This window comes from Melopsittacus undulatus, chromosome 1 (assembly GCF_012275295.1).
Source record: "Melopsittacus undulatus isolate bMelUnd1 chromosome 1, bMelUnd1.mat.Z, whole genome shotgun sequence".
Classification (NCBI taxonomy): domain Eukaryota; kingdom Metazoa; phylum Chordata; class Aves; order Psittaciformes; family Psittaculidae; genus Melopsittacus; species Melopsittacus undulatus.
Window position 1 is genome coordinate 1,435,547 of NC_047527.1, and position 244,869 is coordinate 1,680,415.

Sequence of the window (244,869 nt, forward strand, 5' to 3'; positions counted from 1 at the left end):
GAGGTGTTCCAGAAACAGAGCAACAGGGAGGATGGTCTGTCTGGGAACCGCATGCACTGTTGGAGACTGCACTGATGCAGGGCTGGAGGCCCTCCAAGCATCCTGCCAAGGCATCATTTGTGGACCCAATAGCAAGGTGAAACCATGGCCTGGAGACTCTGACATGGGTGGAATGGGGAAAATGCAGCCAGATGGTGAGAGCAACAGGAACACACACTAGCGTAAGAGGATGATTGCAGAGCAGGATGGGGGAGACCTGGCCCCCCTGCATGGGATACTCATGGTCCTCGCAGCAGTCGGTGACAGGGCCATGATTTCCTATATTGTTGTCCCTGGAACCCCATCCAAATGGTCTCATGAGCCTGAGGTGTCTCTATAAGAGTTGTAACAGGGGTACAATGTCAAGTTCAGTGCTTTCTTTGTGACAGTAATGGGCTTGTGTCACTTTCTGGAAGGCTTCCATGTGTCCGTCTGCTTGTGGTGGCATGTTTCCTAAGAGAGATTTTGTGGCTCTTGTTCATTCACCCCAATGGTCTCTTGAGCCCCGGCTTTGTGCTGCTTGAAGCTGGAAGAGCCATGGTAGAAGAAAAGGAGAGGAGGCTTCAAAGGCTTGGATGCAGAAGAACTTTATTGTGACAAGACAGAGAAAATGTAAATGTATAAGGTGGTAGAGAGCTGGAGTAAGGTGGAAGTAGGATGACCATCCACTGAGGTTTTCTGTTTGCAGTAGATTCTGTCAGAGCACTGAGGTCTCCTGCCCTGAACTGGGAGGAGCCCAGTAAAGGTGCCCTGAATCTTTCTAAGCTTCTGAGATGCTGTTTGTGGCTCAGAGTACTGGACATAGCAGATGGTTGATGCAGAGAAGGTAGTGAGAGAAGGGGAGGACATCCATCAGGCATGTGTATCAGGCAGCACAGGTTGGGCCCATGCTCTGCTTCCTTTTTTGGTACCGTGAGAGGAGAACTTGTGGACAGCAGATATATGTGTCAGGAACAGTGTGGATGTGCATCCTCAGTCCTTTGTGCTGCTTCCAGGGTGTTGTTGCTGTTGTCAGGGTGCTGTCTGGGGCCCTTAGCAGATGTTGCAGCCTCTTCCACCTCCGTAGCAGCCCAGGCCTCCGAAGCCGTAGCCGAAGCCCCCAGAGGAGACGGGCACTCCCTGGGCACCCAGGACGTTGCCCACGGCAGCGGATGAGGAGGATCCAACGGCGGTGCTCTGGGGGAAGGAGCTGAGGATGGGTCCTGGCAGGGTGACCAGCACGGTGGAAGGCTGGATGACGACGCGGGAGTCCTCACACTGCCTGACACAGGGCTCGTTGCAGCTGTTGGCCAGCGGGGTGGGTCCGCAGGGGCGGCAGAGGTCGTAGCAGGCCATGTGTGTGGTGTGGAGGGGCCCTGGCACAGGAGAGGAGAGGAGAGGAGAGAGGGTTATGGGAGAGCGGAGGGCGTGGGGGTGCGAGGGGCGGTGGTGCAGGAGGGCGAGGCAGTGGGGAGGCTGTTGTGGGGCTGTGGGGCTGTGGTGCTGGGTTGGCGTGAGGGGTGCTGAGGCTGGGGCAGAGCGTGCTGGAAGAGCCGGGGCAGGGGGTGAGGAGCAGAGGGCAAGGGGCTTGAGGCTCACCTTGTTGAGCGCGCAGGAGAAGGCGTCAGCAGAGGCGAGTGAGGGACAGAGGCGCTGGGCCGGCTTTTATGCTGGTCCCCGAGGGGCGGGACAGCCTTTGAGCATGGCAGCATTTGTCAGCAAGCAGCTGGTGCGTGCCACAGCCTGGCAAGTCATGAGCAGGGCCGTGTTTTCCTTCCCACAACGCTCCCTTTGCATGTCCTCTGTTGAGGACGTGTCCATCTGGCCCTGGCAGCAGCCTTCAAGTGACAGGGTGTGTTTGGGACGGTTTGCATGGAAAGTGTCTGTCATGGCACTCTGCAGACACAGCCACAGCGTTAGAGAGGTGGGGTGGTGTGAGTGAGGTCATCCCGTGGCACTCGTGTGCTGTGGTTTGTGGGTGTCTTGTGAAGAGGTTTTCCTTGTCCTCGTAGCTGTGTCAGGGGAGGGCAGTTTGCAACAGCAGGCTGTGGTCCTGGAAACTGTGCTTGAGATCTGGTTATTCCTGTGATGTGGGGAGCACTTCCCATCGTTCGAAAAGGTTGTGTTGGCCCAGTAATAGAGCTCCCCTCTTTTATAAGTTGCATGTTTGCAGCCTGTCCTCTGGTTTGATGCAGTGCTTGATGTGGGGCACCTTGTAAGTAGACCACCTTTGTAAGGGTGTTCTACTGTGACATGAAGAGCTTTGTGGTCAAGGAGAGTGCTGTTCTGTTGTTTACCTCAGTATTCTTGCAAAGGCTTTGATGCTTTCTCCCCTTGCATGGTCAAGGGGTGTGGGGTCACCTGTGTTTGTGGGCAGCTGGCTTGAGTGCTCTCTCAGCAGGTTTAGAGATGATGCAAAATCTGGGGAGGGGCTGAGATGCTGGATGGTTGTGCCATGATGTAGAGGGAAGAGGAGGTGCTGGAGAATGGGCAGATAGGAATGTCCTGAAGTTCAACAGGAAGAAATGTCAAGTTTTCCATGTAGGGAGGAATGGTGCCTGTTGTCAGAATATACTGGAGACTGAGAGGCTGGAAAGCAGCTTTTCTGAATACAGCTTTGTGGTGCTGGTGGAGAAGAAGCTGAGGATGGTGCAGCAATGCACCCTTGCAGCAAAAGAGTCCAAGAGACCCCATGACAGCAATGGAAACAGATTTGTTAGCAGTTTTATTGGTGGTGTGTGTGTGTGTTCTTGTTCTCTTCAATGCTGGTGAGGTTTGTGTGGAGTCTTATGTCCAGTTGAGAGCTTCTCACTGGAAGAATGGCATGGATGTAATGGAGCCAGTCCAATACAGGACCACCAAAACACTGTAGGGACTGGAAGATCCTTGCTATGAAGAAAAGCTTAGAGTGGTGGGAGGGTTTATTTCAGCTAGGAGGCAAGGCTGCTCAGGGCAGATGTCAGCAATGTGCCTGTATCCTGAGTGGGAGAGAATGAAGACAAAGGAGAGAGAATGTTCTCATCAGTGCCATGTCCAGGGCAAGGCTGAATGGGGGAAGCTGTAAAGACGAGACCTTTTTTTTGGAAGAGAGGGCAACACTTCTTCAATGCGATTGTGATCAGTAGTGGCACTGGTTGTGAAGGGAGGTGTTGGGAGTCTCTATCCTTGGAGGTACTGAAAACCTGACTGGACATCGTTGACAGAGTGTTTATGCTGACCATGCTTGAGGATTCTGGTCTGAAAGAGATTTTTTTGTTAGCCATGATGCTGCTGTGGTGTGTTCCATGAGAAGGTGCCAGAAACTTTCTCCAAGTCAAATAGAGCCTATGGGAAGGATTCAGATAAGATTGTGGAGGGCTGATTCCTGTGGAAGGGGCCCCAGAATGGAGCAGGTGAAGAGTGTGAGGAGTGTGTATTGGCAGAGACAATGTGGGTTGAATTGACCACAGTTCCCCTTCTCATCCCTCTGTGCTGTTTTGGGCAAGGGAGTAAGTCATGTAGGAAGGAAGATGAACCTTGAAGAAGGGAGAGGTAGGGGGAAGGTGTTTTCAGATTTGTATCTATTTCTCCTAATTGTAATCTGACTTATGATGTTGATAAATGAATTTTCCATATTAAGTTTGGTTTGCTGCCACTGGAAACCAGTGGGTGATGTCCACGTTCTTATCTCAATTTAGGAGACTTTCATCTTATTCTTCCCTCCATATACTCATGAAGAAGAGGAGTGATAGAGCAGCTCATTGAGCACTTGGTGCCCATCCAATCTCCACTCATGGACCCCCATCTTTGCAGTAGACCTTGGTCAGAGGCTTGGTCCTGCACTTGTTCCCAGTGCCCTATGCAGTGCTGTTCTGAGCCAAGGTGAGGAGGATTGTGACCTCAGAGTGGGGGCTTTCTGTGTGACCTCCAAGCAGAAGGATGTTGAATTGGAGACAATCAAGAGGTGGTTCAGAGATTCTGCAGTAGGGAGGATGGTGGTCAGGAGACCCCTGCATGGGTCTCTGTTTGGCTTCACAGTGAAGAGGTGCTGATTGCCTGGGGAAACTCCAAGTCAACATTTGTGGACCCCCTAGGAAGGTGAGACCATGGCCTGGAAAGTCTGGTGTGTGTGGGATGCAGACCAAGCAGCCAGGTGGTGAGTGCAACACTGACCCACACCTGTTCAGAGGAGGATCTCAGAGCAGGAAGAGTGTTGTTCTGCGCACACTGCATAGGCTGCTCAAGGTCCTTGTAGGAGGGGGGCCCTGGGACACCACCCATATGGTCTCATGAGTCTGTTGTGATACCATCAGAGGCATGCTCCTGGGAGTGTTGTCATGTTCAAGATTGTCTTTGAGCCAGTGCTGGCTCAAAACTTTGTCTCATTCTGAAAGAACCCCAGGTGCCAGTCTTTTTTGGTTGTGGTGGCATATTTCCATGGAGAATCCTTGTGGACTATTTCACCAACACTGATTTCCTGTTGTGTCCTGGCTTAGTGCTGCGTGAACTTGGTACAGCGTTGGTAGAAGAAAAGGCAAGGAGTGGGAATGAAGGCAAGGGAGAGGGAATGTTCTCATCAGTGCCATGTCTAGGGCAAGGATGAATGGGGGAAGCCGTAAAGACGAGCCCTTTTCCTTGGAAGAGAGGGCAACACTTCTTCAATGCTATTGTGATCAGCAGTGGCACTGGTTTTGAAGGGAGGTGTTGGAGTCTCCATCCTTGGAGATACTGAAAACTTGACTGGACATTGTTGACAGAGTGTTTATGCTGACCATGCTTGAGGATTCTGGTCTGAAAGAGATGATCCCCAGTGGTCCCCTGTGCACTAAATGATTGTGTTTGCTATGGTTCTGTTTGTTGTGATGGCCATGTAGTTGTGCTTGAAAGAGACTTTGTGAAGTATGTGATGCCATGGAGAGCTTGTGTCCAAGATGTGCGTAGAAGTGCATGAACGTTTGCAAGGTTTTTGAGAAAGGAAGAGCTGTTGTGTTTGCTGGAAGGCCACAGGAGGGTTTTGCAGGGGATTTTGTCCATTACAGTGGTCTGGTGGACATTTTCTGCCAGCTTGATGGCCTATGGAGCTCTAGCTTCATGCTGTGTGAGGCTGGATGAGCACTGGGAGAAGTGAAGAAGAGGAGGTGTCTGAAGCTGGGATGGAGTGGGTGGTTATTGATGAAATAAATGGTGAAAGGGCAGGAGAACCAAGGGAAGCAGTGTGAGCTAAAAGTAGGGCAAGCATCAGCCAGGTCAAATGAGTGTAGCAGGTACTGCCTGAATCCTGAGGTCTTTGTGCCCCGCAGAGTGAGCAGTGCAGTAGAGATTCCCAGTGGGGTTTAGGTTGTGAGATAGTGTTTGAAGTGGACTGGATCAGAATGAGAAGTGCAGAGAAGGAAGTTGGAGAAGAAGAGGTCAATGAGCCATGTGACCAGGCAGCAGGAGGTGGGCCCATTCTCTCCTGGATTTCAGACCTGCTGAGGCGCTGGGCCGGCTTTTATGCTGGTCCCCAAGGGGCGGGACAGCCTTTGCGCATGGCAGCATTTGTCAGCAAGCAGCTGGTGCGTGCCACAGCCTGGCAAGACATGATCTGGGCCGTGTTTTCCTTCCCACAATGCTCCCTTTATATGTCCTCCTGTTGAGGACGTGTCCTTCTGGCCCTAGCGGCATATTTTCAGCATAAATAGGCCTAGGGCTTGGTATTGATGGGGCATTTCATGACACATGGCAGAAGATGTAACCAAAGCTTTGGAGAGGTGGGGTGTCAGCAGTGATGTTATCCTGTGGTACTCCTGTGTTGTTTTTTATGGCCATGTTGTGAACAGAGGGCCCCATGTCCTTGCAGCCCTGTCAGGCTGGTCTGGGCACTGGGGCTCTTCTGGCTGTTAGAGACTTCCATTTTTGTCTCTTTCTGTCTCTTCCCACTTTGTTGCCAGGTCACTAAGCCTGGCTTTGGGCCTTTCCCATTGGGTGAGCTCTATGGGAATCTTTCTGCACTTGTGCTTGTGAAGTTGTCACTGTCCATAGTGGGTTTACATGGAAATGTTTTGGTAGACATTGGGCTGCTGCTTTGTCTTCATTAAGAAGATGCCAGAAGGTTTCTCCAAATCTGATAGAGTGTGTGGGAAGGACCCAGGTAAGTTCTTGGAGTGCGGTTTCCTGTTTAAGAAGCCCCGGAATAGAGCATGGGAGGAGCGTGAGGGGTCAAAAAGAGCAGTGAAGGCATGGGGTGGACTGACCACAATTTCTTTTCTCATCCTTTCTCATCCCTCTCTGCTGTTTTGGGGAAGGGAGTAAGGAATTTAGAATGGAAGATGAACCTTGATAAAGGGAGAAGTTCGGGGAAGGTGTTTTAAGATTTGTTTCAATTTCTCCTAATTCTACTCTGATTTTTGATTTTGATAAATGAATTTCCCCATAGTAAGTCTGTTTTGCTGCTGCTGGAACCCAGTGAGTGATATCCATGTTCTTATCTCAGTTCAGGAGACTTCCGTCTCATTCTTCTGTCCCTTGTTCTCTTGAAGGTGAGGAGTGATAGAGCAGCTCAGTGAGACCTTGGTGCCCAGCCAAAGTCTACAGACCATAGACCCACATCTTTGCAGGAATGCTGTGTCACAGTTTTGTTCCTACACTTGTCCTCAGTGCCCCATGCAGGGCTGTGCTGTGCCAAGGTGAAGGAGGATTGTGACCTCAGCGTGGAACCTCCTGTATGATCTCAGAGCATAGGGGTGTTGGCTTGGGTTCCCCTGCAGAGGTGGTTCAGAGATTCTGTAGCAGAGAGGATGGTGGTCAGGAGATGCTCTGCTTGGGTCACTGTTGGTCTTCACAGTGAAGAGGTGCTGATGGCTTGGGGAAACTCCAAGTCATCATCTGTGGACCCCCTAGCAAGGTGAGACCATGGCCTGGGAACTCTGGTGTGTGTGGGATGCAGATCAAGCAGCCAAGTGGTCAGTGTAACACTGACACAGACCTGTTCAGAGGAGGATCTCAGAGCAGGAAGGGTGGTGACCTGCACACACTGCATGGGATACCCAAGGTCCTTGCAGCAAGGGGGGACTGAATCATGACTGTCTCTGTGGGTGTCCCTGGGACTCCACGTGAATGGTCTCATGAGTCTGTGGTGGCTACATCAGAGGCATGCTCATGGGAGTGTTGTCATGTTCAAGGCTGTCTTTCAGCCACCACTGGCTCAAGACTCTGTCATTTTGTGAAAGCAACCCAGGTGCCTGTCTTTGGTTGCCATAGTGACATACTTCCCAGGAGAATCCCTGTGGCCTTTTTCACCCACACCGATGGCCTATTGGGCCCTGGTTTTGTGCTGCGTGAACTTGGAATGGCTTTGGTAGAAGAAAGGACAAGGCAGTATCAGATGTTGGGATGCAGGAGAACTTTATTGAGACAAAAGCATGAAAATGTACAAGCATAAAGAGGAAGAGAGCTGAGATGCAAGTAGGGTGACCATGCACTGAGGTCTTCTGTATGCAGGAGATTTTGTCAGAGCAACCAGATCTTCCTCGCTTGAACTGGCAGGAGCCCACTGGAGGTCCCCTGATGCAGTTTATCCTGTAAGATGCTGGTGCGGCACACAGTACTGCACGAAGCAGATGAGGTGCAGCAGAGAAGGAATTTGGAGCAGAGGAAGACATCCATGTTAGATGTTACCAGGCAGCTGGTCTACCCCTTTACTGCTTGCTTAGTGCCACAAGAGAAGGAGCTGCAGAAGGTGAACTGGGGTGCGAGCATTAACATGGACATGCATCCTCAGTCCATGCCTTTGCTTCTAGAATGTACATCAGAGGTTCCATGCGTGTTGTCAAGAGCCCTTAGCAGATGTTGCAGCCTCTTCCACCTCCGTAGCAGCCCAGGCTTCCGAAGCCGTTGCCAAGGCCGTAGCCGAAGTCCCCGGAGGAGACGGGCACTCCCTGGGCACCCAGGACGTTGCCCATGGCAGCGGATGAGGAGGATCCGACGGCGGTGCTCTGGGGGAAGGAGCTGAGGATGGGTCCTGGCAGGGTGACCAGCACGGCGGGAGGCTGGATGACGACGCGGGAGTCCTCACACTGCCTGACACAGGGCTCGTTGCAGCTGTTGGCCAGCGGGGTGGGTCCGCAGGGGTGGCAGAGGTCGTAGCAGGCCATGTGTGTGGTGTGGAGGGGCCCTGGCACAGGACAGGAGAGGAGAGGAGAGAGGGTGATGGGAGAGCGGAGGGCGTGGGGGTGCGAGGGGAGGTGGTGCAGGAGGGCGAGGCAGTGGGGAGGCTGTTGTAGGGCTGTGGGTCTGTGGTGCTGGGGAGGCGTGAGGGGTGCTGAGGCTGGGGCAGAGCGTGCTGGAAGAGCCGGGGCAGGGGGTGAGGAGCAGAGGGCAAGGGGCTTGAGGCTCACCTTGTTGAGCGCGCAGGAGAAGGCGTCAGCAGAGGCGAGTGAGGGACAGAGGCACTGGGCCGGCTTTTATGCTGGTCCCCGAGGGGCGGGACAGCCTTTGCGCATGGCAGCATTTGTCAGCAAGCAGCTGGTGCGTGCCACAGCCTGGCAAGTCATGAGCTGGGCCGTGTTTTCCTTCCCACAACGCTCCCTTTGCGTGTCCTCTGTTGAGAACGTGTCCATCTGGCCCTGGCGGCAGCCTTCAAGTGACAGGGTGTGTTTGGGACGGTTTGCATGGGAAGTGTCTGCCAGGGCACTCTGCAGACACAGCCACAGCGTTATAGAGGTGGGGTGGTGTGAGTGAGGTCATCCCATGGCACTCGTGTGCTGTGGTTTGTGGGTGCCTTGTGAAGAGGTTTCCCTTGTCCTCGTAGCTGTGTCAGGGGAGGGCAGTTTACAACAGCAGGCTGTGGTCCTGGAAACTGTGCTTGAGATCTGGTTATTCCTGTGATGTGGGGAGCACTTCCCATCGTTCCAAAAGTTTGTGTTGGCCCAGTCGTAGCACTAACCTCTTTTATGAGTGACACGTTTGCAGCCTGGGCTCTGGTTTGATGCAGTGCTTGATGTGGGGCACCTTGTAAGTAGACCACCTTTGTAAGTGTGATCTACATTGAAATGAGAAGTTTTACTGACAAGGAGAGTGCTGTTCTGTTGTTTACCTCAGCATTCTTGCAAAGCCTTTGATGCTTTCTCCCCTTGCATGGTCAAGGGGTGTGGGGTCACCTGTGTTTGTGGGCAGTTGTCTTGAGTGCTCTCTCAGCAGGTTTAGAGATGATGCAAAATCTGTATAGGGGCTGAGATGCTGGATGGTTGTGCCATGATGTAGAGGGAAGAGGAGGTGCTGGAGAATGGGCAGATAGGAATGTCCTGATGTTCAACAGGAAGAAATGTCAAGTATTCTATGTAGGGAGGAATGGTGCCTGTTGTTAGAACATTCTGGAGACTGAGAAGCTGGAAAGCAGCTTTGCTGAGTACAGCTTTGTGGTGCTGGTGAAGAAGCTCAGGTTGGTACAGCAATGCACCCTTGCATCAAAAGTGTCCAAGAGTTCCACTGAGAGCAATGGGAAGATATTTGTTAGCAGTTTTGTTGGTGGTGTGTGTGTGGGTGTTCTTGCTCTCTTCAATGCTGGTGAGGCTTCGTGTGGAGGCCTATGTCCAGTTGAGAGGTTCTCACTAGAAGAATGGCATGGATGTAGTGGATCCAGTCCAATTCAGGACCACCGAGATGCTGTAGGGACTGGAAGATCCTTGCTATGAGGAGAAGCTTAGAGAGGTGTTAGTGGTAGTTTTTTTTCAGCCAGGAGACAAGGCTGCACAGGGCAGATCCCTAATCCTGACTTCAGACCTTGGTTGAGGTCTGTTCATGTCCTGGTGCCCTTTGTGACTGTAAGGTGGTCACCGGGAGAGTGCGTTTATGTGGAAAGGTTTTGGTAGCCATGGGTCTGGTGTGGTACCTTCTGTGAGAAAATGCCAGAAGCTTTCTCCGTGTCCAATAGAGCATGTGGGAAGGACCTATGTTGTGGAAGGTCCTGGAGGGTTCTTTCCCATTATAGTGACCCCAGAGTGTAGAAGTTAAGAGTGTGAAGAGGAAGGAATGGCAGACACAATGTGTGTTGCACTGATCACAACTCCCATTCCCCTACGGCCTGTGCCACTTTGGTCAAGGTTGTAAGTACTTTGGGACAGAAGTGGATCCTTGAAGAAAGGAGGTGTTGAGGAAAGTGTTTTAAGTGTTGATTATTTTCTTACTTTATTGCCCTGATTTTGTTAAAGGAATTTCCCCATGTTAAGTCTGTTTTGCTGCCGCTGAAACTGACTCTGGAGGCTTTAGTCTTATTCTTCTCCTCCACATGCAGTTGAGGAAGAGGAGTGATGCAGGAGCTCAGTGAGCACTTGGTGCCCAGCCAAGGTGAACCCACCACAGACCCTCATCTTCACAGGAGAACAGGGTGAAAGGCTTGTTCCTGCACTTCGTTCCCATTGCCTTATGCAGGGCCTCATTGCGTCACTGTGAGGATGATTGTGACCTCATACTGGAGGCTTCCAATGTGATGTCAGAGCAAGTGTTCTGGAGCAATTGTGTTTCTGAGGTTGTCCCTGGCTGTAGTTGGTTTAAGTGCAAGTGTTTTGGTAGACAGTGGGCTGCTGTTTTGTCTTCATTAAGAATACGTGAGAAGGTATTTCCAAGACTGATAGAACCTGTGGGAAAGATCCAGGTAAGTTCCTGGGAAAGAAGCCCCAGCATGGAACAGGTGAAGAGTTTGGGGGAAGCAAGAGCAGTGACAAAGTGGGGTGAACTGGTCACAATTCCCTTTCTCATATCTCTGTGCTGTTTTGGGCAAGGGGGTAAGTAATTTAGAAGGAAAGATGAACCCTGGAGAAGGGAGAGTTTGGGGGAAGATGTTTTCAGATTTGTTTTAATTTCTTCTAATTCTACTCTGACTTTTGATTTTGATAAATGAATTTTTCCCATATTAAGTCTGTTTTGCTGCTAGTGGAAACCAGTGGGTGATCTCCATGTTCTTATCTCGATTCAGGGGACACTAATCTTATTCTTCTCTCCCCTATCCTCTTGAGGAAGAGGAGTGATAGAGCAGCTCATTGAGCGCTTTGTGCCCAGCCAAGTTCCACTCATGAAGCTCCATCCTTGCAGCAGACCTGGGTCATAGGCTTGGTCCTGCACTTCTACCCAGTGCCCCATGCAGAGCTGTGCTGAGCCAAGGTGAGGAGGATTGTGACCTCACAGTGGGGGTATTCTGTGTGACCTCAGAGCAGAGGGGTGGTGTCTTGGGGTCCCCTGCAGAGGTGTTCCAGATACTCTGCAGCAGGGAGGATGGCGGTCAGGAGACACTCTGCTTGGGTCACTGTTGGTCTACACAGTGAAGAGGTGCTAATGGCTTGGGGAAACTCCAAGTCATCATTTGTGGACACCACAGCAAGGTGAGACCATGGCCTGGAAAATCTGGTGTGTGTGGAATGGGGACCTTTCATCCCAAAGGACAGTGCAACAAAGACACACTCCTGTGTCAGAGGAGGATCTCAGAGCAGGAAGGGTGGTACCTGCACACACTGCATGGGACATGGAAGATCCTTGCAGCAAGGGGGGACAGACCCATGAATCTCTCTGTGGGCGGCCCTGGGACTACACCAAAATGGTCTCATGAGTCTGTGGCCACTTCATCAGAGATGTGCTCATGGGATTGTTGTCATGTTCAAGGCTTTCTTTGAGCCAGCAATGACACAAATCTCTGTCACTTTGTGGAAGCACCTCAGGTGCCAGTCCTTGCTGGTCATAGTGAGAAACTTCTCAGGAGAATCCTTGTGGCCTTTTTAACCAACACTGATGGCCTGTTGAGTGCTGGATTTGTGCTGTGTGAACTTGGAACAGCTTTGGTAGAAGAAAAGACGAGGAAGCGTGAGAGGCTGGGATGCAGGAGAACTTTATTGAGATAATAGCATGAAAACGTACAAGCATAAGGAGGAAGAGAGCTGAGATGCCAGTAGGGTGACCATGCACTGAGGTCTTCTGTATGCAGTAGATTTTGTCAGAGCACCGAGGTCTTCCTGGCTTGACTGCGGAACAACCAACTGGACGTCCCCTGATACAGTTTATCCTGTAAGATACCGGTGTGGCACACGGTACTAGACAAAGGAGATGGGGTGGTTCAGAGAAGGAATTTGGAGAAGAGGAAGACATCTGTGGGCAATGTTACCAGGAAACCTCTGCTGGCCCCTTCCCTGCTTGCTTTGTGCCATAAGAAAAGGAGCTGCAGAAGGTGAACTGGGGTGCCAGCATTAACGCAGACATGCTTCCTCAGTCCATGTCTTTGCTTCTAGAATGTACGTGAGAGGTTTCATGCGTGTTGTCAAGAGCCCTTAGCAGATGTTGCAGCCTCTTCCACCTCCGTAGCAGCCCAGGCCTCCGAAGCCGTAGCCGAAGCCCCCAGAGGAGACGGGCACTCCCTGGGCACCCAGGACGTTGCCCACGGCAGCGGATGAGGAGGATCCGACGGCGGTGCTCTGGGGGAAGGAGCTGAGGATGGGTCCTGGCAGGGTGACCAGCACGGTGGGAGGCTGGATGACGACGCGGGAGTCCTCACACTGCCTGACACAGGGCTCGTTGCAGCTGTTGGCCAGCGGGGTGGGTCCGCAGGGGCGGCAGAGGTCGTAGCAGGCCATGTGTGTGGTGTGGAGGGGCCCTGGCACAGGACAGGAGAGGAGAGGAGAGAGGGTGTGGGGAGAGCGGAGGGCGTGGGGGTGCGAGGGGCGGTGGTGCAGGAGGGCGAGGCAGTGGGGAGGCTGTTGTGGGGCTGTGGGGCTGTGGTGCTGGGGAGGCGTGAGGGGTGCTGAGGCTGGGGCAGAGCGTGCTGGAAGAGCCGGGGCAGGGGGTGAGGAGCAGAGGGCAAGGGGCTTGAGGCTCACCTTGTTGAGCGCGCAGGAGAAGGCGTCAGCAGAGCCGAGTGAGGGACAGAGGTGCTGGGCCGGCTTTTATGCTGGTCCTGCAGTGCCCGAGGGGGCTGAGACAGTCTCTGTGCATGACAGCATGTTTGTGCAAGCAGCTGGTGCATGTCAGATCCTGGCAAGCAATTAGTTGTGGTTGTGTTTTCCTTCCAAGAATTCTGCAAGTTCATGTCCTCCTGTTGAGGACGTGTCCTTCTGGCCATGGCGGCTTTCAAGTATCAGAGACCAAAGTCTTGGGTTTGATGGTCTATGTCAGGGCATCTGGCAGACCATGCAAGAAAAGCACTGGAGAGGTGGGGGTGTCATCAGTGATGTCATCCTGTGGCACTCGTTTGCTGTGGTTTGTTGGTGCCTTATGAAGAGGTGGCCCCATATCTCCACAGCCCTCTCAGGCTGGTCTGGCCTTTGTAGTTGTAGTGTGTGAGGAGCTGCCCTTCCATTGTGTTCCATCCCTCCCTGTCTTACTGCCATGTCACTAAGCCTGGTGTTAGGCCTTTCCCATTGGGTGAGCAATGTGGGTGTCTTGGTCACCCTGTGCTTGTGAGGTTGACCCTGGCTGTAGTGGGTTTACATGGAAATGTTTTGGTAGACATAGGGCTGCTGTGGTGGTTCTTTGAGAAGATGGCAGAAGCTTTCCCCAGATCTGCTAAAGGTTCTGGGAAGGTTGCACATAAGTTTGTGGAGGGCTGTTTCCTGTGGAAGAGGCCCCGTGATGGACTAGGGTAATATTGTGAGTGGGAAGGAAGAGCAGCAAGACCGTGGGGTGAACAGAGCAGAGTTCCCATTCCTATCCCTCTGTGCTATTTTGCAGAAGGGAGTCAGAGATTTAGAAGGGAAGATGAACCTTGCAGAAGGGAGAGGTTGGGGGAAGGTATTGTAAGAGTTGTTTTCATTTCTCTTAATTTTACTCTGACTTTTGATAAATGAATTTCCCTGAGTCAAGTCTCTTTTGCTGCCACTGTTACCTGGAGAGTGATGTCCATGTCCTTATCTCTACTTGAGAGTTTCTTCCTCTACCCAATTGAGGAAGAGGAGTGATAGAGCAGCTCAGTGATCACTTGGTGCCCAGCCAAGGTCAAAGCACCTCAGAGCCCCATCTTCACAGGAGAACAAGGTTATAGACTTGTTCCTGCACCTTGTTCCCAGTGCCTCATGCAGGGTCTTGCTGAGCCAAGGTAAGGAGGATTGTGACCTCACACTGTAGGCTTAGTGTGTGACCTCAGAGCAGAGGGATGTTGGCTTGGGGTCCCCTGCAGAGGTGTTCCAGAAACAGAGCAGCAGGGATGATGGTCGGTCCAGAGACCCCCTGCACCCCCCTGTGGTGTGGTGTCTTCTGTGAGAAAATGCCAGAAGCTTCCTCCGTGTCCAATAAGGCATGTGGGAAGGAACTATGTAGGGTAAAGTCATGGTATCTCTTTCACACTATAGTGACCCCACAGTGTAGAAGTTAAGAGTGTGAAGAGGAAGGAGTGGCAGAGACAGCATCTGTTGAACTGACCACAACTCCCATTCCCCTACTGCCTGTGCCACTTCGATCAAGGTTGTAAGTACTTTGGGATAAAAGTGGATCCTTGAAGAAAGGAGGTTTTGGGGGGAAGTGTTTTAAGAGTTGATTAATTTCTTATTTTTCTACCCTGATTGTGTTAAAGGAATTTCCCTATGTTAAGTGTCTTTTGCTTCCACTGGAAATGATTGAGTGAAGGTATTCACTGGGTCAGTGCTTTCATGTGGATTTTTTTGTTAGGCATGATGCTGCTGTTGTGTGCTCCATGAGAAGGTGCCAGAAACTTTCTCCAAGTCAAAGAGAGCCTATGGGAAGGATTCACATAAGTTTGTGGAGGGCTGATTCCTGTGGAAGGAGCCCCAGAATGGAGCAGGTGAAGAGTGTGAGGAGGGTGTATTGGCAGAGACAATGTGGGGTGTGTTAATCATAATTCCTGTTCTCATCCCTCTGTGCTATTTTGGGCAAGGGAGTAAGTCATGTAGGAGGGAAGATGAACCTCGAAGAAGGGAGAGGTAGGGGGAAGGTGTTTTCAGATTTGTTTCAATTTCTCCTAATTGTACTCTGACTTTTGATGTTGATAAATGAACTTCCCATATTAAGTCTGTTTTGCTGCCACTGGAAACCAGTGGGTGATCTCCATGTTCTTATTTTGATTCAGGAGACTTTCATCTTATTCTTCTGTCCCCTATCCTCTTGAGGAATAGGAGTGATAGAGCAGCTCATTTAGCACTGGTTGCCCAGCCAATATCCACTCATGGACCCACATCTTTGCAGTAGACCTGGGTCACAGGCATAGTCCTGCACTTGTCCTCAGTGCCCCATGCAGTGCTGTGCAGAGCCCAGGTGAGGAGGATTGTGACCTCACAGTGGGGCTTTCTGTGTGACCTCAGAGCAGAGGGATGTTGGACTGTAGACCACGGCAGACGTGGTCCAGAGATTCTGCAGTAGGGAGGATGTTGGTCAGGAGACTCCCTGCATGGGTCCCTGTTGGTCTTCACAGTGAAGAGGTGCTGACTGCTTGGGGAAGATCCAAGTCAACACATATGGACCCCCTAGCAAGGTGAGACCATGGCCTGGAGACTCTGGTGTGTGTAGAATGGGTACCAAGAAGCCCGGTGGTCAATGCAACACTGACTCACCCTTTTGTCAGAGGAGGATCTCAAAGCAGGAGGAGTGGTGATCTGCACACACTGCATAGCATACCCAAGGCCCTTGCAGCAACGGCTGACCTGGGACACCAACCTTATGGTCCCATGAATCTGTTGTGACTGCATCAGAGGCATGTTCATGGGAGTGTTGTCAGGTTCAAGATTGTCTTTCAGCCAGCACTGGCTCAAGACTTTGTCACTTAGTGAAAGCAGCCCAGGAGCCACTATTTGTTGGCTGTGGTGCCATATTTCCAAGGAGAATAATTGTGGACTTTTCCACCCACACTGACAGCCTATTGAGCCCTGGCTTTGTGCTGCATAAACTTGGAACAGCTTTAGTAGAAGCTACGGTGAGGAAGCGTGAGAGGCTGCAATGCAGGAGAACTTTATTGAGACAAAAGCATGAAAATGTACAAGCATAAGGAGGAAGAGAGCTGAGATGCAGGTAGGGTAACCATGCACTTAGGTCTTCTGTATGCAGTAGATTTTGTCAGAGCACCGAGGTCTTCCAGGCTTGAATGGGCAGGAGCCCACTGGAGGTCCCCAGATGCAGTTCATCCTGTAAGATGCTGGTGCAGCACACAGTACTGCACAGAGCAGATGAGGTGCAGCAGAGAAGGAATTTGGAGAAGAGGAAGAAATCTATGTTAGATGTTCCCAGACAGCTTGTCTGGCCCCTTTCCTGCTTGCTTTGTGCCACAAGAGAAGGAGCTGCAGAAGGTGAACTTGTTTGCCAGCATTAACATAGACATGCATCCTCATTCCATGTCTTCACTTCTAGAATGTACGTGAGGGGTTTCAGATATGCTACCAATGGCCCTTAGCAGATGTTGCAGCCTCTTCCACCTCCGTAGCAGCCCAGGCCTCCAAAGCCGTTGCCAAGGCCGTAGCCGAAGCCCCCAGAGGAGACGGGCACTCCCTGGGCACCCAGGACGTTGCCCACGGCAGCGGATGAGGAGGATCCGACGGCGGTGCTCTGGGGGAAGGAGCTGAGGATGGGTCCTGGCAGGGTGACCAGCACGGTGGAAGGCTGGATGACGACGCGGGAGTCCTCACACTGCCTGACACAGGGCTCGTTGCAGCTGTTGGCCAGCGGGGTGGGTCCGCAGGGGCGGCAGAGGTCGTAGCAGGCCATGTGTGTGGTGTGGAGGGGCCCTGGCACAGGACAGGACAGGAGAGAGGGTGATGGGAGAGCGGAGGGCGTGGGGGTGCGAGGGGCGGTGGTGCAGGAGGGCGAGGCAGTGGGGAGGCTGTTGTGGGGCTGTGGGGCTGTGGTGCTGGGGAGGCGTGAGGGGTGCTGAGGCTGGGGCAGAGCGTGCTGGAAGAGCCGGGGCAGGGGGTGAGGAGCAGAGGGCAAGGGGCTTGAGGCTCACCTTGTTGAGCGCGCAGGAGAAGGCGTCAGCAGAGGCGAGTGAGGGACAGAGGTGCTGGGCTGGCTTTTATGCTGGTCCCCGAGGGGCGGGACAGCCTTTGCGCATGGCAGCATTTGTCAGCAAGCAGCTGGTGTGTGCCACAGCCTGGCAAGCAATTAGTTGTGGTTGTGTTTTCCTTCCAAGAATTCTGGATGTTCATGTGCTCCTGTTGAGGATGTTTCCTTCTGACTATGGCAGCAGCTTTCAAGTACTAGAGGCCAAAGTCTTGGAGCTGATGGTGCATGTCAGGGTATTTGGCAGACCATGCAAGAAAAACATTGGAGAGGTGGGGGTGTCATCACTGAGGTCATCCTGTGGCACTCGTGTTTTGTGGTCTGTGGCTGTGTTGGGAAGAGGTGGCCCCATGTCCTTGCAACCCTGTCTGCTGGTCTGGGCTTTGGGGCTGTGCTGGCTGTGAGGGACTGCCCCTTCCATTGCATTCGGTCCCTCTGTGCCTTGGTGCCAGCTCACTAATCTTGTCTATGGGCCTGTCCTTTCCTGTTTGGTGAGCTCTGTGGGTGTCGTGGTGGCTTTTTTTTTTGCTTGTAAGGTTGTACTGGTAATGGGTTTATTTGGGAAGGTTCTGTTAGAAGATGCAGAAGGTTACCCCATGTGTCAGAGAGCCAGTTTGAAGAACACACATTGAGTAAATTCATGGAGCGCTGTTTCCCTTGGAAGGGATTCCAGAATGGAGGAGGGAAAGTGTGTGAGGACCAAAGAGCATTAACAACAATGTGTGTTGAACTGACTACAAGCCCCATTCCTCATTCCCATTTGCGGCTTAGGGGAAGGGAATATGAGGGAAGGTGAACATAGAAGAAGGTTTGGGGAAGGTGTTTCAAGATTTGGTTTATTTCTCATAATTCTACTCTGACGTTTTTAAAAGTATTTTAGTTTTGATCAATTAATTTGTACGAGTCAAGCCTGTTTTGCTACCAGTGATGTCTTCTCTCGCCTGAGAGTGCTCTCCATGTCCTTATCTTAATTTGGGAGCCTTTTGTGATATTGCTGTCCCCCTACCCAGTTGAGGAAGAGGAGTGATAGAGCAGCTCATTGAGCACTTGGTGCCCGGCCAAAGACTATGACCACAGACCCCCATTTTTGCAGCAGAAATGGGTCACAGGCTTGGTCCAGCACTTGTCATAAGTGCCCCATGCAGGGCTCTGTTGTGCCAAGATGAGGAAGACTGTGACCTTATAGTGGGGGGTGTCTGTGTGACCTCAGAGCAGAGGGGTGGTGTCTTGGGGTCCCCTGCAGTGGTTGTCCAGAGATTCTGTAGCAGGGAGGATGGTGGTCAGGAGACCCTCTGCTTGGCTCACTATTGGCCTTCACAGTGAAGAGGTGCTGATGGCTTGGGGAAACTCCAAGTCATCATTTGTGGACCCAATAGCAAGGTGAGACCATGGCCTGGAATATCTGCTGTGTGTGGAATGGGACCTTTCATCCAGAAGGTCAGTGCAAGAAGGACACACTCCTGAGTCAGAGGAGGATGTCAGAGCAGGAAGGGTGGTGACCTGCACACACCGCATGGGATACCCAAGGTCCTTGCATCAAGGGGGGAATGCACCATGATCGTGTCTGTGCGTAACCATGGGACTCCACCCGAATGGTCTCATGAGTGTGTGGCCCCTCCATCAGAGGCATGCTCATGGGAGTGTTGTTAGGTTCAAGACTGTCTTTTAGCCAGCAATGGCTCAAGACTGTCACTTTGTGAAAGCACCCCAGGTGCAAGTCTTTGTTGGCTGTGGTGGCATATTTCCCAGGAGAATCCTTGTGGACTTTTTTACCAACACTGATTTCCTGTTGAGCCCTGGATTTGTGCTGTGTGAACTTTGAACAGCTTTGGTAGAAGAACGGGCGAGGAGGTGTCAGAGGTTGGGATGCAGGAGAAATTTATTGAGATAAAAGTATGAAAACATACAAGCATAAGGAGGAAGAGAGCTGAGATGCAAGTAGGGTGACCATGCACTGAGGTCTTCTGTATGCAGTAGATTTTGTCAGAACACTTAGGTCTTCCTTGCTTGAATGTTTAGGAGCCCACTGGAGGTCCCCTGACGCAGTTTATACAGTAAGATCCTGGTACAGCACACCGTACTGCACAGAGCAGATGAGGTGCAGCAGAGAAGGAATATGGGGAAGAGGAAGACATCCATGTTAGATGTTATCAGGCAGCTTGTCTGGCCCCTTTCCTGGTTTCTCTGTGCCACAAGAGAAGGAGCTGCAGAAGGTGAACTGGTGTGCCAGCATTAACGCAGACATGCATCCTCAGTCCATGTCTTTGCTTCTAGAATGTACGTGAGAGGTTTCACAAGTGTTGTCAAGAGCCCTTAGCAGATGTTGCAGCCCCTTCCACCGCCGTAGCAGCCCAGGCCTCCGAAGCCGTTGCCAAGGCCATAGCCGAAGCCCCCAGAGGAGACGGGCACTCCCTGGGCACCCAGGACGTTGCCCACGGCAGCGGATGAGGAGGATCCGACGGCGGTGCTCTGGGGGAAGGAGCTGAGGATGGGTCCTGGCAGGGTGACCAGCACGGTGGAAGGCTGGATGACGACGCGGGAGTCCTGGCACTGCCTGACACAGGGCTCGTTGCAGCTGTTGGCCAGCGGGGTGGGTCCGCAGGGGCGGCAGAGGTCGTAGCAGGCCATGTGTGTGGTGTGGAGGGGCCCTGGCACAGGACAGGACAGGAGAGGAGAGGAGAGAGGGTGATGGGAGAGTGGAGGGCGTGGGGGTGCGAGGGGCGGTGGTGCAGGAGGGCGAGGCAGTGGGGAGGCTGTTGTGGGGCTGTGGTGCTGGGGAGGCGTGAGGGGTGCTGAGGCTGGGGCAGAGCGTGCTGGAAGAGCCGGGGCAGGGGGTGAGGAGCAGAGGGCAAGGGGCTTGAGGCTCACCTTGTTGAGCGCGCAGGAGAAGGCGTCAGCAGAGGCGAGTGAGGGACAGAGGCACTGGGCCGGCTTTTATGCTGGTCCTGCAGTGCCCGAGGGGGCTGAGGCAGTCTCTGTGCATGACAGCATGTTTGTGCAAGCAGCTGGTGCGTGTCAGATCCTGGCAAGCAATTAGTTGTGGTTGTGTTTTCCTTCTAAGAATTCTGGAAGGTCATGTGCTCCTGTTGAGGATGTGTCCTTCTGGCCATGGTGGCAGCTTTCAGGTATTAGAGACCAAAGGCTTGGGGTTGATGGTGCATGTCTGCGCATTTGGCAGACCATGCAAGAAAAGCATTGGAGAGGTGGGGGTGTTGTCACTGAAGTCATCTTGTGGCACTCGTGGCTGTGGTTTGTGGGTTTCTTGCAGAGTTTCCCCATGTCTGAAATAGAGCTCATCCCTTTGTATCTGTAAGAAAATCAGGAGGTTGGATCTGGCACATTAGGGGTTGTTCAGACTGATCTGTGCTCACTGCTAGGCTCCATTTACATTTCTCACATTTACAGGACAATCTATTCTTTTATTTAAACTGTATGTCCTGAGCTCATAATGAAATACACTGAAGAAACATGGAATCAGGGCTCTACCCATTTTTGTGCAGTGTATGTTAAGATGTAAATTCACTTCTTCAGTATCCAAATGATAACTTAGAATATCGGAGTCTTCTCATACTGCACTTATGAGAAAAAAATATATAATTACCTGAAAACGGTAACAGTGCTTCTTCTTCCTGCTCTGTCACTGTTTGAATATTACATGTGTCACTCCTGATGAAAGCCTCAGGATTCCAGGTGCCTCTGGATCTGCTTCAAAAGCTTCTTAGGGTTAGCTGATGCTTTGTACCTTCCAGATTGCAGGTTTGGTCTGATGCCTTTCCATAATTTCATGGTTTCTGAGTGAACTGCTAGACAAAAGGTGATGTGCAGGAGACAGCAATTTCTAGGTGATAATGGCTGCATAATGCACATACAGCCCTTTCTTGCCATGTTTTATGCCTAAACGGTGCCTCATTTGGACCTCATGGCGCTGCTCCCAGGATACCTCAAGCCACACCAAATGCTGGTGCAGCCAAAATCTGAGCAAGAGTTGAGTGAACAGTGACGTGCACCCCAGGATGCTGTTTGGCCCTGTCCTTCAGCAGTTCTTTACCCAATGTGTCATGTACCTGCTCATCCTACGCTTGAATAATTTGTTCTGGACGATGTTGTGAGGGACAAGATTTCAGCCAAGGCAGATACAAGATCCTGGTTCTGGGGAGAAGTGACCCTGTGTAGGGGGAACATCTGGGGGATTAATTGTTTAGAAACCATCTTAGCAGAGAAGGACCTGGTGGTCCTAATGGAGAGCAAACGGAACATGAGATGGCAACGTTCCTGTGTAAATAAAGGGTGCACCAGTCTCCATGGCTGCATTCAGGAGTTTTGCACTGGTTAACGAGAGGGGACCATCACTTTCTTCCCATATATTATGAGGAGAATGCCATGTGGGATTCATTTCTTGGCTCCCCAGTGAGGAAGGATTTGGACATTATGGACCAAGAGCAGTACACGGTCAGCCAGAGACTGGAAAGTCTGCATCACTGTTGATAGAGAAGAGGCTGAGAAGTGAGCCACCCAAGAGAGAAGGATGTGCAGGGGGCCCATCATCAATGTGAATTAACCCCTGATGGCAGGGAGAGAAGTGGTGAGAACCCAGGTCTTGTCACTGGTGTGCACATGGAGAAGAAGAGGCCCTGGCTACAAGGGGAAGGAGATGGGATTGCATGGGCAAAGCAGGCAAGCCTTTTTCCCTGTGTGGATGGGCAAAGAGTGGAAGAGTCGGTGGAGTCTCTGTACTGGCAGCTACTGAAAACCCAACTTGCCATGGTCCCACAACATGCAGCTCTAGTTGCTCTGTTTAAGAAAAGGGATTAAAGCACCTTCTCTGGAGAGGTTCCTGCTGTTGAAAGTGATTCAGAGGAGACTCAGGCTGGGATGCTGGAGAATTTATTGAGACAAAAGAATGAAAATGGAAAAGCACCAAAAACACCAAGTGGAAGTGAGGCAGCCTGAGGTGCAAGGAGTGTGACCGTGAGCAGAAGACTTCTGCTTGCAGTACATGTTGGCAGAGCACTGAGGTCTTCCTGCCCTGCATTACAGGAAACATAGCAGATATCCCCCAATAGTCTTTTTTGCTGCCACTGGAACCTGGTGAGTGATCTCTATGTCCTTTACACTACTTGGCATCTTCACTCCCTGCCCAATTGAGGAAGAGGAGTGATAGAGCAGCTCAATGAGCACTTGGTGCCCAGCAAAGGTCAAAGCACCTCAGAGCCCCATCTTCATAGGAGAACAGGGTTACAGGCTTGTTCCTGCATCTTGTTCTCAGTGCCCCATTCAGGGCCTTGCTGATCCAAGTTATGGAGGATTGTGACTTCAGACTGTAGGATTTCTGTGACCTCAGAGCAGAGGGATGTTGGCTTGGGGTCCCCTGCAAATGTGTTCCAGAAACAGAGCAGCAGGGGGGATGGTTGGTCCGGGAAACCCTTGCATTGTTGGAGCCTGCAGTGAAGAGGGTCTGGTGGCCCTCTAAGCATCCTGCCAAGGCATCATTTGTGGACCCAATAGCAAGGTGAGACCATGGCCTGGAGACTCTGACATGGGTGGAATGGGGAAAATGCTGCCAGAAGATCAATGCAACAGGAACACACACAGGGATCAAAGGAGGATCCCAGAGCCAGGAGGGTGGATACTTGGCCCCCCTGTATGGCATGGTCTTCACAGCAGTCGGTGACAGGGCCAAGAGTTCCTATACAGTTGTCCCATGGACCCCATCCAAATGATCTCATGAGCCTGGGGTGACTCTTTAAGAGTTGTAACAGGGGAACAATGTCAAGTTCAGTGATTTCTTTGTGACAGTTATGGGCTTGTGTCACATTCTGGAGGGCTTCCATGTGTCAGTCTGCTTGTGGTGGCATGTTTCCTAAGAGAGACTTTGTGGCTCTTGTTCATTCACCCCGATGGCCTCTTGAGCCCTGGCTTTGTGCTGCTTGAAGCTGGAAGAGCCATGGTAGAAGAAAAAGAGAGGAGGCTTCAAAGGCTTGGATGCAGAAGAACTTTATTGTGACAAGACAGAGAAAATGTAAATCTATTAAGGTGGTAGAGAGTTGGTCTAAGTTGGAAGTAGGACGAACATCCACTGAGGTTTTCTGTTTGCAGGAGATTCTGTCAGATCACTGAGGTCTCCTGCCCTGAACTGGGAGGAGCCCAGTAAAGTTGCCCTGAATCTTTCTAAGCTTCTGAGATGCTGTTTGTGGCTCAGAGTACTAGACATAGCAGACAGTTGATGCAGAGAAGGTAGTGAGAGAAGGGGAGGACATCCATCAGGCATGTGTATCAGGCAGCACAGGTTGGGCCAGTGCTCTGCTTCCTTTTTTGGTCCTGTGCGAGCAGAACTTGTGGACAGCAGATATATGTGTCAGGAACAGTGTGGATGTGCATCCTCAGTCCTTTGTGCTGCTTCCAGGGTGTTCTTGCTGTTGTCATGCGTGTTGTCAAGGGCCCTTAGCAGATGTTGCAGCCTCTTCCACCACCGTAGCAGCCCAGGCCTCCGAAGCCGTTGCCAATGCCGTAGCCGAAGCCCCCAGAGGAGACGGGCACTCCCTGAGCACCCAGGACGTTGCCCACGGCAGCGGATGAGGAGGATCCGACGGCGGTGCTCTGGGGGAAGGAGCTGAGGATGGGTCCTGGCAGGGTGACCAGCACGGCGGGAGGCTGGATGACGACGCGGGAGTCCTGGCACTGCCTGACACAGGGCTCGTTGCAGCTGTTGGCCAGCGGGGTGGGTCCGCAGGGGCGGCAGAGGTCGTAGCAGGCCATGTGTGTGGTGTGGAGGGGCCCTGGCACAGGACAGGAGAGGAGAGGAGAGGAGAGGAGAGGAGAGGAGAGAGGGTGTGGGGAGAGCGGAGGGCGTGGGGGTGCGAGGGGCGGTGGTGCAGGAGGGCGAGGCAGTGGGGAGGCTGTTGTGGGGCTGTGGGGCTGTGGTGCTGGGGAGGCGTGAGGGGTGCTGAGGCTGGGGCAGAGCGTGCTGGAAGAGCCGGGGCAGGGGGTGAGGAGCAGAGGGCAAGGGGCTTGAGGCTCACCTTGTTGAGCGCGCAGGAGAAGGCGTCAGCAGAGGCGAGTGAGGGTCAGAGGCGCTGGGCCGACTTTTATGCTGGTCCTGCAGTGCCCGAGGGGGCTGAGACAGTCTCTGTGCATGACAGCATGTTTGTGCAAGCAGCTGGTGTGTGTCAGATCCTGGCAAGCAATTAGTTGTGGTTGTGTTTTCCTTCTAAGAATTCTGGAAGGTCATGTCCTCCTGTTGAGGATGTGTCGTTCTGGCCATGGCGGCAGCTTTCAAGTATTAGAGACCAAAGGCTTGGGTTTCATGGTACATGGCAGGGCATTTGGCAGACCATGCAACAAAATCATTGGAGAGGTGGGGTTGTCGTCAGCGATGTCATCCTGTGGCACTCGTTTGTTGTGGTTTGTTGGTGCATTATGAAGAGGTGGTCCCATATCTACGCAGCCCTCTTAGGTTGGTCTGGCCTTTGTAGTTGTAGTGTGTGAGGAGCTGTCCCTTCCATTGTGTTCCGTCCCTCCATGTCTTGATGCCATGTCACTAAGCCTGGCTTTACGCCTTTCCCATTGGGTGAGCTCTGTGGGTGTCTTGGTCACCTTGTGCTTGTGAGGTTGACCCTGGGTGTATATGGTTTACGTGGAAGTGTTTTGGTAGGCACAGGGCTGCTGTGGTGGTTCTGTGAGAAGATGGCAGAAACTACCCCCATGTTTGCTAAAGGTTGTGGGAAGGTTGCACACAAGTTTGTGGAGGGCTTTTTCCTGTGGAAGAGGCCCCATGATGGAGCAAGTGAAGAGTGTGAGGGGGAAGGAAGTGTGGAGACAACGTGAGGTGAACGGAGCAGAGATCCCATTCCTATCCCTCTGTGCTATTTTGAGGAAGGGAGTCAGAGATTTAGAAGGGAAGATGAACCTTGCAGAAGGGAGAGGTTGGGGGAAGGTATTGTAAGAGTTGTTTTCATTTCTCTTAATTTTACTCTGACTTTTGATAAATGAATTTCCCTGAGTCAAGTCTCTTTTGCTGCCACTGTTACCTGGAGAGTGATGTCCATGTCCTTATCTTTACTTGCGAGTTTCTTCCTCTACCCAATTGAGGAAGAGGAGTGATAGAGCAGCTCAAAGAGCACTTGGAGCCCAGCCAATGTCAAAGCATCTCAGAGCCCCATCATCACAGGAGAACAAGGTTACAGGCTTGCTCCTGCACCTTGTTCCCAGTGCCCCATGCAGGGTCTTGCTGAGCCAAGGTGTGGAGAATTATGACCTCACACTGTAGGCTTTGTGTGTGACCTCAGAGCAGAGGGATGTTGGCTTGGGGTCCCCTGCAGAGGTGTTCCAGAAACAGAGCAGCAGGGAGGATGTTCTGTCTTTAGACCCCCTGCACTGTTGGAGCCTGCAGTGAAGAGGGTCTGGTGGCCCTCTAAGCATCCCAGCAAAGCATCATTTGTTGACCCCATAGCAAGGTGAGACCATGGCCTGGAGACTCTGACATGGGTGGAATGGGGAAAATGTTGCCAGAAGATCAGTGCAACAGGAACACACACAGGGTTCAAAGGAGGATCCCAGAGCAGGAGGGTGGAGACCTGGGCACCCTGCATGGGATACCCGTGGTCCTCGTAGCAGTCGGGGGGGTCCATGGGACCCCACCTGAATGGTCTCAGGAGTCTGGAATGCCAACATCACTGTCATCCATAGGGGAGCATTGCCATGTTCTGTGCTTATTTTATCCCAGTTATGGGCCTGTGTCATATTGTGGAAGGCCTGCACGTATCAGTTTTTGTTGCTGGTTGTGGTGGCATATTTCCTAGGAGAGACTTTGTGACTGTTGTTCACACACCCTGATGGCTTTTGAGCCCTGGCGTTGTGGTGCATGAAGTTGGAAGACCTTGGTAGAATTAAGGAAGAGGAGGCATCAAAGGCTTGAATGCAGAAGAACTTTATTGAGACCAAAGTGTAAAAATGTAAAAGCATAAGGTTGTAGAGAGCTGGTCTAAGGTGTGGGTAGGATGAGAATTCACCGAGGTTTCTGTTTCAAGTACATGCTCTCAGAGCACCGAGGTCTCCCTTCCCTGAACTGAGAGGAGCCCACTAAAGGTCCCCTGAAGCTTTCTTAGCTTCTGAGATGCAGGTTGAGACAGAGAGTACTGGGCATAGCAGATGGTAGATGGAGAGAAGGAAGTGAGAGAACAAGAGGAGGAGCTCAGTGGGCCATGTTAACAGACAGCCTGGGCTGGCCCCTGCCGTGCTTGCTTTCTTGTTGCCTTGACAGGAGGAGCTGTGAATAGCAAATATATGTTTCAGAAACAGCCAGGACATGCATCCTCAATCCTTGCCAGGGCTTCCATAGCGTGTGTGGCTGGGTTCAGGCATGTTGTCAAGGGCCCTTAGCAGATGTTGCAGCCTCTTCCACGGCCATAGCAGCCCAGGCCTCCGAAGCCGTTGCCAAGGCCGTAGCCGAAGCCCCCAGAGGAGACGGGCACTCCCTGGGCACCCAGGACGTTGCCCACAGCAGCGGATGAGGAGGATCCGACGGCGGTGCTCTGGGGGAAGGAGCTGAGGATGGGTCCTGGCAGGGTGACCAGCACAGTGGGGGGCTGGATGACGACGCGGGAGTCCTGACACTGCCTGACACAGGGCTCGTTGCAGCTGTTGGCCAGCGGGGTGGGTCCGCAGGGGCGGCAGAGGTCGTAGCAGGCCATGTGTGTGGTGTGGAGGGGCCCTGGCACAGGACAGGAGAGGAGAGAGGGTGATGGGAGAGCGGAGGGCGTGGGGGTGCGAGGGGCGGTGGTGCAGGAGGGCGAGGTAGTGGGGAGGCTGTTGTGGGGCTGTGGTGCTGGGGAGGCGTGAGGGGTGCTGAGGCTGGAGCAGAGCGTGCTGGAAGAGCCAGGGCAGGGGGTGAGGAGCAGAGGGCAAGGGGCTTGAGGCTCACCTTGTTGAGCGCGCAGGAGAAGGTGTCAGCAGAGGCGAGTGAGGGACAGAGGTGCTGGGCCGGCTTTTATGCTGGTCCCCGAGGGGCGGGACAGCCTTTGCGCATGGCAGCAGTTGTCAGCAAGCAGCTGGTGCGTGCCACAGCCTGGCAAGTCATGAGCTGGGCCATGTTTTCCTTCCCACAACGCTCCCCTTGCATGTCCTCTGTTGAGGACGTGTCCTTCTGGCCCTGGCGGCAGCCTTCAAGTGACCGGGTGTGTTTGGGATGGTTTGCATGGAAAGTGTCTGTCAGGGCACTCTGCAGACACAGCCACAGCGTTAGAGAGGTGGGGTGGTGTGAGTGAGGTCATCCCATGGCACTCGTGTGCTGTGCTTTGTGGGTGCCTTGTGAAGAGGTCTCCCTTGTCCTCGTAGCTGTGTCAGGGGAGGGCAGTTTGCAACAGCAGGCTGTGGTCCTGGAAATTGTGCTTGAGATCTGGTTATTCCTGTGATGTGGGGAGCACTTCCCATCGTTCCAAAAGTTTGTGTTGGCCCAGTTGTAGCACTAACCTCTTTTATAAGTTGCATGTTTGCAGCCTGTCATCTGGTTTGATGCAGTGCTTGATGTGGGGCACCTTGTAAGTAGACCACCTTTGTAAGGTTGTTCTACTGTGACATGAAGAGCTTTGTGGTCAAGGAGAGTGCTGTTCTGTTGTTTACCTCAGTACTGTTGCAAAGGCTTTGATGCTTTCTCCCCTTGCATGGTCAAGGGGTGTGGGGTCACGGGTGTTTGTGGGCAGCTGTCTTGAGTGCTCTCTCAGCAGGTTTAGAGATGATGCAAAATCTGGAGAGGGACTGAGATGCTGGATGGTTGTGCCATGATGTAGAGGGAAGAGGAGCTGCTGGAGAGTGGGCAGATAGGAATGTCCTGAAGTTCAACAGGAAGAAATGACAAGTTTTCTATGTAGGGAGGAATGGTGCCTGTTGTTAGAACATTCTGGAGACTGAGAAGGTGGAAAGTAGCATTGCTGTGTACAGCTTTGTGGTGCTGGTGGAGAAGAAGCTCAGGTTGGTACAGCAATGCACCCTTGCAGCAAAAGTGTCCAAGAGTCACCATGAGAGCAATGGAAGGATATTTGTTAGCAGTTTTGTTGGTGGTGTGTGTGTGTGTGTTCTTGCTCTCTTCAATGCTGGTGAGGATTTGTGTGGTCTTATGTCCAGTTGAGAGGTTCTCACTAGAAGAATGGCATGGATGAAGTGGATCCAGTCCAATTCAGGACCACCGAGATGCTGTAGGGACTGGAAGATCCTTGCTATGAGGAGAAGCTTAGAGAGGTGTTAGTGGTAGGTTTTTTTTTTCAGCCAGGAGACAAGGCTGCACAGGGCAGATCCCTAATCCTGACTTCAGACCTTGGTTGAGGTCTGTGTATGTCCTGATGCCCTTTGTGGCTGTAAGGTTGTCACTGGGAGAGTGTGTTTATGTGGAAAGGTTTTGGTAGCCATGGGTCTGGTGTGGTACCTTCTGTGAGAAAATGCCAGAAGCTTTCTCCGTGTCCAATGGAGCATGTGGGAAGGACCTATGTTGTGGAAGGTCCTGGAGGGTTCTTTCCCATTATAGTGACCCCACAGTGTAGAAGTTAAGAGTGTGAAGAGTAAGGAATGGCAGAGACAATGTGTGTTGCACTGATCACAACTCCCATTCCCCTACGGCCTGTGCCACTTTGGTCAAGGTTGTAAGTACTTTGGGACAGAAGTGGATCCTTGAAGAAAGGAAACATTGAGGAAAGTGTTTTAAGAGTTGATTAATTTCTTACTTTATTGCCCTGATTTTGTTAAAGGAATTTCCCCATGTTAAGTCTGTTTTGCTGCCGCTGAAACTGACTCTGGAGGCTTTAGTCTTATTCTTCTCCTCCACAGGCAGTTGAGGAAGAGGAGTGATGCAGGAGCTCAGTGAGCACTTGGTGCCCAGCCAAGGTGAACCCACCACAGAGCCTCATCTTCACAGGAGAACAGGGTGACAGGCTTGTTCCTGCACTTCGTTCCCATTGCCTTATGCAAGGCCTCATTGCGTCACTGTGAGGATGATTGTGACCTCATACTGGAGGCTTCCTATGTGATGTCAGAGCAAGTGTTCTGGTGCAATTGTGTTTCTGAGGTTGTCCCTGGCTGTAGTTGGTTTACGTGCAAGTGTTTTGGTAGACAATGGGCTGCTGTTTTGTCTTCATTAAGAATACGTGAGAAGGTATTTCCAAGACTGATAGAACCTGTGGGAAAGATCCAGGTAAGTTCCTGGGAAAGAAGCCCCAGCATGGAACAGGTGAAGAGTTTGGGGGAAGCAAGAGCAGTGACAAAGTGGGGTGAACTGACCACAATTCCCTTTCTCAAACCTCTGTGCTGTTTTGGGCAAGGGGGTAAGTAATTTAGAAGGAAAGATGAACCCTGGAGAAGGGAGAGTTTGGGGGAAGAGGTTTTCAGATTTGTTTTAATTTCTTCTAATTCTACTCTGACTTTTGATTTTGATAAATGAATTTTCCCCATATTAAGTCTGTTTTGCTGCTAGTGGAAACCAGTGGGTGATCTCCATGTTCTTATCTCGATTCAGGGGACACTAATCTTATTCTTCTCTCCCCTATCCTCTTGAGGAAGAGGAGTGATAGAGCAGCTCATTGAGCGCTTTGTGCCCAGCCAAGTTCCACTCATGAAGCTCCATCCTTGCAGCAGACCTGGGTCATAGGCTTGGTCCTGCACTTGTCCCAGTGCCCCATGCAGTGCTGTGCTGAGCCAAGGAGAGGAGGATTGTGACCTCACAGTGGGGGCATTCTGTGTGACCTCAGAGCAGAGGGATGGTGTCTTGGGGTCCCCTGAAAAGGTGTTCCAGATACTCTGCAGCAGGGAGGATGGCGGTCAGGAGACACTCTGCTTGGGTCACTGTTGGTCTACACAGTGAAGAGGTGCTGATGGCTTGGGGAAAATCCAAGTCATCATTTGTGGACACCACAGCAAGGTGAGACCATGGCCTGGAAAATCTGGTGTGTGTGGACTGGGGACCTTTCATCCCAAAGGACAGTGCAACAAGGGCACACTCCTGGGTCAGAGGAGGATCTGAGAACAGGAAAGGTGGTGACCTGCACGCAGTGCATAGGATACGCAAGGTCCTTGCAGCAAGGCGGGACTGGATCATGAATCTCTCTGTGGGTGGCCCTGGGATTCCACTTAAATGGTTTCATGAGTCTTTGGCCACTTCATCAGAGATGTGCTCATGGGAGTATTGTCATGTTCAAGGCCTTCTTTGAGACAGCAATGGCACAAATCTCTGTCACTTTGTGGAAGCACCTCAGGTGCAAGTCCTTGCTGGTCATAGTGAGAAACTTCTCAGGAGAATCCTTGTGGCCTTTTTAACCAACACTGATGGCCTGTTGAGTCCTGGATTTGTGGTGTGTGAACTTGGAACAGCTTTGGTAGAAGAAAGGGTGACGAAGCGTGAGAGGCTGGGATGCAGGAGAACTTTATTGAGATAAAAGCATGAAAAAGTACAAGCATAAGAGGAAGAGAGCTGAGATGCAAGTAGGGTGACCATGCACTGAGGTCTCCTGTATGCAGTAGATTTTGTCAGAGCACTGAGGTCTTGCTGGCTTGAATGGGCAGGAGCCCACTGGAGGTCCTCTGATGCAGTTTATCCTGTAAGATGCTGGTGCAGCACACAGTACTGCACAGAGCAGATGAGGTGCAGCAGAGAAGAAATTTGGAGAAGAGGAAGACATCCATGTTAGATGTTAGCAGGCAGCTTGTCTGGCCCCTTTCCTGCTTGCTTTGTGCCATAAGAGAAGGAGCTGCAGAAGGTGAACTTGTTTGCCAGCATTAACACGGACATGCATCCTCAGTGCATGTCTTTGCTTCTAGAATGTACGTGAGAGGTTTCATGCGTGTTGTCAAGAGCCCTTAGCAGATGTTGCAGCCTCTTCCACGGCCATAGCAGCCCAGGCCTCCGAAGCCGTAGCCAAAGCCCCCAGAGGAGACGGGCACTCCCTGGGCACCCAGGACGTTGCCCACGGCAGCGGATGAGGAGGATCCGACGGCGGTGCTCTGGGGGAAGGAGCTGAGGATGGGTCCTGGCAGGGTGACCAGCACGGTGGAAGGCTGGATGACGACGCGGGAGTCCTCACACTGCCTGACACAGGGCTCGTTGCAGCTGTTGGCCAGCGGGGTGGGTCCGCAGGGGCGGCAGAGGTCGTAGCAGGCCATGTGTGTGGTGTGGAGGGGCCCTGGCACAGGACAGGACAGGACAGGAGAGGAGAGAGGGTGATGGGAGAGCGGAGGGCGTGGGGGTGCGAGGGGCGGTGGTGCAGGAGGGCGAGGCAGTGGGGAGGCTGTTGTGGGGCTGTGGTGCTGGGGAGGCGTGAGGGGTGCTGAGGCTGGGGCAGAGCGTGCTGGAAGAGCTGGGGCAGGGGGTGAGGAGCAGAGGGCAAGGGGCTTGAGGCTCACCTTGTTGAGGTGCAGGAGAAGGCGTCAGCAGAGGCGAGTGAGGGACAGAGGCGCTGGGCCGGCTTTTATGCTGGTCCTGCAGTGCCTGAGGGGGCTGAGGCAGTCTCTGTGCATGACAGCATGTTTGTGCACGCAGCTGGTGCGTGTCAGATCTTTGCAAGCAATTAGTTGTGGTTGTGTTTTCCTTCCAAGTATTCTGGAAGGTCATGTCCTCCTGTTGTAGGCATGTGTCCTCCTGTCCTTCTGGCCATGGTGGCAGCTTTCAAGTATTAGAGACCAAAGGCTTGATATTGATGAGGAGTGTCAGGGCATTTGGCAGACCATGCAACAAAAGCATTGGAGAGGTGGGGGTGTTGTCAGTGATGTCATCCTGTGGCACTCGTGTCTGTGGTTTGTGGGTTTCTTGCAGAGATTCCTCATGTCTGAAATTAAGCTCATCCCTTCGTATCTGTAAGAAAATCAAGAGGCTGGATCTGGTGCATTAGGGTTTGGTCAGCCTGATCTGTGCCCAGAGCTAGGCTCCATTTACTTTTCTCACATTTACAAGACAATCTATTCTCTTATGTCAACTCTATGTCCTGAGCTCATAATGAAATACTCTGAAGGAACAAGGAATCGGGGCTGTACCCATTTTTGCGCAGTGTAGGTTAAGATGTAAATTCACTTCTCCAGTATCAAAGTCAGAACTTAGAACATCTGAGTCTTCTCATACTGCACTTATGAGAAAAAATATATAATTACCTGCCAATGGTAAGACTTCTTCTTCCAGTCTGAGATGCAAGGAGCGTGACCGTGAGCAGAAGATTTCTGCTTGCAGTACATGTTGGCAGAGCACTGAGTTCTTCCTGCCCTGCAGTACAAGCAGCATAGCAGAGGTCCTCCAATAGTCTTTGACTTGTGCAAAGGGGTTTGGAGCAGAGAGTCCTGGACACAGGCAAAGAGATGCTGCGAAGAAAGAATTAGTACAACAGGAGGAGGAGCAGGGGCATCTCTTTCAGTCTCTTCTCACTTTGTTGCCAGGTCACTAAGCCTGGCTTTGGGCCTTTCCCATTGTGTGAGGTCTGTGGGTGTCCTGGTGCAATTGTGCTCGTGAGGTTGTCCCTAGCTGTAGTTGGTTTCTCTGGAGGTGTTTTGGTAGACATTGGGCTGCTGTTTTGTCTTCATTGAGTATATGTGAGAAAGTATTTCCAAGTGCGATAGAGCCTGTGGGAAGGATCCAGGTACGTTCCTGGGGAAGAATCTCGAGAACGGAACAGGTGAAGAATGTGGGGGAAGGAAGAGCAGAGACAAAGGACATGGAACTGTTAGAACAAGTCCAGAGGAGGGCCACTAGGATGATCAGGGGACTGGAGCACATCCCATATGAGTACAGGCTAAGAAAGCTGGGGCTGTTCAGCCTGGAGTAGGCTGCGTGGAGACCACATAGCAGCCTTCCAGTATCTGAATGGGGCCTACAGGGATGCTGGGGAGGGAGTCTTCATTAGGGACTGTAGTGATAGGACAAGGGGTAATGGGTTGAAACTTAAACAGCAGAGGTTTAGATTGGATATAAGGAAGAAATTCTTTACTGTTAGGTTGGTGAGGTACTGGAATGGGTTGCCCAGGGAGGTTGTGAATGCTCCATCCCTGGCAGTGTTCAAGGCCAGGTTGGATGAAGCCTTGAGTGATATGGTTTAGTGTGAGGTGTCCCTGCCCATGACAGGGGGGTTAGAACTAGATGATCTTGAGGTCTTTTTCAATCCTTGCTATTCTATGATTCTATGACAAAGTGGGGTGAACTGACACCATTTCCCCTTCTCATCCCTCTGTGCTGTTTTGGGCAAGGGAGTATGTAATTTAGAAAGGAAGATGATCCCTGAAGAGGGAGAGGTTGGGGAAGGTATTTTCTGATTTGTTTCTATTTCTCCTAATTGTACTCTGACTTTTGATGTTGATAAATGAATTTCCCCATGTTAAGTCTGTTTTGCTGCCCCTTGAAACAAGTGGGTGATCTCCATGCTCTTATCTCAATTCTGCAGACTCTCATCTTATACTTCTGTCTCCTATGCTCTTGAGGAAGAGGAGTGATAGAGAAGCTCAGTGAGCACTTGGTGCCCAGCCATGTTCCACTCAGAGACACCCATCTTTGCAGCAGAGCTGAGTCACAGTCTTGGTCCTGCACTTGTTCCCAGTGCCCCATGCAGGGCTGTGCTGAGCCAAGGTGATGAGGATTGTGACCTCAGAGTGGGGGCTTTCTGTGTTAGAGCAGAGGGGTGGTGTCTTGGGGTCCCCTGCAGAGGCTGTCTAGAGATTCTGTAGCAGGGAGGATGGTGGTCAGGAGACCCTCTGCTTGGGTCACTGTTGGGCTTCAGAGTGAAGATTTGGTGATGGCTTGGGGAAAATCCAAGTCATCATTTGTGTACCGAATAGCAAGGTGAGACCATGGCCTGGAAAATCTGGCGTGTGTGGAATGGGGACCTTTCATCCAGAAGGTCAGTGCAACAAAGACACACTCCTGGGTCAGAAAAGGATCTCAGAGCTGGAAGGGTGGTGACCTGCACACACTGCATGGGATACCCAAGGTCCTTGCAGCAAGGGGGAACTGGACCATGAATCTCTCTGTGGGTAGCCCTGGGACTCCACTTAAATGGTCTCATGATTCTACACTGACTACATCAGCGATGTGCTCATGGGAGTGTTGTCATGTTCAAGACTGTCTTTGAGCCAGCAATGGCACAAACCTCTGTCACTCTGTGGAAGCACCCCAGATGCCAGTCCTTGCTGGTCATAGTGAGAAACTTCCCAGGAGAATCCCTGTGGCCTTTTTCACCCACACTGATGGCCTGTTGAGTCCTGGATTTGTGCTGCGTGAACTTGGAACAACTTTGGTAAAAGAAAGGACAAGGAAGTATCAGATGTTGGGATGCAGGAGAACTTTATTGAGACAAAAGCATGAAAATATACAAGCGTAAAGAGGAAGAGAGCTGAGATGCAAGTAGGGTGACCATGCACTGAGGTCTTCTGTATGCAGTAGATTTTGTCAGAGCACTGTGGTCTTGCTGTCTTGAATGGGCAGGAGCCCACTGGAGGTCCCCTGATGCAGTTTATCCTGTAAGAACCTGGTACGGCACACAGTACTGCACGAAGTAGATGAGGTGCAGTAGAGAAGGAATTTGGAGAAGAGGAAGATATCCATGTTAGATGTTACCAGGCAGCTTGTCTGGCTCCTTTCCTGGTTGCTTTGTGCCACAAGAGAAGGAGCTGCAGAAGGTGAACTGTGGTGCCAGCATTAACACAGACATGCATCCTCAGTGCATGCCTTTGCTTCTAGAATGTACGTGAGAGGTTTCATGCGTGTTGTCAAGAGCCCTTAGCAGATGTTGCAGCCTCTTCCACCACCGTAGCAGCCCAGGCCTCCGAAGCCGTTGCCAAGGCCGTAGCCGAAGCCCCCAGAGGAGACGGGCACTCCCTGGGCACCCAGGACGTTGCCCACGGCAGCGGATGAGGAGGATCCGACGGCGGTGCTCTGGGGGAAGGAGCTGAGGATGGGTCCTGGCAGGGTGACCAGCACGGTGGAAGGCTGGATGACGACGCGGGAGTCCTCACACTGCCTGACACAGGGCTCGTTGCAGCTGTTGGCCAACAGGGTGGGTCCGCAGGGGCGGCAGAGGTCGTAGCAGGCCATGTGTGTGGTGTGGAGGGGCCCTGGCACAGGACAGGAGACGAGAGGAGAGAGAGTGTGGGGAGAGTGGAGGGCGTGGGGGTGCGAGGGGCGGTGGTGCAGGAGGGCGAGGCAGTGGGGAGGCTGTTGTGGGGCTGTGGGGCTGGGGAGGCGTGAGGGGTGCTGAGGCTGGGGCAGAGCGTGCTGGAAGAGCCGGGGCAGGGGGTGAGGAGCAGAGGGCAAGGGGCTTGAGGCTCACCTTGTTGAGCGCGCAGGAGAAGGCGTCAGCAGAGGCGAGTGAGGGACAGAGGCACTGGGCCGGCTTTTATGCTGGTCCTGCAGTGCCCGAGGGGGCTGAGACAGTCTCTGTGCATGACAACATGTTTGTGCCAGTAGCTGGTGCGTGTCAGATCCTTGCAAGCTGTTAGTTGTGATTGTGTTTTCCTTCCAAGAATTCTGCAAGTTCATGTCCTCCTATTGAGGACGTGTCCTTCTGGCCATGGCGGCAGCTTTCAAGCATTAGAGACCAAAGGCTTGGGTTTGATGAGGAGTGTCCGGGTATTTGGCAGACCATGCAAGAAAAGCACTGGAGAGGTGGGGTTGTCGTCAGTGATGTCATCCTGTGGCACTCGTGGCTGTGGTTTGTGGGTTTCTTGCAGAGCTTCCTCATGTCTGAAACTGAGCTCATCCTTTTGTATCTGAAAGAAAATCAACAGGGTTGATCTGGCACAGAAGGGGTTGGTCAGCCTGATCTCTGCCCAGTGCTAGGCTCCATTTACATTTCTCAGATTTACAGGTCAATCTCTTCAGTTATTTCAACTCTATGTCCTGAGCTCATAATGAAATACACTGAAGAAACAAGGAATTGGGACTGTACCCATAAAAATGGCAAAAACCCAGTGTATGTTAAGATGTAAATTCACTTCTCCAGTATCCAAATGATAACTTAGAATATCGGAGTCTTCTCATACTGCACTTATGAGAAAAAATATATAATTATCTGAAAATTGTAACAGTGCTTCTTCTTTCTGCTCTGTCACTGTTTGGATGTTACTTGTGTCACTCCTGGAAACATGAAAGCCTCAGGATTCCAGGTGCTGCTGGATCTGCTTCAAAAGCTTCTTATGCTTAGCTGATGCTTTGTACCTTCCAGGTTGGAGGTTTGGTCTGATGCCTTTCCATAATTTCATGGTTTCTGAGTGAACTGCCAGACAAAAGTTGATGTGCTGGAGACAGCAATTTCCAGGTGATAATGGCTTCATAGTGCACGTACAGCCCTTTCTTACCACGTGTTCTACCTAAACGGTGCCTCATTTGGAACTCATGGCGCTGCTCCCAGGATACCTCAAGCCCCACCAAAAGGTTGAGTAGCCAAAATCCAAGGAAGAGTTGAGTGAACAGTGACGTGCACCCCAGGATGCTGTTTGCCCACTTGTCTGCCAGGGCACACTGCTGACTCCTATTGAACCTGCTGCCAGGCAGCACCCGCAGGTGCCTTTCTGCAGGGCTGCTCTCCAGCAACTCCTCTCCCAGGCTGTGCTTGTGTGCAGCATGGCTCCATCCCAGGTGCAGAATCCAGCATTTGTGCTTCTGAAATTTCCTGCCGTTGATGGCTGCCCAATGCTCCAAGCTACCTAGATCCTTCTGCAAGACCTCTTATCCCTCAAGAGAATCAACAGCATCTCCCAGTCCCATCAGCAAACTTGTGAACAGTGCATTCAACTGCTGCCTGTAGATGTGTGAGAAAAATATTGTTCCGAAATGGCCCTAGAATGGAGCCCTGAGGAACACTGGAGGGGACCATTCACAAAGCACATCTAGCCCCATTCACTAGGACACTTTCAACTCTGTCCTTCAGCAGTTCTTTATCCAATGTGTCATGTACCTGCTCATCGTACATTTGAATAATTTGTTCTGGACGATGTTGTGAGGGAGAAGAGTTCAGGCAGTTCAGACGCAAGATCCTGTTTCTGGGGAGAAGTGACCCTGTGTAGGAGGAACATCTGGGGGATTAATTGGTTAGAAACCATCTTAGCAGAGAAGGACCTGGTGGTCCTAATGGAGAGCAAACGGAACATGAGATTGCAAAGTTCCCGTGTAAAAAAAGGGTGCACCAGTCTCCATGGCTGCATTCAGGAGTGTTGCACTGGTTAACGGGAGGGAACCATCCCTTTCTACCCAGAAATGGTGAGGACAATGCCATGTGGGATTCATTTCTTGGCTCCCCAGTGAGGAAGGACTTAGATATAATGGACCAAGAGCAGTACACGGTCACCCAGAGACTGGAAAGTCTGCATCACTGTTCATAGAGAAGAGGCTGGGAAGTGAGCCACCCAAGAGAGAAGGATGTGCAGGGGGCCCATCATCAATGTGAATTAACCCCTGATGGCAGGGAGAGAAGTGGTGGGAACCCAGGTATTGTCACTGGTGTGCACATGGAGAAGAAGAGGCCCTGGGTACAAGGGGAAGGAGATGGGATTGCATGGGCAAAGCAGGCAAGCCTTTTTCACTGTGTGGAGGGGCAAAGAGTGGAAGAGTCAGTGGAGTCTCTGTACTGGCAGCTACTGAAAACCCAACTTGCCATGGTCCCACTACATGCAGCTCTAGTTTCCCTGTTTAAGAAAAGGGATTACATCACCTTCTGTGGAGAGGTTCCTGCTGTTGAAAGTGATTGAGAGGAGACTCAGGCTGGGATGCTGGAGAATTTATTGAGACAAAAGAATGAAAATGTAAAAGCACCAAAAGCACCAAGTGGAAGTGAGACAGCCTGAGGTGCAAGGAGTGCGACCGTGAGCAGAAGACTTCTGCTTGCAGTACATGTTGGCAGAGCACTGAGTTCTTCCTGCCCTGCAGTACAAGAAGCATAGCAGAGGTCCCCCAATAGTCTTTGACTTGTGCAAAGGGGTTTGGAGCAGAGAGTCCTGGACACAGGCAAAGAGATGATGCAAAGAAAGAATTTGTACAACAGGAGGAGGTGCAGGGGCAATATTTGTGGGCATCCTGGGCAGGCCCGGTGCCCTCTTTCCTCTCTCGGTGGCTCGAGACGAGGAGCTGTGGACAGCAGTCCACGTGTCAGGCACTGCCCAGAACTGCATCTTCAGGTGTTGCCACAGCTCAAGGATGGAAGTGGTTGGTTACAGACATGCTGTCAAAGGCCCTTAGCAGATGTTGCAGCCTCGTTCCACCACCGTAGAAGGGAGAGGTTGGGGGAATGTATTTTAATATTTGTTTTTGTTTCTCCTAATACTACTGTGACTTTTACTTTTCATAAATGAATTTCCCTGAGTCTGTTTGCTGCCACTGTTACCTGGAGAGTGATGTCCATGTCCTTATCTCTACTTAGGATCTTCACCCCTACCCAATTGTGGAAGAGGAGTGATAGAGCAGCTCAGTGAGCACTTGGTGCCCAGCCAAGGTCAAAGCATCTCACAGCCCCATCTTCATAGCAGAACAGGGTTACAGGCTTGTTTCTGCACCTTGTTCCCAGTGCCCCATGCAGGGCCTTGCTGAGCCAAGTTATGGATGATTGTGACCTCACACTGTACACTTAGTGTGTGACCTCAGAGCAGAGGGATGTTGGCTTGGGGTCCCCTGCAGAGTTGTTCCAGAAACAGAGCAGCAGGGACAATGGTCCGTCCAGGAACCCCTTGCATTGTTGGAGCCTGCACTAATGCAGGGCTGGTAGCCCTCTGAACATCCTGCCAAGGCATCATTTGTGGACCCCATAGCAAGGTGAGACCATGGCCTGGAGACTCTGACATGGGTGGAACGGGGAAAATGCTGCCAGAATATCAATGCAACAGGAACACACACTGGGGTCAAAGGAGGATCCCAGAGCAGGAGGGTGGAGACCTGGCCCCACTGCATGGCATATGCATGGTCTTCACTGCAGTCGGTGACAGGGCCATGAGTTCCTCTGGGGTTGTGCCTGTGACCCCATCCAAATGGTGTCATGAGCCTGGGGTGACTCCATAAGAGTTGTAACAGGGGTACAATGTCAAGTTCAGTGCTTTCTTTGTGACAGTAATGGGCTTGTGTCACTTTCTGGAAGGCTTCCATGTGTCAGTCTGCTTGTGGCGGCATATTCCCTAAGAGTGATTTTGTGGCTCTTGTTCATTCACCCCAATGCCCTCTTGAGCCCCGGCTTTGTGCTGCTTGAAGCTGGAAGATCTATGGTAGAAGAAAAGGAGAGGAGGCTTCAAAGGCTTGGATGCAGAAGAACTTTATTGTGACAAGACAGAGAAAATGTAAATGTATAAGGTGGTAGAGAGCTGGAGTAAGGTGGAAGTAGGACAGCCATCCACTGAGGTTTTCTGTTTGCAGTAGATTCTGTCAGAGCACTGAGGTGTTCTCCCTGAACTGGGAGGAGTCCACTAAAGGTCCTCTCAACCTTGCTTAGCTTGCGAGATGCTGGTAGTGGCTCAGAGTACTGGACATAGCAGATGGTTGATGCAGAGAAGGTAGTGAGAGAAGGGGAGAACGTCCATCAGGCATGTGTATCAGGCAGCACAGGTTGTACCCATGCTCTGCTTCCTTTTTTGGTACCATGAGAGCAGAACTTGTGGACAGCAGATATATGTGTCAGGAACAGTGTGGATGTGCATCCTCAGTCCTTTCTGCTGCTTCCAGGGTGTTGTTGCTGTTGTCAGGGTGCTACCAAGGGCCCTTAGCAGATGTTGCAGCCTCTTCCACCTCCATAGCAGCCCAGGCCTCCGAAGCCGTAGCCAAGGCCGTAGCCAAAGCCCCCAGAGGAGACGGGCACTCCCTGGGCACCCAGGACGTTGCCCACGGCAGCGGATGAGGAGGATCCGACGGCGGTGCTCTGGGGGAAGGAGCTGAGGATGGGTCCTGGCAGGGTGACCAGCACGGCGGGAGGCTGGATGACGACGCGGGAGTCCTCACACTGCCTGACACAGGGCTCGTTGCAGCTGTTGGCCAGCGGGGTGGGTCCGCAGGGGCGGCAGAGGTCGTAGCAGGCCATGTGTGTGGTGTGGAGGGGCCCTGGCACAGGAGAGGAGAGGAGAGGAGAGAGGGTGATGGGAGAGCGGAGGGCGTGGGGGTGCGAGGGGCAGTGGTGCAGGAGGGCGAGGCAGTGGGGAGGCTGTTGTGGGTCTGTGGTGCTGGGGAGGCGTGAGGGGTGCTGAGGCTGGGGCAGAGCAGGCTGGAAGAGCCGGGGCAGGGGGTGAGGAGCAGAGGGCAAGGGGCTTGAGGCTCACCTTGTTGAGCGCGCAGGAGAAGGCGTCAGCAGAGGCGAGTGAGGGACAGAGGTGCTGGGCCGGCTTTTATGCTGGTCGTGCAGTGCCCGAGGGGGCTGAGACAGTCTCTGTGCATGACAGCATGTTTGTGCAAGCAGCTGGTGCGTGTCAGATCCTTGCAAGCAATTAGTTGTGTTTTCCTTCCAGGAATTCTGGAAGTTCATGTGCTCCTGTTGAGGACGTGTCCTTCTGGCCATGGCGGCAGCTTTGAAGTATTAGAGACCAAAGTCTTGGGTTTGATGGTCTATGTCAGGGCATTTGGCAGACCATGCAAGAAAAGCATTGGAGAGCTGGGGTAGTTGTCGGTGATGTCATCCTGTGGCACTCGTGTGCTGTGGTTTGTGGGTTTCTTGCAGAGCTTCCCCATATCTGAAATAGAGCTCATCCCTTTGTATCTGTAAGAAAATCAAGAGGCTGGGTCTGTCACACTGGAGGCTGTTGAGCCTGGTCTGTGACCAGTGTTAGGATGCACTTAGGTTGCTCAGATTTACAGGTCAATCTCTTCAGTTACTTCAACTCTATGTCCTGAGCTCATAATGAAGTACACTGAAGAAACAAGGAATCGGGCTGTACCCATTTTTTCGCAGTGTATTTTAAGATGTAAATTCACTTCTCCAGTATCCAAGTCAGAACTTAGAACATCTGAGTCTTCTCATACTGCACTTATGAACACAAATATATAATTAACTGCCAATGGTAAAATTGCTTCTTCTTCCTACTCTGCCATGGTTTGGATCTTACTTGTGTCACTCCTGATGAAAGCCTCAGCATTCCAGGTGCTGCCTGGATCTGCTTCAGAAGCTTCTTAGGTTTAGCTGATGCTTTGTACCTTCCAGGTTGGAGGTCTGGTCTGATGCCTTTCCATAATTTAGTGGTTTCTGAGTGAACTGCCAGACAATAGTTGATGTGCAGGAGACAGCAATTTCCAGGTGATAATGGCTGCATAGTGCTCGTACAGCCCTTTCTTGCCACGTGTTCTTCGTAAATGGTGCCTCATTTGGACCTCATGGTGCTGCTCCCAGGGATACATCAGGCTTCACCAAAAGCTGGTGTAGCCAAAATCAGAGCAAGGGTTGAGTGAACGGTTTGTGTGGAGTCTTATGTTCAGTTGAGAGCTTCTCACTGGAAGAATGGCATGGATGTAATGGATCCAGTCCAATACAGGACCACGAATACGCTGTAGGGACTGGAAGATCCTTGCTATGAGGAGAAGCTTAGAGAGGTGGGAGGGTTTATTTCAGCCAGGAGGCAAGGCTGCACAGGGCAGATGTCAGCAATGTGTCTATACCCTGAGTGGGAGAGAATGAAGACAAGAGAGAGGGTATTTTCTCATCAGTGCCATGTCCAGGGTAAGGCTGAATGGAGGAAGCTGTAAAGACGAGCCCTTTTCCTTGGAAGAGATGGCAAGACTTCTTCAATGCGATTGTGATCAGTAGTGGCACTGGTTGTGCAGGGAGGTGTTGGGAGTCTCCATCCTTGTAGGTACTGAAAACTAGACTGGACATTGTTGACAGTGTCTTTATGCTGACCATGCCTGAGGATTCTTGACTGAAAAAGATGATCCCCAGATCTCCCCTGTGCACTAAATTGTGTTTACTATGGTTCTGCTTGTTGTGATGGACAAGTAGTTGTGCTTTGCAAGAGAGTTTGTCAAGTATGTGATGCCATGGAGAGCTTGTATCCAAGATGTGGGTAGAAGTGCATGGATGTTTGCAAGGCTTTTGTCAAGGCAAGAGCTGTTGTGTGTGCTGGTAGCCCACAGGAGGGTTTTGCGGGGGTTTTTATCCATTACAGTGGTCTGGTGAACATTTTCCACCAGCTTGATTGCCTGTTGAGCTCTAGCTTTGTGCTGGTTGAGGTTGGATGAGCCCTGGGAGAAGTGAAGAAGAGGAGGTGTGTGAGGCTGGGATGAAGCGATGGTTATTGATGAAATAAATGGTGAAAGGCAGGAGAGCCAAGGGAACCAATGTGAGGTAAAAGTAGGGCAAGCATCAGCCAGGTCCCCCGTGTCTAGCAGGTGTTGCCTGAATCCTGAGGTGTTTGTGCCCTGCAGTATGAGCAGTGCACCAGAGGTTCCCAGTGGGGTTTAGGTTGTGCAATAGTGCTTGAAGTGGACTAGATCAGAATGAGAAGTTCAGAGAAGGAAGATGGAGAAGACTTGGAGGTCCGTGAACCATGTGTCCAGGCAGCAGGTGGTGGGCCCATTCTCTCCCGGATTTCAGGCGTGCTGAGGCACTGGGCTGTTGTTGTCATTTTCAAGACATTTGGTGCCTCAAACTACTGTCATATTGTGGAAGCAACCCCAGAGCCTGTCTTTGCTATGGGTGGTAGCATACTTCCCAGGAGAAGACTTATGGCATTTTTCCACTTCCATGGATGACTTTCTGATACCTGACTTAGTGCTGTGTGAAGTTGGAAGAGCCTTGGTAGAAGAAAGTGAGACCAGGCATCGCAAGCTGCGATGAAGGAAAACTTTATTGAGGCAAGAGGAATTGTGAAGAGGGGGCCCCATGTCCTCACAGCATTGTTGCAGTGGTCTGGGCTTTGGAGCTGTGCTGGCTGTGAAGGGCCTGCCCCTCCCATTGCATCTGGTACCCCTCTGCCTTACTGCCAGGTCTCTAAGCCTGTCTTTTGGCTGGTTCTTTCCCTTTGGATGTGCTCTGTGCTTGTCTTGGTGGCCTTTTGACTTGTAAGTTGTTCACTGGGTGAGTGCTTTTATGTGGAATTTTTTTGTTAGCCATGATGCTGCTGTGGTGTGCTCCACGAGAAGGTGCCAGAAACTTTCTTCAAGTCAAATAGAGCCTATGGGAAGGATTCACATAAGTTTGTGGAGGGCAGATCCCTGTGGAAGGAGCCCCAGAATGGAGCAGGTGAAGAGTGTGAGGAGAGTGGAGTGGCAGAGAGAATTTGGGGTGAAGTGACCACAATTGCCCTTCTCATCCCTCTGTGCTGTTTTGGGCAAGGGGGTAAGTAACGTAGGAGGGAAGATGAACCTCGAAGAAGGGAGAGGTAGGGGGAAGGTGTTTTCAGATTTGTTTTTATTTCTCCTAATTCTACTCTGAGTTTTGATTTTAATAAATGAATTTTCCATGTTAAGTCTGTTTTGTTGCCACAGGAAACCAGTTGGTGATATCCAGATCCTTATCACAATTCTGGGAACTCTGATCTTATTCTTCCTCCCTGTCCTCTTGAGGAAGAGGAGTGATAGGCAGCTCATTGAGCACTTGGTGTCCAGCCAGTCTCCAATCACAGACCCCATCTTTGCAGCAGAGCCAGGTCACAGACTTGGTCCTGCACTTGTCCCCAGTGCCCCATGCAGGGCTGTGCTGAGCCAAGGTGAGGAGGATTGTGACCTCACAGTGGGGGCTTTCTTTGTGACCTCAGAGCAGAGGGATGTTGAACTGGAGACCACCGGAGAGGTGATCCAGAGATTCTGCAGTAGGGAGGATGTTGGTCAGGAGACCCCCTGCGTGGGTCCCTGTTGGGCTTCACAGTGAAGAGGTGCTGACTGCTTGGGGAAACTCCAAGTCAACATGTGTGGACCCCCTAACAAGGTCTAGAAACTATGGTGTGTGTGAAATGGGTACCAGAAAGCAGGTGGTCAGTGCAACACTGACTCACACTTTTGTCAGAGGAGGATCTCAGAGCAGGAGGAGTGGTGATCTGCACACACTGCATAGCATACCCAAGGCCCTTGCAGCAAGGGCTGACCTGGGACACCACCCTTATCGTCCCAAGAATCTGTTGTGACTGCATCAGAGGCATGCTCATGGGAGTGTTGTCAGGTTCAAGACTGTCTTTCAGCCAGCACTGGCTCAAGACTTTGCCACTTTGTGAAAGCACCCCAGGTGCCACAAGTTGTTGGTTGTGGTGCCATATTTCCAAGGAGAATAATTGTGGACTTTTCCACCCACACTGATGGTCTATTGAGCCTTGGTTTTGTGCTGCATGAACTTGGAACAGCTTTAGTAGAAGATAGGGTGAGGAAGCATGAGAGGCTGCGATGCAGGAGAACTTTATTGAGACAAAAGCATGAAAATGTACAAGACTAAGGAGCTGAGATGCAAGTAGGGTGACCATGCACTGAGGTCTTCTATATGCAGCAGATTTTGTCAGAGCACCAAGGTCTTGCTGGCTTGAATGGGCAGGAGCCCACTGGAGGTCCCCGATGCTGCTTAGCCTGTAAGATGCTTGTGCGGCACACAGTACTGCATGAAGCAGATGAGGTGCAGCAGAGAAGGAATTTGGAGAAGAGGAAGACATCCATGTTAGATGTTATCAGGCAGCTTGTCTGGCCCCTTTCCTGCTTGCTTAGTGCCATAACAGAAGGAGCTGCAGAAGGTGAACTGGTGTGCCAGCATTAACGCAGACATGCATCCTCAGTCCATGTCTTTGCTTCTAGAATGTACGTGAGAGGTTCCATGCGTGTTGTCAAGAGCCCTTAGCAGATGTTGCAGCCTCTTCCACCACTGTAGCAGCCCAGGCCTCCGAAGCCGTTGCCAAGGCCGTAGCCGAAGCCCCCAGAGGAGACAGGCACTCCCTGGGCACCCAGGACGTTGCCCACGGCAGCGGATGAGGAGGATCCGACGGCGGTGCTCTGGGGGAAGGAGCTGAGGATGGGTCCTGGCAGGGTGACCAGCACGGTGGAAGGCTGGATGACGACGCGGGAGTCCTCACACTGCCTGACACAGGGCTCGTTGCAGCTGTTGGCCAGCGGGGTGGGTCCGCAGGGGCGGCAGAGGTCGTAGCAGGCCATGTGTGTGGTGTGGAGGGGCCCTGGCACAGGACAGGACAGGAGAGGAGAGGAGAGAGGGTGTGGGGAGAGTGGAGGGCGTGGGGGTGCGAGGGGCGGTGGTGCAGGAGGGCGAGGCAGTGGGGAGGCTGTTGTGGGGCTGTGGTGCTGGGGAGGCGTGAGGGGTGCTGAGGCTGGGGCAGAGCGTGCTGGAAGAGCCGGGGCAGGGGGTGAGGAGCAGAGGGCAAGGGGCTTGAGGCTCACCTTGTTGAGGTGCAGGAGAAGGCGTCAGCAGGGGCGAGTGAGGGACAGAGGCGCTGGGCCGGCTTTTATGCTGGTCCTGCAGTGCCCGAGGGGGCTGAGACAGTCTCTGTGCATGACAGCATGTTTGTGCAAGCAGCTGCTGCGTGTCAGATCCTTGCAAGCAATTAGTTGTGGTTGTGTTTTCCTTCCAGGAATTCTGGAAGGTCATGTCCTCCTGTTGAGGATGTGTCCTTCTGGCCATGGCGGCAGCTTTTAAGCAGTAGAGACCAAAGGCTTGAGTTTGATGGTCTATGTCAGGGCATTTGGCAGACCATGCAAGAAAAGCATTGGAGAGGTGGGGGTGTCTTCAGTGATGTCATCCTGTGGCACTCGTGGCTGTGGTTTGTGGGTTTCTTGCAGAGCTTCCCCATGTCTGAAATAGAGCTCATTCCTTTGTATCTGTAAGAAAATCAACAGGGTGGATCTGCCACACTAGGTGTTGGTCAGCCTGATCTGTTGCCAGTGCTAGGCTCCATTTACATTTCTCGCATTTACAGGAGAATCTATTCTTTTATTTCAACTCTATGTCCTGAGCTCATAATGAAGTACACTGAAGAAACAAGGAATCGGGGCTGTACCCATTTTTGCCCAGTGTATGTTAAGATGTAAATTCACTTCTTCAGTATCCCAGTCAGAACTTAGAACATCTGAGTCTTCTCATAATGCACTTATGAGAAAAATTATATAATTACCTGAAAATGTTAACAGTGCTTCTTCTTCCTGCTCTGTCACGGTTTGGATGTTACTTGTGTTACTCCTGGAAACCTGAAAGCCTCAGCATTCCAGGTGCTGCTGGATCTGCTTCAAAAGCTTTTTAGGGTTAGCTGATGCTTTGTACCTTCCAGATTGGAGGTCTGGTCTGATGCCTTTCCATAGTTTAGTGGTTTCTGAGTGAACTGCCAGACAAAAGGTGATGTGCAGGAGACAGCAATTTCCAGGTGAGAATGGCTGCATAGTGTCCATACAACCCTTTCTTGCCACGTGTTCTGCCTAAATGGTGCCTCATTTGGACCTCATGGTGATGCTACCAGGATATCTCATTCCCCACTGTCGTGGTTTAAACCCGAATCATACAGCTCATGCACTCACACCCCCCTTTCCCCCCCAACTATTGGAAAGTTTGGAAGGAGAATCCAAAGAATGTATCTACCACGGGTTGAGATAAGAACAGTTTAATAACTAAGGTATAACATAAATCACTACTGCTACTAGTACTACTACTAATAATAGTGATAAAGGAAATAACAAGTGAAGAGAATACAACACCTCGCCAGCAACTGACCCATAACTCATCCCACCCTGCACGACCGAGCATCGACCGATACCTCCTCCATCCCCCCAGAGCTCTAGCCCTTCCGGGTCTCTCCCGGTTACATCCTGGTGATGACGTGCTGTAGTATGGAATATCTCTTTGGCTAGCCTGTGTCAGATGTGCTATCTCTCCTTCCTCCTGGACACCTCTCCTCCCTGGCACAGCATGAGGTCCAGAAAGTCCTTGGACAAACCAAACATTTGAGTAGTAACTCAAAAAATACTTGCTATCAGCAACCGTTCCCAGCTTGAAAGTCAAAACACAGCACTGCACCAGCTGCCAAGAAGGAGAAAAATGACTGTTACTGCTGAATCCAGGACACCCACCAAAAGCTGGGATAGCCAAAATCCGAGCAAGAGTTGACTGAACAGTGACGTGCACCCCAGGATGCTGTTTGCCCTCTTATCTGCCAGGGCACACTGCTGACTCCTATTGAACCTGCTGCCAGGCAGCACCCGCAGGTGCCTTTCTGCAGGGCTGCTCTCCAGGAACTCTTCTCCCAGGCTGTGCTTATGTGCAGCATGGCTCCATCCCAGGCACAGAATCCAGCATTTGTGCTTCTGAAATTTCCTGCCGTTGATGGCTGCCCAATGCTCCAAGCTACCGAGATCCTTCTGCAAGACCTCTTATCCCTCAAGAGAATCAACAGCATCTCCCGGTCCCATCAGCAAACTTGTGAACAGTGCATTCAGCTGCTGCCTGTAGATGTGTGGGAAAAATGCTGTTCCGAAATGGCCCTGAAATGGAGCCCTGAGGACCACTGGAGGGGACCATTCACAAAGCACATCTAGCCCCATTCACTAGGACACCTTTGGCCCTGTCCTTCAGCAGTTCTTTATCCAATATGTCATGTACCTCTCATCCTACATCTGAATAATTTGTTCTGGACGATGTTGTGAGGGAGAAGAGTTCAGCCAGGGCAGATGCAAGATCCTGTTTCTGGAGAGAAGTGTCCCTGTGTAGGAGGAACATCTGGGGGATTAATTGTTTAGAAACCATCTTAGCAGAGAAGGACCTGGTGGTTGTAATGGAGAGCAAACGGAACATGAGATGGCAACGTTCCCATGTAAAAAAAGGGTGCACCAGTCTCCATGGCTGCTTTCAGGAGTGTTGCACTGGTTAACGGTAGGGGACCATCCCTTTCTACCCAGAAATAGTGAGGACAATGCCATGTGGGATTCATTTCTTGGCTCCCCAGTGAGGAAGGATTTCGATATAATGGACCAAGAGCAGTACACGGTCACCCAGAGACTGGAAAGTCTGCATCACTGTTCATAGAGAAGAGGCTGGGAAGTGAGCCACCCAAGAGAGAAGGATGTGCAGGGGGCCCATCATCAATGTGAATTAACCCCTGATGGCAGGGAGAGAAGTGGTGGGAACCCAGGTCTTGTCACTAGTGTGCACATGGAGAAGAGGCCCTGGGTACAAGGGGAAGGAGATGGGATTGCATGGGCAAAGCAGGAAAGCCTTTTTCCCTGTGTGGGTGGGCAAAGAGTGGAAGAGTCGGTGGAGTCTCTGTACTGGCAGCTGCTGAAAACCCAACTTGCCATGGTCCCACAACACACAGCTCTAGTTGCTCTGTTTAAGAAAAGAGATTAAAGCATGTTCCGTGGAGAGGTTCCTGCTGTTGAAAGTGATTGAGAGGAGACTCAGGCTGGGATGCTGGAGAATTTATTGAGACAAAAGAATGAAAATGGAAAAGCACCAAAAGCCCCAAGTGGAAGTGAGGCAGCCTGAGATGCAAGGAGTGCGACGGTGAGCAGAAGACTGCTGCTTGCAGTACATGTTGGCAGAGCACTGAGTTCTTCCTGCCCTGCAGTACAAGCAGCATAGCAGTTGTCCCCCAATAGTCTTTGACTTGTGCAAAGGGGTTTGGAGCAGAGAGTCCTGGACACAGACAGAGAGATGCTGCGAAGAAAGAATTAGTACAACAGGAGGAGGTGCAGGGGCATCTCTTTCAGTGTCTTCACACTTTGTTGCCAGGTCTGTAAACCTGGCTTTGGGCCTTTCCCAGTGGGTGAGCTCTGTGTGTGTCCTGGTGCAATTGTGCTTGTGAGGTTGCCCCTGGCTGTAGTTGGTTTATGTGGAGGTGTTTTGGTAGACATTGGCCTGCTGTTTTCTCTTCATTGAGAATATGTGAGAAAGTATTTCCAAATCCCATAGAGCCTGTGGAAAGGATCCAGGTACGTTCCTGGTGAAAAAAGCCCCAGCATGGATCAGGTGAAGAGTGTGGGGGAAGGAAGAGACAAAGTGGGGTGAACTGACCCCAGTTCCCCTTCTCATCCCTCTGTGCTGTTTTGGGCAAGGGAGAATGTAATTTAGAAAGGAAGATGAACCCTGAAGCAGGGACAGGTTGGGAAAAGGTGTTTTCAGATTTGTTTCAATATCTCCTAATTCTACTCTGACTTTTGATGTTGAGAAATGGTTTTCCCCATATTAAGTCTGTTTTGCTGCCACTGGAAATCAGTGGGTGATCTCCATGTTCTTATCTCAATTTAGGAGACTTTCATCTTATTCTTCTGTCCCCTATCCTCTTGAGGAAGAAGAGTGATAGAGCAGCTCATTGAGCACTTGGTGCCCAGCCAAGTTCCACTCACAGAACCCCCATCTTTGCAGCAGAGCTGGATCAGAGGCTTGGTCCTGCACTTGTCCCCAGTGCCCCATGCAGGACTGTGCTGAGCCAAGGTGATGAGGATTGTGACCTCAGAGTGGGGGCATTCTGTGTGACCTCAGAGCAGAGGGGTGGTGTCTTGGGGTCCCCTGCAGAGGTTGTCCAGATACTTTGCAGCAGGGAGGATGGTGGTCAGGAGACCCTCTGCTTGGGTCACTGTTGGTCTTCCCAGTGAAGAAGTGATGATGACTTGGGGAAACTCAAAGTCATCATTTGTGTACCCAGTAGCAAGGCGAGACCATGGCCTGGAAAATCTGGTGTGTGTGGACTGGGGACCTTTCATCCAAAATGTCAGTGCAACAAGGACACATTCCTGGGTGAGAGGAGGATCTCAGAGCAGGAAGGGTTGTGACCTGCACACACTGCATGGGATACCCAAGGTCCTTGCAGCAAGGGGGGACTGGACCATGAATCTGTCTGTGGATGGCCCTGGGACTCAACCTGAATGGTCTCAGGAGTCTGTCGTGAGTCCATCAGAGGCATGCTCATGGGAGTGTTGTCATGTTCAAGGCTGTCTTTGAGCCACCACTGGCTCAAGACTGTCATTTTGTAAAAGCAACACAGGTACCTGTCCTTGCTGGTCATAGTGACATCCCAGGAGAATCCCTGTGGCCTTTTTCACCCACACTGAAGGCCTATTGAGCCCTGGTTTTGTGCTGCGTGATCTTGGAAAAGCTTTGGTAGAAGAACGGATAAGGAAGTATCAGATGTTGGGATGCAAGAGAACTTTATTGAGATAAAAGCATGAAAACGTACAAGCATAACAAGGAAGAGAGCTGAGATGCAAGTAGGGTGACCATGCACTGAGGTCTTCTGTATGCAGTAGATTTTGTCAGAGCACTGAGGTCTTCCTGGCTTGACTGCAGAAGAAGCGACTGGAGGTCCCCAGATGCAGTTTATCTTGTAAGATGCTGGTATGGCACACGGTCCTGTGCAAAGCAGATGGGGTGGTGCAGAGAAGGAATTTGGAGAAGAGGAAGACATCCATGGGCAATGTTACCAGGCAGCCTGGGTAGGCCCTTTCCTGCTTGCTTTGTGCAATAAAAGAAGGAGCTGCAGAAGGTGAACTTGGCTGCCAGCATTACACCAGGCTTGCATCCTCAGTCCATGTCTTTGCTTCTAGAATGTACGTGAGTGGTTTCATGCGTGTTGTCAAGATCTCTTAGCAGATGTTGCAGCCTCTTCCTCTGCCGTAGCAGCCCAGGCCTCCGAAGCCGTAGCCAAGGCCATAGCCGAAGCCCCCAGAGGAGACGGGCACTCCCTGGGCACCCAGGACGTTGCCCACGGCAGCGGATGAGGAGGATCCGACGGCGGTGCTCTGGGGGAAGGAGCTGAGGATGGGTCCTGGCAGGGTGACCAGCACGGCGGGAGGCTGGATGACGACGCGGGAGTCCTGGCACTGCCTGACACAGGGCTCGTTGCAGCTGTTGGCCAGCGGGGTGGGTCCGCAGGGGCGGCAGAGGTCGTAGCAGGCCATGTGTGTGGTGTGGAGGGGCCCTGGCACAGGACAGGAGAGGAGAGGAGAGAGGGTGATGGGAGAGCGGAGGGCGTGGGGGTGCGAGGGGCGGTGGTGCAGGAGGGCGAGGCAGTGGGGAGGCTGTTGTGGGGCTGTGGGGCTGGGGAGGCGTGAGGGGTGCTGAGGCTGGGGCAGAGTGTGATGGAAGAGCTGGGGCAGGGGGTGAGGAGCAGAGGGCAAGGGGCTTGAGGCTCACCTTGTTGAGCACGCAGGAGAAGGCGTCAGCAGGGGCGAGTGAGGGATAGAGGTGCTGGGCCAGCTTTTATGCTGGTCCTGCAGTGCCCGAGGGGGCTGAGACAGTCTCTGTGCATGACAGCATGTTTGTGCAAGCAGCTGGTGCGTGTCAGATCCTGGCAAGCAATTAGTTGTGGTTGTGTTTTCTTCCAAGAATTCTGGAAGGTCATGTCCTCCTGTTGAGGACGTGTCCTTCTGGCCATGGCGGCAGCTTTCAAGCATTAGAGACCAAAGGCTTGGGTTTGATGGTCTATGTCAGGGCATTTGGCAGACCATGCAAGAAAAGCACTGGAGAGGTGGGGTTGTCGTCAGTGATGTAGTCGTGTGGCACTCGTTTGTTGTGGTTTGTTGGTGCCTTATGAAGAGGTGGTCCCATATCTACGCAGCCCTGTCAGGCTGCTCTGGCCTTTGTAGTTGTAGTGTGTGAGGAGCTGCCCTTTCCATTGTGTTCCATCCCTCCCTGTCTTGATGTCAGGTCACTAAGCCTGGCTTTAGGCCTTTCCCATGGGGTGAGCGCTATGGGTGACTTGGTCACCTTGTGCTTGTGAGGTTGACCCTGGGTGTTGTGGGTTGACGTGGAAATGGTTTGGTAGGCATAGGGCTGCTGTGGTGGTTCTGTGAGAAGATGTCAGAAGCTTTCCCCAGATCTGCTAAGGTTGTGGGAAGATTGCACATAAGTTTGTGGAGGGCTGTTTCCTGTGGAAGTAGCCCCGAGATGGACTAGGGTAATATTGTGAGTGGGAAGGAAGAGCAGCAAGACCATGGGGTGAACTGAGCAGAGTTCCCATTCCTATCCCTCTGTGTTATTTTGCAGAAGGGCGTCAGAGATTTAGAAGGGAAGATGAACCTTGCAGCAGGGAGAGGTTGGAGGAATGTATTGTAATAGTTGTTTTCATTTCTCTTAATTCTTCTCTGACTTTTGATAAATTAATTTCCCTGAGTCAAGTCTCTTTTGCTGCCACTGTTACCTGGAGAGTGATTTCCATGTCCTTATCTTTACTTGGGAGTTTCTTCCTCTCCCCAGTTGAGGAAGAGGAGTGATAGAGCAGCTCAGTGAGCACTTGGTGCCCAGCCAAGGTCAAAGCATCTCAGAGCACCATCTTCACAGGAGAACAAGGTTACAGGCTTGCTCCTGCACCTTGTTCCCAGTGAGCCATGCAGGGTCTTGCAGAGCCAAGGTGTGGAGGATTGTGACCTCACACTGTAGGCTTTGTGTGTGACCTCAGAGTAGAGCGATGTTGGCTTGGAGTCCCCTGCAGAGTTGTTCCAGAAACAGAGCAGCAGGGAGGATGTTCTGTCTGGAGACCCCCTGCACTGTTGGAGCCTGCAGTGAAGAGGGTCTGGTGGCCCTCTAAGCATCCCAGCAAAGCATCATATGTGAACCCCATTTCAAGGTGAGACCATGGCCTGGAGACTCTGACATGGGTGGAATGGGGAAAATGTTGCCAGAAGATCAGTGCAACAGGAACACACACTGGGGTCAAAGGAGGATCCCAGAGCAGGAGGGTGGAGACGTGGGCACCCTGCATGGGATACCCGTGGTCCTCGTAGCAGTAGGGGGGGTCCATGGGACCCCACCTGAATGGTCTCGTAGGGCTGGGATGCCATCATCACTGTCATCCATAGGGGAGCATAGGCATGTTCAGTGCTTATTTTGTGCCAGTTATGGGCTTGTGTCATATTGTGGAAGGCCTCCATGTATCAGTTTCGTTTGTTGCTGGTTGTGGTGGCATATTTCCTAGGAGAGACTTTGTGGCTGTTGTTCACACACCCTGATGGCTTTTGAGCCCTAGCGTTGTGGTGCATGAAGTTGGAAGAGCCTTGGTAGAATTAAGGAAGAGGAGGCATCAAAGGCTTGAATGCAGAAGAACTTTACTGAGAACAAAGTGTGAAATTGTAAAAGCATAAGGTTGTAGAGAGCTGGTCTAAGGTGTGGGTAGGATGACCATTCACCGAGGTTTTCTGTTTCAAGTACATGCTCACAGAGCCCCGAGGTCTGCCAGCCCTGAACGGGGAGGAGCCCACTAAAGGTCCTCTGAAGCTTTCTTAGCTTGTGAGATGCTGGTTGAGACAGAAAGTACTGGGCATAGCAGATGGTTGATGCAGAGAAGGAAGTGGGAGGAGGAGCTCATTGGGCCATGTTAACAGACACCCTAGGCTGGCCCCTGCCCTTCTTCCTTTCTTAGTGCCCTGACAGAAGGAACTGTGAATAGGAAATATACGTATCAGGAACAGCCAGGACATGCATCCTCAATCCTTGCCCGGGCTTCCATAGCGTGTGTGGCTGGTTTCAGGCATGTCGTCAAGGGCCCTTAGCAGATGTTGCAGCCTCTTCCACGGCCATAGCAGCCCAGGCCTCCGAAGCCGTAGCCGAAGCCCCCAGAGGAGACGGGCACTCCCTGGGCACCCAGGACGTTGCCCACGGCAGCGGATGAGGAGGATCCGACGGCGGTGCTCTGGGGGAAGGAGCTGAGGATGGGTCCTGGCAGGGTGACCAGCACGGTGGAAGGCTGGATGACGACGCGGGAGTCCTGGCACTGCCTGACACAGGGCTCGTTGCAGCTGTTGGCCAGCGGGGTGGGTCCGCAGGGGCGGCAGAGGTCGTAGCAGGCCATGTGTGTGGTGTGGAGGGGCCCTGGCACAGGACAGGAGAGGAGAGGAGAGGAGAGAGGGTGATGGGAGAGCGGAGGGCGTGGGGGTGCGAGGGGCGGTGGTGCAGGAGGGCGAGGCAGTGGGGAGGCTGTTGTGGGGCTGTGGGGCTGTGGTGCTGGGGAGGCGTGAGGGGTGCTGAGGCTGGGGCAGAGCGTGCTGGAAGAGGCGGGGCAGGGGGTGAGGAGCAGAGGGCAAGGGGCATGAGGCTCACCTTGTTGAGCGTGCAGGAGAAGGCGTCAGCAGAGGCGAGTGAGGGACAGAGGCGCTGGGCTGGCTTTTATGCTGGTCCTGAAGTGCCCGAGGGGGCTGAGACAGACTCTGTGCATGACAGCATGTTTGTGCAAGCAGCTGGTGCGTGTTAGATCCTAGCAAGAAATTAGTTGTGGTTGTGTTTTCTTCCCAGAATTCTGGAAGTTCATGTGCTCCTGTTGAGGACGTGTCCTTATGGCCATGGCGGCAGCTTTCAAGAAGTAGAAGCCAAAGACTTGGGGTTGATGGTGCATGGCAGGGTATTTGGCAGGCCATGCAAGAAAAGCATTGGAGAGGTGGGGTGTCATCTGTGATATCATCCTGTAGCACTCGTGTGTTGTGGTTTGTGGCTGTGTTGTGCAGAAGTCGCCCATGTCCTTGCAGCCCTGTCAGGCTTGTATGGCCTTTGGGGCTGAGCTGCCTTTGAGGGACTCTCCCTTCTTTCACATTCAGTCCCCTTGTGCCTTGCTGCCAGGTAACAAATCTTTCTGTGGGCCTGTCCTTTTCTGTTTGGTGAGCTCTGTGGGTGTCGTGGTTACTTTTTATGCTTGTAAGGTTGTACTTGTAATGGGTTTATATGGGAAGGTTCTGTTAGAAGATGCAGAAGGTTACCCCATGTGTCAGAGAGCCAGTTTGAAGAACACGCATTGAGTAAATTCATGGAGCTCTGTTTCCCTTGGAAGGGATTCCAGAATGGAGGAGGGAAAGAGTGTGAGGACCAAAGAGCATTAACAACAATGTGTGTTGAACTGACTACAAGCCCCATTCCTCATCCCCATTTGCAGGTTAGGGGAAGGAATATGAGGGAAGGTGAACATAGAAGAAGGTTTGGGGAAGGTGTTTCAAGATTTGGTTTATTTCTCATAATTCTACTCTGACGTTTTTAAAAAGTAATTTAATTTTGATCAATTAAGTTGTACGAGTCAAGCCTGTTTTGCTACCAGTGATGTGATCTCCTTCCTGTGAGTGATCTCCGTGTCCTTATTTTAATTTGGAAGCCTTTTCTGATATTGCTGTCCCCCTACCCAGTTCAGGAAGAGGAGTGATAGAGCAGCTCAATGAGCACTTGGTGCCCAGCCAAAGTCTATGAAGACAGACCCCCATCTTTGCAGCAGAAATGGGTCACAGGCTTGGTCCAGCACTTGTCATAAGTGCTCCATGCAGGGCTGTGCTGAGCCAAGGTGAGGAAGACTGTGGTCTCACAGTGGGGGCTTTCTGTGTGACCTCAGAGCAGAGGGGTGGTGTCTTGGGGTCCTCTGCAGCGGTTGTTCAGAGATTCTGTAGAAGGGAGGATGGTGGTCAGGAGACCCTCTGCTTGGCTCCCTGTTGATCTTCACAGTGAGGAGGTGCTGATTGCTTGGGGAAACTCCAAGTCATCATTTGTGGACACCACAGGAAGGTGAGACCATGGCCTGGAATATCTGGTGTGTGTGGAATGGGACCTTTCATCCAGAAGGTCAGTGCAACAAGGACACAGTCCTGGGTCAGAGGAGGATCTCAGAGCAGGAAGGGTGGTGACCTGCACACACTGCATGGGATACCCAATGTCCTTACAGCAAGGGGGGACTGGACCATGATCGTGTCTGTGGGTAACCCTGGGACTCCACCCAAATAGTCTCATGAGTCTTCGGCCACTCCATCAGAGGCATGCTCATGGGAGTGTTCTTATTTTCAAGACTGTCTTTTAGCCAGCACTGGCTCAAGCCCCTGTCACTTCGTGAAAGCACCGCAGGTGCAAATCTTCGTTGGCTGTGGTGGCATATTTCCCAGGAGAATCCTTGTGGTTTTTTACTGACACTGATTTCCTGTTGAGCCCTGGATTTGTGGTGTGTGAACTGGGAACATACTTGTAGAAGAAAGGGAGAGGAGGTGTCAGAGTTTGGGATGCAAGAGAAATTTATTGAGATAAAAGCATGAAAACATACATGCATAAGGAGGAAGAGAGCCGAGATGCACCTAGGGTGTCCATGCACTGAGGTCTTCTGTATGTAGTAGATTTTGTCAGAGCACTGAGGTCTTCCTGACCTGACTGCGGAAGAGCCAACTGGAGGTCCCCTGATGCTGCTTAGCCTGCAAGATGATGGTACGGCACACGGTACTGCACAGAGCAGATGGGATGGTATAGAAAAGGAATTTGGAGAATAGGAAGATATCCATGGGTGATGTTACCAGGCAACCTGGGCAGGCCCTTTCCTGCTTCCTTAGTGCCATAAGAGAAGGAGCTGAGGAAGGTGAATTGGTGTGCGAGCATTAACACAGACATGCTTCCTCAGTCCATGTTTTTGCTTCTAGAATGTATATGAGTGCTTTCATGCGTGTTGTCAAGAGCCCTTAGCAGGTGTTGCAGCCTCTTCCACCGCCATAGCAGCCCAGACCTCCGAAGCCGTTGCCAAGGCCGTAGCCGAAGCCCCCAGAGGAGACGGGCACTCCCTGGGCACCCAGGACGTTGCCCACGGCAGCGGATGAGGAGGATCCGACGGCGGTGCTCTGGGGGAAGGAGCTGAGGATGGGTCCTGGCAGGGTGACCAGCACGGTGGAAGGCTGGATGACGACGCGGGAGTCCTCACACTGCCTGACACAGGGCTCGTTGCAGCTGTTGGCCAGCGGGGTGGGTCCGCAGGGGCGGCAGAGGTCGTAGCAGGCCATGTGTGTGGTGTGGAGGGGCCCTGGCACAGGACAGGACAGGAGAGGAGAGGAGAGAGTGTGATGGGAGAGCGGAGGGCGTGGGGGTGCGAGGGGCGGTGGTGCAGGAGGGTGAGGCAGTGGGGAGGCTGTTGTGGGGCTGTGGGGCTGTGGTGCTGGGGAGGCGTGAGGGGTGCTGAGGCTGGGGTAGAGCATGCTGGAAGAGCCGGGGCAGGGGGTGAGGAGCAGAGGGCAAGGGGCTTGAGGCTCACCTTGTTGAGCGCGCAGGAGAAGGCGTCAGCAGAGGCGAGTGAGGGACAGAGGAGCTGGGACTGCTTTTATGCTGGTCCCCGAGGGGCGGGACAGCCTTTGTGCATGGCAGCATTTGTCAGCAAGCAGCTGGTGCGTGCCACAGCCTGGCAAGTCATGAGGTGGGCCATATTTTCCTTCCCACAACGCTTTCTTTGCATGTCCTCTGTTGAGGACGTGTCCATCAGGCCCTGGCTGCAGCCTTCAAGTGCAAATATTAAAGGGAAATGCTTGGTATTGATGGGGCATTTGATGACACTTGGCAGAAGATGTAACCAAAGCTTTGGAGAGGTGGGTTGTTGCTGGAGATGTCATCTCTTAGCACTTTTGTGGTGTGGTTTGTGGGTGCCTTGAGACTATTGGGCTCCATGTCCTTGCAACCCTGTCAGGCTTTTCTGGATTTTCTAGCTGTCCCTTCCATTGAATTCGGTCTCTCCCCTCCTTGTTGCCAGGTCACTAAGCCTGTCTTTGGGCCTTTCCCATTGTATGAGCTCTGTGGGTGTCCTTGTGTCCTTGTGCTCGTGAGTTTGTCACTGGTTGTAGTTGGTTTACGTGGAAATGTTTTGGTAGGCATAGTCCTGCTGTGTTGGTTCTATGAGAAGATGGCAGAAACTTCCCCCATATCTGATTAAGGTTGTGGGAAGGACCCAAATAAGTTCTTGGAGGGCTATTTCCTGCAGAAGCGGCCTCATGATGGAGCAGGGGAAGAGTGTGAGGGGGAAGGAAGTATGGAGGCAATGTGGTGTGAACTGAGCAGAGTTCCCATTCCTATCCCTCTGTGCTATTTTGCGCAAAGGAGTCAGAGATTTAGAGGGGTAGATGAACCTTGCAGAAGGGAGAGGTTGGGAGAAGGTATTTTAATATTTGGTTTTATTTCTCCTAATTCTACTGTGACTTTTAATTTTGATAAATGAATTTCGGTGAGTCTCTTTTGCTGCCACTGTTACCTGGTGAGTGATCTCTATGTCCTTATCTCTACTTGGGATCTTCTCCCCTATCCAATTGAGGGAGAGGAGTTATAGAGCAGCTCATTGAGCACTTGGTGCCTGTCCTGGTTTGAGCACAAGCAGTCATTTTTCTCCTTCTTTGTAGCTGGTGCAGTGCTGTGTTTTGAGTTTCGGGTTGAAAACGGTAGCTGATAGCAAGTATGTTTTGAATTACTGCTCAGGTGTTTACCTTGTTCAAGGCCTTTTCTGAGCTCATGCTCTGCCAGGGAGGAGGGGAGGCTGGGAGGAAGCAGAGACAGGACACCTGACCCAGGCTAGCCAAAGAGGTATTCCACAACATAGCATGGCATACCCAGGAGGTAACCAGGAGAAACCAGGAAGGGCTGGAGCTCTGGGGGGATGGAGGAGGTATTGGCCCATGCTCGGTCGGGCAGGGTGGGGTGAGTTATGGGTCGGTGGCTGGTGAGGTGTTGTATTCTCTTCACTTGTTATTCACTTTATCATTATTATTTGTAGTAGTAGTGGCAGTAGTGATTTGTGTTATACCTTAGCAATTAAACCGTTCTTATCTCAAACCGTGGGGGCTACATTCTTTGGATTCTTCTTCCTAACTCTCTGGAAGTTGCGGGAGCAACGGGGGGAGTGAGTGAGCGAACTGTGCGGACTAGGTTTTTAACCACGACAACACACCAGCTCTCCAAAATTTGGTTGTATCTGCTGCTAAATGTCATGAACTGCAGCATAAACACAAGGCTTTTAGCATTTAATATTTATACTTAAAAGCTGCCGCCAGGGCCAGATGGACACGTCCTAAAGAGAGGACATGCAAAGGGAGTGTTGTGGGAAGGAAAACACGGCCCAGCTCATGACTTGCCAGGCTGTGGCATGCACCAGCTGCTTGTGACAAATGCTGCCATGCGCAAAGGCTGTCCCGCCCCTCGGGGACCAGCATAAAAGCCGGCCCAGCTCCTCTGTCCCTCACTCGCCTCTGCTGACGCCTTCTCCTGCACGCTCAACAAGGTGAGCCTCAAGCCCCTTGCCCTCTGCTCCTCAAACCCTGCCCCGGCTCTTCCAGCACGCTCTACCCCAGCCTCAGCACCCCTCATGCCTCCCCAGCCCCACAGCCCCACAACAGCCTCCCCACTGCCTCGCCCTCCTGCACCACCGTGCCTCGCACCCCCACGCCCTCCGCTCTCCCCACACCCTCTCTCATCTCCTCTCCTCTCCTGTCCTGTGCCAGGGCCCCTCCACACCACACACATGGCCTGCTACGACCTCTGCCGCCCCTGCGGACCCACCCCGCTGGCCAACAGCTGCAACGAGCCCTGTGTCAGGCAGTGTGAGGACTCCCGCGTCGTCATCCAGCCTCCCACCGTGCTGGTCACCCTGCCAGGACCCATCCTCAGCTCCTTCCCCCAGAGCACCACCGTCGGATCCTCCTCATCCGCTGCCGTGGGCAACGTCCTGGGTGCCCAGGGAGTGCCCGTCTCCTCTGGGGGCTTCGGCTACGGCTTCGGAGGCCTGGGCTGCTACGGTGGTGGAAGAGGCGGCAACATCTGCTAAGGGCCCTTGACAACACAGCTGAAACCACTCACGTACATTCTAGAAGCAAAGACATGGACTGAGGATGCATGTCTGCGTTAATGCTGGCACACCAGTTCACCTTCTGCAGCTCCTTCTCTTGTGGCACAAAGCAAGCAGGAAAGGGGCCAGACAAGCTGCCTGCTAACATCTAATATGGATGTCTTCCTCTTTTCCAAATTCCTTCTCTGCTGCACCTCATCTGCTCTGTGCAGTACTGTGTGCCGCACCAGCATCTTACAGGATAAACTGCACTGAGGGACCTCCAGTGGGCTCCTGCCCATTCCAAGCAGGAAGACCTCGGTGCTCTGACAAAATCTGCTGCGTACAGAAGACCTCAGTGCATGGTCACGCTACTTGCATCTCAGCTCTCTTCCTCCTTATGCTTGTACGTTTTCATGCTTTTGTCTCAATAAATTTCTCAGCATCCCATCCTCTCACGTTTCCTCGCCCTTTCTTCTACCAAAGCTGTTCCAAGTTCATGCAGCACAATCCAGAACTCAACAGGCGATCAGTGTGGGTTGAAAAGGCCACAGGTATTCTCCTGGGAAGCTTCTCACTATGACCAGCAAGGACTGGCACCTGCGGTGCTTCCACAAAGTGACAGAGGTTTCTGCCAGCACTGGCTCAAAGACAGTCTTGAACATGACAACGCTCCCATGAGAACACCTCTGATGGAGTGGCCACAGGCTCATGAGACCATTCAGGTGGAATCTGGGGTCACCCACAGAGACACTCATGGTCCAGTTCCCCGTTGCTGCAAGGCCCTTGCGTGTCCCATGCAGTGTGTGCAGGTCACCACCCTTCCTGCTCTGACATCCTCCTCTGACCCAGGAGTGTGTCCTTCTTGCACTAACCTTTGGCATGAAAAGTCCCCAGTCCACACACCAGATTTTCCAGGCCATGCTCTCACCTTACTATTTGGTACACAAATGATGCCTTGGACGTTTCCCAACCACCTGCCCCTCTTCCCTGCAGAGTCCAAGAGTGACCCAAGCATAGGGTCTCCTGACCACCATCCTCCCTGCTACAGAATCTCTGAACAACCGCTGCAGGGGACCCCAAGACACCACCCCTCTGCTCTGAGCTAACACAGAAAGCCCCCACTGTCAGATCACAGTTTCCCTCAACTTGGCTTAGCACAGCCCTGCATGGGGCACTTATGACAAGTGCTGGACCAAGCCTGTGACCCATTTCTGCTGCAAAGATGGGGGTCTGTGGTCATAGACTTTGGCTGGGCACCAAGTGCTCATTGAGCTGCTCTATCACTCCTCTTCCTCAAATGGGTAGGGGGACAGCAATATCACAAAAGGCTCCCAGATTAAGATAAGGACATGGAGATCACTCACAGACAGGAGATCACATCACTGGTGGCAAAACAGGCTTGACTTGTACAAATTAATTGATAAAATTAAAATACTTTTTAAAAACATCAGAGTAGAATTATGAGAAATAAACCAAATCTTGAAACACCTTCCCCAAACCTTCTTCTATGTTCACCTTCCCTTATATTCCTTCCCCTAAGACACAAATGGGGATGAGGAATGTGGCTTGTAGTCAGTTCAACACATATTGTTGTTAATGCTCTTTGGTCCTCACACACTTTCCCTCCTACATTCTGGAATCCCTTCCAAGGGAAACAGCGCTCCATGTATTTACTCAATGTGTGTTCTTCAAACAGGGTCTCTGACACATGGGGTAACATTTTGCGTCTTCTAACAGAACCTTCCCAGATAAACCCATTACAAGTACAACCTTACCAGCATTAAAAGCCACAACGACACCCACAGAGCTCACCAAACAGGAAAGGACAGGCCCACAGACAGGATTAGTGAGCTGGCAGCAAGGCACAGAGGGACCGAATGCGATGGAAGGGGCAGTCCCTCAGAGCCAGCACAGCCCCAAAGCCCAGACCAGCAGACAGGATTGCAAGGACATGGGGCCACCTCTTCCCAACAGAGCCACAGACCACAAAACACGAGTGCCACAGGATGACCTCAGGGATGACACCCCCACCTCTCTAATGCTTTTCTTGCATGGTCTGCCAAATACCCTGCCATAGACCATCAACTTCAAGACTTTGGCATCTAGTACTTGAAAGCTGCCGCCATGGCCAGAAGGACACGTCCTCAACAGGAGGACATGACCTTCCAGAATTCCTGGAAGGAAAACACAACCACAACTAATTGCTTGCCAGGATCTGACACGCACCAGCTGCTTGCACAAACATGCTGTCATGCACAGAGACTGCCTCAGCCTCCTCGGGCACTGCAGGACCAGCATAAAAGCCGGCCCAGTGCCTCTGTCCCTCACTCGCCTCTGCTGACGCCTTCTCCTGCGCGCTCAACAAGGTGAGCCTCAAGCCCCTTGCCCTCTGCTCCTCACCCCCTGCCCCGGCTCTTCCAGCACGCTCTGCCCCAGCCTCAGCACCCCTCACGCCTCCCCAGCACCGCAGCCCCACAGCCCCACAACAGCCTCCCCACTGCCTCGCCCTCCTGCACCACCGCCCCTCGCACCCCCACGCCCTCCGCTCTCCCATCACCCTCTCTCCTCTCCTGTCCTGTCCTGTGCCAGGGCCCCTCCACACCACACACATGGCCTGCTACGACCTCTGCCGCCCCTGCGGACCCACCCCGCTGGCCAACAGCTGCAACGAGCCCTGTGTCAGGCAGTGCCAGGACTCCCGCGTCGTCATCCAGCCTCCCGCCGTGCTGGTCACCCTGCCAGGACCCATCCTCAGCTCCTTCCCCCAGAGCACCGCCGTCGGATCCTCCTCATCCGCTGCCGTGGGCAACGTCCTGGGTGCCCAGGGAGTGCCCGTCTCCTCTGGGGGCTTCGGCTACGGCTTCGGAGGCCTGGGCTGCTACGGCCGTGGAAGAGGCTGCAACATCTGCTAAGGGTACCTGAAAACATGCATGAAAGCATTCATATAAATTCTAGAAGCAAATACATGGACTGAGGATGCATGTCTGCGTTAATGCTGGCACCCAAGTTCACCTTCTGCAGCTCCTTCTCTTGTGGCACAAAGCAAGCAGGAAAAGAGTCAAACAAGCTGCCTGGTAACATCTAATATGGATGTCTTCCTTTTTTCCAAATTCCTTCTCTGTTACACCTCATCTGCTTAGTGCAGTACTGTGTGCTGCACCAGCATCTTACAGGATAAACTGCATTGGGAGACCTCCAGTGGGCTCCTGCCCATTCAAACCAGGAAGACCTCGGTGCTCCAAGAAAATCTACTGCATATAGAAGACCTCAGTTCATGGTCACCCTACTTGAATCTCAGTTCTCTTCCTCCTTATGCTTGTACACTTTCATGCTTTTATCTCAATAAAGTTCTCCTGCATTCCAGCCTCTGAAACCTCCTTGCAATTTCATCTACCAAAGTTCACGCAGGACAAAGCCAGGACTCAAAAGGCTGTCAGTATGGGTGAAAAAGCCACAATGATTCTTCTGGGAAATATGGCACCACAACCAACAAAGACTGACACCTGGGGTGCTTTCACAACGTGACATGGGCTTCAGCCAGTAATGGCTCAAAGACAGTCTTGAACATGACAACACTCCCATGAGCATGCCTCTGATGACGTGGCCACAGACTTATGAGACCATTCAGGTGGAGATCAAATGCCACTCACAGGGACAGCCATGATCCAGTCCCCCTTGTTGCAAGGACCTTGGGTATCCCATGCAGTGTGTGCAGGTCACCACCCTTCCTGCTCTGACATCCTCCTCTGACCCAGGAGTGTGTCCTTCTTGCACTGACCTTCTGGATGAAAGGTCCCCATTCCACACACACCAGATTTTCCAGGCCATGGTCTCAACTTGCTGATGTGACCACAAATGATGACTTGGGGTTTCCCCAAGCAGTCAGCACCTCTTCAGTGTGAAGACCAACAGTGACCCATACAGAAGGTCACCTGACCACCATCCTCCCTGCTACACAATCTCTGGACAACCTCTGCAGGGGACCCCAAGTCACCATCCCTCTGCTCTGAGGTCACACAGAAAGCCCCCACTCTGAGTTCGCAATCCCCCTCACCTTGGCTCTGCACAACCCTGCATGGGGCACTGAGGACAAGGCTGTGACCCAGTTCTCCTGCAAATATGGGGGTCTATCGTCAGTAAACTTTGTGTGGGCACCAAGTTCTCACTGAGCTGCTCTATCACTCCTCTTCCTCAAGAGAACAGGGGAAAGAAGAATGAGACGAAAGTCTCCTGAACTGAGATAAGAACATGGACATCGCTCACTGGGTTCCAGTGGCAGGAAAACAGACTTAATATGGGGAAATTCATTTATCAAAATCAAAAGTCAGAGTACAATTATGGGAAATAAAAACAAATCTTCAAACGCCTTCCTGCAATCTCTCCCTTCTGCAAGGCTCATCTTGCCTCTAAATTCCTTACTCCCTTGCCCAAAACAGCACAGAGGGGTGAGAAGGGATGAGAAAGGAAACTGTGGTCAGTCCACCCCACGTTGTCTCTTCTTTCCCCCTCACACTCTTCCCCTGCTCCATACTGGGGCTTCTTCCACAGGAAACAGCACTCCAAGAACTTATCTGTGTCCTTCCCACAAGCTCCATCAGATTTGGAGAAACCTTCTGGCATCTTCTCACAGAAGACAAAACAGCAGCCCAATGTCTACCAAAACATTTCCAGGTAGAATCCACTACAGACAGTGACAACTTCACAAGCACAAGGGCAGAAAGATTCCCACGGAGCTCACCCCACGGGAAAGGCTCAAAACCAGACTTACTGACCTGCCAACTAAGTGGGAAGAGCCTGAAGGAGACAGAAATAGAAGTCTCTAAGAGCCAGAAGAGCCCCAGTGCCCAGACCAGCCTGACAGGGCTGCAAGGACATGGGGCCCTCGCTTCACAACACAGCCACAAAAAGGAACACAGGAGTACCACAGGATAATATCACTGCTGACACCCAACCTCTCCAAAGCTTTGGTTACATCTTCTGCCAAGTGTCATGAAATGCCCCATCAATACCAAGCCCTAGGCCTTTAATATTTATACTTAAAAGCTGCCGCCATGGCCAGATGGACATGTCCTCAACAGAGGACATGCAAAGGGAGCTTTGTGGGAAGGAAAACACGGCCCAGCTCATGACTTGCCAGGCTGTGGCACGCACCAGCTGCTTGCTGACAAATGCTGCCATGTGCAAAGGCTGTCCCGCCCCTCGGGGACCAGCATAAAAGTCGACCCAGTGCCTCAGCAGGCCTGAAATTCAGGAGAGAATGGGCCCACCTCGTGGTGCCTGGTCACATGGCTCATGGACCTCTTCTTCTTCTCCAGCTTCCTTCTCTGCATTTCCCATTCTGATCCAGTCCACTTCTAACACTATCTCACAACCGAAACCCCACTGGGAATCTCTAGTGCACTGCTCACTCTGCGGGACACAAAGACCTCAGGATTCAGGCAGTACCTGCTACACTCAGGGGACCTGGCTGATGCTTGCCCTACTTTTAGTTCACTCTGCTTCCCTTGGTTCTCCTGCCTTTTCACCATTTATTTCATCAATAACCACCCACTCCGTCCCAGCTTCAGACACCTCCTCTTCTTCACTTCTCCCAGTGCTCATCCAGCCTCACACAGCACAAAGCTAGGGCTCACTAGGCCATCAAGCTGGCAGAAAATGTCCACCAGACCACTGTAATGGACAAAATCCCCTGCAAAACCCTCCTGTGGCCTTCCAGCAAACACAACAGCTCTTCCTTTCTCAAAGACCTTGCAAACGTTCATGCACTTCTACCCACATCTTGGACACAAGCTCTCCATGGCATCACATACTTCACAAAGTCTCTTTCAAGCACAACTAGATGGCCATCACAACAATCAGAACCATAGCAAACACAATCATTTAGTGCACAGGGGACCACTGGGGATCATCTCTTTCAGACCAGAATCCTCAAGCATGGTCAGCATAAACACTCTGTCAACGATGTCCAGTCAGGTTTTCAGTACCTCCAAGGATAGAGACTCCAACACCTCCCTGCACAACCAGTGCCACTGCTGATCACAATCGCATTGAAGAAGTGTTGCCCTCTCTTCCAAAAAAAAGGTCTCGTCTTTACAGCTTCCCCCAGTCAGCCTTGCCCTGGACATGGCACTGATGAGAACATTCTCTCTCCTTTGTCTTCATTCTCTCCCACTCAGGATACAGGCACATTGCTGACATCTGCCCTGAGCAGCCTTGCCTCCTAGCTGAAAAAAACCCTCCCACCACTCTAAGCTTTTCCTCATAGCAAGGATCTTCCAGTCCCTACAGCGTTTTGGTGGTCCTGTATTGGACTGGCTCATTTACATACATGCCATCTTCCAGTGAGAAGCTCTCAACTGGACATAAGACTCCACACAAACCACACCAGCATTGAAGAGAACAAGAACACCCCCACACACACCACCAACAAAACTGCTAACAAATCTGTTTCCATTGCTGTCATGGGGTCTCTTGGACTCTTTTGCTGCAAGGGTGCATTGCTGCACCATCTTCAGCTTCTTCTCCACCAGCACCACAAAACTGTATTCAGCAAAGCTGCTTTCCAGCCTCTCAGTCTCCAGTATATTCTGACAACACGCACCATTCCTCCCTACATGGAAAACTTGTCGTTTCTTCCTTTTGAACTTCAGGAGATTCCCATCTGCCCATTCTAAAGCACCTCCTCTTCCTTCTGTTGGGGGTCGAGCATGGGCGCTTGAACAGGCCTACAGCAAGCTGTGAGAAAGTGAACTTATGACCCCAGGTTAAAAGAAGAAGAAGTGTCAAGATCAGCAAAACAGGAATGCAATAACAAGATGCCAGTAATTGCAAAAGCATGATGTAACGCTAAGCTGAAGCGAAGGTTTGAAACCAATCAGGAAAGGTAAAGGGGAGCGTGTATGCCTCGTGGACAAAGCGAGGCAGCCAATTAAGTAATGCGTGATCGCGTGTAAGACAGTATATTAAGAGCAGCCTTGTAAGCAATAAACGGAGCTTTTGTGAACATACATCGTATCGGTGTTTTCTCCCCTCCACCTGACCGCGGCACCCTCTACATCATGGCACAACCATCCAGCATCTCAGCCCCTCCCCAGATTTTGCATCATCTCTAAACCTGCTGAGAGAGCACTCAAGCCAGCTGCCCACAAACACCCGTGACCCCACACCCCTTGACCATGCAAGGGCAGAAAGCATCAAAGGCTTTGCAAGAACACTGAGGTAAACAACAGAACAGCACTCTCCTTGACCAACAAAACGTGACTTTTCAAAGTAGAACACCATTACAAAGGTTGTCTACTTACAAGGTGCCCCACATCAAGCACTGCATCAAACCAGAGGACAGGCTGCAAACATGCAACTTATAAAAGAGGGGAGCTCTATGACTGGGCCAACATAAACTTTTGGAATGATGGGAAGTGCTCCCCACATCACAGGAATAATCAGATCTCAAGCACAGTTTCCAGGACCACAGCCTGCTGTTGCAAACTGCCCTACCCTGACACAGTTATGAGGACAAGGGAAACCTCTTCACAAGGCACCCACAAACCACAGCACACGAGTGCCATGGGATGACCTCACTCATACCACCCCACCTCTATAACGCTGTGGCTGTGTCTGCAGAGTGCCCTGACAGACAATTTCCATGCAAACCGTCCCAAACACACCCTGTCACTTGAAGGCTGCTGCCAGGGCCTGATAGACACGTCCTCAACAGAGGACATGCAAAGGGAGTGTTGTGGGAAGGAAAAGACGATCCAGCTCATGACTTGCCAGGCTGTGGCACGCACCAGCTGCTTGCTGACAAATGCTGCCATGGGCAAAGGCTGTCCCGCCCCTCGGGGACCAGCATAAAAGCCAGCCCAGTGCCTCTGTCCCTCTCTCGCCTCTGCTGACGCCTTCTCCTGCACCTCAACAAGGTGAGCCTCAAGCCCCTTGCCCTCTGCTCCTCACCCCCTGCCCCGGCTCTTCCAGCACGCTCTGCCCCAGCCTCAGCACCCCTCACGCCTCCCCAGCACCACAGCCCCACAGCCCCACAACAGCCTCCCCACTGCCTCGCCCTCCTGCACCACCGCCCCTCGCACCCCCACGCCCTCCGCTCTCCCATCACCCTCTCTCCTCTCCTCTCCTGTCCTGTCCTGTGCCAGGGCCCCTCCACACCACACACATGGCCTGCTACGACCTCTGCCGCCCCTGCGGACCCACCCCGCTGGCCAACAGCTGCAACGAGCCCTGTGTCAGGCAGTGCCAGGACTCCCGCGTCGTCATCCAGCCTCCCGCCGTGCTGGTCACCCTGCCAGGACCCATCCTCAGCTCCTTCCCCCAGAGCACCGCCGTCGGATCCTCCTCATCCGCTGCCGTGGGCAACGTCCTGGGTGCCCAGGGAGTGCCCGTCTCCTCTGGGGGCTTCGGCTATGGCCTTGGCTACGGCTTCGGAGGCCTGGGCTGCTACGGTGGTGGAAGAGGCTGCAACATCTGCTAAGGGCCATTGGCAACACGCATGAAACCTCTCACATACATTCTAGAAGCAAAGACATGGACTGAGGATGCATGTCTGCATTAATGCTGGCACCCCAGTTCACCTTCTGCAGCTCCATCTCTTGTGGCACAAAGCAAGCAGGAAAGGGCCTGCCCAGGTTGCCTGGTAACATCGCCCATGGATATCTTCCTATGCTCCAAATTCCTTTTCTGCACCATCACATCTGCTCTGTGCAGTACCGTGTGCTGTACCAGCATCTTGAAGGCTAAGCAGCATCAGGGGACCTCCAGTCGGTTCTTACCCAGTCAAGACAGGAAGACCTCAATGCTCTGACAAAATCTGCTGCGTACAGAAGACCTCAGTGCATGGTCACCCTACTTGCATCTCAGCTCTCTTCCTCCTTATGCTCGTACGTTTTCATGCTTTTATCTCAATAAAGTTCTCCTGCATCCCAACCTCTGACACCTCCTCTCCCGTTCTTCTACCAAAGCTGTTCCCAGTTCACACAGCACAAATCCAGAGCTCAACAGGAAATCAGTGTTGGTAGAAATGTCCACAAGGATTCTCCTGGGAAATATGCCACCACAGCCAACAAAGACTTGCACCTGGGGTGCTTTCATGTAGTGACAGGGGCTTGAGCCATTGCTGGCTAAAAGACAGTCTTGAACCTAACAACACTCCCATGAGCATGCCTCTGATGGAGTGGCCACAGACTCATGAGACCATTCGGGTGTAGTCCCAGGGTTACACACAGACACGATCATGGTCCAGCCCCCTTGATGCAAGGACCTTGAGTATCCCATGCAGTGTGTGCAGGTCACCACCCCTCCTGCTCTGAGATCCTCCTCTCACCCAGGAATGTGTCCTTGTTGCAATGACCTTCTGGATGAAAGGTCCCATTCTACACACACCAGATATTCCAGGCCATGGTCTCACCTTGCTATTGGGTCCACAAATGATGACTTGGAGTTTCCCCAAGCCATCAGCACCTCTTCACTGTGAAGATCAACACTGACCCAAGCAGAGGGTCTCCTGACCACCATCCTCCCTCCTACAGAATCTCTGGACAACCGCTGCAGGGGACGCCAAGATACCACCCCTCTGCTCTGAGGTCACACAGAAAGCCCCCACTATAAGGTCACAGTCTTCCTCACCTTGGCACAACAGAGCCCTGCATGGGGCACTTATGACAAGTGCTGGACCAAGCCTGTGACCCATTTCTGCTGCAAAGATGGAGGTCTGTGGTCATAGACTTTGGCTGGGCACCAAGTGCTCAATGAGCTGCTCTATCATTCCTCTTCCTTAGCTGGGTAGGGGGACAGCAATATCACAAAAGGCTCCCAGATTAAGATAAGGACATGGAGATCACTCTCAGGCAGGAGATAACATCACTGGTAGCAAAACAGGCTTGACTCGTACAAATTAATTGATCAAAATTAAATTACTTTTTAAAAACGTCAGATTAGAATTATGAGAAATAAACCAAATCTTGAAACACCCTTCCCAAACCTTCTTCCAAGTTCACCTTCCCTCATGAATTACACATTCCCTTCCTCAAAGCCGCAAATGGGGATGAGAAATGGTGGTTGTTGTCAGTTCAACACACATTGTTGTTAATGCTCTTTGGTCCTCACACACTTTCCCTCCTCCATTCTGGAATCCCTTCCGAGGGAAACAGCGCTCCATGAATTTACTCAATGTGTGTTCTTCAAACTGGCTCTGAAACATGGGGTAACCTTCTGCGTCTTCTAACAGAACCTTCCCAAATAAACCCATTACAAGTACAACCTTACCAGCATTAAAAGCCACAACAACACCCACAGAGCTCACCAAAGAGGAAAGGACAGGCCCACAGATAGGATTAGTGAGCTGGCAGCAAGGCACAGAGGGAGCAAATGTGGTGGAAGGGGCAGTCCCTCAGAGTCAGCACAGCCCCAAAGGCCAGACCAGCCTGACAGTGCTGCAAGGACACGGGGCTACTTCTGCACAACACAGCCACAAACCACAAAACACGAGTGCTATGGGATGACATCACTGAAGACACCTCCACCTCTCCAATGCTTCTGTTGCATGTTCTGCCAAATATCCTGACATGCACCATCAACCTCATGTCTTTGGCCTCTAGTTCTTCAAAGCTGCCGCCATGGACAGAAGGACACGTCCTCAACAGGAGGACATGAACTTGCAGAATTCTTGGAAGGAAAACACAAACACAACTAATTGCTTGCCAGGATCTGACAGGCACCAGCTGCTTGCACAAACATGCTGTCATGCACAGAGACTGTCTCAGCCCCCTTGGGCACTGCAGGACCAGCATAAAAGCCGGCCCAGCGCCTCTGTCCCTCACTCGCCTCTGCTGACGCCTTCTCCTGCACCTCAACAAGGTGAGCCTCAAGCCCCTTGCCCTCTGCTCCTCACCCCCTGCCCCGGCTCTTCCAGCACGCTCTGCCCCAGCCTCAGCACCCCTCACGCCTCCCCAGCACCACAGCCCCACAGCCCCACAACAGCCTCCCCACTGCCTCGCCCTCCTGCACCACCGCCCCTCGCACCCCCACGCCCTCTGCTCTCCCCACACCCTCTCTCCTCTCCTGTCCTGTCCTGTGCCAGGGCCCCTCCACACCACACACATGGCCTGCTACGACCTCTGCCGCCCCTGCGGACCCACCCCGCTGGCCAACAGCTGCAACGAGCCCTGTGTCAGGCAGTGTGAGGACTCCCGCGTCGTCATCCAGCCTCCCGCCGTGCTGGTCACCCTGCCAGGACCCATCCTCAGCTCCTTCCCCCAGAGCACCGCCGTCGGATCCTCCTCATCTGCTGCCGTGGGCAACGTCCTGGGTGCCCAGGGAGTGCCCGTCTCCTCTGGGGGCTTCGGCTACGGCCTTGGCTACGGCTTCGGAGGCCTGGGCTGCTACGGTGGTGGAAGAGGCTGCAACATCTGCTAAGGGCTCTTGACAACACGCATGAAAGCACTCATATACATTCTAAAAGCAAAGACATAGACTGAGGAAGCATGTCTGTGTTAATGCTTGCACCCCAGTTCACCTTCTGCAGCTCCTTCTCTTGTGGCACAAAGCAAACAGGAAAGGGGCCAGAAAAGCTGCCTGATCACATCTAACATGGATATCTTCCTCTTCTCCAAATTCCTTCTCTGAACCACCCCATATGCTTCACACAGTACCGTGTGCCACACCAGCATCTTACAGGATAAACAGTATTTGAGGACATCCAGTGATCTCCTGCCCATTCAAGCAGGAAGACCTTGGTGCTCTGACAAAATCTGCTGCGTACAGAAGACCTCAGTGCATGGTCACCCTACTTGCATCTCAGCTCTCTTCCTCCTTATGCTTGTACATTTTCATGCTTTTATCTCAATAAAGTCCTCCTGCATCCCAGCCTCGGACATCTCCTTGTTCTTTCTTCTACCAAAGTTGTTCCACGTTCACGCAGCACAAATCCAGGACTCAACAGGCCCTAAGTGTGGTGAAAAAGGCCACAAGGATTCTCCGGGCAAATATTTCAGCACAAACAACAAAGACTGACACCTGGGGTGCTTTCACAAAGTGATTGGGGCTTAAGCCAGTGCTGGCTCAAAGACACTCTTGAACATGACAACACTCCCATGAGCACACCTCTGATGGAGTCACAACAGAATCATGAGACTATTTGAGTGGAGTCCCAGGGCCACCCAAAGAGAAACTCATGGTCCAGTCCCCACTTGCTGCAAGGACCTTGCATGTCCCATGCAGTGTGTGCAGGTCACCACCCTTCCTGCACTGAGATCCTTCTCTGACCCAGGACTGTGAACTTACTGCACTGACCTTCTGGATGAAAGGTCCGCATTCCACACATGCCAGATTTTCCAGGCCATGGTCTCACCTTGCTGTGGTGTCCACAAATGATGACTTGGAGTTTCCCCAAGCAGTCAGCACCTCTTCACTGTGAAGCCCAACAGTGACCCAAGCAGAGGGTCTCCTGACCACCGTCCTCCCTGCTACAGAATCTCTGGACAACCTCTGCAGGGGACCCCAAGACACCACCCCTCTGCTCTGAGGTCACAATCCCTCTCACCATGGCTCTGCACAACCCTGCATGGGGCACTGAAGACAAGGCTGTAACCCAGTTCTCCTGCAAATATGGGGGTTTATGGTCGGTAGACTTTGTCTGGGCACCAAGGTCTCACTGAGCTACTCTATCATTCCTCTTCCTCAAGAGAACAGGGGACAGAAGAATGAGATGAAAGTCTCCTGAACTAGGATAAGAACATGGAGATCGCTCACTGGGTTCCAGTGGCAGCAAAACAGACTTAATATGGGGAAATCCATTTATCAAAATCAAAAGTCAGAGTACAATTATGGGAAATAAAAACAAATCTTCAAACGCCTTCCTGCAATCTCTCCCTTCTGCAAGGCTCATCTTGCCTCTAAATTCCTTACTCCCTTGCCCAAAACAGCACAGAGGGGTGAGAAGGGATGAGAAAGGAAACTGTGGTCAGTCCACCCCACGTTGTCTCTTCTTTCCCCCTCACACTCTTCCCTTGCTCCATTCTGGGGCTTCTTCCACAGGAAACAGCACTCCAAGAACTTATCTGTGTCCTTCCCACAAGCTCCATCAGATTTGGAGAAACCTTCTGGCATCTTCTCACAGAAGACAAAACAGCAGCCCAATGTCTACCAAAACATTTCCAGGTAAAATCCACTACAGACAGTGACAACTTCACAAGCACAAGGGCAGAAAGATTCTCACAAAGCCCAAAGCCAGGCTTACTGACCTGCCAACTAAGTGGGAAGAGACTGAAAGACACAGAAATGGAAGTCTCTAAGACCCAGAAGAGCCCCAATGCCCAGACCAGCCTGACAGGGCTGCAAGGACATGGGGCCCTCGCTTCACAACACAGCCACAAAAAGGAACACAGGAGTACCACAGGATAATATCACTGCTGACACCCAACCTCTCCAAAGCTTTGGTTACATCTTCTGCCAAGTGTCATGAACTGCTCCATCAATACCAAGCATTTACACTTTAATATTTACACTTAAAAGCTGCCGCCAGGGCCAGAAGGACACGTCCTCAACAGAGGACATGCAAAGGGAGCGTTGTGGGAAGGAAAACACGGCCCAGCTCATGACTTGCCAGGCTGTGGCACGCACCAGCTGCTTGCTGACAAATGCTGCCATGCGCAAAGGCTGTCCCGCCCCTTCGGGACCAGCATAAAAGCCAGCCCAGTGCCTCAGCAGGCCTGAAATCCAGGAGAGAATGGGCCCACCTCGTGCTGCCTGTTCACATGGCTCAGGGACCTCTTCTTCTCCAACTTCCTTCTCTGCACTTCTCATTCTGATCCAGTCCACTTCTAACACTATCTCACAACCGAAACCCCACTGGGAACCTCTAGTTCACGGCTCACTTTGGGGGCCACAAAGACCTCAGGATTCAGGCAACACCTGCTACACAAAGGGGACCTGGCTGATGCTTGCCCTATTTTTAGCTCACATCGGTTCCCTTAGTTCTCCTGCCTTTTCACCAGTTTTTCCTCAATAACCACCCACTCCATCCCAGCCTCAGACACTTCCTCTTCTTCACTTCTCCCAGTGCTCATCCAACCTCAATCAGCACAAAGCTAGGGCTCAATAGGCAATGAAGCTGGTGGCAAATGTCCACCAGACCACTGTAGTGGATAAAATACCCTGCAAAACCCTCCTGTGGGCTTCCAGCAAACACAACAGCTCTTCCTTTCTCAAAAACCTTGCAAACGTTCAGGCACTTCTACCCACATCTTGGACACAAGCTCTCCATGGCATCACATACTTGACAAAGTCTCTTTCCAAGCAGAACTACATAACCATCACAACAAGAAGAGCCATAGCAAACAGAATCAAATATTGCACAGGGGCCCTCTGGGGATCATCTTTTTCAGTCAAGAATCCTCAAACATGGTCAGCATAAAGACACTCTCAACAATGTCCAGTCAAGTTTTCAGTACCTCCAAGGATGGAGACTCCCAACAACTCCCTGTACAACCAGTGCCACTGCTGATCACAATTGCATTGAAGAAGTGTTGCCCTCTCTTCCAAGGAAAAGGTCTCGTCTTTACAGCTTCCTCCATTCAGACTTACCCTGGACATGCACTGATGAGAACATTCCCTCTCCCTTGTCTTCATTCTCTCCCACTCAGGATATACACACATTGCTGACATCTGCCCTGTGCAGCCCTGCCTCATGGCTGAAATAAACCCTCCCACCTCTCTAAGCTTCTCCTCATAGCAAGGATCTTCCAGTCCCTACAGCATCTTGGAGGTCCTGTATTGGACTGGATCCATTACATCCATGCCATTCTTCCAGTGAGAAGCTCTCAACTGAACATAAGACTCCACACAAACCTCACTCAACTCTTGCTCTGATTTTGGCTACACCAGCTTTTGGTGAAGCCTGATGTATCCCTGGGAGCAGCACCGTGAGGTCCAAATGAGGCACCATTTAGGAAGAACAAGTGGCAAGAAAGGGCTGTACAGGCACTATGCAGCCATTATAACCTGGAAATTGCTGTCTCCTGCACATCAACTTCTGTCTGGCAGTTCACTCAGAAACCTCTAAATTATGGAAAGGCATCAGACCAAACCTCCCATCTGGAAGGTACAAAGCATCAGCTAACCCTAAGAAGCTTTTGAAGCAGATCCAGGCAGCACCTGGAATCCTGAGGCTTTCATCAGGAGTGACACAAGTAACATTCAAACAGTAACAGAGCAGGAAGAAGGAGCACTGTTAGAATTGGCACAAAATTATATATCTTTGCTCATAAGTGCAGCATGAGAAGACTCGATTGTTCTAAGTTATCATTTAGAAACTAGAGAAGTGAATTTACATCTTAACATACACTGCGCAAAACTGGGTACAGCCCCAATTCATTGTTTCTTCAGTGTACTTCATTATGAGCTCAGGACATAGAGTTGACATAAGAGAATACATAGTCCTGTAAATGTGAGAAATGTAAATGCAGCCTAGCACTGAGCACAGATGAGGCTCAACAGCCACCAGTGTGCCAGATCCACCCTGTTGATTTTCTTACAGATACAAAGGGATGAGCTCTATTTTAGACATGGGGAAGCTCTGCAAGAAACCCACAAACCACAGCACACGAGTGCCACAGGATGACATCATTGATGACACCCCCACCTCTCCAATGCTTTTGTTGCATGGTCTGCCAAACGCCCTGAGATGCACCATCAACTACAAGACTTTGGCCACCAGTACTTGAAAGCTGCTGCCATGGCCAGAAGGACACGTCCTCAACAGGAGGACATAACCTTCCAGAATTCTTGGAAGGAAAACACAACCACAACTAATTGCTTGCCAGGATCTGACACGCACCAGCTACTTGCACAAACATGCTGTCATGCACAGAGACTGTCTCAGCCCCCTCGGGCACTGCAGGACCAGCATAAAAGCCAGTCCATCGCCTCTGTCCCTCACTTGCCTCTGCTGACGCCTTCTCCTGTGCGCTCAACAAGGTGAGCCTCAAGCCCCTTGCCCTCTGCTCCTCACCCCCTGCCCCGGCTCTTCCAGCACGCTCTGCCCCAGCCTCAGCACCCCTCACGCCTCCCCAGCACCACAGCCCCACAGCCCCACAACAGCCTCCCCACTGCCTCGCCCTCCTGCACCACCGCCCCTCGCACCCCCACGCCCTCCGCTCTCCCATCACCCTCTCTCCTCTCCTCTCCTCTCCTGTCCTGTGCCAGGGCCCCTCCACACCACACACATGGCCTGCTACGACCTCTGCCGCCCCTGCGGACCCACCCCGCTGGCCAACAGCTGCAACGAGCCCTGTGTCAGGCAGTGTGAGGACTCCCGCGTAGTCATCCAGCCTTCCACCGTGCTGGTCACCCTGCCAGGACCCATCCTCAGCTCCTTCCCCCAGAGCACCGCCGTCGGATCCTCCTCATCCGCTGCCGTGGGCAACGTCCTGGGTGCCCAGGGAGTGCCCGTCTCCTCTGGGGGCTTCGGCTATGGCCTTGGCAATGGCTTCGGAGGCCTGGGCTGCTACAGTGGTGGAAGAGGCTGCAACATCTGCTAAGAGCTCTTGACAATACACATGAAACCCCTCACGTACATTCTAGAAGCAAAGACTTGGACTGAGGATGCATGTCCATGTTAATGCTGGCAAACAAGTTCACCTTCTGCAGCTCCTTCTCTTATGGCACAAAGCAAGCAGGAAAGGGCCTACCCAGGCTGCCTGGTAACATATAACATGGATGTCTTCCTCTTCTCCAAATCCTTTCTCTGCACCACCCCATCTGCTTCGCACAGGACCGTGTGCCGTACCAGCATCTTACAAGATAAACTGCTTCTGGGGACCTCCAGTCGCTTCTTCCCCATTCAAGCCAGGAAGACCTCAGTGCTCTGACAAAATCTACTGCATACAGAAGACCTCAGTGCATGGTCACCCTACTTGCATCTCAGCTCTCTTCCTTGTTATGCTTGTACGTTTTCATGCTTTTATCTCAATAAAGTTCTCTTGCATCCCAACATCTGATACTTCCTTTTCCGTTCTTCTACCAAAGCTTTTCCAAGTTCACGCAGCACAAAACCAGGGCCCAATAGGCCATCGGTGTGGGTGAAAAAGGCCACATGGATTCTCCTGGGATGTCACTATGACCAGCAAGGACAGGTACCTGTGTTGCTTTTACAAAATGACAGTCTTGAGCCAGTGGTGGCTCAAAGACAACCTTGAACATGACAACACTCCCATGAGCATGCCTCTGATGGACTCACGACAGACTCCTGAGACTATTCAGGTTGAGTCCCAGGGCCATCCACAGACAGATTCATGGTCCAGTCCCCCCTTGCTGCAAGGACCTTGGGTATCCCATGCAGTGTGTGCAGGTCACCACCCTTCCTGCTCTGACATCCTCCTCTCACCCAAGACTGTGTCCTTGTTGCACTGACCTACTGGATGAAAGGTCCCCATTCCACACACACCAGATTTTCCAGACCATGGTCTCACCTTGCTGTGGTGTCCACAAATGATGACTTGGAGTTACCCCAAGCAGTCAGCACCTCTTCAGTGTGAAGACCAACAGTGACCCACACAGAACGTCTCCTGACCACCATCCTCCCTGCTACAGAATCTCTGGACAACCTCTGCAGGGGACCCCAAGACACCACCCCTCTGCTCTGAGGTCACACAGAAAGCCCCCACTCTGAGGTCACAATCCTCATCACCTTCGCTCAGCACAGCCCTGCATGGGGCACTGGGGACAAGTGCAGGACCAAGCGTCTGACCCAGCTCTGCTGCTAAGATAGGGTTCTGTGAGTGGAACTTGGCTGGGCACCAAGTGCTCATTGAGCTCTTCTGCCATGCCCCTTCCTCAATTAGATAGGAGAAAAACAAAGAATCACAGAATCATAGAATAGTTAGGGTTGGAAAGGACCTTAAGATCATCCAGTTCCAAACCCACTGCCATGGGTAGCCACACCTCACACTAAACCATATCACCCAAGGCTTCATCCAACCTGGCCTTGAACACTGACAAAGGCCTCCAGAGTTGAGATCACAACATGGAGATCACTCACAGGTTTCTACAAGAAGCAAAATAGACTTGGCTGAGGATTTAATTTATCAAAACCAAAAGTCACATAAGAATCACAAGAAATAAAACCAAATCTTGAAAAACCTTCCCCAAACCTTCTTCCACGTTCACCTTCCCGCATGAATAACATAGTCCCTTCCCCAAAGCGACACATGGGGATGAGGAATGGGGTTGTAGTCAGTTCAACACACACTGTTGCTAATTCTCTTTGTTCCTCACACTCTACACATCTTCCATCATGGTGTCCCCTCCAATACAAACAGCCCTTCACGAGTTTACCCAGTGTGGCTTCTTCAAACAGGACCCATGAGATATGGGGACAGCTTCTTGCATGTTCTAACAGAAGCCACAACAGCAGCCGCATATTCCAAACCCTTCCAAAAGAAACCCACTACAAGAAGTAGAACCTTAGAAACATAAATGGACAGCAAGACAAAAAACAGAGCTCACCATACAGGAAAGGACAGGCTTAGACAGGGTTAGCAAACTGGTAGCAAGGTGGAGAGGAAAGAATACAATGAAAGGGCAGCCCCTCATACCCAGGAGAGCTCCAACGAACAGAGAGCCTGAGGGCTGCAAGGACATGCAGAAACCTCTTCACAACGCACCTACAAACCACAGACTGCGAGTGCCATGGGATGACATCATGGACGACACCCAAATTCTTCAATGGTTTTGTTGCATGATCTGCAAAGTGTCCTGAAAGGTGCCATCAAAACCAAGCATTTACCCTTTAATATTTGCATTTAAAAGCTGCCGTAGAGCTACAAATGGGCCAACACAAACTTTTGGAATGATGGGAAGTGCTCCCCACATCACAGGAATAACCAGATCTCAAGCACAGATTCCAGGACCACAGCCTGCTGTTGTAAACTGCCCTCACCTGACACAGATACAAGGAAAAGGGAAACCTCTTCACAAGGCACCCACAAACCACAGCACACGAGTGCCATGGGATGACCTCACTCATACCACCCCACCTCTCTAACGCTGTGGCTGTGTCTGCAGAGTGCCCTGACAGACACTTTCCATGCAAACCGTCCCAAACACACCCTGTCACTTGAAGGCTGCCGCCAGGGCCAGATGGACACGTCCTCAACAGAGGACATGCAAAGGGAGCATTGTGGGAAGGAAAACACTGCCCAGCTCATGACTTGCCAGGCTGTGGCACGCACCAGCTGCTTGCTGACAAATGCTGCCATGCGCAAAGGCTGTCCCACCCCTCGGGCACTGCAGGACCAGCATAAAAGCCAGCCCAGCGCCTCTGTCCCTCACTCGCCTCTGCTGACGCCTTCTCCTGCACGCTCAACAAGGTGAGCCTCAAGCCCCTTGCCCTCTGCTCCTCACCCCCTGCCCCGGCTCTTCCAGCACGCTCTGCCCCAGCCTCAGCACCCCTCACGCCTCCCCAGCACCACAGCCCCACAACAGCCTCCCCACTGCCTCGCCCTCCTGCACCACCGCCCCTCGCACCCCCACACCCTCCACTCTCCCATCACCCTCTCTCCTCTCTCCTGTCCTGTGCCAGGGCCCCTCCACACCACACACATGGCCTGCTACGACCTCTGCCGCCCCTGCGGACCCACCCCGCTGGCCAACAGCTGCAACGAGCCCTGTGTCAGGCAGTGCCAGGACTCCCGCGTCGTCATCCAGCCTCCCGCCGTGCTGGTCACCCTGCCAGGACCCATCCTCAGCTCCTTCCCCCAGAGCACCGCCGTCGGATCCTCCTCATCCGCTGCCGTGAGCAACGTCCTGGGTGCCCAGGGAGTGCCCGTCTCCTCTGGGGGCTTTGGCTATGGCCTTGGCAACGGCTTCGGAGGCCTGGGCTGCTACGGTGGTGGAAGAGGCTGCAACATCTGCTAGGGTCCCTTGACAACACAGCTGAAACCACTCACATACATTCTAGGATCAAAAGCATGGACTGAGGATGCATGTCCGTGTTAATGCTGGCACACCAGTTCACCTTCTGCAGCTCCTTCTCTTATGGCACTAAGCAAACAGGAAGGGACCTGCCCAGTCTGCCTGGAAACACTGCCCATGGATATCTTCCTCTTCTCCAAATTCCTTCTCTGCTGCACCTCATCTGCTCTGTGCAGTACTGTGTGCCACACCAGCATCTTACAGGCTAAGCAGCATCAGGGGACCTCCAGTCAGTTCTTCCGCAGTCAGGCCAGGAAGACCTCGGTGCTCTGACAAAATCTACTGCATACAGAAGACCTCAGTGCATGGTCACCCTACTTGCATCTCAGCTCTCTTCCTCCTTATGCTTGTACATTTTCTTGCTTTTGTCTCAATAAAGTTCTCCTGCATCTCAACCTCTGACACCTCCTCACCCGTTCTTCTACAAATACGTTCCAAGTTCACATAGCAGAATCCAGGGCTCAACAGGCCATAAGTGTGGGTGAAAAAGGCCACAAGGATTCTCCTGGGAAATATGCCACCACAGCCAACTAGGACTTGCATCTGGGGGGCTTTCACGAAGTGACAGATGGTTAAGCCATTGCTGGCTCAAAGACAGTCTTGAATATGAAAACACTCCCATGAGCATGCCTCTGATGGAGAGGCCACAGACTCATGAGACCATTCAAGTGGAATCCAGGGTCACCCACAGAGACACTCATGGTCCAGTCCCCCCTTGCTGCAAGGCCCTTGCATGTCCCATGCAGTGTGTGCAGGTCACCACCCTTCCTGCTCTGAGTTCCTTCTCTGACCAAGGAGTGTGTTCTTATTGCACTGACCTTCTGGATGAAAGGTCCCAATCCACACACGCCACATTTTCCAGGGCATGGTCTCACCGTGCTTTGGGGCCCACAAATGATGCCTTGGAGGTTTCCCAACCACCAGCCCCTCTTCCCTGCAGAGTCCAACAGTGACCCAAGCAGAGGGTCTCCTGACCACCATCCTCCCTCCTACAGAATCTCTGGACAACCTCTGCAGGGGACCCCAAGACACCACCCCTCTGCTCAGAGGTCACACAGAAAGCCCCCACTGTGGTGTCACAGTCTTCCTCACCTTGGCACAGCACAGTCCTGCATGGGGCACTTATGACAAGTGCTGGACCAAGCCTGTGACACATTTCTTCTGCAAAGATGGGGGTCTGTGGTCATAGACTTTGGCTGGGCACCAAGTGCTCATTGAGCTGCTCTATCACTCCTCTTCCTCAGCTGGGTAGGGGGACAGCAATATCATAAAAGGCTCCCAGATTAAGATAAGGACATGGAGATCACTCACAGGCAGGAGATCACATCACTGGTAACAAAACAGGCTTGACTTGTACAAATTAATTGATGAAAATTAAATTAATTTTTAAAAGCATCAGAGTAGAATTATGAGAAATAAACCAAATCTTGAAACAGCTTCCCCAAACCTTCTTCTATGTTCACCTTCCCTCATATTCCCATCCCCTAAGCTGCAAATGGGGATGAGGAATGGGGCTTGTAGTCAGTTCAACACACATTGTTGTTAATGCTCTTTGGTCCTCACACACTTTCCCTCCTCCATTCTGGAATCCCTTCCAAGGGAAACAGCGCTCCATGAATTTACTCAATGTGTGTTCTTCAAACTGGCTCTCTGACACATGGGGTAACCTTCTGCACCTTCTAACAGAACCTTGCCATATAAACCCATTACAAGTACAACCTCACAAGCATAAAAAGAGACCACGACACCCACAGAGCTCACCAAACAGGAAAGGACAGGCACACAGATAGGATTAGTGAGATGGCAGCAAGGCACAGAGGGACCAAATGTGATGGAAGGGGCAGTCCCTTACAGCCAGCACAGCCCCAAAGGCCAGACCAACCTGAAAGGGCTGCAAGGACATGAGGCGACTTCTGCACAGCACAGCCACAAACCACAACACACGAGTGCTATGGGATGACATCACTGAAGACATCTCCACCTCTCCAATGCTTCTGTTGCATGGTCTGCCAAATATCCTGACATGCACCATCAACCTCAAGTCTTTGGCCTCTAGTACTTGAAAGCTGCCGCCATGGCCATAAGGACACGTCCTCAACAGGAGCACATGAACTTCCAGAATTCTTGGAAGGAAAACACAACCACAACTAATTGCTTGCAAGGATCAGACACGCTCCAGCTGCTTGTTGACAAATGCTGCCATGCGCAAAGGTTGTCCCGCACCTCGGGGACCAGCATAAAAGCCAGCCCAGCACCTCTGTCCCTCACTCGCCTCTGCTGACGCCTTCTCCTGCGCGCTCAACAAGGTGAGCCTCAAGCCCCTTGCCCTCTGCTCCTCACCCCCTGCCCCGGCTCTTCCAGCACGCTCTGCCCCAGCCTCAGCACCCCTCACGCCTCCCCAGCACCACAGCCCCACAACAGCCTCCCCACTGCCTCGCCCTCCTGCACCACCGCCCCTCGCACCCCTACGCCCTCCGCTCTCCCATCACCCTCTCTCCTGTCCTGTCCTGTGCCAGGGCCCCTCCACACCACACACATGGCCTGCTACGACCTCTGCCGCCCCTGCGGACCCACCCCGCTGGCCAACAGCTGCAACGAGCCCTGTGTCAGGCAGTGTGAGGACTCCCGCGTCGTCATCCAGCCTCCCACCGTGCTGGTCACCCTGCCAGGACCCATCCTCAGCTCCTTCCCCCAGAGCACCGCCGTCGGATCCTCCTCATCCGCTGCCGTGGGCAACGTCCTGGGTGCCCAGGGAGTGCCCGTCTCCTCTGGGGGCTTCGGCTACGGCTTCGGAGGCCTGGGCTGCTACAGCCGTGGAAGAGGCTGCAACACCTGCTAAGGGTCCTTGAAAACATGCATGAAAGCATTCATATATATTCTAGAAGCAAAGACATGGACTGAGGATGCATGTCTGCGTTAATGCTGGCAGCCAAGTTCACCTTCTGCAGCTCCTTCTCTTGTGGCACAAAGCAAGCAGGAAAGGGGCCAGACGAGCTGCCTGGTAACATTGCCCATGGATGTCATCCTCTTCTCCAAATTCCTTCTCTGCTGCAGCTCATCTGCTTCGTGCAGTACTGTGTGCTGCACCAGCATCTTACATGATAAATTGCATCTGGGGACCTCCAGTTTGTTCTTCCCCAGTCAAGACAGGAAGACCTCGGTGCTCTGACAAAATCTACTGCATACAGAAGACCTCAGTGCATGGTCACCCTACTTGCTTTTCAGCTCTCTTCCTCTTAGGCTTGTACGTTTTCATGCTTTTATCTCAATAAACTTCTCCTGCATCCCAGCCTCTGTTATCTCCTTGCTCTTTCTTCTAACAAAGCTGCTCCAAGTTCACGCAGCACAAATCCAGAACTCAACAGGCCATCAGTGTGGGTGAAAAAGGCCACAGGGATTCTCCTGGGAAGTTTCTCACTATGAGCAGCAAGGACTGGCACCTGAGGTGCTTCCACAAAGTGACAGAGGTTTCTGCCAGCACTGGCTCAAAGACAGTCTTGAACATGACAACGCTCCCATGAGAACACCTCTGATGGAGTGGCCACAGGCTCATAAGACCATTCAGGTGGAATCTGGGGTCACACACAGAGACACTCATGGTCCAGTTCCCCGTTGCTGCAAGGCCCTTGCGTGTCCCATGCAGTGTGTGCAGGTCACCACCCTTCCTGCTCTGAGATCCTCCTCTGACCCAGGAGTGTGTCCTTCTTGCACTGACCTTCTGGATGAAAGGTCCCCAGTCCACACACCAGATTTGCCAGGTCATTGTCTCATCTTACTATTTGGTATACAAATGATGCCTTGGAGGTTTCCCAACCACCTGCCCCTCTTCCCTGCAGAGTCCAACAGTGACCCAAGCATAGGGTCTCCTGACCACCATCCTCCCTGCTACAGAATCTCTGAACAACCGCTGCAGGGGACCCCAAGACACCACCCCTGTCCTCTGAGCTAACACAGAAAGTCCCCACTGTCATATCACAGTCTTCCTCACCTTGGCTCAGCACAGCCCTGCATGGGGCACTTATGACAAGTGCTGGGCCAAGCCTGTGACCCATTTCTGCTGCAAAGATGGGGGTCTGTGTTCATAGACTTTGTCTAGGCACCACGTGCTCATTGAGCTGCTCTATCACTCCTCTTCCTCAAATGGGTAGGGGGACAGCAATATCACAAAAGGCTCCCAGATTAAGATAAGGACATGGAGATCACTCACAGGCAGGAGATCACATCACTGGTAGCAAAACAGGCTTGACTTGTACAAATTAATTGATCAGAATTAAAATACTTTTTAAAAAGTCAGAGTAGAATTATGAGAAATAAACCAAATCTTGAAACACCTTCCCCAAACCTTCTTCTATGTTCACCTTCCCTCATATTCCCTTCCCCTAAGCCGCAAATGGGAATGAGGAATGGGGCTCGTAGTCAGTTCAACACACATTGTTGTTAATGCTCTTTGGTCCTCACACACTTTCCCTCCTCCATTCTGGAATCCCTTCCGAGGGAAACAGCGCTCCATGAATTTACTCAATGTGTGTTCTTCAAACTGGCTCTCTGACACATGGGGTAACCTTCTGCACCTTCTAACAGAACCTTGCCATATAAATCCATTACAAATACAACCTTACAAGCATAAAAAAACACCACGACACCCACAGAGCTCACCAAACAGGAAAGGAGAGGCCCACAGATAGGATTAGTGAGCTGGCAGCAAGGCACAGAGGGACCGAATTTGATGGAAGGGGCAGTCCCTTACAGCCAGCACAGCCCCAAAGGCCAGACCAACCTGACAGGGCTGCAAGGACATGGGGCGACTTCTGCACAGCACAGCCACAAACCACAACACATGAGTGCTATGGGATGACATCACTGAAGACACCTCCACCTCTCCAATGCTTTTGTTGCGTGGTCTGACAAATATCCTTACATGCACCATCAACCTCAAGTCTTTGGCCTCTAGTACTTGAAAGCTGCCGCCATGGCCAGAAGGACACGTCCTCAACAGGAGCACATGAACTTCCAGAATTCTTGGAAGGAAAACACAACCACAACTAATTGCTTGCCAGGATCAGACACGCACCAGCTGCTTGTTGACAAATGCTGCCATGCGCAAAGGCTGTCCCGCCCCTCGGGGACCAGCATAAAAGCCGGCCCAGCGCCTCTGTCCCTCACTCGCCTCTGCTGACGCCTTCTCCTGCGTGCTCAACAAGGTGAGCCTCCAGCCCCTTGCCCTCTGCTCCTCACCCCCTGCCCCGGCTCTTCCAGCACGCTCTGCCCCAGCCTCAGCACCCCTCATGCCTCCCCAGCACCACAGCCCCACAGCCCCACAACAGCCTCCCCACTGCCTCGCCCTCCTGCACCACCACCCCTCGCACCCCCACGCCCTCCGCTCTTCCCACACCCTCTCTCCTCTCCTGTCCTGTGCCAGGGCCCCTCCACACCACACACATGGCCTGCTACGACCTCTGCCGCCCCTGCGGACCCACCCCGCTGGCCAACAGCTGCAACGAGCCCTGTGTCAGGCAGTGTGAGGACTCCCGCGTCGTCATCCAGCCTCCCGCCGTGCTGGTCACCCTGCCAGGACCCATCCTCAGCTCCTTCCCCCAGAGCACCGCCGTCGGATCCTCCTCATCCGCTGCCGTGGGCAACGTCCTGGGTGCCCAGGGAGTGCCCGTCTCCTCTGGGGGCTTCGGCTACGGCCTTGGCAACGGCTTCGGAGGCCTGGGCTGCTATGGCAGAGGAAGAGGCTGCAACATCTGCTAAGGGTCCTTGAAAACATACATGAAAGCACTCATATATATTCTAGAAGCAAAGACATGGACTGAGGATGCATATCTGCGTTAATGCTGGCACACCAGTTCACCTTCTGCAGCTCCTTCTCTTGTGGCACAAAGCAAGCAGGAAAGCGACCAGACAAGCTGCCTGGTAACATCTAACATGGATGTCTTCCTCTTCTCCAAATTCCTTCTCTGTTACACCTCATCTGCTTCGTGGACTACGGTGTGCCGCACCAGCATCTTACAGGATAAACTGCATTGGGAGACCTCCAGTGGGCTCCTGCCCATTCAAACCAGGAAGACCTCAGTGCTCCAACAAAAACTACTGCATATAGAAGACCTCAGTTCATGGTCACCCTACTTGAATCTCAGTTCTCTTCCTCCTTATGCTTGTACACTTTCATGCTTTTATCTCAATAAAGTTCTCCTGCATCCCAGCCTCTGAAACCTCCTTGCAATTTCATCTACCAAAGTTCATGCAGCACAAAGCCAGGACTTCAGCAGGCTGTCAGTATGGGTGAAAAGGCCACAATGATTCTTCTGGGAAATATGGCACCACAACCAACAAAGACTGACACCTGGGGTGCTTTCACAACGTGACAGGGGCTTCAGCCAGTGCTGGCTCAAAGACAGTCTTGAACATGACAAGACTCCCATGAGCATGCCTCTGATGACGTGGCCACAGACTCATGAGACCATTCAGGTGGAGATCAAATGCCACCCACAGGAACAGTCATGATACAGTCCCCCCTGTTGCAAGGACCTTAGGTATCCCATGCAGTGTGTGCAGGTCACCACCCTTCCTGCTCTGACATCCTCCTCTGACCCAGGAGTGTGTCCCTGTTACACTGACTTTCTGGATGAAAGGTCCCCAGTCCACACACCAGATTTTCCAGGCCATGGTCTCAACTTGCTGCTGTGTCCTCAAATGATGACTTGGAGTTTCCCCAAGCAGTCAGCACCTCTTCACTGTGAAGACCAACAGTGACCCACACAGAAGGTCACCTGACCACCATCCTCCCTGCTACAGAATCTCTTGACCACCTCTGCAGGGGACCCCAAGACACCACCCTCTGCTCTGAGGTCACACTGAAAGCCCCCACTGTGAGGGCACAATCCCCCTCACCTTCAGTCAGCACAGCCTTGCATGGGGCACTGAGGACAATGTTGGAACAAGGCTGTGACCCAGTTCTCCTGCAAAGATGGGGGTCTATGGTCAGTAGACTTTGTCTGGGCACCAAGGTCTCACTGAGCTGCTCTATCATTCCTCTTCCTCAAGAGAACAAGGGACAGAAGAATAAGACAAATATCTCCTGAGCTGAGCTAAGAACATGGACATCGCTCACTGGGTTCCAGTGGCAGCAAAACAGACTTAATATGGGGAAATTCATTTATCAAAATCAAAAGTCAGAGTAGAATTAGGAGAAATAAAAACAAATCTTAAAACACCTTCCTCCAATCTCTCCCTTCTGCAAGGCTCATCTTCCCTTCTAAATCCCTTACTCCCTTGCCCAAAACAGCACAAAAGGGTGAGAAGGAATGAGAAAGGAAATTGTGGTCAGTCCACCCCATGCTTTCTCTGCTCTTTTTGACCCCTCACACTCTTCCCCTGCTCCATTCCGGGGCCTCTTTCACAGGAAATCGCACTCCAAGAGCTTATCTGGGTCCGTCCCACAGTCTCTATCAGATTTGGAGAAACCTTTCGGCATCTTCTCACAGAAGACAAAACAGCACCCAATGTCTACCAAAACATTTCCATGTAAAATCCACTACAGACAGTGACAACTTCACAAGCACAAGGGCAGAAAGATTCCCATGGATCTCACCCAATGGGAAAGCTCCAAAGCCAGGCTTACTGACCTGCCAACTAAGTGGGAAGAGCCTGAAGGAGACAGAAATAGAAGTCTCTAAGAGCCAGAAGAGCCCCAGTGCCCAGACCAGCCTGACAGGGCTGCAAGGACATGGACCCCCTCTTCACAACACAGCCACAAACTACAACAAACGAGTACCACAGGATAACATCACTGCTGACACCCCACCTCTCCAAAGCTTTGGTTACATCTTCTGCCAAGTGTCATGAAATGCCCCATCAATACCAAGCCCTAGGCCTTTAATATTTATACTTAAAAGCTGCCACCATGGACAGAAGGACACGTCCTCAACAGAGGATATGCAAAGGGAGCGTTGTGGGAAGGAAAACAGGTCCCAGCTCATGACTTGCCAGGCTGTGGCACGCACCAGCTGCTTGCTGACAAATGCTGCCATGCGCAAAGGCTGTCCCACCCCTCGGGGACCAGCATAAAAGCTGACCCAGTGCCTCAGCAGGTCTGAAATCCAGGAGAGAATGGGCCCACCTCATGTTGCCTGTTCACAGGGCTCATGGACCTCTTCTTCTTCTCCAGCTTCCTTCTCTACACTTCTCATTCTGATCCAGTCCACTTCTAACACTATCGTACAACCTAAACCCCACTGGGAACTTCTATGTCACAGCTCACTTTGGGGGCCATAAAGACCTCAGGATTCAGGCAACACCTGCTACACAAAGGGGACCTGGCTGGTGCTTGCCCTATTTTTACCTCACATCGGTTCCCTTGGTTCTCCTGCCTTTTCACCAGTTTTTCCTCAATAACCACCCACTCCACCCCAGCCTCAGACACTTCCTCTTCTTCATTTCTCCCAGTGCTCATCCAATCTCAATCAGCACAAAGCTAGGGCTCAATAGGCAATCAAGCTGGTGGCAAATGTCCACCAGACCACTGTAGTGGATTAAATTCCCCGCAAAACCCTCCTGTGGGCTTCCAGCACACACAACAGCTCTTCCCTTGACAAAAACCTTGGAAATGATCATGCACTTCTACCCACACACCAGACACAAACTCTCCATGGCAGCACATACTTGCCAAAGTCTCTTTCCAAGCAGAACTACATGGCCATCACAACAAGCAGAACCATAGCAAACAGAATCATTTAGTGCACAGGGGACCTCTGGGGATCAGACCAGAATCCTCAAGCATGCTCAGCATAAACACACTGTCAATGATGTCTAGTCAGGTTTCCAGTATCTCAAAGGATGGAGACTCCAACACCTCCCTGCACAACCAGTGCCACTGCTGATCACAATCACATAGAAGAAGTGTTGCCCTCTCTTTCAAGGAAAAGGGCTCATCTTTACAGCTTCCCCCATTAGGCTTTGCCCTGGATATAGCACTGATGAGAACATTCCCTCTCCCTTGTCTTCATTCCGTACCACTCAGGATATGGACATATGTCGTGTTTTAAACCCCACTATAGAGCTCATGCACTCACTCCCCCCCTTGGTCCTCCAACTCCCGGAGAGCTAGGGAGGAGAATCCAAAGAATGTAGCTCCCACGGATTGAGATAAGAACAGTTTAATAACTAAGGTATAACACAAATCACTACTGCTACCACTAACAATAATAAAAATTATACAGGAAATAACAAATGAAGAGAATGCAACACCTCACCACCCTCCGACCGGTATCTCACCCCACCCTGCTCCACCGAGCACCGACCGATACCTCCTCCAACCCCTCAGATCTCCAGCCCTTCCAGGTAACTCTCGGTTACATCCTGGGCATGACGTGCTATGATATGGAATACCTCTTTGGCTAGCCTGGGTCAGGTGTCCTGTCTATCCTTCCTCCCGGCCACCCCTCCTCCCTGGCACAGCATGAGGCTTGGACAATCCAAACATTTGAGCAGTAACTACATACTTGCTATCAGCACTGTTCCCAGCCTGGAAGTCAAAACACAGCACTGCACCAGCTACGAAGAAGGAGAAAAAATGACTGCTACTGCTGAACCCAGAACAACACACTGATGACATCTGCCCTGTGCACCCTTGCCTCCTGGGTGAAAAAGAACCCTCCCACCTCTCTAAGCTTCACCTCATAGCAAGGATCTTCCAGTCCCTACAGCATCTTGGAGGTCCTGTATTGGACTGGCTTCACTAAATCCATGCCTTTCTTCTAGTGATAAAAGACTCACCAGCATTGAGAAGAACAAGAACACACACACAAACACCACCCAAAAATTGCTAACAAATCTCCTATTGCTGTCATAGGGGACTCTTGGCCCCTTTTGCTGCATGGGTGCATTGCTGCACCATCCTGAGCTTCTTCTCCACCAGCACCACAAAGCTGTATTCAGCAAAGCTGCTTTTCAGCCCCTCAGTCTCCAGTATATTCTGACAACAGGCACCATTCCTCCCTACATAGAAAACTTGTCGTTTCTTCCCGTTGAACTTCAGGAGATTCCCATCTGTCCATTCTCCAGCACCTCGTCTTCCCTCTACATCATGGCACAAACATCAAGCATCTCAGTCCCTCTACAGATTTTGCATCATCTCTAAACCTGCTGAGGGAGCACTCAAGCCAGCTGCCCACAAACACAGGTGACCCCACACCCCTTGACCATGCAAGGGGAGAAAGCATCAAAGCCTTTGCAAGAATACTGAGGTAAGCAACAGAAAAGCATTCTCGTTGACCAACAAAATTCTCATTTCACAGGGGAACACCCTTACAAAGGTGGTCTATTTACAAGGTGCCCCACATCAAGCACTGCATCAAACCAGAGGACAGGCTGCAAACATGCAACTTATAAAAGAGGGGAGCTCTATGACTGGGCCAACACAAACTTTTGGAACGATGGGAAGTGCTCCCCACATCACAGAGAGCAACCAGATCTCAAGCACAATTTCCAGGACCACAGCCTGCTGTTGCAAACTGCCCTCCCCTGACACAGCTACGAGGACAAGGGAAACCTCTTCACAAGGCACCCACAAACCACAGCACACGAGTGCCATGGGATGACCTCACTCACACCACCCCACCTCTCTAACGCTGTGGCTGTGTCTGCAGAGTGCCATGACAGACACTTTCCATGCAAACCGTCCCAAACACACCCTATCACTTGAAGGCTGCCGCCAGGGCCAGATGGACACGTCCTCAACAGAGGACATGCAAAGGGAACGTTGTGGGAAGGGAAACAGGGCCCAGCTCATGACTTGCCAGGCTGTGGCACGCACCAGCTGCTTGCTGACAAATGCTGCCATGCGCAAAGGCTGTCCCGCCCCTCGGGGACCAGGATAAAAGCCGGGCCAGCATCTCTGTCCCTCACTCGCCTCTGCTGACGCCTTCTCCTGCGCGCTCAACAAGGTGAGCCTCAAGCCCCTTGCCCTCTGCTCCTCACCCCCTGCCCCGGCTCTTCCAGCACGCTCTGCCCCAGCCTCAGCACCCCTCACGCCTCCCCAGCACAACAGCCCCACAACAGCCTCCCCACTGCCTCGCCCTCCTGCACCACCGCCCCTCGCACCCCCACGCCCTCCGCTCTCCCCACACCCTCTCTCCTCTCCTGTCCTGTCCTGTGCCAGGGCCCCTCCACACCACACACATGGCCTGCTACGACCTCTGCCGCCCCTGCGGACCCACCCCGCTGGCCAACAGCTGCAACGAGCCCTGTGTCAGGCAGTGCCAGGACTCCCGCGTCGTCATCCAGCCTTCCACCGTGCTGGTCACCCTGCCAGGACCCATCCTCAGCTCCTTCCCCCAGAGCACCGCCGTCGGATCCTCCTCATCCGCTGCCGTGGGCAACGTCCTGGGTGCCCAGGGAGTGCCCGTCTCCTCTGGGGGCTTCGGCTACGGCCTTGGCAACGGCTTCGGAGGCCTGGGCTGCTATGGAGGTGGAAGGGGCTGCAACATCTGCTAAGCACCCTTGACAACACGCGTGACAACAGCAACAACACCCTGGAAGCAGCACAAAGGACTGAGGATGCACATCCACACTGTTCCTGACACATATATCTGCTGTCCACAAGTTCTGCTCTCACAGTACCAAAAAAGGAAGCAGAGCCCAACCTGTGCTGCCTGATACACATGCCTGATGGACGTCCTCCCCTTCTCTCACTACCTTCTCTGCATCAGTCATCTGCTATTTCCAGTACTCTCTCTCCCAGCCAGCATCTCACAAGCTAAGCAAGGTTGAGGGGACCTTTACTGGGCTCCTCCCAATTCAGGGCAGGGAGACCTCGGCGCTCTGACAACTTGTACTTTAAATAGAAAATCTCAGATTATGGTCACCATACTCGCACCATAGACCAGCTCTCTACAGCTTTATGCTTTTACATTTTCACTCTTTGGTCTCAATAAAGTTCTTCTGCATTCAAGCCTTTGAAGCCTCCTCTTCCTTAATTCTACCAAGGCTCTTCCAACTTCAAGCAGCACAAAGCCAGGGCTCAAGAGACCGTCAGGGTGAGTGAACAAGGGCCAAAATGCTTTTCCTAGGATATATACCACCACATGCAGACTGACATATGGAAGCCCTCCAGAACGTGACATAAGCCCATTACTGTCACAAAGAAAGCACTGAACTTGACATTGTTCCCCTGTTACAACCCCTATGGAGTCACCCCAGGCTCATGAGACCATTTGGATGGGGTCACAGGGACAACCCCAGAGGAACTCATGGCCCTGTCACCGACTGCTGTGAAGACCATGCATATGCCATGCAGGGGGGCCAGGTCTCCACCCTCCTGCTCTGGGATCCTCCTTTGACCCCTGTGTGTGTTCCTGTTGCATTGATATTCTGGCAGCATTTTCCCGATTCTACCTATGTCAGAGTCTCCAGGCCATGGTCTCACCTTGTTATGGGGTCCACAAATGATGCCTTGGCAGGATGTTCAGAGGGGCACCAGCCCCGCATCAGTGCAGGCTCCAACAATGCAAGGGGTTCCTGGACCGACCATTGTCCATGCTGCTCTGTTTCTGTAACAACTCTGCCGGGGACCCCAAGCCAACATCCCTCTGCTCTGAGGTCACACACTAAGCCTACAGTGTGAGGTCACAATCATCCATAACTTGGCTCAGCAAGGCCCTGCATGGGGCACTGGGAACAAGGTGCAGGAACAAGCCTGTAACCCTGTTCTGCTATGAAGATGGGGCTCTGAGGTGCTTTGACCTTGGCTGGGCACCAAGTGTTCACTGAGCTGCTCTATGACTCCTCTTCCTCAATTGGGTAGGGGGTGAAGATCCTAAGTAGAGATAAGGACATGGACATCACTCTCCAGGTTCCAGTGCCAGCAAAACGGACTCAGGGAAATTCATTTATGAAAATTAAAAGTCACAGTAGTATTAGGAGAAACAAAAACAAATATGAAAATACATTCCCCCAACCTCTCCATTCTACGGTGGTGGAAGAGGCTGCAGCATATGCTAAGGGCCTTTGACAGCTTGTCTGTAACCAACCACTTACATCCTTGAAGATGTGGCATCGTCTGAGAATGCAGTTCTAGACAGTTGCTGACACGTGGACCTGCTGTCCACAGCTCCTCGTCTCGAGCCACCAAGAGAGGAAACAAGCCACTGGGCTTGCCCAGGATATGCACAAATATTGCCCCTGCACCTCCTCCTGTTGTACTAATTCTTTCTTCACATCATTTCTTTGCCTGTGTCCAGGACTGTCTGCTCCAAACCCCTTTGCACAAGTCAAAGACTATTGGGGGACCTCTGCTATGCTGCTTGTACTGCAGGGCAGGAAGAACTCAGGGCTCTGCCAACATGTACTGCAAGCAGAAGCCTTCTGCTCATGGTCGTACTCCTTGCACCTCAGGCTGCCTCACTTCCACTTTGTGCTTTTGGTGCTTTAACAGTTTCATTCTTTTGTCTTGATAAATTCTCCAGCATCCCAGCCTGAGTCTCCTCTGAATCACATTCAACAGCAGGAACCTCTCCACAGAAGGTACTTAAATCCCTTTTCTTAAACAGAGCAACTAGAGCTGCATGCTGTGGGACCATGGCAAGTTAAGGTTTTCAGTAGCTGCCAGTACAGAGACTCCACCGACTCTTCCACTCTTTGCCCATCCACACAGGGAAAAAGGCTTGCCTGCTTTGCCCATGCCATCCCATCTCCTTCCCCTTGTACCCAGGGCCTCTTCTTCTCCATGTGCACACAAGTGACAAGACCTGGGTTTCCACCACTTCTCTCCCTGCCATCAGGGGATAATTCACATTGATGATGGGCCCCCTGCACATCCTTCTCTCTTGGGTGGCTCAGTTCTCAGCCTCTTCTCTATGAACAGTGATGCAGACTTTCCAGTCTCTGAGTGACTGTGCACTGCTCTTGGTCCATAATGTCCAAATCCTTCCTCACTGGGGAGCCAAGAAATGAATCCTACATGGCATTGTCCTCACCATTTCTGGGTAGAAATGGATGATCCGCTCCCATTAACTAGTGCAACATTCCTGAATGTAGCAATGGAGACGGGTGCACCCTTTTTTTACATGGGAACGTTGCCATCGCATGGTCTGTATGCTCTCCATTAGGATCAAGAGGTCCTTCTCTGCTAAGATGGTTTCTAACCAATTGGTCTCCCAGATGTTCCTCCTACACACGGACACTTCTCCCCAGAAACACAACTTTGCTTCTGCCCTGGCTGAACTCTTCTCCCTCACAACATCGTCTAGAACAAATTATTCAAATGTCAGATGAGAAGGTATATGATACATTGGATAAAGAACTGCTGAAGGACAGGGCCAAAGGTGTCCTAGTGAATGGGTCTAGATGTACTTTGTGAATGATCCCCTCCAGAGTTCCTCAGGCCTCAATTCTATGGCCATTTCTGAACAATATTTTTCTCACACATCTAGAGGCAGCAGTTGAATGCACTGTTCACAAGTTTGCTGATGGGACTGGGAGATGCTGTTGATTCTCTTGAGGGATAAGAGGTCTTGCAGAAGGATCTCGGTAGCTTGGAGCATTGGGCAGCCATCAATGGCATGAAATTTCAGAAGCACAAATGCTGGATTCTGCACCTGGCATGGAGCGATGCTGCACACAGGCACAGCCTGGGAGAAGAGATCCTGGAGAGCAGCCATGCAGAAAGGCACCTGCGGGTGCTGGCTGGCAGCAGGTTCAATAGGAGTCAGCAGTGTGCCCTGGCAGACAAGAGGGCAAACAGCATCCTGGGGTGCACGTCACTGTTCACTCAACTCTTGCTCGGATTTTGGCTATCCCAGCTTTTAGTGGGTGTCCTGGATTCAGCAGTAGAAGTTATTTTTCTCCTTCTTGGTAGCTGGTGCAGTGCTGTGTTTTGACTTTCAAGCTGAGAACGGTTGCTGATACCAAGTATTTTTTGAGTTACTACTCAAATGTTTGGTTTGTCCAAGGACTTTCTGAGCCTCATGCTCTGCCAGGGAGGAGAGGTGTCCAGGAGGAAGGAGAGATAGGACATCTGACACAGGCTAGCCAAAGAGATATTCCATACTACAGCACGTCATCACCAGGATGTAACCGGGAGAGACCCGGAAGGGCTGGAGCTCTGGGGGGATGGAGGAGGTATCGTTCTATGCTTGGTCGTTCAGGGTGGGGTGAGTTATGGGTCAGTTGCTGGTGAGGTGTTGTATTCTCTTCACTTGTTATTTCCTTTATCACTATTATTAGTAGTAGCACTAGTAGCAGTAGTGATTTATGTTATACCTTAGTTATTAAACTGTTCTTATCTCAACCCGTGGTAGAAACATTCTTTGGATTCTCCTTCCAAACTCTCCAATAGTTGGGGGAGCAAGGGGGCGAGTGAGTGCATGAGCTGTGTGATTTGGGTTTAAACCACGACAGTGGGGAATGAGATATCCTGGTAGCATCGTCGTGAGGTCCAAATGAGGCACCCTTTAGGCAGAACACGTGGCAAGAAAGGGCTGTATGGACACTATGCAGCCATTATCACCTGGAAATTGCTGTCTCCTGCACATCACCTTTTGTCTGGCAGTTCACTCAGAAACCACTAAACTATGGAAAAGCATCAGACCAGACCTCCAATCTGGAAGGTACAAAGCATCAGCTAACCCTAAAAAGCTTTTGAAGCAGATCCAGCAGCACCTGGAATGCTGAGGCTTTCAGGTTTCCAGGAGTAACACAAGTAACATCCAAACCGTGACAGAGCAGGAAGAAGAAGCACTGTTAACATTTTCAGGTAATTATATAATTTTTCTCATAAGTGCATTATGAGAAGACTCAGATGTTCTAAGTTATCATTTGGATACTGGAGAAGTGAATTTACATCTTAACCTACACTGGGCTTTTGCAATTTTTCTGGGTACAGCCCCGATTCCTTGTTTCTTCAGTGTACTTCATTATGAGCTCAGGACATAGAGTTGAAATAAAAGAATAAATTGTCCTGTAAATGTGAGAAATGTAAATGGAGCCAAGCACTGGCGACAGAACAGGCTGACCAAACCCTAGTGTGCCAGATCCAGCCTCTTGATTTTCTTACAGATACAAAGGAATGAGCTCTATTTCAGACATGGGGAAGCTCTGCAAGAAAACCACAAACCACAGCCACGAGTGCCACAGAATGACATCACTGAAGACACCTCCACCTCTCCAATGCTTTTCTTGCATTGTCTGCCAAATGCCCTGACATAGACCATCAAACTCAACCCTTTGGTCTCTAGTTCTTAAAAGTTGCCGCCATGGCCAGAAGGACACGTCCACAACAGGAGGACATGAACTTACAGAATTCTTGGAAGGAAAACACAACCACAACTAATTGCTTGCAAGGATCTGACACGCACCAGCTGCTTGCACAAACATGCTGTCATGCACAAGGACTGCGTCAGCCCCCTCGGGCACTTCAGGACCAGCATAAAAGCCGGCCCAGCGCCTCTGTCCCTCACTCGCCTCTGCTGACGCCTTCTCCTGCACCTCAACAAGGTGAGCCTCAAGCCCCTTGCCCTCTGCTCCTCACCCCCTGCCCCGGCTCTTCCAGCACGCTCTGCCCCAGCCTCAGCACCCCTCACGCCTCCCCAGCACCACAGCCCCACAGCCCCACAACAGCCTCCCCACTGCCTCGCCCTCCTGCACCACCGCCCCTCGCACCCCCACGCCCTCCGCTCTCCCATCACCCTCTCTCCTCTCCTCTCCTGTCCTGTGCCAGGGCCCCTCCACACCACACACATGGCCTGCTACGACCTCTGCCGCCCCTGCGGACCCACCCCGCTGGCCAACAGCTGCAACGAGCCCTGTGTCAGGCAGTGTGAGGACTCCCGCGTCGTCATCCAGCCTCCCACCGTACTGGTCACCCTGCCAGGACCCATCCTCAGCTCCTTCCCCCAGAGCACCGCCGTCGGATCCTCCTCATCCGCTGCCGTGGGCAACGTCCTGGGTGCCCAGGGAGTGCCCGTCTCCTCTGGGGGCTTCAGTTACGGCCTTGGCAACGGCTTTGGAGGCCTGGGCTGCTACGGTGGTGGAAGAGGCTGCAACATCTGCTAAGGACTGTTGGTAACATATCTGAAAACATTCACATATATTCTAGAAACAAAGTTATGCACTGAGGATGCATTTCTGGAGTAATGCTGGCACACCAGTTCACCTTCTACAGCTCCTTTTCTTATGGCACAAAGCAAGCAGGGAAGGGGCCAGCAGAGGTTTCCTGGTAACATTGCCTAGAGATCTCTTCCTCTTCTCCAAATTCCTTCTCTGAAACACCCCATCTCCTTTGTCTAGTACCGTGTGCCACACAAGCATCTTACAGGGTAAACTGCATCTGAGGACCTCCAGTTGGTTCTTCCGCAGTCAAGCCAGGAAGACCTCGGTGCTCTGACAAAATCTACTGCATACAGAAGTCCTCAATGCATGGTCACCCTACTTGCATCTCAGCTCTCTTCCTCCTTATGCTTGTACGTTTTCATGCTTTTGTCTCAATAAAGTTCTCCTGCATCCCAACATCTGATACTTCCTTGTCCTTTCTTCTACCAAAGCTGTTCCAAGCTCACGCAGCACAAAGCCAGGACTCAACAGGCCATCAGTGTGGGTGAAAAAGGCCTCAGGGATGCTTCTGCAAAGTTTCTCACTATGACCAGCAAGGACAGGTACCTGGGGTGCTTTCACAAAGTGACAGAGGTTTTTGCCATTGCTGGTTCAAAGACAGCCTTGAACATGACAACACTCCCATGAGCACATCTCTGATGAAGTGGCCACAGACTCATGAGACCATTTAAGTGGAGTCCCAGGACCACCCACAGAGAGATTCATGGTCCAGACCCCCCTTGCTGCAAGGACCTTGCATGTCCCATGCAGTGTGTGCAGGTCACCACCCTTCCTGCTCTGAGATCCTCCTCTGACCCAGGACTGTGTCCTTGTTGCACTGAACTTCGGGATGAAAGGTCCCATTCCACACACACCAGATTTTCCAGGCCATGGTCTCACTCTGCTGTGGGGTCCTCAAATGATGGCTTGGATTTTCCCCAAGCCATCAGCACCTCTTCACTGTGAAAAACAACAGGGAGCCAAGCAGAGGGTCTCCTGACCACCATCCTCTCTGCTACAGAATTCTGGACAACCTCGGCAGGTGACCCCAAGTCACCACCTCTCTGCTCTGAGGTCACAAGGAAGACCCCACTGTGAGGTCACAATTCCCCTCACCTTGGCTCAGCACAGCCCTGCATGGGGCACTGGGGACAAGTACAGAACCAAGCCTCTGACCCAGCACTGCTGCAAAGATAGGGGTCTCTGAGTGGAAGTTGTCTGGGCACCAAGCGCCCAATGAGCTGCTCTATCAATCCTCTTCCTCAAGAGGATAGGGGACACAAGAATAAGATGAAAGTCTCCTAAATTGAGATAAGAACACGGAGATCACCCACTGATTTCCAGTGGCAGCAAAACAGACTTAATATGGGGAAAATCATTTATCAACATCAAAAGTCAGAGTAGAATTAGGAGAAATTGAAACAAATCTGAAAACACCTTCTCCCAAACTGTCCCTGCTTCAGGGTTCATCTTCCTTTCTAAATTACATTCTCCCTTGCACAAAACTGCACAGAGGAATGAGAAGGGCAACTGGGGTCAGTTCACCCCACTTTGTCTCTGCTCTTCCTTCTGCCACACTCTTCACCTGTTCCGTTCAGGAGGTTCTTCCCCAGGAACGTACTTGGATCTTTCCCAGAGGCTCCATCACACTTGGAAATACTTCCTCACATATTCTCAATGAAGATAAAACAGCAGCCCAATGTCTACCAAAACACTTGCACATAAACCAACTACAGCCAGGGACAACCTCACAAGCACCATTGCACCAGGACACTCACAGAGCTCACCCACTGGGAAAGGCCCAAAGCCAGGCTTAGTGTCCTGGCAACAAAGTGAGAAGAGACTGAAAGAGATGCCCCTGCACCTCCTCCTATTGTACTAATTCTTTCTTCGCAGCATCTCTTTGCCTGTGTCCAGGACTCTCTGCTCCAAACCCCTTTGCACAAGGCAAAGACTATTGGGGGACCTCTGCTATGTTTCTTTTACTGCAGGGCAGGAAGAAGTCAGTGCTCTGCCAACATGTACTGCAAGCAGAAGTCTTCTGCTCACGGTCGCACTCCTTGCACCTCAGGCTGCCTCACTTCCACTTGGTGCTTTTGGTGCTTTTACATTTTCATTCTTTTGTCTCAATAAATTCTCCAGCATCCCAGCCTGAGTCTCCTCTCAATCACTTTCAACAGCAGGAACCTCTCCACAGAAGGTACTTTAATCCCTTTTCTTAAACAGGGCAACTAGAGCTGCGTGTTGTGGGACCATGGCAAGCTGGGTTTTCAATAGCTGCCAATACAGAGACTCCACCGACTCTTCCACTCTTTGCCCATCCATACAGGGAAAAAGGCTTGCCTGCTTTGCCCATGCAATCCCATCTCCTTCCCCTTGTAGCCAGGGCCTCTTTTTCTTCATGTGCACACCAGTGACAAGACCTGGGTTCCCACCATTTCTCTCCCTGCCATCAGGGGTTAATTCACATTGATGATGGGCCCCCTGCACATCCTTTCCTCTTGGGTGGCTCACTTCCCAGCCTCTTCTCTATGAAGAGTGATGCAGACTTTCCAGTCTCTGCGTGACCGTGTACTGCTCTTGGTCCATAATGTCCAAATCCTTCCTCACTGGGGAGCCAAGAAATGAATCCCACATGGCATTGTCCTCACCATTTCTGGGTAGAAAGGGATGGTCCCCTCTCGTTAACCAGTGCAAAACTCCTGAATGCAGCCATGGAGACTGGTGCACCTTTTTTTTACACGGGAACGTTGCCATCTCATGGTCTGTTTCCTCTCCATTAGGATCACCAGGTCTTTCTCTGCTAAGATGGTTTCAATCAATTGCTCCCCCAGATGTTCCTCCTACACAGGGTCACTTCTCCCCAGAAACAGGATCTTGCGTCTGCCTTGCCTGAACTCTTCTCCCTCACAACATCATCCAGAACAAATTATTCAGATGTAGGATGAGCAGGTACATGACACTTTGGATAAAGAACTGCTGAAGAACGGAGTTGAAAGTGTCCTAGTGAATGGGGCTAGATGTGCTTTGTGAATGGTCTCCTCCAGTGGTCCTCAGGGCTCCATTCTATGGCCATTTCGGAACAATATTTTTCTCACACATCTACAGGCAGCAGTTGAATGCACTGTTCACAAGTTTGCTGATGGGACTGGGAGATGCTGTTGATTCTCTTGAGGGATAAGAGGTCTTGCAGAAGGTTCTCGGTAGCTTGGAGCATTGGGCAGCCATCAACGGCAGGAAATTTCAGACGCACAAATGCTGGATTCTGCGCCTGGCATGGAGCCATGCTGCACACAAGCACAGCCTGGGAGAGGAGTTGCTAGAGAGAAGCCCAGCAGAAAGGCACCTGCGGGTGCTGCCTGGCAGCAGGTTCAATAGGAGTCAGCAGTGTGCCATGGCAGACAAGAGGGCAAACTGCATCCTGGGGTGCATGTGACTGTTCACTCAACTCTTGCTCTGATTTTGGCTATCCCAGCTTTTGGTGAGTGTCCTGGGTTCAGCAGTAGCAGTCATTTTTCTCCTTCTTGGCAGCTGGTGCAGTGCTGTGTTTTGACATTCAAGCTGGGAACGGTTGCTGATAGCAAGTATTTTTTCAGTTACTACTCAAATGTTTGGTTTGTCCAAGGACTTTCTGGACCTCATGCTGTGCCAGGGAAGAGAGGTGTCCAGGAGGAAGGAGAGACAGGACATCTGACACAGGCTAGCCAAAGAGATATTCCATACTACAGCACGTCATCACCAGGATGTAACCGGGAGAGACCCGGAAGGGCTGGAGCTCTGGGGGGATGGAGGAGGTATCAGTCGATGCTCGGTCGTGCAGGGTGGGGTGAGTTATGGGTCAGTTGCTGGTGAGGTGTTGTATTCTCTTCACTTGTTATTTCCTTTATCACTATTATTAGTAGTAGTACTAGTAGCAGTAGTGATTTCTGTTATACCTTAGTTATTAAACTGTTCTTATCTGAACCCGTGGTAGATACATTCTTTGGACTCTCCTTCCAAACTCTCCAATAGTTGGGGGAGCAAGGGGGCGAGTGAGTGCATGAGCTGTGTGATTTGGGTTTAAACCACAAGAGTGGGGAATGAGGTATCCTGGTAGCAGCGCCATGAGGTCCAAATGAGGCACCATTTAGGCAGAACACGTGGCAAGAAAGGGCTGTATGGACACTATGCAGCCATTATCACCTGGAAATTGCTGTCTCCTGCACATCACCTTTTATCTGGCAGTTCACTCAGAAACCACTGAACTATGGAAAGGCATCAGACCAGACCTCCAATCTGGAAGGTACAAAGCATCAGCTAAACCTAAGAAGCTTTCGAAGCAGATTCAGCAGCACTTGGTATGCTGAGTCTTTCATGTTTCCAGGAGTGAGACAAGTAACATCCAAAATGTGACAGAGCAGGAAGAAGAAGTCTTACCATTGGCAGGTAATTATATATTTTTTCTCATAAGTGCAGTATGAGAAGACTCAGATGTTCTAAGTTCTGACTTGGATACTGGAGAAGTGAATTTACATCTTAACCTACACTGCGCAAAAATGGGTACAGCCCCGATTCCTTATTCCTTCAGTGATTTCATTATGAGCTCAGGACATAGAGTTGACATAAGAGAATAGATTGTCCTGTAAAAGAGAGAAAAGTAAATGGAGCCTAGCACTGGTCACAGATCAGGCTGACCAACCCCTAATGTGCCAGATCCACCCTCTTGATTTTCTTACAGATACAAAGGGATGAGCTCTATTTCAGACATGAGAAAGCTCTGCAAGAAACCCACAAACCACAGACACGAGTGCCACAGGATGACATCGCTGACAACACCCCCACCTCTCCAATGCTTTTGTTGCATGGTCTGCCAAATGTCCAAACACTCCTCATCAGTACAAAGCCTTTGGTCTCTGATGCTTGAAAGATGCCGCCATGCCCAGACGGACAGGAGGACACATGCCCACAACAGGAGGACATGACCTTCCAGAATTCTTGGAAGGAAAACAACCACAACTAATTGCTTGCCAGGATCTGACACGCACCAGCTGCTTGCACAAACACGTTGTCATGCACAGAGACTGTCTCAGCCCACTCGGGCACTGCAGGACCAGCATAAAAGCCGGCCCAGCGCCTCTGTCCCTCACTCGCCTCTGCTGACGCCTTCTCCTGCACCTCAACAAGGTGAGCCTCAAGCCCCTTGCCCTCTGCTCCTCACCCCCTGCCCCGGCTCTTCCAGCACGCTCTGCCCCAGCCTCAGCACCCCTCACGCCTCCCCAGCACCACAGCCCCACAGCCCCACAACAGCCTCCCCACTGCCTCGCCCTCCTGCACCACCGCCCCTCGCACCCCCACGCCCTCCGCTCTCCCATCACCCTCTCTCCTCTCCTGTCCTGTCCTGTGCCAGGGCCCCTCCACACCACACACATGGCCTGCTACGACCTCTGCCGCCCCTGCGGACCCACCCCGCTGGCCAACAGCTGCAACGAGCCCTGTGTCAGGCAGTGTGAGGACTCCCGCGTCGTCATCCAGCCTCCCACCGTGCTGGTCACCCTGCCAGGACCCATCCTCAGCTCCTTCCCCCAGAGCACCGCCGTCGGATCCTCCTCATCAGCTGCCGTGGGCAACGTCTTAGGTGCCCAGGGAGTGCCCGTCTCCTCTGGGGGCTTTGGCTACGGCCTTGGCTACGGCTTCGGAGGCCTGGGCTGCTACGGCGGTGGAAGGGGCTGCAACACCTGCTAAGGGTCCTTGAAAACATGCATGAAAGCACTCATATACATTCTAGAAGCAAAAACATGGACTGAGGAAGCATGTCTATGTTAATGCTGGCACACCAGTTCACCTTTCTCAGCTCCATCTATTATGGCACTAAGCAAGCAGGAAAGGGCCTGCCCAGGTCGCCTCTTAACATCACCCATGGATATCTTCCTATTCTCCAAATTCCTTTTCTGTACCATCCCATCTGCTCTGTGCAGTACCATCTGACGCACCATCATCCTGAAGGCTAAGCAGCATCAGGGGACCTCCAGTCGGCTCTTCCGCAGTCAGGCCAGGAAGACCTCGGTGCTCTGACAAAATCTACTACATACAGAAGACCTCAGTGCATGGACACCTTAGATGCATCTCGGCTCTCTTCCTCCTTATGCTTGTATGTTTTTATGCTTTTATCTCAATAAATTTCTCTTGCATCCAAACCTCTGACGCCTCCTCTCCCTTTCTTCTACAAGTATGTTCCCAGTTCACGCAGCACAAATCCAGAGCTCAACAGGAAATCAGTGTCGATAAAAAAGTCCACAAAGATTCTCCTGGGAAATATGCCACCACAGCCAACGAAGATTTGCACCTGCGGTGCTTTCACGAAGTTACAGAGTCTTGAGCCATTGCTGGCTAAAAGACAGTCTTGAACCTAACAACACTCCCATGAGAACACCTCTGATGGAGTGGCCACAGACTCATGAGACCATTTGGGTGTAGTCCCAGGGTTACCCACAGACAATCTCATGGTCCAGTCCCCCCTTGATGCAAAGACCTTGGGTATCCCATGCAGTGTGTGCAGGTCACCACCCTTCCTGCTCTGAGATCCTCCTCTGACCCAGGAATGTGTCCTTGTTGCACTGACCTTCTGCATGAAAGGTCCCATTCCACACACACCAGATATTCCAGGCCATGGTCTCACCTTGCTGCTGCGTCCACAAATGATGACTTGGAGTTTCCCCAAGCAATCAGCATCTCCTCACTGTGAAGATCAACGGGGAGCCAAGCAGAGGGTCTCCTGACCACCATCCTCCCTGCTACAGAATCTCTGGACCACCTCTTCAGGGGACCCCAAGATATCACCCCTCTGCTCTGAGGTCACACAGAAAGCCCCCACTGTGAGACCACAGTCTTCCTCACCTTGGCTGAGCACAGCCCTGCATGGGGCACTTATGACAAGTGCTGGACCAAGCCTGTGACACATTTCTGCTGCAAAGATGGGAGTCTGTGTTCATAGACTTTTTCTGGGCACCACGTGCTCATTGAGCTGCTCTATCACTCCTCTTCCTCAACTGAGTAGGGGGACAGCAATATCACAAAAGGCTCCCAGATTAAGATAAGGACATGGAGATCACTCACAGGCAGCAGATCACATCACTGGTAGCAAAACAGGCTTGACTCGTACAAATTAATTGATCAAAATTAAATTACTTTTTAAAAATGTCAGACTAGAATTATGAGAAATAAACCAAATCTTGAAACACCTTCCCCAAACCTTCTTCCATGTTCACCTTCCCTCATATTCCCTTCCCCTAAGCCGCAAATGGAGATGAGGAATGGGGCTTGTAGTCAGTTCAACACACATTTTTGTTAATGCTCTTTGGTCCTCACTCACTTTTTCTCCTCCATTCTGGAATCCCTTCCAAGGGAAACAGCGCTCCATGAATTTACTCAATGTGTGTTCTTCAAACTGGCTCTCTGACACATGGGGTAACCTTCTGCATCTTCTAACAGAACCTTCCAGTATAAACCCATTACAAGTACAACCTTACAAGCATAAAAAGAAACCACGACACCCACAGAGGTCACCCTACTGGAAAGGACAGGCCCACAGACAGGATTAGTGAGCTGGCAGCAAGGCACAGAGGGACCGAATGCAATGGAAGGGGCAGTCCCTTACAGCCAGCACAGCCCCAAAGGCCAGACCAGCCTGACAGGGCTGCAAGGACATGGGGCGACTTCTGCACAGCACAGCCACAAACCACAACACACGAGTGCTATGGGATGACATCACTGAAGACACCTCCACCTCTCCAATGCTTTTGTTGCATGGTCTGCCAAATATCCTGACATGCACCATCAACCTCAAGTCTTTGGTCTCTAGTACTTGAAAGCTGCCGACATGGCCAGAAGGACACATCCTCAACAGGAGGACACGAACTCCCAGAATTCCTGGAAGGAAAACACAACCACAACTAATTGCTTGCCAGGATCAGACATGCTCCAGCTGCTTGCTGACAAATGCTGCCATGCGCAAAGGCTGTCCCGCCCATCAGGGACTAGCATAAAAGCCGGCCCAGTGCCTCTGTCCCTCACTCGCCTCTGCTGACGCCTTCTCCTGCGCGCTCAACAAGGTGAGCCTCAAGCCCCTTGCCCTCTGCTCCTCACCCCCTGCCCCAGCTCTTCCAGCACGCTCTGCCCCAGCCTCAGCACCCCTCACGCCTCCCCAGCACCACAGACCCACAGCCCCACAACAGCCTCCCCACTGCCTCGCCCTCCTGCGCCACCGCCCCTCGCACCCCCACGCCCTCCGCTCTCCCCACACCCTCTCTCCTCTCCTCTCCTGTCCTGTCCTGTGCCAGGGCCCCTCCACACCACACACATGGCCTGCTACGACCTCTGCCGCCCCTGCGGACCCACCCCGCTGGCCAACAGCTGCAACGAGCCCTGTGTCAGGCAGTGTGAGGACTCCCGCGTCGTCATCCAGCCTTCCACCGTGCTGGTCACCCTGCCAGGACCCATCCTCAGCTCCTTCCCCCAGAGCACCGCCGTCGGATCCTCCTCATCCGCTGCCGTGGGCAACGTCCTGGGTGCCCAGGGAGTGCCCGTCTCCTCTGGGGGCTTCGGCTACGGCTTCGGAGGCCTGGGCTGCTACGGCGGTGGAAGAGGCTGCAACATCTGCTAGGGGCCATAGGCAACACAGCTGAAACCACTCATATATATTCTAGAAGCAAAGACATGGACTGAGGACTCACGTCTGCTGGCACACCAGTTCAAATTCCAGAGCTCCTTCTCTTACGGCAAAAAGAAATCGGGGAACGGGACTGAACAGGTTGCCTGGTAACGTGGTCCTTGGACCTCCTCCTCTTCTTCAAATACCTTCTTTGCATCACCCCGTCTGTGATGTCCAGAACTGTGTGTTGAAAACTGCATCTCAATGGCTAAATAGCATCGCGGCACCTCCAGTGCACTCTGCTCCAGGCAAGTCAGGAAGCCTCTAAGCTCTGACAAAATCTGTTGCAAACAGAAGACCTCAGTGCATGGTCACTCTTCTTGCAATGCAGAGGACCTCTCCTCCACATCATGCTTATACTTTTTCACTCTTTTGCCTCAATAAAGTTCTCATGCATACAAGTCTGTGATACCTCCTCACCGTTTCTTCTAGCAAATCTGTTCCAACTTCACAAAGCACAAACCCAGGGCTCAACAGGCCATCAGTGTGGGTGAAAAAGACCACAACAATTCTTCTGGGAAATATACCACTACAGCCACCAAAAACTGGCACCTGGGGTGCTTTCACAAAGTGACAGAGGTTTGAGCCCGTGCTGGCTCAAAGACAGTCTTGAACATGACAACACTGCCTTCTCCATGCCTCTGACGGTGTCACCACAGACTCATGAGATCATTCGGGGACAGCCAACGGGCCACCCACGAAGGATCTCATGGCCTGGTCCCCACTTGCTGATGACCATGGGTAACCAACACAGTGTGCCCAGGTCACCACCCTCCTTGCTCTGAGATCCTCCTCTGACCCAGGTATGGGTAGAGGTTGCGCTGAAGACGTGGCTGCTTGATCCCCATTCCAAACATGACAGAGTTCCCAGGTCAGGGTCTCTCCTTACTATAGGATCCACAAATGAAGCTTTGGAGGTTCCCCAACCACTAGCCTCTCTTTCCTGCGGGGTCCAGCAATGACTCACAGAGAAGGACTCCTGACCACTACATTCCCTGCTTCAGAGTCTCTGGACCACCTCTACAGGGGCTCCCAAGCCACCATCACTCTGCTCTGAGGTCACACAGAAAACCCTAATATGAACTCACAATCCTCCTCACCTTGGCTCAATGAGGCTGTGCACGGGGCACTGTGGACAAGTGCTGGAACAAGGCTGTGACCCAGCTCTGCTGCAAAGATGGAGCTTTGTGGTGGGTACACTTTAGTTGGGCACCAAGTGCTCACTGAGCTGCTCTATCTCGCTCCTTCCTCAACTGGGTAGGGGGACAGCAATATGACAAAAGGCTCCTAAATTAGGATAACTACATGGAAATCACTCACAAGCACAAGATTACTGAATTGCTAGCAAAACAGACTTGACCTGTGAAAATTGCTTTATCAAAATTAAGTTAATGTTCGAAAAAGTCAGACTAGAATTATGAGAAATAAATCAAATCTTGAAACACCCTCCCCAAACCTTCTTCCATGTTCACCTTCCCTCATGAATTACACATTCCCTTCCTCAAAGCCGCAAATGGGGATGAGAAATGGTGGTTGTTGTCAGTTCAACACACATTGGTGTTAATGCTCTTTGGTCCTCACACACTTTCCCTCCTCCATACTGGAATCCCTTCCAAGGGAATAAGCGCTCCACGAATTTACTCAACGTATTCTACAAACAGGCTCTTGGACACTAGGGGGAAGCTTCTGCATCTTCTAACAGAACTTTTCCTTTATAAACCCATTACAAGCACAACCTTACAAGCATAAAAAGCCATCATGACACCCACAGAGCTCACCAAACAGGAAAGGACAGGACCACAGACAGGATTAGTGACCTGGCAACAATGCATGGAAGGACCAAATGTGATGGAAGGTGCAGTCCCTCACAGCCAGCACAGCCCCAAAGGCCAGAGCAGCCTGACAGGGCTGCAAGGACATGGGGCGACTTCCGCACAACACAGCCACAAGCCACAACCATGAGTGCCACAGGATGATGTCACTAACACTCCCACATCTCCAATGCTCTTGTTCCATGGTCTGCCAAATACCCTGACAAGCACCATCCACACAAAGGACATGGGGCTACTTCTGCACAACACAGCCACAAAACACAACACACGAGTGCTATGGGATGACATCACTGAAGACACCCCCCCCCTCCAATGCTTCTGTTGCATGGTCTGTCAAATATCCTGACATGCAACATCAACCCCAAGCCTTTGGCCTCTAGTACGAAAGCTGCCGCCATGGCCAGAAGGACACGTCCTCAACAGGAGCACATGAACTTCCAGAATTCTTGGAAGGAAAACACAACCAAAACTAATTGCTTGCCAGGATCTGACACGCACCAGCTGCTTGCACAAACATGCTGTCATGCACAGAGACTGCCTCAGCCCCCTCGGGCACTGCAGGACCAGCTTAAAAGCCGGCCCAGCGCCTCTGTCCCTCACTCGCCTCTGCTGACACCTTCTCCTGCGCGCTCAACAAGGTGAGCCTCAAGCCCCTTGCCCTCTGCTCCTCACCCCCTGCCCCAGCTCTTCCAGCACGCTCTGCCCCAGCCTCAGCACCCCTCACGCCTCCCCAGCACCACAGCCCCACAGCCCCACAACAGCCTCCCCACTGCCTCGCCCTCCTGCACCACCGCCCCTCGCACCCCCACGCCCTCCGCTCTCCCATCACCCTCTCTCCTCTCCTCTCCTGTCCTGTCCTGTGCCAGGGCCCCTCCACACCACACACATGGCCTGCTACGACCTCTGCCGCCCCTGCGGACCCACCCCGCTGGCCAACAGCTGCAACGAGCCCTGTGTCAGGCAGTGCCAGGACTCCCGCGTCGTCATCCAGCCTTCCACCGTGCTGGTCACCCTGCCAGGACCCATCCTCAGCTCCTTCCCCCAGAGCACCGCCGTCGGATCCTCCTCATCCGCTGCCGTGGGCAACGTCCTGGGTGCCCAGGGAGTGCCCGTCTCCTCTGGGGGCTTCGGCTACGGCTTCGGAGGCCTGGGCTGCTACGGTGGTGGAAGAGGCTGCAACATCTGCTAAGGGCCCTTGACAACACACATGAAACCTCTCACGTACATTCTAGAAGCAAAGACATGGACTGAGGATGCACGTCTGCGTTAATGCTGGCACACCAGTTCACCTTCTGCAGCTCCTTCTCTTGTGCCACAAAGCAACCAGGAAAGGGGCCAGACAAGCTGCCTGCTAACATCTAACATGGATGTCTTCCTCTTCCCCATATTCCTTCTCTGATGCACCTCATCTGCTCTGTGCAGTACTGTGTGCTGCACCAGCATCTTACAGGATAAACTGCATCAGGGGACCTCCAGTGGGCTCCTAAACATTCAAGCCAGGAAGACCTCGGTGCTCCAACAAAATCTACTGCATACAGAAGACCTCAGTGCATGGTCACCCTACTTGCATCTCAGTTCTCTTCCTCCTTATGCTTGTACGTTTTCATGCTTTTATCTCAATAAATTTCTCCTGCAACCCAACCTCTGACACCTTCTTGCCCTTTGTTCTACCAAATCTGTTCCCAGTTCACACAGCACAAAGCCAGGGCTCAACAGGAATTCAGTGTTGGTAAAAAAGTCCACAAGGATTTTCCTGGGAATTATGCCACCACAGCCAACAAAGACTTGCACCTGGGGTGCTTTCACAAAGTGACAGAGTCTTGAGCCATTGTTGGCTAAAAGACAGTCTTGAACCTAACAACACTCCCATGAGCATGCCTCTGATGGAGGGGCCACACACTCATGAGACCATTCGGGTGGAGTCCCATGGTTACGCACAGACACGATCATGGTCCAGTCCCCCCTTGATGCAAAGACCTTGGGTATCCCATGCAGTGTGTGCAGGTCACCACCCTTCCTGCTCTGACATCCTCCTCTGACTCAGGAGTGTGTCCTTGTTGCACTGACCTTCTGGATGAAAGGTCCCATTCCACACACACCAGATTTTCCAGGCCATGGTCTCACCTTGCTATTGGGTCCACAAATGATGACTTGGAGTTTCCCCAAGCCATCAGCACCTCTTCACTGTGAAGACCAATAGTGAGCCAAGCAGAGGGTCTCCTGACCACCATCCTCCCTGCTACAGAACCTATGGACAACCACTGCAGGGGACCCCAAGATACTACCCCTCTGCTCTGAGGTCACACAGAAACCCCCCACTATAAGGTCACAGTCTTCCTCATCTTGGCACAACAGAGCCCTGCATGGGGCACTTATGACAAGTGCTGGACCAAGCCTGTGACCCATTTCTGCTGCAAAAATGGGGGTCTGTGGTCATAGTCTTTGGCCGGGCACCAAGTGCTCAATGAGCTGCTCTATCACTCCTCTTCCTCAACTGGGTAGGGGGACAGCAATATCACAAAAGGCTCCCATATTAAGATAAGGACATGGAGAGCACTCTCAGGCGAGAGAAGACATCACTGGTAGCAAAACAGGCTTGACTCGTACAAATTAATTGATCAAAACTAAAATACTTTTAAAAACGTCAGAGTAGAATTATGAGAAATAAACCAAATCTTGAAACACCTTCCCCAATGCTTCTTCTATGTTCACCTTCCCTCATATTCCCTTCCCCTAAGCCGCAAATGGGAATGAGGAATGGGGCTCGTAGTCAGTTCAACACACATTGTTGTTAATGCTCTTTGGTCCTCACACACTTTCACTCCTCCATTCTGGAATCCCTTCCAAGGGAAACAGCGCTCCATGAATTTACTCAATGTGTGTTCTTCAAACTGGCTCTCTGACACATGGGGTAACCTTCTGCATCTTCTAACAGAACCTTCCAGTATAAACCCATTACAAGTACAACCTTACAAGCATAAAAAGAAACCACGACACCCAGAGCTCACCAAACAGGAAAGGACAGGCCCACAGACAGGATTAGTGAGCTGGCAGCAAGGCACAGAGGGACCGAATGTGATGGAAGGGGCAGTCCCTTACAGTCAGCACAGCCCCAAAGGCCAGACCAGCCTGACAGGGCTGCAAGGACATGCGGCTACTTCTGCACAACACAGCCACAAACCACAACACACGAGTGTTATGGGATGACATCACTGAAGACACCTCAACCTCTCCAATGCTTCTGTTGCATGGTCTGCCAAATATCCTGACATGCACCATCAACTCCAAGACTTTGACCTCTAGTACTTGAAAGCTGCCGCCATGGCCAGAAGGACACGTCCTCAACAGGAGCACATGAACTTGCGGAATTCTTGGAAAGAAAACACAACCACAACTAATTGCTTGCCAGGATCTGACACGCACCAGCTGCTTGCACAAACATGCTGTTATGCACAGAGACTGTCTCAGCCCCCTCGGGCACTGCAGGACCAGCATAAAAGCCGGCCCAGCGCCTCTGTCCCTCACTCGCCTCTGCTGACGCCTTCTCCTGCGCGCTCAACAAGGTGAGCCTCAAGCCCCTTGCCCTCTGCTCCTCACCCCCTGCCCCGGCTCCTCCAGCACGCTCTGCCCCAGCCTCAGCACCCCTCACACCTCCCCAGCACCACAGCCCCACAGCCCCACAACAGCCTCCCCACTGCCTCGCCCTCCTGCACCACCGCCCCTCGCACCCCCACGCCCTCCGCTCTCCCATCACCCTCTCTCCTCTCCTCTCCTGTGCCAGGGCCCCTCCACACCACACACATGGCCTGCTACGACCTCTGCCGCCCCTGCGGACCCACCCCGCTGGCCAACAGCTGCAACGAGCCCTGTGTCAGGCAGTGTGAGGACTCCCGCGTCGTCATCCAGCCTTCCACCGTGCTGGTCACCCTGCCAGGACCCATCCTCAGCTCCTTCCCCCAGAGCACCGCCGTCGGATCCTCCTCATCCGCTGCCGTGGGCAACGTCCTGGGTGCCCAGGGAGTGCCCGTCTCCTCTGGGGGCTTCGGCTACGGCCTTGGCTACGGCTTCGGAGGCCTGGGCTGCTATGGCAGGGGAAGAGGCTGCAACATCTGCTAAGGGCCATTGACAACACGCATGAAACCACTCACGTACATTCTAGAAGCAAAGGCATGGACTGAGGACTCACGTCTGCTGGCACACCAGTTCACCTTCCAGAGCTCCTTCTCTTAGGGCAAAAAGAAATCAGGGAACGGGACTGAACAGGTTGCCTGGTAACGTGGTCCTTGGACCCCCTCCTCTTCTTCAAATACCTTCTTTGCATCACCCCGTCTGCAATGTCCAGAACTGTGTGTTGAAAACTGCATCTCAATGGGTAAATAGCATCACGGCATCTCCAGTGCACTCTGCTCCAGGCAAGTCAGGAAGCCTCTAAGCTCTGACAAAATCTGTTGCAAACAGAAGACCTCAGTGCATGGTCACTTTTCTTGCAATGCAGGGGAGCTCTCTTCCACATCATGCTTATACTTTTTCACTCTTTTGCCTCAATAAAGTTCTCATGCATACAAGTCTGTGATACCTCCTCACCCTTTCTTCTACCAAATCTGTTTCAACTTCACAAAGCACAAACCCAGGGCTCAACAGGCCATCAGTGTGGGTGAAAAAGACCACAACAATTCTTCTGGGAAATATACCACTACAGCCAACAAAAACTGGCACCTGGGGTGCTTTCACAAAGTGACAGAGGTTTGAGCCCGTGCTGGCTCAAAGACAGTCTTGAACATGACAACACTGCCTTCCCCTTGCCTCTGACGGAATCACCACAGACTCATGAGATCATTCGGGGGCAGCCAACGGGCCACCCACGAAGGATCTCATGGCCTGGTCCCCACTTGCTGATGACCATGGGTAACCAACACAGTGTGCCCAGGTCACCACCCTCCTTGCTCTGAGATCCTCCTCTGACGCAGGTATGGGTAAAGGTTGCACTGAAGACATGGCTGCTTGATCCCCATTCCAAACATGCCAGAGTTCCCAGGTCATGGTCTCTCCTTGCTGTAGGGTCCACAAATGATGCTTTGGAGGTTCCCCAACCACTAGCCCCTCTTTCCTGCGGGGTCCAACAATGACTCACAGAGAAGGACTCCTGACCACTCCATTCCCTACTCCAGAGTCTCTGGACCACCTCTACAGGGGCCCCCAAGCTACCACCCCTCTGCTCTGAGGTCACACAGAAAGCCCCAATATGAGCTCACAATCCTCACCTTGGCTCAATGAGGACCTGCACGGGGCACTGTGGACAAGTGTTGGAACAAGGCTGTGACCCAGCTCTGCTGCAAAGATGGAGCTTTGTGGTGGGTACACTTTAGCTGGGCACCAAGTGCTCACTGAGCTGCTCTATCTCGCCCCTTCCTCAACTGGGTAGGGGGACAGCAATATGTCAAAAGGCTCCTAAATTAGGATAACGACATGGAAACCACTCACAAGCACAAGATTACTGAACTGCTAGCAAAACAGACTTAACCTGCGGAAATTAATTTATCAAAATTAAATTAATGTTCGAAAAAGTCAGACTAGAATTATGTGAAATAAATCAAATCTTGTAACACCCTCCCCAAACATTCTTCCATTTTCACCTTCCCTCATGAATTACACATTCCCTTTCTCAAAGCCGCAAATGGGGATGAGAAATGGTGGTTGTTGTCAGTTCAACATACATTGTTGTTAATGCTCTTTGGTCCTCACACACTTTCCCTCCTCCATTCTGGAATCCCTTCCAAGGGAATAAGCGCTCCACGAATTTACTCAACGTATTCTACAAACAGGATCTCTGACACTTGGGGGAAGCTTCTGCATCTTCTAAAAGCACTTTTATAAACCCATTACAAGTACAACCTTACAAGCATAAAAAGCCACCATGACACCCACAGAGCTCACCAAACAGGAAAGGACAGGACCACAGACTGGATTAGCGACCTGGCAACAATGCATGGAGGGACCAAATGTGATGGAAGGTGCAGTCCCTCACAGCCAGCACAGCACCAAAGGCCAGACCAGCCTGACAGGGCTGCAAGGACATGGGGCGACTTCCGCACAACACAGCCACAAGCCACAACCATGAGTGCCACAGGATGACATCACTAACACTCACACATCTCCAATGCTCTTGTTCCATGGTCTGCCAAATGCCCTGACAAGCACCATCCACACAAAGCCTTTGGCTTCTTGTACATGAAAGCTGCCGCCATGGCCAGAAGGACACGTCCTCAACAGGAGCACATGACCTTCCAGAATTCTTGGAAGGAAAACACAACCACAACTAATTGCTTGCCAGGATCTGACACGCACCAGCTGCTTGCACAAACATGCTGTTATGCACAGAGACTGTCTCAGCCCCCTCGGGCACTGCAGGACCAGCATAAAAGCCGGCCCAGCGCCTCTGTCCCTCACTCGCCTCTGCTGACGCCTTCTCCTGCGCGCTCAACAAGGTGAGCCTCAAGCCCCTTGCCCTCTGCTCCTCACCCCCTGCCCCGGCTCTTCCAGCACGCTCTGCCCCAGCCTCAGCACCCCTCACACCTCCCCAGCACCACAGCCCCACAGCCCCACAACAGCCTCCCCACTGCCTCGCCCTCCTGCACCATCGCCCCTCGCACCCCCACGCCCTCCGCTCTCCCCACAACCTCTCTCCTCTCCTCTCCTGTCCTGTCCTGTGCCAGGGCCCCTCCACACCACACACATGGCCTGCTACGACCTCTGCCGCCCCTGCGGACCCACCCCGCTGGCCAACAGCTGCAACGAGCCCTGTGTCAGGCAGTGTGAGGACTCCCGCATCGTCATCCAGCCTTCCACCGTGCTGGTCACCCTGCCAGGACCCATCCTCAGCTCCTTCCCCCAGAGCACCGCTGTCGGATCCTCCTCATCCGCTGCCGTGGGCAACGTCCTGGGTGCCCAGGGAGTGCCCGTCTCCTCTGGGGGCTTCGGCTTTGGAGGCCTGGGCTGCTACGGTGGTGGAAGGGGCTGCAACATCTGCTAAGGGCTCTTGACAACACGCATGAAACCTCTGACGTACATTCTAGAAGCAAAGACATGGACTGAGGATGCATGTCTGCGTTAATGCTGGCACCCCAGTTCACCTTCTGCAGCTCCTTCTCTTGTGGCACAAAGCAACCAGGAAAGGGGCCAGACAAGCTGCCTGCTAACATCTAGCATGGATGTCTTCCTCTTCTCCAAATTCCTTCTCTACTGCACATCATCTGCTTCGTGCAGTACTGTGTGCTGCACCAGCATCTTACAGGATAAACTACATCAGGGGACCTCCAGTGGGCTCCTGCCAGTTCAAGCGAGGAAGACCTCGTTGCTCTGACAAAATCTACTGCATATAGAAGACCTTAGTGCATGGTCACCCTACTTGAATCTCAGCTCTCTTCCTCTTTACGCTTGTACATTTTCATGCTTTTGTCTCAATAAAGTTCTCCTGCATCCCAATATCTGATACTGCCTTGTCCTTTCTTCTACCAAAGCCATTCCAAGTTCACGCAGCACAAAACCAGGGCCCAATAGGCCATCGGTGTGGGTGAAAAAGGCCACAGGGATTCTCCTGGGAACTATGTCACTATGGCAACCAAGGACAGGCACCTGGGTTCCTTTCACAAAATGACAGAGTCTTGAGCCAGTGGTGGCTAAAAGACAGTCTTGAACATGACAACACTCCCAGGAGCATGCCTCTGATGGACTCATGACAGACTCATGAGACCATTCAGGTGGAGTCCCAGGGACACCCACAGAGACAGTCATGATTCAGTCCCCCCTTGCTGCAAGGACCTTGGGTATCCCATGCAGTGTGTGCAGGTCACCACCCTTCCTGCTCTGAGATTTTCCTCTGAACAGGTCTGTGTCAGTGTTGCACTGACCACTTGGCTGCTTGATCTGCATCCCACACATTCCAGAGTTCCCAGGCCATGGTCTCACCTTGCTAGGGGGTCCACAGATGATGACTTGGAGTTTCCCCAAGCCATAAGCACCTCTTCACTGTGAAGACCAACAGTGACCCAAGCAGAGCATCTCCTGACCACCATCCTCCCTGCTACAGAATCTCTGAACCACCTCTGCAGGGGAACCCAAGCCAACACCCCTATGCTCTGAGGTCATACAGAAGGTTCCACGCTGAGGTCACAATCCTCCTTCACCTTGGCACAGCACAGCCCTGCATGGGGCACTGAGGACAAGTGTTGGAACAAAACTGTGACCCAGCATTCCTGCAAAGATGTGGGTCTATGGTCTGTAGACTTTGGCTGGGCACCAAGTGCTCAATGAGCTGCTCTATCACTCCTCACCTTCAAGAGAACAAGGGACAGAAGAATGAGCCGGAAGTCTCCTGAACTGAGATAAGAACATGGACATCACTCACTGGGTTCCAGCAGCAGCAAAACAGACTTACTATGGGGAAATTCATTTCTCAAAATCAAACTAGAATTAGGAGAAATTGAAACAAATCTTAAAACACCTTCCCCGAACCTCTCCCTTTATCAAGGTTCATCTTCCCTTCTAAATTCCTTACTCCCTTCCCCAAAACAGCACAGAGGGATGAGAAAGGATGAGAAAGGAAATTGTGGTCAGTCCACCCCATGCTTTCTCTGCTCTTTTTGACCCCTCACACTCTTCCCCTGCTCCATTCCGGGGCCTCTTTCACAGGAAATTGCACTCCAAGAACTTACCTGGGTCCTTCCCACACGCTCTATCAGATTTGGAGAAACCTTCTGGCATCTTCTTAATGAAGACAAAGCAGCAGCCCAATGTCTACCAAAACATTTCCATGTAAACCCACTACAGACAGTGACAACTTCACAAGCACAAGGGCAGAAAGATTCCCATAGAGCTCACCCAATGGGAAAGGCCAAAGCCAGGCTTAGTGACCTGCCAACTAAGTGGGAAGAGACTGAAAGAGATGGAAATGGAAGTCTCCCACAGCCAGAACAGCCTCAAGGCCCAGACCAGCCTGACAGGGCTGCAAGGACATGGACCCCCTCTTCACAACACAGCCACAAACTACAACAAACGAGTGTCACAGGATAACATCACTGCTGACACCCAAACTCTCCAAAGCTTTGGTTACATCTTCTGCCAAGTATCATGTAATGCCCCATCAATACCAAGCCCTAGGCCTTTAATATTTATACTTAAAAGCTGCCACCATGGCCAGAAGGACACGTCCTCAACAGAGGACATGCAAAGGGAGCGTTGTGGGAAGGAAAACACGGCCCAGCTCATGACTTGCCAGGCTGTGGCACGCACCAGCTGCTTGCTGACAAATGCTGCCATGCCCAAAGGCTGTCCCACCCCTCGGGGACCAGCATAAAAGCCAGCCCAGTGCCTCAGCACGCCTGAAATCCAGGAGAGAATGGGCCCACCTCATGCTGCCTGGTCACATGGCTCATGAACCTCCTCTTGTCCAGCTTCCTTCTCTGCACTTCTCTTTCTGATCCAGTCCACTTCTAACACTATCGTACAACCTAAACCCCACTGGGAACCTCTAGTTCACGGCTCACTTTGGGGGCCACAAAGACCTCAGGATTCAGGCAACACCTGCTACACAAAGGGGACCTGGCTCATGCTTGCCCTATTTTTAGCTCACATCAGTTCCCTTAGTTCTCCTGCCTTTTCACCAGTTTTTCCTCAATAACCACCCACTCCATCCCAGCCTCAGACACTTCCTCTTCTTCATTTCTCCCAGTACTCATCCAACCTCAATCAGCACAAAGCTAGGGCTCAATAGGCAATGAAACTGGTGGCAAATGTCCACCAGACCACTGTAGTGGATTAAATTCCCCGCAAAACCCTCCTGTGGGCTTCCAGCACACACAACAGCTCTTCCCTTGACAAAAACCTTGGAAATGATCATCCACTTCTACCCACACACCAGACACAAGCTCTCCATGGCAGCACATACTTGCCAAAGTCTCTTTCCAAGCAGAACTACATGGCCATCACAACAAGCAGAACCATAGCAAACAGAATCATTTAGTGCACAGGGGACCTCTGGGGATCATCTCTTTCTGACCAGAATCCTCAAGCATGCTCAGCATAAACACACTGTCAACGACATCTAGTCAGGTTTTCAGTATCTCAAAGGATGGAGACTCCAACACCTCCCTGCACAACCAGTGCCACTGCTGATCACAATCACATAGAAGAAGTGTTGCCCTCTCTTCCAAGGAAAAGGGCTTGTCTTTACAGCTTCCCCCATTAGGCTTTGCCCTGGATATAGCACTGATGAGAACATTCCCTCTCCCTTGTCTTCATTCCCTACCACTCAGTATATGGACTTATGTCATGGTTTAAACCCCACTACAGAGCTCATGCACTCACTCCCCCCCCTTGGTCTTCCAACTCCTGGAGAGCTAGGGAGGAGAATCCAAAGAATGTAGCTCCCACGGGTTGAGATAAGAACAGTTTAATAACTAAGGTATAACACAAATCACTACTGCTACCACCAACAATAATAAAAATTATACAGGAAATAACAAATAAAAAGAATGCAACACCTCACCACCCTCCGACTGGTAACTCACCCCACCATGCTCCACCGAGCACCGACCGATACCTCCTCCAACCCCTCAGATCTCCAGCCCTTCCATGTAACTCTCGGTTACATCCTGGGCATGACATGCTATGATATGGAATACCTCTTTGGCTAGCCTGGGTCAGGTGTCCTGTCTATCCTTCCTCCCGGCCACCCCTCCTCCCTGGCACAGCATGAGGCTTGGACAATCCAAACATTTGAGCAGTAACTACATACTTGCTATCAGCACTGTTCCCAGCCTGGAAGTCAAAACACAGCACGGCACCAGCTACCAAGAAGGAGAAAAAATGACTGCTACTGCTGAACCCAGGACAACACACTGATGACATCTGCCCTGTGCAGCCTTGCCTCCTGTGTGAAAAAAACCCTTCCACCTCTCTAAGCTTATCCTCATAGCAAGGATCTTCCAGTCCCTACAGCATCTTGCAGGTCCTGTATTGGAATGGCTTCACTACATCCATGCCTTTCTTCTAGTGATAAAAGACTCACCAGCATTGAAAAGAACAAGAACACACACACACACCACCCAAAAATTGCTAACAAATCTCCTATTGCTGTCACAGGGGACTCTTGGCCGCTTTTGCTGCAAGGGTGCATTGCTGCACCATCCTGAGCTTCTTCTCCACCAGCACCACAAAGCTGTATTCAGCAAAGCTGCTTTCCAGCCTCTCAGTCTCCAGTATATTCTGACAACAGGCACCATTCCTCCCTACATGGAAAACTTGTTGTTTCTTCCTGTTGAACATCAGGACATTCCTATCTGCCCATTCTCCAACACCTCGTCTTCCTTCTACATCATGACACAAACATCCAGCATCTCAGCCCCTCCCCAGATTTTGCATCATCTCTAAACCTGCTGAGAGAGCACTCAAGCCATCTGCCCACAAACACAGCTGACCCCACACCCCTTGACCATGCAAGGGCAGAAAGCACCAAAGACTTCTCAAGAATACTGAGTTAAACAACAGAACAGCACTCTCCTTGTAAGAAAAACTACTCATGTCAAAGTAGAACACCATTACAAAGGTGGTCCACTTACAAGGTGCCCCACATCAAACACTGCATCAAACCAGAGGACAGGCTGCAAACATGCAACTTATAAAAGAGGGGAGCTCTATGACTCGGCCAACACAAACTTTTGGAACGATGGGAAGTGCTCCCCACATCACAGGAATAATCAGATCTCAAGCACAATTTCCAGGACCACAGCCTGCTGTTGCAAACTGCCCTCCCCTGACACAGCTACGAGGACAAGGGAAATCTCTTCACAAGGCACCCACAAAAGACAGCACACGAGTGCCATGGGATGACCTCACTCACACCACCCCACCTCTCTAACACTGTGGCTGTGTCTGCAGAGTGCCCTGACAGACACTTTCCATGCAAACCGTCCCAAACACACCCTGTCACTTGAAGGCAGCCGCCAGGGCCAGATGGACACGTCCTCAACAGAGGACATGCAAAGGGAGCGTTGTGGGAAGGAAAACACGGCCCAGCTCATGACTTGCCAGGCTGTGGCACGCACCAGCTGCTTGCGGACAAATGCTGCCATGTGCAAAGGCTGTCCCGCCCCTCGGGGACCAGCATAAAAGCCAACCCAGCGACTCTGTCCCTCACTCGCCTCTGCTGACGCCTTCTCCTGCATGCTCAACAAGGTGAGCCTCAAGCCCCTTGCCCTCTGCTCCTCACCCCCTGCCCCGGCTCTTCCAGCACGCTCTGCCCCAGCCTCAGCACCCCTCACGCCTCCCCAGCACCACAGCCCCACAGCCCCACAACAGCCTCCCCACTGCCTCGCCCTCCTGCACCACCGCCCCTCGCACCCCCACGCCCGCCGCTCTCCCATCACCCTCTCTCCTCTCCTCTCCTGTCTTGTGCTGTGCCAGGGCCCCTCCACACCACACACATGGCCTGCTACGACCTCTGCCGCCCCTGCGGACCCACCCCACTGGCCAACAGCTGCAACGAGCCCTGTGTCAGGCAGTGTGAGGACTCCCGCATCGTCATCCAGCCTTCCACCGTGCTGGTCACCCTGCCAGGACCCATCCTCAGCTCCTTCCCCCAGAGCACCGCCGTCGGATCCTCCTCATCCGCTGCCGTGGGCAACGTCCTGGGTGCCCAGGGAGTGCCCGTCTCCTCTGGGGGCTTCGGCTACGGCCTTGGCAACGGCTTTGGAGGCCTGGGCTGCTACGGTGGTGGAAGAGGTTGCAACATCTGCTAAGGGCCCTTGACAACATGCCTGAAACCAGCCACCCACATTCTGGAAGCCCTGGCAAGGATTGAGGATGCATGTCTGGGATATTTCTGATACATAGATCTGCTGTTCACAGCTCCTCTCTAGGCACTGAGAAAGTAAGCAGGACACTAGCCAGCCCATCCTGCCTGAAAATATGGCCCTTGATTCTCCTCCTCTTCTCCCTTATTTGCATCACTCTGTCTCCTATGTCAGGTACTCTCTGTCCTAACCAGCATCTCACAAGCTAAGAAAGCTTCAGGGGACCTTTAGTGGGCTCCTCCCAGTTCAGGACTTGGAGACCTCAGTGCTCTGAGAGCATGTACTTGAATCAGAAAACCTTGGTGAATAGTCATCCTACACACACCTTAGACCAGCTCTCTACAACCTTATGCTTTTACATTTTCACACTTTGTTCTCAATAAAGTTCTTCTGCATTCAAGCCTTTGATGCTTCCTCTTCCTTAATTCTACCAAGGCTCTTTCAACTTCATGCACCACACTGCCAGGGCTCAAGAAGCCATCAGGGTGTGTGAACAACAGCCACAAAGTCTCTCCTAGGAAATATGCCACCACAACCAGCAACAAAGCAAACTGATACGTGGAGGCCTTCCACAATATGACAAGGGCCCATAACTGGCACAAAATAAGCACTGAACATGACAATGATCCACTATGCATGACAGCGATGATAGCATCCCAGCCTCCTGAGACCATTCGGTTGGTGTCCCAGGGCCAACTACACAGGAACTCAGGGTCCTGTCACCTACTGCTGTGAGGACCATGGGTATCCCATGCGGGGTGCCCAGGTCTCCCCCTTCCTGCTCTGCGATCATCCTTTTACCCTAGTGTGTGTTCCTACTGCACTGATGATCTGGCTGCATTTTCTCGATTCTACCCATGTCAGAGTCTCCAGGCCATGGTCTCACCTTGTTATGGGGTCCACAAATGATTCTTTGCTGGGATGCTTAGATGGCCACCAGACCCTCTTCACTGCAGGCTCCAACAGTGCAGGGGGTCTCCAGACAGAACATCCTCCCTGCTGCTCTGTTTCTGGAACACCTCTGCAGGGGACTCCAAGCCAACGTCCCTCTGCTCTGAGGTCACACACAAAGCCTACAGTGTGAGGTCACAATCCTCCACACCTTGGCTCAGCAAGACCCTGCATGGGGCACTGGGAACAAGGTGCAGGAGCAAGCCTGTAACCCTGTTCTCCTATGAAGATGGGGCTCTGAGGTAGTTTGACCTTGGCTGGGCACCAAGGGCTCACTAAGCTGCTCTATCACTCCTCTTCCTCAAATGGGTAGAGGAAGATACTCCCAACTAGAGATAAGGACATGGACATCACTCTCCAGGTAACAGTGGCAGCAAAAGAGACTTGACTCAGGGAAATTCATTTATCAAAAGTCAGAGTAAAATTAAGAGAAATGAAAACAACTATTACAATACCTTCCCCCAACCTCTCCCTGCTGCAAGGTTCATCTTCCCTTCTAAATCTCTGACTCCCTTCTGCAAAATAGCACAGAGGGATAGGAATGGGAACTCTGCTCAGTTCACCCCACGATCTTGCTGCTCTTCCTTCCCACTCACAATATTACCCTAGCCCATCACGGGGCCTCTTCCACAGGAAACAGCCCTCCACAAACTTGTGTGCAACCTTCCCACAACCTTTAGCAGATCTGGGGAAAGCTTCTGCCATTTTCTCACAGAACCACCACCACAGCCCTATGCCTACCCAAAGATTTCCACGTAAACCCACTACACCCATGTCAACCTCACAAGCACAAGTGACCAAGACACCCACATAGCTCACCCAATGGGAAAGGCCTAAAGCCAGGCTTAGTGACCTGGCAGCAAGAGAGGGAGGGATGGAACACAATGGAATGGGCAGCTTCTGACACACTACAACTACAAAGGCTAGACCAGCCTGAGAGGGCTGCGTAGATATGGGACCACCTCTTCATAAGGCACCAACAAACCACAACAAACGAGTGCCACAGGATGACATCGCTGACGACACCCCCACCTCTCCAGTGCTTTTCTTGCATGGTCTGCCAAATGCCCTGACATAGACCATCAACCCCAAGCCTCTGGCCTCTAGTTCTTGAAAGCTGCCGCCATGGCCAGAAGGACACGTCCTCAACATGAGGACATGACATTCCAGAATTCTTAGAAGGAAAACACAACCACAACTAAATACTTGCCAGGATCTGACAGGCACCAGCTGCTTGCACAAACATGCTATCATGCACAGAGACTGTCTCAGCCCCCTCGGGCACTGCAGGACCAGCATAAAAGCCGGCCCAGCGCCTCTGTCCCTCACTCGCCTCTGCTGACGCCCTCTCCTGCGTGCTCAACAAGGTGAGCCTCAAGCCCCTTGCCCTCTGCTCCTCACCCCCTGCCCTGGCTCTTCCAGCACGCTCTGCCCCAGCCTCAGCACCCCTCACGCCTCCCCAGCACCACAGCCCCACAACAGCCTCCCCACTGCCTCGCCCTCCTGCACCACCGCCCCTCGCACCCACACGCCCTCCGCTCTCCCATCACCCTCTCTCCTCTCCTCTCCTGTTCTGTGCCAGGGCCCCTCCACACCACACACATGGCCTGCTACGACCTCTGCCGCCCCTGCGGACCCACCCCACTGGCCAACAGCTGCAACGAGCCCTGTGTCAGGCAGTGCCAGGACTCCCGCGTCGTCATCCAGCCTTCCACCGTGCTGGTCACCCTGCCAGGACCCATCCTCAGCTCCTTCCCCCAGAGCACCGCCGTCGGATCCTCCTCATCCGCTGCCGTGGGCAACGTCCTGGGTGCCCAGGGAGTGCCCGTCTCCTCTGGGGGCTTTGGCTACGGCTTCGGAGGCCTGGGCTGCTACGGCCGTGGAAGAGGCTGCAACATCTGCTAAGGGCTCTTGACAACACGCATGAAACCTCTCACGTACATTCTAGAAGAAAGGCATGCACTGAGGATGCATGTCCGTGTTAATGCTGGCAAACTAGTTCACCTTCTGCAGCTCCTTCTCTTATGGCACAAAGCAAGCAGGAAAGGGGCCAGACAAGCTGCCTGGTAACATCTAACATGGATGTCTTCCTCTTCTCCGAATTTCTTCTCTGCTGCAGTTCATCTGCTTCGTGCAGTACTGTGTGCGGCACCAGCATCTTACAGGCTAAACTGAATCAGGGGACCTCCAGTGTGCTCCTGCCCATTCAAGCCAGCAAGACCTCCATGCTCTGACAAAATCTACTGCATACAGAAGACCTCAGTGCATGGTCACCCTACTTGCATCTCAGCTCTCTTCCTCCTTATGCTTGTATGTTTTCATGCTTTTGTCTCAATAAAGTTCTCCTGCATCACAGCCTCTCACGCTTCCTCGCCCTTTCTTCTACCAAAGCTCTTCCAAGTTCACGCAGCACAAATCCAGGACTCAACAGGCCATCAGTGTTGGTGAAAAAGGCCACAAGGTTTCTCCTGAGAAGTTTCTCACTATGACCAGCAAGGACTGGCACCTGAGGTGCTTCCACAAAGTGACAGAGATTTGTGCCATTGCTGGGTCAAAGAAGGCCTTGAACATGACAATACTCCCATGAGCACATCTCTGATGAAGTGGCCAAAGACTCATGAGACCATTTAAGTGGAATCCCAGGGCCACCCACAGAGAAATTCATGATCCAGTCCCCCCTTGCTGTAAGGACCTTGGGTATCCTATGCACTGCATGCAGGTCACCACCCTTCCTGCTCTGAGACCTTCCTCTGACCCAGGAGTGTGTCCTTGTTGCACTGACCTTCTGGATGAAAGGTCCCCATTCCACACACACCAGATTTTCCAGGCCATGGTCTCACCTTGCTGTGGTGTCCACAAATGATGACTTGGAGTTTCCCCAAGCCATCAGCACCTCTTCACTGTGTAGACCAACAGTGACCCAAGCAGAGGGTCTCCTGACCGCCATCCTCCCTGCTGCAGAGTATCTGGAACACCTCTGCAGGGGACCCCAAGACACCACCCCTCTGCTCTGAGGTCACACAGAATGCCCCCACTCTGAGGTCACAATCCTCCTCACCTTGGCTCAGCACAGCTCTGCATGGGGCACTGGGGACAAGTGCAGGACCAAGCCTATGACCCAGGTCTGCTGCAAGGATGGAGCTTCATGAGTGGAACTTGGCTGGGCACAAAGCGCTCAATGAGCTGCTCTATCACTCCTCTTCCTCAAGAGGATAGGGGAGAGAAGAATAAGATTAGCGTCCCCTGAATCGAGATAAGAACATGGAGATCATCCACTGGTTTCCACTAGCAGCAAAACAGTCTTAATATAGGGAAAATTCATTTATCAAAATCAAAAGTCAGAGTAGAATTAGAAGAAATTAAAACAAATCTGAAAACATCTTCCCCCAAACTCTCCCTTCTCCAGGGTTCATCTTTCCTTCTAAATTACTTACCCCCTTGCCCAAAACAGCACAGAGGTATGAGAAAGGGAATTGTGGCCAGTTCACCCCACTTTGTCACTGCTCTTGCTTAGCCAAACTATTCACCTGTTCCATGCTGGGGCTTCTTTCCCAGGAACTTACCTGGATCTTTCCCACAGGTTCTATCAGTCTTGGAAATACCTTCTCACGTATTCTTAATGAAGACAAAACAGCAGCCCATTGTCTACCAAAACACTTGCACATAAACCAACTACAGCCAGGGACAACCTCAGAAACACAATTGCACCAGAACACTTGCTCTGACATCACAAAGGAAGCCTCCAGTATGAGGTCAGAATCATCCTCACAGTGACGCAATGAGGCCCTGCATAAGGCAATTGGAACGAAGTGCAGGAACAAACCTGTCACACACTGTTCTCCTCTGAAGATGGGGCTCTGTGGTGGGTTCACCTTGGCTGGGCAACAAGCTCTCACTAAGCTCCTGCATCACTCCTCTTCCTCAACTGCATGTGGAGGAGAAGAATAAGACTAAAGCCTCCAGAATCAGTTTCAGCGACAGCAAAACAGACTTAACATGGGGAAATTCCTTTAACAAAATTAGGGCAATAAAGTAAGAAATTAATCAACTCTTAAAACACTTTCCTCAACACCTCCTTTCTTCAAGGATCCACTTCTGTCCCAAAGTACTTACAACCTTGACCAAAGTGGCACAGGCAGCAGGGGAATGGGAGTTGTGATCAGCGCAACACACATTGTCTCTGCCATTCCTTCCTCTTCACACTCTTAACTTCTACACTGTGGGGTCACTATAATGGGAAAGAGATACCATGACCTTACCCTACATAGGTCCTTCCCACATGCTCCATTGGACACGGAGAAAGCTTCTGGCATTTTCTCACAGAAGGTACCACACCAGACCAACGGCTACCAAAACCTTTCCAAATAAACAACACTATCCCAGTGACAACCTTACAGTCACAAAGGGCATCAGGACATGAACAGACCTCAACCAAGGTCTGAAGTCAGGATTAGGGATCTGCCCTGTGCAGCCTTGCCTCCTGGCTGAAAAAAAAACTACCACTAACACCTCTCTAAGCTTCTCCTCATAGCAAGGATCTTCCAGTCCCTACAGCATCTTGGTGGTCCTGTATTGGACTGGATCCACTACATCCATGCCATTCTTCTAGTGAGAAGCTCTCAACTGGACATAAGGCTCCACACAAAGCCTCACCAGCATTGAAGAGAGCAAGAACACTCACACACACACCACCAACAAAACTGCTAACAAATATCTTCCCATTGCTCTCAGGGGAACTCTTGGACACTTTTGCCGCATGGGTGCATTGCTGTACCATCCTCAGCTTCTTCTCCACCAGCACCACAAAGCTGTACTCAGCAATGTTGCTTTCCAGCTTCTCAGTCTCCAGAATGTTCTAACAACAGGCACCATTCCTCCCTACATAGAAAACTTGTCATTTCTTCCTGTTGAACTTCAGGACATTCCTATCTGCCCATTCTCCAGCACCTCCTCTTCCCTCTACATCATGGCACAATCATCCAGCATCTCAGTTCCTCTTCAGATTTTACATCATCTCTAAACCTGCTGAGAGAGCACTCAAGCCAGCTGCCCACAAACACAGGTGACCCCACACCCCTTGACCATGCAAGGGGAGAAAGCATCAAAGCCTTTCCAACAGTACTGAGGTAAACAACAGAACAGCACTCTCCTTGGCCACAAAGCTCCTCATGTCACAGTGGAACAAACTTACAAAGGTGGTCTACTTACAAGGTGCCCCACATCAAGCACTGCATCAAACCAGAGGACAGGCTGCAAACATGCAACTTATAAAAGAGGTTAGTGCTACAACTAGGCCAACACAAACTTTTGGAACGATGGGAAGTGCTCCCCACATCACAGGAATAACCAGATCTCAAGCACAATTTCCAGGACCACAGCCTGCTGTTGCAAACTGCCATCCCCTGACACAGATACGAGGACAAGGGAAACCTCTTAACAAGGCACCCACAAACCACAGCACAGGAGTGCCATGGGATGACCTCACTCACACCACCCCACCTCTCTAACACTGTGGCTGTGTCTGCAGAGTGCCCTGACAAACACTTTCCATGCAAACCGTCCCAAACAGAACATGTCACTTGAAGGCTGCTGCCAGGATCAGATGGACACGTCCTCAACAGAGGACATGCAAAGGGAGCGTTGTGGGAAGGAAAACACGACCCAGCTCATGACTTGCCAGGCTGTGGCACGCACCAGCTGCTTGCTGACAAATGCTGCCATGCGCAGAGGCTGTCCCGCCCCTCGGGGACCAGCATAAAAGCCGGCCCAGTGCCTCTGTCCCTCACTCGCCTCTGCTGACATCTTCTCCTGCGCGCTCAACAAGGTGAGCCTCAAGCCCCTTGCCCTCTGCTCCTCACCCCCTGCCCCGGCTCTTCCAGCACGCTCTGCCCCAGCCTCAGCACCCCTCACGCCTCCCCAGCACCACAGCCCCACAACAGCCTCCCCACTGCCTCGCCCTCCTGCACCACCTCCCCTCGCACCCCCACGCCCTCTGCTCTCCCATCACCCTCTCTCCTCTCCTCTCCTGTCCTGTCCTGTGCCAGGGCCCCTCCACACCACACACATGGCCTGCTACGACCTCTGCCGCCCCTGCGGACCCACCCCGCTGGCCAACAGCTGCAACGAGCCCTGTGTCAGGCAGTGTGAGGACTCCCGCGTCGTCATCCAGCCTCCCGCCGTGCTGGTCACCCTGCCAGGACCCATCCTCAGCTCCTTCCCCCAGAGCACCGCCGTCGGATCCTCCTCATCCGCTGCCGTGGGCAACGTCCTGGGTGCCCAGGGAGTGCCCGTCTCCTCTGGGGGCTTCGGCTACGGCCTTGGCAATGGCTTTGGAGGCCTGGGCTGCTACGGTGGTGGAAGGGGCTGCAACATCTGCTAAGGGCCCTTGACAACATGCCTGAAACCAGCCACACACACTATGGAAGCCCTGGCAAGGATTGAGGATGCAAGTCCTGGCTCTTCCTGATACATACATTTGCTATTCACAGCTCCTCCTGTCAAGGCACCAAGAAAGCAAGCCGGGCAGGGGCCAGCCCAGGCTGTCTGTTAACATAGCCCAGTGAGCTACTCCTGTTCTCTCACTTCCTTCTCTTCATCAACCATCTGCTATGCCCAGTATTTTCTGTCTCAACCAGCATCTCACAAACTAAGAAAGCTTCAGGGGACCTTTAGTGGGCTCCTCTCAGTTCAGGGCAGGGAGACCTCGGTGCTCTGAGAGCATGTACTCGAAACAGTAAACCTTGGTGAATGGTCATCCTACCCACACCTTAGACCAGCTCTCTACAGCCTTATGCTGTTACATTTTTACACTTTGTTCTCAATAAAGTTCTTCTGCATTCAAGTCTTTGATGCCTCCTCTTCCTTAATTCTACCAAGGCTCTTCCAACTTCATGCACCACAATGTCAGGGCTCAAAAGCCATCAGGGTGTGTGAACAACAGCCACAATGTCTCTCCTAGGAAATATGCCACCACAACCAGCAACAAAACAAACTGATACATGGAGGCCTTCCAGAATATGACACAGACCCATAACTGGGACAAAATAAGCACAGAACATGGCAATGCTCCCCTATGGATGACAGTGATGATGGCATCCCAGCCTCCTGAGACCATTCAGGTGGGGTCCCATGGACCCCGCCGACTGCTGCGAGGACCATGGGTATCCCATGCAGGGTGCCCAAGTCTCCACCTTCCTGCTCTGGGATCCTCCTTTGACCCCAGTGTGTGTTCCTGTTGCACTGATCTTCTGGCAGCATTTTTACCTTTCCACCCATGTCAGAGTCTCCAGGCCATGGTCTCACCTTGCTATGAGGTCCACAAATGATGCTTTGCTGGGATGCTTAGAGGGCCACCAGACACTCTTCACTGCAGGCTCCAACAATGCAAGGGGTTCCCGGACCAACCATAGTCCCAGCTGCTCTGTTTCTGGAACACCTCTGCAGAGGACCCCAAGCCAACATCACTCTGCTCTGAGGTCACACACAAAACCTACACTGTGAGGTCACAATCCTCCACACCGTGGCTTAGCAAGGCCTGCATGGGGCACTGAGAACAAGGTGCAAGAACAAGCCTGTAACCTTTTTCTCCTGTGAAGATGGGGCTCCGAGATGCTTTGACCTTGGCTGGGCAACAAGTGCTCACTGAGCTGCTCTATCACTCCTCTTCCTCAATTGGGTAGAGGAAGAAACTCCCAAGTAAAGATAAGGACATGGAGATCACTATCCAGGCAACAGTGGCAGCAAAAGAGACTTGACTCAGGGAAATTCATTTATCAAAAAACAGAGTAGAATTAAGAGAAATAAAACCAAATATTAAAATACCTTCCCCCAACCTCTCCCTTCTGCAAGGTTCATCTTCCCTTGTAAATCTCTGACTCCCTTCTGCAAAACAGCACAGAGGGATAGGAATGGGATCTCTGCACAGTTAACTTCACATTGTCTCCAAGCTTCCTTCCCCCTCACACTCTTCACTTGCTCCATCATGGGGCCTCTTCCACAGGAAACAGCCCTCCACAAACTTGTGTGCAACCTTCCCACAACCTTTAAAAGACATAGGGGAAGTTTCTGCCATCTTCTCACAGAACCACCACAGCAGCCCTATGCCTACCAAACCATTTCCACGTAAATCCACTACATCCAGGGTCAACCTCACAAGCACAAGGTGACCAAGACACCCACAGAGCTCACCCCATGGGAAAGGCCTAAAGCCAGGCTTACTGACATGGCAGAAAGAAAGGGAGGGATGGAACACAATGGAAGGAGCAGCTCCTCACACTCTACAACTACAAAGGCCAGACCAACCAGAAAGGGCTGTGGAGATATGGGGCCACCTCTTCATAAGGCACCAACAAAGCACAACAAACGAGTGCCACAGGATTACATCGCTGATGACACCCCCACCTCTCCAATGCTTTTCTTGCATGGTCTGCCAAGTGCACTGCCATGAACCATCAAACCCAAGCCTTTGGTCTCTAATGCTTGAAAGCTGCCGCCATGGCAAGGACACGTCCTCAACATGAGGACATGAACTTCCAGAATTCTTGGAAGGAAAACACAACCACAACTAATTGCTTGCAAGGATCTGACACGCACCAGCTGCTTGCACAAACATGCTGTCATGCACAGAGACTGTCTCAGCCCCCTCGGGCACTGCAGGACCAGCATAAAAGCCGGCCCAGCGCCTCTGTCCCTCACTCGCCTCTGCTGACGCCTTCTCCTGCACCTCAACAAGGTGAGCCTCCAGCCCCTTGCCCTCTGCTCCTCACCCCCTGCCCCGGCTCTTCCAGCACGCTCTGCCCCAGCCTCAGCACCCCTCACGCCTCCCCAGCACCACAGCCCCACAGACCCACAACAGCCTCCCCACTGCCTCGCCCTCCTGCACCACCGCCCCTCGCATCCCCACACCCTCTGCACTCCCCACACCCTCTCTCCTCTCCTGTCCTGTCCTGTGCCAGGGCCCCTCCACACCACACACATGGCCTGCTACGACCTCTGCCGCCCCTGCGGACCCACCCCGCTGGCCAACAGCTGCAACGAGCCCTGTGTCAGGCAGTGTGAGGACTCCCGCGTCGTCATCCAGCCTCCCACCGTGCTGGTCACCCTGCCAGGACCCATCCTCAGCTCCTTCCCCCAGAGCACCGCCGTCGGATCCTCCTCATCCGCTGCCGTGGGCAACGTCCTGGGTGCCCAGGGAGTGCCCGTCTCCTCTGGGGGCTTCGGCTACGGCCTTGGCAACGGCTTCGGAGGCCTGGGCTGCTACGGTGGTGGAAGAGGCTGCAACATCTGCTAAGGGCTCTTGACAACATGCCTGAAACCAGCCACCCACATTCTGGAAGCCCTGTCAAGGATTGAGGATGCATGTCTGGGATATTTCTGATGCATATATCTGCTGTTCACAGCTCCTCTCTAGGCACTGAGAAAGTAAGCAGGACAGTAGCCAGCCCATCCGGCCTGAAAATATGGCCCTTGATTCTCCTCCTCTTCTCCCTTATTTGCATCACTCTGTCTCCTATGTCAGGTACTCTCTGTCCTAACCAGCATCTCACAAGCTAAGAAAGCTTCAGGGGACCTTTAGTGGGCTCCTCCCAGTTCAGGACTTGGAGACCTCAGTGCTCTGAGAGCATGTTCTTGAATCAGAAAACCTCGGTGAATAGTCATCCTACCCACACCTTAGACCAGCTCTCTACAACCTTATGATGTTACATTTTCATCCTCTTTTTTCAATAAAGTTCTTCTGCATTCAAGCCTTTGATGCCTCCTCTACCTTAATTCTACCAAGGCTCTTCCAACTTCATGTAGCACAAAGCCAGATCCCAAAAGGCCATCAGGGTGTGTGAACAACAGCCACAAAGTCTCTCCTAGGAAATATGCCACCACAACCAGCAACAAAGCAAACTGATACGTGGAGGCCTTCCACAATATGACAAAGCCCCATAACTGGCACAAAATAAGCACTGAACATGACAATGATCCACTATGCATGACAGCGATGATAGCATCCCAGCCTCCTGAGACCATTCGGTTCGGGTCCCAGGGCCAACTACACAGGAACTCAGAGCCCTGTCACCTACTGCTGTGAGGACCATGGGTATCCCATGCAAGGTGCCCAGGTCTCCCCCTTCCTGCTCTGCGATCATCCTTTTACCCTAGTGTGTGTTCCTACTGCACTGACGATCTGGCTGCATTTTCTCAATTCTACCCATGTCAGAGTTTCCAGGCCATGGTCTCACCTTGCTATGGGGTCCACAAATGATTCTCTGCTGGGATGCTTAGAGGGCCACCAGACACTCTTCACTGCAGGCTCCAACAGTGCAGGGGGTCTCCAGACAGAACATCCTACCTGCGGCTCTGTTTCTAGAACACCTCTGCAGGGGACCCCAAGCCAACATCCCTCTACTCTGAGGTCACAAAGAAAGCCTACAGTGTGAGGTCACAATCCTCCACACCTTGGCTCAGCAAGGCCCTGCATGGCTCACTGGAAAGAAGGTGCAGGAGCAAGCCTGTAACCTTGTTCTCCTGTGAAGATGGGGCTCTGAGATTCTTTGATCTTGGCTGGGCACCAACTGCTCACTAAGCTGCTCTATCACTCCTCTTCCTCAATTGGGTAGAGGAAGATACTCCCAAGTAAAGATAAGGACATGGACATCACTCTCCAGGTAACAGTGGCAGCAAAAGAGACTTGACTCAGGGAAATTCATTTATCAAAATCAGAGAAGAATTAAGAGAAATGAAAACAACTCTTACAATACCTTCCCCCAACCTCTCCCTTCTGCAAGGTTCATCTTCCCTTGTAAATCTCTGACTCCCTTCTGCAAAATAGCACAGAGGGATAGGAATGGGAACTCTGCTCAGTTCACCTCACGTTGTCTCCACGCTTCCTTCCCCCTCACACTCTTCACTTGCTCCATCATGGGGCCTCTTCCACAGGAAACAGCCCCCCACAAACTTGTGTACAATCTTCCCACAACCTTTAGCACATGTGGGCAAAGCTTCTGACATTTTCTCACAGAACCACCAAAGCAGCCCTGTGCCTACCAAAACATTTCCATGTAAACACACTACATCCATTGACAACCTCAAAAGCAAAAGGACACCAAGACACTAACAGAGCTCACCCAAAGGGACAGGCCTAAAGCCTCTCTTACTGACCTGGCAGCAAGAAAGGGAGGGACAGAACACAATGGAAGAGGCAGCTCCTGACACACTAGAACTACAAAGGCCAGACCAAACTGAAAAGGCTTTACAGATATGGGGCCACATCTTCATGAGGCACCAACAAACCACAACAAATGAGTGCCACAGGATTACATAGCTGACGACACCCCCACCTCTCCAATGTTTTTCATGCATGGTCTGCCAAATGTCCTGACATAGACCATCAAACCCAAGCCTTTGGTCTCTAATACTTGAAAGCTGCCGCCATGGCCAGAAGGACACATCCTCAACAGGAGGACATGAAATTGCAGAATTCTTGGAAGGAAAACACAACCACAACTAATTGCTTGCCAGGATCTGACAGGCACCAGCTGCTTGCACAAACATGCTGTCATGCACAGAGACTGTCTCAGCCCCCTCAGGCACTGCAGGACCAGCATAAAAGCCGGCCCAGTGCCTCTGTCCCTCACTCGCCTCTGCTGACGCCTTCTCCTGCGCGCTCAACAAGGTGAGCCTCAAGCCCCTTGCCCTCTGCTCCTCACCCCCTGCCCCGGCTCTTCCAGCACGCTCTGCCCCAGCCTCAGCACCCCTCACGCCTCCCCAGCACCACAGCCCCACAGCCCCACAACAGCCTCCCCACTGCCTCGCCCTCCTGCACCACCGCCCCTCGCACCCCCACGCCCTCTGCTCTCCCATCACCCTCTCTCCTCTCCTGTCCTGTCCTGTGCCAGGGCCCCTCCACACCACACACATGGCCTGCTACGACCTCTGCCGCCCCTGCGGACCCACCCCGCTGGCCAACAGCTGCAATGAGCCCTGTGTCAGGCAGTGTGAGGACTCCCGCGTCGTCATCCAGCCTCCCGCCGTGCTGGTCACCCTGCCAGGACCCATCCTCAGCTCCTTCCCCCAGAGCACCGCCGTCGGATCCTCCTCATCCGCTGCCGTGGGCAACGTCCTGGGTGCCCAGGGAGTGCCCGTCTCCTCTGGGGGCTTCGGCTACGGCTTCGGAGGCCTGGGCTGCTACGGTGGTGGAAGGGGCTGCAACATCTGCTAAGGGCCATTGACAGCATGCCTGAAACCAGCCATCCACCCCATGAAAACAACGTCATGGATTAAGGACAAACCTTTGGGCCAATGATAGTACACGGACTCAACATCTACAACTCCTTCTCTCAACACACAGTGAAGGCAAGCACGGAAAGGACTCGGTTTGAGCTCTCTGGAACCAAGGCCTTTGAGCATCTTCCTCTTCTCCAACTTTGTTCTATGCATTGGTCTTTCTGCTATGTTCTTTCGACTCTCCTGCAAACACCTTCTCACACAACAAGCCCATGAAGTACCAACCTTGTGATATTTGCACTGTGGGGCACAAAGATATCAGGGGCCTGGCAATACCTGCTACATACAATGTCATATTGCTGCCCCACTTCACCTCTCACTGATTCCCTGCCACTTGGTGCTCCTGCCTTTTCACTGTGTTTATATTCAATAAAGTTCTCCTGCATCCCAGCCTCAGGCCCTTCCTCTTCATTTCTTCCCAAAGACTCGTCCAAACTCACCCTCACAATCATGGCTCAACAGGCCATCAGGGAGGCTAAAACAGCACGACGAGACTCTCTGTGGAACAGTAGCACCAGCAAGACCACCCACTGGCACTCACAGAGCTTCCCTGAACAAAAGCTTTGAAACACTGATGCACTTCCACCTTTGACACAAGCTCCTCATGTGTGCTGGGTTACCTCTGCCTGGATGCCTGGTGCCCATCCTTCAATTCCACCTCTCTCTGTTCCAGAAACAAGGTTGTTGTGTGGCACCGTATCTAATGCTTTGCACAAGGCAAGATAGATAATGGAAGTCACTCTTCCTATACCCACCAATGCTGTAACACCATCACAGGAAGACACAAAGCTTGTCAGGCATGATTTACCCACTATGAAGCCATGGTGTCAGTCAGTGATCACCTGCATCTTTTCCATGTTCCTTGGCATAGTTTGCAAGACAAACTGATCCATGATCTCTCCTGTCACAGAGGTGGTATGGACCAGCCTTGAATTAACCTGGGTCTTCACTTGGACAACCCGGACCTCACTTGGAGTATTGTGTACAGTTCTGGTGTCCACAGCATAAAAAGCACATGGAACTGTTGGAACAAGTCCAGAGCAGGTCCATGAGAATGACCAGGGCCTGGAGCAGCTCCCATGTGAACACAGGCTGAGAACATTGGGGCTGTTCAGCCTGGAGAAGAGAAGCTGCTTGGAGACCTCAGAGCAGCTTCCAGTGTTTGAAGGGGGCCTATAAGGATGCTGGGGAGGAACTCTTCATTAAGGACTGTAGTGATAGAATAAGGGGTAATGGTTAAAACCTAAACAGGGGAACTTTAGATTGAATATAAGGAAGAAATTCTTTACTACCAGGGTGCTCAGACACTGGAATGGGTTGCCCAGGGCAACTGTGAATGCTCCATCCCTGGCAGTGTTCAAGGCCAGGTTGGACAGAGCCTTGGGTGACACGGTCTAGTGTGAGGTGTCCTTGCCCATGGCAGGGACGTTGGAAGTGGATGATCTTGAGGTCCTTCCCAACTGCAACTATTCTATGATTCATTTCCACCTTGTTAGTAATGAAGCTATCATCTGTCAACTTGCTGGCTGAGGACTCGATCATATTGGCCACGTTCTTAATGAGGATGCTGAACACGCTGGCCCCACATCCATGTCCTATACGACTTGAGACTTGCCTCCAACCGTGCTTTGTGCCACTCGTCACAAGCCTCTGGGCTCAGCCCTTCAGCCGCTTGGCACTGCACTGGCCCCACACACAAAAGGTATTTTGGCAGCTTGTCAATGAGAATTCAAGGGGTGAAAGGGTCAAAGACTTTACAAAGACAATCGAGGTAAACACCAGCCATGGCTCTCTCCTCATCCACAATAATGGGCACTTCCACGCAAAGGAGACAGAGTGTGATCAAACATGATTTATCATTTGCAAACATATGCTCAAGACTTCACATCAACTTCTCATCATTCCTTGCATTTGCAGTCCTTTCTAGGATGATTTCCTATATCAAATTCCACAAGAACAAGAGCAGATTCAACAGCCCCTATTTGCCCAGTTCTTCCTTCCTATTTTTCTTCAAAAGAAGAGGCCATTCATCTCTTCTGGTTTTCAGGAACTACTCCGTTGTTGCACTGACCTTTGGGCTGCAAGGTCCCCATTCCACACACATCAGAGTCCACAGGCCATGGTCACAGCTTGCTATGGGGTTCTCAAATGAAACCTTGGATGATCCTGAGACCACCAGCCCTTCTTCACTGCACAGTCCAACAGGGACCCAATCAGGGGGTCTCCTGACCACCACCTTCACTGCTGGGGAGTCTCTGCATCACCTCTGCAGGAGACCCCAACTCACCACCCCTCTGCTCTGAGGTCACACAGAAAACCCCCAGTGTGAGGTCATAATGTTCCTCAGCCTGGCTCAGCAAGGCCCTGCTTGGGGCACTGGGGACAAGTGCAGGAACAAGGCTGTAACCCAGCCCTGCTGTGAAGATGGGGCTCTTTGGTGGGTGGACTTTGGCTGGGCAACAAGTGCTCATTGAGCTCTTCTGCCATGCCCCTTCCTCAATTAGATAGGAGAAAAACACAGAATCATAGAATAGTTAGGGTTGGAATGAACCTTAATATCATCTAGTCCCAAACCTCCTGCCATGGGCAGCGACACCTCACACTAAACCATATCACCCAAGGCTTCATCCAACATGGCCTTGAACACTGACAAAGACCTCCAGAGCTGAGATCACAACATGGAGATCACTCACAGGTTTCCACAGGAAGCAAAACAGACTCGGCAGAGGATTTAATTTATCAAAACCAAAAGTAACATTAGAATTACAAGAAATAAAACCAAATTTTGAAAGACCTTCCCCAAACCTTCTTCCACGTTCACCTTCCCGCATGAATTACATAGTCCCTTCCCCAAAGCGACACATGGGGATGAGGAATGGGGTTGTAGTCAGTTCAACACACACTGTTGCTAATCCTCTTTGTTCCTCACACTCTACACATCTTCCATCTTGGGGTCCCCTCCAATACAAACAGCCCTTCATGAGTTTACCCAGCATGGCTTCTTCAAACAGGACCCATGAGACATGGGGGCAGCTTCTTGCATGTTCTAACAGAAGCCACAACAGCAGCCGCATATTCCAAACCCTTCCAAAAGAAACCCACTACAACAAGTACAACCTTAGAAACATAAATGGACAGCAAGACAAAAAACAGAGCTCACCCTACAGGATAGGACAGGCTTAGACAGGGTTAGCAAACTGGTAGCAAGGTGGGGAGGAAAAGAATACAGTGAAAGGGCAGCCCCTCATAGCCAGGAGAGCTCTAACACACCGAGAGCCTGAGGGCTGCAAGGACATGAGGAAACCTCTTCACAAAGCACCCACAAACCACAGCATGCGAGTGCCATGGGATGACATCATGGACGACACCCAAATTCTTCAATGGTTTTGTTGCATGATCTGCAAAGTGTCCTGAAAGATGCCATCAAAACCAAGCATTTGGCCTTTAATACTTGCACTTAAAAGCTGCCGCCAGGGCCTGATATACACGTCCTCAACAGAGGACATGCAAAGGGAGCATTGTGGGAAGGAAAACACGGCCCAGCTCATGACTTGCCAGGCTGTGGCACGCACCAGCTGCTTGCTGACAAATGCTGCCATGCTCAAAGGCTGTCCCGCCCCTCGGGGACCAGCATAAAAGCCGGCTCAGTGCCTCTGTCCCTCACTCGCCTCTGCTGACGCCTTCTCCTGCGCGCTCAACAAGGTGAGCCTCAAGCCCCTTGCCCTCTGCTCCTCACCCCCTGCCCCAGCTCTTCCAGCACGCTCTGCCCCAGCCTCAGCACCCCTCACACCTCCCCAGCACCACAGCCCCACAGCCCCACAACAGCCTCCCCACTGCCTCGCCCTCCTGCACCACCACCCCTCGCACCCCCACGCCCTCCGCTCTCCCATCACCCTCTCTCCTCTCCTGTCCTGTGCCAGGGCCCCTCCACACCACACACATGGCCTGCTACGACCTCTGCCGCCCCTGCGGACCCACCCCGCTGGCCAACAGCTGCAACGAGCCCTGTGTCATGCAGTGTGAGGACTCCCGCGTCGTCATCCAGCCTTCCACCGTGCTGGTCACCCTGCCAGGACCCATCCTCAGCTCCTTCCCCCAGAGCACCGCCGTCGGATCCTCCTCATCCGCTGCCGTGGGCAACGTCCTGGGTGCCCAGGGAGTGCCCGTCTCCTCTGGGGGCTTTGGCTTTGGAGGCCTGGGCTGCTACGGTGGTAGAAGGGGCTGCAACATCTGCTAAGGGACCTTGATAGCATGCCTGAAACCAGCCATCCACCCATTGGAAACAACATCATGGATTAAGGACAAACCTTTGGGCCAATGCTAGTACACGGACTCAACATCTGCAACTCCTTCTCTCAACGCGCAGTGAATTCAAGCAGGGAAAGGGCCCAGTTTGACCTCTCTGGAACCAAGGCCTTTAAGCATCTTCCTCTTCTCCAACTTACTTCCCTGGATTGGTCCTTCTGCTATGTTCTTTCGACTCTCCTGCAAACACCTTCTCACACAACAAGCCCATGAAGTACCAGCCTTGTGACATTTGCACTGTGGGGCACAATGATCTCAGGGCCCTGGCAATACCTGCTACATACAATGTCTTATTGCTGCCCCACTTCACCTCTCACTGGTTCCCTGCCACTTGGTGCTCCTGCCTTTTCACTGTGTTTATATTCAATAAAGTTCTCCTGCATCCCAGCCTCAGGCCCTTCCTCTTCATTTCTTCCCAAAGACTCGTCCAAACTCACCCTCACAATCATGGCTCAACAGGCCATCAGGGTGGCTAAAACAGCACGATGAGACTCTCTGTGCAACAGTAGCACCAGCAAGACCACCCACTGGCACTCAGGGAGCTTCCAGACCATCACTCCAGCTCTTTGCTTCCCTGAACAAAAGCTTTGAAACACTGATGCACTTCCACCTTTGACACAAGCTCCTCATGTGTGCTGGGTTACCTCTGCCTGGATGCCTGGTGCCCATCCTTCAATTCCACCTCTCTCTGTTCCAGAAACAAAGTTGTTGTGTGGCACCGTATCTAATAGTTTGCAGAAGGCAAGGTAGATAATGGAAGTCACTCTTCCTATACCCACCAATGCTGTAACACCATCATAGGAAGACACAAAGCTTGCAGGCGTGATTTACCCACTATGAAGCCATGGTGTCTGTCAGTGATCACCTTCATCTTTTCCATGTTCCTTGGCATAGTTTGCAAGACAAACTGATCCATGATCTCTCCTGTCACAGAGGTGACATCGACCAGCCTTGAATTAACCTGGGTCTTCACTTGGACAACCTGGACCTCACTTGGAGTATTGTGTACAGTTCTGGTGTCCACATCATAAAAAGCACATGGAACTGTTGGAAAAAGTCCACAGCAGGTCTTCAAGGACGACAGGGCCTGGAGCAGCTCCCATGTGAACACAGGCTGAGAACATTGGGGCTGTTCAGCCTGGAGAAGAGAAGCTGCGTGGAGACCTCAGAGCAGCTTCCAGTATCTGAAGGGGGCCTATAAGGATGCTGGGGAGGGGCTCTTCATTAAGGACTGTAGTGATAGAATAAGGGGTAATGGTAAAAACCTAAACAGGTGAACTTTAAATTGAATATAAGGAAGAAATTCTTTACTACCAGGGTGCTGAGACACTGGAATGGGTTGCCCAGGGCAACTGCGAATGCTCCATCCCTGGCGGTGTTCAAGGCCAGGTTGGACAGAGCCTTGGGTGACACGGTCTAGTGTGAGGTGTCCTTGCCCATGGCAGGGACGTTGGAAGTGGACGATCTTAAGGTCCTTCCCAACTGCAACTATTCTATGATTCATTTCCACCTTGTTAGTAATGAAGCTATCATCTGCCAACTTGCTGGCTGAGGACTTGATCACGTTGGCCAGGTTCTTAATGAGGATGCGGAGCACACTGGCCCCACATCCATGTCCTACAGGACTTGAGACTTGCCTCCAACTGGACTTTGTGCCACTCGTCACAAGCCTCTGGGCTCAGCCCTTCAGCCGCTTGGCACTGCACTGGCCCCACACACAAAAGGTATTTTGGCAGCCTGTCAATGAGAATTCAAGGGGTGAAAGGGTCAAAGACTTTACAAAGACAATCGAGGTAAACACCAGCCATGGCTCTCTCCTCATCCACAATAATGGGCACTTCCACACAAGGGAGACAGAGTTTGATCAAACATGAATTATCATTTGCAAACATATACTGAGGACTTCACATCAACTTCTCATCATTGCTGGCATATGCAGTCCTTTCAGGGAAGATTTCCTACATCACCTTCCACAAGAACAAGAGCAGATTCAACAGCCCCTATTTGCCCTGTTCTTCCTTCCTATTCCTCTTCAAAAGAAGAGGCCATTCATCTCTTCTGGTTTTCAGGAACAACTTCACTTTTGCACTGACCTTTGGGCTGCAAGGTCCCCATTCCACACACATCAGAGTCCACAGACCATGGTCTCAGCTTGCTATGGGGTTCTCAAATGAAACCTGGGATGATCCTGAGACCACCAGCCCTTCTTCACTGCACAGTCCAACAGTGACCCAATCAGGGGGTCTCCTGACCACCAACTTCACTGCTGGGGAGTCTCTGCATCACCTCTGCAGGAGACCCCAACTCAACACCCCTCTGCTCTGAGGTCACACAGAAAACCCCCAGTGTGAGGTCACAATGTTCCTCAGCCTGGCTCAGCAAGGCCCTGCTTGGGGCACTGGGGACAAGTGCAGGAACAAGCCTGTAACCCACCCCTGCTGTGAAGATGGGTCTCTTTGGTGGGTGGACTTTGGCTGGGCACCAAGTGCTCATTGAGCTCTTCTGCCATGTGGCTTCTTCAAACAGGACCCATGAGATATGGGGGCAGCTTCTTGCATGTTCTAACAGAAGCCACAACAGCAGCCGCATATTCCAAAATGTTCCAAAGGAAACCCACTACAACAAGTACAACCTTAGAAACATAAATGGATAGCAAGACAAAAAACAGAGCTCACCCTACAGGAAAGGACAGGCTTAGACAGGGTTAGCAAACTGGTAGCAAGGTGGGGAGGAAAAGAATACAATGAAAGGGCAGCCCCTCATAGCCAGGAGAGCTCCAACGAACAGAGAGCGTGAGGGCTGCAAGGACATGAGGAAACCTCTTCACAATGCACCCACAAACCACAGCATGCGAGTACCATGGGATGACATCATGGATGACACATCACTTCTTCAATGGTTTTGCTGCATGATCTGCAAAGAGCCCTGAAAGATGCCATCAAAACCAAGCATTTACCCTTTAATATTTGCATTTATAAAGCTGCCGGCAGGGCCTGATAAACACTTCCTCAAGAGAGGACATGCAAAGGGAGCGTTGTGGGAAGGAAAACATGGCCCAGCTCATGACTTGCCAGGCTGTGGCATGCACCAGCTGCTTGCTGACAAATGCTGCCATGCACAAAGGCTGTCCCGCCCCTCGGGGACCAGCATAAAAGCCGGCCCAGCGCCTCTGTCCCTCACTCGCCTCTGCTGACGCCTTCTCCTGCGCGCTCAACAAGGTGAGCCTCAAGCCCCTTGCCCTCTGCTCCTCACCCCCTGCCCCGGCTCTTCCAGCACGCTCTGCCCCAGCCTCAGCACCCCTCACGCCTCCCCAGCAACACAGCCCCACAACAGCCTCCCCACTGCCTCGCCCTCCTGCACCACCGCCCCTCGCACCCCCACGCCCTCCGCTCTCCCATCACCCTCTCTCCTGTCCTGTCCTGTGCCAGGGCCCCTCCACACCACACACATGGCCTGCTACGACCTCTGCCGCCCCTGCGGACCCACCCCGCTGGCCAACAGCTGCAACGAGCCCTGTGTCAGGCAGTGTGAGGACTCCCGCGTCGTCATCCAGCCTCCCACCGTGCTGGTCACCCTGCCAGGACCCATCCTCAGCTCCTTCCCCCAGAGCACCGCCGTCGGATCCTCCTCATCCGCTGCCATGGGCAACGTCCTGGGTGCCCAGGGAGTGCCCGTCTCCTCTGGGGGCTTCGGCTACGGCCTTGGCAATGGCTTCGGAGGCCTGGGCTGCTACGGCGGTGGAAGACACTGCAACATCTGCTAAGGGCCCTTGACAACACACATGAAACCACTCACGTACATTTTAGATGCAAGGAAAGGGACTTAGGATGCAGGTCTGGGCTGGGTTTGATGTCTGGACCTGCCCACAACAGCTTCTAATCTCAAGGTACCAAGAGAGGAAGCAAGTCTGAGGTCCAGCCCAGGCTCTTTTTATCATAGCGCATGGACCCTCCTCTTTATCCACTTCTTTCTGTGCATTACTCCTTTGGCAATGTCCAGTACTTTCTGCTGTGAAAAACATCTCAAATGGCAAAAACACTGGGGGAAACTTCATGGATCTGCTCCTTCTGCAAGGCAAGAAGACCTTGATTCTCTGGCATAGTTTTTGCAAGCAGAAGCCCTTGGCAAGTGGTAACTCACATCAAACCCTCTCCCTTCCAATTGGTGCTTTTATCTTTTCACTTCTTTACCTCAATAAAGTTCTCCTGCATCCCAGCCTGAGAAGCCTCCTCTTCCTTTCTTTTACCAAGGCTCTTCCAACTTTACCCATCGTAAGTCAGGTCTCTACAGGCCATTAGGATTGGTGGAAATGGGCCAATAGTCATCCCCTAGGATAAATGCCAGAACACCCAACAACAGCAGGCAGCAGCAGGCATTCCAGAACATGACACATTCCCATCACTAGCTCAAACAAGTGATTTCATTTGATGTGATAACGCTCCCCTCTGCATACCTTGACTGCCAGCACACACTTGACTAACTCAGGTTAGAGTTAGTAGCTAGAGGGTCCAACTACGGCAGCTTGTCTTGGACATGGACACTTGGGTTTTCAGTAGCTTCCACCTTGGAGACTTCACAACCTCTTTCACTCATTGACCATCCTTACACTAAAAAGGGATTTCGTTCTTTGTCCATGGAATTTCACCTTTTTTCCCTTGTGCCCAGAACCTCTTGTCCTGCCACTGACCACAAGCCTCTGGGCCCAGCCCTTCAGCCACTTTGCAGTCTTCCTCACTGGGCCCTTTCACAACCCGGACTTTCTCCACTTCTCTATTAACATATAATGGGAGACACTCACAAAGGCTTCCTTAAGGACAGCTCAACAATAGACACTGCTCTAACCTCAGCCAACACCCAGTGGCTTCAATGGGGAAGACACAGAGGTTAGTCAAGGACAATTTCCATTCCCCACATCCACACCTAAACCACAGCCCATCACCCTGACCTTGCTGGGCACAGCACTGCTCTCCAGGAAGGTTTCTTCTGTCACCTTCTGTGGGAATGAGGTCAGGCTCAACAGCCTCTGCTTTCTGACAATGCACCTCCTGATCTTCTTCACAATATGAGGGCCATGAGCTCTCTCCCAGCCTGCTGGAACTGCTCCCAGGCACAATGACTTGCTCCAGGAGCTCCGTGTCTCTCTTCTATTGAGGAGCCCAAAACTCAACACAGAACTCCAGGTGATGCTTCACCAGGGATCAGCAGAGTGCCCATTCCTCCCCTTGCTGCAAGAACCATGGGTATCTCATGCAGAGTGCCCAGTTCAGTACCCTCCTTGCTATGCACTCCTTCTCTGACCCATGGGTGGGTTCTTGTTGCACTGACCCCCTGACTGCACGGTCCCCATTCCATCCATGCCAGAGTTCCCAGGCCATGGTCTCACCTTGTTATGTGGTCCACAAATGATTCCTTGGGGGGATGCTCCTCTTCAATGCAGGGTCCAAAAGTGCAGGAGGTCTCCTGACCACATCCTCCCTGCTGCAGAGTATCCAGACCACCTCTGCAGGGGCCCCCAAGCCATAATCCCTCTGCTCTGAGGTCACACAGAAAGCCCCCAGTGTGAGGTCACAATGCTCCTCACCTTGGTTCCAAGGGGCCCTGCATGGGGCACTGGGGACAAGGTGCAGGAACAAGCCAACACCTTCCCCCAGCCTTCTTCAAGGTTATCCTTGCCTCCTGAATCACATATTCCCTCACCCAAAATGGCACATAGGGATGGGCAATGGGGCTTGTGATCAGTTCACCCCATGTCTCTGCCACTCCTTCCTTCTCACACTCACTGCTCCATCATGGGGACCCTTCCAGGGGACACAGCCTTGCAGAAACTTACCCAAGGTGGGTCCTTCCCACAGCCTTTATCAGACATTCTTAGTGAATCCACCACAGCAGCCCAATGGCTACCAGGACCTTTCCACATAAACCCACCACAACCAGCTCAAACCTCACAAGCACAAAGGACACAGACACCAACAGTGCCCATCCAGAGAGAAAGGACAAGCCTGAAGACAGACTTAGTGCCCTGACAACAAGGCAGAGAGGGACTCAGTGTGATGGAAGCCTCAGCCCCTCATGGCCAGCACAGCTTCAAAGCCCAGACCAGCCTGGCAGGGCTGTGAGGACACAGGGCCCCCTCTTCACAAGACACAAACCACAGCACACAAGTGCCACGGGATGACCTCACTGACAACACCAAACCTCTTCAATGCTTTGGTCGTGCTTACTCCCTGCCCTAACAATGCCATCAACACCAGGCCTTTGACCTTTCAAGCTCAACAGCCTCTACTTTCCCTGAAACTACCTCCTGATGCTCTTCATGAGTCTCTTGCAGCCCACTGGAACTGCTCCCAGGCACCATGACTTGCTCCATGAGTTTCATGTCTTTCTCTGGGCAGCCCAGAACTGGACACAGAACTCCAGGTGATGCTTCACCAGGGATCAGTACAGTGTCCATTCCTCCCCTTGCTGCAAGGACCATGGGTATCTCATGCAGAGTGCCCAGTTCAGTACCCTCCTTGCTATGCACTCCTTCTGTGACCCATGGGTGGGTTCTTGTTGCATTGACCCCCTGACTGCACGGTCCCCATTCCACCCATGCCAGAGTCCCCAGGCTATGGTCTCACCTTGCTATGGGGTCCACAAATGATTCCTTGGGGGGATGCTCCTCTTCAATGCAGGGTCCGAAAATGCAGGAGGTCTCCTGACCACATCCTCCCTGCTGCACAGTCTCTGGACCACCTCTGCAGGGGCCCCCAAGCCACCATCCCTCTGCTCTGATGTCACACAGAAAGCCCCCAGTGTGAGGTCACAATGCTCCTCACCTTGGCTCAATGAGGCCCTGCATGGGGCAATGGGGACAAGGTGAAGGAACAAGCCTGTGACCCTGGTCTGCTGTGAAGATGGGGCTCTGTGGGCTGCATGGGGAAGGAGTTAGTGGTGTGGTGATACTCACTTGTGCCACCATCCTATCGCTCTTCCTCCCAACCAGGGCCCTCAACCTCAGATCTTTGGGTACCAATGATCACCAGTTATCATCAGTGCCACTCACTCTTTCTTCTCCATTGTTGCTTTTATTTTTCACTTTATAAAATGCTCCTGCAAAACAGATGAGCTCTGGGATGAGACAGGAATGCACAGTCTGCAGGGTATTGGTAGCACTGAAATAGTCATAGAGTCATAGAATGGTTTGGGTTGGAAGGGACCTTAAAGCTCATCCAGTTCCAACCCCTGCCATGGGCAGGGACACCTTCCACTGGAGCAGGGTGCTCCAAGCCCCTGTGTCCAACCTGGCCTTGAACACTGCCAGGGATGGGGCAGCCACAGCTTCTCTGGGCACCCTGTGCCAGGGCCTCAGCACCCTCACAGTAAAGAACTTCTGCCTTATCTCCAGCCTGAACTTCCCCTCTTTCAGTCTGAACCCATCACCCCTTGTCCTATCACTGCAGTCCCTGATGAAGAGTCCCTCTGCAGCATCCTTGTAGCCCCCTTCAGACACTGGAAGCTGCTCTGAGGTCTCCATGCAGCTTCTCTTCTCCAGGCTCAACAGCCCCAGTGTTCTCAGCCTGGCTCCATACAGGAGCTGCTGCAACCCCTGAGCATCCTCGTGGCCTCCTCTGGACTTGCTCCAACAGCTCCATGTCCTTCTGATGTTGGGGACACCAGAAGTGCACCCAGTGCTGCAAGTGGGATCTCACCAGAGCAGAGGGGCAGGATCACCTCCTTCAACCTGCTGCTCACGTTCCTTTTTACCACAGCCCCATATATGGTTGACTTCCTGGGCTGTGAGCACACACTGCCAGGTCATGGGGGACCTCACTGAGGGGCTTGCTTCAGCCCCTCTTCATGTCTAATATAAAACAAAGTCAAGGAATATCAGCTCTTATGAGCCACAGTTGTTCCCATTGGAGTCCAGCCAGGTTGACATCAGCCCTTGGACTGGAACGGGTGCAGGATCTCACCTCCCTGCAGCCCTGCAACATGCCCGAGCAGCCAGGCCTGGCGGGATGTCTGTCTCATGTTTCACAGCGTGTCTCAGCCCAAACTTGCTCCAGAGCTGCTTATTTTGGGCACAGTCAGCTCATATGGGTTCAAGGCACTGGGAGGAGGCTCACAGTCACATTGCCTTCTGCTCAGCACCAGCACATGCCTCTCACATCCAGCCTGGGGATCCAGGTCTGTTTGGTTGCCCCATCCATAGGAGACCATAAGCTAGGCAGGCAGCAGGAGGGTTGTGAAACAGGTCCTAATGGGACTCTCACCTACCCAGCCTGGACCCATGTCTTGAACAGGCACCCAAACCCCATTGTGGTTGCAGCCACACGTGGACTTTCCCCTTGTCTGCCTCCTTCAAGAGGGCTGGACTCAGCAGAACCTGATGTGATGACAGCAAGGATGCTCTTGCACAGCAGCTACTCCCAATCCCATGAACTATGAGTCTTCAAGGAGTCAGATTCATTCCTGTCCCAATCCAAGTCAGAAATTCTCCATATTCACTATGAGAAACCACCCAATGTTAGCAAGAGCAAGGAAAAGCTGTGGCCATCACTCCCATTCCCATTCCAGCCTTCCCCTTTAGGGCTGTGCAAGCCTGTCCCCATTGCCAAGAGGCTGCATGCCAGTGGGGAGAAACCCACAATCCCTATGGAAACTGGTGGTAGTTGGGCTGCTTGGGATAAAATGGACTGAAGCCAGCATGGAGGGAGGCACATGACTTGGAAAGGGGTTTACTGCCTTTAAAAAGAGCCATAGAACTGGAATCCAAGTGAGAGAGGGATGCTTAGAGCTGGTGTGTCTCACCTGGGCTCCTAGAGCTTGACCACAACCATACAGCATCCTCACATTCCATGCTGGGATGGGCTGCATCCAGGCTGTTCACACCTATCTGCCCCACTTTCCTCGGAGAAATGGGGAAGGCAGAGCAGGGAGTGTGGCTGGAATCCAAACTGGAGCAAAAAGGTCACCCACAAGGAAGCTTCATTATGGAAACCACAGGTCATGAAGCAGCGTTTCTCTGATGGGGATGGGATGTGACCAAGCTTTACCCTGCCTGCTGCAAGCTCCTGGGCTGTCCTCTGGTTTGGGGCATGCAGAAGACCTGCCCAGCTCAGCTCAGCTGAAAAGGATTATCCCTAAGTAGTGCCCAAAGCTCCTGGGAAGCAGCAGGAAGCTCCCAATAACACCTGTAACATCTTCCTCAACCTTTTCCATTGCTCTGGCTCGTCTGTTGGATGCCCCATCACTGGAAATGTGCAGGGTAAGATTGGATGGGGCTTGGAGCGACCCGGTCACACACACACCCCCCATCAGGCAAACTCGGCTCGTTTTTAATCTCAGCTTAAGTGCATTACAGATGATTAAACCTTTTCCCATCGAATTCCCTTTTGATGAGCCCTTTGTGCCAGAGAGGAGAGAAGGGAACCTGCACCCCCTTCCCATTTCCCCTTTCCCATTCCCTTTCCCTTCCCTTTCCCCACTTCCCATTGCCTTTCCCTTCCCAGGTCCCTGTGTCTTCGGCTCGGTGGCAGCTCCCGGTGTTCCCGGTGCTGGCGCAGGTCCCGGTGTGTCCGGTGTCCCGATGCTGTAGCAGGTCCCGGTGTGTCCCGATGCTGTAGCAGATCCCGGTGTTTATGGTATCCTCGATACTGTAGCAGATCCCGGTGTTCCCAGCACTGTAGCAGGTCCCGGTGTGTCCCGATGCTGTAGCAGACCCCGGTGTTCCCAGCACTGTAGCAGGTCCCGGTGTGTCCCGATGCTGCAGCAGACCCCGGTGTTCCCAGCACTGTAGCAGGTCCCGGTGTGTCCCGATGCTGTAGCAGATCCCGGTGTTCCCAGCACTGTAGCCGGTCCCGGTGTGTCCCGATGCTGTAGCAGACCCCGGTGTGTCCCGATGCTGTAGCAGATCCCGGTGTGTCCCGCTGCTATGGCCGATCCCGATGTGTTCCGGTGTTCCCGGGCGCAGACTCCATTTCCCGAGCAGCCGAGCGGCAGCGCCCGGTAACGGCAGCAGGAAGTGAAGCCGAGCCCAGCTGGGAAGAGCCGAGCCGAACTGAGCCGAGTGTAGCCGAGCCGAGATCAGCCGAGCCGAGTGCAGCCGAGCCGGGCCGAGCCGAGCCGAGTGCAGCCGAGCCGGGCCGAGCCGAGCCCCTCCGGGCCGAGCCCAGCCAAGCGCTTCCGGGCACAGCCGAATCGAGCCGAGCGAAGCCGAATGGAGCCGAGGTCGGTTCCGGGGTGAGACGGAGCTGCTCGCCCCACCAAGGAGCGTTTCGGGGGCAGCCCCCCCCACCATGGGAGTACTCGGGGGGTGCAGGGGTGGGGGGACCCCGGTGGGGAGGGATGGGGGGTGGGGAGGAGTGAGGTGCGGACGTGGGGTTTGGGGTGTGTGGGAGATGCGGGGTTCAGACCTGGGATTTGGGGTGCAGGGGAGATGTGGGGTGCGGAGCTGGGGTTTGGGGTGCAGGGGAGTTGTGGGGTGCAGATCTGGGTGCAGACCTGGGGTTTGGGGTGCAGATCTGGGTGCAGACTTGGGGTGCAGGGGAGTTGTGGGGTGCAAATCTGGGTGCAGAGCTCTATTTTTGGGTGCAGGGGGAAGTGTGGGTGCAGACTTGAGTGAAGACCTGGGATCCAGGGCACAGGGGGAGGTGTGGGGTGAAAACTGGGGGTTTGAGGTGAAGGGGATTTCTAGGATGCAGACCTGGGGTTTAGGGTGCAGGGGAGATGTGGGGTGCAGACATGGAGTTGGGGTGCAGGGAAGACATGGGATTCAGACCTGGAATATGGGGTGCAGACCTGAGATTTGAGGTGCAAAGGGAGATTTGGGGTTCAGACCTCATTCCTGGGTCACAGGAACTTGAGCACAGGCCTGGGGTACAATGGGGGTTGGGGTGTAGACCTGAGATCTGAGGTGCAGGGGGAGATCTGGGGTGCAGACCTGGGACCCACTTATGGGGGGGAAGGGGGGGCAGGTTCACCTCCCTCTCCGGAGGCTGGGCAGTGTTGTGTGTCACAGCGTGGCAGCATCTGGCTCCAGCCCAGGTGCCACATCCACAGGAGGAGCCTGTGGGGCCACCAACCAGCTCGGTCATTAATAGCCAGAGCTGATGGGTTTCTGCTGCCCCGGCACCACCAGGCTTCCTTCTTCCTCTTTCCTTCCTGCTTGGGCTGGAAGAAGAGGGTAAAGGGCCCCTGAACATTGATCCCATGGGTATGATGCTCATGGGTGCCCGCAGCAGGGTGGGGGTGAGCTCAGTGGTCCATAGCCAGGACCCTCAAAGTGAACCCCAAGCTGATCCCAGTTTATTTCCCTATCCCCAACAGGGTTTTGGCCACAATGGAGGTGAAGGAGCCGGTGGCCAAACGCATCCTGGTGACGGGTGGCACCGGCTTGGTGGGGAAAGCCATTGAGAAGGTGGTGGCTGATGGAGAGGGGCGGCCGGATGAGGAGTGGATCTTTGTGTCCTCCAGAGATGCCGACTTGACGTGAGTCTTGATGGGGTTTTCCATTGGGAAGCCTCCAATCTCCTCCATTGACCCCACTGAAGCCCAGCATCTCCCACCTCAGGAGCGCCACAGAGACCAAAGCCCTGTTTGAGCAGCACAAGCCCACCCATGTCATCCATCTGGCTGCAATGGTTGGAGGTCTCTTCAAAAACATCCGCTACAACCTGGATTTTTGGGTGAGCACCCAGGGAATGGGCACTCTCAGGGTCCCTGTGGGTGCTGCAGCCCCGAGGTGGGACACAGGGACATGGCTTGCTCTGCTCCAATGGCTAAACCAGGTCTCCTCTGGTTTCTGGAGCTCATAGGGTGCAGGGTTCTGGGGAGCACAGAGCTTGGATTTGGTGGGATTTGGTGGACTCACCCCACAGATCTCACACACCTCTCCATCCCTAGAGGAGAAACATCCATATCAACGACAATGTCCTGCATTCAGCATATGAGACAGGGGTGCAGAAGGTGGTCTCCTGCCTCTCCACTTGCATCTTCCCAGACAAGACAACATATCCCATTGATGAGACCATGGTGAGCGTCTCCATCGCCATGCACAGCCCACAAGAGGTCCCTGCCCTGCTTAACTCTGCTCTGTCATCCCCAGATTCACAACGGGCCACCTCACAGCTCCAACTTTGGATACTCCTATGCCAAGAGGATGATTGACATCCAGAACAGGTATGAGGGAACAGATGGGAGAGCCCTTGTAGGATGTAAGCACCCATCGGTTATCGGGGCAAAGGGAATTCCATGGGATTCCCAGTAATTAAACAGAGCTGGGGGAGATAACCTGAGCCCAGCACATAGAGATGCAGGTCAAAGGAGGTGATCCTGCCCCTCTGCTCTGCTCTCATGAGACCCCACTTGCAGCACTGGGTGCAGTGCTGGTGTCCTCAACATCAGAAGGACATGGAGCTGTTGGAGCAAGTGCAGAGGAGGCCACGAGGATGCTCAGGGGCTGCAGCACCTCCTGTATGGAGCCAGGCTGAGAACATTGGGGCTGTTCAGCCTGGAGAAGAGAAGCTGTGTGGAGACCTCAGAGCAGCTTCCAGTGTGTGAAGGGGGCTACAAGGATGCTGGAGAGGGACTCTTCATCAGGGACTGCAGTGATAGGACAAGGGGTGATGGGTTCAGACTGAAACAGGGGAAGTTCAGGTTGGAGATAAGGAAGAAGCTGTTCCCTGTGAGGGTGCTGAGGCGCTGGCACAGGGTGCCCAGAGAAGCTGTGGCTGCCCCATCCCTGGCAGTGTTCAAGGCCAGGTTGGACACAGGGGCTTGGAGCACCCTGCTCCAGTGGAAGGTGTCCCTGTCCATGGCAGGGGTTGGAACTTGATGAGCTTTAAGGTTCTTTTTCCAACCCAAACCATTTTATGCCTCTGGAGACAGCTCCATGCTGGAGGGGGGGGGGTGACCATGGTTGTTAGACCTCCCCTGCTCTCACCCAGGGGCTACTTCGAGCAGCACGGCTGCCGCTTCACCGCTGTCATCCCCACCAATGTCTTTGGACCACACGACAACTTCAACATTGAGGATGGCCACGTCTTGCCAGGGCTCATCCACAAGGTCTACCTGGCCAAACGTGAGTGCAGCAGGACTGCTTATGGCTTTCTGGGGGAGAGTTGGGTTGTTTTTGGGGGTTCCCCTCCTGTCTGCTTCAAGAGCTGCTGTGCAGGATAGCTGGGATGAACAGAGGTGGCTCTGATGCTCATGGACTTGCTCTCCCTTCCTCCTACAGAGAATGGCTCTGCTCTGACCGTCTGGGGCACGGGCAAGCCCAGGAGACAGTTCATCTACTCCCTGGTATGGCCTTGGGGACCACCCTCCTCCCATGGTTTGGGGAGGTCAGGGTATGGGGCTTAGGGGACCATTAGAGTCCAACTGGGTTGTCCTGGGCAGTGTTGGCCAACCTTAGGGCTTGGTCCTCTTGTGATGGGAGGGCTGGGGGACAATAGACACCCCCTAAAAACCATTTGCTCTTCCACAGGACCTGGCCAGGCTTTTCCTCTGGGTCCTACGGGAATACGACGAGGTGGAACCCATCATCTTGTCAGGTGAGTCCCCAAAATCCTCATTCAACCCCTTTGCAAGAGGATGGAGCCACCAGCCTCAATCGTGCCCATCTCCACAGTGGGAGAAGAAGATGAAGTCTCCATCAGGGAGGCAGCAGAAGCTATCGTGGAGGCCATGGACTTCAGGGGAGAGCTTCTTGTATCCTTCACCACAGGTTGGACCCCTTGTCTTCTGCAGCATGGGCGGCACCTCACTTTCCACCAGCATCCATAGGGCTCTAGGAAAGATGCTGTGGTCCAGAGCATCCCTCCCATAGCACACAATGGGACAAAGCAAGACCCGTTCTTTCCCCTTAACACTTCCTATCCCAGTTTGACACCACCAAGGCCGATGGGCAGTTCAAGAAGACAGCCAGCAATGCCAAGCTACGGCGCTACCTGCCCAGCTTCCAGTTCACACCCTTCAGACAAGGTGAGATGGGGTCTCCATGAAACACTGAGGTCCTACCCACCACAGTTACCCTTGGTGGCATCAGGGTAGACCATCCTTTCAGTGGGGGCTTGTAAGAAAGATGGGGACAGACTGTGTAGCAGGGCCTGTTGTGATAGGACAAAGGGAATGGGTTATAGAATGGGTTGGAAGGGATGTTAAAGGTCATCTACTTCCAATCCCTTACCATGGGCAGGGACAGGGACACCTTCTACTAGACCAGGTTGCTCCAAGCTCCACCCAAACTGGCTTTTTTAGTGGTTTTAAACTAAAAGAGGAAGAAATTGTTTATGGTGAAGGTGGTGAGACACTGGACCAGGCTGCCCCAGGCTACCAGGTGGTAGATGCCCCATCCCTGGCAGTGTTCAAGGCCAGGTTGGACACAGGGGCTTGGAGCAAGCTGCTCTAGTGGAAGGTGTCCCTGTCCATGGCAGGGGTTGGAACTGGATGAGCTTTAGGGTCCCTTCCAACACAAATCATTCCATGCCCAAACTGCATTCCCAATCCCAAACCTATCCCATCTTCTCCCTCCTAGCTGTGAAGGAGACCTGCGCCTGGTTCAGCACCAACTACGCCAATGCCAGGAAGTGACAGGTCAATGTGGCACCAGCATCATCCTCTTCAACTCAGGGTTGTCCTTTGCTGGGGCAGAGGACGGGGCTTGGGGGGGGACACTGACATTTCCAAAGTACAAGAGGGCCACCAGAGCCCACTGAGAAGCCACCATGGTCCCACCTGCTACTGGGAGCAGTGTGAGATGCTCAATGCAGGTGGAAGGAAGGTTTGGGCACCCCAAAAGGTGCTGGCACCCCAGACTAGGTGGGAACAGCCAACTGGAGCCACCACCTTGGCTGTGTCCAAGAAGCTGGTGGCTCTGACTGAGCCCTCATGGGTTACACTACTAATTACCTGTAATCAGACTGTAATAAAAGGAAGGTGATCAGGGTTCCTCTGGCACAGGAATGGTAACCAGGCCTTTGCTGTTGGTTTTGGCACATGCAGATGATCCCAAAGCCCCAGCATCAGAATGGGGGGACACCAGAATGGGGGAAGCTCCAGCTGTAAATAGGGCATTTATTAAAATGGATGGAAATAGGTTAAAAGTGGTGGGGTGAGGAGCATCTGCTCTGCAGAACAGACCCATACTCATGTCTTTAGGGTCCTGAGCACCACCACATGCTCTCCAGCAGGACCTGGAAGAGCCAAAAGAGGGTTTAAAACCCCTCTGAGAGGGAGTAGAGTGTCAAACACGGCGAGATTAGCCCATGGCCAAGCTCCTGCATGAGATTCAACCAATGGCATGGACATGGCAGAAGTCCTGCCCTTGGATGGCTTTCTTCCGGCATCGCTGCCCGGCCCTGGTGAGCCCTTGGCATAGGGGCTGTGGGGACAGCAAGGACCTAACAGCAGAGGAGAGACTCATCAGCACCCCAAAAAGCCTCCCCAGCAGGTTTGTCCCCCCAGTGTCAAGTCACAATAACACCAGCCCCTGGTGGCCCTGGAGGAGGGATGTCCTCTATGGATGGGACTCACATGTCACGGGACGTGCTTGGGCTGCTGAATTCAGGGTCCCGGTGCTTCCCAATGTCCACAGACACCTCCAGCATCTCCTGGTTGAAGAAGGGGTTTAGACAGGGCATCCCCCATCCCTGCTGACAACCTTGTCCTGCAGGAGATGTCCCTTGTCCCCTGAGGACACATGGATGGTACAGGACACCCCCTTCCACTCAAAGTTTCTCCCTGTGTGTCTTGTCCCCAGCCCTGGCCCCTCTCCCAATGGGGTGTCCTGTACCCACGAGTATGGTCATGATGAGGATCTGACCCTCAAGGGGACCCCAGGAGCAGGGTCTGGCCCCACCTGGGTACATCCCACCCCACACTTACCCTCCGTGAGCTCAGCTTTGTCCTCCAGACACCATGGGTGGGTGATGTGTGTCCTGCTGTGCTGGGGAGGTCCTCTGCCATGGCTGAGGGCTGCTCCGGGCTTAGCTCTGCAGGAACACAGCATTGATGCTGACATTCCCATCACTGCTGTCCCCAGGGCAGCATGGAAACACAGACATGACCCAGCACAGGATGGGGAGCTTCAGACCCCAGCCCCCTCCTGGTCATCTCTCCCATGTTCTCCTGCCTGGAAGCTCTCACCTTGCAGGCAGCTCATCTCCATCCTGTCCATTTCCTCCTGCAACAGCTGCATTCCACACTGCCTACATGGGGAGGAGGAAAACCAGAGCCCCATCACCTTGGTCCTTCTGTGTCACCATCATGACCCCTCTCTCCAACTTCCCCACGTCTTTCTTTGGGCAGAAATAGGGCAGGGAAGTGGGATGAGGTGGCCAAAAGCTGCAGACAAGCCATCAAGATGTGTCCTGTCTGCTCCTGGGGACCAATGGTGGCAGCAGGATGGGACACCAATGATGGGTCCTAGCAGCATGCCATGCCCATGCCCCCCCACCATCTCCTACCTGTTTGGGGTGGAGGTGAGCCAGTTCTGGGGTTCTTCCTGGAGAAGCAGCATCCACGGTTCCTGCACTGCACCACCACAGCAAACTGCCACCATCCACTGCCCTGTGGGGAGCAGAGGGGGTGGGAGAGGACAGAGCACCCCCAAGTTGATGTATCCCCAACCATGCCCTACCAACATCCATCCCCACCTGCCAGGGCAAGGGCCAGGAGGCTGGAGAGCTCTGGGATGCTGAGGACCCCACTGAGGGCGCTGAAGATGAGGAAGAGGAGGAGGATGATGACACGGGGCAGTGTGGGAACCAGTATTGAGACCAGCAGCATGAAGCAGGACACATAGAGGATGCAGGTGGAGATGACACTTGAGCTCTGATCTGTGGGACAAGGAGAAAGAGCCTGGTGTTGGTACCCACCAGCACCCATCCATGCTCCAGCACCCATCCCCACCTCACCATGTGGGGTGAGGGTACTGTGGACATGCTGTAGGTGGTTCTCCAGCTGGTTCTGTGAATCCCTCACAGCTTCCAGTATCAACACCAGGCTGTCCTTAAGCTTCTGCACCTTCTCCATCAGCTGCTCCAACCGGCGCTGCTTAGCCGGGATAAGGTCCAGGTTGCCCTCTGCATGTGGAGAAAATGGATATGGAGCTGGAGAAGCTGCATCCAGGGATGTCCTGGTGCAAAAACTAGCTGGGAATGGGGTTTGCCACGTTCCCACCTTGTTTGGAAGAGGCATCCATCTCCTCATTGTTGGAGAAGACAACCTTATGTGCTGGAGCCACACGGATGCTCATCTGCTCTATAGGGATGCACAAGAGGTTGGGTTGGTCCCCAGACTGGGACACAGGGATGAAGCAGCATCCTGCTGATGGCTCTTACCCATCCCCTGGGTGATGTCCTCCATGAGCTGGGCCAGCCGGTGCTGCTCGCTGCTTCTGAGGGTCTCATCCTGCACCGGCTCCTGCAGGTTGTGGTGGATGTGGGTCTCCAGACATGGTTGCAGACCCCTATCCAGTGGCTTCCCCTGCCCCTCCCGAGGTCAACATTGGGGTGGCGATGATGGGATGTGGCTCCACAACCCCCTGTGGTGATGCCCAGGTACAACAGGGGCTGTCCCCATGGGCATCCCAAAATAAGCCCCTGGTGTTGAACCTCCATCCCATGGCACTGCAGAAAGAGACTTGGGAAAAGCCTTTGGAAACAAGGAAGGATGGAGGTGGGAAGGGGATTGGTAGTGGAAACCTGTATCTGCAACAAGGGAAATGGACTGAATAGGGCTAGTTTTGACCCAAAATGAGGAGGGGAGGCTGAGCAGAGGTGGTTGGGTGCTACAGGTTCTGCAGCTACAAGGAACAGGTTCACCACCAGCTCGGATACCTCCTCCTCATTGAGGTTGCTGTGGGACAACTGGAGCTGCACCATGATGGCAGCACTGGAGTCACCCATGGGTGCTGCCAGCACAGCCGAGGTGAGGAGGGGTAAAAAGGGGTTGGGTTTGGGTGCAAAATAAAGAGAAACAGTGTAAGGATACCTCAGCACTTGGCCTTCACCCCCAAACCCATCCCATGCCAACACAGGGCACCCCACATCTGGCAAAGGGAGTACCCAGGGTGGGGGATCCCAAGGACCCCCATTCCCAGCCATGGAGCGGGAGCCTCACAACCACACCTGATGGGCACTGGAGTCCGGGGGTGACAGGACCCTGCGTGAGGCTTCATCCTGGAGCTGCTCATCCCTTGGGGTCACCTCAATATGGACACTTGGGGGGGTCCTCACCTCCTCTTGGGGGGCGCTGAGGCCCAGCCACCCAAACGACCTGGCTGTGGTGCAGAGGAGCAGCAGAGCCCAGCAGCTCTGGGGCAGCAGCATAATGGGGGTGGTCCTGGGGGGGGACCCAAATACAAGGACAAGCTTGGGGGGGACCCCCCCAGTACACACAGGGGTATAAGGGGCAGCCCAAGCTTGAAGTGATGGGGGGAGAAATGGGGGGGGGATAAAGGGAGGAGGATGGAAGGGATGGGGATGAAGGGAGGAGGATGGAAGGGATGGGGATGAAGGGAAGGGGATAAAGGGAGGAGGATGAAAGGGATGGGGATAAAGGGAGGAGGGTGGAAGGGATGGGGATAAAGGGAGGAGGGTGGAAGGGAAGGGGATAGAGGAGGATGGAGGGGATGGGGATGAAGGGAGGAGGATGGAAGGGAAGGGGATGAAGGGAGGAGGATGGAAGGGATGGGGATGAAGGGAGGAGGATGGAAGGGATGGGGATGAAGGGAGGAGGATGGAAGGGAAGGGGATGAAGGGAGGAGGATGGAAGGGAAGGGGATAAAGGGAGGAGGGTGGAAGGGATAGGGATAAAGGGAGGAGGATGGAAGGGATGGGGATAAAGGGAGGAGGATGGAAGGGATGGGGATGAAGGGAGGAGGATGGAAGGGATGGGGATGAAGGGAGGAGGATGGAAGGGAAGGGGATAATGGGAGGAAGATGGAAGGGAAGGGGATGAATGGAGGAGGATGGAAGGGATGGGGATGAAGGGAGAAGGATGGAAGGGAAGGGGATAAAGGGAGGAGGATGGAAGGGAAGGGAATGAAGGGAAGGGGATAAAGGGAGAAGGATGGAAGGGAAGGGGATGAAGAGAGGAGGATGGAAGGGATGGGGATAAAGGGAGGAGAATGGAAGGGAAGGGGATGAAGGGAGGAGGATGGAAGGGAAGGGAATGAAGGGAGGAGGATGGAAGGGATGGGGATAAAGGGAGGAGGATGGAAGGGAAGGGGATGAAGGGAGGAGGATGGAAGGGAAGGGAATGAAGGGAAGGGGATAAAGGGAGAAGGATGGAAGGGAAGGGGATGAAGAGAGGAGGATGGAAGGGATGGGGATAAAGGGAGGAGAATGGAAGGGAAGGGGATGAAGGGAAGAGGATGGAAGGGAAGGGGATGAAGGGAGGAGGATGGAAGGGAAGGGGATGGAGGGAGGTTGGAAGGGGTGGACGGGGCTGGTGGCCGCCGCCGGTAGGTGTCGCCCTACACGCGGTGCACTCCGTTCACAACCGTCACCCCCAGGGGGCGCGCCCGCACCTGCTCCGGCACCCCCACATTGGCCTAGGGCCCGCCCCCTCTAGGCCAGGGTCAGCCAATAGGGTGCAGGGGGAGGGCACCGAGCAGCCAATGGGCGCTGAGGGGGGCGTGGTCCGCAGCGAGCGATGGAGACGGTGGAGCTGCGCGTTGGGTTCGTGGGCGCCGGGCGCATGGCGGGGGGCCTGGTCCGGGGGCTGCTGCGCGCCGGTACGGGCGGGGGGACCCGGCCCTCGTGTGGGTCCCTGCCCCATAGAGCGGGGGGGGGGCATGGGGATAGATCGGTCCTGGCCCCTCCTGTTCGTCCCTGCCCCATAGAGCGGGGAGGGGTCATGGGAATAGATCGGTCCTGACACCTCCTGTGGGTCCCTGCCCCATAGAGCGGGGGGGTCATGGGGATAGATCGTTCCTGGCCCTTCCTGTGGGTCCCTGCCCCATAGAGCGGGGTGGGGGCATGGAGATAGATCGGTCCTGACACCTCCTGTGGGTCCCTGCCCCATAGAGCGGGGGGGGAGGCGTGGGGATAGATCGGTCCTGACACCTCCTGTGGGTCCCTGCCCTATGGACCTGTGGGGAGACATATGGGGACAGACCGGTCCTGACACCTGTGGGTCCCTGCCCCATAGACCGGGAGGGATGTGGGGACAGACCCACCTCCTGTGGGTCTGTGCCCTATGGAGCTGGGGGGGGTATATGGGGACAGCCTGGTCCTGTTCCCCTCCGTGGGCTTGTTGCCCTTCCCGGGGTCCTTGCCCTATAGACTGGGGTGGGATCTGAGGACAGACCGATCCTGGCCCCCTGCCCCTGGTCCCTGCCCTCCCCCGGTCCCTGCCCATTGATCAGTGGGGGGACAGCCTTGCCCTGTCCCTCTCCCTGGAGTCCCTGCCCCATAGAGCAGTGTGAGGACATGGGACAGCCTGGTCCTGGCCCCCTTCCTTGGGTCTCTGCCCTCCCCAGGGTCCCTGACACCTAGAATGGAGTGGGGACATGGGGACAATCTGGTGCTGGTTTCCTCCCTGGGTACCATGCCCCATAACCAGGGCTGGGACAGCCCTGCTCTTAGAAGCTGGGAGAGGGCCCCTGCATTTGGGGTCACCTCCCTTGTCACTGCCCTGGGGCACAGCTGGGTGCACATGGCCATCCCCATGGGTGCCTATGCTGACCCATAGGGTACCCACAGCTGTTCCCATGGCAGGGTCTGGCCCTGGCTCCCTTTGCTCTGTGTCCTGGGGGTGCTGGTGTTGGAGAAGGGGCTGAGGTCAGACCCCATCTGCTCACTCACCCCTATCCCTGTGTTTCCTAAGGGAAGGTGCCAGCCAGCAGCATCCTGGCCAGTGCTCCCTCGGATAAAAACCTGGATGCGTGGAGAGTGAGTGTGGGCACAGGGTGATAAATCACTGCTCTTGGTGGCCATGGGCAGGGGGGAGATAGAACCATGGGATGGTTTGGGTTGGAAGGGACCTTAAAGCTCATCCAGTTCCAACCCTTGTCATGGGCAGGGACACGTCCACTAGAGCAGGATGCTCCAAGCCCCTGTGTCCAACCTGGCCTTGAACACTGCCAGGGATGGGGCAGACACAGCTTCTCTGGGCACCCTGTGCCAGCGCCTCAGCACCCTCACAGGGAACAGCTTCTGTCTTATCTCCAACCTGAACTTCCCCTGTTTCAGTCTGAACCCATCACCCCTTGTCCTATCACTGCAGTCCCTGATGAAGAGTCCCTCTCCAGCATCCTTGTAGCCGCCTTCAGACACTGGAAGCTGCTCTGAGGTCTCCACACAGCTTCTCTTCTCCAGGCTCAACAGCCCCAATGTTCTCAGCCTGGCCCCAATCAGGAGCTGCTGCAGCCCCTGAGCATCCTCGTGGCCTCCTCTGCACTTGCTCCAACAGCTCCATGTCCTTCTTATGTTGAGGACACCAGAACTGCAGCCAGTGCTGCAAGTGGGGTCTCATGAGAGCAGAGCAGAGGGGCAGGATCACCTCCTTTGACCTGCTGGTCATGCTTCTTTTGGGATGCCCCTCACCATGGTGTCAGGACACCCTTTCCCCCCTTCATGGCTTCTCCATCCCAGCTCTGGGTGAAATCCAGGCAGTGGTTCTGTGACCAGAGCAGGTCCCCAGACGGTGTCCCCATGGTGGGGTTGGTTCCCAGGCTGTGACACCTCTCCCTGTCCATGGGTAGGAGTTGGGCTGTTGGACCACACACTGCAACCTGGAGGTGCTGCAGGAGAGCACCCTGGTCATCCTGGCCACCAAACCCCATGTGCTGCCGGGTGTGCTGCAGGAGATCCGTCCTGCAGTGGGACCACACCACATCGTCGTCTCCTTGGTGGCCGGTGTCACCCTCCAGACACTGCAGAGGGTGAGTCTGCTCCTCTTCCTCTTCATATCCCTCTTCTTATCCCTCTCCCTATCCCACTTGCTATCCCTTTTCTTATTCCTCTTCCTCCTGCTCCTCTTCCTCCTCTTGCTCCTTTTTCCTCCTCTTCTTTCTCCCTTCTCCTCCTCCTTATCCTTCATCTCTTTCTCCTCTTCCTTCTCATCCTCCTCTTCCTCCTCATCCTCCTCTTCCTCTTCCCTCCCCATGGAGAAGGACATGCCACTGTGGCTCTGTCCCCATGGTCCCATGTCCATCTCCGAGTCCTACCCTATGGACCTCGCTTCTCCACCAGCCCCAGTGTATGATACCCATCCATGTCCCACCACACCTTTGGGTGCTCCCCGGAGCTGGCACCCTTCTCCCATCCCCATCTCTCCCCAGCTTCTCCCCAGCGGGACCAAGGTGCTGCGGATCATGCCCAACCTGCCCTGTGTGGTGCGGGCAGGAGCGATGGTCTTTGCCCGGGGCAGTGATGCTGGTGACGAGGAAGCTGCTCTGCTGAAGAACCTCTTGTCCTCCTGTGGCCTCTGCGAGGAGGTCCCTGAATCCTACATCAACATCCACACCGGCCTCAGTGGCAGCGGGGTAGCCTATGTAAGCACCAGCAGGAGATGGGACACCAGGAGGGATCCCATCCCTGTGCGGTGGGAGGTGGTGTTTGAGCTTCTCCACCTTGCACTGTGCTCACCGCTGATGCTCTTCTGCCCCAGGTCTATCTGTTTGCAGAGGCACTGGCTGAGGGAGCAGTGAAGATGGGAATGCCAAGTGGCTTAGCCAGCAGGATCGCGGCTCAGACACTGCTGGTGAGTGGGAGATGGCACCTGGGGACACCCAGTGTGGCTCCTGTCCCTCCTGCCCTGCAGCACCAGTGAGGTGGCAGAGTGAGGGAGGGGGTGCTGGGTGAGGTCCTGCCTCAGTTTCCCTCTTGACACCAAAGATGAGGCCACCAGAAGATAGCAAAGTGCTTCAGCACCTTGTCCCCTGCTGCAGGGGTGTGGATGGGAGGGTGCTGACATACAATGCTCAGGCAAGAAGGGCACTTGAGGGGTCTCCTTCTCTCTGACCCACCATGGTCTCTCATAGAATCATAGAATGATTTGGGTTGGAAGGGACCTTAAAGCTCATCAAGTCCCAACCCCTGCCATGGGCAGGGACCCCTTCCACTGGAGCAGGGTGCTCCAAGCCCCTGTGTCCAACCTGGCCTTGAGCATTGCCAGGGATGGGGCAGCCACAGCTTCTCTGGGCACCCTGTGCCAGCACCTCAGCACCCTCACAGGGAACAGCTTCTGCCTAAGAGCTCAGCTCAGTCTCCCCTCGGGCAGGTTCAAGCCATTCCCCTTGGCCTGTCCCTACAGGCCCTTGTCCCAAGCCCCTCTCCAGGTTTCCTGCAGCCCCTTTAGGCACTGGAGCTGCTCTCAGGTGTCCCCTTCAGGAGCCTTCTCTTGTCCAGGCTGCCCCAGCCCAGCTCTCTCAGCCTGGCTCCATACAGGACCTGTTCCAGCCCCTGACCATCCTCATGGCCTCCTCTGGACTTGCTCCAGCACTTCCATGTCCTTCTTCCATCACAGGGTGCAGCAAAGATGATGCTGGAGACAGGGGAGCACCCGGCAAAGCTGCGTGGAGAGGTCTGCACGCCCGGTGGCACCACCATCCATGGACTGCACCAGCTGGAGAAGGGAGCATTGAGGGCCACTGTCATGAACGCCGTGGAGGCAGCCACCAACCGAGCACGCAGCATGGCTGAGGACAAAGAACAGGGCTGGGGAGAAGACCTTCCATCCCCTGCGGAGCAGGAGGGGTGATGGAGACCAGAGCGAACCCCTTCAGGGAGCAAGGGGGACGCTGATGCCCCCAGGAGAGCCTCGTTGGGGTTGGAGATGGTGTGGAGCCATGGCCGTGCCATATGCTACCTCTGCAAGGCTGGGACCAAATAAATGTGGGCAGCACCATGGCCGGTTTGGTTCTTTTTGGTCCTTTCAGTCTTCAGGGGGCTACTGCAGTCACTATGGGGTCATCTCCATGGTGATGTGACAGTCATGGGTCCTTTGGGGCAGTAGGGATGGAGCCAATGCCACATTGGGTCTGTGCTCACCAGGGATGGAGCTGATGCCACACAGGTTCTATGCTCACCAGCACTGTGCTGGGATATATTGCACTGGGAATGGGGTTTTGGGGACAATGGGAGCCAAGGACCACCAAAGGTGCTGTTGAGGATGCCAAAGGACCTTGTGAAGTGGGGATCTGATAGGATGATGCTCTGGGGTGAGAATAGAGGAAGACTTTGATTCCAAACTCATCATGCTCATGGACACTGATTCCTGCTCCTCTGCTCAGCTCTAGAGGTGCGTGCATGAACATGAGGCTGCTTCTGCATCCCAAAAACATGGGTGTAAAGTCAAGCAGCCAAGGAACCTCCACCTCCCACCCCAGTCAGGCACCAGCATCACATCACAGTCCTGCAGATGGGCCCAGCAGTGAGGTGGTGGGATGGAAGCCCAGACCCTCTCTCAGCTCTGGGGTGCTGCACATCCAGATGGTAGAACCTCAGAACTTGCCTGTCTCAAGATCTGAGCCTTCTGCATGTCCTGGCACCTGCATGGATGCAGTTAGTGATGATCTCCAAAGCACTTTGAAGATAAAAAGCTTCTTCCATCATGGATGCTGATGGTACCTGTATCCTCCTTGAGGTCCTGTCTCCAGGAACACCATCATCCCAAATACGAATGGCACCAACCCAAGAGAGAAGCCACAGCCTCATGGTGCTGCTGGGTCATGCCAAGGCAGGTGCTGGTGACCTTCATGGTTTGCTAAGCCCAAATTTTAACAAAACCAGCTTAAATTCCATTAATTTGATTTGAAATAGGGCAGCACTCAGTGCCTTCAAAAGAGGGATCTCGTGCCTGGTAGGATCATGGAACAGATCCTCCTGGAAGGCATGGTGAACCCTATGGAAGCAAGGAGGTGTTTTCAGGCAGCCACCATGGCTTCACCAAGGGCAAACTGTGCCTGGCAAAGGAAGTGGCTTTCTATGATGGAGTGACTGTGTTGGTGGACAATGAAAGAGCTACAATGTCATCTACCATAGACTTCTACTGTCCCTGGAGTGCTCACAAGCTGTGTATTTAAGGCCCTCAGTGCCATGGGTTAGTGATGGCCTTGGCAGTGCTGGGGAATGCTTGGACTTGATGAGCTTAAAGGACTTTTCCAATCTGGCTGATTCTGGTATCAGCCTTTGCTATGGTCCCACACAACATTCCTGCTGCTAGAGAGATGGATTTGATGGATGGGCCATTATATAGAATGGTTTGGATTGGAAGGGACCTTAAGATCATCCAGTTCCAACCCTAACCTGCCAGAGGAGATGCTGAGCTGAGCTCTTAGGCAGAAGCTGTTCCCTGTGAGGGTGCTGAGGCGCTGGCACAGGGTGCCCAGAGAAGCTGTGGCTGCCCCATCCCTGGCAGTGTTCAAGGCCAGGTTGGACACAGGGGCTTGGAGCACCCTGCTCTAGTGGAAGGGGTCCCTGCCTATGGCAGGGGTTGGAGCTGGATGAGCTTTAAGCTCCCTTCAACCATTCCATGGTTCAATGTCCTCACCTCCCAGAGCTGGCTGAACACAGGACACAAGCACAAGGAGCCCCTTTGTGCCACCCCCATGGCTCCATGTGACTTTACAGACAACAGCACCAAAGTGGGGATAAAAATCCATTTAATTTTCATAAACTCTGAAGTTCTCACAAGCAGAAGCACCCACCCCACTGCTGCCACACAACATGGCAGCACTGATGGGTTATGGGTGGTTTCATTCCACCTGTCAATAATTTGGCTAAGCAGGCCCCAAATTCATCTAAATTAGATCAAGAGCTGCTAAATTCACATTTGATGCCTCCAGTGTGTCAAGGCTATGCTGGGAATCCCCACTGCTCTCACCTCAACTCATGAGGAACATCTCCCTTGTACCACGAGATGTCTCCTTCAGCCTCAACCACCCCACAAACCCAGTGATGAGGCACCTGAGCCTGCATCCCCAGAGCTTTCAGCTTCATGAGGATGCTCTGGTGATGTTTCAGCAGGTCTTTGTGGTGTTCCTGGGCTGGGATGGGAATGATGGAGGTGACCTTGGGTACCCCCCAAGCGTCCTTATCCCCAGTGCAGTGCATGAAGAAAGTTGTCTCAAACCAGCCCCAAACCTCCCCAGCTCAACAGGACTCTGTTCTGGCAGTGGGAAGAGCATCACCAGCCTCTTCCAGATCAGAACATTTGCCTTCCAGCACCACAGGAGTGGTCCTTGTCCATCTGGATGTGCCCCTCAGCCAAGATACAGGCAATTACTTAGTGCAACATCCCTCATCATCCTGGCTCCTCACATTCCTTCCTCATCCCTTCTCCCCATGGAACTGGGAAGACTGGGCAGTGCTGGGGACATCCACCCCCTTTTAGTAGTGCCAGTGACGAGGAGGCCACCACTGCTTAGTCCCATAGCACCTCCTCAATGTTCTTCGGTGAGGAACAACCCTCAAGGACACAACACACGGAGGAGTTGTTGCACAACCCACCCATTAGCCCTAAACTGTATCCCCCACCCTTAGCTGTGGTAGCCCAGGGGTGTTCAGACCTCCTGAGCCCCATGATGGAGGGGTGACGAGCGCTGGCACATCCACCCTGGGACAACCAGGGTGTCCCCAGCCCCGTTGTCCCCCCTGCCCCAAGTGGGGTGGTGGTTGGTAGCCAAGAGGTCCTGGCTCACCCTGCCCTAGGAATGGGGGCTGCTGCCATGGTGGAGCCGCTGGGCCATGCTGATGAGGGAACGGAGCTGCACCAGCTTCAGTGGCTCCACTTGGCGGGGGTCCTGACCCTCCAGCCAGCGCAGCGCCGTCTCCAGGCCTTTGATGGCTTCTCGAGCTGTGGGCAACAAGGTGTCTCCTCCTTCGCCACCCCTTCTGCCACCTCCATCTCCAGCAGCTGCCTCCTCATCCTCCTCTTCCCCATAACCCCCAGGACCTTCCTCCTTGGTGTCCTCTTCCCCATTGTACTCCTCCGTACCCGGGGCTGCATCATCCAAGTGCAACCAGTCAACCACCTCCTCAGGAGCCAAACGCTTGTAGGCCAGTGCAGCCAGATGGGTCAAGTCACTAAAGACTTTGCTGTCCTCACCACCATCCTCCCCATGTGAGGGGTCTCCATGCTGTTCCTCTCCAAGCCGGGGCTCGAAGGCAGCGCGGAGCCCCAGCAACCAGCACTTCTCAATGGAGCCAGGAGGGATGAGATCCCAGGAGTATCCGGCCAAGTACAACATGTCCTTGAGGAGGAAAGACTGCACGAAGTCCATGGGCCCACCCGAGCCACCAGCAGCACAGGAGACAGCCAAGCGCAGCAGCTCCCGTTTGTAGAGCTGCTTGAAGGCCAGCACCACCCCTTGCTCCAATGGCGCCTGGATACGGCCTCCCCCTCCGGCTGAGCTGCTCCCAGCCGGACCTTTGGAGAGGAAAAGAGCACGGATGGAGCCGTCGGGTGTCTGCAATGGGGCTGACTCCTCAGGGCCTGTCCTAGAGGAGGGTGACACGAAGCTGAGCAGCAGCACAGCCTTCTGCTGCAGGCAGCTCCGGCGCAGGTAGCCTTTGACACCAGGCACGAAGTCCTCAAAGAACCAAGCCCGGAGCAGCGCCGGTCCCAGCCTGGCTTCAGGGCTGTACCGGTAACAAGCAGGGAATTTATCCTGGTTGCGATGCCGGAGACTGGGGGGGTCACGGTGGCTCCCAACCACCAGCGGCTTGAGCTTATGGGCACCGGTCAGGTTGGCCGCCAGCAGCACCGTGACACGCTCACGGGGTCGTCGCCGAGCCGTCAGCTCCCCAGTCTGCCCCGGTAGCAGCTTCCAGTAGAGCCTGGTGATGTTGGCGTTGTAGATCTGCTCATCCCCATACCCTGCGGCGTCGGAAGCCGGCACGGGCAGGGGGTCAGGGCAGGCAGCCAGAGCCCGCTCCGGCTCGACGGGGAAGCCACCCTCACCGTAGATGCGTTGGCTGGAGATGCCGTGGCGCTTCTGCCAGCGCCAGAACCACCCGTGGCTGGCTTTGAAGGTACATTCCGGCCCATAGATCTGCCGGGCGAAGGCTTCGGCTTGCGCCTGGATGAGCGGCCCGGAGAGGGGCACCCCGTCCTGCCGCAGAGCCAGGAACCAACCGTAGACAGCGCGGTCGATCTCCTCCTCGTTGGCCAACCGCATCTTCTTGCGCTGGGTGCCCACCTCCCCTCCGAGCTGCTCCAGGAACCACCGCAGCTTCGCCTCGTCCTTCAGCCACCCCCGGAGCGTGCCGCCCGGCACCCCGAAGGCTCGGCACACCGACGCCTGCCGCTCGCCCTTCTTCACCCTCTCGATGGCCTGCAGCTTGTCCTTGATGGAGTAGGCGCGGCGGAACGACATCTTCACCGTCACCCCGCCGCCGCCGGCGGCTGATGCTGCCGATGCTGCCCGCTTCTCGCCGGCCATACCCCAGCCGGCCTCCGGTCCCCCCCGGGCACAGAGCCGTGCCCGCAGCTATAGGGCACAACGGTACCGGGAGGAACCGGAGGAATAAGGGGGGGGGGGGGGGGGGGGCGGGTTTTAACGGGGGCCTTTGTCTCCGCTTCGGAGCCCAGCCGGCCGGTGAGGCGGGGCGCCGCGCAGCGCGCATGTGCGTACCCCCCCATTGAGTTGCGCTGCTCCGCTCCCCCCCCTTTTCCTTGTTCTATTGGTCTCTTCCCCGCAGCACCAGTAGCGCGCCTGGGTTGTACCACGCTGCGAAAAGAGGGGTGTTGCCACCCCTCCTGTTCCTTGTTGTATTGGGCTCGTCTCCGCGGCACAGCTGCGCGCATGGGTTGTACCACTCTGTGCTAAGACGGGGGTCCTTGTCTGCTTCCCCTCCCTTCTCCGCTTCCTCCTCGCCCTTCCCGGCTGCCTCACTCTGTGTAAATGAAGGAGGAAAGACGAGCCCAGCGCTGTGAGTGCGCTGCATTGTCTCAATCAGCGCACCCGCTCTCTCTAACCCCCCCCGGCCCCGGGTGCGAGTGGTACGCGCCGCTCCCACAACCCCCTGTGCGCCGGGTGCTGCCGCCTTTTGGCTGTGGAGGCCGAGGGGAGCGGAGCTCCTGTGGCCAGCTTGGGCCCATCGCTGCCGGTATGTGCGGCCTCCCCCGCCGGGTTCCCTCATTGCCCCATCTTAGACCCTCTCTAATGGGGTTTTGGGGGGTCTTTTACTTCTGTCACCCCCCTGGGGTGGGGGTGTTGGGGACTCCTCGTGGTCTGTGGGGTCCTTTCTGCCTCAGGGGCTGGGAGAAGGGCTTGTGGGATCTTCTCCTCTTACAGCCCTTAGGATGGAGGTTGTAATCATCTCACTGTTGTATTTAGGGTGCATTCCTGCTCGCGGGCCGCTAAAGGAGGATTTGGGGGTCCCTTTTTAGCGATGCGGTCCCTGGGTGGGAAGGGGGTAACTGGGGGGTGATCTCCTTATGTATGGGAGCGTCTTTTCCTGTTACAGTCCCAGGGAAGGGAGGTTGTGGGGTTCCCCCATTGTCACTGTGGTCCTTTCCCCTTTACAGCCTTGGGAATGTGGACAGAAGTCCCCCCTATATCTGTGGTGTAGATCTTCCTGAAGCCCTACGGGAGAGGGCTGAGGGTGCCGTTGGTCTTTGGGTTTACTCTTCCCCACTCAGATTCCCAGGGAATAGTGGGGTGACACATTCCTTATGCTCCCCAACCTCTTAATTCCCTTTCTTCTTAATAGGTTTGGGAAGGGGGTTGTGGGCAACCACCCCCTATTCCCTGTGGGGTCTCTTTTCCCTTCACATCCAAGAAAAAGAGGATATGGGGGCTTGTTACTGGAGAGATCCCTTTTCCCTTCCCAAGCTTAGGGAAGGGGGGTTGTAGGGTTCTCCCCATTCTTGAGGGTCACTTCCCTTTCATTACAGGCTCTAGATAGGTTCCAGGAGCATCCTGTTACCAATGTAAGGACTGGATGGGCTGATGCTGGAGGGCTCCCTAAACCTGTGACCACTTCCATGGATTACAGGGAGAGATGTTCCCTCTCTGGGATTTAATCCCTGCTCCATGAAGCCTCTTTCCAGCCTGGGGGGGTGTCAGTGTGGTTCTTGCCTTCACCCCTGGAGTCCTGAGGGAGAAGGCTCAGGGTGCCCTGGGTCTTTGGGTTTACTTCTCCCCATTCAAATTCCCAGGGGTAGTGGGGTGACCCCCCCCCTTTTATGTCCTCCATAATCTTAGTTCCCTTTCCTCTTAATAACTGTGGGAAGGAGATTGTGGGAGATTAGGCCATTCCCTGTTTGGAGGCCCCCTATTCCCTATGGGGTCTCTTATACCCCAGGAAAGGAGGATGAGGAGGCTGTTACTACCTGGAAGCTCCCTTTTCCCTTCCCAGCTGTAGGGAATGGGGATCGTAGGGTTCTCCCTCTTTCTGGGGCTCTTTTGCAGGCTCTGCTGGATGGGCTGATGCTGGAGGTCTCCCTAAACCTGTGCCCCCTCCCATAGATTATGGGGGAACACATTCTCTCTTTTAGGGGGATGCCTCTGCTACATGAATCCTCTTTGAAGCCTGAGGGGTTGGCAGTGTGATTCTTCCTCTATTAAGAAGGGAAGCTTAGGGGACCCCTGTCTCCAGCAGCTCTGGGTGCCTTTGGGGGCTGCTCTTCTCCCCATTCCTCATCTCACTAAGGGCTTTTTTTGTTGAGTCACCTGCAAAGGGAAACTCAAAAGGAAACTGTCATCTGGCAGCTGCTCCAACTGGAGCAGTGGCCTCATCCAGCCCTGCCCTTGCTCTGTAGGTGCTCTGTTCCCTCCCCTTTCCCTCTCTCCATGTGTGGCTATTCCCAACCCCTCTGTAACCTTGGCAGTGCCTCCAGCAGCTCGTCCTGCTCCTTCTGGTTCTTGTTTCAGAGACGGCTCACTCAGGAGGTTTCTCTTTCAGGGCTATATTTGGGGCATGGGCAGAGCCAAATGCTTCTGCAGAGGCTGCTAATGTGCTCTCTGGGGGGCTGTGAGGGATTGCAGCAGTAGCTAAAGTTGCTGAGGCTGCCACAGTGTCATTCCTCCCCTCCTCCCATCTAGGAATCTGTATGGATTTATTCTTTCATGTCCGCATCACTGGAATTGAGTTGAATCTGATGTTCACAACCCTTTTGTGTTCAGGATGAAGGAGAAAAGAGCTTCCTTTGGCTGTAGAGCTGTAACTCTTTCCTTTTCTAGGTGGGCCTCTTTCTCCCTGACCTTGCAGGTAATGCCTTTTTCTCTTCACCTAAGCAGTTTTCCACTGCTTTACCTCATGAAGATGACTTTCCTGCCTTTTCCTACTGCTGATTTCCATGTCCTTCATTCTCTTTTCATAATCCATCAGCAGCATTTGTTTCTTGGAGCGAAGAGTCGTGTTCTTAGGTGGTGAAGGGTGGGAATTGTTGTTTCCCTGCCTTTGTTAGCGTGGAGCTTTGTATTACAGCAAAGGTGATGGTGGGCCCTCTCCTGACTGTGTCCTGCTGGTCATGAATTAGGAGAGAGCCACTTAGCAACTTAAACTATCAGAAGAGCAGCACAACTCAACCCTTAATGTTACATTTTGCTTGTAACTCCCTGTGTTGACTCAGTACCAGTATTGAGGGGCTGGATTTGCCCCCTTCAGCTGCAAGAGGCCATCATCAGACCCTCTGGTGTGGAACCAGCTTTGGTTCTTTGAACTCTGAATCACCAAAAGCAGAAAAGCAGGAGGTGGGGCAGGGTGGATGCTGGCCTTGGCTTTGCTGTGGAACCGGTAGGTGTGGGGCAGCTGTGTCTAACTGGTTCCTGAATGCCCATTTGAAATGGCTCCTGCTTTTCTGCAGTGGAAGTTTTGGGAAGAGGAGAAGTGCTTCACTAGGAGGATATGGGTAGCACATCTTGAATGTGGTGTAGCCAGTGTGTCAGTCTGAGGTTGTAGAAAGGACCAGGCAGATGCTCGTTACCTTTCTGCTCCTCTCTGTGCCATCAAATGGTCCTTTTCTGGGTTTTATGGCATTTCTTTTTCTGACTGGTGCTGGGGTGAATGGTCAGGAGGTGCTGGTGTCATATTTGAGAGGGCAAGAGCACTAAATAGATAACCATGGTCAACATCATCAGTGCCAGGGCATGGAAGCAGATACACAGGTGAAGGATTGGGATAGACTCTCCTGTGGTGAGAACCGATCTGTGCTGGGGGAAGCTGTTTGGACATACAGAAACCAGGACTGGCCTTTGGGGCTGCATCTGGGAGGTATTCTGGGGGTCAAACCACAGCAAGCTGCCCCGTGTCTCCATCCAGAGTGCCACCTAATCCCCATTCTTGATGCCTTCTCTGAGAAGGGGAGTTGAACCATGGCTGTAATCTTTGTTGTGGCTTGCAGAAAGTAATGTGTCCCTCCAGAAATCAGTGAGGATGAGGTTTGCTCTTGTCTAAAGAGCCTTTCCAAGGCTGTCAGGAACATCTTAAACCACATCCAGTTTCAGTTATTCCTGGGATTGCTGCTTGCTGACTGTGTTGCTGCCTGACTTGCTTCCTTTCGGGAGCAAACACATCAGCCTCATGAGAGGAACATTTCAGTTCCAGTGCAAGAGCTTATGCAGGATCTGATAGAATTCAGCTTTTGGGGGGGCTGTGGCAAACATATTTATCACCAGACTCCCCCCAGAACCCCATATTTATCTTTAGACCTCTTGATACAGGAGAAATGCAACTCTCTTATGGTTAAAAGGGAAAAAGTGGTTTTCATTAAACCAACAAATGGAGTTGGCTTTTGGCTTCAGCCTTGGGGTAATGTTATACTTGCTTTTATTTTACTGATCCTTTAAATAAGGAGCTAATGCCTCCCCATAGCTGGAGTACCAAGGATTCTTTTGGATTTAGAGACCTTTTCATTGCCTATTTTTAACTTCCTGCATTTCCCTGCAGTGCTGGAAGTGGCTTGAAATACCCAGGACGTGGTTACAGGACGACACCAAACCCTAAGCACTGAAGCAATAGCTAAGATTAGAATGATGTCAGGGGGTTGTAGCCCTCTTTAACAGTCCCTTAGTTGATTATTTGGCATTGATAAAGTTTAATAATAGCATTTCCCTTTCCAGTGGCTTTGTGCTCTGTAGAACACCAGATACTTGTCTGCACTGCACTGGCTACACAGGAGCCACTCTCTGGTGTGTGCAGTTAGAGCCATTATGCTTTTCTACCCATAGATTTGTGTTTCTTAAACACTTCTAATGAAGCTTTTCCCTATGTCTCAAAGTATTAATGTATCTTTGTGCTTTAAAACGGTGAATTGAATGGAAAACTGCTTCTGAAGAATGATTGTAGGCAGCAGATGGATGAGGTTTGAGTGTAACTGTGTCACTTTAAGTGCAGGCTGATGGATCCCTAATTCAGCTCTAGTTCCTGTGCTCTGATTTTTGCCAGTGGAGAGCGTTGATAAAACTAATTCATGTCCTTTTAATTGTAAAACTTTGTTTGAGGAGGTGAAGCAGTCAAGAACATGAGGAGGAAAGCGTTGTAACAACCACACAGGCTGTGGTTTGGTGCTGTGGTAAATCTTTGCTGCCTTAAAGCAGATCGAACAGTGACATGGTACAGGAACTTAGTCCAAATCAGTTTAAATTTCATCCAGACCCTCTGAAGAGGTGGAGCAAGTCCAGAGGAGGCCATGAGGATGATCAGCTTATTGATATGGAGCCAGGCTGAGAACATTGGGGCTGTTGAGCCTGGAGAAGAGAAGCTGAGTGGAGACCTCAGAGCAGCTTCCAGTGTCTGAAGGGGGCTACAAGGATGCTGGAGAGGGACTCTTCATCAGGGGCTGCAGTGATAGGACAAGGGGTGATGGGTTCAGACTGAAACAGGGCAAGTTCAGGTTGGAAACAAGGAAGAAGTTCTTTACTGTGAGGGTGCTGAGGCGCTGGCACAGGGTGCCCAGAGAAGCTGTGGCTGCCCCATCCCTGGCAGTGCTCAAGGCCAGGTTGCACGCAGGGGCTTGGAGCACCCTGCTCTAGTGGAAGGTGTCCCTGCCTGTGGCAGGGGGTTGCAGTTGGATGAGCTTTAAGGCCCCTTCCAATGGAAACCATTCCAGGATTCTAGGATTGTGAGCTCACATCTTGTCTGAAGTAAACTTGTGTTGTGGAAGAAGTGGTAGTGCTTTGCTCTGCTGTTAATGTCGTACAGCTCATCAGGTTCCTTGCACCAGCTCAGGTGATGATTTGTGTGATTAAAATCCTTGCATGTGCCTTTTCCCAGCTTCCTCTGGGAACACTTATGAACACAGGGTAAAAATGACTTTTTTTTCATCTTTTTCATGCTTATGAACTGTACTTCATTCAGAATCTGGTCTTTATTATAACTTAACCTTGGGTTTAAAGGTACTGAAGGTTTCCTTAAGAACAGGAAACAAATAGATGCCATAAATACCTTGGACTCATTGGAGAATGGTTTTCCACTTCTGGTAAATTCCCTTTATGAAGGGTTTTTTCCTGGTAAGAATTTGTATAAGAACAACACCCGAATTCCTGTGAGCACATTAATGGGTGGGGAGCTTTTGAGATCCCTTTGGCTTTAGGGGTTTGTGTTAATCCGTTGCTAAAATACCCTTTTTATGGGTGACTTTGAATGGGTGACATGAGAAGCTGTCTCTGATGAGGCTTTGTAAGTTTAGCCTCATAGGTATAACTCTGTGTGATCCTTAAATTCTACCACAAGCTTTTACATGTTGTATTGCTGCTTTTCCTGAAGTACTAGGCTTGTTATGCTGCTGGTATTTTATGTCTTCTCTCATTCATAGTATATCGTACAGGTTGCTAACTACTGGTAGAAAGAGCTGCAATGATGTGAATTCATTCTTTGACATGATAATTGTTGTATCTTCAGACTTCTTTAAGGTATTGACACTGGGGGACCTGAGGTCCACTTTTGCACCAGCATTGACATGAGAGGTTGGGACCTTCTCTGGCTTGTTCCCTGTCATGATCTGTTGGGATACTTGTATTGTTAGTGCTTTAAAATGGAAACTAAGGGGTTGTCTATGGTGTTGGGTCATGAAGAAAACATAGTTCTGGGGAATGAACCAGCTTTTACTTGGATTTGAGTGTATTATATATGTGGGGAATTAACTGTATGGTATGTTTGGCTGTTGTCACTCTGCATCCTCTCTCATGAGCTGCTCAACTTTAGAATGCGAAACTTGCTCTAACTTTATCCTTTTCTTTAATGCTCTCATAGGAGCTGAAAAAGTAAGTACTCTTGAGCTGCTGTGTGGGTTTTGCACTGTTAAAGGAAATACTAAACCATGAATTTTAGTGGGTCTTGGTCAAATGGGAAATGAAATACTGACAGGTTGGGACAATTTGAGCTGTACTGAGTTGTGTTCGGGTTTCTTGTTACACCCATAGAACTAGTTGAAGATGTAACCTGTGAGTATAACACCACCTGCATTAGGTTGATGAAGTATGCTTAATAAATCATCTCCTTGAAGGCTACAGACTGATTTTCCCTTGGGATAACACCAAGGAATGTGAATGTGGAGCCAAGCAGAGTATGTCAGGCTAATGTGGAAATCCAGTGTTCTGTTTAGGAGCCCTAAGGAGCCTCAGAATCCAAATGTACTGTCCAACCTGTGCACTTTCAGGTGTGCTTTTGCTTTTCCCATGGATTTGGTGCTATTTCAGACCATGTGCACTGCAAAGCAGGACCTTAGTGCACAAGACTTTGAATTTTCATCATTTAACCCTTTTCCAGGTCTTCCAGTGACTGAAATCCAGGTATTTCTCCAACAAACCTTGATGTTACCTCCCAGTAATCCCATTCAACTTGATGTCTCCCATAAAGTATATTTGAAGAGGGATGTTCTTGGCTACTTTTTATATAAGGTGTTGTAGCAGCAAAGGTTTTCCTGATGAGTAGATACAAGTTGCTATTTGCTTGTAGCCTTGCTCCTACTTTACAATGTGTGTGCTTCCAGCTGGTGCTGATGCTAAGAAGTAAATGAATGTTCATTGCAAGCACTTCTTTGTTTCTAGTTGTCTGTAGTGAGAAGTGGCTTATTGCTCTATAACTGGTGTGAAAATGCAGGTGGGGTGTGAAACAGCATAAAGACTTTAAAATAAGCCTCAATTTTAGTTACCTTTAAAGGTTTTGAGCTGTTTCACTGTTCTATTAGCAGCTGGTAGAGGAGCAGTCCCACAACTCCAGTAAGAAAATAACCTACTTTTGCTTCTAGTGCTTTCTATCATTGAAATATAGTATTAAATTGCTTTATTTTAAACTATATGAACTAAAATTGAAAATATAAATAGGCTAAAGTGTAAGTTTGTTGTTTTTACTGGATTCTAAAGCCTTGGACTTGAGGCTTGTCAAGTTTTCCAGGAATGGTTGGGCCTATAAAGCCATCAGGTGAAGTCTGGAGGATATTTCAGCTATAAGTGACTTTGATTTGTCACAGCTAAACTTGAAGCTGTCAGAAACTCGAGGCTAAAGAGAACTGGCTTAGAGGTACTGGATTTCAGCCTTTTTATGCAGTAACACCTGGGATCTAACCATGTAGTGCTTGGTAAAGAGGTAGTTACCTTTACCTTGTTACTAGATATGTGAGTGCTACACCAAGTTCTGTACTTGGAAAGAGAATTCCTATTCCATTTCCATCAATCTACACATTAAGTGCTTGATTATCTCTTACCATTTGTAGTAACATGACCAGGAAGGAAAATACACACCAGATACAATGGTTTTCATTTTGATATGAGATCTTTTTGATAAACTAAAATGAGATCTCCAGCTCTTGGTCACTTTTAATAACCAGAAACTGGGGTTTTAGGTCAAAAAGGAGTGATAGTTTTTCAGTCAACTCCATCCGCTGTTTTTTTGTAGCAGCAGAACACAATGAGGTGTACACAGCCTCTCAAGATACTCCAGAATTGGGGCATCTTTCTCTAGATGTCTTCCCAAAATAGTAGTTTGGGAAATATAACAAGTACTTAAGGAGTAATCCACTAAGTTGGAAGAATCTGTTAGACATTAACCAGGGATTTCACCCCAAAATCATCATTTTTTCATTGTCAGTTGTCTCTAGAAGTGAAATTCGAATTGTTTTCAGCCAGTGCCTTTATTTTTAAATCATAATATGCAGAATACTTGTCAGAACAGCAGGAATAGAAGGTTATGATTCAGAAACTGTTTGAGGCAGTGTAAGTTCTTTAGAACACAGGAAAAACAGAACTAAATTGCTCTTTAACCATGAGTAACAAGTGTGATGGCTTTTAACACTCTTGTATTACTTAAATCACTGAAGTCTGCTGCATGCCCTTGCTTTATTCACTTTTGCTGCCACTACATTGTTGTGCTTATCTTTTAACGCTGCCACTCTTTGGAAGATGAGGACAAGGAAACCTCCCTGCCCAATAGAGAAAGTGTGGGTAGACAAGCACAAGTACGATGAAGCAGAGAGACTGCACTATGAAAGAGAAGCCATGTTAGCTGCTGCAGCTCCAGAGGAGTTCCAGGAGGTAGAGGCTGTCAATGGAGTCTGCAATGAGGACTCTGTTGATGGTGAATTCAAAGGAGACCTGAAGAAAACCAGGAATGGGAAGAAACAAAGGAGAAGGAAGCGTTCTCCCAAGCCCAAGAATGTGGCCTCCGAGTTAGACTCTGTCCTGGCTGGCTTGTTAGCTGACCATGTGTGGTTTGAGAAGCCTTCCTATGATCGTGCTGAGAGCATGTACAGGAGGAAACTAGCAGATGGGCAGAGCCAAGAAGCACCAGAGACTGAACTAACTGCTGAGCAGTCCCCTGGCCAAGCTGTTCCTAAACCAAGGATGCTTTCCACAGCCCTGTCCTGCTCCCATGGGAATCTGTCTGCATGTCACCACGTTGTACAGGGAGTCTGGATCAACAAGTTTGACTTTGATAAGGCTGAGAAGGTGTTCCTTGAGAAATCTCAGTTCTTTGTGCCTCCGAATGTCCTAACCATCCCCTCTGTGTGGTCAAATGATGGCAGTGTTGGGATGAGAACACCAGATGAGGGCTATGGTACAGCCCTGCCTACTCCTGCTACCCCAGGCTTGGCTCCTGACATTGCTGCTGATTCTGCTCCTTCCTTTGATACCAGTTTGTCTGACTCTGAACACCAGACAGTAAATGGCAAGCCCCAGCTCTCAACCCTGCAGGCTCTCATGTCAGAGGTGTGGTTGGAGAAACCTCTGTATGATGATGCTGAGAAGAGCTTCTATGAGAACATGTTTGATGGGCACCCATCAGGCAAAGGCCGGCAGCAGCCACGCGGGTGCCCCAGAGTGTCAAAGATCCACAATGGGGACAAGAAGAACCACAATGGAAAGCAAACAGACATCAACAAACACGTGGAGATGGCCACCAACACACTGCCTCCCAGTGATGCTGAGCAGCTTCCACCTACCACCTTCTTCCTGCATGAGGACAGTGAGACTGTGTGGCTCCATAAGCCAACGTATGACCGTGCTGAGGCACGCTTCTATGCATCCGAGGCTTTGCGAGTGTCAAGAACAGGAGAAACTCCATTGGGAATGCAGGAATCAACAGTGGTAGAACCCTCCCAACCAGCTGCTTGGGATTCAAGCCTACCTGCTCCAGAAATGAAGTAGGAGAAGTTTGTTCTGGGGTAACACTCACACATGCAAAGCTCCTGGGTCAGGATTGTGTTGGAGTTCTCATGTGTAGAAGATGGTCCTTTGTGTCTGCAGAACCAAGGGACCTGTTTGGGGCATGGTAACTGGGGGAACCTCCTTCAAGGAACCCCCTTCTCATGAATACTGGTGACTAAAGGTGTGGTGCCAGAGGTTAAGGGGTTTAAAGTGAGGGCTGGTGAGCTGAGGTTTGACCCTCTCTTTACATGGGGGCAACCCAGGGCCATGTCTCTTCATTCCTATTACATACAGAAGGTCATTGAAGTGGGAAGTGGGAGTAATTCATGGTTTAAACAGTACTGCTGAGATGACAGAAGATGCAGTGCTTCATTTTTGAGTTTAAGAGGTTAAAATAGCAGCTATTTGCTGTTGTATTTGTGTTTAATGCCACAAGATCCTTCAGGGAAGCAGTTTACCCCAACTCTCTTGCAGAGCACATGGTCATTGAGCTCCACGAGAGAGGTATCTACATTTTAGTATCACTACCAGTATCCAGCTTGAAAAAGGCTTGGGAATGACAGTGAAATGCTATTTAAGGCATCAGTTTGGTGGGCACATGTGCTGTGTTTGGTGGGTCAGACTCTTCAGGCTGGAATCTGCTGTTTGTTTTGGGATGGGGCAAACTGGATTTATTGGAAGGGTTTTATAATCTATACATCAAGTGTTATTGGGGAGTTATAGACAAGCTTTAGGTGAGCCTTTCACCCTCTCCTATTTAGGATAATGTTCTCTTTCTGTTTAAGGCCAGGTTGGATGGGGTTTGGAGCAATCTGCTGTAGTGAAAGGTGTCCCTGCCCATAGCAGGGGTTTGGAACTGGGTGAGCTTTAAGGTCCCTTCCATCCTAAATTGTTCCATGATTCTCTATTAGTTACTAGTTGGCAGCTCAAGCAGGGTCTTGGAGGTTTGAGCTTTGAGAATGGCATCAATGTAGAGGAGATACACAGTGTAGTGGCCTCTGGTTCCTTCTGGATGGGTAGGTGAGGAAGGTGCTTGTTCTGCAGAAGATTCATCTGTTGGCTTCTGTGGAAGTGTTCTCATGAAGAGTTATGGGCTTTTGAGGTTTGAAATGAGTTGCTGTCTCTGTGTTGTATGGTGGAACCTGGTTGTGATGCTCCATCCCTCCTCTCCCCACCTCCTCAAACTGATGTTGACTCTGTAGCTGGCTTGAATCATCCCCTGGCTTGAAATGAGAGCACATCCTCTTCCTCTTGCAAGGGCTCCATCATCCATCCCCCTTCCAGACCAGAAATGAAACCACCTTTGGAAGCTACTGCACTGAGGGGAGACACTACCATTCCACAGCAGTGTTAAGGTGTTTTATGCTGTTCCTCCTTCCAATAACAGGCATCTGCCCCTTGCAAGTGTTACATTGCTGCTGATTTTAACTTGTAGAATGCTGCAGCAGCTTCCAAAGGGGCAGGTGTGTCACTGTGGATCATGTATGTAGCTGGATTCCAGGAGGCTGACCCCTATGGATGTCAGGCTGGGCTGTTCCTTATGGAAGGATTAGGTGTACCTAGTGGAGCATGGCATGGCTAAGTAGAGATGTAGTAGCTTAAAACAGCTCCTGCTTGCTGTTTGTGAGTGGTACCATCCAGATTTGCCTGTCACAGAGCACCCCCTTGTTGACATGTGCTGTTTGGAGCTGTGTATCCTTCAGTCTTTGGTTTCACCCTGATCAGGCATCTTAAAAACATTTGATTCTCACACACAAGACATCTTAGCAGCAGAGTCCCATGTGCTCCATTCTGCATGTAGAATGATGTAGAAAATCAAGCTCCAAAAGCTTTTCCTTGTGGGAGAAGGCACAGACCAGCTGATTTAGTCCTCACTTGGTGGTGTGTCACTGAATGCAGGTCAGGCAGATGGGTGGAAGATTACTGCTCTGCTTTCATAACAGGATCCTACTGACTTAAAGCTTTCTGCTGGAGGGGGAAGCACCAAGCAGAGAGCTGCAGGCAGAGCTTTATGGGGAAAGGAAATACTCTTCTGAGCTCATTGCAAGCTGCCACCCTTCCAGAAACTCACTTTGGGCTTTTTCTTTCCCTTCCTGCAGCAAAATGGCAGTGGACTACTTTCTGCATGAGAAGATCTGGTTTGACAAGTACAAATATGATGATGCTGAGAGAAGATACTATGAGCAGATGAACGGGCCACTTGGCAGCTCCTCACACCAGCAGGTAATGCTTGTTCTTAGATGGGGTTTAACAGTGCTGGAGCTCTGAGAGCAAGTGAAAGGACATGATCCACCTTAATGTGGACTTTTGGATTAATTCCACTCTTGGTGCTGTTCTTTCCAAGGGTGAGTCTTATCTGGAGCTCTTTAAGCCTCAGTTATGCCACTTTTGTCTTCTAAGAGGCTATCTTCTGTGGTCTGTGAAGTATTTCTCCTGTACAACGAGTGTATTGGGAGATCAGACACCCTTGTAACAGAAGAACCAGTTACAGGTTGCAGCAGTTGATCTGTTCATGCTGCTGATGTTGTCTGGGATCTGGGGGCACAGTCTGAGCTGTGTTCCTTTGGACTGGGCTGGGTAAAGAATGGGCCTGTCCCCATTCAGCCATGGAAGATGGACTTCTGCTGCCACACTGGAGCAGCTGAGCTTTATATCCCTTGGCAAGGGATATGTGACATAGTGTTTGAAGAGAGCCACAATGGCTCTTTAGAGACCAGGAATTAGGTTCTTCTCTGTGCTGTACCCTCTGAATTACTCAATGTGCTCCTGCAGAAGACTCCAGCGCAGTACTGGTGAGCTGGGGGAGCTGGTGGAGGGGAATCATGGTGCTGCTGAAGTGATTCAAGCTTAAATGTTAACCTGAAATGATGCCTCTTTAAAGGTGCAGTTCTATCATAACCTCTTCCTGCTGTGTAAAGAGCTGTTCACTGCTTATGCCTTTATCTAGAAGCTGCTTAGAGTTTTAAATGGCTTGCAAGTGGTTTAGGGGAAGGTTTTTGCTTAAGTAAGAGCTTCTAGGCACACTCTTGTCTATTCCTGCTGCCCATTGCTGGTATAGAGGTGGCACAGCATGAAAATAAGAAACTATAGGTGAGCTCTTGAGGTAGATATTAAAGTGTGAACCTCTGCAGTGCTCTTAGAACACTTAGCTCCTTACATGACATGATATAGTCTTCCAGTGATGTTCTGCCTGTGAGATATGAAGTAAAGGCTCTGGTGGAGATTCTGCAGCAGTTTATCAGCCACTTCCCTGCTAAGGAAAAAGATCCACACTCCTTAAAACCTTCCTGCAACCTGGAAGTGGAATCCACCTCAATGTGTCTCTGTTGCTTTTCTGTGGTGTATTTGACATGGGGTTTGGGTCTCAGATCTTGCCTGTGGGGTTGTAGTCTAGGAGAGGCAATGAGTGAATGGATCATGGAATCTGAATTTGTGCTCTAGGAAGTGAATCTTCAAATCCAGATCAAATCCAGGCTAAGGGATGGCAACAGGGCCATGGAGGGAGGGACAACTTGTGCTGCTGTGCTCTAGGTCATACCTTTCTGGAGAGAAGCCTTCAGTTAGAGCTGTCACTTCTTGCCTGCATACAATGACAGGTAATACTATGAACGCAGGCTGTTTAATGATAGATCTCTTAGGGATACTGCAGTGATTGCAGCCCTCTGCCTGGCTCCCCAGCTGCCCAAAGTATTCAGGATGATATAGAGAACCCTAAAACCTCTTGATTGAACAATCCTGTGGACACATGGCCTGATGTGACCAAGGATTGATTCAGAACCAGTCCTTCTTCCAGCTCACTTAGCAATACTCGCTGAGCCATTGGAAGGACCCCAGCCCCTACTTCCCCCCCTTTTGATTTCTCATTTCCCTGATCAGTTTTTGCTGTTTCCTCTCTTTCTTAAAAGCAATCTTGGTTCTTTCTGCACTGTTTGCAGGAGAACGGAGCCAGCACGATCCTCCGCGACATTGCCAGAGCCAGGGAGAATATCCAGAAATCACTGGCCGGAGTGAGTACCAAAGCTCTCACCACCTGGCTACCTGCAACCATATGGAGCTGTGGTGCATCTCACAGAGCTCTGCTGTGACCACTTCATAGATCATGTGGCTTCTTTTTGAATTGAGAAGGGGAAAGACTTGAGGTGTGCAGTGCTATGTACCCACCAGCATAGCTTCATCCCATCAAGAGCACTGTTCCTACTAGAGTGCATGCTGCTTACCTGCTTGCTAGCTTGCAGTGCTGCTTAAAACTAACAGCGTTTGGGGTTAAATTACTCATTTCTGTGCCTTTCTTTTCATTGTATCCTGGTGGAATGTTCCCACAAGTCTTATCTAGCAGGTTACAAGTGGCTGATACAATAACCTTGCTGAGTAGCAAAGCACTGAGCTGCCAGCAGGAGTATGTATGGCTCTCCTGGGCTGCCACCTTCTCTTTCCTGTTTTGCTTTCAGTTAGGGTATGTGCAAAGGAATGTTGTCTTCCATCTTTTGCATCTAAGGAGTTCAGCTTGGCTACACTAAGTCTGGACCATCCTGTAGAAGCTCAGTAATATCCTTTCTGGAGGGGTGTTTGTGCTGGTACCTACAGACAGCATTTAACTTTTCAGTAGGAAGCTGAGATCTTAAGTTCATACTGGACTGGTTTTGTGGGTGAAGAAAACTCAGAATACAGCCCATGTGCCTTGATTTCTTACCTCTGTAGTGGGATACCTCCACATACCTTCCATCTGAGTATGTCCATCTTTTCATCTACACTGATTTGCCCTCGTAATTCCCTCTTGGGGTATTTAAGACCCTCAGTTTCTGTCTGATCAGTAAAAAAACAGGGAATTGAGCCTTTCTCAAGGGGAATATTTCATATTCCTCTTTAAAACAATGCACTTGGGGTGAATATGAAGGACTCGATTTAAATGCTTTCCTTATGGTGGTTTCACTATGCCTGTAGAACTTGATACTGCAAAAGCAATTTCTGCAACTGCTTATGTGAATGATCAGTGATAGAGGTACAGGAAGCTTGGAAGTGGATGCAGGAAGAGCAGGGAAATTTGATAGAAGGATTAAATTTGCTTTGGTTAGACTCAGTGGCATGAATACAGCATGGGAATGAATGGAAAGTTGGGACATCTTGGGAATACTAAAACCAAACCACATCAAGCAGGTAGATAGATGTGTAAGGTTCCTAATGCTGGTTTCTTACTTCAGCATCAGTATTTCAGCAAGCAGCTTAGGGAGGTTTTCCTGAAGTGAATAATTCCATATCTGAAATAATGTGTTTGGGCTTCAAATAGAGACTGCCCACCCCTGTCAATGACTTTTAGCTTGGACTGGAAGTGGTTTTGTGCTGGTACATACAGACAGCATTGTTAAAACTCTTGGCTCCCCAGGACCCAGCTTCAGTGAGTGCTTGAGCCCAGAACCCCCCCATGTGCTGGGCTGCACCCCCAGAGGGTGAGCAGCAGCTCAGGGAGGGGATCCTGCCCCTCTGCTGTGTGCAGGGGGGGAAGATCTTAGAGCAACTCCAGTACCTAAAGGCGCTGCAGGAAACCTGGAGAGAGGCTTGGGACAAGGGCCTGTAGGGACAGGCCAAGGGGAATGGCTTGAACCTGCCCGAGGGGAGACTGAGATGAGCTCTTAGGCAGAAGCTCTTCCCTGTGAGGGTGCTGAGCCAGCTCTTCACTTGCTACATCTGCATGTTCAGGTGGAAGGAAAGACTGAATCCTGACCACAAAAATACACTGTTGCTCTGTAGATCACACAGTATAAGTTTGGCTTCCTGAAGCATAAAGCCAAGGCTTAAGCATGTTCTGAAGTCAAACCTGCCTTATGCCACCACTGTCCAAATTCAATGATGACCCTCCAGCTACAAAAGCTGAGGTTTCAGACTTGTTTCACAACAGCTCAGTCTTTGTAACCCACACACTGAGCACAAAGGGATTTACAGCTTCAGGTTCCAGGAAGAGGCATGGAAGTATGTGGAAAAGCTGAAAAGGTGCCATATAAGCCAGGGTAAAACCTGATCAATTAAATGGGATTACAAATTAGGAAGCAGGTCACTATTTCCATTTGCTCTGCTTATTCCAGCAACTCCATACTTCAGGAGCAGAACGGGAGCTATAGGTTAAATATATTCCTTATTACAGGACCTGCATGATCCCAACTTATATGTTTCTCACACAGAGAAGCTCTTTAGCAGGAGGCACAGGCCAGGGCAAGAAACTCCTCAAACCATTCTGGAAGATGAGAATATGCCTTCAGGGCAGGGGACCAGCACATATGATGTTCCTGTCCCTACATCATCCAGCTTTATTCCTGGAGAAGGCAGGACCTGGAGGAGGAAGCAACCTCATCCAGGTGGAAAAAGTCTTTCCAAAGGCATTTAACATGATCTGTGCAGAGTTCTTCAACTCTGTTTGGTTTGGGGGGGATATATGTGAGGAAAAAATATATTTCCCCACATACTTGCCTTACTGAAGTCATCATAGAATGGTTCGGGATGGAAGGGGCCTTAAAGCTCATCCAGGTCCATGATTTAGGGCTTCGAACTGCCAAATATCTATGGTGCTTTCTGAATCAGCTGCTTATGGAAAGAAATGCAGCTGCATCTCTGCAGGTGACACAGCTCCTGTGTTTGCCACAGCTCCTGTTGAGTCACAACAAGAAGTGCTTTCCCAAGGGCTGGGGATGGAGGTGACTCTTGCCAGGAGTCAGTTGTCACTGTATTAACTTTAACCTTGGCCTGGGTGATGGAACTAGAACAGAAAGAGGTCAGGCAATGGGGTTCATCTGAGCTTGAGTTTGAAGGGCTGCCCTAATGTGGGGAGCCCATAGAGGCTTTTCCTCAAGTTTTTAGTGCAGATCAGTGTTGTGTTGCTTTACTTCTCTGTAGGAGAGATGCATTTGTGGTGATCGTGGACTTGAGGCACCTTTGCATGTGGTTCTGCATCTGCCAGGCATTAGGTGGCATCTAAATGACAGGAGAACTGCCTGAGACTGCACTTCTGATGTTGTAGATGCCTGAGACCTTACTCTAGACATCTCAGCCCAGCTCTGCCATGCAGCTGTGTGACCTTTAAGCTGGCAGAGCTCATGGATGGCTGTCTGTGCAGGTTTGAGTTGGTGTGTAGCTCGTGTGAGGCTGCATCTCGTTGCTTGATGACTTTCCCTGCATGTGGATCCGCTTCCTGCACTTGAGCTGCCTTTTCCAGCCTGAGTGAAATCCTTTCCTCTCTCCTGTGTTAAACCAAACATCCCCCAAACCTTTTGCCCTTTGCAGCAGAAGACAGTGCCTCGGAGCAAAGGAGCTCCTTCTGCCCGTCACAAGAGGCAGTCAGGCCGCTCAACTGTAAGTCTCTGTGCACGGATGGAGCTGTGTGAGCTGAGAGGACATTGTAGGGTAAAGACAGCCCTACCTTGGAGAGATGGACCAAGTGCTCCTTCTTTCCCATCAGAAGTGTTTGTCTTTGCCCTGTGGTTGTAGCTGCTGTGTAACATGGGACATTGAGGTCTCCCGGCTTGGGGTGTGAGGACTATAAAGGGTGTGTTGGAGACTGAGTTGTTTCATGGTGCTTTTGACATCTGGCCCGTGCCCCTTTTTAAGCAGAGAAGGGTCTTTTTGGCCTTCCCAATAGGAACAGCTCACGCTATTCCATGTATCTCCCAGAGCCAAGCATCTTCCAGACCTGCTTTCCTTGTGCCACATATTGCTCATCTTAACCCCTGTATTTCTCTGTTCATTTTCAGTGACTACTGAAATCTTAATCATAGAATCCCAGAGTGGTTTGGGTTGGAGGGGACACCTTCCACTGGAGCAGGTTGCTCCAAGCCCTGTCCAATCTGGCCTTGAACACTGCCAGGGATGGGGCAGCCACAGCTTCTCTGGGCACTCTGTGCCAGTGCCTCAGCACACTCACATTAAAGAACTTCTTCCTTATATCTAACCTGAATCTCTCTCAGTTTGAACCCATTCCCCCTTGTCCTGTCACAACAAGTTCTTATGAAAAGCCCCTCTCCAGCATCCTTGTAGCCCCCTTCAGACACTGGAAGCTGCTCTGAGGTCTCCACACAGCTTCTCTTCTCCAGGCTGAGCAGCCCCAATGTTCTCAGCCTGGCTCCATACAGGAGGTGCTCCAGCCTCTGCTCATCCTTGTGGCCTCCTCTGGACTTGCTCCAACAGCTCCGTGTCCTTCGATGTTGAGGACACCAGAACTGCAGCCAGTGCTGCAAGTGGGGTCTCAGGAGAGCAGAGCAGAGGGGCAGGATCCCCTCCTTTGATCTGCTGGTCATGTTGTATCATGTCAACTGCAACCAATACCCATGTTACAATTACATGCAGGGTGCACTTAGAAGGAGTATAAAGGATTTTCTCTATTTTACACAATTCTAAATAACAAGATGAGAAACCTTGTTTTAATTTCCCTTTTCCAATATGAATTTATAGTTAAGGGCCTCCTTACACAAAAGCTTTTTCTTACTGTTAAACCAAATACTTTCAGAGCTGGATCACTATAATTGCTCCCTCAGGATGTGTTAAATTAGGTTTTGAGAAGACTTAAAAGGCTGGACTGGGGGGGGGGGGGGAAGGTGGGAGTAAAGGAATGTTGGGATCTCTTTCCCATTTTCCCAGTGACTTGCTGGGTGATGTTACATGGGTCACCTCTGTACTTCATGCCTCAGTTTGTAAGAGGAGACCAGTTCCCTCATTCAAGAGGCTTAGTGTGGAACTGTTTAGTAGCAATCTGTGACCTGAGACTGTAAAGAATGACTTTATACTTTGCTCATCAGTTCCAACTTGAATATCTTGAGATGTATTTCATGCTTCAACCTATAGAGACAGTAAATTCTTATAAAGCCTTTAGAGAAAACATCCTTGTTCTATGATTAGCTCTGATTTGCTCCTTACCTGCAGACATAACTCTGCTTTGCTTCACTGAGCTCAGGAGCAGGTGAACAGATTGGTTTCATCTCTCTTTGCCTTGTTGCAGGTGTCAAGCACATCCTCTCCTGGACCTTCTGGTGACCAAAATGATCTCCTCTCCAGAATGTCTCACCTGGAGGTAGAAAACCAAAACCTACGTAGTGGTAAGTAGAATCTGCTGGCACAATGAGGCCCTGCTTCTATGGGGTATATCCCTTGTCTGGGACATTGGCCTTATCTGTCACCAGGTGAGCACATCACAGAGTCTGGTTTGGGTTGGAAGGGACCTTAAAGCTAATCCAGTTCCAACCCCTGTAGTGTCTTGCTAAGAGCTTTGCAGGTTTCCCTGGGGCAACTGGTGGTGTTTTAAAGCCCACTTTAAGCAGAAGCAAGTTTGGCCTGACTTGAGAGCTGATGTAGAACCTACAAGATGAGCTTTGGTGTTTCTTTCCTGCCCCCCCCTCTTCTGGCAGTTGTTTCAGACCTTCAGATGGCCATCTTCAAACTGGAAAGCCGCCTGAATGCTCTGGAGAAGTCCTCTACCTCCCACCAGCCCTCACCAGTTCCTCCAACCCAGGTGAGCCTCAGCAAAGCGCTGTTCATAGGATCATGGAATGGTTTGGGTTGAAGGGAGCTTAAAGCTCATCCAGCTTCAATCCCTGCCACGAGCAGGGACCCCTTCCACTGGAGCAAGGTGCTCCAAGCCCCTGTGTCCAACCTGGCCTTGAACACTGCCAGGGATGGGGCAGCCACAGCTTCTCTGGGCACCCTGTGCCAGCGCCTCAGCACCCTCACAGGGAACAGCTTCTGCCTAAGAGCTCAGCTCAGTCTCCCCTCTGGCAGGTTCAAGCCATTCTCCTTGGCCTGTCCCTACAGGCCCTTGTCCCAAGCCCCTCTCCAGGTTTCCTGCAGCCCCTTTAGGCACTGGAGCTGCTCTCAGGTCTCCCCTTCAGGAGCCTTCTCTTGTCCAGGCTGAATAAGCCCAAATGTCCCCTATAAGAATGTATTTAATTAAATTAAAGATAAAGCTTTGTGGAAGCTGAATGTGTGGCATCAGTTTGATCATGTCTTGTTGTAGGGTGCAAGATGTGGTACTGGTGGTTTCTGCAGTAAGCCTGCAGAATGCGTAGGCCCGTCCTCATGCTGGAAAACACTTGGTCCCATTCCCAGCTGCTATCCCACTCTTGTGGTGTAGATACCTGAGCCCTTAGGAGGAGGATGAGCTCTTGGCTATGTGGTGGTTGTACTCCAGCAGTACAACTACAGCCATGCTGGGCCGGTTCAAAGCTCCATTTGGTTGAATGTCCTATTTCGATGGCCAATAGCTGATCCTTCACACAAATCACACGGTGTGGACCATGTTTAGTGTTTTGAGCAGTGTCAGTTTCTGTTCCTGAGCTTCTCTTGAGTCTTTGAATCAACCTCAGCTTGATCTTCTCCCCTTTTTCCTTCCTGTCAACTTGAATATACATCACCCCACCAAAGAAAGTGGAACCATTCAGTGTTCCCTCCAAAAAAGTGGAGCTCCCTTCTGCTTCACCAGCAAAGAAACCAGAGCCAGCTGCTGCAGAGGAAGATGATGATAATGACATTGACCTCTTTGGGAGTGATGATGAGGAGGAAGACCAAGAGGCTGCTAAAGTCCGGGAGGAGAGACTGCGGCAGTATGCAGAGAAGAAGGCCAAGAAACCAGGTCTTATTGCCAAGTCCTCAATCCTCCTGGATGTGAAACCAGTGAGTAACTGAAGTGGGAGAGCTCCTGCATGAGGCTGGAACTATCTGTTCCACATCTGAGTAGGCTGGTGAAGATAGGACCAGTGGATTTCCAAACCAAGGGTTGGAGTGAGGTGGGTTATTGAAGCCTCTTCACTGCTGTGTTGCACCATGACAAGTGTAGGCTGGTGTCTGAGGTTCCCCTGACTAGGATTACCCTTTTCCCTGAAGGAATATTGGGTAGTAAATGCCCTAAATATGGGAATCAGAATGGCTTGGGTTCCAGACCCCTGCCACGGGCAGGGACCCCTTCCACTGGAGCAGGATGCTCCAAGCCCCTGTGTCCAACCTGGCCTTGAACACTGCCAGGGATGGGGCAGCCATAGCTTCTCTGAGCACCCTGTGCCAGCGCCTCAGCACCCTCACAGGGAACAGCTTCTGCCTAAGAGCTCATCTCAGTCTCCCCTCGGGCAGGTTCAAGCCATTCCCCTTGGCCTGTCCCTACAGGCCCTTGTCCCAAGCCTCTCTCCAGGGGTAACCACATCTTTGTCTAACTTACCATGGTAGAACAAGAGCTCTGGGCTGTGTGAGCACTTCAAAGCAGTTATGTTATTGCAGGGAGAACCCTTCTTAGATCTGCAGTGGTGCCTGTAGGTAGAACTGAACACGTTGTGTAGCAAAGTCAGGTTTAGCTTCACTAACCAAGTTGTGGTGCAAAATAATGGCCAAGAAAGAGCCGCTTGGATCAGCTGGAACCTACTTAGAGCTGAGATGTTAAATCAGTCACTTGGCTGATGATGATCTCTAGCAGAACCCTAATGTTCCTTCTTCATGCTTTTGCAGTGGGATGATGAGACTGACATGGCAAAGATGGAGGAGTGTGTCCGGTCCATCCACATGGACGGCTTGGTGTGGGGAGCCTCCAAACTGGTCCCAGTAGGTTATGGCATTAAGAAGCTCCAAATCCAGTGTGTGGTGGAAGATGACAAAGTTGGAACAGACATCCTGGAGGAGGAGATCACCAAGTTTGAAGACTATGTAAGTCTTGGGGCAAGCTGGGTGATATCTGACCCATTTTATGGGGTCATTTTTAACTAAGGTGGTTCTGCATATATTGGAAAACTTTTTATGGAAAAAATCATGGAATTGATGGTATCTCCCTGCTGAGACACTTCTCAGTATAGAATCATGGAATCAAATAGGTTGGAAAAGCCCTTTAAGCTCATCCAGTCCAACCATTCCCAGCACTGCCAAGGCCACCACTGCCCCATGGCACTGAGGACCTCATCTCCACAGTGTGTGAACACTCGCAGGGATGGTGCCTGCAGCCCTGCCCTGGGCAGCCTGTTCCAATGCCTGAGCACCCTCTGGGGCAGGAATTGTTCCTCAGCTCCATCTAAACCTGCCCTGCTGCAGCTTGAGGCCATTTCCTCTTGTCCCATCCCTTGTTCCTGGGAGCCAGTTCCCTGGCTCCATCCTCCTGTCAGGCACTTGTAGGGAGCCATCAGGTCCCCCCTGAGCCTTCTCCACACTGAATCCCCCATGTCCCTCAGCCCTTCCCCATCTCTCTTGTGCTCCAGGCCCTGCTCCAGCTCCATTGCACTTCTCTGGCCCCGCTCCAGCACCTCAATGTCTCTCTTTAGTGAGGGGCCCAAAACTGAACCCAGGATTCATGGTGCAGCCTCACCAGTGCCCAGTACAGGGGAACAATCACTGCCACACAGGCCAGGATGCCATTGGCTTCTTGGCTGCCTGGGCACAAGCTGCTCACATTCCGCTCCATCAGTCAGCACCCCCAGGTCCTTTTCCATAAGCAATTTCCAGCCACGCTTCCCCAGGTTAGGAGCATTCCAGGTGGTTGTTGTGACCCAAATGTAGTTACATGTTGAACCTCATGCCATTGACCACAGCCCATGGATCCTACATGACCAGATCCCTCTGCAGGGCCTCCATCCTCCAGCAGATCAACACTCCAACTGCCCAACAATATCCAAGCCCTGAGGGACACTACTAGTAACCAGTCACCAACTGGAGCTGTCTCCATCCCCATCCTTGTCTCCATGGAGATGATTTTAAGAGCTCCAGCTCTGTGCCAGTTGATGCACAGGCTCAGTACAACTTAGTGTCACTGTCAGTGACATGGCTTGATGGTTAGTCTTGGTTGGACTTCATGATCTTAAAGGTCTTTTCCAGCCTGGTTGACTCTCTTGAGAGAGCACCATGGTTTTATTAATCTTTGCCTACTCTTCCTTATATTTAATCAGGAACTTTTGCTCTTTAATGTTCCTGTTCCTAGAAACTTGGTTCTTCACAGGCTGAGCCATCTAAAGACTCCTGTAGTGACCAGCACAGCATCCTGTTGTGACTGCTGTTACCAAGAACATTAAAGTAACAACCCTTAAGCTTCTTACCACAGCTTGGAGCTGATCTAAGGGACCTGGGCTGTGCTTTTGACCTTGTTGAGCATCACTTGTGCATGTTGTGAAGGAATCCCTTATCCGAGAGCTTTATTAATGCCAGAAGCAATGTTGGTGACTTCTAAGCTGTTGCTTTTGTTCCCTTTCAGGTGCAGAGTGTTGACATTGCTGCTTTCAACAAGATCTAGAAGGAAAAACCGTATCTACCCCCTCTGAAACTGTAACTAATAAAGATGGAGATTGGGAGTCCAGATTGGAATGGTTTTCTCTGCCAAGTGCCTTCTCCAGAGGGATTTGTTGGGAAGCTTTGGGATATTTCCCTTCCTTGTTCCCTTTGTGACAGCCCTTAGGGGTTGAAATGAACATCAGAGTGGTAGTCTGTGCTGAGGGGACTTGCACTCACCTTTCCCAAGGTAAAGACCTCAGTCAGTCCCTAAAAGAAACCCCCAAATCAGAATGAATCAAGAGGAAGCATCCAGGAATTGCTGGGTTAGGGCTGAATTTCCTCCCTCTTTTCCCCCTGTTGTGCTTTCTATCCTGCACAGTGGCTTCAGCTGATCATTGGGTTCAGGAGGAGCCCTGTGGAAAGGGGAGGTGCCATTTCTGGGCTCTGTCACTGTGCCAGAGACCAAAGTCCAGGCTGGAGTCACACAGGGAGCAAACAGGAGGTGACCATGACTCCAGTGCCCATGTGGTACCTGGTGGTGTCAGGTCAGGTGCTGGGGCTGATGCACACGGTGCCTGTTGCGCACACTGTCCCTTGTCTGTGTTGCTGGGGCTGGTGTTTTGTCCCAGCTGGTGTGTGATGTGTCCTGTGCTGCTTGTTGGGTTCTCAGGTGTCCCATGTCCTTGTCTCATGCTCCTGTCCCTAGAGTCCCATGTAATAGCTGGGGCCATGTGTGCCTGCTGCCAGCCATGCAGTGGTCCCAGATGCCCTGTATCACTTGTGTACTGCCATCACAGGTGCCCTGTGTCCCTATCACCACCTATGATCAGTGCACCACAAGTCTGGTGCTTTGGGCACCCTTCTGGGTCTGGGTATCCCATGTTCCATCCTCCCTGTGCCATTTGTCCCTTAAGCCGCCAGTGTCCCATATGCCTGGTGCTAAGGATGTTGGGTGTCCTGGGTGTCCAGTGACCTCTGTGCTGCCATCCCTGTGTCCCCATGTGCCCTTGTCTGCAGCCACCCCTGGTGCATGTGTCCCATGTCCCTTTGTGCTGCCATCCATAGTGCCCTTCATCCCCTGCATTCTGCCATCCCTGTGGGTCCTATGTGCTATCCCTGTGCCTCATCTCCCCTCTGCTTTGACATCCTTGTGTCACCGTATGCCCCATCCCCTCTCTGCTGCCATCCCTGTGTGTCTGGTGTCCCCAGGTGCTCCATCCCTATGTGTCCTGTTCCCCCATGTGCCCGATGTCCTCATCCCTCGTGTCCTGTCGCCTGTGTCCTCACGTGCTGCCATTCACGTTGCCATCCATGCCACATGTGCTGCCATCCCTGCACCGTTTCCCCTCTGTGCTGCTGCCCTGTGTGTATCCTTGTGTGCTCCATCTCCCGTTGTCCGATGTTCCCGTGTGCTGCTATCCCCGTGTCCTATCCCCGTGTGTTGCCACCCCTGGTGCCACGTGTGCCCTGTTTCCTTTCTCTGCTGCCATCCTTCTGTGTCCAGTGTCCCAACGGCATCCCCTGTGTTCTGCCACCCCTGCGTGCCCTCTGCCAGCACCGTCCGTGGTCCCTCCGCACTGACACCGATGGTGTCCGGTATCCCCGTGCGCTCCATGCCCTGTGCCCTCTGCCAGCACCGTCCGTGGCCCCTCCATACTGACACCGATGGTGTCCGTTGTCCAGGTGTGCTCCATCCCCGGTGCCAGCACCGTCCGTTCCGTGATCCCTCCGTACCGATACCGATGGTGTCCGGTGTCCCCGTGTGCTCCATGCCCTGTGCCCTCTGCCAGCACCGTCTGTGGTCCCTCCGCAGTGACACCGATGGTGTCCGGTATCCCCGTGCACTCCATCCCCGGTGCCAGCACCGTCCGTGGTCCCTCCGCACCGACACCGATGGTGTCCGGTGCCCTCTGCCAGCACCGTCCGTGGTCCCTCCGCACTGACACCGATGGTGTCCGGTGTCCTCGTGTGCTCCATGCCCTCTGCCAGCACCGTCCGTGTAGTGGTCCCTCCGCATTGACACCGATGGTGTCCGATGTCCCCGTACGCTCCATCCCAGGTGCCCTCCTCCTCCTCCCTGCCCCCGCCCGCCGCTCCCAGGCTGCCCCGCGCGGGGCCATGGCTCCGCTCTCCGACCTCTACCAGCTCACCATGGCCTACGGGCACTGGCGGGCCCGGCGCCATCGAGCCCCGGCCGCGGCCGAGCTCTTCTTCCGCCGCGGCCCCTTCGGAGGCTCCTTCGCGCTGGGCGCGGGTCTGGCCGAGGCCCTGCGGTGCCTGAGGGCGTTCCGGTTCTCCAATGCGGGTGCGTGAGCGGAGGGGGGGGGGGGGGGGGGAGATCCGTGTTCTGTGCTGGGGCGATAGGAGCACCAGAGGGGGCTGAGGAGGCCACGGAGCTGCTGCGAGGGCTGGAGCAGCTCTGCTCTGGAGCCAGGCTGAGGGAGCTGGGCTGGGGCAGCCTGGACAAGAGAAGGCTCCTGAAGGGGAGACCTGAGAGCAGCTCCAGTGCCTAAAGGGGCTGCAGGAAACATGGAGAGGGGCTTGGAACAAGGGCCTGTAGGGACAGGCCAAGGGGAATGGCTTGAACCTGATAGAGGGGAGACTGAGCTGAGCTCTTAGGCAGAAGCTGTTCCCTGTGAGGGTGCTGAGGCGCTGGCACAGGGTGCCCAGAGAAGCTGTGGCTGCCCCATCCTTGGCAGTGTTCAAGGCCAGGTTGCACACAGGGGCTTGGAGCAGCTGCTCCAGTGGAAGTGTCCCTGCCCATGGCAGGGGTTGGGACTGGATGAGTTTTAAGGCCCCTTCCAACCCAACCCATTCCATGATTCTATGACATGCAACTGGGAGAGGGCATCTGGGCAGCCCTTGTCACTATGGGGAGCAAGGGGGAGAGCTTTGAGCGGGCGCTACCCAAATGGGACTGACACATCCACCTCTAAGTCATAGAGCCACCAAATGGTTTGGGTTGGAAGGGACCTTAAAGCTCATCCTGTGCTAAAAGGTACAGCAGGATGGAAATAACCCATTCCTAACTCAAAGGAGCTGATCTTTAGGCCAGGTTGGACACAGGGGCTTGGAGCAGCTGCTCCAATGGAAGGGGTCCCTGCCCGTGGCAGGGGTTGGAGCTGAATGAGCTTTGAGGTCCCTTCCATCCCAAACCATTCCATGATTCTATGTCCAGTGGGACATGGGGGGCAGTGAACAGGGTAAACAGGAGGCCCTGGGATACCCACCATGAGAACAGAGGGGCCTCCCTCAGGGGGTACCCTGTCCCCCAAGTCCCCCCTATCTCATCACATCTCTTACTGGCTGCTGTGCAGTGCTCCTATATGGGACACATCCCATATAGAGACCCCCATTCCTCACTGCGCTCTGCCCCTGCAGACGTTGCCTACCTGCGCTCCGTCCTGCCCAGCACCACCGAGGACGCCTTCTTCGAGTACCTGTCCACGCTGGACGCCTCCGAGGTGACCGTGTCGGCCGTGCCCGAGGGCTCCGTCGTCTTCCCCAGGGTGGGATTTGCTCGGTCCCTTCCCATGCTCCAGAGGGGCTGTGGGGCCACCGGCTCCGCATCCATGGGGAGGATGGGCCCTCAGCGCTGAGGTGTCCTCGCAGGTCCCGTTCCTGCAGGTGAAGGGGCCGCTGCTGGTGGTGCAGCTGCTGGAGACCATGCTGCTGTGCTTGGTTAACTACGCCAGGTAGGGACTCATCCTGCTCTGGGCACCCTGCTGATGGGGACAGCATCACCTCCTCCTGGTCCCATGGTGGTGCCATCCCCTGTGGTTGAGTGAGGTCCTGAACCCCCCCCTGCTGTCGGCTGTGTGCTGGCTCCATGTTCAGCCTGGCTTGGTGTGACCTGTGCCGTCCTCCCATAGCCTGGTGGCCACAAACGCTGCCCGCTTCCGCCTCCTTGCTGGTCCAGACGTGAAGCTGATAGAGATGGGGCTCCGCCGCGCTCAGGGGCCGGATGGTGCCCTTTCAGCATCCAAGTACTCCTACATCGGGGGTGAGTGACGCCCAGTGGTGCCCAGTGGTGCCAATGGCCATGTCGTTACTGGTGTGTCCACCCCGTCCCTCCTCACAGGCTTCGACAGCACCAGCAATGTCCTGGCAGGGAAGCTCTATGACATCCCGGTGCGTGGCACCATTGCCCATTCCTTCATCATGTCCTTCACCTCGCTGGAGGAGGTGCAGCCCCGGGTGAGCGTGGCTGTGGGCAGGGGATGGGGATGGGATGGAGATGAGATGGGGATAGGGATGGGATGGAGATGAGATAGAGGGGAGATGGGGATAGGGATGGGATGGGGATGAGATAGGGTGGAGATGGGGATAGGGATGGGATGGGTATGGTATGGGAGTTGAGGTGGGAATGGGAGTGAGATGGGGATAAGGATAGTATGGGAATGGAGATGGGATAGGGCTTAGATAGGGATGGGATGGGAATGGAGATGGGGTGGGGACAGGGATGGTATGGCAGTGGTATGGGAATGGAGTTGGGATAGGGATGGTATGGGAATGGAGATGGAATGGAGGTGGGAATGGGAATGAGATGAGGATAAGGATAGTGTGGGAATGGAGATGGGATAGGGCTGATAGGGATGGGATGGGAATGGAGATGGGGTGGGGACAGGGATGGTGTGGCGATAGTATGGGAATGGAGATGGGATAGGGATGAGATGGGGATGGGAATGATACGGAGTTGGGATGAGGATGGGGATGGAGATGGGGATGTGTCACTCTGCCCACGGCACTGTGGAGGATGCAAAGCCCCTGTTCTCCGGGCAGGAGGTGCTGCCACAGGCAGGGGGAGAGGCAGTGGATCTCCTGGCCCTGGCCGTGTCCTGGCTGCAGAGGGTGTGTGAGCTGCTGCAGACCCCTCCTGAGAGGGCGAACCAGGGGGAACTGGCTGCGTTTGTGTCCTATGCTGTCACCTTCCCCAGTAACTTCCAGGGGCTGCTGGACACCTATTGTGTGAGGAGGTGAGAAGGCCGAGTCCCCTTTGTCGCTGTGCAGAGGGGATGGGTGCATCCCTCCTTGCTTGGTGGCCTTCAAGCAGGGATGGAATCATAGATCCCTACACTGGTGAATTCTGCCTTTATAGAACCACAGAATGGTTTGGGTTGGAAGGGACCTTAAAGCTCATCCAGTTCCAACACCTGCCACGGGCAGGGACCCCTTCCACTGGAGCAGGGTGCTCCAAGCCCCTGTGTCCAACCTGGCCTTGAACACTGCCAGGGATGGAGCATTTACCACTTCCTTGAGCAGCCCTGTTCCAGTGTCTCACAGTAAAGAATTCCTTCCTTATATACAACCTAAATCTTCCCTGTTTCAGTTTGAACCCATCATCCCCTCTCCTGTCACTCCAGTCCCTCTCCAGCATCCTTGTAGCCCCCTTCAGACACTGGAAGCTGCTCTGAGGTCTCTATGCAGCTTCTCTTCTCCAGGCTGAACAGCCCCAATGTTCTCAGCCTGGCTCCATACAGGAGCTGCTCCAGCCCCTGAGCATCCTCGTGGCCTCCTCTGGACTTGCTCCAAGAGCTCCATGTCCACATACGAAGGACACGGAGCTGTTCTGTTTCCACCTGCAGCACTCCCAAGCTTCGCTGTTGCCTGATGGACCTGGATCCATCCTAGCTCCCTGTCCCACAATCCCATGGACATTAACCCTCTCCTCCTCCATCCCAGGAGCGGGTTACCCAACTTCTGTGCTGTGGCACTGGCCCTGCAGCAGTTGGGGTACCGCGCCATCGGCGTGCGCCTGGACAGCGGGGACCTGGCCAAGCAGTCCAAGGAGATCCGTGGGGTGCTGCGAGCCTGTGGTGCTCAGTGAGTCCTGCCCCAACCCCAAACTGGGTGCCACTGGTCCTGGCTTCACCACCCAGGTCATGGGGGCAATGGGAGTGGAGTTATGGGTCCCCCAAACCCTTCACCCCATCCCGTGTTCCTCCCCAGCTTCCAAGTGCCCTGGTTTGAGACCATCCCCATCGCCGTCAGCAATGACATCAGTGAGCAGAGCCTGGAGGAGTTCAGAAAGGAGGTGAAGGGGCTCCTCACCATGGCCTTTGCTGAGGTTTGGGGTGGATATGGGTCAGCAGGGAGGTGTGGAGGCTCCTCACCATGGCCTTTACTGAGGTTTGGGGTGGATGTGAGTGAGCAGGGAGGTGTGGAGGCTCCTCACCATGGCCTTTGCTGAGGTTTGGGGTGGATGTGGGTCAGCAGGGAAGTGTGGAGGCTCCTCACCATGGCCTTTGCTGAGGTTTGGGGTGGATGTGGGTCAGCAGGGATGTTCTCCCTGGGAGAGAACAAATAAGGGTTTCCAGGGTAGGAAAAACAGGGCTTTTGGGGTGGGATGGATGGACAGACAGACAGGCACCTCTGGGCAGAGCTGTGCCCCATGGCTCTTGTTGTGATGGGCTTTTGATGATCCCTGTCTTCCCTTTGCACCAGGGGAGTGAGATCGACATGATCGGCATTGGGACCAACCTGGTGACGTGTCCCCTGCAGCCATCCCTGGGCTGTGTCTACAAGGTAGAGGTGGCAGCAGCTCTTGGTCCTGCTTGGGCTGGGGATGCTCCCTGGGATCTCCTGGGCTTTGCAAGGCTGGGGATGAGGAGTGAAGGGGGATCCATCACCCAGCTCCAAGCCCTGTGTCCAACCTGGCCTTGAGCACTGCCAGGGATGGGGCAGCCACAGCTTCTCTGGGCACCCTGTGCCAGCGCCTCAGCACCCTCACAGGGAACAGCTTCTGCCTAAGAGCTCAGCTCAGTCTCCCCTCTGGCAGGTTCAAGCCATTCCCCTTGGCCTGTCCCTACAGGCCCTTGTCCCAAGTCCCTCTCCAGTTTTTCTGCAGCCCCTTTAGGCTCTGGGACTGCTCTAAGGTCTTCCCTTCATGGATATAACACTGATGAGAGCACTGCAGTGAGGACCTTGCAGACAGATGTCCAGCTCTGGGGTGGTTTGAGGTTCTTTTATCATTTCTCAGCTGGTTGGTGCACCAGCAGCCTCCCCAGCTCATGGGGACACTCACCGAGGGCACAGAGCTCAGCAGGTCTTCAGCACCACCCTGAATTGGTGCCTGTGATAGAAATAAGGTGCCCATCCCCTTAATCCTGCAGCTGGTGGAGGTCAATGGCTCCCCATGCCTTAAGCTCACAGAAGATGAGGAGAAGATGACCATCCCAGGGACTAAGATGATCTATCGGCTCTCTGATGCTGCTGGTGAGCTGGCTCATCCTTGTCCCTGCCCTACCCCTTTAACCTGTGTCCCCACTCCTGCTCCATAACCCTGTTCCTGATATCCTATGCACCCTGGTCTCTAACATGGTCCCCTTGCAGGTCACCCCTTCATGGACCTCATGGCGCTGGAGGAGGAGCCCTCACCCATTGCAGGGCAGGAGCTGGTGGTCCATGTCCTTGGGCAGCTGGGTGAGACCAGCAGGGTCGTGCCCACCACCGTGGAGCCCCTCCATCGCACCTACTTCAGAGATGGGCAGGTCAGGGGTGGCTCTGCTGGTCCTTCATGTTGGGTGAAGGACCAGGCCAGGGTGGTGGTGGCTTGGCCCCCATGGATCAAGTGGTTAAATCCCTGTGTTTCCTTGCCTCTGAGATGGTCCCTGCTCCAACCATGGTGCCACCAAGCACATGGTGCCGTCAGAGTCCAGCCTGGAGCTGACTCACTGGGGCTTGGTGACCATCTCCTCCCATGGTCCTGGTGATCCATCTCTATCCTTGTAGGTGTGTGAGCCCCTGCCCAGCCTGACAGAGGTGAGGACCCATGCTCGGGTGTCCCTCAGCCTCCTCAACCCTGCTCACCGCCGGCTCCATGACCCACAGCCCTACCTGGTACATTCATTATGGCACCATCAGAGCATGGGGATATAGGGCAGCACATCCCCATGGGGCTCATTGTCCACTCTTGCTCCCATGTAGGTGGCTGTGACAGAGAAGCTGTACCAGCTCCTCACCATGCTGCAGCAGGCCAGCCAGTGAGGAGGTCCCTGCTCATCCCCTGCTTGGGACCAACTCTTCTTCATGCTCTTTTGAAGGCCAAATGACTACATAGGGAATCAATGGCTTTAACAGCTGGATGGTGCTCAGCTGAAGACCCTGCAGGAACTGGAAGAGCACCCAAAGATCCCAAAGCTGGGGTGAGGCAGGTGGAGCTGGGAGGTCCTTCTGGTCCTTCCCTGCCCACCTTGGTGACCCTGCACCTTCTGCCATGATGGTGCTGCCAACATCAATGCTCCTGCAAGCCCTGTGCCTTCTGTTGTGGCAGCGTTGCCCACCATGCCTATGCCAGCCCTGCACCTTCAGTGGTGGCAGCTCACACTGAAGCTCCTCAGTGGCACTAGAAACCAAGTCCTAAGTGCACAAGAAGGGGTCCTACCATGGGAATGTCCCCATGGACATCCCTGGCAGATGCACTTTGTCCTTTCTCTTGAGGCTTTGGCTCTGTGGCCACATTCCATCTCTTCCCATTTTACATGGGGGTGGAGGTCACCTCCTGGTTGATGCCGGCTCCATGTTGGCACCTGCACTCTGCAACCTGATGTTCCTTAATCCCTGGAATTAGCTTTATGCTATGCAAGAGATTAAATAAAAGCCTTTACCCAACTACAACTACCCCCTGGGGCTGTCCTGGTCCTTCCAAACACTTGTGGCCTTCAACTTGATTTCAGCATCCTTCACTGTTTATGACTGAATAAAGGGGGCATGAAAAGCAAGTGTTGAGCTATAAGAGCAGTTGGGGGTGACCCCAGCTGCCATGTGGCATCTTATGGGGATGCTATTCTAGTCTATGATTCTATGAACTTAATTCCAATGCAAATCCCAGTGTAGCTCCACTGGGATAGGGTCAATGAGTGGGTGAAGGCTTCAGCAAAACAGGGTCAAGGAAAACTGGGGATGGAATGGGAAAGAAGCCCACAGAGACTTGATCTCCCTGCCCCATCCCTGGCAGTGTTCAAAGCCAGGTTGGATGGGGCTTGGAGCAAGCTGCTCCAGTGGAAGGTGTCCCTGCCTGTGGCTGGATGAGCTTTAAGGTCCATTCCAACCCAAACCATTCCATGTTTCCATGTTAAATCTGCAACATGGAGACACTAAATCCTTTCCCCTGAGCCTGTAAAATGTACAGACCCAGAAGTGTCACATACCCCTGGAAAAGGTGCAGTGAGGACATGAGGCCCAATCACCCACCTGCACCATCCACCCTCCAAGGAACAGCCCTGCTTTACATCTTTGCAGCACACATTGAGAAGGAGAAGAACTTAAGAGAGCTTAACAAAGCCTTGGGTGATGGTCACTTAGTTCCAGACAGGGCTGGAGGGCGCTGGTGCAGTGCTCCAGCTGTGGCACGGGGTCACACTGAGCATGCTAAGAGAGAAACCAAACAACTCCAGGAAAACCAGGAATAGTTTGCTATTAAAAGTTACATTTTCAAAGCAGAATCCCCAGAGATCGAGAAGTCCAAGCCCAGTGTACCTGAGTCGAGATGGGCTTGAGGTCTAAGGTAAGGACTGAAGAGCAGCCTGAAGGAGATGAAGGCAGTGAGCTCCAGCACCCTCAGCCCTCTGCATGGCCACGGAGAAGCAGCTCATCAGTGCAGAAGGGTAAACCCATCCTTGGGATGACCTCCTGCTCTCCCCTAACCCTTGTCAGGCTCCACCACTGGTGCTTTGGCTTTGTCCAGACCCATTTTGGGTAGCTCCAAGGATGGAGAATCCATGAACCTCTCTGGAAACCTGTACCAGAGTCCATTATCCTCATGGTGAAGAAGCCTTCCATGATGTTGAGAGAACCTCCTGGGTTTCTCTTTGTGTTCTGGGGCTCTGGTTCCATCACTGGGCACTGTGGAGAAGATCCTGTCTTCTTTGCACCCTCTCTTCAGACATTGATGGGTTTCCCTGGAGCCTTCTCCTCTCTGGACTGAACAGTGCCAACTCCAAGTGTTTCCTGATGGGAGAAATGCTCCAGTCCATCTTCATGGCCCTTCATTGGACTCTCTTCATCCCTTGTACTGGGGAGCTCCAAATGGGATCCAATACTCCAGTTGTGGCCTTATCCATGCTGAGCAGAGGGGAAGGAGCCTGTCCCTCACCTCCTGGCAACACTATTGCAGCCCAGGACATTGTCCACCTTCTCTGTCCTCATGGTCAACTTAGGGTTGAGGCTCAAATGCTCAACAGAGACAGTCAGAAGCTGAATTGACATTTAATGTGTGGTAACAACCTGGGACTATCACATACAGACACGAGACACCCCAGGAAGCAGCTACAACCATCAGGCTGTTGAGGTCCCCATTAGCATCTCAACCTCTGCTGTCAACCAAAGGAGAAGCTAAAACTGCACCCTGCATTAAAGAGGGAAGAAAAAGAGGAGGAGGGGGATTCCAGCTGCACATCTGGGGCTCCTGGATGCATCCACTGAGGATCTAGGATCATCACTGACTCCTGTAACGGCTTCCTCCTGCCATGATAGCATGAGCTTAACGGCAGAGAACCTCCAGTGTGCACATTTATTGAGTTGAAGGAATGAGAGTTCCCACCCTGAGACCTTTCTCCAGTCACAGCAAATCCGAGAGCGCTCCTTTTTGCCCTTGGAATTCTGTTATTGGTCTTTGGATCTCAGGAAGGGGTGCAGAGATGGGACAGAAAGTGCTAAAAGTGAGGTTAAAACACCCCATCAGTCAGCAGTAGTGCAGCCTTTGCAAGAAAGAGGAAGTAAAACACATTGTTCCTCTGTTCCATCTTTCTTCCACTTTTGTTCTGGACAGAAACATGGATTTTAAAGCCTATCTGCAGCTCAAGACATACAGTAACCTTACGGTTGAAAATAGGGATGGTGGGTACAAGTGCCAGTTTAGTGCTGGATAAGGGAAGTGCAGCCACCTCAGGGACCCACCTTTAGGTGTGGGGCACATCCCAGACCTCAAGAAATCCTCATCCTGACCCATCTCTTCACGTGGTGCAGTTCACAGCTCCTGGGTTTCTCATTGTACAAGTCCATGTGAAGATGGGTTATGCAGGGCAATGCTGTGGTTTTTTGTGCTCCTTGCAAATGTGTGGAGAACTGTTCATGTCTTGATTAAACACTGGTCCTCAGCTTGATAACTGTCCATGTTTTCCTTAAATGCTGGTCCTTATCATGGGAAGGAAGAAAAGGATGTTGGGGAGGACTTTGAGGTAGGGCAGAGCTACAGAGTGGGGAGGAAAGAGGGTGGAAAGGGAAGGGAGAAAAGAAGAATGGATTTGAGTGTAAAGAATCCAGAGTCCAGGTCTGCTGGAAGTACAAACTCTCCCATGATAGGGTTTAAGTAACCCAGGCTGCTGTGGACACCTTCATACCAGACACCAGCAGAGGCAAGAAGAGGCTCAAGTGCACGTTTGGTGTACCCAGACCTGGCTGCTCTCCCAGGTGCCAAGCTCCAGGGTTGATCCATGTTCATGTTTCCAACACCTCAGTGCTCTGCAGCACCAGGGTCACTTGTAAAGTGCCATCTTCTTGCTCTGGTACATGTACATGTAGGCATCACAGAAGAGGCGCTTGGCCACTCCATCCATGTCCCGAGGCTGCTCCACAGCCAGCGCAGCCAGTGGCAAGTCCAAGTATTTGGCAACTTCAGGGCACAGTGTTACTGTGGGAATGTTGAAGCCATTTTCACCACCTAAGAGGGAAAGAAGAAAAGTCCAAACCAGGTCCTAAGGGACCTACAGCTCAAGCAGACACCTTCATTAATGGGTTCAAACCTAAACAGAGGAAGTTCAGGTCTAACTTCTTTAAGGGTTCTTTAAGAAGGGGGGCTATAGGAATGCTGAGGATGGACTCTTCATTAGGGACTTTAGTGATAGGAGAAGGGGTAATGGGTTAAAACTTAAACAGGGGAAGTTTAGATTGGATATAAGAAGTTCTTTACTGTTAGGGTGCTGAGGCACTGGAATGGGTTGCCCAGGGAAGCTGTGGATGCTCCATCCCTGGCAGTGTTCAAGGCCAGGTTGGACAGAGCCCTGGGTGACATGGTTTAGTGTGAGGTGTCCCTGGCCACAGCAGGGGTTTGGAAGTGGATAATCTTAAGGTCCTTTCCAACCAAAACCATTCTATGATCACACTGAACCCTTAACGTGGTGCCCCAACCTCAGAGCACTGGAGGTCAAGACCAAAGTGGGGACATGTCCTCACCGTGCCTGTCAGCCATGCTGTCGAAGAACATCCAGTGGTCATTCCCAGGGCCATACTTCACAAAGGACACATAGTGACTGGTCTCGATGCAGAGCACTGCAAAGAGCTCCATCTTCTCACGAGGGACCAGCTGGCAGCCCCGGGCGCTCCGGGTGTGGAATTCCTCTGGAATTTGAAGCTCTTTTGGCTTGTGCGTTTTGCGGTGGTAATGGGAGTGAACCTGAGGAGAGAGGATTTGAGGGATTGAAAGTGGATGATCTTCAGGTCCTTTCCAACCCAAACCAGGCTGTGATGGGGTGGTGCTGTTGAGAGAGTAGAACTGAACTTGTCCTGGCACAAAAAGGAGGGTGTAGGGGTCAGACCCCCAGTTCATTCCCTACTGATCTGACTCTCATGGTTCCTGCATGGTAGGGAATGACATTGCCTCATCAGGCTTCATAGAATCATGGAATCTTTGAATTACAGATTCCAGTTCCAACCCCTGTCATGGACAGGGACCCCTTCCACTGGAGCAGGGTGCTCCAAGCCCTGTGTCCAACCTGGCCTTGAACACTGCCAGGGATGGGGCAGCCACAACTTCTCTGGGCACCCTGTGCCAGCGCCTCAGCACCCTCACAGGGAACAGCTTCTGCCTAAGAGCTCAGCTCAGTCTCCCATCTGGCAGGTTCAAGCCATTCCCCCTGTCCTGTCCCTACAGGCCCTTGTCCCAAGCCCCTCTCCAGCTTTCCTGCAGCCCCTTTAGGCACTGGAGCTGCTCTCAGGTCTCCCCTTCAGGAGCCTTCTCTTGTCCAGGCTGCCCCAGCCCAGCTCTCTCACCCTGGCTCCAGAGCAGAGCTGCTCCAGCCCTCACAGCATCTCCATGGCCTCCTTTGGACTCATTCCAACAGCTCCATGTCCCTCTTGTGCTGCTGCCCCAGAGCTGGATTCAGGACCCCTGCTTTGGCAGCAAGAAGCTGAGATGGGAACTTGCCACCCTCTAAGGTAGGTTAGAAATCTGTTGCTCCTGGTGGGACAGCATGGAGGGCTCAGTGCTCTCTTTGTGCTTATTTAGGCTCTATGTAAGCAGAGGGTTCAGTAACGTGTGGCACCTAACTAGCTCATGCTGCTGATGTGATGCTCAGGGAGAAGCCCTGAACATTCCTTCTGAAATGCTGCAGAGACAGCATGGGAAATGAGGGAATTCTGAGGGGTTCAATCTGCTGTCAGCACCAAGGCACGTTTGATGAGCAGCCAAAGAAGATGAATACCTGTCTGGAGCAGGAGCTGCAGAACTGCTTCAGGCCTGTAGCTGCAAACACCTTGTCTTTGAAACACTCTGAACACTCCAGGGTGGCAACATCTCCACACAAGCAGCATTCCCTGGGACCTGCAGGAGAACAGGGGTGAGGAATATGTATCCTCCACATCTCACCTGAAATCCAGCTTGTCCTGCCAAAACTGGTGTTCAGGGAAGTAGAATCCTATCATGATCCCACCCCACATCTGCTCCCAACCCAGAGAGGTAAGACCTTTCACAGGCTCCTCACAGGCCCAACCAGCAGCTTTAACACATCCCAACTTACTGTCAAGCAGCAGATCTGTTACATCCAGCTCCAAGGAAGGAATGATTTTGCTGAACATTTTGTATTCCTTCCCAAAACGTGGCATTTGGATTATGAAGCATGATGGGATCTGGTAAAAGAAAGACAGTTACTCTGTGAGAAGAACCAAGCTCCAAAGACTCTCCTCTCCACACCACTGCTGGGAGTAAAGGCTTTTTGCTCTAGTCAGAAGATGAAATGGCAACAGGGAAAGCACAGCCCTCTTCCCAGGTCATGCTGAGATTCCCAAGGCTCTTATGACTGTATCCTGCTTCTTTGTAGTGTTGGATAACAGAGTCCAGGATATCAGGCACAAGTATGTTGGAGGAAGCAAGAAAGAGGCAGCAGAGAGCAGTGTAGGCAGAAGGCTCTGGGCTCACCTCCACTAGCTTCAGATCAGAGGACAGGAAGGAGCGTTCCACTAACTGCTGCACGTCAGGAACCACCAGGTCCTCCTGTTTGTCCATAAATATCTGGTAACAGCAACAGTCCTGCTCCTTCTGGCCTCCTGACCTGCAAGGAGTGGGCATGGGGCTTGTTTATACGGTGCCACAAACACTGGAGCTCCCGAACATACAGGGTTTGTCCTGCAAGAGCTACTGTGCCCAAGGCACCAAAGGGCTGCTTGGTGCAATGCTAACACGAAGCTGGTTTTCCACCCAGAAATACTGATTTCTCAGCCTGGAGAAGAGAAGCTGCGTGGAGACCTCAGAGCAGCTTCCAGTGTCTGAAGGGGGCTACAAGGATGCTGCAGAGGGACTCTTCATCAGGGACTGCAGTGACAGGACAAGGGGTGATGGGTTCAGACTGAAACAGGGGAAGTTCAGGTTGGATATAAGGCAGAAGTTCTTTACTGTGAGGGTGCTGAGGCGCTGGCACAGGGTGCCCAGAGAAGCTGTGGCTGCCCCATCCCTGGCCGTTTTCAAGGCCAGGTTGGACACAGGGGCTTGGAGCACCCTGCTCTAGTGGAAGGTGTCCCTGCCCGTGGCAGGGGGTTGGAACTGGATGAGCTTTAAGGTCCTTTCCAACCCAACCCATTCCATGATAAATAATTGCCATGAGAAGGGGATACAAGCACCATCTTCAGTCTCATTATCCCTCTGTAGCATCACATCCTGCTCCTATGAGCAAAACTCATTTCCCCTGCTTGATGGAAATATTAAGAGGCTTCAACATGCTTTAAACCAAGTGCACTAGAGCAGAATCAAACTCCTCCTCAGATGAAGGCTCTATTTATACCTTCACACACAAACCTCAGTGCATTCAGGAGGTGTGGGAGATGTTCTGCACGTAACCCACCCCCTCCAGCCCTGAGGCAGGAGAGAAAGGATTTCCTTCAGCTGCCCCTGTGCACAGGAGCTGCAGCACAGAGTCATCTTTGTGCTCAGCCTTTCCAAGCACTCCATGATCTGCAGCTTGACTGACACCTCAACAAAGCAGCACAGAAAGCAAACAATCCCCTTCTGTGCTCCTCAACAGTGCAGTTATTTTTGGCTTCCTTCAGCCTCTCATCCTCTTTGTAGATCCCTGAAAATCTGGGAGTGCATCCATGGAGTGTCTGTTTGAGAGGCTACGGGATCTGAGCCAGCTTGGCAGGTCTGGACACATCCCAAGCACATCCAAAGGGTGTCAAATGTTTCTTGCTCTGCACTGAGGTTGGACACTGCGTTTCTCAGAGCACTGCTGGCTCTCCCTGAGGGTGACACAAGGGGTTTAGCACAGTTCTCTGAAGGTGGCACCTCCAAGGAGAGCTTAAAAGTGTCTACCTGGATGGGTCACCTGGGACGAGATCACAGAGAGGAGCTGCACACAACTCACTGAGCTGTATCTCCAAAGCCACAATGAAAGGGTGTAAATAACACCCAGTGATGGTGAGGTGGTAACTAAGAGCCTGGGTAAGATGTATCACTTGGATATGAACACTTACTGCAGTTTCAAGAGTGGTTCTATCCCCACAATCTGATGCATGATGAGACTGAGGAATTCCTCAGGATCTGTTAAATGAAACAAAAACATAGGTCACACCACACCAGGAATGCTATGACCTCACTGAAGCCAAAAACCTGCCAGATCAACATGAATCAGCATTTCCTGAACCTGGAATGTCCTGGTTCACTCTAAGTAAGGGGAAAATGGGGCTAAAAGTTGGGTGAGCATAAGGAAACCAAACCAGCCTTCACATACTGCACCAAGAAGCCTCAGACCATCAATACCAGCTCACAGACTTTAATGGACTGTTGCTAACAACCAAAAGTATAAACTCGAAGTCAAATCAGTGAAAACTCTGGAAATTCAAGCAACTGAACAGCAGTTAAACCACCCCTGGCTAAAATCAGCATCTAATAGTACAAACTACAAGTGGTGTTCAATGACAAGACACCTGGATATCCCAGCTCATTGCAGGGGATTGGAACTAGATGACCTTTAAAAGTCCCTTCCAGCCCACAATTCCTGTCTTTCTATAGACTTCAGGATAAATTTTCAGCTGAAAAGAGTTTTAAAAGCTGAAAAGATATGAGATGTGCATCTTTCTGTAAGTGACCACATAATGCATGCAGCAGGCATGTTAATGCACATGCCTGGAAGCAGCACACAGTGAAGCTTTCAGCCTGGATGGGGCAGCACACAGGGAATCAAACCAGGGAAGGCCCCAGAGAGCATCTTACCTTTCTCAGCATTGGTAAAGCTTGAACACTGGCCCTTGTCAGTCAGCTGCTCCCTGAGGTGCATCACACTCTTGGCATTGACAAAGCCAGTCCTAGAAACAAGAAATAACTGGAGATGATCTCTCCGAGGTATTTAAATCATGAAATCATAGAATCATAGAATAGTTAGGGTTGGAAAGGACCTTAAGACTATCTGGTTTCAACCCCTCTGCCATGGGCAGGGACACCACACACTAAACCATGTCACCCAAATAGTTCAGGTTGGAAGAGACCTCAAAGCTCATTCAGCTCCAACCCCTGCCGTGGGCAGGGACCCCTTCCACTGCAGCAGGATGCTCCAAGCCCCTGTGTCCAACCTGGCCTTGAGCACTGCCAGGGATGGGGCAGCCACAGCTTCTCTGGGCACCCTGTGCCAGCGCCTCAGCACCCTCACAGCAAACAGCTTCTGCCTAAGAGCTCATCTCAGTCTCCCCTCTGGAAGGTTCAAGCCATTCCCCTTGGCCTGTCCCTCCAGGCCCTTGTCCCAAGCCCCTCTCCAGGCCTCCCGTAGCCCCTTTAGGCACAGGAGCTGCTCTCAGGTCTCCCCTTCCCATAGCAGAGGGGCAAAATGCCCTTCCTGCCCTAGTGCTCATGCAGCCCAGGATGCAGTTGGCTTTTGGGCTGCAAGTGCACACTGTCCAACTCCTTCTCTGCAGGGCTGCTCTCACCAAATCTCAGCATCACAGAACACCCCACGGTTGTATTTCTGTATATTCACATGCATCAGAGCCAGGACACCTCAAGGAAGATGCTAATGTCTGATGTTCAGCTCTCCATGCCTCTCTTCCACACCTCTCTAGGGAGGATGAGGAAAGAACCTGGTATCTTTGGTACAAATGCCAAAGAATTTAGCCTCACGACATGGTTTCCTCTCATCCAGCCTCGCACTGACACTGCCTTTGGGCCTAACTGCTGGTGAAGCAATGCCACTGGTCCATCTGCTCCAGGGTTCCCTCCAGAGGTGGTCTGAATCCCAGGAATCCTCCTTTTATGAGGCTTCCTTCTGAGCTGGAGATCCTTGTACACATGCATGGGGAGTTGTGACAGCCTTAGAACACAGGGGAAGGTTTAAGTGGAAGAGGAACCCAGTATGAAGCCCTTTGGATGTGGCTGGCAGGAGAAACCCTCCAGGTAACCCTTCCCTTAATGACAGGTACCATCTAGAAAGGCAGCAGAGAAGGTGTGAAGGCAGATGGATGACTTCCAGGATTCCAACATATTATACTCACCTTCGGAGGGGATTAACAATCTCATCCCTCAGAATGCTCTGGACATTCCTATCACACAGCAGGAAGGGCTTGAAGAGCATGGAGTCAACCACAGATGTACAGGAGAAGAGGCTGGGGAAAGAGAGGGATGGGTGTAATATTTGCAGCAATAGTTAGAACCAAACCATTGTGCCTGGTGACAGTTGGTGGCTTTGATTCTCAACAGTCCACACATGCAGTTGCAGAAGGGTGAGTGGCAACATAACTCCACGGTGAGAGAAACCACAGCAGGTTTAATGAACACTGGTAGGAAGCAAGGAAACAGCTCCAACAGCTCAGACACAATGAGATCTCGTACTCTGCAGCTCAAAGTGCTCAGGAGGGGGCACCACTGAGGCTTTTTTCCTCTCCAAACAGTGAAGCTGGGATCTCTTGGGTGGTTTCTTTGACATGTTTCCAGACAACACCTCCAGTGACAGTGTCAGCACGGTGCCAGGACCTCTCACCACCCTGCTTGATAGACACACGGTACCTTAGGTGCTGGATCAGCACCAGTGTGGCAACAGGACCATGGCAGTGACTGTCCCCCTGTGATGGATACTGGTGAGGCTGCACCTCGAATCCTGGGTTCAGTTCTGGGCCCCTCACTACAAGAGAGACATTGAGGTGCTGGAGCGGGGCCAGAGAAGGGCAATGGAGCTGGTGCAGGGCCTGAAGCACAAGAGAGATGGGGAATGGCTGAGGGGCCTGGGGGGTTCAGTCTGGAGAAGAGAAGGCTCAGGGGGGACCTGATGGCTCCCTACAAGTGCCTGCAGGAGGATGGAGCCAGGAGGGGCTGGTCTCTGCTCCCAAGGAACAAGGGATGGGACAAGAGGAAACGGCCTCAAGCTGCACCAGGGCAGGTTTAGATGGAGCTGAGGAACAATTCCTGCCCCACAGGGTGCTCAGGCATTGGAACAGGCTGCCCAGGGCAGGGCTGCAGGCACCGGCCCTGCAAGTGTTCACACAGGGTGGAGACAAGGCCTCAGTGCCATGGGTTAGGGGTGGCCTTGGCAGTGCTGGGAATGGTTGGACTGGATGAGCTTAAAGGGCTTTTCCACCCTGGCTGATTCTGTGTGTACTCAGGAGGGGTACTCCAGGGCCTGAGAACAAACCCCCTCAGAATTCCAGGGAAATGCTGCAGTTTAGGGCTCTATCCAATTCAAAAAACCCTCATTTAATTGGCTGGCATCATCCAAACAGGTCCTTACCTGAAGAGAGCTGCATCCATATAGCAGGAATTACAATGGCCTTGAATCCCCTTCATCCGCCCGCACAGGACACGCACTGCTGCCTCATTCCTGAGGGGAGGAAAACTGTCTGGAGGTTGGGGAAGAACTTCTTGTCCTCCTGCAAAGAGAAACAACTCCCTTGAGCTTCGCACCTTGTCTGGCTCAACACTGCCCTTCCCTGATGCCATTCCCTGCTCAGAAGTCAGCACCATGCTGCTCTGTGCTGCTCCTGATGGGATTCAACCACACTGGGATGAAGAATTATCTCCTTAGTAATTTCTCTACTGTAATCAGAGCCAAAACCAAACCAGAGACACATCCACCAATCCATACCCACCTCTGCCAGGTATAACAAAGAGCCACAAATGAGCTGGTGCTGTGTTAGATGGAAGGTTAGGATCTACCTGTCCTGTAATCCCAGGAGCAAGGGGACAAACAGGCAGCTGTGCTTTAATAGCCTCATCGTGCTGGTCTGTCATCTCAAGCTTCCAAGGTGGCTTTCTCTATCTGCTGTTTCCTGGTTTCTTCAGTATTCTCCCCTTGTAATTCAATCCTCTCTCTTCAGCCTGTCCTTAAGACAGTTTCCCATGTCCCTACTTCCAGTTTTTGGGACGTTCCTAGAGGAATCCTGCTGTCTCATCTGCAGTCATCTCATTTACTGTTTCTAAATGGTTAGTTCATGTTGGCTTCTGTGCTCTGGAGGAATTTCTTCCTATTGAAATGAAAATACTGGCCTGTTCTTCTTGTGAAGGACTTGCCATCCCATCAAATTCTGCACTAAAGCTGATTTAATCCTGTCTCCCTTTCCAAGGGCATTCCCTATAATTACCATCAACATCTTTAAAACTGGCATCTTTTGGAACACTCAAAGGAAGTGAAGAATATTAAACCACTGATTAAGACATTGTCTATGAGGCTTCTCCATAGCATGCTTTGTCCCAGCACAGCCCTGTCTCCCTTCTCCCCAGAGTGGGCCCTTGTGAACCTCATGAGGTTTAACAAGGCCAAGTACAACGTCCTGCATGTGGGCTGGGGCAATCCCAAGCACAGACACAGGCGGGGTGGAAATGGAATGGAGCAGCCCTGAGGAGGACTTGAGAACCTCAATATAACCCAGCAGTGTGTGCTTGAGCCCAGAACCCCCCCATGTGCTGGGCTACATCCCCAGAGCATGAGCAGCAGGTCAGAAAGGGGATTCTGCCCCTCTGCTGCTTGAAGTGGAAACCTTAGAGCAGCTCCTGTGCCTAAAAGGGCTCCAGGAAACCTGGAGAGGGGCTTTGGACAAGGGCCTGGAGGGACAGGCCAAGGGGAATGGCTTGAACCTGCCAGAACAGGGGAGACTGAGCTGACCTCTTAGGCAGAAGCTGTTCCCTGTGAGGGTGCTGAGGCGCTGGCACAGGGTGCCCAGAGAAGCTGTGTCTGCCCCATCCCTGGCAGTACTCAAGGCCAGGTTGGACACAGGGGCTTGGAGCACCCTGCTCCAGTGGAAGGGGTCCCTGCCCATGGCAGGGGCTGGGACTGGGTGAGTTTTAAGGTCCCTTCCGACAAAAACCATTCCATGATTCTATCTTACCATTATCTATGAGGCTCAAATAACTGCTGTGTGAACTCTGGAAGCGAACATCAGGTTGGCAGCACTGCAGCTTCACAAAGAGGCCACGCTTCGGAGCACAGTGGAAGTAGTATTTGCCCAACCATTCACCATCACTGATCCCCTTATCTTCATCCTGGGAAGAAAAGCAGTGAGGAATAGCATCAGAGCACAAATACCCCATTATGGCCATCTAATATTTTAAGAGCTGTGTAGTTTGACCCCATTTTGTTGACCGTTTTCATCCCTGTTTCCATCCCTGGCAGTGCTCAAGGCCAGGCTGGACAGAGACTTGGGTGACGTGGTCTAGTGCAAGGTCTCCCTGCCCGTGGCAGGGGGTTGGAACTGGATGACCTTAAGGTCCTTTCCACTCCAAACCATTCTATAATTCATTTATTCAGTCATGTGTTGAACCTATTGATGCCACTTGTATGATTCATGTTTATTCCATCCCACATTCCGATCACAACGCTCTGGAAGAGAGTGAACTATCCCTCATAATCACCTCATGAACTCCCCTCCCCAGCCTAAAGGAAGGCCCAACTGGCTGCTTGTCCTCATAGTTCACTCCTCAATACACCACAGGCCCACATTAGGCTGTGAAACACACAAGCAGAAGGTCTTAAAAGAGAAAAGTAACCAAGAGCAGCCCACTCTGATGCCCCATTTCCCAGCAGGAAATGTTTGCTCCTCACCAGTTCAACTCCTGCCATCTTGTGCTCAAACTGGGGCAGGTAACCCAACCAGCGGATGATTCCTGAAACCCGAGTTCCTTTGTCCAAGGTGATCTGGACCATGGAGTTCACTTCCAGCGAATTCCCCCCATCACACTCCTCACTGCTCTCACTGATCTCTTGTTTCATCTGGTTTGGGGGTCCCGAGCCCATGTTGGACTCAAAGGGTGGAAATAAACCTGGTGGGTAATACAGAATGTCAAGTGAGGTAGGAATGACCAACACCTCTGGATCTTCTCTAATACCAGGTCTGCTTGGAAACTAAAGCATGAAGCCCAGCATCAGAGACACAAGGTATAATTCCCAGTTATATGGCCAAGCTGGTCTAACAGGCTAAAAGGGGATGATCCTGCTCAAGGCTGCACGGTCCAGACTCTTGCTGGTCCTGGAGCTAATCCAGCCCTTCCCCTGAGCCATTTTGAACTGCTGGAACAGCAGCAGGGGGTTATTCCCAAATTATTTTTCTGCCTTTAGTGAGATGAATCAACTCAGTGAAGAGTCTAATGATGGCTCCAGAGAGATTCCACTGAGTTCTTGTCTTGTCCAGTGACTCAACCATCGCTGTGCTTTTCCGAGGCTGTCTGACATCAGGATGAGGCTCCTGCTCCATATTCACCAGGTAAATTAAAGACTCTTCAAGCACTGGTGCCTTTTCCTTTAAGAAATACTTCTGCCTTTCAATTACATGCTCTCTTCTTTCTGTCAAACTCATCTTTAGTTGCCTAATGCAAAGAATTTTAGCCAGAGAGACTTTTCCATGGATCTTCTCTACCTCCTGATCAACTGAACTGGGATTAGCTGAAGATTTTGTTGGATCTTCAGCTCAGAGAGAAGAAATAAATCCCAGGAACACAGGGAAGACACATCTGATGATAACTTACTTTGCAAGTTTTCTTTCACAACAGAATCCAGAGGGATTTCTCTGAAAATGTCAGTTGTTCCTTCTTCTTCCTGAAAGGAGAGAAGAATTCATCAGCTAAATGCTTCAGCAGCCATAAGGCATCCCTGGAATATGAAGCAACTATTAAAAAAGGCCTGGAAGGTTTGCGTGGAACCTCATGTCAATTTTAGGATGGGTGGAGAAGTGATTCAGAGCAGCCTGAGGTGAAGGACTTGGGGTGTTGGATGAGGAGCTCTCCATGACCCAGCATCAGTGTGCGCTTGAGCCCAGAGCCCCTCCATATCTGGGCTGCACCCCCAGAGTGTGAGCAGCAGCTCAGGGAGGGGATCCTGCCCCTCTGCTGTAGGAAGAGACCCCACTTGCAGCACTGGGTGCAGTTCTGGTGTCCTCAACATAACAAGGACATGGAGCTGTTGGAGCAAGTGCAGAGGAGGCCATGAGGATGAGCCGGGGCTGGGGCATCTCCTGTATGGAGCCAGGCTGAAAACATTGGGGCTGTTGAGCCTGGAGAAGAGAAGCTGCATGGAGACCTCAGAGCAGCTTCCAGTGTCTGAAGGGGGCTACAAGGATGCTGGAGAGGGACTCTTCATCAGGGACTGCAGTGATAGGACAAGGGGTGAGGGGTTCAGACTGAAACAGGGGAAGTTCAGGTTGGATGAACCTGTGAGGGTGCTGAGGCGCTGGCACAGGGTGCCCAGAGAAGCTGTGGCTGCCCCATCCCTGGCAGTTCAAGGCAAAGTTGGACACAGGGGCTTGGAGCAAGATGCTCTAGTGGAAGGTGTCCCTGACCATGGCAGGGGGTTGGAACTGGATGATCTTAAGGTCCTTTCCAACCCAAACCATTCTATGACTCTCTGTTCCTTCCACCTCCTTAAGTCACCCAAACCCAAGACAAGGCATCAAGGCTGCTCTTACCGGACAGATTTTAACAAGCCACTGGGTTCCCTTCTTATAAACTTCCATGGCTATTCCTTTGGTGAGGACCTTGTCCACATAGAAGCTAACTGCATCTCCTGCTTTCACAGGGACTACCTCCTCCGTGTCTGCTTTTGGCTTCTGCTTTCCATGGTTGTCATCTGGAACAAACTGGACTTTGGTAAATGGCAGGAAGATCCCACAGTTCTTCTTACACTTGAAATATTCAGTGCCACGGTAGGTCCCATCGCTGCACCCTCTGTTTTCTCCTTCACCCTGAAAACAGGATAGAAAACCACATTACACACAGAAAACATGAAGGGAAAACAAGGAAGTCTCTTTCTTGACCCCTTTACCTGTAACTCCACCCCAAAGAAGAAGGGAGACAACACAGCAGTTCTTCTATAAATGCTCCCAATGTATCGGATGATTCCAGGGAAATACTGGTGCTCAGTCTTAGCCATCACCCTGTGGCCAGGCAGAGCCCTCAGAGCTGCCTCGAGGTTCACCCTGTCCAAGAAGTAGTTCAGCCTTTCAGAGTGGCTGCTGATGGCCAGGAGGAAGGAGGCCACCTTCTCAGGCACAGGTTGAAGGATCTCCATGTTGAGGGTGACGGTGGAGCTGTCATCCAACATGATGACCCTCAAGAAGCAAGTGGGGCGTCTGTCGTCAGAGAAGTTGCGCAGGTAACTCCTCTCGCTGCAGAAACACAAGTTTCCAGCTTGGAATAACTTGCTGCCATAGGAACAGTCTTCTGTCAGGATGTAATAGCAGTTGCCATCTCCTGAGGAAGGCGCGAGGCTGGTCATTGTCATTCCCCTGGGTTGTGGGAAAGGAGACGGTCACACAGGTGAAGATACATGGATGTTATAAAGTCAGAGAAGCAACCAGATTGGAAGAGACCTTGTCATGGTTTAAACCAAATCCTCACAGTACTACCCCCTTGCTCCCCCAACTCCCAGAGAGTTAAGAAGGAGAATGCAAAGAATGTAGCCCCCATGGGTTGAGATAAGAATGGTTTAATTGCTAAGGCACAACACAAATCACTACTGCCATTACTACTACAAATAATAATGATAAAGCCAATAACAAGCGAAAAGAATACAACACCCCACCAGCCACCGACCCATAACTCACTCCACCCTGCCCGGCCGAGCACCGTGTGCTCCCTCCTCCATTTTCCTCCAGAGCTCCACCCTTCCAGCTCTCCCCCCAGTTGCATCCTGGGCATCACATGCTATGGTATGGAATACCTCATTGGCTAGCCTGGGTCAGGTGTCCTGTCTCTCCTTCCTCCCAGCCTCCCCTCCTCCCTGGCAGAGCACGTGCTCAGAAAAGGCCCTGAACAAAAACACCCTCAAAACATGCTCGCTATCAAGCAACTGTTCCCAGCCCAGAAGTCAAAACACAGCACTGCACCAGCTACAAGAAGGAGAAAAATGACTGCTACGGCTGAACCCATGACAGACCTTGAAGAGCATCAAGTCCAACCAGTATGGTAGGATCTAAGAAGAACTTAGGTGGAAGAAGCCTCAAAGCCAACCCCATGCTCAAAGCAGGCTGCTCAAAGCCTCACCTAGTTGAGTTTGGAGCATCTCCAATGACAGAGATCCCACAACATCCTTCATTGTTTTGGCCAACACTTCATCACCCTCATCGTGAAAATAGAAAGGAATTCCATCTGTCCAAGGTTTCCCCATGTTCCTGCTCATCCCTGTTGTCTGCTGTCCTCCCACTGTGCATCCATGAGGAAAGTCTGGCTCTGTTTTCCCTATCAACAAGAAGCTGCACAAAGCAGCATCTCCTCATCTGTCTGTTCTCTATGACACTGCACAGCTTCTCTGAGCACCCTGTGCCAGCGCCTCAGCACCCTCACAGGGAACAGCTTCTGCCTAAGAGCTCAGCTCAGTCTCCCCTCTTGCAGGTTAAAGCCATTCCCCTTGGCCTGTCCCTATAGGCCCTTGTCCCAAGCCCCTCTCCAGGTTCCCTGCAGCCCCTTCAGGCACTGGAGCTGCTCTCAGGTCTCCCCTTCAGGAGCCTTCTCTTGTCCAGGCTGCCCCAGCCCAGCTCTCTCAGCCTGGCTGCAGAGCAGCAGCTCCGTGGCCTCCTCTGGACTCACTCCAACAGGTATTAAATGTATAAAAACAAACCAAAGGTACATTTTTGTGCTTATTTTGAATCAGATTTGAGCTAAATTCCAATTTCTAGGCCATGGAGCAAAGTAAGAGAGGAAAAAAGGTGTCATCTTGGTAGATGCTTCTTAAAACATTGAAGAGGAGAGAGAAGGAATCGAGCAGATGCAATTAAGGGAAGCAGAAACACACTCAGGGCATTGCAGCAGGAAGCAGGAATGCAGCTGCTCACAAGAATAAGATATGGATGGACTGGGAGGAAAACGCAGGCAGAGCCTGGATTGAAAAGCTCCTCAGAGCTCAAGGAGGAACCCCACTGGAGATTAATCATGGAATGGTTTGGGTTGGAAGGGACCTTAAAGCTCATCCAGTTCCAACCCCTGCTACAGGCAGGGACACCTTCCACTGGAGCAGCTTGCTCCAAGCCCCTGTGTCCAACCTGGCCTTGAGAGAGCTGAATATTCCAAAGGGTCAGGAAAGGAGGAATCACTGCTCATGTTGGAAAAACATCTCCTGATGCCTGGAGCTTCCCTGGTGTTTGGGCTTGCTGTGGCAGCTTCCTACAGGAACAATTCCATCTGGAGTGACTGCTGGCAAGTCCGAAAGGATGGAATTAAGGAATAACATCACATGTCCCAACCCCCCTCTGCTCAGTCTTCCACTTTCAGGCCCTTGGTTTTACTTCACATTTCATTTGGTTTTTAAAGTTCCTTCTCCACAAGAAGAACAAAGAGAATGGTGCAAAATAAAGGGGTTTCCTCATCAAACCATCAGAATTCACCATTTTCCTCACCAAAACCCCAGGAACAAAGCATTGCCAGCATCAAAACCCCAAGAACCAATAATTTTCCTCATCAAATTCCCAATAATTAACCATTTTCCTGATGAAAACCCAAGAATCAACCTTTTTCCTCATCAAACCCCCAAAATCAACCACTTTCCCCACCAAAATCCCAAGCATGAAGCATTTCCGGCACCAAAACCCTGAGAATCACCCGTTTCCCTCATCAAAACCAAAGAATCAACCATTTTCCTCATCAAATTCCCAATAATTAATCATTTTCCTCATCAAACCCGCACAAACACATCATTTCCCTCACCAAACTCCAGGAATAACCCATTTTCCTCACGGAGCCCTAAGAACTCGGGAGCAGGCCGCTCTGTCCCCACAGCACATGCACCATCCCCTCCCCGCTTCCCATTCACTCCAACGGGTGACACCGGGGCTTGTGCTGCCCCAAACAGCGCCGAATCCCAATGGATGCCACAGTGGAACCCGGCAGGCACCAAGGGACTGACCTCAGTGCGAAGCCGCCGCAGTAAATGGAGCCGGGGGCAGGAAGAGCTCCGGGGTCGGTACTGAGGTAACGGGGGGGGGGGGGGGGGGGGGGGGGGGGTACACGGCAGCGGCCCCACAGGGCCCCGGGGCGGCTGTGGGGGATGCCTGAGGCACAGGGGAGGCCGGAGGGGGGTACCCGGGAGCTCGGGGGGGTTCCCGGTGTGGTTCAGCCCCGGTTCCCCCCTGTTCCCCCCCGTTCCCCGGCTCTCACCGTCCGCACCGCCCAGCCCCGCTCTTCCGCGTCAGGCACCGCCACCACCGCCACCACAGAGCCGCTTCCGGCCCGCCCCGGCGGCGACAGCCAATGGGAAGCTGCGGGGGCAGAGCGACAGCCAATGAAAAGGAGGGGGCGGGGCTAGGCTGACCGATGTGGGTGGTGCCGCTGCACGGCTCCGCCTCCTCGTCCGTAGAGGGGGATCCCCTACTGATGGACCCATGTCACCATATCCCCGTGTCTGCATGGTCCTGTGTGCCCATGTCCCTGTGTCACTGCATCCCTATGGCCCCGTGTCCCCCTGTCCCTGTGTCTCCATGTCCCCGTGTCCCCGTGTCCCCATGGTCCTGTGTGCCCATGGCCTTGTGTGCCCATGTCCCTGTGTCACCATGTCCCTGTGTCCCCATGGTCCTGTGTGCCTATGGCCCTGTGTCACTGCATCCCCATGGCCCCTTGTCTCCATGTCACCATATCCCTGTGTCCCCATGGTCCTATGTGCCTATGGCCCTGTGTCCCCATGTCCCTGTGTCACTGCATCCCCGTGGTCCCGTGTCCCGCTGTCCCCGTGTCCCCCTGTCCCTGTGTCCCCATGTCCCCATATCCCCCTGTCCCCATGGTCCCATGTGCCTATAGCCCTGTGTCATTGCATCCCCATGTCCTGTGTGCCTAGAGGCCTGTGTCCCATGGCCCTGTGTCCCCATGGCCCCATCATGCTCTGTTCCCAGAGCCCTGTGTCCTCCTGGCCCCATATCCCATGCCCCCATATCCCACGTCGCCATAGCCCTGCGTCCTTGTGACTGTGTGTCACCATGGCCCTGTGACCATTATTCCCCATAGCCATGTGTCCCCAGGGCACTGTGTCCTTATGGCAGCATGTCCCATGCCCACATAGTCCCGTGTCCTGTGGCCCCATGAGCCTGCATCCCCATAGACACATGTCCACATAGCCCCTGTGTCCCATGTCCCCATAGCCCTCTTGCCGGTGTATCCCATGTCCTCATAGCCCTCTGTCCCCGCAGCCATGTGTCCCTGTGTCCCAATAGCCCTGTCCCCCCATGGCCTTGTGACCCTGCATCCCCATAACCGCACCTCCATAGCCTTGTGTCCCTATGCCCCTGTGTCCCATGTCCCTGCAGCCATGTGTCCTATGCTCCCTTGACTGTGTGTCCCATGTCCTTATAGACCTGGGTCCCCATGGCCCTGTCTCATGTCGGCACAGCCATGTGTGCCCATGGCCCTGAGTGGCCATGCCCCTGTCTCCTGCATCCCTACTGCACCGTATCCATCATCCCTGTGTCCCCACATCCACAGCCTGTGTCCCCTGGCCTGTGCCTCCTGGCCCTCTTCCCTGCATCCCATCTCCTGTGTCCCTTGTCCTCACTGCTGCTGGAATATATCATGGGGACAAGGGTCCAGGGGCCTGGAATCACCACCCTGGGGACACATGGGGGCAGAGCTGGCACTGGGGACACCAGACCACGGCAGCAGGGTATAAATATTGGCTAAATAGATTTATTTTCATACAAAGAATACACAGATTCCCCTGTTGGGACACCCCAGGTCCAGGGGACACCCCGAGATGTCTCCCGGCACCACCTCCATTGGTTTTGCCCACCCCAGGGTTTGGTGCCAACGCTGGCATCACCTCGGGGACATCCCTGTCCCCTCTTGGTGCCTGTGTCTGCCTGGTGATGGCTCAGGGCACCCTGCCACCACCAGGCCTGGTCCCCTGCTCCCTGGTGCCCATGTTGGGGATATCTCTGGACATTTTGGGGTACCCCTTGTGCCCTAATACTGTGGCTGGTCCAGACACCCCTCACCCTCCCCCCGCTCTATGTACAGGCTGGATAAAAGAAGAAAATACAGATATTTATAGCTGGGGGGGCAAAATGTCCCCCTTTAACCCTCCCCCCCCAAGAAGTGTCCCCTGTGTCCCAGTCCTGGTGCCCTGCTGCCAGCCAGTCCTGTCCCCTGTCCCCAGGATGGAGGTGGCTGAGCCTGCCCCATCCTGGACCAGCCGGGCACCCGTGCCTCAGTTTCCCCATCACTCACAGGGCTCAACCACACCACGCAGTGGTGGGAGTTGGAGGGTGCAGGGTGAAGAGAAGCCGTGGTGGCCACCCCATGGGGACAGGGACGTGGCCATGAACCCCAAGGGACATGGGATGAAGCTGGAGGCACTTGGGATTTCCACCTCCCGCTTCGCCCCAAGGGAGAAACCTCACTGGCAACAGTGAAATCCCCTTTTGGCCCCTAATTTGTCACCCCTCTTTCACCCAGCTCCAGCCACCCCACCTCCCTTTGCAGCAGGAGAGGAGGTGGCAGGGGAGGTCCACAACGGACAAATCCAGCTCAGCTGCGTTTGGTGACCATCTGCCGGTCCCTCTTCTTCTTCTCCATCAACCTGGTGGGGAGCAGAGCGATGGCCCTTAGAGCCCATCCTAAAAGGCACCTCCTGAGGCCACGGGGGGGGACACTCACTTGCGGTTGCGAACTTCCGTGAGCTCCATGAGCCTCTCCTGGGCTGCCCGGAGCTCGTCGAGGCGCTGCTGGTAACGGGAGTCACAGCCATTGGTGCGCTCATAGCTGGAGACCTGGTTGGAGAGCTCACTGGCGCGGTCCCGCAGCTGCTGGATGGACGAGTAGAGGTTCTCCTCGTCTTCCTCCTGCTCCAACAGAAGCGGGTGAGGATGGTGGGATGGAGAGGGCACCGCAGGGGATGCTCCCCCTTGTTCAGGATGGGGAAACTGAGGCACTTGCCTTGGCGTTGATGATCTCGATGTGGATGAGGAGGGCAGCAAGCTCCAGGTCCTCGGTGTAGCTGTTCTTCAGTGGCACTGATCGGTAGCCTGGACACAACACAATGACATGAGCTCAGCACCAGAGAACCACAGACCCAGCTGGGTTGGAAAAGACCTTTAAGCTCATCAAGTCCAACCTTCACCCTAGCAACGCCAAGGCCACCACTAAAGCATATCACTGAGGGCCTCATCCACATGGTTTCTGAACACCCAGTGATGGGGACTTAACCGCTACCCTGGGAAGCCTGTTCCAATACCTCACCATGGCCATATCCCTGCGGAGATGATGATGATGATGATTGCAGGGAGGTTGAAATAGAACTGTGAAGGTTTCTTCCAACCCAACCTCTTCTATGATTCTATGATCACAGAATGGGTTGGAAAGGACCTTAAGATTATCCACTTCCAAACCCCTGCCATGGGCAGGGATGCCTCACACTAGACCAGGTTGCCCAAGGCCCTAAATGGCCTCCAACACTGCCAAGGATGGAGCAAGGATGGAGCCAGTGCCTCACCCCCCTCACAGGGAAGAACTTCTTCCTTATATCCAACCTGAATTTCCTCTGTTGAAGTTTAAACCCATCACCCCTTGTCCTAACCAAATGATGACGATGGTGGTGGTGTGGATGGAAGAACCATACCTGTTTTGAGGCCCTTGACAGGGAAGGTGGCTTGTGCCAAGAAGTTGGGGTCACTGAACATGTCCTCCTCATACACCACAAAGCGGAGGAAGGCGAACTCAGGGTTGTTGATGTCAAAGACAAACTGCTTGAAGAGCCAGACAGGGTTGAAGCCATTGTCAGCTGGAGGGTGAGGGGAGAGTGGAGAGGGTCAGAATGGGACCAGCCCCATGGACTCCTCCAGCATGGCACCAGCACCTTAGTGGGAGCTGCCTGTCCTCTTCACCCCTCCATGAAACCCCATCACCCACAAGGTGATGTCCAAGAGGACCGCAAAGCCCCCAGTTTGTGTTGTCCCATTCCCATCCCACTGGCGCTGGGTGGGAATGTCACCCACATGGACCCTCACCTACAACATCCGTCTTGTTCTTGCTGTTGTCATACTCGGAGCCGCACACTTCCACCTCCACAAAGGGACACACGATGCTCCTCCCGTTCTTGGGAAGGTGCCGGGCACCAAGGATCTGTGGGAGGAAGAGGAGGGTGGAGATCCAGCCATGCTGGGTGAGGAAGGACTCCTCCATGCAGCCCCATAGGCTTGCCAATAGCTTCATGGCCGTAGCTGACCACACTGCAACCTATTTATGTCTGAGGTTGATTTGACTTGATTTTACCCACAAAATCACCCAAGAAACTTCTGCTGGATTCGTGCCATGCTCAAGGCTCAGGTGCCTACAAACAATTACCCAAGGGTTGAGAAAGGTGCTTCTGGGCTTGATTTATCTACTTGACCCACCACCCCCTTGCTCAGGTTAGGCTCAGCTGCTCTATTTTGGGGTTGTCCCTGGGAAATATGATGTTGCATGAGGAGAATGACCACGAAACATGAGGACAATGACCAAGAAACCCAAGAGATCATGGGGTGACAAACTCCATGGAGGAAATACATGGCTAAAACATGCAAAAACCACCCCCAGTTGACCCAAACCGAGTGAGTCCTCATCTCGATGGTGACCACTTCAAGGTGGACTTGCTGTCCTCACCCACTTACCTGCAGCTGGACCGTGATGGGCTCCACGATCTTCAGGCTGTTCTTGTCGAAGGGGTCAAAAGTCTCATCCCTCATGATGTCAGGCTGCAGAACGTAGCCACTGCGGCCACCGAGCATGAAGAGGGCCTGGTTCAGCTGCATGGGCTTGTCTGTGGTCATGGAGACAGAGCAGATCTGAGCCTGGGGCTCAGGGACCTTCCTAAGGTCCTGCCCTGCTAAAACCCCTGCTAAAAGCCCCAACCCTGACCGGAGGAGGGATGCATGAAGCACCCAAGAATTGCATGGAGATGTCTCCATCAGAATGAGGACAAAGGTTGGAGAGATCAACCAAACCACCTCCAGCAACAGGGCAGAGCCATTGGGGATGGAGATTTTGGGGTGACCTTCAGGATTTAAAGCCAGCTGTATACTGGGCTGCAGGTCAAAGGACATGAACCTGCCCCTCTGCTCTGCTCTGGTGAGACCCCACTTGCAGCACTGGGTGCAGTCCTGGTGTCCTCAACATAAGAAGGACATGGAGCTGTTGGAGCAAGTCTAGAGGAGACCACAAGGATGAGCAGGGGCTGGAGCACCTCCTGTATGGAGCCAGGCTGAGAACACTGGGGCTGTTGAGCCTGGAGAAGAGAAGCTGCTTGGAGACCTCAGAGCAGCTTCCAGTGTCTGAAGGGGCTACAAGGATGCTGGAGAGGGACTCTTCATCAGGGACTGCAGTGATAAGATAAGGGGTGATGGGATCAGACTGAAAGAGGGGAGGTTCAGCTTGAAGATAAGGAATAAATTCTTAACCATGAGGCTGCTGAGTCACTGGCACAGGGTGCCCAGAGAAGCTGTGGCTGCCCCATCCCTGGCAGTGTTCAAGGCCAGGTTGAACTGGGCTTGGAGAAACCTGATCTAGTGTGAGGTGTCCCTGCCTGTGGCAGGGGTTGGAACTGGATGGTCTTAAGGTCCTTTCCAACCCAAACCATTCTCTGATGAGCCCAGCAGCCACCCCAGGAGCAGGATTTACCGGGTGTCTGGAAGTTGAGGGCCACGAGCTGGCTCCCACAGATCCACATGGGCAACGGGTCATAGTTGGAGGAGTCCAGGCGCTGCCCTTTGGGGTAGATGCGGCTGAGCTGGCGGCGGTTGTACTGCAGGAACTTCTTGCCCTTGCTGCGGTTGGCATACTTCTCTGCCTTGGTCTCCGGGAAGGAGGACATGTCCCTGTAGCACGCCTTATCCGTGCCTATCTCTGAAAGCATCAAGGTGGCCATCAGTGGAGGTCTGGCTGGTGGCCCACCATGACTCGTTTCCCCCATGCATCCCTTCCCATGCTCATCCCATCATCCCCCTTCTCCAGCTCTTACTGTCCTCATCGAAGGGCACCGGGCGGCAATAGACAACCAGCTCGGAGAGCTCCAGTGCGATCTTCTTCCTCCGCTCCATGATCTTCCCCTCTTGCATCTGCACCAGGGAAAACAAGGAGATGAAGGTTTCCCCATCAGTCTCCTCCTTTGGAGACATTGAGGAAGGTGGAAGTTCACTGTGAGGGTGCTGAGGCACTGGCATAGGGTGCCCAGAGAAGCTGTGGCTGCCCCATCCTTAGCAGTGTTCAAAGCCAGGTTGGACACAGGGCCTTGGAGCAAGCTGCTCCAGTGGAAGGGGTCCCTGCCCGTGGCAGGGGTTGGAACTGGATGATCTTCAGGTACTTTCCAACCCAACCCATTCCATGATTCCATGATTCTATCTGCTGGAGGATGGGACAATCCACCCCATGCTCTACACCTCAGTGCCCCTCACCCTGGCATCTGCGTTCTGCGTGGCCTCTCGGATCTTGGCCACCCATTCATTGAGCTCCTCCTGCGTGTCTGCGGCCACATCCAGGGATTGGGCTGCGTGGGACATCTGCTGGGAATGGATGGTGAAGACAAATGGTTTGGAGCTCCTCCCGTCTTTGGAGATAACTACAAGGACATCAGAGGGGGGCTTTACTCGAAGACATTCCCAATGGATGGTTCTGTGGAGCAAACGAAACCTCAGCGGTCCCACTCCCAGGCCCCCACCAGCCCCTCCTGGCATCCCACCAGCCATTGGGGTCCTCCTCCTGTGAGGATCCCATCTTTCTAATGGATGGTTTCAGCATTCCATGCATTATCCTTTGAGCAGGATGTCCCCTGAATCATTTGGACCTCCACATTCCACCAAGTTCCCTCTCCAAACCCAGCTCCATGTTGCTCCCTGCCACATCATGCCAAGCTTGTGTGTGATGAGCTGCAGCATGGGGAGTGCACCATCCCAGAAGGCTCCCACAGCCATGGTGGGGACATGGTTGGACACTCACCGACGTGGCAGGACGGCACATCAATGAAGCCCTTCAAGAAGTTCCCCAGGGGGCTGTTTTCTGATGACTGGAAGAGAAGAAGGAAGAATTGGGGGTGAAGGAGCCGTGTGGGGCTGAGCCTGGTGCCCACTCTATCCAGCCCTCCAACCTGTCCAAGTGTGAGCAAAAGAAAGGAAGAAAGACCCTCTTGGAATGCTCTGCTCCATGGCTGAGCATCCCACAGCCTCTGGGACTGTCACAGGACTGGGAGCATCCTCCAGCTTCCAGAAAAGCTGGAGTGGGGCTGGGAGCATCTTCCAGCCTCTAGGTAAGGGCTGGCTCAAGACTGGCAGCATCTCAGGTGGCTTTGGTCCCAGATGTGTGAGGACCAAAGGGAGACCAAGGGAGGTGATTCTATCCCTTTAGTCTGCGCTGGTGAGACCCCACTTGCAGCACTGGGTGCAGTTCTGCTGTCCTCAACATAACAAGGACATGGAGCTGTTGGAGCAAGTGCAGAGGAGGCCACGAGGATGCTCAGGGGCTGCAGCACCTCCTGTATGGAGCCAGGCTGAGAACACTGGGGCTGTTAAGCCTGGAGAAGAAAGCTGTGTGGAGACCTCACAGCAGCTTCCAGTGTCTGAAGGGGGCTACAAGGATGCTGGGGAGGGACTCTTCATCAGAGACTGCAGTGATAGGACAAGGGGTGATGGGTTCAGACTGAAACAGGGGAAGTTCAGGCTGGAGATAAGGCAGAAGTTCTTTACTGTGAGGGTGCTGAGGCGCTGGCACAGGGTGCCCAGAGAAGCTGTGGCTGCCCCATCCCTGGCAGTGTTCAAGGCCAGGTTGGACACAGGGGCTTGGGAAGCATGCTCTAGTGTGAGGTGTCCCTGCCTGTGGCAGGGCTTTGGAACAGGATAAGCTCTAAGGTCCCTTCCAATCCAAACCATCCCATGCCTCTATGACATGGCACTCACGGCCTCATCCTGCTCCTGTGCTTGTGTGCTGACGATCTCCTCCACGTAGTTGGCTGGGAACCACAGCTGCTTCTTGCCCCCATAGTCCCCCCGCCACCTGCAAGGGGTGAGAGGATCAAGGCAAATGGACCAACCTGGGGGGGACAGGGGTGTTCATGCTGCATGCATTGTTGGGAGTATTGGAGAAGGATTGAGGAGGGACAGAAAAGGAGGCAGTTAAAACCCAGGGTGTCCATTCCACCTCCCACCCCTGGTGATGCCCAGCCAGGGGCCACCCTATGGCCCTCACCAGCCGCCGTCCTGCTTGTCCACGTTGTGGATGATGGCCTGCTTGCAGAAGGACAGCTCATCCTCACGCTGTGCTTTGTAGTCGTAGAGAGCCTTCACTGTGCACTGGGTGACCAGAGATAGGGACATGTGTCACCAACCAGGGATGCTGGAGGTCACCATGCCATACTCAAGCCAGCTCCTTGAGCACCCATGGTGAAGTGTGGGGGCTCCTGAGGGTCCAACACCCCAAATGATGCTCCCAAATAGGTCATGCCAGCAGTGAGATGTGTTAGAGGGGACAGGAGGGCTGGAGGTGCTGTAGGGGGTCCTGGAGGACCAGCATGTTCAGCACAATGTGCCCCTCTTCTGCGTTCCTCAATGGTTTCTCCTGGTGCATTAAGGGGTTAATCCAATGGGAAAATACCCCTTTGGGTTGAGGTTTCCCATGTCTGGTCCTGGCCTGAGAGCTGCTCTGCTGCAAAGGGACCTTTAAAGCACAGCAGTGCAGGAGCATGGGACTGTAGGATCACAGGGAAGGAACCTTGGGGCAACCTCCTCCAGGGTCAGTTCTGAGGCCAGCCTGGTCCCAAACACCTCCAAGGATGGAAATTACACTGAAGAACCCCAAAAGAGCAGGTTTAGGGTCAGTTCCCAGGTGGTGCAAAGACATCCACAAGGGTTTCCTTGCTGTTGGGGCAAACTTGTGTCAGGTCCTTGCTGCAGGCTGGCCTCTCTTGAGACCTGGTTCCACCACCACACTGTGACGATGCTGTCACTGGAGCTTGGACTATTCCCAAAGGATGGTGATGTGGGAAGAGTCCTGCTCCAGCATCACTTGAGGGTCAGATATACACAACAAAACATCACCACTTCCCAGGCCAGTGGTGGGAGATATGGTGGGTCTGGTGGGGGACCATCCAGGAGCCATGTCCCACCAACCTCCACCTCCCAGGAGCACCAGCTCAGCCTCTTACCCTGGCCATTGGCATCTTGTTGGCCTCTACGTAGAAGTGAGGGGTCCGCACCTCATACAGGGCTCCATAGTCCAGCTCCTGCAAGAAGGAATGCCTTAGTGGGTCACCTGGACATGGATAGGGGTTACTAGAGGATGTGGTGGGATCTGGGCTACCAGGTGTGATCAAGAGGAGGCTAAGAAGGACCTAATATCCCTTTGCAACTTGTTGAAGGGGGAATTATGATGGAGCTATAATAGTGGGCAATGGCTGGGTCTAGTTGGCCTTCAACCAAGAGGCTGGAGGAGACCTTCCCACCATGATGAAGCAGGGGACAGGCCCATGCACAGAGCACCACCATCCCCACTCACAGTGGTGCCCATCTTCTCCAGGGTCTCCTCATTGATGGGGTAGCGCAGCTTCATCTTGCGGTAGAGCGGGTGCTTCTCGTAGTAGCTGATGAGGTCCACGAGGCTCTCAAACTCGGCCGAGCTGCCCAGCATGAAGAGCCGACCCTCCTGCTGGATGCGGCAGTGCTTGATCTTCCCCTCAGCCCTGGGGCAAGGAGAGGCAGGGAGGGACGTGTGAGGGTTGGTTGGACCCTGGTTTCATGATGATGATGTCCTACCCCAGCAGGGATGGCATGGGGGTGATCGCACTGAGGATGTGGCTTTCCCATCACTGCAGCTAGAACATTCCCCCATGGAAGCATCATGTGTCCCAGCATGTCACATTGCTGATCCATAGCATGCAGTCACAACAGGCATGAATCTAGCATGACCAGCAGGTCAAAGAAGGTGATCCTGCCCTTCTACTCTGTTCCTGTAAGACCCCACTTGCAGCACTGTGTGCATTTCTGGTGTCCTCAACATAAGAAGGACATGGAGCTGTTAGAGCAAGTGCAGAGGAGGCCATGAGGATGAGCAGGGGCTGCAGCACCTCCTGTATGGAGCCAGGCTGAGAACATTGGGGCTGTTGAGCCTGGAGAAGAGAAGCTGCGTGGAGACCTCAGAGCAGCTTCCAGTGTGTGAAGGGGGCTACAAGGATGCTGGAGAGGGACTCTTCATCAGGGACTGCAGTGATAGGACAAGGGGTGATGGGTTCAGACTGCAACAGGGGAAGTTCAGGTTGGAGATAAGGATGAAGTTCTTTACTGTGAGGGTGCTGAGACACTGGAACAGGTTGCTCAAGGAAGTTGTGAATACTCCATCCCTGGCAGTGTTCAAGGCCAGGCTGGATAGGGCTTGGAGCAACCTGCTCTAGTGTGAGGCATCCTTGCTCATGTCAGGGGGTTGGAACTGGATGATCTTACAGTCCTTTCCAACCCAAACCATTCCATGATCCTATGAATGAGGCAGTTCTCATCTTGTCTGGCAAGCACAGCCAAGTCCAACCAGCCTTGAGGTGCTGGGATGGCCACACTCACCGGAAGGAGATGGCATAGGAGTTGGGTTCACTTCTTTTGCGCACCAGGAAGGCTCCATCCCTTGGCACCCTCATCAGCATGTGCTCGGCCTGCAGGCGTGTCAGGCTGGCGTGGTACCACCTAACCAAGCAAAGCATGGAGATGGTGGGGTGCCATCAGCATCCTCACCCCCAGAGTGGTACCCAGGACCTCACACTGGGGATGGAGGAGGCTGGTGGACCCAAGAGATTGAGGAGATGGGGATAAGAAGCATCCTCACTCTTTGCTCTCATGGGCATTGGGCTGGGGTACAGGGTCAGTGAGGCGCATCTCAAACTCGTTGCAGCGCAGAGGCACCTCACGGTAGTGGCAGATGAGGCTGTAGAGGCTGTCAAAGACCAGGTTGTCCGTCAGGTAGAACTTGGTGGCACCGGCCTCCTGCCTTGAGTGGATCCGGCAGTGCTGCACCCGGCTTGATCTCCTGCCATGGTTGTGAGGCAAAGGTGAGTCAATTTGGGTCCATGTCCCCACCATCCCATGCTCAGCAGTCACAAAAAGGTGGCATTTCCCTCCCCAAAAAGCCACCAAACCAAAGAGGTTCAACCCCTGGTAGGGTGGTCAGACCAGCTTGGATGGGATCCTACCTCCCCTTGGGGCTCCTACCAGAAGGAGAGGGTGTAGTCGCCCACGAAGGTCTCGCTCTCGCGCACCAGGAAGGTGCCATCCTTTCCACCCGTCTCAGTGCAGTACTCATGGAGCAGCTTCTCAGCGATCTGCCGCCCGTCACGGCCACCTCCAAGCTTCCCATGGAACCACTTCTCTGTGAAGTGCAGCTCGTTGTTGTTGAACTCCTGCAAGTTCAGCCCAAAAGGGGTGTTGGCATCACCTCACCCTCCTCATGGAGTCCTCACTAAGCCCTCCTGCCCTTGGATGCATCCTGCTCCTCACACACCTCCTTCTGCTCCACCTCCTCTTCATCCTCATTGAACTGGTAGCGGGATGTCTCCTCTGAGTAGTAGATCTTGTTGCTTGTCAGGACGAAATAATGGGGGCTCCAAGTCTGGGAGGGAGGAAGAGCATCACCAAGGTGGGAAGAACGATGACATGAAGGGACAGGGCTTTGAAAAGCCTCTTTCTGTCCTTTCCTGTCTCCCACATCATTGCAATGGTCTAGGAGAGCCCATGCCCAACCCAAACCCCAAAGCTCATTCCCATCTGGCAGACCCAGCTTGGCCCCTGGACACCATTGACAGAGCAACCCTTACGTGGTCAATGGGGTCTTCAAGGTAGAGGATGCCGTTCTTGATGGAGTTGCTGATGTCGTTCTCTGAGTAACTGGCAGTGGAGACCTCTTCATACAGGTTCCCTTCAACCAGCTTCTTGTGCTGGGAACAGGCCAGGATGGGGAGCTCAATGGTGGGAATGGTGTCCCCATCACACTGAGCTCCCAGCCCTCAGGACTCAGGGCTCCTGCACGTCCCTTTCCACCACTCCCTGTTCCCCTTGATCACCTCTTGCAGTAGAACATTGGGGAGATGCCCTACTTGTGCACAGAGGGATATCATTCCAGAGTCCCAGGATCTGGGAGAATCACCATCCCTCCCAGCCCAACCCTTGTGCTTCCTGCAAAGAGGAGTTTGGGGTGGTGTCCACCCCCTACCTTGATTAGGATCTTCTTCTTGAGCTGGGTGGGTGAGGGCAACTCATCAGCATTGATGTCCACTGGCTTGGTGAGGAGCATGTCCCCAAAGACCTTCTTGAAGTGGGAGGCCATGTTCCTCTGCTGGACGATGCTGCAGTGGTCTTCGATGGAGAGGATGATGGGGAACCTGGAGGAAGCAGGTAGGAATGGTGGCCTTGGATGAAGGTGGAGGAGAGGTTGCCTGCACAACCCAGTGTCAGTGGGGAGCTGGGGCTTACTCAGAGGTGACAAACGCGTGTTCCTTGATGGTGTGCAGCACATCCAGGAACTTGATCTTGGAGGTGAGTGTGTGGCCATGGTAGATGATGGGGAGATCATCTGGGCCATCCCAGCAGTCCACTGAGTGGGGAGATACATGGGTTAACACACGCTACGTTCTGGGGACCATGAGCTCTTACAGGCCATGGAAGAACACCCAACCCCAGTGCCATTGGATGGGTGCAGGGGATGGTGTCCCTGATGTGACATGAGGTGCTGGATGGGGGCTCAGCATCTCTGGGAGGTGCCATGGGGACTCACACTCGATGCAGCGGCAGCCCATGCGCAGGCACCGGGCATAGGCTTCCAGGGAGGACTCGCTGGAGAACTGGTCCCCTGTCAGGTATCTAGAGAGGAGACAGGAGGACCATCAGTGGCCAGGGTGATGGGATGCTCACAGAAGTCCCCAAGCAGATCCCACTGTGTCCTTACGTGTTATGGGAGGATGAGATCCAGTACTGGGACAGGGGGTGGTTCATCTCCTCAGGCACCACACGCTCATACTTGGCATCCATCACCATGTTCTCCTTGGAGAAGAGGTACGTGAGGAACTGGAGAGGGAAGAGAGAGGTCAGATACTGACAGGGCTGGGGAGACAGCCCTGGGGGGGTGCTGCATGGGGCCACCCACCTCATCCAACTGGAAGGAGGGGTCTGATGCCTCTGTGGAGCTTTCCTTGAGGTAGGTGCACATGTAGTCCCGCACCATGCCCACGTCGCTGGCCCAGGGCTCCTGGGGAGCAAATGCAGGAATCAGGCTGGAGCATCCCATAGGAGTCCCCTGAGGGGGATGCCACAGGGGTCTCTAGGAGCACCCACCTTCTGGTCGTGCAGCAGGAACTTCTGGAAGTCATAGAGGGAGACTTGGCACAGCTCGGGGCGGTCCACGTTCCTGAGACATGGAGTGGCCACCAGTGAGGACCAGGAGTCGGGATAGACCCCATGGAAGAGTTAAGGGCTCCAGGATCTCAGCTCAGCCTCCCTGTGACCCCCACTCCTACAGCTGGTGAGGAGCTTGAGAAAGCACAAGCCATGGGGATGCAATGGGAACCTCAAGATGTGCTGTGAGCTTGGAGAGGTGGGCACCCAGCCGCATTGTCCAAGGATACACGGAGTAGGGCAAAGCGACATGTCCTACATCCCTGGCACCCATTCCCAATCCCATCCCTGCTCCCATCCCCTCTCCCATCCTGCTTACATCCCTGCTCCCATTCCTATGCTCTCAGTCCTCTCCCATCCCTGCTCACTCCTATCCCTACTCATCCCTATTCTTATCTCTGCTCATTTGTGCTCCCATCCCTGCTCCCATCTCCACTCCCATCTCTATTCATTCTTGCTCCCATTCTTGCTTTCAGCCCCTCTCCCTCATTCCTACTCCCATGTCTTCTCCCATCCCTTCTCCCATCTTTGCTCCCACCTGTGCTCACATCTCCTCTCTCATAACTTCTCCCGTCATCCACTTCCATCCCTATTCTCATCCCCAATCTCGTCCCACTCTCATTTCCTCTCCCAGTCCCTGCTCTGCCCCACAGCCTGCCTGCATTGTCCACCCAATGGATACGACCCTTGCAAGCTTAGCTGGGATGGGAGCAGGGATGTGAGAGAGGATGGGAGCCGTGGCATTCCTGGGTACTCACCGCAGGGGGAAGGAGAGCTCCAGCTGCTCAATGACCTGCAAGGCAAAGGAAGGACCAGGTTTAGCTGGTGGGAACACACCACAGTGGATGGGGGACACTTGGGAGGATAATCCATGGCTCCTACCGACTTCTGTGCATCAAACATCAGGTTCTTGTAGAACTGGATGAAGTGGGAGAAAGTCATCTCATTCCTGGCTTCCACCTCCTGTGGGATATGGTGCTGCTTGAGAGGAGGGCCATCCAACCCCAGGGCTGGCTTCAAGACCATGTCCCTGCATAGCTGAGGTGCTCAGGGGGTCCTTACCACGAGCTTGTCCCGCAGGAACCTCATGTTCGGGACGCGGTAGTTCACCTGGGGCAGCATGGCCTTCAGGTCCTTCACTGTGATGCTATGAGAAGGTAAGCTGGTGTCAGACCCCAAGCTCCTGACACCGAGGGTCCCAGCCCAAATCCTGGTGGTCTCTGGGTTTGGGCTTCCACCCTACTGGGCTATGGCAGCTCACAGTGACACAGGACCCCTATTACATGGGATCTGGCACGAGTGTGAGGAGACAGGCGGGTAGAAGGAGGGTACACAAGAACCTTTGGGTGCTATAACCCATCACCCCATCTGGAGATGGTGTCCATCTCCAACTCTACAACCATTTAAGTCCAAATCCACTTGATTTGAGATGTTTCCTATCATGGGGAGATGTTCCCTATCATGGGGAGATATTCTTGGGCTGCACTGATGGCACAGCCCCTCCTGGTGCTGGTGGAAGGGGGCATCATGGTCCCCATGATCCTTACAGCAGCAAGGAGGGCACCTGCACTCGAGTGTCTTGGTTTTTGGTGCCTTTGAGCACCCCAAATAACTTGGAACCACCTTGTCCCACAAACCTCACCCCCATCCCAGCTCAGCCTCCACATATGGGGGGCAACTGGGGGGATACAGCCCAGTCCAACCAAACCCACCAGCTACTTCCCAGCACGGGGCTGTTCCAGTGCTCACCTGCCTTCCCGTGACCGGTCCATCCCATCAAACTGCTTCCGTAGCCACCTGAGAAGGAAGGGATGGACAGAGGGTGCTCAGCCCCATGGGCAACCAAACCCAGATGGGGTCCTGGATCCTTCCTCACCTCTCGATCTGCAGTGGGGTCTGAGCTTTCTGGGTGTCTGTCACCAACCAGTTGAGGCCCGTTATCCACAGGTTGATATCCTCCTCACAGAAGGCTGGAGGAGGAAGGGGAGGCTGGTGAGGTTGGGATGAGGAAGATGGGATGCTGAGGGCAAGGGGAGAGCTGAGGGTCCACACACCGGCCACGCTGAGTGTCCGCAGCCTGAAGTCCATCCCATAGAGGATGATGAAGCACATGGTGAAGTCCAGCTTGCGGGCATCCTCAGGGTAGCGCTCGAAGTCCCTTGAGTTCTTCCCCAGGCGGATCTCCTTGATCTCCCGAATGTCGACTGTGGGCAAAGAGGAACATGGGACTGGCCATTGCCACCCTTCCCATATGGACCCGTGTGTAGGGCTTGGACAAGCTGCAGGAGCTGGGAAGTGGTGAATGCTCCATCCTCTGCAGTGTGCAAGACCAGGCTGGACAGAGCCTTGGGTGACACGGTCTACTGTGAGCCAATGGCAGGGGGTTGGAACTGGATGACCTGAAGGTCCTTTCCAGCCCAAACCATTCTATGATTCCAGGAAACCCTGTGTCCTCTGGGGAACCTTGCCCCCAGCACAGGGCATCCCCATGGAACTGCCCATGGCTGTGTGATGGTATTGTGGGGGCTGTGATATGTGTCCTGCAGGGAGACACGTCCCCACTGTCCTCCAGTGATGTGTCTGATAGTGTGATGGCACCATGGATATGGCATGTCCTTCATGTAACCATGTCCCTAGAATGGGGCATCCCTGTGGGATTGCCCATTAGTGTATGATGGCATCATAGATGCCACATATCCTCCATGGATCTGTGTCCCCAGGATGGCATGTCCCTGTGGCACTGCTGCAGCTCTGTGACAGCACCATGGGTGCCATGGCCATGTGTCCTTGAGGGAACTGTGTCCCCAGGACCAGGTGTCCCTGCAGCACTGCCTCCAGGCGTGCGATGGCATCACACTCCTGTGTCTCCTCCAGGGACTCGTTTCCCAAGGCTGTTGCATCCTGACAATGCTGCCCACTGGGTTCCTGGCTTTGTGGGTGCCCCAGGGTCTCCAGGCTCAGCCTGTTCCATCCCAACCATAGAATCAAATAGGTTGGAAAAGCCCTTTAAGCTCATCCAGTCCAACCATTCCCAGCACTGCCAAGGCCACCACTAACCCATGGCACTGAGGCTTCATCCCCACGCTGTGTGAGCACTTGCAGGGATGGTGACTGCAGCCCTGCCCTGGGCAGCCTGTTCCAATGCCTGAGCACCCTCTGGGCAAGGAATTGTTCCTCAGCTCCATCTAAACCTGCCCTGCTGCAGCTTGAGGCCGTTTCCTCTTGTCCCATCCCTTGTTCCTTGGGAGCAGAGCCCAGCCCCTCCTGGCTCCATCCTCCTGGCAGGCACTTGGAGGGAGCCATCAGGTCCCCCCTGAGCCTTCTCTTCTCCATCTGAACCCCCAGGTCCCTCAGCCCTTCCCCATCTCTCTTGTGTTCCAGGCCCTGCACCAGCTCTATTGCCCTTCCCTGGCCCTGCTCCAGCCCCTCAATGTCTCTCTTGTAGTGAGGGGCCCAGAACTGAACCCAGAATCCAAGGTGCAGCCTCCCCAGCACATCTCCAAGCACCTCTCCTTCGCCTTCTCCTCCCCAGGACAGACCCTGCTCTGGGTTAGGCTGAGCTCATCTTTGTACTGGAGATGTCTGCCTAAAGGTGGCAATTTGGAGCTGTGGCAGCCCCAACCACAGGGCGTTTCTTTCCTGCGCTGCTGCTCTCTCATTATCTGCTATATAAAGCCCCACCGGCAGCAGGAGGGTTGGGTTTCCGGACCGCAGTCTTCCTCACCGGGGCACAATTCCAAGCCTGCTTTTCCCAAGCGGACAAATCCCACCAGGAGCAGTACAACAACACCATGATATTAGTGAGAACACCTCCAGTTGTCCTCGATGCCATGAGCATCACCCCCCAGCACAGCTTTGCACAGTGGGGCTGAGCCACCACCACCGGAAAGGGCTTTGTATGGCCCAGGGTGGCCGGACCATCGCAACGGGGTATTGTCCTGCTGAGGAAATGGGTCATTTCCCGGAGAATTCCCAGCCCAGCTTCGTTTCCGGGCGCTTGGGAAGAGTGTAGGAGGCTGGTGGCTTGATGGGAACCCTCAGCTTAATTCAGAGTGGGGAAAGAAAAGCTGAATGCAAGGGGAGGAATAAGCAACGGGGGAGAAATGGAGCTGATTAAGCAGGAAAAAAGGTGCAGAATGGTTTTTCTTGGCAAAAGAGCTCCAGAAAACACTGGAGGCTTTATCCAGCTTCCCTGGCTGGGTGACACGAGCCAAACTGCATGGATCAGGGTGGGAGTTAAGCACAAGGGATACACAGGAGGTCTGCAGCCCTGTATGCGCAGTGGTTTGGGGACTTAAACCTCAACCTTGACTGCTGGAGAGGGACTCTTTATCAGGGACTGCAGTGACAGGACAAGGGGTGATGGGTTCAAATGAACACAGGGAGGATTTAGGTTGGATATAAGGCAGAATTTCTTTAATGTGAGGGTGCTGAGGTGCTGGCACAGGGTGCCCAGAGAAGCTGTGGCTGCCCCATCCCTGGCAGTGTTCAAGGCCAGGTTGGACACAGGGGTTGGAGCACCCTGCTCCAGTGGAAGGGGTCCCTGCCCATGGCAGGGGCTGGAACTGGATGGGCTTTAAGGTCCCTTCTAACCCAAACCATCCTGGGATTCTATGATTCAAGAAATGAAACCCAGTTGCTGTCCCCATGCAGCCCCCATGGCTCAGAGCAAACCTGCTTTGGTACAAACAGGATGTTTGGGGGTAAAATGGGTTTATAGGTTAAAAAACAAACACTCAACCCCAAACCTGCTCATCCACATAACATCAGAGGGGAGCAAGAAGCCAGTGGCTATCAGGCTTCCATCAACAATCTGAAATGTGGCCATCCCCTCAATTCAAGGATGAAGGATTCCAGGATGCAGCCTTGGACCCAACCTCCAGGCATTGCTGATAACAATAAAGTCATACAATCAGCAAATGCTTGGTGTAGGGAAGGACCTTTGGGGGTCATCGAGTCACCCCATCCTGCCACGGGCAGGGACCCTTCCACTGGAGCAGCTTGCTCCAAGCCCCTGTGTCCAACCTGGCCTTGAACACTGCCAGGGATGGGGCAGCTACAGCTTCTCTGAGCACCCAGTGCCAGTGCCTCAGCACCCTCAATGTAAAGCATTTCTTCATTATATCTCCTCTGAACCTATCCTCTCTCAGTTTAAAGCCATGACCTCTCATCCTATCACTCCAGGCCCTACTACGAGTCTCTCCTCACCTTTCTCATAAGCCCTTTTTAAGCATTGAAAAGCCACAAGAAGGTCTCCCTGGAGCCTCCTCTTCTCCAGGCTGACCCAGCCCAGCTCTCTCAGCCTCTCCCCATAGCAAAGGTGCTCCATTCCCTTGCTTATTTCTGTAGCCTCCTCTGGATTTGTCCCAACAGCTCCATGGGGACCCCAGAGCTGCACACAGTGCTCCAGGGGGGGCTCCCCTTCCCATAGCAGAGGGGCAGGATCCCCTCCTTGAGCTGCTGCTCACACTTTGGGGATGCATCCAGCATATGGGGGGTTCTGGGCTCAAGCACCCATTGAAGCTGGGTCATGGGGAGCTCCTCCTTATCCAGCACCCCAAGTCCTCCTCCTCAGGGTAAATAACCCAGCCCCATGAAGAGCCATGGGAGTCTGCACAATGCATCCGTGCCTGGCGGCTTCCTGGAAGCCACATCTGCAGCGGATTTGCAGGGCTCGTGTCAGAACCGGGGCTCCAAACTCCTCCCTGCATTGTCTCAGGGGTCCCGGGCATTAAAACACTCTGGAAGTCAGTTCCAGCTGTGAAAATCCCTTTTCTTTCCTAATGCAAAGTGTGGAGGTTTGAAATGGGTGGAAGATGCTGAGGGATCAGGTTCTGCCCAGAGGCTTTTAGGGATGCTGAGAGCCGGGGAGTTCTCTTAATGCATTAGGATAAAAGCAAAGCCAAAGAGGCTGGAGGGAATGGTTGTGCTGGGAAATCCCATTGGCCTGGTCAGTGCTGCGGTGGCACGAGCCGTGTCCCCTTGCATTCACCTTGGGCATCCTTTCTTGCAGGACACATGGAAAGGGGGGTTTGGGGGACTTTTGGTGGTATGGAGCTGATTTAAGACCTGAAATAAAGGATTTCCTCCTGGTCCAATGGGGTTAAACCCCATCTGGCTCCAAATGGTCCTATTTCTAATTACTTGGTGTTAGTGAGGCTGGAGGTGCGATCCCAACTACCATTGTGGTGGTAAACCACCCCTCAGATATGTTCTTGTGTTTGCCAAGCTGCCTTCACCCCTATTCCTTTTAATCTCATGCAAAGAGCCATTTTGGGCTGGTTTCTGCTATTTTCTGCTAGACTTCCTTAGGGACCAGGGTCTGCTGAGGGCAATGAGGTGAAACCCTCCAGGATAAGGTTAACTTTGGAGGTGACACTCCAGGCGACCCCATTTGCATAGACACGTGCCATCAGGTGCTTAATGAAGCATGTAATTCCCTTGTATGGTGATGGGAATCCAGGGAAGAGCCAGGAATTTAGGGAAGAGCCCTGCCAGTCCCTAATAGAGACATCAGAGGTGTTGGGTGTCCCACTCATCCCTCTGCAAGGGGGGTTCACACCTGAAGGGGGGATTAAAATGGTCCAGACAGGGGAGAGGTTGGATGTAGGGTGGGAGCAAGACCCTAGGGATGAAGAGGAGAGACCCTGGTGCTTCCATATCACAGCAAGTGATGTGTGAGCATGGAGAAGGGCTGGATCAGGAGGTGAAGATGTCCAAGATGGGGCTGTTCTCGCTCTGGACTGGGGATTGCAAGTGGTGGGATTGGGTAGCAGGATTGTGCCCATGTCCAGAGGGATTTTCCTTTGTTTTCGCCCTTGGAGGGAATGCCCACTCATTCCCACTGAGGGTTTTGGGCTGTCATATGGGAGAAGATAGATCCCAAGGCTCTGGTGGGGAAACTGAGGCAGAGGAGCAGAAGTGACCCAAAACCCCAACCTGGCAGCACGTGGTGCTCCCAAAAAGACCCAAGGAGCTGGAAACACACTATTTCCATGAGTGGAGAGGTGGCTTTTCCCCCAGAACCACCTCTCCAACAACGGGTGTCCTTCCTCCCATAACCCATCCCTCCTCCTCCTCCAAACCTGCTCCTGCACCCAGCAGGTCTGGACAAGCACTGGGTCCTGCCCAGGCTGATGCTCATCTCCAGGTGCCACCCTCTTTCCCAGCTCTAAGGCTCCCCATGGCTGCCAGTCCAGCTTAGGGTTGGTCCCACCATGCAGGAGCTGATCCCTCTTGGGTTTTGCTCTGTCTCACACAGAATGAGAGGTGGGCAATGGTTGGGGTGGGGGATTGGTGGGTTTCGATGACACCCTCTGAGTCCATCAGGAGAAAGGTACCTGTCACTTCCCAAGCCTCCAGCGTGGCCTTTGCCAGCATCCAAGTGAGATGATACCCGAAAACTGAGTTCCTCACCATGTGGGGATGTGGGATGAGGTGATGGAGAGCTTTGTGTCACTCCAACCTCATGGTTTCATCCACTGGCTCTTTTTTAGCTCAATTTAAGAGGAAGTGTAAGTCTTGAAGTGATGAGCACCAGTGCATGGAGCCCCACTGATGCCCAACGGTGACAGTATGCCCCAACAATGTACGAGCCACCAGCAAATCCACAAGCAAAGGTGATTTTTATGGATGCTCCAGTGGGAGCATCTCCTGTGCCACCAGTACAAACTTTGCATTGATTCAATATCAATGCACGTGGGGCAGAGCCCAACTGGCCATGTCCTCTCTTGGGTTACAAGGGGCCACCACCATTCTCCAGCCCATTCTGCTGCTGCCCAAGCAGCCTGAGCACCCTGGTTTGGGGTTAAAAGCACCATGAGCAGGTCGGGTGATAGCCACCTCCTTGTTAGGGAGGGTATAAAGCCCTGGGCATGGAATGGCAGCAGCTTGACCCCCACGGCAACTGCTGGGCCAAAGGGACTGGGTTGGATGAGGTGAGGGCTGCTCATTTCTACCTTTAGGCATCCCTCCATGCCCAGGCACCCACATCATGGCCCAAGACCCCACCATGGTAGCACAGCCCATTGTGTCCTGGCACTCTACCGTGTCCAGGCACCCCACCATAGCCAGACACCCCACTACTTCCAGGCACCCTATCACAGCTGGACACCCTGCTATGACCTTCATTGCACTGGGCACCCCACCATCGCCATGCACCCCACTGTGGCCAGACACCCCACTGTGTCCGGGCATCATAGCAGGGCATCCCCCCACAGCCACGCACCCTACAACCCATCACCCCACCACGGTAGAGAGCACCCCATCACAGCCAGCCACCTCACCACATTAGGACTTCCCACCACGGCCAAGCACCCCACAACCAGACACCCCACCTGAGGCCGGCATCCCCCCATCACATCCCCCTCCTCAGCATCCCCTGATACTCACTTTCCCCCTCCACCTTCTCGGGCGTGCGGCTCCAGATGATCTGCCTGGTCTCCAGCTTCACCTGGAAGGTCCTTCTCTCCGGCCTCTGCGACTTCTTCTGGTAGAACAAGGTGAGGACGGTGCCCATCTCCAGGCAGCGGAGGATCCTGCCCATGTCCCCTGCCTCCATCCTGCCGTCCTCCAGGAAGCCATTGACGCTGTTGAGCCTGGCCATGGACATCTTCAGTGCGCGGCCATCGCCCGGCGGAGCCGCAGAGCCGGGGTTGTCTCATGCAGGAGAGGAGGAACCGAAGAGCCGAAACCTCCTTGGGGGTCGTCTCCGCTCGGCCCGGCCGTGGGTTTCCTCTATGGACAATGTCCCCTCGGCTGCACCGGGAGCCGGCCTTGGTGACGGTGCGGAGGGACGGGGTGGGCTGGAGGTACCGCGACCTTCTCGCCGAGGTGGAAGCCGGCCCCGGCGTTGGCATCCAGCGACGCTGGGAGAAGATGAACAGCACCGGTGGCGTTGGCCTTGAGCTTCAGAAGCGGGGGGGACACAAAAAGCATCCGGTCCCTTTGCAGGCAAAGAACAAAAAGGTGGTTTTTTAACCCCCCCGAAAAAAAAACAGCAAAGTCACCCCAAAATGATGCTGGTGGATCCCACCCCGGCCTCCGGGCCAAGCGGGGCCGGGGTTGGAAGAGGGGTGTGGGAAAGAGGTGCCGAGGGTGAGCGCTGGGAGCAGCGGGGTGGCGGTGGGGTGGGATGAAGGATGCGGGATGCTGGATGCGGGGTCGGGGTGGTGATGGGTGGGGAAGATAAAGGGGGTTCTCTCCGCTCTTCTCGTCTTCTCCTTAATTTCGGGCTGATGAAATGGACGCCCAGAGGAAACTGCAATCACACATGGCCGGAAAGAGATCAGAAAGGAATGGGAGGGAGGGGGGAAAAGCAAAGCAGGATCTTGGAGAAAGGAAAAGCCGAGCGGCAGGAAAAGGCGGCTGAGGGTGACATCTAGAGGAAGTCAGCATGGAGAAGTGGCTTTGGGAGGGTTCCAGGCCGTGCCACCGCTTGTTTGGGTGCAAAACCTGGTTGTTTGGGGAAAGAAAGGTGAAAGAGGCTGCTGCGGCTTTAGATCCGGGTTGTCCCTGCTGCCAGGCTGGTCACTGAAGCTCCACGAGTGACCAGAGTCATTGCTGGTATGAGTTCTGTCCTGCCTCAAGTATAGGGGAAGGAAGGGGCTGGGGGCTGTGGGCAGGGAAGAAACAGAGAGAGGTCCTTTTGGTGGGTGTCAGCCCCTGTTTTATCCATTGGGAGGGTGCCACAGCCCCTGTTTTGTCCCTTTGGAGGGTGCTGGATAGGTTACAGGGCAGATGCTTTGTGCAGGGACTTGGGGCAGGTGGGGTGCGAGGTGGGATCAGGGATGCAGGGGGTGGACAGGGGCTTCCTTCCCAACCACATGCTTTGGGGTTTTCAACCTGGAGGGGTTCCGAGACTCCTGGATCATATCAGGGTCCTGGCGATGCAGATTGAGGTACCTGGGGGTTAAGGTGATGGAGGTTCAGGTACCCTGGGGTCCCCATGATGGAGGCTCAGATACCTGAGGACCCCTGTGATGAAGGCTCAGGCATCCTGGGGTCCCGGTGATGGAAGCTCAGCAGAGCCAGGGCTTTGCCAGCGGCCCTTGTGGTACAGAGCACACAGGAGATGCATGAGCAGGGAGCTGTGCAGATCATTCCAGGGCTAAAATCCATGGAGAAGGAGGCTTGACTTTAACTCTTGTCTTGTTGGAAACTCTGCTTTTCTTCTCCCTCTCCCACTGCCATACCTGATCTCATCCCAGAGGTTCCCAGGGCCCTGTGGTGGAGCACCAAGCAAGGGACATTTCCCAGCACTGGGAAGGATTTAGGGTCAGCAGAAATGCTCCATCCATGTGTGCACCCATCTGAATTACTGCAACGGGAGCTGAGAAAAGCAATGGCCCCTATGGTGGTGGCACATATGGACCCACTGGAAGGCATGGGCATGGGGCATGCCAACACATCTTGATACTCACACATTAAAGAGGCTGCAAACTAAAGCAGTTTGTACCTTTACACCTAAAAACATGCAATGGTGGGACAGAGACTTTGGAGCAGAGCACCCTCTTGGTGGTTTTTGATGGTGCTGTCTCCAATAGCTTCTGCAGGGATGGAGATTTTGGCATCCCCAGCAGGACTTGGCCTGGGTGAACCTCAGGAAGTTCATTGATGCCAAGTGCAAGGTCCTGCACTGAGGTTGTGATGATCCCCAGTATCAATACAGAGTGGAGACTGATGGATGGATGGATGGATGAATGGATGGATGGATGGATGGATGGATGGATGGATGGATGGAACAGCCCTGAAAAGAGGAACTTGGGCTGTTGGGTGAGGAGAAGCTTCATGACCCAGCTTCAGTGTGTGCTTGAGCCCAGAACCCCCCCATGTGCTGGGCTGCACTCCCAGAGCATGAGCAGCAGCTCAGGGAGGGGATCCTGCCCCTCTGCTGTGCTCTGGAGAGACCTGAGAGCAGCTCCAGTGCCTAAAGGGGCTGCAGGAAACATGGAGAGGGGCTTGGGACAAGGGCCTGTAGGGACAGGACAAGGGGAATGGCTTGAACCTGCCCGAGGGGAGACTGAGCTGAGCTCTTAGGCAGAAGCTGTTCCCTGTGAGGGTGCTGAGGCGCTGGCACAGGGTGCCCAGAGAAGCTGTGGCTGCCCCATCCCTGGCTGTGCTCAAGGCCAGGTTGGACACAGGGGCTTGGAGCAAGCTGCTCCAGTGGAAGGTGTCCCTGCCCCTGACAGGGATTGGAACTGTATGAGCTTTAAGGTCCCTTCCAACCCAAACCATTCCATGGCTCTCTGGTGTTATTCCTTCAGTGGGGTTGGACATTTGGGGAGCAGCTTTGAGCCACATGAGAGTGGCTCAGCAAGGATGAGGGCATTGAGGCTTTTACCCTCTTGAAGGCTGGACCCACATTAAGGGTCTTGGCTGACTGGCTGGCAAGGAGAGATCCCATCTTTGCACTGAATGACTCCAAAACTCCCAGTTCCCAAGGGATTTAGGGGACATACAGGATGAAAATGAGATCCTAGAGGTTTGTTGTTTGGGTTTTTCCTTTCTTTATCCATGAATTAACTCCCATTTCCCCCCACCCCGTCTCTGGAGCAGAATAAGCTTTTGTTTGAGGCAATAAGCTGCAGAGATACTGGCTTCTTGTGTTTCTCTTTCCTATCTCCAGGCAAATCCCATTTTGGAGCCCCCTGAACACAAGGCTGGGAACTGAACTTCCCAAGCAAACAAGCTGCGGTGGACTGAGGATCAGAATAGCAGCTTGGCTGTACACAGGGGATTGGACAGCCTGGGTTTGGCTTCTGATGTCCATCCAAACATGAGGGTGGAGAAGGAATACTCTGGGTTCAGTGTGCAGTGGAGGCACTGCTTTAATTTTAGCTTCCCTGCAGTAAAGCTTTAAGCAAGGCACTACCAAAGCAAAGGACCCAATGGAGGGTGGAGGGGGTAAAGGAGCTGGAGCTTCCTTCTCACCCCCATGTGAGCCCTATTGTGCATCACCCACCCAGACTGGTGATGCTGAGCACCCCAAATCCATGTGTTTCCCTTAAACCCCTGACATGATCCATCTGTGCAGGTCAGAGGAGCTGTTAGGACATGATGGAGCTGTCAGTGTCGATGCTGGGAGGGTAGAGCTGTGTTCAATGAGCCATGGATGCACCAAAGGACCTTTGTTTGGTGCAAAGCTCCATCAGAGGGTGCCAACAAGCCCAAAACAACACATGGAGCAGCTTTGTGAGATCCCACCTGCAGCACTGGGTGCAGTTCTGGGGTCCTCAGCATAAGGACATGGAGCTGTTGGAGCAAGTGCAGAGGAGGCCACGAGGATGCTCAGGGGCTGGAGCACCTCCTGTATGGAGCCAGGCTGAGAACATTGGGGCTGTTGAGCCTGGAGAAGAGAAGCTGTGTGGAGACCTCAGAGCAGCTTCCAGTGTCTGAAGGGGCTACAAGGATGCTGGAGAGGGACTCTTCATCAGGGACTGCAGTGATAGGACAAGGGGTGATGGGTTCAGACTGAAACAGGGGAAGTTCAGGCTGGAGATAAGGATGAAGTTCTTTACTGTGAGGGTGCTGAGGCGCTGGCACAGGGTGCCCAGAGAAGCTGTGGCTGCCCCATCCCTGGCAGTGTTCAAGGCCAGGTTGCACACAGGGGCTTGGAGCATCCTGCTCCAGTGGAAGGTGTCCCTGCCTGTGGCAGGGGTTGGAACTGGATGAGCTTTAAGGTCCTTTCCAACCCAAACCATTCCAGGATTCATGAGGTACAACTTATAGCAGGAAAAATTGATCTCAGGAGGAATAAGGCAGTTTCATTCCCTCTGTGGCTTTCCATGGTTGAATTATTGCTGGAGGTGACCATCAGCCTGTGCTTTGCTTGCAGCTCAGTGGTGTCCCGATGAGTTGGTGCTGTTGGGTCAAAACAAAGCCAGAAAGGTCTTAAAATATCATCACCTTCTTCCTGAGCATCTTTTCCTCACTTCCAGGACTTGCAAAGGAAGAGGTGATGCTGCTTTTCCTTCAACAGGAGATGCAGCAAATGTCAGTGCTCAGTTTGTCAGGAATTGCTTCCTGCCTCTTTAGTGGTGTTGTGAAATCCCCGAAACCTCATTGCACCAAAAGGCTCTGCCAATGCTTTTAGCAATGAATTCCAGGTCATGCAACATGGGAATGTTGCACCAGCAGCTGGTGTTGCAACCACACTAGACAGGGTTAAGCTCAGATCGCTGGTAGAGCACGTTCTGCAGGAGACCTCTGGATGGAAAAGTGCATTTCTAAAGCAAATATTTAATTGTCAGTAGATGGATTTCTGTCTGAGCAGGGAAAAGTCCAAATCCCAAGTGCTTAGGGAGCAAAGTTCTTCCTCCTTCACAGCTGAAGCTGGACCAGTCATAGCAGCATGGAATGGTTTGGGTTGGGAGGAACCTTAAAGCTCATCCAGCTCCAACCCCTGCCATGGGCAGGGACCCCTTCCCCTAGAGCAGGGTGCTCCAAGCCCCTGTGTCCAACCTGGCCTTGAGCACTGCCAGGGATGGGGCAGCCACAGCTTCTCTGGGCACCCTGTGCCAGCATCCTCAGAACCCTCACAGGGAAGATGCCACCACAGGCTCCTGCACATTGGTTGTACCCCTTGGAAATGAGGCGGTCACTGCAAGGGAAAGAGCAACGTTTCCATTCAGAGGAGCTGGTGGCATCCTATGTGTCACTGTGGGCACAGACACCTCCCCGTCCACTAAAGGAAAATGCATTTTGCTGTGGGGTGTCATTCTCCCACAGGATCCCCTGCCCCACTGAGCAGAAGGTTTGGACATCATAAGATTAACTGAGGTGTAGCTGCTTTTGCTGCTTAGAAAGGTCTGTGGGCCTATAAGGATGCTGGAGCGGGACCCTTCATCAGGGATTGCAGTGATAGGACAAGGGGTGATGGGTTCAGACTGAAACAGGGGAAGTTCAGGTTGGAGATAAGGCAGAAGCTCTTCCCTGTGAGGGTGCTGAGGCGCTGGCACAGGGTGCGCAGAGAAGCTGTGGCTGCCCCATCCCTGGCAGTGCTCAAGGCCAGGTTGGACACAGGGGCTTGGAGCACCCTGCTCCAGTGTGAGGTGTCCCTGCCTGTGGCAGGGGTTGGAACTGGATGATCCCAAACCATTCAGTGATTCTATGATGCTATGGTTCATGGCTGGTCCTTGCTGTCTTCATGCAAGTTCAAACCATTCCAACTTCAGTGAGTGAACATGGAGGGGAAAAAAGGCTTTGCTCTTTGCTCCCACTTTAAACACCTTGGAAAATAATCACCGCAGCTGGGAATGACAGTGATGTGGAAGCACATAGATCATTGCTCTGATTTCTCATTCCCATATATACGTATTTAGGTCTGTGTGCAGCTCTGGCACCAGCAGCGAGACCGGCGGCAAGAAAGAGGGACAAAAAATAGACATCACAGCAGAAAACCAGTGCCCACTTGATAAATGACAGTGGCTTCTCCTTTAGGATCGTGCAGCAGCTTCTTTTTCTGTTACTGACATTTTCCTCTCTGTTTTCCAGCCAACCCAGGAGACATCTCCTTCCCTCGAGCCTGCGCTCCTCAGCCTTGCTATTATCAGCAAAAACTGTGTTTCTACACTCTGGCTGCCCTTGGGAAGGACTTTTTATCCCCTTTCTTTAGTAGAAATAGCAAAAACTTTATGGGGAAGAAGTAACTTTCTTCAGCTGGAGGCTGTGCTCATGCTCTGAACTGCAGCAGCACACAGAGCTCAAGACGATGTCAGGATGGGCTGAGACTGATGAGGCTCCAAATGGGTTAAAACCAGAAGTAGGAGACTAAATGGGTCACTGGATGTTAAGGATGGGAGGAAATGCTGCCCAACTGCTTGATGAAGGGCAAGGTGGTCTGTCAGCATCTATGTCAGGTCTCCAGTGCACACCAGGGTTGTGGGGCTGCAGGAGGATGGAGCCAGGAGGGGCTGGGCTCTGCTCCCAAGGAACAAGGGATGGGACAGGAGGAAACGGCCTCAAGCTGCACCAGGGCAGGTTTAGATGGAGCTGAGGAACAATTCCTGCCCCAGAGGGTGCTCAGGCATTGGAACAGGGCTGCAATCACTGTCCCTGCAAGTGTTCACACCCCCTCAGTGCCATGGGTTAGGAGTGGCCTTGGCAGTGCTGGGAATGGTTGGACTGGATGAGCTTAAAGGGCTTTTCCCTCCTCACTGATTCTGTGATCCAGGGCTCCTAGGAGATCCCTGAGCCTTCATAAACCCTCTTGTGGGAGGAGGTAGCAGAAGCACCAGTGCCTCCCACTCTCCCTGCCATTAGATCTTTGCAATGTGCTGGTGCAGCACTAACAAGTCCCATGTTTTAGCTTGTCTCAGCAAGTTTACAGAGTGCTATTGAGGGACTCTGGATTAAACCAAAAGCTGATGAGACCATGATTTCAAACGTGGGAGCAGCTTAATCGGGTCCTGCTGCAGGCTTGTCCCTGGATCTGCTGTTCGGGTGATGCTTAAGGCCATTAGAGGGATTAGCACCATGGTTATTCTGGGCTGAATGAGACAATTTGATTCCTCCGATGTGTTTCCCTCCCTGGGGCAGCATCAAACCCCTGCACTTGGTTTTTGCTGTTTGTGTAATTCAATTAGGCTTACAAACAACTGTGGGTGCTCTGAACAAAGAACAAGTGATGTGAATCCCTATAGCCTTCAGATGTGCTGCTTGGAACAGGCATCGAGCGGAAAAGTGGCTGCAGTGCTGCCTCATGGAGGGCTGGGAGGAAAATCAAGTCTTTCTTTTAGTGATGCAGCATCCTTGTCTCTCCTTTGCCCTCTGCATCTCAGGGGAGATGTGAGACTGTTTGCTTCAAGGATGCTCTTCTCTGTTCCCTGGAGAAGACCCATTTAATTCTTCAAATCATTGAATCATGGAATA

General features: G+C 52.7%; 39 protein-coding genes and 3 pseudogenes across 43 annotated transcripts; 26 read left to right on the forward strand and 16 right to left on the reverse strand.

Annotated features, from left to right (window-relative positions):
- Nucleotides 1–614: 614 nt before the first annotated feature.
- On the reverse strand, nucleotides 615–1,652 carry LOC117436534 (feather keratin 1-like). The gene is made up of 2 exons (XM_034064933.1): nucleotides 1,618–1,652; nucleotides 615–1,394 (listed from the first exon to the last, which is right to left on the reverse strand). The coding sequence occupies exon 2, from the start codon at nucleotides 1,372–1,374 to the stop codon at nucleotides 1,072–1,074; it is 303 nt and encodes a 100-aa protein (XP_033920824.1). The 5' UTR covers nucleotides 1,375–1,394; nucleotides 1,618–1,652; the 3' UTR covers nucleotides 615–1,071.
- Nucleotides 1,653–12,240: 10,588 nt separating this feature from the next.
- On the reverse strand, nucleotides 12,241–12,865 carry LOC117436553 (feather keratin 1-like). The gene is made up of 2 exons (XM_034065150.1): nucleotides 12,834–12,865; nucleotides 12,241–12,610 (listed from the first exon to the last, which is right to left on the reverse strand). Exon 2 carries the CDS (start codon nucleotides 12,588–12,590, stop codon nucleotides 12,288–12,290), a length of 303 nt encoding a protein of 100 aa, XP_033921041.1. The 5' UTR covers nucleotides 12,591–12,610; nucleotides 12,834–12,865; the 3' UTR covers nucleotides 12,241–12,287.
- Nucleotides 12,866–16,311: 3,446 nt separating this feature from the next.
- Nucleotides 16,312–16,932, reverse strand: LOC101869519 (feather keratin 1-like). Its single transcript, XM_034064186.1, has 2 exons — nucleotides 16,898–16,932; nucleotides 16,312–16,679 (listed from the first exon to the last, which is right to left on the reverse strand). Exon 2 carries the CDS (start codon nucleotides 16,657–16,659, stop codon nucleotides 16,345–16,347), a length of 315 nt encoding a protein of 104 aa, XP_033920077.1. The 5' UTR covers nucleotides 16,660–16,679; nucleotides 16,898–16,932; the 3' UTR covers nucleotides 16,312–16,344.
- A 2,326-nt stretch (nucleotides 16,933–19,258) lies between these two features.
- Nucleotides 19,259–19,853, reverse strand: LOC101873933 (feather keratin 1-like). The gene is made up of 2 exons (XM_005140044.3): nucleotides 19,819–19,853; nucleotides 19,259–19,598 (listed from the first exon to the last, which is right to left on the reverse strand). Exon 2 carries the CDS (start codon nucleotides 19,576–19,578, stop codon nucleotides 19,264–19,266), a length of 315 nt encoding a protein of 104 aa, XP_005140101.2. The 5' UTR covers nucleotides 19,579–19,598; nucleotides 19,819–19,853; the 3' UTR covers nucleotides 19,259–19,263.
- Nucleotides 19,854–23,289: 3,436 nt separating this feature from the next.
- Nucleotides 23,290–24,004, reverse strand: LOC101876023 (feather keratin 1-like). Its single transcript, XM_005139825.3, has 2 exons — nucleotides 23,970–24,004; nucleotides 23,290–23,726 (listed from the first exon to the last, which is right to left on the reverse strand). The coding sequence occupies exon 2, from the start codon at nucleotides 23,704–23,706 to the stop codon at nucleotides 23,392–23,394; it is 315 nt and encodes a 104-aa protein (XP_005139882.1). The 5' UTR covers nucleotides 23,707–23,726; nucleotides 23,970–24,004; the 3' UTR covers nucleotides 23,290–23,391.
- A 2,314-nt stretch (nucleotides 24,005–26,318) lies between these two features.
- On the reverse strand, nucleotides 26,319–26,893 carry LOC117436479 (feather keratin 1-like). Its single transcript, XM_034064624.1, has 2 exons — nucleotides 26,870–26,893; nucleotides 26,319–26,659 (listed from the first exon to the last, which is right to left on the reverse strand). The coding sequence occupies exon 2, from the start codon at nucleotides 26,637–26,639 to the stop codon at nucleotides 26,325–26,327; it is 315 nt and encodes a 104-aa protein (XP_033920515.1). The 5' UTR covers nucleotides 26,640–26,659; nucleotides 26,870–26,893; the 3' UTR covers nucleotides 26,319–26,324.
- Nucleotides 26,894–30,392: 3,499 nt separating this feature from the next.
- Nucleotides 30,393–31,354, reverse strand: LOC101868441 (feather keratin 1-like). The gene is made up of 2 exons (XM_034064953.1): nucleotides 31,330–31,354; nucleotides 30,393–31,109 (listed from the first exon to the last, which is right to left on the reverse strand). Exon 2 carries the CDS (start codon nucleotides 31,087–31,089, stop codon nucleotides 30,787–30,789), a length of 303 nt encoding a protein of 100 aa, XP_033920844.1. The 5' UTR covers nucleotides 31,090–31,109; nucleotides 31,330–31,354; the 3' UTR covers nucleotides 30,393–30,786.
- A 3,242-nt stretch (nucleotides 31,355–34,596) lies between these two features.
- LOC117436967 (feather keratin 1-like) lies at nucleotides 34,597–35,470 on the reverse strand. Its single transcript, XM_034069158.1, has 2 exons — nucleotides 35,455–35,470; nucleotides 34,597–35,013 (listed from the first exon to the last, which is right to left on the reverse strand). Exons 1-2 carry the CDS (start codon nucleotides 35,468–35,470, stop codon nucleotides 34,679–34,681), a joined length of 351 nt encoding a protein of 116 aa, XP_033925049.1. The 3' UTR covers nucleotides 34,597–34,678.
- Nucleotides 35,471–39,635: 4,165 nt separating this feature from the next.
- On the reverse strand, nucleotides 39,636–40,220 carry LOC117436287 (feather keratin 1-like). The gene is made up of 2 exons (XM_034064057.1): nucleotides 40,186–40,220; nucleotides 39,636–39,970 (listed from the first exon to the last, which is right to left on the reverse strand). Exon 2 carries the CDS (start codon nucleotides 39,948–39,950, stop codon nucleotides 39,636–39,638), a length of 315 nt encoding a protein of 104 aa, XP_033919948.1. The 5' UTR covers nucleotides 39,951–39,970; nucleotides 40,186–40,220.
- A 4,327-nt stretch (nucleotides 40,221–44,547) lies between these two features.
- LOC117436416 (feather keratin 1-like) lies at nucleotides 44,548–45,245 on the reverse strand. Its single transcript, XM_034064457.1, has 2 exons — nucleotides 45,221–45,245; nucleotides 44,548–45,000 (listed from the first exon to the last, which is right to left on the reverse strand). The coding sequence occupies exon 2, from the start codon at nucleotides 44,978–44,980 to the stop codon at nucleotides 44,666–44,668; it is 315 nt and encodes a 104-aa protein (XP_033920348.1). The 5' UTR covers nucleotides 44,981–45,000; nucleotides 45,221–45,245; the 3' UTR covers nucleotides 44,548–44,665.
- Nucleotides 45,246–50,367: 5,122 nt separating this feature from the next.
- Nucleotides 50,368–51,069, reverse strand: LOC117436969 (feather keratin 1-like; annotated as a pseudogene).
- Nucleotides 51,070–53,304: 2,235 nt separating this feature from the next.
- LOC117436482 (feather keratin 1-like) lies at nucleotides 53,305–53,890 on the reverse strand. Its single transcript, XM_034064658.1, has 2 exons — nucleotides 53,856–53,890; nucleotides 53,305–53,627 (listed from the first exon to the last, which is right to left on the reverse strand). Exon 2 carries the CDS (start codon nucleotides 53,605–53,607, stop codon nucleotides 53,305–53,307), a length of 303 nt encoding a protein of 100 aa, XP_033920549.1. The 5' UTR covers nucleotides 53,608–53,627; nucleotides 53,856–53,890.
- A 2,319-nt stretch (nucleotides 53,891–56,209) lies between these two features.
- LOC117436413 (feather keratin 1-like) lies at nucleotides 56,210–56,822 on the reverse strand. The gene is made up of 2 exons (XM_034064438.1): nucleotides 56,788–56,822; nucleotides 56,210–56,559 (listed from the first exon to the last, which is right to left on the reverse strand). Exon 2 carries the CDS (start codon nucleotides 56,537–56,539, stop codon nucleotides 56,225–56,227), a length of 315 nt encoding a protein of 104 aa, XP_033920329.1. The 5' UTR covers nucleotides 56,540–56,559; nucleotides 56,788–56,822; the 3' UTR covers nucleotides 56,210–56,224.
- Nucleotides 56,823–58,756: 1,934 nt separating this feature from the next.
- LOC117436689 (feather keratin 1-like) lies at nucleotides 58,757–59,752 on the forward strand. Its single transcript, XM_034066339.1, has 2 exons — nucleotides 58,757–58,791; nucleotides 59,012–59,752. Exon 2 carries the CDS (start codon nucleotides 59,032–59,034, stop codon nucleotides 59,332–59,334), a length of 303 nt encoding a protein of 100 aa, XP_033922230.1. The 5' UTR covers nucleotides 58,757–58,791; nucleotides 59,012–59,031; the 3' UTR covers nucleotides 59,335–59,752.
- A 1,916-nt stretch (nucleotides 59,753–61,668) lies between these two features.
- On the forward strand, nucleotides 61,669–62,249 carry LOC117436588 (feather keratin 1-like). Its single transcript, XM_034065496.1, has 2 exons — nucleotides 61,669–61,703; nucleotides 61,927–62,249. Exon 2 carries the CDS (start codon nucleotides 61,947–61,949, stop codon nucleotides 62,247–62,249), a length of 303 nt encoding a protein of 100 aa, XP_033921387.1. The 5' UTR covers nucleotides 61,669–61,703; nucleotides 61,927–61,946.
- A 4,979-nt stretch (nucleotides 62,250–67,228) lies between these two features.
- On the forward strand, nucleotides 67,229–67,853 carry LOC117436277 (feather keratin 1-like). The gene is made up of 2 exons (XM_034063976.1): nucleotides 67,229–67,253; nucleotides 67,482–67,853. Exon 2 carries the CDS (start codon nucleotides 67,502–67,504, stop codon nucleotides 67,814–67,816), a length of 315 nt encoding a protein of 104 aa, XP_033919867.1. The 5' UTR covers nucleotides 67,229–67,253; nucleotides 67,482–67,501; the 3' UTR covers nucleotides 67,817–67,853.
- A 2,319-nt stretch (nucleotides 67,854–70,172) lies between these two features.
- Nucleotides 70,173–70,773, forward strand: LOC117436280 (feather keratin 1-like). Its single transcript, XM_034064028.1, has 2 exons — nucleotides 70,173–70,197; nucleotides 70,421–70,773. Exon 2 carries the CDS (start codon nucleotides 70,441–70,443, stop codon nucleotides 70,753–70,755), a length of 315 nt encoding a protein of 104 aa, XP_033919919.1. The 5' UTR covers nucleotides 70,173–70,197; nucleotides 70,421–70,440; the 3' UTR covers nucleotides 70,756–70,773.
- Nucleotides 70,774–75,200: 4,427 nt separating this feature from the next.
- LOC117436981 (feather keratin 1-like) lies at nucleotides 75,201–75,878 on the forward strand (annotated as a pseudogene).
- A 2,794-nt stretch (nucleotides 75,879–78,672) lies between these two features.
- On the forward strand, nucleotides 78,673–79,254 carry LOC117436760 (feather keratin 1-like). The gene is made up of 2 exons (XM_034067078.1): nucleotides 78,673–78,707; nucleotides 78,920–79,254. Exon 2 carries the CDS (start codon nucleotides 78,940–78,942, stop codon nucleotides 79,252–79,254), a length of 315 nt encoding a protein of 104 aa, XP_033922969.1. The 5' UTR covers nucleotides 78,673–78,707; nucleotides 78,920–78,939.
- A 2,328-nt stretch (nucleotides 79,255–81,582) lies between these two features.
- On the forward strand, nucleotides 81,583–82,267 carry LOC117436657 (feather keratin 1-like). Its single transcript, XM_034066042.1, has 2 exons — nucleotides 81,583–81,617; nucleotides 81,828–82,267. The coding sequence occupies exon 2, from the start codon at nucleotides 81,848–81,850 to the stop codon at nucleotides 82,148–82,150; it is 303 nt and encodes a 100-aa protein (XP_033921933.1). The 5' UTR covers nucleotides 81,583–81,617; nucleotides 81,828–81,847; the 3' UTR covers nucleotides 82,151–82,267.
- Nucleotides 82,268–84,280: 2,013 nt separating this feature from the next.
- Nucleotides 84,281–85,127, forward strand: LOC117435856 (feather keratin 1-like; annotated as a pseudogene).
- A 5,095-nt stretch (nucleotides 85,128–90,222) lies between these two features.
- Nucleotides 90,223–90,807, forward strand: LOC117436293 (feather keratin 1-like). Its single transcript, XM_034064099.1, has 2 exons — nucleotides 90,223–90,257; nucleotides 90,473–90,807. Exon 2 carries the CDS (start codon nucleotides 90,493–90,495, stop codon nucleotides 90,805–90,807), a length of 315 nt encoding a protein of 104 aa, XP_033919990.1. The 5' UTR covers nucleotides 90,223–90,257; nucleotides 90,473–90,492.
- Nucleotides 90,808–95,780: 4,973 nt separating this feature from the next.
- On the forward strand, nucleotides 95,781–102,254 carry LOC101873768 (feather beta keratin-like). The gene is made up of 3 exons (XM_034063367.1): nucleotides 95,781–95,805; nucleotides 96,029–96,364; nucleotides 102,122–102,254. Exon 2 carries the CDS (start codon nucleotides 96,049–96,051, stop codon nucleotides 96,361–96,363), a length of 315 nt encoding a protein of 104 aa, XP_033919258.1. The 5' UTR covers nucleotides 95,781–95,805; nucleotides 96,029–96,048; the 3' UTR covers nucleotide 96,364; nucleotides 102,122–102,254.
- Nucleotides 101,538–102,137, forward strand: LOC117436238 (feather keratin 1-like). The gene is made up of 2 exons (XM_034063362.1): nucleotides 101,538–101,562; nucleotides 101,786–102,137. The coding sequence occupies exon 2, from the start codon at nucleotides 101,806–101,808 to the stop codon at nucleotides 102,118–102,120; it is 315 nt and encodes a 104-aa protein (XP_033919253.1). The 5' UTR covers nucleotides 101,538–101,562; nucleotides 101,786–101,805; the 3' UTR covers nucleotides 102,121–102,137.
- Nucleotides 102,255–104,451: 2,197 nt separating the features above from the next.
- LOC117436520 (feather keratin 1-like) lies at nucleotides 104,452–105,486 on the forward strand. The gene is made up of 2 exons (XM_034064877.1): nucleotides 104,452–104,486; nucleotides 104,715–105,486. Exon 2 carries the CDS (start codon nucleotides 104,735–104,737, stop codon nucleotides 105,035–105,037), a length of 303 nt encoding a protein of 100 aa, XP_033920768.1. The 5' UTR covers nucleotides 104,452–104,486; nucleotides 104,715–104,734; the 3' UTR covers nucleotides 105,038–105,486.
- Nucleotides 105,487–107,499: 2,013 nt separating this feature from the next.
- Nucleotides 107,500–108,545, forward strand: LOC117436506 (feather keratin 1-like). Its single transcript, XM_034064824.1, has 2 exons — nucleotides 107,500–107,555; nucleotides 107,784–108,545. The coding sequence occupies exon 2, from the start codon at nucleotides 107,804–107,806 to the stop codon at nucleotides 108,104–108,106; it is 303 nt and encodes a 100-aa protein (XP_033920715.1). The 5' UTR covers nucleotides 107,500–107,555; nucleotides 107,784–107,803; the 3' UTR covers nucleotides 108,107–108,545.
- A 1,900-nt stretch (nucleotides 108,546–110,445) lies between these two features.
- Nucleotides 110,446–111,230, forward strand: LOC117436308 (feather keratin 1-like). Its single transcript, XM_034064227.1, has 2 exons — nucleotides 110,446–110,480; nucleotides 110,699–111,230. Exon 2 carries the CDS (start codon nucleotides 110,719–110,721, stop codon nucleotides 111,031–111,033), a length of 315 nt encoding a protein of 104 aa, XP_033920118.1. The 5' UTR covers nucleotides 110,446–110,480; nucleotides 110,699–110,718; the 3' UTR covers nucleotides 111,034–111,230.
- A 2,137-nt stretch (nucleotides 111,231–113,367) lies between these two features.
- LOC117436655 (feather keratin 1-like) lies at nucleotides 113,368–114,205 on the forward strand. The gene is made up of 2 exons (XM_034066031.1): nucleotides 113,368–113,402; nucleotides 113,631–114,205. The coding sequence occupies exon 2, from the start codon at nucleotides 113,651–113,653 to the stop codon at nucleotides 113,945–113,947; it is 297 nt and encodes a 98-aa protein (XP_033921922.1). The 5' UTR covers nucleotides 113,368–113,402; nucleotides 113,631–113,650; the 3' UTR covers nucleotides 113,948–114,205.
- A 5,182-nt stretch (nucleotides 114,206–119,387) lies between these two features.
- On the forward strand, nucleotides 119,388–120,113 carry LOC101868113 (feather keratin 1-like). Its single transcript, XM_005139784.3, has one exon. It carries the CDS (start codon nucleotides 119,397–119,399, stop codon nucleotides 119,709–119,711), a length of 315 nt encoding a protein of 104 aa, XP_005139841.2. The 5' UTR covers nucleotides 119,388–119,396; the 3' UTR covers nucleotides 119,712–120,113.
- A 1,956-nt stretch (nucleotides 120,114–122,069) lies between these two features.
- Nucleotides 122,070–122,827, forward strand: LOC117436499 (feather keratin 1-like). Its single transcript, XM_034064781.1, has 2 exons — nucleotides 122,070–122,083; nucleotides 122,299–122,827. The coding sequence occupies exon 2, from the start codon at nucleotides 122,319–122,321 to the stop codon at nucleotides 122,619–122,621; it is 303 nt and encodes a 100-aa protein (XP_033920672.1). The 5' UTR covers nucleotides 122,070–122,083; nucleotides 122,299–122,318; the 3' UTR covers nucleotides 122,622–122,827.
- A 3,696-nt stretch (nucleotides 122,828–126,523) lies between these two features.
- Nucleotides 126,524–127,126, forward strand: LOC117436606 (feather keratin 1-like). The gene is made up of 2 exons (XM_034065640.1): nucleotides 126,524–126,540; nucleotides 126,761–127,126. Exon 2 carries the CDS (start codon nucleotides 126,781–126,783, stop codon nucleotides 127,093–127,095), a length of 315 nt encoding a protein of 104 aa, XP_033921531.1. The 5' UTR covers nucleotides 126,524–126,540; nucleotides 126,761–126,780; the 3' UTR covers nucleotides 127,096–127,126.
- A 2,296-nt stretch (nucleotides 127,127–129,422) lies between these two features.
- LOC101868177 (feather keratin 1-like) lies at nucleotides 129,423–130,459 on the forward strand. Its single transcript, XM_005140240.3, has 2 exons — nucleotides 129,423–129,447; nucleotides 129,671–130,459. Exon 2 carries the CDS (start codon nucleotides 129,691–129,693, stop codon nucleotides 130,003–130,005), a length of 315 nt encoding a protein of 104 aa, XP_005140297.2. The 5' UTR covers nucleotides 129,423–129,447; nucleotides 129,671–129,690; the 3' UTR covers nucleotides 130,006–130,459.
- Nucleotides 130,460–132,343: 1,884 nt separating this feature from the next.
- Nucleotides 132,344–133,227, forward strand: LOC117436611 (feather keratin 1-like). Its single transcript, XM_034065705.1, has 2 exons — nucleotides 132,344–132,378; nucleotides 132,602–133,227. The coding sequence occupies exon 2, from the start codon at nucleotides 132,622–132,624 to the stop codon at nucleotides 132,922–132,924; it is 303 nt and encodes a 100-aa protein (XP_033921596.1). The 5' UTR covers nucleotides 132,344–132,378; nucleotides 132,602–132,621; the 3' UTR covers nucleotides 132,925–133,227.
- A 3,429-nt stretch (nucleotides 133,228–136,656) lies between these two features.
- Nucleotides 136,657–137,226, forward strand: LOC117436705 (feather keratin-like). The gene is made up of 2 exons (XM_034066522.1): nucleotides 136,657–136,691; nucleotides 136,910–137,226. The coding sequence occupies exon 2, from the start codon at nucleotides 136,930–136,932 to the stop codon at nucleotides 137,224–137,226; it is 297 nt and encodes a 98-aa protein (XP_033922413.1). The 5' UTR covers nucleotides 136,657–136,691; nucleotides 136,910–136,929.
- Nucleotides 137,227–140,477: 3,251 nt separating this feature from the next.
- On the forward strand, nucleotides 140,478–141,062 carry LOC101868225 (feather keratin 1-like). The gene is made up of 2 exons (XM_005139543.3): nucleotides 140,478–140,512; nucleotides 140,723–141,062. The coding sequence occupies exon 2, from the start codon at nucleotides 140,743–140,745 to the stop codon at nucleotides 141,055–141,057; it is 315 nt and encodes a 104-aa protein (XP_005139600.1). The 5' UTR covers nucleotides 140,478–140,512; nucleotides 140,723–140,742; the 3' UTR covers nucleotides 141,058–141,062.
- Nucleotides 141,063–148,277: 7,215 nt separating this feature from the next.
- On the forward strand, nucleotides 148,278–152,249 carry GFUS (GDP-L-fucose synthase). Of its 2 annotated transcripts, XM_034063804.1 has the most exons (10): nucleotides 148,278–148,766; nucleotides 148,849–148,963; nucleotides 149,181–149,309; nucleotides 149,383–149,456; nucleotides 150,224–150,357; nucleotides 150,514–150,578; nucleotides 150,763–150,829; nucleotides 150,907–150,986; nucleotides 151,160–151,259; nucleotides 151,813–152,249. In XM_034063804.1, the coding sequence occupies exons 1-10, from the start codon at nucleotides 148,618–148,620 to the stop codon at nucleotides 151,866–151,868; spliced, it is 969 nt and encodes a 322-aa protein (XP_033919695.1). In that variant the 5' UTR covers nucleotides 148,278–148,617; the 3' UTR covers nucleotides 151,869–152,249. The 2 variants fall into 2 exon arrangements, with proteins under 2 accessions (XP_033919695.1, XP_033919690.1); XM_034063799.1 differs by having other exon boundaries at nucleotides 150,763–150,986.
- A 4,670-nt stretch (nucleotides 152,250–156,919) lies between these two features.
- PYCR3 (pyrroline-5-carboxylate reductase 3) lies at nucleotides 156,920–161,137 on the forward strand. Its single transcript, XM_034067368.1, has 6 exons — nucleotides 156,920–157,017; nucleotides 158,112–158,176; nucleotides 158,989–159,168; nucleotides 159,568–159,780; nucleotides 159,897–159,989; nucleotides 160,755–161,137. The coding sequence occupies exons 1-6, from the start codon at nucleotides 156,936–156,938 to the stop codon at nucleotides 160,986–160,988; spliced, it is 867 nt and encodes a 288-aa protein (XP_033923259.1). The 5' UTR covers nucleotides 156,920–156,935; the 3' UTR covers nucleotides 160,989–161,137.
- A 1,737-nt stretch (nucleotides 161,138–162,874) lies between these two features.
- Nucleotides 162,875–165,749, reverse strand: TIGD5 (tigger transposable element derived 5). The gene has a single exon (XM_005140158.3). It carries the CDS (start codon nucleotides 165,670–165,672, stop codon nucleotides 163,936–163,938), a length of 1,737 nt encoding a protein of 578 aa, XP_005140215.2. The 5' UTR covers nucleotides 165,673–165,749; the 3' UTR covers nucleotides 162,875–163,935.
- Nucleotides 165,750–166,260: 511 nt separating this feature from the next.
- Nucleotides 166,261–189,112, forward strand: EEF1D (eukaryotic translation elongation factor 1 delta). Of its 4 annotated transcripts, none has more exons than XM_034062465.1 (8): nucleotides 166,261–166,339; nucleotides 177,921–178,044; nucleotides 179,757–179,828; nucleotides 184,799–184,895; nucleotides 185,205–185,308; nucleotides 186,217–186,465; nucleotides 187,288–187,482; nucleotides 189,011–189,112. In XM_034062465.1, exons 2-8 carry the CDS (start codon nucleotides 177,925–177,927, stop codon nucleotides 189,047–189,049), a joined length of 876 nt encoding a protein of 291 aa, XP_033918356.1. In that variant the 5' UTR covers nucleotides 166,261–166,339; nucleotides 177,921–177,924; the 3' UTR covers nucleotides 189,050–189,112. The 4 variants fall into 4 exon arrangements, with proteins under 4 accessions (XP_033918356.1, XP_033918363.1, XP_033918361.1 ...); XM_034062470.1 differs by lacking the exon at nucleotides 166,261–166,339 and adding an exon at nucleotides 168,421–168,445; XM_034062472.1 differs by lacking the exon at nucleotides 179,757–179,828.
- Nucleotides 189,113–191,140: 2,028 nt separating this feature from the next.
- NAPRT (nicotinate phosphoribosyltransferase) lies at nucleotides 191,141–197,646 on the forward strand. Its single transcript, XM_034068701.1, has 13 exons — nucleotides 191,141–191,332; nucleotides 192,409–192,536; nucleotides 192,640–192,722; nucleotides 192,900–193,030; nucleotides 193,109–193,224; nucleotides 193,810–194,003; nucleotides 194,710–194,850; nucleotides 194,977–195,061; nucleotides 195,472–195,552; nucleotides 196,140–196,242; nucleotides 196,360–196,517; nucleotides 196,759–196,866; nucleotides 196,954–197,646. Exons 1-13 carry the CDS (start codon nucleotides 191,146–191,148, stop codon nucleotides 197,011–197,013), a joined length of 1,575 nt encoding a protein of 524 aa, XP_033924592.1. The 5' UTR covers nucleotides 191,141–191,145; the 3' UTR covers nucleotides 197,014–197,646.
- Nucleotides 197,647–198,417: 771 nt separating this feature from the next.
- Nucleotides 198,418–215,595, reverse strand: LOC115946444 (ubiquitin carboxyl-terminal hydrolase CYLD-like). Its single transcript, XM_034065450.1, has 15 exons — nucleotides 215,535–215,595; nucleotides 212,460–212,922; nucleotides 212,104–212,379; nucleotides 211,169–211,238; nucleotides 210,249–210,466; nucleotides 209,536–209,689; nucleotides 207,942–208,080; nucleotides 206,713–206,823; nucleotides 205,445–205,536; nucleotides 204,706–204,772; nucleotides 203,159–203,291; nucleotides 202,761–202,869; nucleotides 202,446–202,564; nucleotides 201,199–201,418; nucleotides 198,418–200,686 (listed from the first exon to the last, which is right to left on the reverse strand). The coding sequence occupies exons 2-15, from the start codon at nucleotides 212,916–212,918 to the stop codon at nucleotides 200,502–200,504; spliced, it is 2,352 nt and encodes a 783-aa protein (XP_033921341.1). The 5' UTR covers nucleotides 212,919–212,922; nucleotides 215,535–215,595; the 3' UTR covers nucleotides 198,418–200,501.
- A 1,689-nt stretch (nucleotides 215,596–217,284) lies between these two features.
- LOC101879094 (1-phosphatidylinositol 4,5-bisphosphate phosphodiesterase gamma-1-like) lies at nucleotides 217,285–237,610 on the reverse strand. Its single transcript, XM_034064632.1, has 32 exons — nucleotides 237,391–237,610; nucleotides 231,054–231,203; nucleotides 230,876–230,969; nucleotides 230,749–230,796; nucleotides 230,062–230,146; nucleotides 229,882–229,962; nucleotides 229,758–229,792; nucleotides 228,940–229,012; nucleotides 228,752–228,853; nucleotides 228,554–228,672; nucleotides 228,383–228,468; nucleotides 228,082–228,202; nucleotides 227,822–227,990; nucleotides 227,427–227,546; nucleotides 227,114–227,221; nucleotides 226,825–227,012; nucleotides 226,442–226,642; nucleotides 226,183–226,302; nucleotides 225,128–225,311; nucleotides 224,778–224,855; nucleotides 223,823–223,926; nucleotides 223,534–223,630; nucleotides 222,581–222,647; nucleotides 222,040–222,203; nucleotides 221,607–221,703; nucleotides 221,267–221,491; nucleotides 220,261–220,409; nucleotides 219,619–219,733; nucleotides 219,231–219,392; nucleotides 218,549–218,637; nucleotides 218,270–218,454; nucleotides 217,285–218,192 (listed from the first exon to the last, which is right to left on the reverse strand). Exons 1-32 carry the CDS (start codon nucleotides 237,608–237,610, stop codon nucleotides 218,141–218,143), a joined length of 3,888 nt encoding a protein of 1,295 aa, XP_033920523.1. The 3' UTR covers nucleotides 217,285–218,140.
- Between the last annotated feature and the right edge of the window lie 7,259 nt (nucleotides 237,611–244,869).

Bases quoted from the DNA above. Each gene is read 5' to 3' on its own strand.
- LOC117436657 (XM_034066042.1), top strand. From the start codon at position 81,848: ATGGCCTGCTACGACCTCTGCCGCCCCTGCGGACCCACCCCGCTGGCC.
- EEF1D (XM_034062465.1), top strand. From the start codon at position 177,925: ATGGCAGTGGACTACTTTCTGCATGAGAAGATCTGGTTTGACAAGTAC. The intron at 179,829-184,798 runs GTGAGTACCAAA...GCCTTGTTGCAG, and splicing joins TCCAGAAATCACTGGCCGGA to GTGTCAAGCACATCCTCTCC. The intron at 185,309-186,216 runs GTGAGCCTCAGC...ACCCCACCAAAG, and splicing joins CACCAGTTCCTCCAACCCAG to AAAGTGGAACCATTCAGTGT.
- LOC117436413 (XM_034064438.1), bottom strand. From the start codon at position 56,539: ATGGCCTGCTACGACCTCTGCCGCCCCTGCGGACCCACCCCGCTGGCC.
- LOC117436293 (XM_034064099.1), top strand. From the start codon at position 90,493: ATGGCCTGCTACGACCTCTGCCGCCCCTGCGGACCCACCCCGCTGGCC.
- LOC117436520 (XM_034064877.1), top strand. From the start codon at position 104,735: ATGGCCTGCTACGACCTCTGCCGCCCCTGCGGACCCACCCCGCTGGCC.
- LOC117436689 (XM_034066339.1), top strand. From the start codon at position 59,032: ATGGCCTGCTACGACCTCTGCCGCCCCTGCGGACCCACCCCGCTGGCC.
- LOC117436238 (XM_034063362.1), top strand. From the start codon at position 101,806: ATGGCCTGCTACGACCTCTGCCGCCCCTGCGGACCCACCCCGCTGGCC.
- LOC101873768 (XM_034063367.1), top strand. From the start codon at position 96,049: ATGGCCTGCTACGACCTCTGCCGCCCCTGCGGACCCACCCCGCTGGCC.
- TIGD5 (XM_005140158.3), bottom strand. From the start codon at position 165,672: ATGGCCGGCGAGAAGCGGGCAGCATCGGCAGCATCAGCCGCCGGCGGC.
- LOC101868441 (XM_034064953.1), bottom strand. From the start codon at position 31,089: ATGGCCTGCTACGACCTCTGCCGCCCCTGCGGACCCACCCCGCTGGCC.
- NAPRT (XM_034068701.1), top strand. From the start codon at position 191,146: ATGGCTCCGCTCTCCGACCTCTACCAGCTCACCATGGCCTACGGGCAC. The intron at 192,537-192,639 runs GTGGGATTTGCT...GTGTCCTCGCAG, and splicing joins GCTCCGTCGTCTTCCCCAGG to GTCCCGTTCCTGCAGGTGAA. The intron at 192,723-192,899 runs GTAGGGACTCAT...GTCCTCCCATAG, and splicing joins TGCTTGGTTAACTACGCCAG to CCTGGTGGCCACAAACGCTG.
- LOC117436308 (XM_034064227.1), top strand. From the start codon at position 110,719: ATGGCCTGCTACGACCTCTGCCGCCCCTGCGGACCCACCCCGCTGGCC.
- LOC117436277 (XM_034063976.1), top strand. From the start codon at position 67,502: ATGGCCTGCTACGACCTCTGCCGCCCCTGCGGACCCACCCCGCTGGCC.
- LOC101868225 (XM_005139543.3), top strand. From the start codon at position 140,743: ATGGCCTGCTACGACCTCTGCCGCCCCTGCGGACCCACCCCGCTGGCC.
- LOC117436705 (XM_034066522.1), top strand. From the start codon at position 136,930: ATGGCCTGCTACGACCTCTGCCGCCCCTGCGGACCCACCCCGCTGGCC.
- LOC117436606 (XM_034065640.1), top strand. From the start codon at position 126,781: ATGGCCTGCTACGACCTCTGCCGCCCCTGCGGACCCACCCCGCTGGCC.
- LOC117436611 (XM_034065705.1), top strand. From the start codon at position 132,622: ATGGCCTGCTACGACCTCTGCCGCCCCTGCGGACCCACCCCGCTGGCC.
- LOC117436655 (XM_034066031.1), top strand. From the start codon at position 113,651: ATGGCCTGCTACGACCTCTGCCGCCCCTGCGGACCCACCCCGCTGGCC.
- LOC117436416 (XM_034064457.1), bottom strand. From the start codon at position 44,980: ATGGCCTGCTACGACCTCTGCCGCCCCTGCGGACCCACCCCGCTGGCC.
- LOC117436479 (XM_034064624.1), bottom strand. From the start codon at position 26,639: ATGGCCTGCTACGACCTCTGCCGCCCCTGCGGACCCACCCCGCTGGCC.
- LOC101876023 (XM_005139825.3), bottom strand. From the start codon at position 23,706: ATGGCCTGCTACGACCTCTGCCGCCCCTGCGGACCCACCCCGCTGGCC.
- LOC117436499 (XM_034064781.1), top strand. From the start codon at position 122,319: ATGGCCTGCTACGACCTCTGCCGCCCCTGCGGACCCACCCCACTGGCC.
- GFUS (XM_034063799.1), top strand. From the start codon at position 148,618: ATGGAGGTGAAGGAGCCGGTGGCCAAACGCATCCTGGTGACGGGTGGC. The intron at 148,964-149,180 runs GTGAGCACCCAG...CTCCATCCCTAG, and splicing joins GCTACAACCTGGATTTTTGG to AGGAGAAACATCCATATCAA. The intron at 149,310-149,382 runs GTGAGCGTCTCC...TGTCATCCCCAG, and splicing joins ATCCCATTGATGAGACCATG to ATTCACAACGGGCCACCTCA.
- LOC101873933 (XM_005140044.3), bottom strand. From the start codon at position 19,578: ATGGCCTGCTACGACCTCTGCCGCCCCTGCGGACCCACCCCGCTGGCC.
- LOC115946444 (XM_034065450.1), bottom strand. From the start codon at position 212,918: ATGACAATGACCAGCCTCGCGCCTTCCTCAGGAGATGGCAACTGCTAT. The intron at 212,380-212,459 runs GTAAAGGGGTCA...TCCTGTTTTCAG, and splicing joins TCTTTGGGGTGGAGTTACAG to GGTGAAGGAGAAAACAGAGG. The intron at 210,467-211,168 runs GTAAGTTATCAT...ATTACCCACCAG, and splicing joins TGTGAAAGAAAACTTGCAAA to GTTTATTTCCACCCTTTGAG.
- LOC117436280 (XM_034064028.1), top strand. From the start codon at position 70,441: ATGGCCTGCTACGACCTCTGCCGCCCCTGCGGACCCACCCCGCTGGCC.
- LOC101869519 (XM_034064186.1), bottom strand. From the start codon at position 16,659: ATGGCCTGCTACGACCTCTGCCGCCCCTGCGGACCCACCCCGCTGGCC.
- LOC117436760 (XM_034067078.1), top strand. From the start codon at position 78,940: ATGGCCTGCTACGACCTCTGCCGCCCCTGCGGACCCACCCCGCTGGCC.
- LOC101868177 (XM_005140240.3), top strand. From the start codon at position 129,691: ATGGCCTGCTACGACCTCTGCCGCCCCTGCGGACCCACCCCGCTGGCC.
- LOC117436287 (XM_034064057.1), bottom strand. From the start codon at position 39,950: ATGGCCTGCTACGACCTCTGCCGCCCCTGCGGACCCACCCCGCTGGCC.
- LOC117436534 (XM_034064933.1), bottom strand. From the start codon at position 1,374: ATGGCCTGCTACGACCTCTGCCGCCCCTGCGGACCCACCCCGCTGGCC.
- LOC117436588 (XM_034065496.1), top strand. From the start codon at position 61,947: ATGGCCTGCTACGACCTCTGCCGCCCCTGCGGACCCACCCCGCTGGCC.
- LOC117436506 (XM_034064824.1), top strand. From the start codon at position 107,804: ATGGCCTGCTACGACCTCTGCCGCCCCTGCGGACCCACCCCGCTGGCC.
- LOC101868113 (XM_005139784.3), top strand. From the start codon at position 119,397: ATGGCCTGCTACGACCTCTGCCGCCCCTGCGGACCCACCCCACTGGCC.
- LOC117436553 (XM_034065150.1), bottom strand. From the start codon at position 12,590: ATGGCCTGCTACGACCTCTGCCGCCCCTGCGGACCCACCCCGCTGGCC.
- PYCR3 (XM_034067368.1), top strand. From the start codon at position 156,936: ATGGAGACGGTGGAGCTGCGCGTTGGGTTCGTGGGCGCCGGGCGCATG. The intron at 159,169-159,567 runs GTGAGTCTGCTC...ATCTCTCCCCAG, and splicing joins CCCTCCAGACACTGCAGAGG to CTTCTCCCCAGCGGGACCAA. The intron at 159,781-159,896 runs GTAAGCACCAGC...CTTCTGCCCCAG, and splicing joins GTGGCAGCGGGGTAGCCTAT to GTCTATCTGTTTGCAGAGGC.
- LOC101879094 (XM_034064632.1), bottom strand. From the start codon at position 237,610: ATGTCCATGGCCAGGCTCAACAGCGTCAATGGCTTCCTGGAGGACGGC. The intron at 226,643-226,824 runs GTAGGAGCCCCA...CAACCATGGCAG, and splicing joins GACTACACCCTCTCCTTCTG to GAGATCAAGCCGGGTGCAGC. The intron at 218,638-219,230 runs GTATGGTTCTTC...TGTTGTGTCCAG, and splicing joins TGTCAAGGGCCTCAAAACAG to GCTACCGATCAGTGCCACTG.
- LOC117436482 (XM_034064658.1), bottom strand. From the start codon at position 53,607: ATGGCCTGCTACGACCTCTGCCGCCCCTGCGGACCCACCCCGCTGGCC.